This window comes from Salvelinus alpinus, chromosome 35, assembly GCF_045679555.1.
Source record: "Salvelinus alpinus chromosome 35, SLU_Salpinus.1, whole genome shotgun sequence".
NCBI classification, from domain to species: Eukaryota; Metazoa; Chordata; class Actinopteri; order Salmoniformes; family Salmonidae; genus Salvelinus; species Salvelinus alpinus.
Window position 1 is genome coordinate 19,269,516 of NC_092120.1, and position 286,554 is coordinate 19,556,069.

The 286,554-nt window shown below is 43.3% G+C and overlaps 15 protein-coding genes, 1 long non-coding RNA gene and 2 pseudogenes across 32 annotated transcripts in view; 11 read left to right on the top strand and 7 right to left on the bottom strand.

The window, feature by feature from the left end:
• The first annotated feature begins 1,959 nt into the window (after positions 1–1,959).
• LOC139564250 (cell division cycle-associated protein 3-like) lies at positions 1,960–10,603 on the top strand. Its single transcript, XM_071383617.1, has 6 exons — positions 1,960–2,065; positions 2,446–2,600; positions 7,269–7,389; positions 8,255–9,178; positions 9,292–9,371; positions 10,228–10,603. Exons 2-6 carry the CDS (start codon positions 2,463–2,465, stop codon positions 10,318–10,320), a joined length of 1,356 nt encoding a protein of 451 aa, XP_071239718.1. The 5' UTR covers positions 1,960–2,065; positions 2,446–2,462; the 3' UTR covers positions 10,321–10,603.
• An 87-nt stretch (positions 10,604–10,690) lies between these two features.
• Positions 10,691–20,125, bottom strand: LOC139564251 (guanine nucleotide-binding protein G(I)/G(S)/G(T) subunit beta-3-like). Of its 2 annotated transcripts, none has more exons than XM_071383618.1 (9): positions 19,960–20,125; positions 16,198–16,321; positions 14,975–15,120; positions 13,764–13,827; positions 13,395–13,557; positions 13,143–13,209; positions 12,636–12,837; positions 12,119–12,335; positions 10,691–11,860 (listed from the first exon to the last, which is right to left on the bottom strand). In XM_071383618.1, exons 2-9 carry the CDS (start codon positions 16,252–16,254, stop codon positions 11,754–11,756), a joined length of 1,023 nt encoding a protein of 340 aa, XP_071239719.1. In that variant the 5' UTR covers positions 16,255–16,321; positions 19,960–20,125; the 3' UTR covers positions 10,691–11,753. The 2 variants fall into 2 exon arrangements, with proteins under 2 accessions (XP_071239719.1, XP_071239720.1); XM_071383619.1 differs by lacking the exon at positions 19,960–20,125 and adding an exon at positions 19,755–19,784.
• Positions 20,126–24,470: 4,345 nt separating this feature from the next.
• On the bottom strand, positions 24,471–42,848 carry LOC139564299 (prolyl 3-hydroxylase 3-like). The gene is made up of 16 exons (XM_071383704.1): positions 42,402–42,848; positions 41,902–42,086; positions 41,311–41,469; positions 40,575–40,767; positions 40,007–40,138; positions 39,616–39,758; positions 36,084–36,173; positions 35,891–35,943; positions 35,699–35,778; positions 35,356–35,483; positions 29,163–29,258; positions 28,899–29,049; positions 28,343–28,460; positions 26,401–26,476; positions 25,926–26,066; positions 24,471–25,102 (listed from the first exon to the last, which is right to left on the bottom strand). Exons 1-16 carry the CDS (start codon positions 42,712–42,714, stop codon positions 24,929–24,931), a joined length of 2,232 nt encoding a protein of 743 aa, XP_071239805.1. The 5' UTR covers positions 42,715–42,848; the 3' UTR covers positions 24,471–24,928.
• Positions 42,849–43,394: 546 nt separating this feature from the next.
• Positions 43,395–57,379, top strand: LOC139564017 (ubiquitin carboxyl-terminal hydrolase 5-like). 3 transcript variants are annotated; one of them, XM_071383171.1, is made up of 20 exons: positions 43,395–43,900; positions 44,524–44,652; positions 44,997–45,063; positions 45,393–45,520; positions 46,046–46,191; positions 48,504–48,688; positions 48,942–49,036; positions 49,392–49,585; positions 49,776–49,847; positions 50,444–50,534; positions 50,726–50,851; positions 50,941–51,094; positions 51,260–51,434; positions 51,740–51,828; positions 52,108–52,236; positions 52,667–52,810; positions 55,336–55,478; positions 55,764–55,914; positions 56,269–56,353; positions 56,566–57,379. In XM_071383171.1, exons 1-20 carry the CDS (start codon positions 43,793–43,795, stop codon positions 56,657–56,659), a joined length of 2,505 nt encoding a protein of 834 aa, XP_071239272.1. In that variant the 5' UTR covers positions 43,395–43,792; the 3' UTR covers positions 56,660–57,379. The 3 variants fall into 3 exon arrangements, with proteins under 3 accessions (XP_071239272.1, XP_071239270.1, XP_071239271.1); XM_071383169.1 differs by having other exon boundaries at positions 43,651–43,900; positions 52,108–52,293; XM_071383170.1 differs by having other exon boundaries at positions 43,651–43,900; positions 45,000–45,063; positions 52,108–52,293.
• An 828-nt stretch (positions 57,380–58,207) lies between these two features.
• Positions 58,208–64,865, top strand: LOC139564347 (T-cell surface glycoprotein CD4-like). 3 transcript variants are annotated; one of them, XM_071383812.1, is made up of 9 exons: positions 58,208–58,342; positions 60,563–60,611; positions 61,241–61,420; positions 61,526–61,663; positions 62,164–62,415; positions 62,495–62,581; positions 63,330–63,478; positions 63,850–63,917; positions 64,209–64,865. In XM_071383812.1, the coding sequence occupies exons 2-9, from the start codon at positions 60,575–60,577 to the stop codon at positions 64,276–64,278; spliced, it is 981 nt and encodes a 326-aa protein (XP_071239913.1). In that variant the 5' UTR covers positions 58,208–58,342; positions 60,563–60,574; the 3' UTR covers positions 64,279–64,865. The 3 variants fall into 3 exon arrangements, with proteins under 3 accessions (XP_071239913.1, XP_071239915.1, XP_071239914.1); XM_071383814.1 differs by having other exon boundaries at positions 58,260–58,363; XM_071383813.1 differs by lacking the exon at positions 58,208–58,342 and adding an exon at positions 58,664–58,785.
• Positions 64,866–66,939: 2,074 nt separating this feature from the next.
• LOC139564204 (T-cell surface glycoprotein CD4-like) lies at positions 66,940–94,397 on the top strand. 3 transcript variants are annotated; one of them, XM_071383504.1, is made up of 11 exons: positions 66,943–67,009; positions 75,552–75,670; positions 87,741–87,811; positions 87,962–88,114; positions 88,416–88,568; positions 88,784–89,044; positions 89,436–89,834; positions 91,047–91,304; positions 91,684–91,790; positions 91,917–91,966; positions 92,712–94,397. In XM_071383504.1, exons 3-11 carry the CDS (start codon positions 87,754–87,756, stop codon positions 92,740–92,742), a joined length of 1,470 nt encoding a protein of 489 aa, XP_071239605.1. In that variant the 5' UTR covers positions 66,943–67,009; positions 75,552–75,670; positions 87,741–87,753; the 3' UTR covers positions 92,743–94,397. The 3 variants fall into 3 exon arrangements, with proteins under 3 accessions (XP_071239607.1, XP_071239605.1, XP_071239606.1); XM_071383506.1 differs by lacking the exon at positions 75,552–75,670 and having other exon boundaries at positions 66,940–67,009; XM_071383505.1 differs by lacking the exons at positions 66,943–67,009; positions 75,552–75,670 and adding an exon at positions 85,698–85,914.
• A 3,502-nt stretch (positions 94,398–97,899) lies between these two features.
• On the top strand, positions 97,900–101,780 carry LOC139564208 (CD209 antigen-like protein C). The gene is made up of 6 exons (XM_071383514.1): positions 97,900–98,255; positions 98,975–99,085; positions 99,525–99,656; positions 100,279–100,430; positions 100,515–100,636; positions 100,964–101,780. Exons 1-6 carry the CDS (start codon positions 98,168–98,170, stop codon positions 101,124–101,126), a joined length of 768 nt encoding a protein of 255 aa, XP_071239615.1. The 5' UTR covers positions 97,900–98,167; the 3' UTR covers positions 101,127–101,780.
• Positions 101,781–104,473: 2,693 nt separating this feature from the next.
• cops7a (COP9 constitutive photomorphogenic homolog subunit 7A) lies at positions 104,474–115,850 on the top strand. Of its 2 annotated transcripts, none has more exons than XM_071383339.1 (8): positions 104,474–104,601; positions 105,974–106,145; positions 106,279–106,354; positions 107,377–107,465; positions 109,448–109,650; positions 110,107–110,212; positions 111,019–111,188; positions 115,259–115,850. In XM_071383339.1, exons 2-8 carry the CDS (start codon positions 106,023–106,025, stop codon positions 115,296–115,298), a joined length of 807 nt encoding a protein of 268 aa, XP_071239440.1. In that variant the 5' UTR covers positions 104,474–104,601; positions 105,974–106,022; the 3' UTR covers positions 115,299–115,850. The 2 variants fall into 2 exon arrangements, with proteins under 2 accessions (XP_071239440.1, XP_071239439.1); XM_071383338.1 differs by having other exon boundaries at positions 106,023–106,145.
• A 1,909-nt stretch (positions 115,851–117,759) lies between these two features.
• LOC139564125 (PILR alpha-associated neural protein-like) lies at positions 117,760–126,431 on the bottom strand. The gene is made up of 6 exons (XM_071383340.1): positions 126,168–126,431; positions 125,578–125,636; positions 124,788–125,203; positions 124,089–124,167; positions 121,904–122,047; positions 117,760–119,277 (listed from the first exon to the last, which is right to left on the bottom strand). The coding sequence occupies exons 2-6, from the start codon at positions 125,586–125,588 to the stop codon at positions 119,256–119,258; spliced, it is 672 nt and encodes a 223-aa protein (XP_071239441.1). The 5' UTR covers positions 125,589–125,636; positions 126,168–126,431; the 3' UTR covers positions 117,760–119,255.
• Positions 126,432–129,098: 2,667 nt separating this feature from the next.
• On the bottom strand, positions 129,099–145,439 carry LOC139564134 (uncharacterized; annotated as a pseudogene).
• A 5,198-nt stretch (positions 145,440–150,637) lies between these two features.
• LOC139564126 (uncharacterized) lies at positions 150,638–154,219 on the bottom strand. The gene is made up of 3 exons (XR_011672701.1): positions 154,069–154,219; positions 153,843–153,869; positions 150,638–150,934 (listed from the first exon to the last, which is right to left on the bottom strand). It is a non-coding gene; the product is annotated as an uncharacterized lncRNA (long non-coding RNA).
• Positions 154,220–159,960: 5,741 nt separating this feature from the next.
• On the top strand, positions 159,961–171,960 carry LOC139564135 (UBX domain-containing protein 11-like; annotated as a pseudogene).
• A 2,498-nt stretch (positions 171,961–174,458) lies between these two features.
• LOC139564127 (centrosomal protein of 85 kDa-like) lies at positions 174,459–192,539 on the bottom strand. 2 transcript variants are annotated; one of them, XM_071383341.1, is made up of 13 exons: positions 192,376–192,539; positions 190,330–190,461; positions 186,469–187,271; positions 183,339–183,472; positions 182,797–182,914; positions 182,471–182,656; positions 182,105–182,257; positions 181,690–181,844; positions 181,339–181,456; positions 181,162–181,212; positions 180,944–181,051; positions 176,426–176,669; positions 174,459–175,962 (listed from the first exon to the last, which is right to left on the bottom strand). In XM_071383341.1, the coding sequence occupies exons 2-13, from the start codon at positions 190,445–190,447 to the stop codon at positions 175,799–175,801; spliced, it is 2,352 nt and encodes a 783-aa protein (XP_071239442.1). In that variant the 5' UTR covers positions 190,448–190,461; positions 192,376–192,539; the 3' UTR covers positions 174,459–175,798. The 2 variants fall into 2 exon arrangements, with proteins under 2 accessions (XP_071239442.1, XP_071239443.1); XM_071383342.1 differs by lacking the exons at positions 190,330–190,461; positions 192,376–192,539 and adding an exon at positions 188,075–188,202.
• Positions 192,540–193,164: 625 nt separating this feature from the next.
• Positions 193,165–208,355, top strand: LOC139564128 (WD and tetratricopeptide repeats protein 1-like). Of its 4 annotated transcripts, none has more exons than XM_071383343.1 (16): positions 193,165–193,303; positions 196,629–196,764; positions 196,979–197,062; positions 197,192–197,238; positions 197,340–197,451; positions 197,558–197,745; positions 198,530–198,712; positions 199,041–199,135; positions 199,379–199,494; positions 199,707–199,779; positions 200,175–200,268; positions 200,440–200,610; positions 200,858–201,093; positions 201,371–201,539; positions 205,568–205,760; positions 206,212–208,355. In XM_071383343.1, exons 2-16 carry the CDS (start codon positions 196,699–196,701, stop codon positions 206,413–206,415), a joined length of 2,031 nt encoding a protein of 676 aa, XP_071239444.1. In that variant the 5' UTR covers positions 193,165–193,303; positions 196,629–196,698; the 3' UTR covers positions 206,416–208,355. The 4 variants fall into 4 exon arrangements, with proteins under 4 accessions (XP_071239444.1, XP_071239445.1, XP_071239447.1 ...); XM_071383344.1 differs by lacking the exon at positions 193,165–193,303 and adding an exon at positions 195,806–195,865; XM_071383346.1 differs by lacking the exon at positions 193,165–193,303 and adding an exon at positions 195,834–196,138.
• A 930-nt stretch (positions 208,356–209,285) lies between these two features.
• LOC139564354 (trophoblast glycoprotein-like) lies at positions 209,286–216,997 on the top strand. 4 transcript variants are annotated; one of them, XM_071383820.1, is made up of 5 exons: positions 209,287–209,669; positions 209,907–210,029; positions 210,133–210,164; positions 210,286–214,158; positions 214,905–216,997. In XM_071383820.1, the coding sequence occupies exons 4-5, from the start codon at positions 213,899–213,901 to the stop codon at positions 215,917–215,919; spliced, it is 1,275 nt and encodes a 424-aa protein (XP_071239921.1). In that variant the 5' UTR covers positions 209,287–209,669; positions 209,907–210,029; positions 210,133–210,164; positions 210,286–213,898; the 3' UTR covers positions 215,920–216,997. The 4 variants fall into 4 exon arrangements, with proteins under 4 accessions (XP_071239923.1, XP_071239921.1, XP_071239922.1 ...); XM_071383821.1 differs by having other exon boundaries at positions 209,949–210,029; XM_071383819.1 differs by having other exon boundaries at positions 209,288–209,669; positions 209,945–210,029.
• A 5,788-nt stretch (positions 216,998–222,785) lies between these two features.
• On the top strand, positions 222,786–229,000 carry LOC139564416 (keratinocyte differentiation factor 1-like). The gene is made up of 4 exons (XM_071383930.1): positions 222,786–223,144; positions 223,678–224,798; positions 225,147–225,224; positions 228,149–229,000. Exons 2-4 carry the CDS (start codon positions 223,697–223,699, stop codon positions 228,238–228,240), a joined length of 1,272 nt encoding a protein of 423 aa, XP_071240031.1. The 5' UTR covers positions 222,786–223,144; positions 223,678–223,696; the 3' UTR covers positions 228,241–229,000.
• Positions 229,001–235,544: 6,544 nt separating this feature from the next.
• LOC139564483 (nuclear receptor subfamily 0 group B member 2-like) lies at positions 235,545–237,243 on the bottom strand. Its single transcript, XM_071384037.1, has 2 exons — positions 236,601–237,243; positions 235,545–236,309 (listed from the first exon to the last, which is right to left on the bottom strand). The coding sequence occupies exons 1-2, from the start codon at positions 237,130–237,132 to the stop codon at positions 236,068–236,070; spliced, it is 774 nt and encodes a 257-aa protein (XP_071240138.1). The 5' UTR covers positions 237,133–237,243; the 3' UTR covers positions 235,545–236,067.
• A 9,712-nt stretch (positions 237,244–246,955) lies between these two features.
• The window catches only part of LOC139564311 (zinc finger protein 407-like), a 185,217-nt gene continuing 145,618 nt past the window's right edge, over positions 246,956–286,554 (top strand). Inside the window, exons 1-3 of one of the 2 annotated variants that reach the window (XM_071383732.1) lie at positions 246,956–247,027; positions 249,771–253,356; positions 258,411–258,525. In XM_071383732.1, the coding sequence (XP_071239833.1) occupies positions 249,852–253,356; positions 258,411–258,525 (3,620 nt within the window). In that variant the 5' untranslated portion in view covers positions 246,956–247,027; positions 249,771–249,851. The remainder of the gene's footprint in view (positions 247,028–249,770; positions 253,357–258,410; positions 258,526–286,554) is intronic. The other variant, XM_071383733.1, reaches the window with a different exon arrangement.

Consider the following 286,554-nt stretch of genomic DNA (forward strand, 5'->3'; position numbering starts at 1 on the left):
TCACTACCGAGTTCCAAACTGCCTCTGGAAGCAACGTCAGCACGAACTATTCGTTGGGAGCTTCATGAAATGGATCTCCATGGCCAAGCAGCTGTACACAAGCCTAAGATCACTGTGTGTAATGCCAAGCGTCGGCTGGAGTGACGTAAACATCGCCACCATTGGACTATGGCGCAGAAGAAACACATTCTCTGAAGTGATGAATCACGCTTCCCCATCTGGCAGTCCGGTGGACGAATCTGGGTTTGATGGATGCCAAGAGAACGCTACCTGCCCCAATGCATAGTGCCAACTGTAAAGTTTGGTGGATGAGGAACAATGGTCTGGGAATGATTTTCATGGTTTTGGGCTAGGCCCCTTAGTGAAAGGAAATCTTAACACTATAGCATACAATGACATTCTAGACCATTCTGTGCTTCCAACTTTGTGACAACAGTTTGGGGAAGGCCCTTTCCTGTTTCAGCATGACAATGCCCCCATGGAAAAAGCGAGGTCCATAGAGAAATAGTTTGTCGAGATCGGTGTGGAAGAACCTGACTGGCCTGCACAGAGCCCTGACCTCAACCCCATCGAACACCTTTGGGATGAATTGAAATGCCGATTGCGAGCCAGGCTTAATCGCCTAACATCAGTGCCCGACCTCACTAATGCTCTTGTGGCTGAATGGAAGCAAGTACCTGCAGCAATGTTCCTACATCTAGTGGAAAGCCTTCTCAGAAGAGTGGAGGCTGTTACAGCAGCAAAGGGGGACCAACTCCATATTAATGCCCATGATTTTGTAATGAGATGTTCGAAGAGCAGGTGTCCACATACTTTTGGTCATGTAGTATATGCTGCATTGCCCAACATTTGACAATTACCAAACAAAGGATCAAGTTCAAATGTATGCCTGCGATTTATATCTACCAATGAAAACCATCATAGCTGTTCTCGTCTGGAATCAGACTTCCAGTTCCCCTTGTCAAGTGAAGTCGTATGTTTTTAACAGAGTTGGGGCAAATTATTTTCAATTTAGGCTATATGATGATATTATGATGGATAACAGCGAGAATATTTGTATTTGTCAAACGCAGTCAATCATCGCTCATGTCACCAAAATAAGACCCTCGACATTTATTGGAAAGGCGTATCAAGTCCACCGTGCACTTTCACCACCCTGTGAAATTCATAACTTTTCATCTGTAGCCTAATAAACTGCATACTTTCCTTAGTCATAGTGGGAGGACCACACAACATATCATCCTGTGACTCGATATGATTGTTATTATATCAATATTTGCTAATAAAGGCGTTTCCACCAACATTTCAAGATCCCACCATGTCCAACTAAGAAATGATCTGTCAGTAGCAAATGCATTTATAAAATTGTATCGAAACTCCTGTTTCCGTCACAGCTGTCTTGATGTTTTTTTATTCGGTATGACTTTACAATACTCACATAAAAAACTGTGTATGGAAGCGTGGTTATTGACAGTATTTCCCAAATATATATTTTTCTTGGCCAGTTGCTGTAAAGTAGACCCAAATAGGACAAAAATACCCAGGATTAGGCTGCTTTTACAGCACAAAATAGCAGCAAACGGTAAATGCAGTTACTAGTATCTGCTGCAAGAACTACTTTGTATATAACTTTATGGGTTTATATACATCATTGAACTTGACTTATCTATAGGTTTTGCACAGATACAGTATTTTGCTATGGGCTCTTTCTATGGGTATAGCACAACCAAACATGTTCCTTCACATTCGTATTCCCATTCGCGAGATAATAATGCGACTTTCAAATAGTGTTGCATTGCGCAACATTCAAGAGGGTCAAATTCAAATCCGCAAAGCATGGTCAGATCTTGTGTAGGTTTTAAAACTGTTTTCAGTAGCAAACCACGCCCATTTTAGACGTCGTAGGTACAATCAGCCAATCTCTGTAGGGAAGGCGGTGGCACCAACTTCACTGATTGGCTGGTTTGAAAATAACTGGATGCATATGCTTTTCGCAATTTAAATCCTCATGTTTTGCTTCGAAAAAGTGAAAGGATACTTACTCACTTCTAGCTAAACGTTTAAGGTAAGTCATTGTTTGCTAAAAGTTACGTTATTACCTAGCAGATTCATGTGAATCACATACAAATAATCGAAGAGCAAGAACTTTATTTTGTTGTTCGCTTCAAGATAACTTTGTTAAACTGAGTTTAGCCATCCGCAGACTTTAGTTTAGCTAAAGTGACTTGTTAGTTTGAGCAAGTTTGCCGACCCAATCTAACTTTTTGTTAGCTATCCACAATAATTGTAAATTGCCTAATGAATGATTTTATTAATTTTATCTGGCTTCAAGAAAACCTTTTTAACTAAGTTATTTAGTTAGATAGAAAACAATGAATGGCACAGCAGACTCGCTCTAAATTTTTTAACGTAAACTTTTGTCTAACTTCTGTCTCCGGACATTAGGCATCTACTGTATCGCCATGGGATCCAGCGAGAGCAAGGTTGCTGTGGCCTCAACGCCCAAATATGATCACAGCCATCGCATCAAACACGACCGTCTCTCTCAACTTGTGGACCCACGGTCTCCATCTGTAGCCATTGACCGCACACCTATTCAGGTAACGTTAGCTGACAAGGGCCATCATTTTGATTTGAAAATAGTTTATTATTTGAATACTCTCATATCATGTGTAATTGTTCTGTTTACTGTATCCGTATTGTATGTATATTGTGTAAATTCCTGTATAGTGTTTAACTTGCAGCACCATTTCACAAAGTCTTATTCTGGGTACATGTACTTGGCGAATAGAGCCCCACAGTGGAGGTGTCATAAAATCTACCGGTCAAACAGGGAAATAGTTCCAATCGTTTTACATTCATTTTTTAGAAACCCTTACATTTTAAGGGCTGTGTTTCATGTAGGCTTACCCTGGTGTGACGTTTTGATAACCTTGCAAATCTCTCAACATTTGCCTGTATTTACCCCCCCAAAATGAAACGCTAATGTTGCTATCATAAAGAACTACAAATGCCATGATGATCTGGAATGTAAGAATTTCTGGATGAACTATCTAATGTTAGCTAAATGTAGTAGTTAATGAATAAATAGGCAATTTATTTAAATGGACAATTCTGAACTGTCTTGTGCAAGTTTTAAATTGACAATACCTGTTGGCAAAGGTGTCAGCTAGAGATGCCCTGCAGGGATTTGTAGTTTTGAATGATGTCTACTGTGACTCTAATTATCATTTTAGGATCTCAGAGTAAATAGTGCCGAATATATTGATTAAAGTCTCCTTGTCCGAGAGATTTACATGGTTATCAAAATGTCACACCAGGGTAAGCTTACATGAAACACAGTCCTTATTTTAAATGTTTCTAAAATCCCCTATGGGGGAAATACGATTGGAACCATTTTCCTGTTTGACCCCTAGGTTTTATGGGTATTATGACACCACCACTGTGGGGCTCTGTAAAGGTGATTCTGATTCACTTCCTGAATTGGTTGTACACCAACATCAAATACACTTCTTTTTTTTTCATCTGTGCTGCCAACATTACTAGATTGAACACTAAGATTACTAGAGACACTACCAAAAGTAAGTTTGTTTTACAGTACAATAGCATTGTATCTGGTCAAACACAATTTGAAATTGAAGATATGGAAAATAGGAGTGGCAATATCGTCAGCTATTATCCTCAGTAGTTTTCCATTGAAGTTGTCAGACCCCGGTGGCTTGTCATTGATAGACAACAATAATTTTTACCTCTTCCACACTCTACGGAATTCAAAAGTACAATGCTTGTCTTTCATAATTTACTCAGATATAAATGGATGTGTAGTGTCAGCGTTTGTGGCTGGCACTAAGTGCCTAAGTCATGCCTAAGTTTGCAAATCTTGCCAATGGAAAAAAATCATTAAAGTAGTTGGCAATATCAGTGTTTTTTGAGAGGAATGAGCCATCTGATTCAATGACTGATGGAGCCGAGTGTGCCTTTTTGACCAAAATTTCATTTAAGGTGCGCCAACGCTTTTTACTATTTCTTTATAATTAATTTTTGTTTCATAGTATAGTTTAGTCACATGGTTTCTCAATTTGCAGTATGTTTGCCAATTGGTTGTACAGCCAGACACATTTTCCATGCTTCAACTAGAGGCTGACCGATTATGATTTTTCAACGCCGATACCGATTATTGGAGGACCAAAAAAAGCCGATACCGATTAATCGGCTGATTTTTATTTTATTTTTTATTTGTATTAATGACAATTACAACAATACTGAATAAACACTTATTTTAACTTAATATAATACATCAATAAAATCAATTTAGCCTCAAATAAATAATGAAACATGTTCAATTTGGTTTAAATAATGCAAAAACAAAGTGTTGGAGAAGAAAGTAAAAGTGCAATATGTGCCATGTAAGAAAGCTAAAGTTTAAGTTCCTTGCTCAGAACATGAGCAAGGAACATATGAAAGCTGGTGGTTCCTTTTAACATGAATCTTCAATATTCCCAGGTAAGAAGTTTTAGGTTGTAATTATTATTGGAATTATAGGACTATTTCTCTCTATACGATTTGTATTTCATATACCTTTGACTATTGGATGTTCTTATAGGCACTTTAGTATTGCCAGTGTAACAGTATAGCTTCCATCCCTCTCCTCGCCGCTACCTGGGGTCGAACCAGGAACACATCGACAACAGCCACCCTCGAAGCAGCGTTACCTATGTAGAGCAAGGGTAACAACTACTCCAAGTCTCAGAGCGAGTGACGTTTGAAACGCTATTAGCGCGCACCCCGCTAACTAGCTAGCCATTTCACATCGGTTACACCAGCCTAATCTCGGGAGTTGATAGGCTTGAAGTCATAAACAGCGCAATGCTTGAAGCATTGTGAAGAGCTGCTGGCAAAACGCACGAAAGTGCTGTTTGAAAGAATGCTTACGAGCCTGCTGGTGCCTACCATCGCTCAGTCAGACTGCTCTATCAAATCATAGACTTAATTATAACATAATAACACACAGAAATACGAGCCTTAGCTCATTAATATGGTCGAACCCGGAAACTATCATCTCGAAAACAAAACGTTTATTCTTTCAGTGAAATACGGAACCGTTCCGTATCTTATCTAACGGGTGGCATCCATAAGTCTAAATATTCCTGTTACATTGCACAACCTTCAATGTTATGTCATAATTACGTAAAATTCTGGCAAATTAGTTCGCAGTGAGCCAGGTGGCCCAAACTGTTGCATATACCCTGACTCTGCGTGCAATGAACGCAAGAGAAGTGACACAATTTTACCTGGTTAATATTGCCTGCTAACCTGGATTTCTTTTAGCTAAATATGCAGGTTTAAAAAATATATACTTCTGTGTATTGATTTTAAGAAAGGCATTGATGTTTATGGTTAGGTACACGTTGGAGCAATGGCAGTCCTTTTTCGCGAATGCGCACTGCATCGATTATATGCAACGCAGGACACGCTAGATAAACTAGTAATATCATCAACCGTGTGTAGTTATAACTAGTGATTATGATTGATTGATTGTTTTTTATAAGATACGTTTAATGCTAGCTAGCAACTTACCTTGGCTTCTTACTGCATTCGCGTAACAGGCGGGCTCCTCGTGAGGCAGGTGGTTAGAGCGTTGGACTAGTTAACCGTAAGGTTGCAAGATTGAATCCCCGAGCTGACAAGGTAAAAATATCTTGTTCTGCCCCTGAACAAGGCAGCTAACCCACCGTTCCTAGGCCGTCATTGAAAATAAGAATGTGTTCTTAACTGACTTCTCTAGTTAAATAAAGGTGTAAAAAAATTAATTAAAAAACGGTGTCCAAAATTACCGCATTCCGATTGTTATGAAAACTTGAGATCGGACCTAATTATTCGGCCATTTCGATTAATCGGTCGACCTCTAGTATGTACGTACTGTCAATGTGGGGACGACGTCATCGATGGCTTCATCAATAAGTGCAATGACTGAAATGGTGTACTCCTCAGTGCTATTGGAGGAATCCCTGAACATATTCTGGTCTGTGCTAGCAAAACAGTCCTGTAGCTTAGCATCTGCTTCCTCCTGACCACTTTTTTTTATTGATCTAGTCACTGGTGCTTCCTGCTTTAATTTTGGCTTGTAAGCAGGAATCAGGAGGATAGAATTATGATCAGATTTGCCAAATGGAGGGAGAGCTTTGTATGCGTCTCTGTTGTTGGAGTATAGGTGGTCCAGAGTTTATTTTTTATAAAACTCCCCCCTCTGGTTGCACATTTAACATGCTGATAGAAATTTGGTAAAACTGATTTAACCTCTCTTGGGTACGTGAGACTTTAGCGTCCCACCTCTTCAACAGCCAGTGAAACTGCTGGGTGCCAAATTCAAATAAAGAAATACTCATTATAAAAATTCAGATAACAAAACATATTTTACATAGGTTTAAAGATTAACTTCTTGTGAATCCAACCACGGTGTCAGATTTTTAAAATGTTTTACGGCGAAAGCATACCGTACGATTATTTGAGAACATAGCCCACTAGACAAATCATTACAAACAGTAACCAGCCAAGTAGAACAGTTACACAAGTCAGAAATCGAGATAAAATTAATCCCTTACCTTTAATGATCTTCATATGGTTGCACTCAGCAGACAATCATTTACTCAATACATGTTCGATAAAGTCTCTTTATATCCAAAAACCTCTGTTTTGTTCGCGTGTTTTCTTCAGTAATCCACAGGCTCAAACGCAGTCAAAACAGGAAGACAAAAAAATCCAAATTGTTTCCGTAAAGTTCATAGAAACATGTCAAACGATGTTTATATTCAATCCTCGGGTTGTTTTTAGCCTAAATAATCGATAATATTTCAACCGGACAATAACGTCGTCAATTTAAAAGGTAAACAAGAAACGCACTCTCTCCGTCCACTCATTCAGACTGCTCTTACTTCCTAATTTTTCAGGATACAAGCCTGAAACAATTTCTAAAGACTGTTGACATCTAGTGGAAGTCATAGAAACTGCAATTTGAGTCCTAAGTCAATGGATACTGTAATGGCATTGAGTAGAAATAGTGTCAGCTCTATTTTTACTATTTTCTAAATTGTAGAATAATCGTGAAGACACAACTTTTGAAATAACACACATGGAATCATGTAATAACCAAAAAGTGTTAAACAAATTAAAAATATTGATATTTGATATTCTTCAAAGTAGCCACCCTTTGCCTTGACAGCTTTGCGCATGCATACATCGTGTAACAAGAATGTATTAATCTATTTCAGGTGAGTGGAACTGTCTCCTGTGTCCCAGTTGTGGTGGAGAGAGACTGCTCCATTCTAGCCAGCGACCCTCGGTCACCCTCAGTAGGTGTCACCCGCACCCCAATGAAGGACTCAATGAGAGGTAACTATGTTAACCAAGTGGCAAAGCTATCCAGTCAAGCACTGGAACAAGGCCTATGGTTGATTTGGGTTTGGTTAGAATTATTTATTTTAACAGGAGGTCCTGCTGAGACCAGATCTCTTTCGCAGATGATCCCTAAATACCTCAGAATAACACCAACCGGGGTCGACAGAGCGACGCATGGCATCCAGTTTCTTTGACTGTAGAAACGGCATTAAGGCGTCTGCGTACTAGGTTCGATTTGTTCCTAGCAGAACTCTGCTAGGATGACGTGAACGTCTGCCTCGCATATGCCCTTTTAAAAAATACATCTTCGCTTGAAAAACTAGACTGCGGTAGTACCGTTTGTCCCTTTTGAGATACCATAATTAGTATAAACTTCCTCAATAGTCAGAGTTAATCTTAAGAACTCAGATTTGTAATATATGTTGACGTTTTTGCAGAGGAGATCTTAGTCGCGCAATTTTACATCTGACTAAGATGTTTGGCGCAGTATTTCTCAATTTAAACGAAGGATTGAATGGGCTCGCTGGTCGGATATGTAGTTTAGCCACCCCTAACGTAGCAGGCGTAAAATAAACGCCTGAAACTAGCCCCCCCCCCATGTCGATGTTCTCTTCTGCACTGTTCAACCAATCCAGTAAATGTGGAGGAGGAGTTAAGATGGAGTGTCGCCTTGTTCATGTCCAAAGTGGAAGTCTCTTTCCATTTCCCCTGAACTGGAGCATTGTCGTTGGGGACTCAGCCGAGGCTACCCCTGCCCTAAACTGTAGATGCAGCATTGCCCTTTCAGTACATTTTGAAAAAGCTTTTTGTCAAGTTATTTTATTTTAAACTTTTGACTTGTTTTTTTTTGTTCCTCCAGTGACAGTTGGCTCCTTTGCCCGTCGCCTCGGCATGCTCCTCCACGGTGACTCTGTAGAACTAGTTGCCCCTTTGCCCTTTAACAAGTTTCCCAACCTCAACGTGGAGGAGGAGGCCGTGGTGGAGGGAGAGTTGGGCTCCAGTGAGTCCGTTCTCTCTCCTCAGCCATCACAGGTCTCAGGTGACATGATCCAGCCCTCTCCCCAGAGCGTGACTAGTCATACGCTTCTCATCCAGAGCCCCTTCGTTCTCGTGGGGGAGGCCCAGATAGACGTCGAAGCCGATTTCACTCTGGAGGAAGCCGAAGAGGCCAAAGAGTCTTCACTACACAAGCGACTGAGTATGAGCTTGATCACCTGCCACGATGGTGTCGTCCCACCACCGACCTTCGCCGAGGTGCACTACGACAGCCCTGCGTCTCCTCTCCCTGAAAACGCTGCTGCTGAACTCCACAAGGACGAACCTGACCACGCGTATGCCCTTCCCTCAGTCACCTCTGACCCCGCACAACCTCTGACCCCCATGGCTGAACCATCCATCCCCACCGTTACAGAGTTCACTGAAGTCACTGTTGCTACGGAGATGGAGGAAGTGGAGGTCCCAACTCCAGTGGAGGAGCCAGTGATGCCCGTCACACAAGAGTCGCCTGTTGTACCATCCACCACAACCACTGGCCCAAGCCCCAGCGCGAGCCAGCAGCAGCCCCAAGCCACTGGGATCCGCTGCCCCACTTTTGACACCAAGAGCCCCAGTCAAGTGGTGTTCAAGCCCCAGTGGCTAGGGAAGGGCTTCGGTGCCACAGGGGTGAGGGCCAGAGGGAGAGGAGGCAAGTGGGGGTCGTCCTCTTCACCACTCTCCATCCAGGTTGGAAACAAGAATGCAGCCAATGAGAACAAGGGGCAGTCGGTTAAACCGAAGCAGAGAGGTACGTGGGTGTTTTTATTGTCTATCATTTTTCACACAATTTCCTGTTATTTTTTTTATTTTTTTATATAATAATAATTTTTATAAAGCTTTCTCTCCTCTCCCTTGTGGCAGACAAGGCACTCATGGCTGAAGGCCGCTCCCCTCTGCAGATGCTCAAGGAGACCAACTCCCCCCGGGAGCAAGCTACACAGGTATATAGATGGTGTACACTAGGGCTGTGACAGTCATGGTATTTCAGAAGATTGGTCACCCATTCAAGTCAATGATGGTTGGACTGGCGGCCGTAGTGAGGTCGTCATTATCTGGGCAAGCGGTAAAGCCGAAAAACCTGTATTTAATTAAGACCAACAAAAACTACTTTTTGTTCTCATACATTTTGACTTTGCCACTGGCCCAACTAGTGGGAACCCCGTTGCGAGTGTACCCATCAATATGTGCTGTGATTTGTTGATTCAACTCAACTGACATAACAAAAAATACATTCAATTAAATGGTGACATCATTCTACGTTACCATGGAAATTATTGCATCACAATACCAGGCAGCCGTTGTGCATGTACCAATGGGTTTACCAGTCAAATTGCCAGGGTCAGAGGTTGCAAGCCCATTCCATGTGTGTTACAAGACCTTGCTCGTTTCAACAAGGAGCAGCAGTTTCATCACGTTGTAAAGAGTCCATGTTACTGCGGAAACTGACTCAACTGCCCGGCAGTCCCGTCTTCAGTCGGCTGTCCTTTCCACAATGATATAAATAAATGGTTTTTGTAGACATTTATTTTATTTTCATAACTGTCTTCATCCATAACAGTCTGTTATACGGTAATTGTGCCAGCCCTAATGTACACACTTTTCCCTCAGATGCAAGTACATGTGCAGTTCCTTATCTCACTCTTGCCATCTCATTCGTTCATGTCTGCGCATACTAAAGCCTAAAGAACAGGATTGATCTATTTTGGTGGGTCAGAGGAAAAGGATCAATCACAACGGCTTTTAAACCTGTGGTTTAACTGAAAGGTCCGGTCTCTCTCTTCCCTCCCTGCCCGTCAGATGAAGCTGAAGGTGTCCACCCCAGACAGACAGAGGCTGGGTCAGATGGACCGGAGAGTCCTGACTGTGTCCATGGACAAGGAGAACAGATAGACGGACGTTGCAGAAGAACATGCACAAACACTAACTGGCCAGTGTACAGAATCTTGCCATGTTTCTATATCTTTCTAAAAACAAGCCTTTTAAAAATGTACAGCCTTTTTTTCTTTTTAACTGACTTATTCAAACTGCTAACAAATTATCATTTGTGTATGTTGCTTTTGGAAGTGTCATCGATATGATTTGTCCGACTGTTTCTTTGCATTTATTTCAAATGTCCATATCAGTGTTTTTGCTATCCTGTCCTTTATGTAAATAAATTTGCTTAAAATCTTAATCTGCTTTTTTATGCTCTTAACTGGAATACACCAGTTAAGTTTGAAGCAAGATGACATGTTTTTATTAGTCTTAAGGTGCTAAGTAAAGCCATACCTTAAGTGTAAGAAAAGCGCCTTGTGAATTTACTATATGCACAATGTTCTGATGGTAAAGACAGGCTGTCCAAATTGTCAAGTGTGTGATGCGATTTGAAAAGACAAATAGTCACTTCACATTGAGTTGCTACTATGTTTTGCTCGCACGACAGTGGTAAAACAAACCACTGTCAATTAGATATACACAGCCAGGTAAGGTTTAAACTCCTCTATGACAAATGTGAAATATTGTGGTCTTGTGCATTTGCCATTTTTATTTTGTTGTCAGTGAACCATAAGCTCTATATCATCCCGTCTGTCCAGCCAACAGTTTACTGAGCGCTTATGCCTTTTTGTGACTAGCCATCGGGAAGTAGGTCAAAAGATTAGACCCCAACTCATGGTAAACATATCCTATTAATCACGTACGTACGTAAACTTTCAGACACACACTCTTGTAGAAATCTGCAGGCGAAACAATTTTATTCTGATGTGGCCATAAAAATAGAAAACCGTAACTAAACAAGGGAATTCTCTAACCAACACACAAACATCCGCTTGAAACAAATCAATGCTTACATATTCATCCTCTGACAAACATTTTAACTCGCCTCGAATATAAAAGCATGTAACGTCCTAGTTATTGTAAACCTACAGTCTATCGGTGGTCATTTATTTTGTGACCGTATCCTGCTATATCCAAATCTAGCGTTTCCATTTGGCAACTGCTCTTATGACATAGGAAATATATTCATATAACGCTAGAATTCAGTTTGAACCTTGACATAACAATCAATCATTCATTGATGCAACGATCATGTTTTTCTACAAAAGTCCCCCCTGCCTAACTCTAAACTTGAGTCGGAAGTAGCAAGAGACGACAGACTCTCTCGTCACAATTCTTCTCTCAAATCGAATAAGACTTGGCACAATACAAATAAATAACCTTTCACCCTTGGCTTCCTAGTCTCCCCCCATCCCCCTCTTCAATCTACCAGGTTTCCATGATATTCTTCCTCTATTCCCCTCTCCTTAGTCTTTCGCTCTGTCTGTTCTCTAGACTAGAGGACTGACTCAGTTCCATATCTTCAGGAAGCTGTCCCAGGATCCTGTGCAGCATGCCATTCCGTCCGAGGATACTCCGATGCAGCTCACCCTGTTGTCATGACCAGCCAGCACTCCTGAGCCATGAGGAGAATTACGTCAGTATAGAATGGATGCAAATATTATGTTTGCCTACATTGCATCCACATTCTCTCTCCCTCTAATTCTCCCTTCGTCCCACTCACATCCTCCTTTCTCTTCTCACCATCCCCTCTACTTACCCACACTGTCTCCCTCTCTTTCTGCCTCCAGCCCCTCCAGTCACCATCTTTCTCTCCCCAACCCTGCATACTCACCCACACTCTATCTCCCATTCTTTCTCCCTCCGTACTCACCCACTCTCTCGGCTTTAAGCATGTCCCAGATGTTGACGTTGAAGTCATCGTATCCGGCCAGTAAAAGGCGGCCGGAGAGGGACGGGGCGAGCGAGGTCACCCCACACATGATGCCCGAGTCCTGGTAGGTGATGAGCTCCTGGTCTGCCCTCAGGTCGTACAGCTTACAGGTGGCATCGTCTGAGCCCGTTATAACCGCATTACCATTGGGGAAGAACTGGACAGAGTGGAGAGGACAGAGGTTGGAGGTCAGAGCAGTGGTCTCTCTAACTGTGGTTCTGGAGAGCTACAGAGCGGGTGTAAGCTTTGGTTCACCTCATTAAATGAATCAACTGTTTGAGCAACCAGTTGCATCAAATACATTTTTGGGATATTGTACGTTTTGTGTTTTTTAAAAGCTTAAATTTGTAAAAACTTGGAAGTCTTTGTCAATGTGAACTGCCGGGTGCAGTGCATCTATCAGAATACTAAACTATTAGTAAACAATGAATAAATGCTGGGGGTCCTCTGTCCTCACCCCGATGGCGTTGATGTCACTCTCGTGGCCGCTGAACGTCTGTCTGCAGGTGGCTTCCCTGATGTCCCACAGTTTGGCCGTGAAGTCACATGCCCCCGAGATGAACATCTTGAAGTCGGGGGACACGGCCAGGGACATGCAGTCACCCAAGTGGCCCGCGAAGATGGTCTTCTCTGTCCCTGTCTCAATGTCCCATAGAACACTATAAAGTTTGGACAGAGGGAGGGAATAGGAGGAGAGGATGGATATAGAGGTGGGCAAAGAAGACCGCAGGGACATGGTCAAAGAAGAGAGGGTTGCGATGGAAGGGCAAAAGAAGGCAGAATGTTTAGGACACCATTGCAGAAAAGTAATAGATAAGACTATGCGTATCAAATGAAGGGTACAGTATAAGCCATAGAATTAGAATGATATGGTAGCATTAACAGGTTGGACTGATCTCTGGTCAGTCATTGTAACCCCGTATTGCACACCAGACTCATACAGATTCCATCTCTATGACCTTACCAGGTGCAGTCGCCAGAGCTGGTGATGATCTCACTGTCGCTAAGGAAACGACAGCAGGACAGGTAACCTGGGCAATAAGAGAGAACACCATCAGAGCCATACAACACAAGCATGCTGTATTGGATAGACTATATAAATACTACCTCGTATGTTCTTACATTGACTTTGATCGAAACGACTCATCGTTAAACGTGTTGCCCGTAATGCTGTCTTAATGAATGCAAATAGTGGGCTAAGTGTCGAGTGGGGTACCTGTGTGTGCGGCCAGCTCCCGCATGACCTTGACGTTGCCGTCCTTGCCCTTGAGGTTGTAGATGGAGCACATGTTGTCGAGACCGCCACACGCCACCATGTTCCCCGAGGGCGCGTAGGCACACGTCATCACCCACGACGACTTCAGAGGGATGGCGCTCACCTGAGCAGAGAAGGAAAGTGATTCCTCACGTGGACCAGTGTGTGTATGTGTACGTGCCTGTGTGTCACACCGCGTTTGTCAATGTGAGCACTTATACGAGCACTTGATATTACAGTATATTGTCATTACATGCCGTATTCATGCAAAAAACACTGTCCCATGAGCAAAACTCCCCAGACTGTAAACCCAGACGCAGTCCGCCATACCTTGTTGGTGGTCAGGGTGTCCCATACTATCAGCTTTCCATCTTGAGAGGCACTGACACACAACCTGGTAGAGAGAACAAGACCGGTGTAGAGACAGACAGAAAGAGAGAGACCGAGTCCAGTAAAAGATCCAAGGACCTGCAGCAGCTCAAGATAAATAGACAGACAGATCGATAATAGATACAGAGACTCTTATGTCCCAATGGCAGTCCGTCTTTAACACGACTGATCTAAAAAGCCACGACATGGTAATTGACTAATGCTACTGCACTTTTTCCTATTGCCAGGTGTTTCCAGCACAAATGATGACGGGGATGTTGATGCTGGTGATGATGATATTGTGTGCTATGTAGTTATGTCTAGCCACTATGGAGGAATATGTGTGAATATGTTGTCTGTTAAGTGTTCACAGTTGCCAAATGAGTTCCCAATTGAGGGACAATAAAGTTGTATTGGATTGTACTGTGTTAGACATAGAGAAGCGTTGTTCCAGAACCTCTTAGCCCAACACTGGTTCAGTTAGTAAAAGCTATCTTTTAGACCCACTAAATGTAGGACACCAAGTATTGTAAACCCAGGAAAACCTAATAAGCTTACTAACTTGCTACAACTGAGAAAGAGAAGAGATGAGATGAAATGAGAATATAGGGAGAGGTAAGGAGAAGGAGAGAGGACAACATGAACGAAGAAAAGGTGGGTTAGTGCACATTCAAGTTATAGTATCAGCAATAATTGATTGATTTAGGGATAGTGTTGGTTTAAAGTGTTGCCAGACTGTCAGTCAAGTGTTTCCTGGTTCCACTAATTTGTCCAATTAAAACAAGCTATGGGATTGCGACGCCAATCCAATTAACCAATAAACACAGAGCACCACGTGAAGCCAGTTTTAAACCATAGCAGTATTTGTCACAGCAATCTGTTTGAATGAATGGATGAACAGATGAATATATATGTTACATAATGACATGATAGAACTAACAGAAATGATTGAATGAATACTTAAATAAGCAATTCTCAGGAAAAGAGTGCAGGCTAGAAGTCTGTGAAGGGTCTCTGTCTACTTTGAGCTAGTGTGTGTGTGTGTGTGTGTGTGTGTGTGTGCGTGTGCGTGTGTGTGTGTGTATGCATGCCTGTGTATACGTATGTGTGCCTGTTTGTATGTGTGTGTGTGTGTGTGTGTGTGCTCTTGTGTATGGCATATGTGTGTTTACTTGGTGTCAGTGCCCCAGTGCATGGCATAGATCTTGGCCAGGTGACCCCTCAGCGTCTTCCTGGTCTTCAGCTGGACACGCCCCACCAGCGTCGTCCCGGCAACTGCCTCCTGCAGGGTGGTGTCCTGCACTACCTTTCGGGCCTCCTGTAGAGGGATGGTTGTGTATGGTCAAGTTATGGTTATAATAACTATGGTCCACTTAACTATGGCTAAAACCACTGTCATAACTATTGTAATTTTTAAGGTGTGCTATTGCTGCTGCAACCTGGTCTCAGAAGAAAACGTATTACATATAACTAAACTACTGTTTACACCTACTCCTCCTGCCTTTGGACAAACAGAGCGGTCAGGGGTGGGGATGTATGGTCATAACTGTTGTCATAGATATGACTATGACTGTGGTGTTATTAACACCTATACACCTTACTGTCCAGAGGATCAGAACAGTTAGGATTTGTTATTATTGTATTAGGATCTCTTTTAGCCCAAGGGCTAGTTTTCCAAGAGTTCTTAAGAAATGTAAAAAAAAACATATAGAAATTAGAAAAACAACAAAAGCTAAAATAAAAGGACAAAAACACAAACAAAGTTTCACATCCCTATTACCTGGACATATTACGAGTAACACCCCCCCAGCCCCTCCCCCCTCCCACCCGCATACTTCATGTCCACATATGAATTTAAATACAACATAACATATTACAAGAACTTCTTAGACCCACTCTAGTCGTTCAATACATTTTACGAATGAATCTCTTAAAACAACTCGGTTTTTGTCAAGAAGTTCAAGGACTTCACTGCCCTGAGGTAAAAGCTCTTTTGCCCAGTTCTAATGTGGGTTTTGGTGGTCTATAGGTGGCCTTTGGTGGTCTATAGGATAAGGATTCTTGTTCAGTTTATGGTTGATGATCATGGTAAAATTTTCAGCAAAAGGCAAATAGTTTAGTAAAGTACGAGCATATGAGAGGAACACGGGCAGGCGTTATTCACACTAGTGATTGATTATTGCCTAGCAGTTCTAAAGGAGACCCAGCATCTGGAGGGCTGCCAGTTTGAATCCTGGGTCTGACCGGGGGAAAAATGGGCGGGAAGTGAGCTGGCAAATAGAGTGTTGCTGGTATCAAATCCTTGAGTTAAAAGCGGACGTCAAAATCTGGTTGGATCCTGTGTGCAATTGACCAATAACGTGATCTTCATCTGAATTATTGATTGATAACTGACAGTGATCTGATCTTTGAGGTTGTCCGCCTCCTTTCGCAGCTCCTCCATTTCGCCCATGGCCAACGGTTGGTAGGCGTCGTCACCGATGGAGACAGGAAGGGAAATCAGGTGAGCAGACGTAATCCTGGGGAAGAGAGGGGGAAAAATGTAACATTGCATTTTATCAGTTCATTATCCATTCTTCTCTCTGTAATGTCAAAGTCTGTTACCTGTATACAGCAACACATGAGATATTTATGCGTGTTACCAGCTTTTTAGATCAAGGTCTACCCACTCTTTTCTTTGTTGTTTAGCTACTGTTTTGCAATTCAAACCCCCCTCAACTACTTTGCAAACCCTCACAAACACAGGCACACACAAATACCCATACACTCACAAACCCACACCCATAGTCAAACAAGCTCACTTGCACAGATATGCATATGCACACACACATGCACGCACACAAACATACATACAAGCGTGCAACTATATGAACTAGTTAATATAGCACATACTGCATATGCACGAACACACTTTCCCACCCCGATTGTAAACTCAAACCTGTGTGGTGTGTCATCTTAATACTAACACTTTTCTTGTTTGATATCTCTCCTCGTGCTTATACTAGCTAAACAAACGCAGTGTTTAGTCTGCCCTTTTCTATCTCAATTTACTTTAGTGCTATAGACTTCGAAAGCTTTCCAATCTTACGTCAGCCCTGAAGGCACTTGTGTTTTTGTGATTCCAGTGACATCACATCACAGCGCTCTAACGATGCAATTAATCCTGTCGACTGAGTCAATGAGGACTGAATTGTTTTTTCAATGACCGAAATATTCTCAGGTTAGGCGTACTATACAGTAAAGACAAGAAGTAGGCATCAACTCTCTCAAGTATCTCTGTCACATTATCAAATTAGGAACTTTAGAACTGGCAATGGCATCAGACTGTTTTCTGAAATCAGATGATAACCTTTACTTTAAAACACTCTAAACATGATAATCACACAACATTTCATGTAACATCCACACATCTAATAACACATTTGCATAATATTTGTGACAGATTAAACTATTTGGATCTTACTCTATCTTACCTTGAAAACTACCAGGAGAAGAAAACCCTAAATCCCTGGCTTTGATCGTGTTCCTTTGCTGCAATCTCTCTCTATTTGTCTAAAGTGTCTCTGTCAAATCTCATTACTAAATGAATTTGCCTCTCATTTGTTTGAGGAGAAAGGTAGAGGGAGAGAGAAGAGGCAGTGACTCAGAGAAAGATGTTCCCTTTCCATTGTTCCTTGCTGTCCCTATCTGTCTAGTACTCTAGGATACATGCATGTGTAAAAACACTGTAAATCGTACGTCTAAATATAGAAATGCCTGAAACAATTAACCCTAAGGCGATTGCGTCCATCTCAAGTTAGCTGTGCTCATAGGTGTCCTGCTCCCTCACCTAAAGGGAGTAGTATCCACAATGGTCACCTTATCTAGCCTTCATCTGATTTAGGCCATATATTTGGTTCCCTGAGAAAATTACGTTTATAAATAGTACTAACCCAATAAAACGGGACCGTTTAAAAAAAAAAAGAAAATGTGTTTCAACTGTGCTATTGCCCTTTTGCCATCCTGTCCCTGAGACCCCGGCCTGCCGTTGTTGCATGTGATTAAATGGCTGCTAGAGGTTGTCGCAGAGTGGAGTGCATTAACACGGAGAGAGGGAGAGAGGGAGAGAGAGAGAAGGGGGTGGGGCTGTGTGTAGAGGCGATGCAGTAGAGAGTGAGTTTAAATCCTAGTGGCTGAGATTTTAAAGGAAGCCTTTTGATTCAAATCTGCTCTCATCCGATTACTGACTGCTCTTTGCATCTGGATAAGAGGTGGAGAGAGGGAGGGGCGTGATGGAGAGATGAGAGAGGAAGGGGGAAACTAGTGGTGGTGGATGAGAGGGAAGGAGAACTGAGAGAATGGGCTGGTTAAAATCTAAGACAGGGTGAGATGGGTGTTTTCTGTATAAAATGGGCAATGAACTTGAACTAGTGATTGTAGGAATGAGTTAGTCAGATCTTGTTTTCTCGCTGTAAATGTTTCACCTTTTCACTATTGACACACCATTAGTATTGTGTCACGTATTATTAGGCATATTGAAAAAAACGTTAACGGTGACCGGTGGCCAAACCTTAGTGAGAATTTAGCACTAAAAACAGACCTTTCTCAGAACGGGACTAAAGAACTCTTTCCAATTTGTAGCAAGACACTTTAGTTTTGATTTGAACGCCGACGCCTTGAACTGTATTTCCGTGCTATGAAAGGGTCTAACACAAAGTACCACGTTTCAGCACCTATGCCAACTAGACACCCACAACGCTAGTGATACCCCCGGCAGAGAATCAAATGTATTCCAAAATGGATGTATCAGAGGAAACACTGTACAATGCTCAAACACTTAAACAAAGGATGTGATCATTCAAATGGACTGCGTTTAGACAGGCAGCCCAATTCGGATGTTGTTTTCCCACTAATTGGTCTTTTGACCAATCACATCAGCTCTGGAAGAAAAAAAAAGATCTGATGTGATTGGTCAAGACCAATTAGTGGAAAGAATATGAGAATTGGGCTGCATGTGTAAACTGTCTGTCAATAGGGAAAAAATCCACTTAAAGGATAACATTCATTCATATCTTCTAAGATGATCTGTAAGCAGAGTATTGCATTAGTAGTGCAATAGCAATATTACATGCATTATAATATAGAAATCATACGTAAATCCTTATGATAAAAATGTAAAACATTCAATTAAACATATCCAATCCAAGTTAGTGTTGTTTCTCCATGTGATCCCCAAGGAATCGACCATGCTGCCATGCTACCATACTTCTTCAATTAAATTCCCTACCATGTTGTAGAGAAGAAAATGGATTCATAGATTTTACAGTATCGATAAACTGTTATTTGTCGCCATTAAACGGCACCCTCGTCATAGTGCTATCAAATGAAATGAATACTTATCCCACAGATCCACTCACTTTGATTATATGAGAAAATCAGGACACACTCAATCCAGAACTAAAAGTACTTCTACACTCCCCAAACTAATCTGGCGGCAGCAGGCAGCCTAGCGGGTAGCCTTTTTCTGCAGTTAATTACCAAAAGTGCCCTCTTTGGCCTCATGGCTGGAGTATTACTAATATTTTTCATCATTTCATCATTGATAAAGATGATGTCAAAAAACCTGATGACGATCCAGTGTTTCTATGTCAAACAGTGTTGTTATGTTTCAGTCTTCTGTGACGTATATAAAGTGTAATATTGGGATGCAAACTCAAAATGGTATACATTTCAACTTTATATCTGACATGGTACAGATGTCTTGTTTTTTTTAAACCATGTGTATGAGGTGTATACTTTTGTTTCAAAGTAGATTTTTTTAAGACTACCAAGAATCACTCTGGGTGACCCTGATTTAGCCCACTGCAGTAAAAGGTTAAGAGCATTGGTCCAGTAACCGAAAGGTCACTGGTTTTCATCCCCGAGCCGAATAGGTAAAAGATATGTTGATGTGCCCTTGAGCAAGGCACTTACCCAAATTGCTCCTGTAAGTCGCTCTGGATAAGTGTCTGTTAAATGACAAAAATGTACAAATCTGTTTCAACCAAGAGCTCCATATACAGCGCTACTGTGACCAGAGGGTTTCACTTACACATCTATTCACATATCCAATCAAAAACTATAAAGAAAGAAAACAACAATTGAGGTGTAAAATAAAAATGTATGGCTGCCTACTCACCAAATAAGGAAGTTCTCCAGTGGGTTTCTTAACCTGTTCTCACTTTTCAGGGTCCCTCCGTTTGGTTGTCATATGTTTACCCCTCTTCTGTTACTAGATGTTTTTTATTCAGTTTTCCTGTCCCACACAGAATGGATATTCCACTCTCTTGCTCTCTCTCGCTCTCTCTCTCTCTCTCTCTCTCTCTCACACTCTCTCTCCTGTGAGGAACAGATGCGGATTGGAGCGGATGAAGAAAGATCAGGGATGAGGGGATAAATCCAGCGATGGACAGAGAGAGAGAGGGTGGGCGGGCGGGGGGGGGCGGGTGTGAGAGAGAGACAGACAGAGAAAGAGAAAGAGAAAGAGAGAGAGAGAGCGAGAGAGCGAGAGAGCGAGAGAGAGAGAGAGAGAGAGAGAGAGAGAGAGGCAAGCAAAGCACACCAAACAAGGTGGGCAATCGTGTCATGGGGTCAAAAGACAGGAACCAGTCCTGCATTAATAAAAAATAAAATATAACATGCACCCCTGGACATGGCTTTTTATGGTGTGGTGTGAAAGCATGTGACTGGCAGGGGGCTTCAGTGTTTTGTAAACTTGAGAAAAGTCTAATATTAGAAAAGCCAGTAGCACAGACAGACAGAGAGATGGGGACCAGACGAGGGGACATTGGCGACACATCGCAGGCCAGGGAAGAGAAGTTACTCTAGTACACCTGCATGTATGAACCCCTAAGGCCAGCACCTCAACCTGCCTAACTATGACCTGATGAAGATACACGTTTGCTACAAAGCCACATGGGTAAGAATAGAGTAGATTTGATTGTCCTCTGGGAAGGACATTCTCTTTCACAGGCTCGTACCATGGTTCAAAGGTGTGGTCCATAATACTGTATTTACGGCACTTTTACATGTGCCTCAAAACTTTTCATGGCCTCAATGAGCTACATTATACCGTTCAAAAATATGCATTAAAAAGGCAACTTGCTAAAAGTGAGACACAGTAAAAAGGAGATAGACAGAAAGAGTGTCCGGGGGTGTGTGTGAGAGAGAGAGAGAGAGAGAGAGAGAGGAAACAAACACAGCGAGTAAGCGAGACAGGCAGAGCGAAAAAGGGACAGAGAAGTTTCACCACATTGCCCTTTGACTTTCTGAACTTATCTCCACATGGATAGTTAGTATTAACCCAGTACTTCCACCCTCTCTCGCATGGTCAAATAGCAACAGGACTCATTGAGCGAACAGACACTCTCCTTTTTCTGACAGCGCTGACGCTGGATTCAGGGGAGAGACAGAGAGAACGTGGGGCGTGTGAGAGAACCAGCGTGAGGCCGAGAATTACAATCTATTAAGCTTTGTGTGGTCGTCTCTATTGGTCTCGCACATTCAGCTAAGCTACACGTGCCAGCAGTGAGCCTGCAGAGCAGCTTTTGGCTGCAGTAGGGATGTGACAGCAAGGACAGAGCACTGAGCCTTCTGTTGCTCTGTGATGCTATACAGCATAATTATAATACTACAGCCATTAGCAGCCTACTGTTCCTCTCTCCAAGTCTTAAACAAGGGGAGGATGGGATTAAATGTCAAATCACACAGCCAGAGGAATCAGCCATCAACAAACAACCTGGGAAGACATTGAAGTGAAAGCCTATCTAATACTAGACTACCCTGTCTCGGTCAGTCGTTGCGCTACTTGTATGCATGTCTTTAATTGTCACCTTTGACCAATGTGCTTCTATGGTGTGTTGGCAGTAACCAACATTGATATGACAGGATCACTCGACTTGACTTGACAGTATACAGTATCAAAAAGGGTTCAATCAAACCGGCCTTACAGTAGCTAATGTCTGCTTAAATCTTAATAGGACACACTGAAAAGGATATATGGATATGGACATGTGTATACACTGAGTGTACAAAACATTAACAACACCTTCCTAATATTAACAACCCCCACAAACCGGTGCGCCTGGCACCTACTACCTTACCCCGTTCAAAGGTACTTAAATATTTAGTCTTGCCCATTCACTCTCTGAATGGCACAAATACACAATCCAAAGTCTCAAGGCTTAAAAATCCTTCTTTGTCCTGTCTCCTCCCCTTCATCTACACTGATTGAAGTGGATTTAACAAGCGACATTTCACCTGGATTCACCTGGTCAGTCCATGTCATGGAAAGAGGAGGTGTTCCTAATGTTTTGTACACTTAGTGTATATACTGTATGTAATATGGATGTGGATCCTTACTCAATTAGAGGAAACACCATAGAAATAGAACAGTAATATATCTGTGGAAAACACTATCACATCAAACTATAAAGAAAATTATTCAACACATTCAAATGATGTGTTCCTTTACGCATTTAAATGATATGGTGGTGATGTGTTTACTATCTGACCCATGACTCCTTTTACGTTGTATGTTATATCAAAAAAGATTTGGATTGATTACTAATCGTGTGATATTCAACAGATGAAGTACAGCCGATATACAGTACATCCCTTGTATACACACATAGACACATCATTTGACGCTAGATAGTGGGGTGACAGCGTGACAATACATGATATAGATGTACGCCTGCTTAAACACAGATTAACTGAGCCTTTTAGGGAATGCAGCGGCTGGAGAGGGTAGGCTAAGGGATGGAAGCGGTTAAAACCAGGAGTCCATTATTCTAGTTGGATTATGATTCCATATTCTAAATGGGAGATTTCGTAAACATCATAAACAAATGCACTCATTTACGAGGGATTAACGGTAATCTCTCTTTCTATCTTTCCCCCCTTCTGCATACCTCTCTCTGTCTCTCCCTCTCTCTCCGTAGCATCAGTTTTTTGTGCATTTCAGAGCTTTGTCTATCTCCCCCTCCCTCTTTGTCTTTCCCTTTCTATGTCAGTGTTTCTGTACTGCATGCTCTAGTCCCTAAGCAGGTGTGACATCTCTTTCTCCTTATCTGTCTACCTCTCTCCTCCCTTCCCCTCCTCTGCCTCTCTCTACCGCCCCTCCATCTCTGACACTCACACATTTACCCTCTCTTGGTTTCATGGTCTTCATCTCCACACAGTTCAAGGGCAGCCTGGCACTGAGGTAATCGGGTTAATGGACTCTACGAATCCACACCTATTATCTCAACCTCCCTCAGTCTCACTCACTCTCTCTCTTGGCACATGCAGTTGATGTTTTAACCCTTTACACTCGTGGGAATTGGCCTATATGGATAGGGCTACATTGAAATGTTTCTTCCAGAACATGTATGAAAACCATATGCATAACCATGGTAGCAATTGAAAGGGAACAGTTTGTAGATAATGTGAGTACGCAACAGTTCAACTGACACGAGACTGAATTGAAACATTACACTGTTGAGTTTATGCGCATTTGACATTTACGGTACTTTTCGCCGGCCGCATTTGTTGATAACGAAATCAGAAAATATTCTAGATACGTATTATAAGATATTCCTGGAAAATGCTCTCCTAGCTGTGCCGTCGAGGAACTAGAGCAAGCACCCTTGTGGTTGTTTTGTTTGGAACACAACCCTGCGTCACAGCCATCACACAATTACTGGTGTTTTTTACGCAATCCAAAAACGGTCCATTTTAAATCGCAATCTGGTTCAGGTGAGCATGATTTGAAAGCTTGTTCTATTGACAACATGACTTGCTGAGTTTTGTACGATCTTAGTATTAGGCTTTCACAAGGCAATTCAGAGAAACAGATCGTAATTTTGGTGCGCATAGAAAGGAGTCATGAGTACATTCAGGTGCGTGTGCCGCAGCAAATTGTCTTAACAATAAACAAACATAAGATCATTCTGTACAGAACAACCCAGGGTATGATGCCATGTCACCTTGTAACTGTACATCAAACAGTGATCATAAACGTTGACATGAGTTTTAGGATTTGGAAATGTGAAGTGCACATTTGGACCATATGGGTATTTGGCTTGCTTGTATGACTTCAAAAGCTGTATTTATTATAATCCGCAACGTCGCATCTTTCAAAATACATCGAGTCATCTTAAATGTACAGCATTTCGCTCACTCAGACAACAAAACATTTGCAAAGGTGGCCCAATTAGCGGGAGGGCAACTTCTTGTCGAGCGCTGGTGCTCAAGTTCAAAACGGCAGTCAGTCAAAACCCATACAGCGCTGTGACGCGCAGAGCCAGAGCTCTATCGTCATGGATAGCATGTTACTGTACAGCCACTACGTTCTAAATCTGCCTTTTTCAACCCGCAAAAGGGTATGGGTGTAAAGGGTTAAACAGGTCATGCAGGAGGTTTGGAGTTGACCTTTTAACCTTCTACAGGGTTGTGTATGAGAGCTTTTGTGGATGTCTCTACCTCATGTGGATGTCTCTATGTCATGTTTTTAATGTGCATGTGTGTAATGTATGGCATTGACCCAATAAAGGGGATTTCAAAATACCTCTTTCAGACAGAGGGAAGACGCCACTTCAGAAGCACCTCAGCTATGGCTTTTCTTCTATATCTGCAACAAGGGCTTTTTCATTCTCACTCCCTCTCCACCATTTTGAATAACTTTTATTCAATTCCTTTTACTTTTCTCCAGCAGGTATGTAACAGTTATTACATAGCAAACACTAAGGCATACACTGTAACACAAATGGACTGATTGTCAATTGTCAACGGAGGGGGTGGAAAGACACACAATCACACAACACAGTCTCAAAGAGAGACTGAAGGAGCAAGAGAGAGCGAGAAAGATGGACAAAAATACCTTCTTTCATAAATGGTCTCACAGACAGAGAGAGAGAGACAGAGAGAGAGGAAAAGAAGTGAAAGTGAAAGAGCGTGGGTAGGGATTGAAAAGCCTGGTGTAAAAATAGAGAAGAGTTTATGGTCTTTTGGGAGAGGGGACTGGTGGCTGGACCGGGACGGTCCACCAAGTAGGACGGGGAGGTGAACAGGACTACCCCGCTGTTCAGCGTGGGTGGTTCAGTCTTTAAATCCATCACAGCAGCTCATCACAGCTCGTCCTTTCCCCCCGTCACCCTGCCCCTCCCTCTACTCCTCGACGACTGGCTTCCGCTTCTACCACTCCGAGCAGGGGTGCCCTCTCTTCCCTCCTCTTTTACTTCTCCTCCTTTCGTCACACTCTGTCCATCCGCAGCCCACAGGGCCTCAGCCTCCTCCCTCTCCTGCATGAGGCACAGAAGGTACAATAATGTGAGGTAAAGTGAGGTTGAATGGACCGTATTCACACCACAGCCGTGATCAGACAAAATCCAGGCTAGCGGGGTAGGAAGCAGAAGTGCTCCTTTAAAATCTAGGGAAAATTGTGCTGGAACTTTCCTCAAGTTCAACCTTAAAATTATAGATCATTAATAAACCGACCAACGGTAAAATAAAAAAGTGCCTATTGTCACATGTTATTTGACTACCAACCCTAGCTGATGTTGACTTATTCTTCAAAAGCGCTATCTAAACAAAAAGTTAATTAGCATAGGGAAAATAGCTTTAAAATTGTCAGCGCTAGATGTGAAAAATGAGAAAGAAACAACCATTACATTTGCATGTATGTTCTGTTTGTTTGTCTGCAGCTGATCTTGTTGCTATGTACAGTACATTGCTATGAACAATAACCTTGCAGTCACTTTTGTAACTTCACCGCTTGTGGTAGAAGTTCACCTTAACCACTGATCTAGGATCAGCTTCGCCTACCTAACCATTAATACAGTACAATACATTTATTTTAAAAAATGGTTAGGGGCAACACTAACCAATTTCAACTTCATTTCCCTACCAAGATGGCCGCCAGCCAACATTACCATCTAGCGAGCAGTCGGTCCTCCCTTTTTTTAACTCTATCCCTTTTTTTTTTTAACTCTATAGCATTATAGCGTTAGCCTGGTCCCAGATCTGTTTGTGCTGTCTTGCCAACTCCTATGGTTATTGTCATGCCAAACATATCTGATCTGGGCCAGGCTTATATAGAGCAACCAATCCAATAACAGTTCTCACCATATCCCTGTGGTGCTTCTCCTTGGTGAACCAGAGGGCCAGTGCACACCTGCGGCCTGCGGTCACCGCGGTCACACCATGGGGGTTGACAGGACCGGAGGAGAACCCCACCAGTCGACCACAGGCGGGTTTCACCCGGGCCTACAGAAAGAAAGAGAGAGCATCAGAAAGGGTAGCCTCTATAAGGGCCATGCTAGAACAGATAGAAGAGGCAATATCATCAGAACTTACTAAGTACACACAACACAAACTATTTGTTCTTAATTTAGCGTTAGGGCAAATATTAGGTGTACAGTTACTGAACGGGTTAAGGTTCGAATTGCATACGTTAGAAAGCTGTGCTTCCATCCTTTCTAGCATGGCCAGATAGTGATGACCGGGTCACGGTGTGGCCGGCGGGGCATAGGTCAAAGTTCATGTGAAGATCAGCCAGTGTAAAGTGTTCTACTTGAGTTTTAAATGTCAAGTGACTTACTGTGACAGTCTTGGCATCCCTGTCTGTGAAGAAGAACTCCCCACCGTCAAAGTCATCGTTCAGATAGAGCACAGCGCTGGAATGGAATCAGACATGGTCTTAGTCGGCATTTAACAACAAGTCTAGTCAAAGTTGTCAGTTGCCATCTGTATTGCTTAGTCAACAAACGTAGTGGTGCTATATAACACACTGCCAGAGGCACATCACATTATTTCCTCACACCCTCCTGCCTGAAATCACAGAGGAACTCTGGAGCTCTGTCAGAGTAACCATCGGGTTCTTGGTCACCTCCCTGACCAAGGCCCTTCTCCCCCGATTGTTCAATTTGGACAGGCGGCCAGCTCTAGGATGAGTCTTGCTGGTTCCAAACGTATTCTATTTAAGAATGATGGAGGCCACTGTGTTCTTGGGGACCTTCAATGCTTCAAAAATGTTTTGGTACCCTTCCCCAGATCTGTGCCTCGACACAATCCAATTCCTTCAACCTCATGGCTTGGTTTTTGCTGACATGCACTGTCAACTGTGGGACCTTATCTAGACAGGTGTGTGCCTTTCCAAATCATGTCCAATCAATTGAATTTAGTGTTGTAGAAACATCTCAAGGATGATCAATGGAAACAGGATGCACCTGAGCTCAATTTCAAGTCTCTTTGTGTCTGAATACTTATGTAAATAAGGTATTTAAAAAAAATATATATATATAATAAATATATATATATATATATATATATATATGAGAAAAACATGTTTTTCTTAAATCAATTTAAGAATAAGACTTTAACGTAACAAAATGTGGAAGGGAAAGGGGTCTGAATACTTTCCGAATGCACTGTATTTACTTATAGCGTACTCAAGCAGTCAAAAGTGTAGTATTTGGTCCCATATTCCTAGCACGCAATGACTTCGTCAACCTTGTGACTTGTGACAAACTTGTTGGATGCAATTTGTTTTGGTTGTGTTTCGGATTATATTTCGCCCAATAGGAACTGAAAGGTGAATAATGTATCGTGTCATTTTGGAGTCAATTGCATTGTAAATAAATATAGAAGATGTTTCTGAACAGTTCTACATTAATGTGGATGCTACCAAGATTACGGACAATCATGAATGAATCATGAATAATGATGTTCATAACCCCACAATCATGAATATAGATCATACCCCCACAAAAATGCTAACCTCCCCTATTATATGTAATGGTGAGAGGTTAGCATGTTTTGTTGTTAGCCTCTGAACGTCATCTCACTCATAATTATTCATGATTCATGAATGATTTTTCTTAAATCTTGCCATTATCAGGATTAATTAAAGTTTTCAGAAACATCTTATCTACTCACTTAGAAGAAAATAAAACTCCAATCACCATTAAGTTACTATTGTGCAAAACATAACACAATCAAAACAAACTGCAAATGCATCCGACGAGTTTGTAAAGTCACATGTTTGATGTAGTCATTGTGTGCAAGAAATATGGGACCAAATACTAAACTTTTGACTACTCTGATAGGCTGTAAGTGAATTTCTCCAAATATTTATGACTTCTTCACACTGGGGGGACAAAATACATAAAGTGCTTTCATTTGTAAATGGCAAAACAGATATGTATGAAAATACCCTCAAATAAACAGTTACATTCTGTACTGTCGCCTCATATGAAACAATTGATCTCAAATCCAAACTGCTGGAGTATAGAGCCAAATGTACCATTTTAGCTTCACTGTCCAAATACATACACATGGGAGTGTATGTGGTATTGTATAGCTCAACTACCAAGTCTTGTTTGTGTGTTTTTTTTTTACGTGTAATTACATGTCTGTGCATGCACAGTGCAGACATCTGCATGCTCCTGTGTGTGTGCATGTGTTTTGCCAGTCTGCGTGTGTATGTTTGTGCGTCCTGCCAGCTTGTGCGTGTGGGTGCGCATGTATGAGTGTGTGTGTACCTCAGGTCTCTGTGTGTAAAGGCAGGTGGTTCTCTCCAGCACTGTCTGGTCTCAGGTTCCAGTAGACAGTTGTCCACATGAACAGGGTGAGACAGGTCCAGTCTCCCCTCCTGGTCCCCTGGACAGAACACACAACACAAGAGGGCCATGTTCATTAGGCACCAAATGGAAGAAAATGGACTGAAATAGGGAGGGACTACCTGGAGTTGTTCAATAAGAAACACTCATTTTAGTTTTCCGTTGCAAAACGTTTAAGACTGTTTCCCATTGTGTGCCCTAATGAACACGACCCAGGTAACACAACAGGTGACATAACACAAAGCAGATAAGACACCTGATACAAGTCAGGGGTTAGCTATTGGGTTACACTATAAATGGGAAAAGCGTGACGAAATCTAGAGGCCTTAACCCTATTTGAATAGTAAAGCTTTGCGCCATTTTGCATTCAGACCCACAAATGTAATACATAATGGAATCAACAGAACAGATGGAAATGAACATGAAATATGAAGACATCATTCCAAGAAATAGAGGGCATTGCTTGAGTGGACCATACCTGTGATGGCACTACGGCACACTAGATGTGTGTAGGAGAAATGGAGTCCTGAGGGGCTCCTGAAGTAGGAGTGCAAGAGGGTTCTCACCCTCTCCCCCATCTCATGCAGCAGCTTAGCGTCTGATTGGTTCACCATGCCGTCCTGAACCAACTGCAGACCAGAAAAGTGTTCAACTGTTCATTAGCTATGTGGCCATGTGAGACAGAGAGAGATCGACAGACAGACAGACGGATAGACTTAATCTCGAGATGCATCGTTTTCACCTTGACAGCTCTGAGGACAGTCAGGCCCTCAAACTTCTCATGGGGTGTGTGTGGGGACCGTCGCCCCCGGTAACCGTCCCCAGCGGACGCAGCTGCCTGTCAGAGACAACATAGGAAGTCATCATGGAGGATATGAGCTTACAGCCCTGTTGGAATACTTCTGCTATTGCTGAATTCCAAATCCACCCCTGGCTCATATCCCTAAGAACCATAAAGATCAGGGCCTGAATTCATAAAGTGTATATACACTACCGCTCAAAAGTTTAAGGTCACTTAGAAATGTCCTTGTTTCTGAAAGAAAAGCTAATTTTTTGCCCATTAAAATAACATCAAATTGACCAGAAATACAGTGTAGACATTTAATGTTGTAAATGACTATTGTAGCTGGAAATGGCTGATTCTTGATGGAATATCTACATAGGCGTACAGAGGCCCACTACCAGCAACCATCACTCCTGTGTTCCAATGGCACATTGTGTTAGCTAATCCAAGTTTATCATTTTAAAAGGCTAATTGATCAGTAGAAAACCCTTTTGCAATTATGTTAGCACAGCTGAAAACTGTTGTTCTAATTAAAGAAGCAATAAAACTAGCCTTCATTAGACAAGTTGAGTATCTGGAGTATCAGCATTTGTGGGTTCGATTACAGGCTCAAAATGGCCAGAGACAAAGACCTTTCTTCTGAAACTCGTCAGTCTATTCTTGTTCTGAGAAATGAAGGCTATTCCATGTGAGAAATTGCCAAGAAACTGAAGATCTCATACAATGCTGTGTACTACTCCCTTCACAGAACAGCGCAAACTGGCTCTAACCAGAATAGAAAGAGGAGTGGGAGACCCCGGTGCACAACTGAGCAAGAGGACAAGTATATCAGAGTGTCTAGTTTGAGAAACAGATGCCTCACAAGTCCTCAACTGGCAGCTTCTTAACGTCAACAGTGAAGAGGCAACTCCAGGATGCTGGTCTTCTAGGCAGAGTTACTCTGTCCAGTATCCGTGTTCTTTTGCCCATCTTAATATTTTATTTTTATTGGCCAGTCTGAGATATGGCTTTTTCTTTGCAACTCTGCCTAGAAGGCCAGCATCCTGGAGTCACCTCTTCACTGTTGAAGTTGAGACTGGTGTTTTGCGGGTACTATTTAATAAAGCTGCCAGTTGAGGACAATAACAATGTCTACACTGTATTTCTGATCAATTTGATGTTATTTTAAATGGACAAAAAAATTGCTTTTCTTTTAAAAACAAGGAAAATTCTAAGTGACCTTAAACTTTTGAACAGTAGTGTTTATATTATATTACAGTACCAGTCAAAAGTTTGGACACACCTACTCATTCAAGTTTTTTTTTGTTTTTTTTACTATTTTCTACATTGTAGAATAGTGAAGACATCAAAACTATTAAATAATACATATGGAATCATGTAGTAACCAAAACATGAGATTTTTCAAAGTAGCCACCCTTTGCACACTCTTGGCATTCTCTCAACCAGCTTCATGAGGAATTATTTTCCAACAGTCTTGAAGGAGTTCCCACATATGGTGAGCACTTGTTGGCTAATTTCCTTCACTCTGCATTCCAACTCATCCCAAACCATCTCATTGGGTTGAGGTCGGGTGATTGTGGAGGCCAGGTCATCTGATGCAGTACTCCATCACTCTACTTCTTGGTCAAATAGCCCTTACACAGCCTGGAGGTGTGTTTTGGGTCATTGTCCTGTTGAAAAACAAATGATAGTCCCACTAAGCGCAAACCAGATGGGATGACGTATCGCTGCAGAATGCTGTGGTAGCCATGCTGGTTGATTGTGCTTTGAATTCTAAATAAATCACTGACAGTGTCACCAGCAAAGCACCCACACACCATCACACCTCCTCCATGCTTCACGGTGGGAACCACACATGCGGAGATCATCTGTTCACCTACTCTGCGTCTCACAAAGACACAGGGTTTGAACCAAAAATCTCACATTTGGACTCAAGACCAAAGGACAGATTTCCACCGGTCTAATGTCCATTCCCAGTGTTTCTTGGCCCGAGCAAGTCTCTTCTTCTAATTGGTGTCCTTTAGTAGTGGTTTCTTTGCAGCAAATCGACCATGAAGGACTGATTCACGCAGTCTCCTCTGAACAGTTGATGTTGAAATGTGTCTGTTACTTGAACTCTGTGAAGCATTTATTTGGGCTGCAATTTCTGAGGCTGGTAACTCTAATGAACTTATCCTCTGCAGCAGATGTTACTCTGGGTCTTCCTTTCCTGTGGCGGTACTCATGAGAGCCAGTTTCATCATAGCGCTTGATGGTTTTTGCGACTGCACTTGAAGAAACGTTCAAAGTTCTTGAAATTTTCCGTATTGATTGACCTTCATGTCTTAAAGTAATAATGGACTGTCGTTTCTCTTTGCTTATTTGAGCTGTTTTTGCCATAATATGGACTTGGTCTTTTACCAAATAGGGCAATCTTCTGTATATCACCACTACCTTGTCACAACACAACTTATTGGTCCAAACACATTAAGGAAAGAAATTCCACAAATTAACTTTTAACAAGGCACACCTGTTAATTGAAATGCATTCCAGGTGACTACCCCATGAAACTGGTTGAGAGAATGCCAAGAGTTTGGAAAGCTGTCATCAAGGCAAATGGTTGCTACTTTGAAGAATCTCAAACATATTTTAATTTGTTTACACTTTTTTTGGTTTTGATTCCATATGTGTTATTTCATAGTTTTGATGTCTTCAATATTATTCTACAATGTAAAAATAGTAAAAAAATAAAGAAAAACCCTGGAATGAGTAGGTGTGTCCAAACGTTTTACTATATGTATATGTACAGTTGAAGTATGAAGTTTACATACACTTATGTTGGAGTCATTAAAACTCGTTTTTCAACCGCTCCACAAATGTCTAGTTAACAAACTATAGTTTTGGCAATTCGGTTAGGACATCTACTTTGTGCATGACACAAGTAATTTTCCCATCAATTGTTTACAGATAGATTATTTCACTTATAATTCACTGTATCACAATTACAGTGGGTCAGAAGTTTACATACACTAAGTTGACTGTGCCTTTAAACAACTTGGAAAATTACAGATAATTATGTCATGGCTTTACAAACTTCTGATAGGCTAATTGACATCATTTGAGTCAATTGGAGGTGTACCTGTGGATGTATTTCAAGGCCTACCTTCAAACTCAGTGCCTCTTTGCTTGATATCGTGGGAAAATCAAAAGAAATCAGCCAAGACCTCAGAAAAAAAAATTGTAGACCTACACAAGTCTGGTTCATCCTTGGGAGCAATTTCCAAACTCCTGAAGGTACCATGTTCATCTGTACAAACTAGTACAAAATAGTACACAAGTATAAACACCATGGGACCACGCAGCATTCATACCGCTCAGGAAGGAGACGCGTTCTGTCTTCTAGGGATGAACGTACTTTGGTGTGAACAGTGAAAATCAATCCCAGAACAACAGCAAAGGACCTTGTGAAGATGCTGGAGGAAACAGGTACAAAAGTATCTACAGTGGGGAGAACAAGTATTTGATACACTGCCGATTTTGCAGGTTTTCCTACTTACAAAGCATGTAGAGGTCTGTAATTTTTATCATAGGTACACTTCAACTATGAGAGACGGAATCTAAAACAAAAATCCAGAAAATCACATTGTATGATTTTTAAATAATTAATTTGCATTTTATTGCATGACATAAGTATTTGATACATCAGAAAAGCAGAACTTAATATTTGGTACAGAAACCTTTGTTTGCAATTACAGAGATCATACGTTTCCTGTAGTTCTTGACTAGGTTTGCACACACTGCAGCAGGGATTTTGGCCCACTCCTCCCTACAGATCTTCTCCAGATCCTTCAGGTTTCGGGGCTGTCGCTGGGCAATACGGACTTTCAGCTCCCTCCAAAGATATTCTATTGGGTTCAGGTCTGGAGACTGGCTAGGCCACTCCAGGACCTTGAGATGCTTCTTACGGAGCCACTCCTTAGTTGCCATGGCTGTGTGCTTCGTGTCGTTGTCATGCTGGAAGACCCAGCCACGACCCATCTTCAATGCTCTTACTGAGGGAAGGAGGTTGTTGGCCAAGATCTCGCGATACATGGCCCCATCCATCCTCCCCTCAATACGGTGCAGTCGTCCTGTCCCCTTTGCAGAAAAGCATCCCCAAAGAATGATGTTTCCACCTCCATGCTTCACGGTTGGGATGGTGTTCTTGGGGTTGTACTCATACTTCTTCTTCCTCCAAACATGGCGAGTGGAGTTAGACCAAAAAGCTCTATTTTTGTCTCATCAGACCACATGACCTTCTCCCATTCCTCCTCTGGATCATCCAGATGGTCATTGGCAAACTTCAGACAGGCCTGGACATGCACTGGCTTGAGCAGGGGGACCTTGCGTGCGCTGCAGGGTTTTAATCCATGACGGCGTAGTGTGTTACTAATGGTTTTCTTTGAGACTGTGGTCCCAGCTCTCTTCAGGTCATTGACCAGGTCCTGCCGTGTAGTTCTGGGCTGATCCCTCACCTTCCTCATGATCATTGATGCCCCACGAGGTGAAATCTTGCTTGGAGCCCCAGACCGAGGGTGATTGACCGTCATCTTGAACTTCTTCCATTTTCTAATAATTGTGCCAACAGTTGTTTCCTTCTCACCAAGCTGCTTGCCTATTGTCCTGTAGCCCATCCCAGCCTTGTGCAGGTCTACAATTTTATCCCTGATGTCCTTACACAGCTCTCTGGTCTTGGCCATTGTGGAGAGGTTGGAATCTGTTTGATTGAGTGTGTGGACAGGTGTCTTTTATACAGGTAACGAGTTCAAACAGGTGCAGTTAATACAGGTAATGAGTGGAGAACAGGAGGGCTTCTTAAAGAAAAACTAACAGGTCTGTGAGAGCCGGAATTCTTACTGGTTGGTAGGTGATCAAATACTTATGTCATGCAATAAAATGCAAATTAATTATTTAAAAATCATACAATGTGATTTTCTGGATTTTTGTTTTAGATTCCGTCTCTCACAGTTGAAGTGTACCTATGATAAAAATTACAGACCTCTACATGCTTTGTAAGTAGGAAAACCTGCAAAATCGGCAGTGTATCAAATACTTGTTCTCCCCACTGTATATCCACAGTCAAACGTGTCCTATATCGACATAACCTGAAAGGCCGCTCAGCAAGGAAGAAGCCACTGCTCCAAAACTGCCATAAAAAAGCCAGACTATGGTTTGCAACTGCACATGGGGACAAAGATCATACTTTTTGGAGAAATGTCCTCTGGTCTGATGAAACAAAAATAACACTGTTTGGCCATAATGATCATCGTTATGTTTGGAGGAAAAAGGGGGAGGCTTGCAAGTCGAACAACACCATCCCAACCGTGAAGCACGGGGGTGGCAGCATCATGTTGTGGGGGTTGCTATGCTGTAGGAGGGACTGGTGCCCTTCACAAAATAGATGGCATCATGAGGTGGGAAAATTATGTGGATATATTGAAGCAACATCTTAAGACATCAGTCAGGAAGTTAAAGCTTGGTCGCAAATGGGTCTTCCAAATGTACAATGACCCCAAGCATACTTCCAAAGTTGTGGCAAAATGGCTTAAAGACAACAAAGTCAAGGTATTGGAGTGGCCATCGCAAAGCCCTGACCTCAATCCTATAGAAAATTTGTGGGCAGAACTGAAAAAGCATGTGCGAGCAAGGAGGCCTACAAACCTGACTCAGTTACACCAGCTCTGTCAGGAGGAATGAGCCAAAATTCACCCAACTTATAGTGAGAGGCTTGTGGAAGGCTACCCGAAACGTTTGACCCAAGTTAAACAATGTAAAGGCAATGCTACCAAATACCAATTGAGTGTATGTAAACTTCTGATCCACTGGGAATGTGATGAACAAAAAATAAAAGCTGAAATAAATCTTTCTCTCTACTATTATTCTGACATTTCACATTTTTAAAATAAAGTGTTGATCCTAACTGACCTAAGACAGGGAATTTCTACTAGGATTAAATGTCAGGAATTGTGAAAAACTGAGTTTAAATGGCCATTGATAGGCTTGGTGTGATTTTCACTATATTGCAGTTTCAGCTATTATTTCCCATCCAATGGGAAACACCAAAAGGGACAGGGCTCATTAAAGGGGAGTCTGAGGGAGTCTTGTTTTCTGAGCAAATAATATGCAAGCTTACGTTCGCTAGGCGCAGTACTGTGTTGCATTCCTTCTGATCTAGAACTCCGTCCAGCACGACGCGATTAGTTCCATTTAAAGAATTGTCGTCCATGCTGATGGTGACACCAACCTGAGGAACAGGACCCCCTGGGGGATGGAACAGAACGGAGGTATGAGTGAGACACAGGAAGAGGGTCCACACACACACACACACACACACACGCAAACACACATTTAAATCAAATAGACATTTATCAGATTATTGTTTCCCAATCCCGAGACCCGAGCCAATTATGTTTTTTGTCATTACCAATCCATCAATGTGTGCTTGTAACATGCCAAACACTAATGTTTATCCTTACCTGCGTAGAACCCACTATCGTCCATCTCCAACTCTTTCTCTCCCGCCTTCAATTTCTCATTCAGCACTTCCTTTTCTGCTCTGGAAATCAGAAAGGAAATGGCTTTCAACCGCCCAATAGCACTTCAAAGCCCTTTCTCTCCACACTCCTGTCCTCTTTTGCAGTAACTTCCTCCTTCACTTTTCCTCTTACCTCCATGTGTCTCTCAGCAACTCAGGAACAACCTCCTCTGGAGTCCAGAGATCCTATATGGGAGGATTGTTCAGTTTGAAAGTAAATGTGAGTGACCAAATCAGATCCATATATAGCCTAGATATACAGTAGCTACTTTATGGCTCCGAGCCAAACCAGATCCAGCGATAATCAATAAACAACTTTATCATACCGGGTCGGTGAAATTGAAGTTGAGGTTTTCCATTCCGAAGTAGAGTAGCTTTTTCTCCTGCAGTGAGCGGCTCACATACCTGGCTATCTCCTGAGAATATAAAGACAGAGACCGAGGCTAAGACGCACCTTAGAGGCTGCTGCCCGATGTACATAGACATGGAATCAATGGTCACTTTAATAAATATATATTTTATCAATATATATATATTTTATCAATATATATATATATATATATATATATATACAGTGGGGAGAACAAGTATTTGATACACTGCCGATTTTGCAGGTTTTCCTACTTACAAAGCATGTAGAGGTCTGTAATTTTTATCATAGGTACACTTCAACTGTGAGAGACGGAATCTAAAACAAAAATCCAGAAAATCACATTGTATGATTTTTAAGTAATTAATTTGCATTTTATTGCATGACATAAGTATTTGATACATCAGAAAAGCAGAACTTAATATTTGGTACAGAAACCTTTGTTTGCAATTACAAAGATCATACGTTTCCTGTAGTTATTGACCAGGTTTGCACACACTGCAGCAGGGATTTTGGCCCACTCCTCCATACATACCTTCTCCAGATCCTTCAGGTTTCGGGGCTGTCGGTGGGCAATACGGACGTTCAGCTCCCTCCAAAGATTTTCTATTGGGTTCAGGTCTGGAGACTGGCTAGGCCACTCCAGGACCTTGAGATGCTTCTTACGGAGCCACTCCTTAGTTGACCTGGCTGTGTGTTTCGGGTCGTTGTCATGCTGGAAGATCCAGCCACGACCCATCTTCAATGCTCTTACTGAGGGAAGGAGGTTTTTGGCCAAGATCTCGCGATACATGGCCCCATCCATCCTCCCCTCAATACGGTGCAGTCGTCCTGTCCCCTTTGCAGAAAAGCATCCCCAAAGAATTATGTTTCCACCTCCATGCTTCACGGTTGGGAGGGTGTTCTTGGGGTTGTACTCAACCTTCTTCTTCCTCCAAACACGGCGAGTGGAGTTTAGACCAAAAAGCTCTATTTTTGTCTCATCAGACCACATGACCTTCTCCCATTCCTCCTCTGGATCATCCAGATGGTCATTGGCAAACTTCAGACGGGCCTGGACATGCGCTGGCTTGAGCAGGGGGACCTTGCGTGCGCTGCAGGATTTCAATCCATGACAGCGTAGTGTGTTACTAATGGTTTTCTTTGAGACTGTGGTCCCAGCTCTCTTCAGGTCATTGACCAGGTCCTGCCGTGTAGTTCTGGGCTGATCCCTCACCTTCCTTATGATCATTGATGCCCCACGAGGTGAGATCTTGCATGGAGCCCCAGACCGAGGGTGATTGACAGTCATCTTGAACATCTTCCATTTTCTATATATATATATATATACAGTGGGGAGAACAAGTATTTGATACACTGCCGATTTTGCAGGTTTTCCTACTTACAAAGCATGTAGAGGTCTGTAATTTTTATCATAGGTACACTTCAACTGTGAGAGACGGAATCTAAAACAAAAATCCAGAAAATCACATTGTATGATTTTTAAGTAATTAATTTGCATTTTATTGCATGACATAAGTATTTGAACACCTACCAACCAGTAAGAATTCCGGCTCTCACAGACCTGTTCGTTTTTCTTTAAGAAGCCCTCCTGTTCTCCACTCATTACCTGTATTAACTGCACCTGTTTGAACTCGTTACCTGTATAAAAGACACCTGTCCACACACTCAATCAAACAGACTCCAACCTCTCCACAATGGCCAAGACCAGAGAGCTGTGTAAGGACATCAGGGATCAAATTGTAGACCTGCACAAGGCTGGGATGGGCTACAGGACAATAGGCAAGCAGCTTGGTGAGAAGGCAACAACTGTTGGCGCAATTATTAGAAAATGGAAGAAGTTCAAGATGACGGTCAATCACCCTCGGTCTGGGGCTCCATGCAAGATCTCACCTCGTGGGGCATCAATGATCATGAGGAAGGTGAGGGATCAGCCCAGAACTACACGGCAGGACCTGGTCAATGACCTGAAGAGAGCTGGGACCACAGTCTCAAAGAAAACCAATAGTAACACACTACGCCGTCATGGATTAAAATCCTGCAGTGCACGCAAGGTCCCTCTGCTCAAGCCAGCGCATGTCCAGGACCGTCTGAAGTTTGCCAATGACCATCTGGATTATCCAGAGGAGGAATGGGAGAAGGTCATGTGGTCTGATGAGACAAAAATTGAGTTTTTTGGTCTAAACTCCACTCGCCGTGTTTGGAGGAAGAAGAAGGATGAGTACAACCCCAAGAACACCATCCCAACCGTGAAGCATGGAGGTGGAAACATCATTCTTTGGGGATGCTTTTCTGCAAAGGGGACAGGACGACTGCACCGTATTGAGGGGAGGATGGATGGGGCCATGTATCGCGAGATCTTGGCCAACAACCTCCTTCCCTAAGTAAGAGCATTGAAGATGGGTCATGGCTGGGTCTTCCAGCATGACAACGACCCGAAACACACAGCCAGGGCAACTAAGGAGTGGCTCCGTAAGAAGCATCTCAAGGTCCCGGAGTGGCCTAGCCAGTCTCCAGACCTGAACCCAATAGAAAATCTTTGGAGGGAGCTGAAAGTCCGTATTGCCCAGCGACAGCCCCGAAACCTGAAGGATCTGGAGAAGGTCTGTATGGAGGAGGAGTGGGCCAAAATCCCTGCTGCAGTGTGTACAAACCTGGTCAAGAACTACAGGAAACGTATGATCTCTGTAATTGCAAACAAAGGTTTCTGTACCAAATATTAAGTTCTGCTTTTCTGATGTATCAAATACTTATGTCATGCAATAAAATGCTAATTAATTACTTAAAAATCATACAATGTGATTTTCTGGATTTTTGTTTTAGATTCCGTCTCTCACAGTTGAAGTGTACCTATGATAAAAATTACAGACCTCTATATGCTTTGTAAGTAGGAAAACCTGCAAAATCGGCAGTGTATCAAATACTTGTTCTCCCCACTGTATATATGTCCCTACACCTGCAATAACATAATGTTTACATACTGTTTTACTCATTTCATATGTATATACTCTATTCTACTGTATTCTAGTCAATGCCACTCCAACATTGCTCGTCCTAATTTTAGATATTTCTTAATTCCATTCTTTTACTTTTCGATTTGTGTGTATTGTTGTGAATTGTTAAATACTACTGCACTGTTGGAGCTAGGACCTAAAGTATGTCCCTACACCCGCAATAACATCTGCTAAATATGTGTATGCGACCAATATATATACATATATACATATATACACACATATACATATACACATATATATACACATATATATATACACAGACATATATATACACATATACATACATATATATACACATTTTAATTTAATTAAAAGAGTGATGCCTACGGAGAAAACCAATATACTGGTCTTCACAGTAGAGTAAGATACAATAATGTATCTATCAAATTTGAGGAGTGTCGTTTATAAAATGAAACCTCCCTAGTGGGCCAGGCTAGGGGTTGTTGATTTTAGGCTGAGCACCATTAGTACCTGGGAGGGCTTTGTCCCATGTGCCTCAGTGTCACCCCCCAGTGTCTCTGTGTAGAGCTCCAGGTTACTGAGGGAGTCTTTGTCTGAGGGGTAGAACAGGAGGAGAGACCGCAGAGAACGCACCGCTCCTCCTAGATCGCCCGCTGCGGGAAATATGTGAGAGAGAGAGAGAGAGAGAGAGAGGGAGGGAGATGAGCTTTGATTGTTCACTAGATATGTCAACTCCTGTATGAAACACCAGAGCCTTTTTGAAATAATACATTTATTTCAGGTGCCATAGTCAGGCCAGTATCATCAGCTGCAGTAGAAGCAGAGTTACCATCATAATTGTCGTTCGCGTCATCATGTGGTCATTACTGTAACTTCAGATATGACCGTTCCCCTGTCTAACCTTTGAACTGTGCGATGTGTAGATGCTCCAACTGTGTGGGTAGGAAGTCCTCCTGGGCTGAAATCCTTCCGGGTCGCGTCGCCACCTGAGTCACACAGGCCTGCTGGCAGGACAGGAGGGAGAGGGAGAGTGCTGGAGAACAGGAGATAAAAATCACACGATAAGTAGAAGTAAAAATTAGAAAAGTAGAGAATAGCATAAGAATAAAATAGTAGGACAACTATCCTATACATGTCAAACTAATTACAATCTTTTCTTTGTTTTGGACCAAACAAAATATGCACTGCGTGACATTTTCAGCCTACTAGCAATGAATGAGCTATAGCCCTGCATAGACAACCAGCTTCATGAACACAAACATGTTTTTCCTGTGACCTGTGTGGTCCAGTGGTTAGTGCCACATGTGCAACCCAGCTTCCAATGCCCGCATGGGTTCAAATCCGACCCATGCCCTTCTGACTCACAATCTTTCTTACTTTTTCTGTCCTCGTCACTGTCCTATCTCAATAAGGATATATAAAACCCTTAAAAATATAAATTTTTAAACAAACAAACATGTTTTTCTCACCTGCAGCCTTCTCAAACACCCCGTCCATTCCGTCCTCTCCTCTGTTCTCAGGGAGCCGCTGTGAGGCGACCTCACACTGCGCCCTGCACTCATCAGTCTGTCTCAGTGTCTCGTTCACACAATCCACCCATTTCTCCACGGCGTGCGTCCAATCAGAGGAGGCCTCAGAGGTGAGGGCGGAGTCGTACAGGGCCTGTGGTTAATAGAGGAATGGAGGTTGGGGGTAAGAGGAGGGAGGAATGTTAGCTGGAAAGGTTGGCTATAATTGGTAAACATCAAGAACAGAGTGCGATGGAGAGGAGTCGTCGATGGCCTATACTCCCAATGGGCTTGGTAAGTATGGAAAGCATGAAGACTAGCTGGAGACAAGCAAAACAAAGCAGTGAAATTAACTGCATTTTCTTTTTTACTGTTAGGCTTTAGCGATATCAAAAGTCCAGTGAAGTCCACATGACGTATTCTCATTTATAGTACACTCCATTAGTAACATGTTATCAGGAATGCTGTGGGTGCATGCAGAGGTTACTGTGTGAGCCCAAAAGGCTTTTACGATTGGTTAGGTACTTAAGGTGAAGCACACAGAGAGGAATTTGAACCCTCAGGCCACATGTGGGAATCAAAGAATATTTCTTACAACAAATAATACTTATACTTATTTATGCATCCAATCTACCATTTATTTGACAATTTCTCAGACGCACACAACCCTCCTCCTCTCCCACTCTTTTTCTATTACCCAGTGTTTCTCTGTCTCCATCTCTCTATCCTGGAATGCGTCCTCTGTTACTCCCTCCATCCGTCTATACTTCTCAATGTTGTTCCTCATCTCCAGGTGACTGGGGTTGGCCACGAAGAACGTGTGGGCTGCTGACGCCGCCTTCTGTACTTTCCCGAGCTGAGGAAGAAGAGAAGGGAGGAGAGAAAGTTGATAGAGAACGAGGTAAAAGATGAAGAGAGGGAGGAAGAGCAGAAGGCAGGGGAGGAGGGGAAAAGAGAGTGAGAACGAGGTAGAAGACGTAGAGGAGGAGGAGGAGGAGAAAGAGGGGAGGAGGAGGTAGACGATGAAGAATAAAAGTTAAAAGTCCAGATGACCTAGAATGCACGAAGACCACAGCTGTAGTTGTAGGATATTGTCGCTACAGTATGTAGTAAAGTGAGCTGGCACATTACATCATATAGGCCTTATACCAGAGTAACTAACGACCAGTGGAATAACCTATGTAATTGCTTTAACATGCAATTAGCACTTCAGAGCTATAATTCAACTGTCAGCCACGCATATGCACAGGAACATAATGAAACAGCAGGTGAGTATGGTAACAGTTACCTTCCAGTAGACCACCTGCAGGAAGTTATAGGGGTTCCGGGTGCTAAACTCGTACTCGATGTCGGCAGACACGGGAAGCTGTCCTGCGGGAGTGACAGCCCGTCCCAAACAGAACCGCACACACTCAGCCCGCTGCTGGACCCAGTCCACTGCCCATAGGTCCCACACATTCCCTTTCTCTGTGTCTGAGGACACACACACACACACACACACACACACACACACACACACACACACACACAGCAGAGATGCTACATTACTGGAATGTACCATACCAGGACTGTCTTGCACTAATGACCATAAATAGGGTCATCACTGACTCCTGGGAGATAATCTAGGGCCTAATGCAATCTGTGAATGTAAGTGGCAAACAGAAATGTGTGATTTAATATATTTCATGCATGCACAGAGTGCACACACAGGTGGAGACCGAGAGACATACTCTTTCTCACACTTACCCTATGAACCGAACACATACAACACAGTAAACACACACATACCCAGTTTTGGGAGCCTGTCATGTCCCGCTGGCACACATTCTTTATGGCACTGCCGTCGGGTCCGAAATAGAGCCTCCCGGGTTGACATCGACTTTTCGAGCAGCTCCGCAGCTTTCTCCCACTCCTCGCTAAAGTATGCACGGACCCCGGTATAATACAAAACATCGTAAGAGGTTATGAGTCCGGACGCAGATCCTGCAGAAGCCCCGATGCCTGCAACAGGAGATGTCAAATAGAAGAACGAGAAAAGAGAGTGAATAAAAGAGATGTGCAGCGCCACGTAGACAGAGTTGTGATTTGCGCAAAGCGCCATGGTACGCCGTAGTTATTTTTGAGAAGGAGAAGGAGAGGGGGAGGGACAGGGCCAGAGGAAAGTAGAGAAAGGCAGGAAAGACGTGGATGGTAGTGATGAGGGGAGGAGAAGTAGTGGGATGGGTGGAGAAAAGGAAAGAGTCAGTACACTTGAAAGTAGATTTATTGACACAGTAAATAACAGTGTTTGGAAGCACTAAAATAATGCTAAAATAATATTGTAGTCTAGCTTAGTGTACTTGCCTACAGTCTGTACACACTCATTCATAACACTGTATAGGCTACACAAAAAACATTGTTTCCATTCTTCATAGTGGCCTATTTTTTTCATAGCAGAATTTCTTAAATCGAACTATTTAGGCTATATAGGCCTACTTTAGCAACGTCCCACTCACCAAACATAAATTATGGCAGGTCTGAACATGCAACATGTAAAATATTTACCCTGTTTGACTACAAAGTAATGTGTTCATCAGCATTAAAGGTGGCAGCTGATATGACACATCCAATCCTGTATCTTTTTCCACAATTTCATTGACATATTTGGGGTTTGTGTGAAGTTCTCTTTCCACCCACGCGGTGGCAGTAGATCATTTGGTGCTTTAAAAAACCCTGACATTTTCGCCTTCTCTTCGTCGAAGTGGCGAGTCCTTAAACATGACCGTAATTACTGAAAAGGCTATGTGTGATATAAGCAGATGGTGTCTATTTTGCCTGTGCGTTTTATTGTATGTCTTTGTTAGAAGTTAAATAACGTTTTAATATACATTTGATTAATTGGCGATCTGAATTCATACTTAATTCATGTTTCTCTTTCAAACACAACATCGCATAATTGTCCGGTAGTTTGTACTCTATATATTACGATTACCACGCTACCCGGAGCGTGTTATGCGCGTTCGGCCTTGCGTCCACACAAACAGGGGGGCATCAAGCCATTCATTGGGGGGAAGACAGACAAACAGAGAGAGGGGAAGAGCAGTACAAACAGACAGTAGTCAAAGCTGCGGAATCAAAAGCTAGGGTCCAAACTCAGATGAACCAGTGTCCGACTGGAAGGCAGAATTAGTTAGTTTGAGATGGCGGAGGTAAGCGAGGTTTTGATGTCGGTTTTGTCTACAATTCGGGTTCCGAGGCCCGGGGACCGTGTCCACAAAGACGAATGCGCCTTGTCATTTTCTTCTCCGGTGAGTAACCGTCTTCTCATCTAACGTTATTAGCTTCGTATTAAACCTGTCTTTTAGATATGCTTTTTCTTTGGATATTTTTTATTTGTGTATTACCAGTTATACAGCTAGCTATGTTGGTAGTTAGCTAGTAACAACAATAGCTAGCTAACGCGTTAACTAGTTAGCTACTGTAGCTACATTGAGAAACGTTAACCAGCTAGCTAACATCTTTAGCATTCAGCTAACGTTAGCTAGTTACTGTAACCAGTGGTTGTCAAATCATTTCCGAATATCATCACGACCAGTTGTCAATGAACTCACAGTAACGATACGTAGTTAGCCAACGTTACCTTTCAAGTTTAACGCTAGTTAGCCAGTTGGCTAACTATAGCTGCCACTTGACGTGTCATTCCAACTGTTTAGCTAACTGACGTTAACTTGCTAGTTAGCATGCTAGATGATCACACTGTCAGTTGTAATGATGCTCTTCAATGTTATGAGTTGGTCGCACGGGTAACTTCAACTACTGTACGGTTACACCCAATAGGTTGTTGGGTAAACTAGCAGCTGTCCAGTTACCAAGACAGCCAATGTAATGACTAACCTTAATGTTCTCGCATTTTTTTAAATATTTTTTTTAGGAGAGTGAAGGAGGCCTGTATGTGTGCATGAACAGTTTCCTTGGGTTCGGCAGCCAGTATGTGGATAGACACCACACCAGGAGCGGACAGCGGGCTTACCTGCACATCTCCCAGACCCGCAAAGCTCCGGTGAGTTACACACTGTTCCTTTAAGCCTTTTACTGAAGTCTGGCTGAGTCTAGCCAGCAATAGAGGCACTTGAGGCTGAATAGTGGCCAAACAACAACACATTGAGTGTCGAAATCAAAATTATTGCTCTCTAGACAGTACAAAAGTAATACACCTTTACACAGTATGACAGGGAACTGGCAACATCTAATGACAATGTGCCATCAGGCCAGTTCAGCTGGTTTAAATGGCAGCTACTTCTGTTTGGTTTGCTCAACGTCTATAAGAAATTATACACTATGAATGAACCACCTTTCTTGTGGATGGAGACATTCCACAATTCACTAAATCTGAACTGTCCCCAGAAGGAAGATGATGAGAACTCTGGATCCGGTGACCCACCCAAGAAGAAGCCCACCCGATTAGCCATAGGTAACAGCAGAGTTAACAGTAGCACATTTTCAGACAGGCCTCTGTGGGTGCAAAGAACCCCGAAGCAGCCTTCAGGTAGCCTGGGTACCAGTCTGTTTCTACTAACATTCCACTCCTTGTATTCCATGTCATGAAAAGCATGTTTTTAGAATATGACACAGAGTGGAATGATAGCTAAACATACTGGTACCCAGGCTAGCCTTCAGGGACGCTGACACCAACATTTTCCATTCTATCCGGTTGGAGCCAAAACTTTCAGAAATGACTCTGCCATGATAGATCAATGAAACTGATATAATGTCTATTTACACTCCTCCTCTCTGTCTCAGGGATCGAGGGAGGGTTCAATGTGGAGCAGGAGCAGTATGAGGAGGAAGTAAAGGTCGTCCTCTTCCCTGATAGACAGGAAGTTACATCCGATGACCTCGCCACCATGCCAGATGTTGTGAGAGAGAGGGTGAGACACTTTGTGGGTGAACACCTCAAGTGTTGCCTCAACTTTGCTAATTATCTCTTAAATGTTGTGTGTTTAGAAAGAGGCCCTCTCATTGCCATGGGCATGTGGTTTTGAATCCCTTCATTCATAGTTAGTGTATGCATTGGAAACTAATACGATTCTGCTTTTTTTTTTAATGTTAGAGGGAATGGTTGGGGAGATGGAAATTAATTATAATTTTGACACTGCAAATTGACCACAGCTAAGCCCAAAAAGAGATTGTATTTGAAAATATTTGAGACACGATCACTTCTTTTTTTGTGTGGGGAATACTTGGGAACAGATTTCCTAAAGTAAACTCATTTTATCTGAATTTAGTATATTTTTTTGACCAACTAACTTTGGGGGGTGCAAAAAACCCACTAGCGGGATGGTTTTGGCCCACGGGCAGCCTGTTGACGACCCCTGCTCTAGATATTACACTTAATATAGATTGACCATGCATTCTTGTTGTAACCACCTATAACCTTCTCTATATCGATTTAGGTATCTCTAGCCATGGCAGGGCTGATGTCTGCAGACTCAGTGTCTCACGCCCTGCAGGTGCAGCAGTGGGACGGCGAGCTGCGGGCGGAGTCCCGGCACGCCGTCGAACTCGAGCAGCTCAACAACGGCACCAAGATCCCTCCCAGGTGAGAGGCTGGTTAGGCTCGGTTGTTGTTCTGAGCTGGCATTGGCTAGAATATCACGAGCATTCCGGCATTAACCTCTCTGGTACAAGTGGGACGGTAGCGTCCTACCTCGACAACCGCCAGTGAAATTGCAGGGCGCCTAATTCAAAACAACAGAAATCCCATAATTACAATTCCTCAAACATTCAAGTATTATACACCATTTTAAAGATACACTTCTTGTAAATCCAACCTCAGTGTCCGATTTCAAAAAGGCTTTACTGCGAAAGCACACCATGCGATTATGTTAGGTCAGCACCTAGTCACAGAAAACAATCCAGCCATTTTCCAGCCAAGGAGAGGGCTCACAAAAGTCAGAAATAGAGATTAAATTAATCCCTAACCTTTGATCTTCATTAGATGGCACTCATAGGACTTCGTGTTACACAATACATGTATGTTTTGTTCGATAATGTTCATATTTATATCCAAAAATCTGTTTACATTTGTGAGTTATGTTCAGAAATGCATTGTCTCAAACAAACATCCGGTGAAAGTGCAGAGTCACATCAAATTACAGAAATACTCATCATAAACATTGATAAACAATACAAGTGTTAAACATACGAATAAAGATAAACTTCTGCTTAATGCAACTGCTGTGTCAGATTTCAAAAAGGCTTTACGGCGAAAGCACACTTTGTGATTATGTTAGGTCAGCACCTACCCACAGAAAACCATACAGCCATTTTCCAGCCAAGGAGAGGGCTCACAAAAGTCAGAAATAGCATTAAAATTAATCACTTACCGTTGATCTTCATCTGGTGGCACTCCCAGGTCTCCATGTTAGACAATAAATGTTTGTTTTGTTCGATAATGTCCCTCTTTATAAACAAAAACCTTATTTTTGTTTGCACGTTTTGTCTAGTAATCCGAATGGACAAGGCGATTAAGTCCAGGCACTAAGTCCAGACGAAACCTTTTTTTAAAGTACAATAAAAGTTAGTAGAAACATGCCAAACGATGTTTAAAATCAATCCTCTGGTTGTTTTAGTCATAAATAATCAATAATATTTCAACCGTACAAAAGCTTCGTCAATAGAAAAGGAGAAACAAGAAAGGCGCATTCCCGATCGGGCGGATGTCTGGAAATTTCCACTGGCCACTGATTGAAAGTGCTGTATCTCCCTAATTTTTCAGAGTAAAAGCCTGAAACAATGTCTAAAGACTGGCCACATGTAGAAGAAGCTATAGAGATCGTGAACTGGGTCCTAAGTCTTTGTATGGTGGATAGGCTTTCAATGGAAAAACAGCCTTTCAAAATAATAATACTTCCTGTTTGAATTTTCCTCGGGTTTTCGCCTGCCATATCAGTTCTGTTATACTCGCAGACATTATTTTTTTTTTTTTATTATTATTATTATTTTTAAATGTTATCCCCTTTTCTCCCCAATTTTTCGTGGTATCCAATCGCTAGTAATTACTATCTTGTCTCATCGCTACAACTCCCGTACGGGCTCGGGAGAGACGAAGGTCGAAAGCCACGCGTCCTCCGAAGCACAACCCAACCAAGCCGCACTGCTTCTTAACACAGCGCGCCTCCAACCCGGAAGCCAGCAGCACCAATGTGTCGGAGGAAACACCGTGCACCTGGCCCCCTTGGTTAGCGCGCACTGCGCCCGGCCCGCCACAGGAGTCGCTGGAGCGCGATGAGACACGGATATCCCTACCGGCCAAACCCTCCCTAACCCGGACGACGCTAGGCCAATTGTGCGTCGCCCCACGGACCTCCCGGTCGCGGCCGGCTGCGACAGAGCCTGGGCGCGAACCCAGAGACACTGGTGGCGCAGTGCCCTAGACCACTGCGCCACCCGGGAGGCCCCCCGCAGACATTATTTTAACAGTTTTGGAAACTTCAGAGTGTTTTCTATCCAGATCTACTAATTATATGCATATCCTAGCTTCTGGGCCTGAGTAGCAGGCAGTTTAATTTGGGCACGCTTTTCATCCAAAATTCCGAATGCTGCCCTCTACCCTAGTGAAGTTTTAAAGGAACTTGACAATGTTGCTCCTTTTGCTTCATAAATGTCCATTCATTTCATCATCGACTTGGATCATGTACAAGGTCTGATGGCGTAATTAATATATTAAATAATTTGTCAATATGTAGCCTAAATAAATGTGTTTTAGTGAATGATTGACAGAGAATGAACAATGTCTCATTCTCCCTCTGTCTTCCTCTCCATCATTCAATGATTCTTCCTTTCTCTCTGCCTCTCCCCTCCCCACCCACCCCTCTAACTTTCTCCCTTCGCGCCATCCTTGTCTTCCAGTGGTTGGCGGTGTGAGGTGTGTGACCTGCAGGAGAACCTGTGGATGAACCTGTCGGACGGAAGGGTGTTCTGCGGTCGCAGGTATTTTGATGGTTCCGGGGGGAACAACCATGCCCTCCTGCACTTCCAGCAGACGGGACACCCTCTGGCTGTCAAACTGGGTACCATCACCCCCGACGGAGCAGGTGATGGCAACACAAAACGAATACTTGGACACTTGAAACAACACAATTCTGTTTTATTTACCAAGTGCTTCTTACTAGTCCCAATATTCCAGCAGTCACAGAATCCATATTGACATGCTTACCCTTGAATTATTGAAAAGGGACAATTTAAGAAAACACTGGAAAGGAAAAGAACTCCAAGACAGTTGTAACTTGGTTAGAGGCTGTATTCTTTGAGCTTTTAATGTCTGACTTGCTTCTGTGGCCTTTCCAGATGTGTACTCCTATGACGAGGATGATATGGTACTGGATCCAAAGCTCCCCGAACACCTGTCCCACTTTGGCATCGACATGATGACCATGGAAAAGGTAGGACTGCCGAAATCAATAAAGATACATGTTCTCTAGGGCAGGTTCTCTCCTGCTGCAGTGTTGTAGTTTAAGGACTTGTCTTCTTTAGTAACAGATATTTTCCTTCATGAATAAGGACTATACTTTTCCGTACTTGCCTTACTGTTGTTTTAAGTGGCAAATGATGTTCAAAGCTGGCCTGGCCCCATTTTCAATAGCTCATATTTATTGTGTTATAACAACAAAATTAGAGATGGGACTTAGAGATCAGTCCTCCATCTGGTTCATCTGTCATTGTCTTTCCCCCTGCCATTCCTTCCCTGTTTCTCCTCTCTCCTCGACACCGGTCTTCCCCTCCCTCCCTCCCATGCAGACGGAGCACACGATGACAGAGCTGGAGATAGCGGTGAACCAGCGTGTGGGGGAGTGGGAGGTGATCCAGGAGTCAGGGGCCACCCTGCGGCCTCTATCGGGCCCCGGCCTCACCGGCATGAAGAACCTGGGCAACAGCTGCTACCTCAACTCGGTCATGCAAGTCCTCTTCACCGTGCCTGACTTCCAGAGCAAGTCAGTAACCGTCTATCACTTCTACCTCTTAGCCTGCGTCCCAGATGCAACCCTATTCCATTTCTAGTGTGCTACTTTTGACCAGGGCCCATTGGCCCTGAGATAAAGAGCAATTTAGACAGATTGTAAAAAGAGTGCTGGAAATTACTCACGAAACCCCTCTGTCGTGTGTGTGTGTACCCCGCCTCAGGTACGTCTCCAACATTGACAAGATCTTCAATGAAGCTCCAAGCGACCCCACCCAGGACTTCAAAACCCAAGTGTGAGTTTCCACCAAATGTTATTTTCTTTTTCAGTGCAGCATGCACACACTCACACAAGCTTAACGTTGTTATCCATTTCGCGTCAAACATAAATACGGTTTATTAAACCTGCCTTTTCCCAACAACCTTGAGACTACACACACCTGTGTCTGGAAGTAGCACAGAGTCAGGGTTATAACACGTGTATTCAAAGCTAGTCACACTGGCAGACAACTGTTATGGCACACACATGCATAGTCATTGGCACTGTGAGATGCATGTGTTATGTTTGGATGGACAGTAGGTCATTGTCTGAAGGCCAGCCTTTCTCCACCAGATGTCACTAACCGTTCACTTATCTGAGAAAAAACAATCCATTTCTATGGCCAAGACTTACATTAGATAAGATACAGGGATGGTAATTGTTAGCACCTATTTTTAAGTATTTTGGGGAAAAATGCAACACTTTCCCCTAATTTATAAGACTGTTTAGTTTAAGAAATAGGATTTCTTCCGATGGATCAGTAATTCCTGTTTATATTATCCTCTATTTATACATTTTAAATTGACTTTGTTCCAACGTTGTTTGATGTTCAACATCTCTCCCTTATTTCAGAGCAAAGCTGGGCTATGGTCTGTTGTCGGGCGAGTATTCCAAACCAGCCCCTGACCCAGGAGAGGGTTCTGAACCCAGCTCTGAACCCAGAGTAAGTGAATGGAAAGCACGAGAAGATTGTGCAGGAACTTTTTCTTAAGTCAGAATGCTAGCAACCGTAGCACTGGCGCCTCAAACACCTGTCTCCAAACATGACAAGGTTTTTCTAGTTGTGTTTACATTAAGTGATTGTGTTTTCATTTTCCATGTGTATTGTCTAAATCAATTTTTGGGGGTTTCCAGGGTGACCAGGTTGGCATAGCAGCGCGTATGTTCAAAGCACTTGTTGGGCGGGGCCACCCGGAGTTCTCCACCAATCGGCAACAAGACGCCCAGGAGTTCTTATTACACTTCATTAATATGGTGGAGGTAAAGTCTTTCCATCTTCTGTCATCAGTCTCCCCCCCCCCCCGTTGTACCCCATTTTCTTAGTTTTGTTTTATTAACCTCTACCTCAGAGAAACTGTCGTTCGGGGGTGAACCCATCTGAAGCCTTCCGTTTCCTGGTAGAGGAGAGGATCGTGTGTCAGCAGTCACAGAAAGCAAAGTACACACAGAGGGTGGACTACATCCTCCAGCTACCTGTGCCCATGGACCAGGCCACCAACACAGGTGAGGGGCTCATGGGAAATGTAGTTTGTTATTGTGTCAATTCCCTTGGTTTTTATTGAAGCCTCATTAAATAAGTCAACCAACAAGTTTTTATAAGTCAAATATATTCTTCACAAAGTAACATTTATTTAAATTGAGTACATCAATTATCCCTCTCTCCATCAGAGGAGCTGCAGGAGGCTGAGCGTCAGCGTGAGGAGGCAGACTCGTCGGGAGCCCCTACCCCCGCGCCGGTGCGCGCCTGTATCCCGTTCACAGCGTGCATGGCGGCGCTCAGCGAACCGGAGACGCTCACAGACTTCTGGAGCTCCGCCGCGCAGGCCAAGACCACCGCCACCAAGTATGACAACGCACACGATTCACTCAGTCTATCAATCAATGAAATGTATTTCCCAACTCCAGTCCACGATTACCCACAACAGCACACATTTTTGTAATAGCCCCGGACAGGCTCGCCTGATTCAACTTGTCATCAAGCCCTCAATGAGTTGAATCAGGTGAGTTTGTCTGGGGGTCCAACAAAAATGTGTGCTGTACTCGGGGACTGGAGTTGGAAAATCCTGAATTAAATCATCCCATCAATGCATTTTCCAAGGGAAAATGTAGTTTGTAATTGGTCTCGCTCTCTCTTCGTCCCTCTTTCAGGACCACCCGCTTTGCCTCTTTCCCTGACCACATGGTTATCCAGGTTAAGAAGTTCACTTTTGGACAGGACTGGGTCCCCAAGAAACTAGGTGAGTCGTCTGCTCTGCACACAGTGTAAACAAGGTCTACATGATCTTCTGTATTGAGTACCATTTTATTTTCATTTACATACACATGCAACATCTACACCTGTGGGTTATCACAGACGATATCAGTTCAATTCAAGTGGGAAATTCCATTGTAGTTGCTTGACAAGTCCAAGGAACAACACATTTTTAAATTACTTTTCCATTAATGTGAGAACTGAAATGTGGGATTAATGTGGCCCAGTCCCTGTCAACTAAATAGATGTTTGTTTGTCCCTGCAGACGTGAGCATTGACGTTCCCGACACACTGGACCTGACTGCGCTCCGTGGGACCGGCCAGCAGCCGGGGGAGGAGCTTCTGCCAGAGGTGGCCCCACCCCCTCTCATGACCCCTGACATGGAGGTCAAAGGTATCCTGGGTTCCCACGGCAACGAGGAGGACGACTCGCTCTACTCCCCACTACTTTGTCAGTCTCTGTCCTTTCTGACCTTTCCTTCCTTCATCCCTTCGTCCCGTCATATTTTCCTTTTCTTCTTTCCCTCTTATGTTTTCTCCATGTTTTTGTGTTTACACCTTTTTTTAAATTTGGTTTTGTATTTTCAGTGAGGTGATGTGAGTTATCATTTCAATTCTATGGTGGGAAAGAGACTTGGTTTTGCTCTTATTGTCCAGAATGAGTTTAATATGGTTTGCCAACGTGGTTTTATTTTGTTGGCCGTCTCCAAATGTCCAGTTTCTCAGCAGTTGTTAGGACCGTTCGTGACATCCTTATTGTTGCTGCTGTCTGTAGAGTGCATCCATATAATTAGACCCTCTCCCCTCCTCACTCTCTCTCTCAGCCCCAGTCCTGGACGACTCTACCGTGTCCCAGTTGTGTGAGATGGGATTCCCACTAGAGGCCTGCAGGAAGGCTGTGTACTATACTGGGAATACTGGAATCGACGCAGCCATGAACTGGGTCATGGGGCACATGGACGACCCAGGTAGGTCACGGAGGATCAGTTTTGCCAAATATACCATAAAACACGTGTGTCTGTCATGGATGTAGGGCTGTAAGTGGGTGGTGTTTGTTGAGAAATATACACTACCGGTCAAAAGTTTTATAACACCTACACTCATTCAAGGCTTTTTCTTTCTTTGACTATTTTCTACATTGTAAAATAATAGTGAAGACATCAAAACTATGAAATAACACATGGAATCATGTCGTAACCAAAAACGTGTTAAACAAATCAAAATATATTTTATATTTGAGATTCTTCAAATAGCCACCATTTGACTTGACAGCTTTGCACACTCTTGGCATTCTCTCAACCAGCTTCACCTGGAATGCTTTTCCAACAGTCTTGAAGGAGTTCCCACATATGCTGAGCACTTGTTGGCTAATTTTCCTTCAATCTGCGGTCCGACTCCGAAACCGGTCCGACTCCGAAACCATCTCAATTTGGTTGAGGTCGGGTGATTGTCGATGCCAGGTCATCTGATGCAGCACTCCATCACTCTACTTCTTGGTCAAATATCCCTTTCACAGCCTGGAGGTTTGTTTTGTCAATGTCCTGTTGAAAAATAAATGATAGTCCTACTAAGCGCAAACCAGATGGGATGGCGTATTGCTGCAGAACGCTGTGGTAGCCATGCTGGTTAAGTGTGTCTTGAATTCTAAATAAATCAGACAGTGTCACCAGCAAAGCACCCCCACACCATAACACCTCCATGCTTTACGGTGGGAAATACACATGCGGAGATAATCAGTTCACCCAAACCGAGTGTAACGGTTTTGACTTGAGGTTATTGTTTATAGGGGTGCCAGGTAGGTTGTGCCTACCAGAGAAAATATTGATTTCTCCTTTTGGTTTGGGAGGGAATGAGTCCCGTCTGGTCTGTCAAGTCCTACACCAATACAAAGGACTCATTTAAAAGTCAGGATGGATATACACTTTTCATAAACCCTAAAAACATTAGAAATAACTTCAAAACAGCTGTATTCTTTTGCGTGGGTTGTATTACCAACATAAATGATCACACACACAATATAATGAGCTCTGGTTCCTCCAGAAATGTCCCGTACCTCAGGCCTAAAAGAGTCCAGCCCTGTAAAGGAGTTCAGGGAACTCAAGTGACCTTAGTCACGCGATGTTTGTCCATTCATAAAAGTGTAGAGTAAACCCAGTCTCAATCATACAATCAATATCAACTATTTTACCACACAACCATAGTTTTAAATCTCAACACGTCTTCAACTACAACTGACCACATAAATCATCACGGTATACATCGCACTAAAACAAATGAAATACTGTATGCAAAATAGTTGTAGTCAGTCAATCCAATCCGCCAACAGATCTCCAGCTGAGAAAGGCCACGACGAAACAGCGGAGACCAACTAATGTGTAGTCCAAAGGAAGAAATGAGTGGATCCGATCCTGGTTAAAGTTGAGACAAGGCCACAAAGCACACTTTTAAATACAACATAACAAAAGGAGCTTCGGAACTGAGGGTTGAACACATCCACATTCGCACCACCATCACAACCCCACTTTTGTGCAGCTGATGCTGGCTATTTAATTGGGAATTAAAGGGGAAGCGCCCTATTAGAAGGAGAAGCACTGAGACGGTTCAGACATTCAGGGCCGTCTCACAGCGGTTTGAACCAAAAATCTCAAATTTGGACTCCAGACCAAAGGACAGCTTTCCACCGGTCTAATGTCCATTCCCAGTGTTTCTTGGCCCGAGCAAGTCTCTTCTTCTAGTTGGTGTCCTTTTAGTAGTGGTTTCTTTGCAGTAATTTGACCATGAATGCCTGATTCACACAGTCTCCTCTGAACAGTTGATGTTGAAATGTGTCTTTTACTTGAACTCTGAAGCATTTATTTGGACTGCAATTTCTGAGGCTGGTAACTCTAATGAACTTATCCTCTGCAGCAAAGGTAACTCTGGGTCTTCCTTTCCTGTGGCTGTCCTCATGAGAGCCAGTTTCATCATAGCACTTGATGGTTTTTGCGACTGAACTTGAAGAAACTTTCAAAGTTCTTAATGTTCTGTATTGACTGACCTTCATGTCTTAAAATAATGATGGACTGTTGTTTCTCTTTGCTTATTTGAGCTGTTCTTGCCATAATATGGACTTGATCTTTTACCAAATAGGGCTATCAGCTTGCTATTTGAAGAATCTCAAATATAAAATATTTTGATTTGTTGAACACTTTTTTTTGGTTACTACATGATTCCATATGTGTTATTTCATAGTTTGATGTCTTCACTATTATTCTACAATGTAGAAAATAGTAAAAATAAAGAAAAAACCCTTGGAATGAGTGAGTAGGTGTTATAAAACTTGACCGGTAGTGTAAGTTAAATGGTATGGACTGCCATGTGATTGACCGTGAAGTAGAACCAATTAGTCATTTCCAGCAACGTTGTTTTACAATAGTAATTTCACGAAAGCATGTAACTGATTTCATTATGTACGTTATATTCACGTTTCCTCCCCCTCTGTGATTGGCTGCAGATTTCTCCGCTCCCTTGGTGTTGCCGGGCACCAGCTCCGCTCCCGGGACCACGCCCACAGAGAGCTTTTCTGAGGAGCACCTAGCAACCATCGTCTCCATGGGCTTCAGCCGAGACCAGGCCATGCGAGCACTGAGGGCCACGGTGAGACTGTTTCCCTTACCATTACTATGAATGTAATAAACTCCCCTTCACGTCTAGCACTGCTGTAGTGACAGAACTCCTTGATGTTGCTTCAAAGAAATAATACAACTGCAATGAGATTTCGCACATGCTCAGTAGCTGCATTCACCTCGTGGAATTTACTGGTATGATTAGACCTTTGTCACAATATACTCTATTCTAGCACACGGTTGAAGTTCACACTCATTTGTGCTGCTGGTCAGGTCTCCAACCTTTAACCAAGTGGTCTCTCCTCTCCTCTTCCAGAGTAACGTCCTAGAGCGCGCCGTGGACTGGATCTTCTCCCACCTGGATGATCTAGAGTCCATGGAGGTTTCAGAGGGGGGCCGCTCGGCCGCCGAGAGCGAGGGGTCCCGAGAGCCCCCTCCTGGGCCTAAAGTCCGAGACGGGCCCGGCAGTAAGTCAACAGCGAGAGGAAGCGGGTGAAGGGGAGTGGGTCCAGTTTGGGTTGGACGTTTGAACATATTTTAATATTCTCTTCAAAGCATCTGTATGTACGCACTCCTGGAAAACAAAGAATATACTTAATTTTTCCCACAACATTTATTGGTTAATGATTTCCTATTTGTGGAAAGCATATTACATGTGTTTTGACAATGCGCACATACTCCAATTTGTTGTCTGTCCATATCTTTCCATTTGAAACACCCGCTGTATTGAAATTGATGTCCAATTGCAGTATAGATGCACTGTCACTGATGTCTCTACTATGTACGTCTTCCTTTTTCTCCTCTATCCTCCTCTCTTCCAGAGTATGAGCTGTTTGCCTTCATCAGTCACATGGGCACGAGCACTATGTGCGGCCACTACGTCTGCCACATCAAGAAGGACCAACAGTAAGCGCCATTCTCTCTTCATTTCATATAGAAGAAACCACTCCTTTTATACACACACTTGATACATGAATGTCGTTCTACTTAATGCCCACTTCTGTGGTGCATGGTGTTGCTGTTGAGATTCTGTGGTTATAACAATCTAGGCACAGCTTTAAAGTGCTGTTTCTTGTTTTCTCATGTCTGTGTGTTTTTCTCTCCCTCTTCTCTCTCAGGTGGGTTATCTTTAACGATCAGAAAGTGTGTGCCTCAGAGAAGCCGCCCAAGGACCTGGGTTACCTCTACTTCTACCGGAGAGTCACCGAGTGAACGGAGGGGGGCAGAGTTTCACTTAGGGAGGGGAAGAGGGTCGCCAACATGCACATATTATACACACTGTCACACACTGAGCTACTAAGAATGCTCTGACACAAGCTTCTGAACTGACAAATGTAGGGTTTAAATGAATACACTTTTCCCACAACTATGTACGCAGACACAGGCAGGTGGAATGGATGGGGTGTTTTAAAGGAGAAGTCTTTTTTTCTTTTTTTTCCTCCACTTTTTACAAACACTAGTGTTGGTGGAAGGCTGCTGGTGTATTCACCCCTTCTAAGTGTATACTCATCTTGCAACTGACACCAATCAACTCATGATAGATACTGGTATCATTATACAGTGTCTATGGCAACAATGTTCCCGCCCCCCCCCCTCTTCCCTGAACAACATGCCACTTATTGACTAGCATCTGTTGTATTGTTATTGCTTCTTAAGCCAAGCACTGCCTCCCTTCTCTCCCCCTTCTGTGTTCCAACATGGCATTTTCATAAGTTTGGCATCCACAGTAATCGAGAGGGAAACGTTAATAAAATACAAAAAAATAAAATGTGTATTTAAAAAAAAAAAAAACTAAATAAAAACTAAACCAAACAGGTTGTTCTTTCAAGTGTAGCGAGGGTGATATCTGGCTGATTTTTGTTTTGTTTATTTTGCTCAAATGAGTTCCTTTGTTACTTCTGCTCTGACAAATAAAGATGTCTTTCTGCTGCCCCTGCTTGTTGTGTGATTGTGTTGAGATGGATGTGACTAGTGACCACTAGTCATAGAGTGGCCCTGCTGCTCTGGGTTCTTATATGCAGGCTCTCACTGAAGAGCCGGGGACACCAGGTGAGTCATGGTGCTCTGCACTAGCATCAGTCCACAGACTCAACATCTTCCTGAGGGCTCTTACATGCCAGTGACACGTGGTGAGAGTGCAACTATAGGTCTTGTCTTCATCACAGGGTGGGAGTGGGATCATTGTGGGGGTTAATTGGTTGATATCAGTTACACCTGACACCATACTACATTTTGACTCATTTTATGTTTGCTGCTGCTCTTCTAAGAACTATTTTAGTAGTCTTTCAGGTGTGTATATCTTCATGGCCACATGCCTGGAAGACCCAAGGCCATATCATTGAATATCAATTTTGCCGTTCAATTTATTTTGATAGGCTGGGAAAAAAAGATAATATCCTACTTTTATTTGGTTTAATAGCGTGGTTTTATAAGGTAGATTTTTAAAGTAGGCTACTATTGATAATGCAAAAGAACATACTATATTTACATGAGACGTTTAAGTGGTATTACTGTCAAGTTCACGTCAAAGGATCATCACAAAAAAAGTATGTCACGATACTTAGTTATATGCAGTCATTCAGCGCAAATGCAATGTTTCCTATATACAGCACATTTTGCAGATTGGACTTTTAGTAAGGAGCCAATTTCCTATGAAGTTGGGTCACTGGTGGAAGGTGAATACAAAATCAAATAAGGAGTTTGCAAAGAAGGCGCAGGCAAGTAGCATGCGTAAACCCACAATCTTTCCAAAGTGCAGACGTTTTTTCTCGATCTCTTCCGCTCTACTCCGTCACTATCCTCAACGCATACTCATTAGTGTATTGTCGCGAAAGGACAACGTGGGGTTTTTTCTCTGATTTTTGTAACCTAAGACGTTTTGAGAATCAATTTCAGGTAAATTACAAATCAGATCAGGTAATATTAATGTTCCCATATGTTTGTCGGAGCTAGTTCAGTTGCATGGGCTATATGTTTTTTTTACCGAGAGAGGAGAGGAGTTTTATTATTTTTAGTTCGTGGGAAATGTTGAAGGGAGAGGGGACGGATAATCAACTTTTACCGGTTGAATTTAGACACTAATATAATATTTTTTTATATTACATTTATCCAGAAATATGTTTTACAAATATGCAAATTAGTCAGTATATCATATTTGCATATTGCGCAGATCCATTTTTCTGGACGAAACCAGCCTAAATATTTTGGAGTCATTTTGTTTAGATACTCCCGGACCGGACTAAAATTTGATTAACGCAGATGCTTCTTATTTGGGGTGTGGGAAGAGTCTGACTTAGACTACCAAACGCCTATTTAGACCGAATCACCATCTCTTCAAAGTAAGTTACTAAATATAGTCAGTCCAATTTGTGACATTCTCTATGAAATGGACATTTAAATTATCTGTAATTTAATGTAGTGAGCTTTGAAAATATTGACGTATGTCGATTTTAAAGTGTTTAAAATGCATTAAAATCTTTATGATGGTAGTATGATTAACATTTTCATCAAGTTTTGAAAATACAAATATTAACTGACCAAAACGCTAACAAAATCTCAAAACTGATAGGTATTTGCAAAAATGGCATTTGAGCCTGGCCTTAAAACTGTTAAATCACCACAATCAGTAGACTATTATAATGTTCCATAACACACAAAGACATGTAAAAAAAATAATAGTTACAGCAAATTAATAGCTCTTGATCAATAGTATATCGAAGAGATATTGTCGGATAGGCTTTTATCGAGCAGGCATCTACGTTTTTAGCCACGTTTTATTTGTTATGCTACTTCTTTGCAAATAAATCAACCATAGATTAACAGCCTACTCAACAGCCTACACAATATCAAACAATCATTATCTGTAGCCTATCACCGTTTGTGAGTTGATCAAAGTGAGATAATACATCATGATACGAATCGAAGAATTATTAGGTTACTGCAATTTTGTCAAATGTTTTATTTGATTACAGGTGGTTCATAACAAAGATGATTACTATTAGTAAATTACAGTACATTTTAAAGTAGACTATAATTCACCTCTGCGAATAGCATGGTCTTCAGATATAGGCTTTGTGGAATAATTGAATATTTGAAAGTTATCAAAGATAGTGTTAAGAATTACATCGATATCAAACACCTGATAAAGTAGGAAATGCCGATTTCAAGTAGGCATACAGTATCATTATAAATAAATGGGTCTTCATTTAATTAAGTTGCTCAAGTAAAAGGTGACTATTGTAAAGTAGTCAAGCATTGCCCCAATTACTAATACGGCTGTAATAAATGAAGTTATTACGATCAATAGTGAAAATGAGTTAATTATATATAATTACTATTTACTAAAACAATTATGGAGTGATAGATTACTTATTGTTATTCAATAAACCATCTTCAGAGGGATATCATTCTTGAAAACGTGTAACTAATATTATACTGTAAATTAGAATATTTACTGCCTTTGTTATCGATTTTCAGTTAATTTATTTACTGGGATTTCTATCCATGAACTATGAGTTATGGCACAAAGTTATTTGTATTTTTCTCTGATATAGACTAATGATTTTCATATATGAGTATTTCGATAATAATGGTGATGATGATTATACATATTTACACACTCAGTCACAATTCATTACATACGTTTTTGTTGTTATCGGTTAGAGAGGCCTATATGCTTATTAATGTTATTATATATACATCTACCTGTTATTGAAATGTGTCAAATGTTTGGAGTAAGTTCTGAAAATAATGAAAAGATAGAAAAGAATCTAGCCCTGCTCTGAAAACTATCATCACAGCTCTAGTCATGCAAAGAAACATTTGACTCTTTTGACTTTTTCACAGATGTTTTATCTTTTTATACATATATAAATGTTAGAGAGAGAGGGGAAGTAGCCTTGTGGTTAGAAACCACAAGTTTGCTCAAACAGAAGCCATGTAAGAACATAAAGTCTAGATTAAACTCTACTTAGAAATGTACTTGAGCCAAACAAAGGTTTAAGATCATTTTTATAGAATATACTTTACATTTTAGATGTTTCAAAAGTGTCAATCTCTCCTTAAAATCTTCTATGCATTTTGACTGCATGAATGTCATTTAAATTTGCATTCCAGATTTCAGATAAAATGTCCAATATGAAGACTTTCTCCTGGTTTGTGTTCGGTGGGTAAAGATCTACACTACATGATTGAAATATTAAAATGTTGTTGTATTCATTGTACTCTTACTCTTACCCCTCACACACACACACACACACACACACACACACACACACACACACACACACACACACACACACACACACACACACACACACACACACACACACACACACACACACAGACACACACACACATCTTTCTCTTCTCTCTCTTTCTATTAAATTCAAATGGCTTTATTGGCATGGGAAACATATGTATGTTTACATTGCCAAAGCAAAGTGGAATAGAAAATAAACAAAAGGGAAATAAACAAGGGAAAGAAAACAATCAGAAATTAACAGTAAACATTACACTCGCAAAAGTTTTTAAATAATATATACATTTCAAATGTTATATTATTGGCTATGTACAGTGTTGTAACAATGTGCAAATAGTCGAAGTATGAAAGGGAAAATAAATAAACAGATACATCTCTATCAATTCAATTTCAATTCAGTATGCTTTATTGAAATGGAAAGTTAATAATACATTATAATACAAGTAACAGAAGTACTTTAATAATAATAAAGGGATTGCAGTACTCTCTCTCTCCCTCTCTTATTCTCCCTCTCTCTCTCTTTCTCCGCTCAGCCCTGTGCATTCTCCATGTGGTGGGTGAGGTGATCTACAAGACAAAGGGGCACTCTGTCAAAATTGATTGTGGAGTCAAGACGTCTAACAAGGATGTAGAGTGGAGTCATAAAGCTGTGGGTGGAAGTGAATCTGTTCTGATCTTCCACGTTAAAGGAAATACTGGCAACCAGCGGAAAGGTGGATAGAAAAGAGATCATTACAAAGAAATAAATGGGTTATTTCATGAAAAAGTAGCAGTAAAAATAAGTGTTCATTAGAGTCCTTGTCTTTTCCCCATGTCAGGAAATGCTCCCATGGTTGGAAGGGCGAAAGTGAGAGGGGACGGGCTGGAAATCTCTGCTCTAAATGATGGTGACGCCGGACTTTACATCTGTATGGTGGACGTGAAAAGGATGCCTCACAGACTCGACATTGTCACAGGTGTCACTCCGCATAGGGTTATGGGGTGTTTAGCAAGTGAATGTGGACACCAGTCCTGCAAACTAGCAGTTTTTATAGCAGTGATAGTGAAGTGATATTATTATTGCTAGTACACTTGAATGATACCACCCAAGCAGATCTGGGTTCAAATACTATTTGAAATCATTTCAAATGCTGTATCTGTGCTTGATTGAGCTTCCATGTTGCAATGGAACCAATATAAATGTCTCAAAAGTGTAATCCTCACCCACTTAGCACTCCAGGCAGGCTAAAGCAAATACTCAAAGTATTTAAAAGATTTAAAATAGTATTTGAACCCAGGTCTGCACCAGAGGTAAATTCTAATGGCAGAATTCATGTGGCGAAAGCTTCTGTGTTCTCCTTAGACATTTCTCCCTCTGTCTCTTCCCTCCTTATCTTTTCCTCCTCGCTTTCTTGTCATACTCTACCCCTCCCTCTTTATTTTCCCTCTCCCTTTCTCCCTCCCCTGTCTGAACCAGTCAAGGTCCACCCCTCCAATGAACTCATCGAAGGCAACAATGCTATCCTCGAGTGCCAGGTGACAGGAGTGGATCCCTTGCCCAGTGTGGAGTGGCTTAGTCCAGGTGGAAAGGTGGAAGGGGCCCCTGGACGACCTGGCTCTAGGACTGTCTCTTTCAGCTCTGTGGCCCTGTCAGACACAGGAGAATGGACATGTCAGATTACTCAGGCTGAGAAGACACACAAAGAGAATCAGACCATCAACGTGAGAAGTAGGTAATAGGTGGTAGCATCCCCAATACAACCATGGTAGTAATGAATATTACAATGCTTTTATCTTTTCTCTCCCAGGTTTGTTGCCGAACGAGGGCCAAGATGATGGGCAGGGGCACAGTGGACCTAACTCTGATGTAAGCGCAGTGACAACTTGCAATCACTGTGAGTATCACTGCTTTATGAACACCGACTACTGATTCATTGTTTCATTTCCTCATGGTAAAGGTATTGGAAGCTCCTACTTTATTCAATCTCTCCTTAACATTGGTCAATTCAGGACGGGAGGAGGGGTTGTTCAAAAAGTTACAAAAATAAAACGTTATTGTTTCTCATTAATCTAAAGTGATTCAATAAAATCAATTATTCACAAAATAAACTATGGCAAATTCTATCTTCACAAGTGTGAAATGCCACATTTCGAGTCAACCGTGCATTGACGTCAATACTGTAACGATTTTCTTCTTCTTCTGACGAGGAGTGTGAAGGATCGGACCAAAATGCAGCGTGGTACGTGTCCATGTTAAATTTATTAAACTGAACACAAAAATAACAAAGGAGAAAACACGAAAAAACGAAACAGTCCTATCAGGTGACAAAACACAAAACAGGAAACAACTACCCACAAACACAGGTGGGAACAGGCTACCTAAGTATGGTTCTCAATCAGAGACAACGATAGACAGCTGCCTCTGATTGGGAACCATACCAGGCCAAACACATAGAAATACAAAACAAGGACAACATAGAACACTAGACATAGAATTCCCACCCAAACTCACGCCCTGACCAACCAAAATAGAGACATAAAAAGGATCTCTAAGGTCAGGGCGTGACAAATACGGCGATTTTGAGGGTGAGTTGCCACTTCTGAGGTCTTCACTGAGGTGCTCCCTGGTTGTGTGTCTCTCAGGTACCAAAGGCAGCCAGCAGTCCGTTGAGTTGGTGTCCATGCTGGACTTAAGCCTGTGGGTGTGGGTGGCAGTGGGAGCAGGATGCCTGGTGGTGGTCTTACTCATCGTGACCACTGTTCTCCTGCACCGCAGGAACAAAAGAATGAAGGTGAGGAGACAGTCTAGAGGGATCAATGAAAATGTCACTGCCAAACTTAGAAACCAAAGTGATCTATAAGCATATAAGCAAAGTGATAAATATATATTTATTTTAAAAAATATTGTCAGCGCAATAGAATGCTGTATCGGTCTGCTAATAGAGGACTAGTAAAGGCCTAGTGCACTACAGTTGTGAGAAAATACAGTATATTATTATTAATATATTTTTTTAAATTCTGATTTTTACAGTGGGTACTGCAGCACACTCAGCACCCATACTTCCCACGGCTCCCACTTAATGATTGATTTAGTTATATTCAGGTGGAGCGAGTGCTTAACAGCAAATGAAAGAGAAAGACAATACATGTTTTTCTCCCTCAGAAAAGAGACCGGAAGATGAAGAACATCAGAGTGCCCCTGAAGTCCAACGACTACTGCCAGTGTAACCGGTAACTACTCTTTTGCTCTGTCTAGTAGAATCATAGAAGGGGATTTCTGCACACTGTGTATTCCTGAACGGTCACGTAGACCAGTGGTTTTCAAACCTCCCCTTTTACAATTTGTTGTAGCCCTGAACTAGCTCACCTGATTTGCCTATTCAAGTGCTTGATGAATAGTTTACAAGTTGAATCAGGTTTCCTAGCTATGGAAATAATATTTAAAATACATGGAACTATGTAATATAAAGTAGTTAGCGATACATTGTCACGTTTAATATTGTTAACACATGTATTTCACAGCACACTAGAGGGTCCACCCCGGAGGACGCAGAGAGAGAAGCCTTCGGCTGTACCACGGCAACAGCGCTGATGGAGCGGAGTATTATGGGCTGGAACATGATTGCTTGACGACACAGGGTGGATGGAAGAATGATCGAGAGAGAGAAAAGTAGTCTTATACAGTTTGAGAGATACAAGGGAGAGAGAGAGAAAGAGAGGGGGGAGATAATGTAAATGGGCTTATGTGTCTGTTTCAAAAATATGAATGATGAAATTATATAAACTGAAAATCACATATTGAAGGAAGAAACAAACAATGTTATTCTTACCTATATGTTATTGAACGTCATCTGACGTCTTTCCCGCATTGTCAGAGCATCCTCTACTGCATTGCATCTTTGTGCTTAGATCATTTTCAATGATCATTCATTTTCACACAAAACCTGAGACTTATACTGTACGATTTTAGAATGATTTTGCAATGATTCTTGCTGTGATATTGTTCAGTGTGGCATATTTACAGACGTTACAATTTTGTCAAAGTCATGGCTACTTTTTAAAATACCCGCATGTTATGTTATGAATTGATATACCTGTTAAATGAAAGTGTTTTCTTGTTGAACGGAATACAGATCATATAAAGCATATTTTTTGGTTTGATTTCAAACATAATATGCACCGCTGAGTCTCGTCTCACTTTTAATATGGATACTTTTTACTTGAGTCTTTTTAAACACTTACTTCAGCCTCCTATTACATACATTCTAGTGGTGTTGTCCGTGGTTACGTTTCACTTAACTGGTGCAGTAGAGTGCAGACAGCTGTCAGTGACAATGTAGACTCCAAGCATGTCGAGTGATGTCTTGGAGTTGGGGGCCCAGTAAAAAAAACTGTGTGTGTGTGTGTGTGTGTGTGTGTGTGTGTGTGTGTGTGTGTGTGTGTGTGTGTGTGTGTGTGTGTGTGTGTGTGTGTGTGTGTGTGTGTGTGTGTGTGTGTGTGTGTGTGTGTGTGTGTGTGTGTGTAAAAAAAGTACCCAATGGTCATACTTGAATAAAGGTAAATATACCTTAATAGAAAAGGACTCAAGTAAAAGTGAAAGTCACCCAGTAAAATACTACTTGAGCAAAAGTCTAAAAGTATTAGGTTTTAAATATATTTTAAACCTCTAAAAGTCTAAGCTAACATATGGACTTGTTTTTAAGAGGGTCATACCATTGATCATTTCGAATTTAAGGACCCCGTTAGGTATCAAAGATTATTCTAATTCTATTCTAATTCTGATTCTATTATTTTTGTATTATTTAATAAAATATTGAATTTGACCTTTACTACTATAGCCCATAGAAACACCTTGAATAACACATTCATAAATGGCAAAAAGAAATATATATATTTTTTTGGACAAATATTTAACCCCTTATTTTTGTTGGCACAAAAATCTCCAAACCTCCAAACTTCCATTCATTTGTATGGGTTACCTTCAGACGAGTCCCGTAACACTTGTGGGGGTCCTAGAACAAAACGGAGAACACCGTCGTGTTCATTAGAGTCTCCCTTTTCCATATAGTGTTTGTAGGCCAAACCGCTTGGACTCTACACACGTTTCTGTGATGTCTCGTGGTCTGACAAACACTGCTGTAGCTCGGCTACATTCCACCGCAGATGTGGAAGGCCGACATAGACGGTGGATTGAGACGCAGCCCATGCATCTCTAGCTTAATGTTTTTGATGTTTTTTCATTTTTATGTTACTTAGATTGATACTTCGATTGATGCACAGGTGCTCTTAAGGATTAAGTGTCAAAAGTAGAAAAATATATATATAATTTTAAAAAAGGAAATGTAATTGCTAAAATATACTGCTAAAATATACTTAAGTAACAAAAGTAAAAGTATAAATCATTTCAAATTCCTTATATTAATTGAACCAGACGGCACCATGTTCTTGTTTTTTACATGTACAGATAGCCAGGAGCACACCCCAACACTCAGACAATCATTTACAAATGAAGCATGTGTGTTTATTGAGTGCGCCAGATCAGAGGCAATAGAGATGACCAGGGATGTTGTCGCGATAAGTGGACCATTGTCCTGTTAAGCATTCAACATGTAAATAGTACTGTTGGACCATTGTCCTGTTAAGCATTCAACATGTAAATAGTACTGTTGGACCATTGTCCTGTTAAGCATTCAACATGTAAATAGTACTGTTGGACCATTGTCCTGTTAAGCATTCAACATGTAAATAGTACTGTTGGACCATTGTCCTGTTAAGCATTCAACATGTAAATAGTACTGTTGGACCATTGTCCTGTTAAGCATTTAACATGTAAATAGTACTGTTGGACCAATGTCCTGTTAAGCATTCAACATGTAAATAGTACTGTTGGGGGTCAGGGAAAATGTTGTCAAAAATATAAATAGTAAAGTACTTAAGTACTTTACACCGCTGTGTGTGTGTGTGTGTGTGTGTGTGTGTGTGTGTGTGTGTGTGTGTGTGTGTGTGTGTGTGTGTGTGTGTGTGTGTGTGTGTGTGTGTGTGTGTGTGTGTGTGTGTGTGTGTGTGTGTGTGTGCGTGCGTGCGTGCGTGCGTGCGTGCGTGCGTGCGTGCGTGCGTGTGTGTGTGTGTGTGTGTGTGTGTTTGTCCGTACATGTGTGCGTCTGTGTGTGTCTGTGTGTGCATGTGACACAGAAGGCACCAGTGAGAGGATCAGAGGGGATCATATAGTGCAGTTTAGCTTCCTGTCTCCCTGTGTGTAACAGTGTGTACAGTCTGAGTGATGTCAGACCTGATCTCATCTCTGCACTGAGAGCATCAGACTGGTGAGTACAGTGTTACTACATGTGTTTTTCACACTTATGATAAAGATGGATTTGTTAGACTGAGGATAATGTAGAAGCAAATTATTATCTAGACAAACACAAAAGTTAATTCACTGTGCCAGTACTAAGAATAGTTTTGACATTGGACTAAAGGGATCCATAGCTATGGATGAGGAGTACCCAGAGCCATATGAACGTTTATCAATCATATATTCTCTTGTGGTACCCAATGGGGTTTGGAGAATTTACACAATGACAAAAGGACACAGGGCCTTAATAATACAATGTTAGTGGAATCGTATGTGTTGCAGGGAGGTTTTAGAACGACAGCAAAAAACGGACTTGTGAAATACCTGCCGATATTTCGCAATATGATCCTGACGTAACTGTAAACGAGTGTATGGTCTTTCCACTCACATGACCAGCTGTAGGCTGGACAACTGCCTGAGATACAGTACATGTATATATTGTTTTCAGGTGCAGGGGCTCAGATAGTAGTATGCTTTGTGTCCCTACCGTAACTGCTGGAACCATATATTGGAAGATATAATGGATTATTGACAATAACGGTTTGAGTGTATGTAGGCTATATCCAACAGAATTGACACATGCAGGTTATGTAGAATATACTGTAGCAAACCTTGCCTAGGTAGGCATGTTACAACCCCCCCCCCCCCAAAAAAAAGGGCTTAACTCTTATTGGAGGTAGTGGTTTGCAGGTCTTGCCTACAGGCTGGAAGACCTGGGTTCGAGACCCGCGAGGGGCATTACATTGTTGCCGTCTGCAAAAATTGCAACAATGGTGGGATGTTGCCTTGGGAGCCATCGGAGAGGGTCTTGGTATAGTGAAGCGTGGGGACACGTTCTCCCGAATGAAGGGGACTGTGTAACAGACCTTTTACGATCCCCCCCAAAAGGGAGCAGTGGTATGCTGGTCTGCCTACGGGCTGGGAGACCCGCAAGGTGCGTTACACTGTCGCCATTTGCTACAATAGGGATTAAAACAATTCTCGTTAGATACTTCCAGAGTTGTAATGAAATAACATGTTGAATACTGTCTTTTTCAGTCATTTTGAGAGTATTGGGTGATGGCTGGCCAGATGCTATTTGGTGTAAATTGTATGATTGCTATGAAGTCAGTGCTTGGTGTGAGTAAGTACACTAATGAGTGTGACTATTGTTTAGCCTACAGTGTATGCAGAGAAGTCAACTTGGTGTATATCTATCTCTGATTAGGTCGTACTCTAGCCTAGGCCCGCTGGAACAATAACAAGTGTGTTTGCAATAGCAGCATGGGATCGCAGTAACATTTGCATTGGGTATGCCATACGTATTTGGTAAAACATGTACTTGTAGCAATAGTGTAGTAGCCTAGGTTGTTGTATAGTACTTTGATTCTGAATCTATATTGAGTCATTATTACTGCCGGTACCCGTTTAAGACTTTTATTGTGAAGCACTTAATTATTCCCAGAAGTTACCTGTGTGTGTCCAGAGGGAAAGAGAAGAGCTTTGATGTTGACGTAATTCCTACACGGCTGCGTTCTTGTGATCGGAGAACGAATACAAGATAAAGTACTCTATCTGTTGTAGCCGTGAGTTATTTCATTTTAAGACCCACAAATCCTCAGGAGGAGATTTAATATAATATCCACGGTCAAGAAATTAAGTTTACAATTGCACTGGAGGTTGTAAAGTTCTAAGTATTTGTAAGGTGTAATGTCGGCCCATGCATATATGTACAGCTCAGTATTGCTGAGGAGCGTTACAAGTTCTGTCTATTGATGAGGGCCGAGGCCAAGGAAACAACAGCAACTGTGGCAAGAGAGACATGATACATTAACGTCTTTGGATCATGTCCCACCTAAAGCTGTTTGAATTTTCTTTCTGGCAGTAGCACAGTAGCTGCGGTCAAGTAGGAATTGGATACGGTTCACCAGTAGGTCCCTCTTTACTTATCATTTGGGAAACAAGTAGCAGTGATGCATGTAGCACGGATAGCAGGGTTGAGGTCAATTCAATTTGAATTCAGTCACATAGAGAAGCGTTGAGTGAAATTGGAATTGGATTGGAATATCAGTTTACTTCCTGAATTGACTGAATTGAAATGGAATTGAGCCCAACACTGAAGGGTAGTATTTTTCACTGTCCTTTGGAAAAGAATGGTTAGGCCTACTATGGACGGTCCGCAAACTCAATCACTAAAAAGGTTTATTTCAAATGTTAAGGAACATGAGGATGTGAACGAACACAACATTACAGTCATGTGCCTGTCCAAGGTAATCACAATCTGTCACGGTCACAATCTTACATTTGTGTTTCAATCCAAATGGACGCCGGGAAAGGACAGTCCGTGAGATCAATACGATAGTTTCAAGATATACATTTATACGATTGTTTACTAAAACTCAAATGAAAACAGATCATTCATTGGGTGGGTATATCATTCATTTAAATGTCCATTGAACAACAGGAAACATCCCAGCTTATGCTGATAACATTAAAAAGCAGCCAAAACGCTAATTATCCAGTTGCAATGCATACGCATTATCTACTACAGCTGAATATCTATAATAATGTCAGCCGATATTTAGTCAAGCTCAAAACACGTTAGTGGATTATATCTGTAAGACTTTATTTAAAGGTTCGCTAAATAGCTAATAAACTATTACTTGGTTGTAAATCATGATATGTCACCAGTTCATGTATTTGTTAACATATATTTACAAATACCTGTAGTCATATACAGTATAGATCAAGAACAGAAAGTTCTGCACATCTATTTACTTCATGGTCAACTTACTGTGTAACAATGAAGATAAGCAATTTAGGCAGACCTTAAAATTCATTATTATACTGGATTTAGAATACTCAAATTGGTGCAGTCTTCAATCCAGACGCGTTTAGCCCCAGGGCTGCAAATCCCAGCAAATGTAATTGTGAAAATGTCATTCACAATAGTATACTCAAACAGAGATGTACTTTTCATAAAGCACTATTTTTCAAATGGTGTACATTGTACTTGGATTTGCACATCACCCTGTGTAGTGAGTAAATGTACATTATTCTATGGATTTACAGTAGGACTTGATTGTGAATACATTCAACGCTATAGTATTCACCCCACATTTGAATCCAGCATGTAGCTTAATCAGAGCAGTATTTTATAAAGCAGTAAGACTGTCTTACTATGAACCATTCAGATATTCTGATATTATTCAGATATTCTGTTTAGAGTATTTTACTTGCATTTCATTGGTTTGGGTTACTTGTATCTTATTTTGGGCCTAAACTGTAGTGTTGTAAAGTCTATCACAGTAACACTAACCTGTACTGGTTTCAGTCTGGTTTCAGTCATTGGAAACGTGTGCAGCTTAAGCTACTGGTGTAGTTTACTGTTACGACACGTATTGTATACTTGAGTACTGAAGAACACTACTGACAACTCTGGCCTATTAAAGGAATTGATGGATGCCTATGAACGCAAAAGGAGAAAACCTGTTCAAGTAAAGTAAGACAGTCTTAACATGCATATTTTGTTGTCAACTACATCTGTATTTGGTCCTCTCTTGCAGGTGCATTAAAAAAAATAGAGAACACCCATTCAGACTGAGGCAGGTGCTTCCTTTGGTTAGAGTCACCCTAGAAATATTCTCATGTTTCCAATACTGTGCAGGCGAGGGATAATTTTTCATAATGAGATACAAGGATTCCCTCGTTCAGACTTTCATAAACATGACTAATAGCTCTCTCTCTCTCTCTCTCTCTCTCTCTCTCTCTCTCTCTCTCTCTCTCTCTCTCTCTCTCTCTCTCTCTCTCTCTCTCTCTCTCTCTCTCTCTCTCTCTCTCTCTCTCTCTCTGTCTCTCTCTCTCTCTCTCTCTCTCTCTCTCTCTCTCTCTCTCTCTCTCTCTCTCTCTCTCTCTCTCCCCGTTGATACGTTTTCTCCATTCAAAGTAAGACTGAGATATTGTGTTTGACATTTGGTCCTCCCTCTTGTATTTCCACTTGGGTTGTCGTTTTTAATTCTAGCAGATATACGCCAGCTTATGACAAGGTTTTCATGGTGATTACTAAAGTACAATTGCACCTGATTCACAACAAGTGCTCAATGTGGTTTGCTAAAAACTGCCCACGCTAAATTATTTCTGCCACTTGTTTCATTATTATGATATGTCAGTCATGTGACCTTCCTTTCTTATTCACCTGCAGGGAGCTAAAGGCTCTCTTGGATATGTTCAAATACAAACAATAAGATATGAATTGCCTTTATTTAAACACTTTACTGTAAATATACATTGAGTTGGAGTAAGTACATTGGAGTTCATACATTGAAGTACGTCGTTTTCATGCACATAAAATGAATCGTAACATTTTACAGCATGAAAACATCAAAGCATGCAGACCTTTGGGATAGTAGAGAAAGACAGAGAGAGAAAGGGGGAAACAGATAAACAGTATAGGTACAGAAAGAGAAGATGGAGACGTTCTGGGCTAAGGGAGGCAGTTACACAACATATGGGTTTCAAAAGGCCTTGAACAAAGTTTACCTACATGAACTGTGTGTTGCAAAAAATGTGTTTTCACAATCCTTTCACAAAATGTCACATCTCTGTTATTCTTAGCCTCTCTTTCCACTGACATTTAACGGTTATTTCTTTAAACACAAGAAAAGAACAGAGTTAATGTATGATTCAAAGTAAGGTGAATGCACCAATTTGTAAGTCGCTCTGGATAAGAGCGTCTGCTAAATGACTTAAATGTTAAATGTAAATGTAAAGTGACAGAAAGCAAAGGGAACAGTACCAGGTACCTCCCCATCTGTCTTGGTCACAGCTCTCTTCATGTCTCAGTTCGACTGCCTTCCGTATCAAACAAGCAACCAGGAACTCCAGTGGCCGAATGGACCATCAAACACCTGATGAGTTAGAGAGAGAGAGAGAGAGAGAGAGAGAGAGAGAGAGAGAGAGAGAGAGAGAGAGAGAGAGAGAGAGAGAGAGAGAGAGAGCGAGAGTGAGAGTGAGAGAGACCCAATGTATAGGAAAGAGGGGGACATCATAAGAGGAATTAGGGATGTCTCGAAAAACCAATCACCCCCTCTTTTCTCCCTACCCCCCACACTATCTCTCATTCTCTTGTTCGGTAATGACTTTGTGTGGTGTGTGCACAACACCTTCAAATCGTTAGGTCTCTGACTAACGAGGGAGTCCTCACTTTGAGGTGTTTTCCACAGGAGATTCTTTGGTACATTTTTTATAATGCTTTCTCGTTCCCATGCTGCATCAGAAAACATAAATACAACAAACTACATGTTTGGGAATCTGAGACAACGTGTGTATTTCTATGAGTCTATGCATAACATATCTTACTGTATTTGAGCTTTGAACTGATTTTGCAGTCTTTCCAATCTTTTGAGTGAGGGTGATGGTGTCCTTGAACCAGTACATTTTCGACAGAGGTCATACGCCTAACTTCTTTATTGATGCGTAGAGCGTTAGTAAATCCGTTATCAAGGCCTTTATACATGCAGCATTCTAAAGTCCTACCAAAAGGCCCAAGTAGGGGATAATTTAGAGACATGGTGTGTTCAACCCTTTTTTCAGTTAATCTCAGAAGAGAGCGCGGCAGACAAAGAGAGCATGAAAGAATGCAAACCTCAGAGAGAGATGAGACGTGAGTGACATGTTTGTTTGGTGCTTGTTGTGGTTCTTGTCTCCAAACCACCTGAGCAGTGTTTCTCTAGTATTGAACAATGGCTTTAATGGCCGCAGAACATGAAGGCATTTGTAGTCAAACACACATATTTCATAGTGCTAGATAGAAAAACTTTTTGTCCTTGCCCTTGTATTTCACTTAGAAGACAGTCTTGGATGGTTAGACAGTTTTATTTTGTCATTTAGCAGACGCACTTATCCAGAGCGACTTACAGGAGCAATTAGGGTTAAGTGCTTTTGCTCAAGGGCACATCGACAGTTTTCACCTAGCAGTTTTCATCAGCGATTTGAACCAGTGAGCTTTCAGTTACCGGCCTAAAACTCTTAATCGCTAGGCTACCTGCCGCCCATGTTCTCTTTCCCATAAAGACACAGTAAAGCCAACACACTATTGAAAATCAAAAACACCCGGATTGAACGTTGGATACTTTTTGTTGTTGACTTTTAGGCTTTACCAAGACAAGTCTTGAAATGCCTTGGCGTGGACAAGTTACGCGAGCACATCTCAAGTTTATCTCTCGACTTCAGCTCTAAGACTTTCATATACAGTAACTTGTAATGCAGGTAGTTAGGGACATATAGATTAACAGGTGGTATATGGGGTTCTGGGGTTCTACTCTAGTTTTGAGTGCAGACATGATCCCACTCTCTGCAGAGCTACGTACTAAGGAGGGTATATACAGCATGGAGAGGCACATGTGAAGTGAACACAGGTGTTTCTTCACCCAAGACAACGGTTAGAACCTGCTAGGTTTTAAAGAAAAGTTATCAAATAGGGTATGCACTAGATTCAAGGGACTTGCAATTGCTATGGGTTTTATATTGAACTTAGTAAAACGTGCAATCATAGTTGTAGAGTGAAACAGAAAAGTGCCATCAAGCTTCCATTCACTCTATTACATTTAGTACATTTTTTCATCTTCATTGAGGTAACATTGATGAATGATTATGCATGACTCTTTGCAATTTTTCGTATTTGAAAGAACGTTTTGGTATTGGTTTTTCATACTTGATCATTTGTGTCAGAGTTATTTCAGTTATCGCAACTCTTTCCTGTCGAAATTGTGCACCACGAAATTTGCTTAGCAGTGAATTTTACATCGCTTAATACATGAATCGAACTTGACATCGATTTACTAGAATAGATCATTGTTATTCTCAATGTGGAATGAGGATCAAACTGTAGGAGATTGTCCTCACACGGGGCACAAATTGTGTAAGGGATGCTCCTCACACGGGGCACCAATTGGATAAGGTGTGTTATGAATTACAAATATTTGAGTTATATACATGAGTTTAGAATAATTGTGAAGAGGATTGAAGTAATTGTGTTATCTTGTAAAAGTTGTGACTCCGGGTAGGAAATTGAATATCATTGAATACATTACTCAAGGTGTATGTCTGATTATGAGTAACAATTGCACAACATATGGTCAATGTTAAATACGTAGCATACTGGTACATTCGCATCAAATCTGTGGAAATATTTCAAGATGCAATCTACAATAGTTCCTGCTGTTCAATGGTCATTTAAATGAATTATATAGTCTACATTCAACTGCTCTTATTCATGTACCCAATCTTGTGACGTTACCGTGTTGCTTTTACCAACAAAAAAACAATCAACCAAGTCACATGAAATATGAATTCTTCTATAAATTATTAACTTGTTCATGTGTGGAAATGTAGGCTATAAATCTGTGCATGTGTTTGTAGGATAAAGATGACATTTCATAACCAAAAATGGTCTGATGGTGGTCATTAGAATAAGGATGGATTATGCGCTTTCAAAATGGATCCTGCTAAATATGGTGTAATCTTTTTCAAGGGTTCAGTACCACAGATTCATTGGCCAGGTCCATTTGTCTTTCAGTGGTAAGCTTTATTGATTAAGCTTTTTTACAGCATTATTGTAATCTCTTAAATGTGATGCTTTGTTATACTTTGTATATTTCAAAGGCCTACGAATCTGATTCAGGCCTATAATCGGTACACTTAGTTAACCTTTTACTGCACTGGGCTAAATCAGGGTCACACAAAGTGTTTCTGGGTAGTCTTGAACAATTCTACTTTGAAACAAATGTATACACATGGTTATCGGCTTAAAAAATGAAGACACCTGAAATGTTTTCAATTTTGAGTTTGCATCCCAATATTATGCTTTATATGCATCACAGAAGACTGAAATAAAAACAAAACCGTTTCTCGTAGAAACAGCGGACTTTCGGCATAAAAAAAGTATGTTTATTAATTATGAAATTATAAAAAATATGAATAACATAATTTGACTGCAGGAAAGGGCTATATATATATATATATATTGATGTCAGTTTTGGTAATTTTACTGACTCAATAAATATGTGCTGCAGGCACCCAGTTTCGTGTTTAAACTGTTGTTTGACTATATATAATGAAACAAGAGATAGACGTATTTCTGTGTGTTTCTAGTTTGCTTGTTTCTCTCTGCCGATTTATGTTCTGCCTAATGTAGATGAACCTGTGACTGAGTAAAACATTTGTAATTTTATGGCCCGAGCGAAGCAATGTAAGGTGAATAACGACTGGCAGAAGTACATCAAATTGACTGACTCTTGTTGACATGTGGGTTAGAATAATATTAATGATGATGATAACAACAAAGAATATAATAATAATGGTCCAAATAATAACTATTACGTAGCCTATTCTGTTATTACCGGCTGTTACTGCGCTAACATGCTAGCGAAACATTTTGCCAAGATAATCCACCCTTTCTTCAGCCAATTAAAAATGTCACTGCTTTGGTCTTAATGCATTTGACCAATAACTGTACATTTCCCGATTTCTTTTAGACCAATCAGTAGTGAGGGAGGTGCAACGGGGTTTAAAAGCAAAGTTGTTTCTCTGAAAATCAACATTTCCGCCTGGCTCTTGATCATTGGCGAGGGACTCTCAACGCTATCCACCGAACGTAAGTATAGAAAGGGATGTTAACTAAGATGCTAGATGTAATATAGTATAATAGCACTCCATGATCATTGATTTGTGGTAAACGATGTGAAAGTATTGATGTAGTAACTCTATTTATCATTGTTATGACTGCTCGTAGTCGACCATCGAGTGTCTAAATCAGACAATTATCTTTACATATGTGGGTTTATTTTGCATTAACGAATGCAGAATCTTTGTAATCATTTATTTCACCTTCATAAAATGTTACATGCTGTCCTGGAGCGTATGCCCGCTTTGCTTTCACAGTAAAGTAAAAACCTGTTGACTTAACCTTAAACTAGAATAAGAGAGGTAACAAGTGCGTTTCAGATAAACGTTGAAATGGCGGTCAACCCAATTTATTTGTCCGCTGATGTATTTATGGTTTCATTGCCATTGTACTTTACAACATTTCGCAGACATTTCATGATGACTTTTTAAATGTACTGTATAGGCCCTCTCTGAACTGATGCCCCCAAACCAGAGACACTCCTCTTTGCGCTAGGCCTATCTGGTCCCATTGAAATTCAATCCCATGGCTTACATTTGTGACATGGCTAATACACACCTTACATACAAGTCATAAAGGTTCAACAATTATACTCATATTACTTATACTGATAAGCTCTATGGGGAACAATGATTTAGTCCGATTTTACATTCCATCATATGTTTTGTACTGCGTACAATTCAATTGCAGGCATCAGACTTCCACTACCTTAAAATGGGAGACAATTCTGTAAGATTATTCCTTCACCTTTTTACAGACAGATCCTGTCCTCCCTCCCCCCTCTCTCTGTTTGCTGTTTAACCTCCGCCCTGACCACAGACACGATCATCTGCTTTTCTGGGTTAACTGTTCAGGTGCGATCTCTCTCTCTGTCTGTCTCTTCCTCTCTCTCTATCACTTGTCCTCTCTCTCTCTCTCTCTCTCTCTCTCTGTCTTGCTGTCCTCTGTCTTGCTCCCTCTGTCACTTCTATATAGCTCTATACTTCCTCTTCCTCCAGCACCTCACAGCTTCTCTCCTTTTGGTTCTCTCATATCTCACTGCCGTTTCCAACCTCGACAGACAGATAAGTCTTACAAAGTTTAGAGGTGAGGAATGGCCTATACAAATACTTCAAAACATTTCTCAAAACATATTTTATCTCATCATAAAATGTATTGTACTACAACAATTAACATAGGTCTAACAGCTGACCTGAATTAAATAACATTTTACTTACACAAACTACGGCCTGATATCTCTACCTAACTTTGATCTTAAAACATGTAAAGTAATTTTTATAAAGAGAAAGGCAGGTAGGTAGGTAGCCTAGTTGCGGTGGCAGGTAGCCTAGTGGTTAGAGTGTTGGGCCAGTAACTGAAAAATTGCTGTTTCGAATCCCTGAGCTGACAAGGTAAAAATCTGTTGTTCTGCCCCTGAACAAGGCAGTAAACCCACTGTTAGGCTGTCATTGTAAATAAGAATTTCTTCTTAACTGACGTGCCTAGTTAAATAAAAAAAATTGAAAGGTAGACAGGAGATGAAGTTGAATGGTGAGGTTGTCATGAAAAGAGATAGGAACGACGAATGCCAAGATGAGTTTTGACGTCTTGATGAAGGCCGAAGCGCCTCCAAGCTTTTAAGAATCTGTTTATGCCACTTAAATAAAGGCATTTTCATATTATGAAGAGTCAGGCTAATAAATAAAAAAGGAAAAATCCAGCACACTGCTAATAAAAAAAAATCGAAACATTCTCAATAAATCTTCATCTGGGTCCATAACGACTGGATCTATTTTTTTTCCCCCATGCACCTGCTAATAATTATTTAGGTGCTTATCAGTGCATTCGGGAAAATATTCAGACCCCTTCACTTTTTCCAAATGCTGTTACATTACAGCCTCATTCTAAAATTGATTAAATTAATTTTCCCTCATCAATCTACACACAATACTCCATAACAACAAAGCGAAAACAGGTTTTTAGAACATTTTGCAAATGTATAAAAATACTTATTTACATAAATATTCAGACCCTTTCCTATGAGAATTGAAATTGAGCTCAGGTGCATCCTGTTTCCATTGATCATCCTTGAGATGTTTCTACAACTTGATGGAGTCCACCTGTAGTAAATTAAATTGATTGGACATGATTTGGAAAGGCACACACCTGTCTATATAAGGTCCCACAGTTGACAGTGAGGTCAAGGGAATTGTCCGTAGAGCTCCAAGACAGGATTGTGTCGAGGCACAGATCTGGGGAAGGGTACCAAAAATGTTCTGCAGCATTCAAAGTCCCCAAGAACACAGTGGCCTCCATCATTCATTAAATGGAAGAAGTTTGGAACCACCAAGACTCTTCCTAGAGCTTTTCAGCAGCAGGGACTGGGAAACTAGTCAGGATCGAGGGAAAGATGAACAGAGCAAAGTACAGAGAGATCCTTGATGAAAACCTGCTCCAGAGCACTCAGGACCTCAGACCGGGGCAAAGTTTCACCTTTCAACAGGACAACAACCCTAAGCACACAGCCAAGACAATGCAGGAGTGGCTTCAGTCTCTGAATGTCTTTGAGTGGCCAAGCCAGAGCCCAGACTTGTACCCGATTGAACATCTCTGTAGAGACCTGAAAAGAGCTGTGCAGCGACACTCCCCATCCAATCTTTCAGAGCTTGAGAGGATCTGCAGAGAGGAATAGGAAAAACTCCCCAATTACAGCTGTGCCAAACTTGTAGCGTCATACCTAAAAAGACTTGAGGCTGCAATTGCTGTCAAAGGTGCTTCAACAAAGTACTGAGTAAAGGGTCTGAATACTTATGTAAATGTGATATTTCAGTTTATTTATTTATTTTTTGCAAAAATGTCTAAAAACCTGTGTTTGCTATCTCATTATGGGGTGTTGTGTGTAGATCGGCGAGGGGGGGGGGGGGGGACAATGGAATCCATTTTAAAATAAGGCTGTAAGGTAACAAAATGTGGAAAAAGTCAAGGGAGCTGAATACTTTCCAAATGCACATTAGTCCTATTTCAAAGTTGTTTTCTTTGCATATCCCAACTTCCCCTGAGACACCCTTGGATAATGGGGTCACAGCCAGGGTATGCAATTATCAACAGCCACCCTGGAGCAAATAGAGTTAAGTGGCTTGCTCAAAGACAGACTTTTCACATTGTAGGCTCAGGGATTTGATCTTGCAATCTTTCAGTTATTGGCCCAACGCTCTTATCGCTAGGCTACCTGCTGCCCATATAATAGCCCTTACCCTGGTAGAAAGTTAATTTTCTAACACACTATAAAGAGTACCTTGATCCTTGATTTTCATTTTACCAAGAGAGCAATCTACTACTAGTATATTGTTGTATAGTACCCCCCGGGTAGACACCCTGACTTCTACACGATAACGTTGGATAACATGCCAGCTCACGGCAGCTCACACTAACTCGTCTCCCGAGTGGCGCAGTGGTCTAAGACACTGCATCTCAGGGCAAGAGGCATCACTGCGGTACTTGGTTCAAGTCATGGCTGCATCACATCTGGCTGTGATTGGGAGTCCCATAGGGCAGTGCGCAATTGGCCCAGCGTTGTATGGGGGTAGGCCATCATTGTAAAAAACAATTGTTAAATAATGATACATGTGGATTTGAAAGTTAAATAAAAAAGGACTATGTTTTATTCATGCACTTATTCATAGTTTGGTGGAGTAATTCTACAATGTTAAATTCAATAGACCATAATCATCCCCTAAGGGGATATTGTTTGCAGCCTAGTTGACAGAACACACTAAAGTTTTACAATCCTGATTATATTACATTCTTTGAATTGCTCCCGATAACTCCATGCTACCTTTAAGTGCACATCCCTGTCATGACAGCCCGAAGCTGTTACATTGATCAGGAGCTGACTGTACTCCTTTCACACACAGGTTAAATGATTGAGAATTGTCTTAAGATGAAAAGAGATTAAAAGGTGCAGAACGCTTCAGACAAAAATTCTGAAAGTACCCACAACACAACTATCACACACACACACACACACACATGCATGCACACACAACACACAAAACAGAATAAAAAAACTACCATAGACCACACTCCCGGTGTTCGACTGCCATTGTGGTCTTTTTTTTCTTCCATCAAGCGTGGAGAAATCCGCCTTTCGTGGAATAGAGGAGGAAGGGAGGGGGTGTGTAAGTGAGTGAGAGGGGAGGAGGTGAGGATAGGGATACAAATCTACACCTTGTGAAATCAGGGCCCACCACAGCCTCAGGCACTCGCCCCCTCTCTCTCCTCCCCCATCCCTCTCTCAACCAAGGCCCACCACAAAGCTACTGCTTCTCTCCCTCCACCTTTCTTCGTTCTTCCTCTTCTTTTTGTCTGTCTCTCAACTTCTCTAAATCAGAGACCACCACAAACCCCTTCCTTTCTCTTTTTTTTTTACTCTGATGATGATGTATTGCGCAACCAGAATCACTGTCATGGGAAGGGGAAGTAAATGAAATCAATTTAATGTGAATCAGTGAATTTATCTAAATACATGTGTTTTAAATGGGTAGAAGATGGCATTTACAGTACATGACAAAAGGGAGGAACAGAAATTGGGTCTCTTCAGTTACAGTTTTTGCTGCCTTTATTGAACATAACATCAAAATACAGTGATACTGTAGGACAGTGGTTCCCAAACGTTTTATAGTCCCGTACCCCTTCAAACATTCAAACCTCCATCTGCATACCCCCTCTAGCACCAGGGTCAGCGCACTCTCAAATATATATTTTTTTGCCATCTTTGTAAGCCTGCCACACACACACTATACGATACATTTATTAAACATAAGAACGAGTGTGAGTTTTTGTCACGTGGGAAGTGACAAAGAGCTCTTATAGGACCAGGGCACAAATAATAATATAATAATAATCAATCATTTTGCTCTTTATTTAGCCATCTTACATATAAAACCTTATTTGTTAATCGAAAACTGTGAATAACTCACCACAGGTTAATGAGAAGGGTGTGCTTGAAAGGATGCAAATAACTCTGCAATTTTGTATTGGAGAGAGTCTCAGTCTTAAATCATTTTCCACACACAGGTCTGTGCCTGTATTTAGTTTTCATGCTAGTGAAGGCCGAGAATCCACTCTCACATAGGTACATGGTTGCAAAGAGCATCAGTGTCTTAGCAACTTGATTTCCCAAGGCAGGATACTCTGAGCGCAGCCCAGTCCAGAAATTCTGATTGAATTCAATTTTCACAGAACCGCTTGTTGCAATTTTGATGAGGCTCTCTTGCTGAGATACCGGTAAGTGGACTGGAGGCAGGGCATGAAAGGGATAACGAATGCAGTTGTTTGTGTCATCCATCCAGTACCTGAGTAATTACGCACCCAACTCACACAGGTGCTTCGCTATATCACATTTGACATTGTCCGTAAGCTTGAGTTCATTTGCACACAAAAAATCGTACAATGATGTTGTCCTTGTTAATGCAGACAGAGAAGAGCTCCAACTTCTTAATCATAGCCTCAATTTTGTCCCGCACATTGAATATAGTTGCGGAGAGTCCCTGTAATCCTAGATTCAGATCATTCAGGCAAGAAAAAACATCACCCAGATAGGCCAGTTGTGTGAGAAACTTGTCATCATGCAAGCGGTCAGACAAGTGAAAATTATGGTCAGTAAAGAAAACTTTAAGCACGTCTCTCAATTCAAAAAAACGTGTCAATACTTACGTGTCAATACTTACTTTTTTTTTTTTTTCTTAAAAAAAAAAATGTTATCCCCTTTTCTCCCCAATTTTCGTGGTATCCAATCGCTAGTAATTACTATCTTGTCTCATCGCTACAACTCCCGTACGGGCTCGGGAGAGACGAAGGTCGAAAGTCATGCGTCCTCCGAAGCACAACCCAACCAAGCCGCACTGCTTCTTAACACAGCGCGCCTCCAACCCAGAAGCCAGCCGCACCAATGTGTCGGAGGAAACACCGTGCACCCGCCCCCCTCGGTTAGCGCGCACTGCGCCCGGCCCGCCACAGGAGTCGCTGGAGCGCGATGAGACAAGGATATCCCTACCGGCCAAACCCTCCCTAACCCGGACGACGCTAAGCCAATTGTGCGTCGCCCCACGGACCTCCCGGTCGCGGCCGGCTGCGACAGAGCCTGGGCGCGAACCCAGACTCTGGTGGCGCAGCATAGCACTGCGATGCAGTGCTCTAGACCACTGCGCCACCCGGGAGGCTATACTTACTTTTTTAAAATACACGAGAGGTCAGGGGCCTTGCTTTAACAAAGTTACCCATTTTCACTGTAGTGTCCAAAACGTCTTTCAATCTGTCAGGCATTCCCTTGGCAGCAAGAGCCTCTTGGTGGATGCTGCAGTGTACCCAAGTAGCGTCGGGAGCAACTGCTTGCACACGCGTTACCACTCCACTATGTCTCCTTGTCATGACTTTTGCACCATCAGTACAGATATCAACACATCTTGACCACCAAAGTCCATTTGATGTCACAAAGCTGTCCAGTACTTTCCAAATATCCTCTCCTGTTGTCCTTGTTTCCAATGGTTTGCAGAAGAGAATGTCTTCCTTAATTGAACCTCCATAAACGTAACAGACATATACCAGGACCTGTGCCAGGCCCAACACGTCTGTTGACTCATCCAGCTGTAACGCATAGAATTCACTGGCTTGTATCCGAAGCAGTAATTGTTTCAAAACATCTCCTGCCATCTCTCTGATGCGTCGTGAAACGGTGTTGTTTGATGAAGGCATTGTCTGCATAGTTTTTTTGGCATTTTACCCCAGCATTGTCCCGGCCATATCTGCGGCAGCAGGAAGAATTAAGTCCTCAACAATAGTATGGGGCTTGCCTGTCCTAGCCACTTGGTAGGACAGGCAAGGGCTTCTAGACCCTTCTTATTAATGGTATCTGTTGATTTTATACGTCTTACTACTTGAACATTTTCAAATTGGCATGTGTAATGATGTGCGCTGAGAGTCGGGAAAAAAGTTCAGGTAGTGCGTGTTTTAATAAATAAACACAACATTAACCAAAACAAGAAACACGAAAAACACACAGACTTAACACTGGAACAGAAACAATAACGCCTGGGGAAGGAACCAAAGGGAGTGACATATATAGGGAAGGTAATCAGGGAAGTGATGGAGTCCAGGTGAGTCTGATGACGCGCAGGTGCGTGTAACGATGGTGACAGGTGTGCGCCATAACGAGCAGCCTTGTGACCTAGAGCGCCGGAGAGGGAGCACACGTGACAGCATATTTTGTTTCTTAATGTCTGCGCAAGAGTGAAGGTTTCATCGAGTTGTGAGATAGTACTTTTGCACATATAACACACTGTGGCTGAGGAAAGGCACTACTCCCAATATAAGTGAACCCCAAATCAATGTAGTTTTGATCATATTTGTGCCTCTTCGATGGTCCAACGTCCCTGTCTGTTGTTCGGTGCTTTCCCGGGTAAGGGGGCAGTAGCTTCGGCTGCATCAGATTCACAACTGTCAGTGTCCATGCTAGCTGGGCTAACAACAAATGTAGAATCACTGATGCTAGCATTGGATGTGCTCGTGGAAGCAGAACATGTGACGTCGACAGGTGCAGGTGTTATACTCGGTATGCTGGTATGTGTCTCTATGGACGCGGGCCTTAGTTTTTTTTTTACCATTTATTCATTTTCGAGCAAACAGAATAAGCAGCACCTACATTTGGCTACATACGGACTGTTAGTGGAATTCCCGCGAGAGAGTAACGGTTAATGTGATTGGATGTTAATTATTTGACTAGGCTACCTGTATTTGACATTGTGTTTTTATTTGACTGAACACCAGATGATTTTATTTTTGGCAGTGAAACGAGGCTACTCATGGGAGAAAGAAACCACACCCAAATGTATAGCCCCGTTGGAAAATCTAAATGGACTGTTTGAAAGTTGTAACGGATGTTCTCTTCGAGGAGGAGTAGGGATTGGACCAAAGCGCAGCATTGTGATATGACATGATATTTATTCAAAACAAGACGAAAAACGAACTATACTTGATAATAAACAAAATAACAAAACGATGTAGACAGACCTGGACGTAAGAACTTACAATACAACGAAGAAACTCACGAACAGGAAAAATGACTACACAAACGAACGGACAAAACAAACCGAAACAGTCCCGTGTGGCGCGACAGACACAGGAGACAACCACCCACAACAAACAATGTGAAACCACCTACCTTAATATGGCTCTCAATCAGAGGAAACGTAAACCACCTGCCTCTAATTGAGAACCATATCAGGTCACCCATTAACCAACATAGAAACACATAACATAGACTGCCCACCCAAATTCACGCCCTGACCGACTAACACATACAAAAATAACAGAAAACAGGTCAGGAACGTGACAAAAGTGTTATTTAAAATATATATATAAAAATGTGAATCGCATTCACTTCCCTCGACGGGTACCCCTGGATATACCCCAGTTTGGGAATACCTGGTCTATAATAACTAGCGTAATATCTATCCTGAACGCAAATATAAACGCAACAATTTCAAAGATTTTACTAAGTTACAGTTCATATGAGGAAATCAGTCAATTGAAATATATTCATTAGGCCCCGATCTATGGATTTCACATGACTGGGAATACAGATATACATCTGTTGGTCACAGATACCTTAAAATAAAGTGGGCCTCACAATGGGTCTCAGGATCTCGTCAGGATATTTCTGTGCATTCAAATTGCCATCGATAAAATGCAATTGTGTTCGTTGTCAGTAGCTTATGCCTGCCCATACCATAACCCCACCGCCACCATGGGGCACTCTGTTCACAACGTTAACATCAGCAAAACGCTGGTCCACACAACGCCATACACGTGTTCTACCATTGTGAGGCCAGTTGGTCGTACTGCGAAATTCTCTAAAACGACTTTGGAGGCAGCTATTAGGTAGAGAAATTAAAACTATATTCTCTGGAAACAGCTCTGGTGGATATTCCTGCAGGCAGCATGCCAATTGCACGCTTCCTCAAAACTTGAGACATCTGTGCCATTGTGTTGCTTGACAAAACATTTTAGAGTGGCTTTTTATTGTCGCCAGCACAAGGTGCACCTGTGTAATGAGCATGCTGTTTAATCAGCTTCTTTATATGTCACACCTGTCAGGTGCATGGATTATCTTGGCAAAGGAGAAATGCTCACTAACAGGGATGTAAACAAATTTGCGCACAGAATTTTAGAGAACTAAGCGTTTTTTTTAAATTTCAGCTCATGAAACATGGGACCAACGCTTTACATGTTGCGTTTATAATTTTGTACAGTATAGTATGATAACTATAATATAGTAAGGTGGAAAATGAAGACACTTTTCTAACAGGAGCAGTGTGTATCTGACCTCTACATTAGAACCAGGGCTATTATTAAACGTCAATAGCATCATGCTACATGTATGTCACCTGATATTGATTTAGAGCGACGACAATGTGTCCGCCTGGCCGGAGTCAGGTCTGCTCTCGATCAGCAGTCACTGTGACATCAACAAGTAAACACAGACAAACAACAACATATTTTAGCCTGATTTACAGTGCATTCGGAAAGTATTCAGACCCCTTCCCTTTTTCCACATTTTGTTACGTTACATTGGATATTATATGCCCTAATATCCAATGTCTCCCACAACAACAAGTTAAGCAAAAAAAGAATATAACTATAGGCCTAGGATTAGGGCTACCATTTCTAAACTCACTGTCCATTTAAGATTCTGATGAAATGATAGAGGCACACTCTTAAAATAAAAGAATTAGACCTTGTCAGGAGCACACAACCAAAGACAAGATAAGATAGCCTAAAACGAAATGTAACATTGCTTTTAAAGAGACATGTTTCTTCCATTTAGGAGGATTTCACATGCCTCCACGTCAAGCAGTCAGCCAGAACGTTTAATCAGCTGCAATGAGGAACACAAAGTGCTGGAGGGACAGTGACTTCTGGGGTTATGGAAGATCACTTCCACTTTAGTAGCTGAAGCTCCGACAGTAACCTTTCTGTCATGTGCTGTTGAGGCTTTATTCAGGAAGGTTGACACAACAAAGAAAGTCTGCAACGAATCAACTGCTGAGCCAGCAGAAGTGTTTCGAAATCAATACCGTTAATGGGAAGTAAAAGTTTCTCTTCGTGACTCTGGCGTCCACCCGCAGTCGAGCTGAAACCAGGCCTGACCGGCACACCTCGCATCACTACAGATCCAGGTCAGGAGAGAGTGTGTGTGTGTGTGTCTATCTACATGGTCTAGATCTGGTATCTAACTTGAATAGTCTAAAAACGAACGAGTTATAAAAACATCCAGACAGACTCACCAAAAAGACTTCATACAGTAAAAAGCTTCGTACAGTAACCTCTGCAGACGACTGCACGCAACAGCAGTGGTTTCAAAGACGTCTTACTCCTAGTCTACTTGGAAAAGAGGAGTAGTGGTCTTCTTGGCACCTGCCAAAGACAAACAAAGCATTGTGGTTAGGTTAGCACACTTTTCTGGAAAGCAAAGAAGTACCCAGTGCCTGACCACCCTCGAGGTGCCTGGGTAATCAGCAGAAGAGAAAACATAATGCAGGCTCTCTCGACCCTTCTGTTTGCGTCTCATTGCAAAACAGCAAAGGGCGATTTGATTTCAATGTCCTCCACACAACACACCACTTCCCTGGCATGAACCTGGACGCTGCAGTAAACATAGACTCACACGATGCAAGTCAATATAGCAGACGTCAAGCCTTGTAGTTGAGTGATACATATACTCTATAGGCTAGATAGTCTCTTCTATAATGATAGACATTCTGCAATGATAGATACTTTATAATAATAGATATTCTATAAGGATCGATATTCTATAATGATAGATATTCTATTGTATTCTGTTCTAGACAGGACAAACGATGCAAGGTGCCCCTACCTGTTAGTTTTATCTGTAGGCTCTGAATGAACTGTGATGCAACTAGGCTATTATGGGGAGGGGGGATTCTCAAGCATGCGATGGGTAACTTTTCAGGTAAAGAGCTGACTGTGGGCTGCTTGGTTTGTTTACACAGCTTGAACACACTGAGTGAGGTATGTGACACTGTCACAGAGGGTATAGGCCAGGATATCCAAAGCCAGACCTCTCACTTAGCACACTATTACTCCTACAACCTTTTCCGATTGTACTGCTGTAAATTAGAATACTACCAGGTGTATCATTTTTACTGTACTATGCTGAAGAGTAAAAGCTAGAGGTACCACAGTATTTTAACAAACAAACAAACTTGGCTGCTTCTACTGTATCAATAATTGGCCTATTTGACAGAACGAAATAGGCTATTTAGAATGAGCTTTGATTATAAATTGCGTCAAAATCCCCCGACACATGCCTATTGCTAATTTGGAGACTAGTGTCGATTGCAATTACACAATAAAGCAATTGTACAGGAGAGGGCGAGGGTTTTTACTTGTTTAGCCACGGCTGTGCTGCGGTCGTAGCAGTTACGTAATGATGCGAGGCAAAACATTTTCTAATGCATTTTTTGATTAATGCCATGACAAAACATGGCAAAAAATTGTGTCAATTCATATTTATATTAGTAATGCATAACAATGTTACTTTGTGAAAACACATGTCAAAACATATAGGCTACTTTTTGCAGGTACACGCGCATCTGTACAGTAGCCACAGTAGTTGAACTGGATGACACGGTAGAAAAGAGTAGCTAGCTCTCGTGGAATATACTGTAGAGTGATTTTAAAAGAATTATAATATACATGGTTATGTGAAAATGTTATTGTATTATATGAAAAGGTTAACGTGACAATTTGTAATTGACAACTGCCCTATTAACGTTATGCCCCTTTCCGTCAGTAGACTGTCTACAGGAGGATATAACAAGTATAGCTATATGTTATTGTTTTATCTGTTGTATTCCAAGAAGAAGCGATACTACTTGATGTGAACTGTTGTTTTGTTTCCACAGTATTTGATCTTGGGTGACAGGAAATACATGACTATAGCAATGCGTCTTATTCAGCTTTTGCTGCTCTTTGTTTTCAGGAGAAATTACAAAATGAAGTACGTTTCTGGATTCCTTTCAATCATTATTGCATTGTTCATCACTTCAACAGGTAAGAGAGTATGTTCTGAATTTGATTCATACTCTATGTTCTATTATATAGCAACAGATACATTTCTGTAAAGGTAACTTACTAGTATATATATAAGTATATATATATATATATATATATATATATCTTGTCTTCTGTGTTCTCCCTCAGGGGCTGAAGATGTGATGGTGTATGGTCAGGTGGGAGGGACGGTCACTCTCCCCAGATCGAAGTGGGGTTCAGAAAAGGTGTTGGTACAATGGTACCTTGGGATGGACACAAAATCTTTGATATCCCGCAACTCCCATGGTCGAGAGACGACAGGTGAGTGAGATTAGTGCTAGAGGGTATCCATCTTTAGTCGAGCGTGACCTTTTTGAGCCGTAAACATATTGAGCAAAACAGTGCTTGGTAGTTGGCAGGTGCCTACTATTGTTGTTCTCTTGAGCACTTAACCCTTGACCTGTTCAGGGTTAAGTGCTCTGCCTCTGCAGGTGGCCCTGTGCTGCTTCTACATTCACATATGTTTGTGTGGTGTCCAGGTGGGTTGGGAATAACATAAGACACATTTCTCATTCACACTACTACTACTACTACTATTAATCACTTGATTATTGACATGCAGATCCACTGTGGAAAGACAGGCTGTCTCTGTCAAAGACGGACTTCTCCCTGATCATCAACAACATCAGACTGGAGGACTTCCAATCCTTCAGATGTGAACTGAAAGATTTCAGGCCAACATTTACCTCAGTCACCACATTCAGACTGTCCCATGGTAAGTGCAGAGTGAAAAAGAGAGGATTTCTATGTCTCGTGTCAGTGTTATGAGGAAGGAAATGGGACATTGTGTTCTGTGACCATCATGTGGGGGAAACAAGTACTGCACACACATGTATACACATGTACCTTTGTATACACCCCCACCTCTCTCTTGCTCTCTCTCTCTCTCGCTTTCTTTCTCTCTCTCTCTCTCTATCTCTCCTCCCTCAGTGAGTGTACAGCCAGTCTCTCCCCTGTTGGCTGGGAAGAATCTTAATCTGAAGTGTGACATAGGGGAAATATTTGAGGGGACACAGAGAAGATGGCTTAGTCCCCAGAAACAGGACCTGAGCAAGGACACGCGTGCCCAGATCAGATTTGACAGCAGCCTGACAGTAATGAAGGTCACTGGCCAAGACCATGGAGAGTGGACCTGTGTGGTGACATACCAGGGCAGGGAAGCCTATGCCAACACCCATGTTACTGTAATAGGTAAGTGTTGAGTTAGATAAAATGGTTTATAGTCTTCTAGATTAAATAATTTCCCCTCAAGAGGTAAAATGTCTTCAGACTGAGTTTAAACTGTCCCTTTCCTATCAATTCAATTCAATTGACTTTATTGACATGGCAAGTTCATTATTACTTACATTGTCAAAGTATACATATCGAAAAATCTAAATCAAATATATATGTATACTGTATATATACAAAATATATATTTATATATAAATAAATGGTGGGACCAACAGCAATAATAATATTAGTAGTGGACATGTGATTACCATTAACAACAACTACAATAACAATATTAACCTATCTCTGTCTCTCATTCTCTCTCTTCTCACTCTCTTGCTCTCTCTCACTCTCTCTCTTCCCTTCTCAGACCTCTCCCCCGCTCATCCACAGCCTATCTACACCTCTGTCTCCTCCCTCTCTCTTCTCCATCTGCCATGTTTCTTTTCCGTTCCTCCTCCTCTATCCTGGTCAGAGAGCCAGGAAAAGAGCATCCAGGGAGGCCGCTGGACCTTTACCCCAAGCCCAGCGGCAGGCTCCCTCACTGGGGTTGTCCAGACCCTCGTCAACCTCTCCATGGGGCCTCCATTAGCCTGGGTGGTCAATCAGAAGAGAGGGCTGGATGTCTCAGCCCTGCAGAGGAAAAATCTAAACCTCTCCCTGTCAAAGAAAGGGGTGACGGAGGGGGACAGGGGCGAGTACACCTGCACTGTGGAATTCCAGAGGGACGACACACTGAAGAGAAGTACGTGTGTGGAGGTGCTACAGGGTAAGTCAAGCTTTGCGGCAGTCCTGAAAAAATGTCCTTCTCCTTCCTTCCTACCTTCTTTACTTCCTAACTTGGTTGCTACCTTCCTTCCTCCCTCCTTTAATTATCCCCTTGCTTATTTCCCCCTTCTTTCTGCCTACAAAGTGAGGAGTGACAGATCACTTTGATTTGTCAGCTTTCAATTGTTCAATCAGTACCTCCCGCCATCTCTCTAACCTTCCCTTCTTCCCTCTCTATTCCTCTATCCCTCTTTCTCCTTTCATTGACATTCAAACCCGTCAGACCAGCGTCATGGTAATGCTATTCCCCTTTTCTATGCTTCTGTTTATTACACCCAGACAGTTTTCTCATCTCCTTCTGTCGATCATTGGGAACAGTCTGTCCCCGGAGTATTGTGTCCTGTGTCTAATTCAGTGGATAGTACACTTGTCTGGCTCCACTTGTTTTAATAGGGTATTGTCACACTGGTAACAAGGATTCGGGAGACAGGCGCAGGAATGCGTAATAGTTTTTTTTATTACGCCCCAAATTACAGCGTGGCATGTAAAGGCACAGGGGGACGAAGACCAAACAAACACGTAACAAAACACAGGGTTGAAACCCAAACAAAAGAGCGAGGAGTACCTCGAATATATACACACGCACAATGATTAACACACGGGACGAGACCCGTAATCATCTGGCAATCCACAAGGGCACGAAAGCCAAAACACACAGCACAGGTACTCACACGCACCAACGGACATTGTAACAATAATCGACAGACAATGGAAACCAAAGGGCACACTTATACAGTACTAATCAGTGGGAATAGGGGACAGGTGTGCGTGATGAAAGTTCTGGAGGGATCTGTGACAGCTACAATGACGTTTCTCTCTGCCAGGATAATATGCCAGCTGAATTAATACAAAAAAAAAAACATGTTTCTCCACATTTTTGTAAAATAATATATATTTTGTCTGTCTCCCCTTTTATTCACATCAAAATTGTGAATTTTCTTTCTCTCTCTCTCTCTCTCTCTCTCTCTCTCTCTCTCTCTCTCTCTCTCTCTCTCTCTCTCTCTCTCTCTCTCTCTCTCTCTCTCTCTCTCTCTGTCTGTCTGTCTGTCTGTCTGTCTGTCTGTCTGTCTGTCTGTCTGTCTGTCTGTCTGTCTGTCTGTCTCTCTTCCCTCTCTCTCTCTCTCTCTCTCTCACTCACTCTCCTCCTGTCCAGTGTTTTCCTCTCCAGCTCCAGTGGCCTTTGTAGGTCAGGAGGTCAACCTCACCTGCACCCTGGGCCACTCTCTGACCTCTGACCTGAAAGTGAAATGGATCCCACCACGCCAATCCTCCCTCCTCGCTTTAGGCTCCTCCCCCCACCCCGCCCATCTTACCATCCCGGAAGCGAGGGATATACATGGTGGGAGGTGGAGGTGTGAATTGTGGAGGAACAAAACCAAGCTGACATCAGTGGAGATCACACTGAAGATCGGTAAGAAAGGAGAAACAGGAAGTGACATGGGTCAGGATGTGGTTAGGGTGCGTGGTCCGTGTGGAGGTTAGATTGTGACTATTGAGGTTAGGGTGTAATTAGCCTCACTGGCCAGTGGCCACGCTTACTGCAGCACTTTAAACAGTATAGTACCACAGTACTACTTCAGTAATTAAGTACAATGTACATATAGCAGACAGTACTATAAGCCTGTAAAAAAGGAAGCTCTGATGTGTGCTTTGAACACCTACCTTATAATAGTATTATTGAAAACCACATACTGTCATACGATAATACATCTTTATTGATTTGATATGCTGGGAACAATGTAGAACTTCCATACTGATTTTGTTTTTCTTGATGTTCTTCTGATGGACAGAGCGAGTCCCCATGGACGTGTGGCTGTTGGTCACCATCTGTGCCGCAGCCGTCATCTTCATCCTCCTCCTCATCCTCACTGTCATCCTCAGCCGACGCCACAGACAGGTACAGTTTGGTGATTTAATCAGATATTTAGTTTTGCTTAAAAATGTACTCACTACCTCTTACATTTTGTGTCTTGTTGGTAGTGTTACTGAGTTTTCCTGTGTGTGTGTTTCTGTTGGTTTTCAGCGGGTGATGATGCTCAGACGTGGCAAACGCAGAATCTGCCGCTGCAAAGAGTGAGTGTCATTCCCTGAGCACACGCACACGCACACACACACACACACACACACACACACACACACACACACACACACACACACACACACACACACACACACACACACACACACACACACACACACACACACACACACACCCTCAAATTTGGTTAGGTTGAGGGACAAAAAGTCTGTGTATTGGCCTTGATTGTGCAGAGTTGTTCAAGGTGATGCGGGTTCAAGGTAGAAGCCTAAACTTTGATGCAACTCTTTGTAACGTTCTTCGTCGGGCGAAAGAGAGGAGGACCAAAATGCAGCGTGATGATTATCCATTTTAATGGAATACTTTAACAACGAACAAAAACAATAAACCGACAAAATGAACGAAGATGAAACAGTCCCGTAACGTAAACACAGGAACACAGTAACAGGAACAATCACCCACAACCCACAATACAAAACAGGCTACCTAAATATGGTTCCCAATCAGAGACAACGACTAACACCTGCCTCTGATTGAGAACCATATCAGGCCAAACACATAGAAATAGACAAACAAGACATACAACATAGAATGCCCACTCAGATCACACCCTGACCAAACAAAACATAGAAACATACAAAGCAAACTATGGTCAGGGCGTGACACTCTTGCCAACTAAATTCAGAGGAAAACAGAATTTTTGTTGCCTCCCATATTTGAGAAATACTGTGTGAGAATGGTTATTTACAGTGCGAACCATTCTGTTTTCCTCTGTTACAGCCCCAAACCAAAAGGATTCTACAGAAACTAGAGATGTCATACAGACCGGAATCCCTGTCAATGGACAATGTCTCTACTATTTTGTCTTAGCTATTCTATTCTGATACAAAAAAAAAACAAAAGGACGAAAGAAGCAAGAAAGAATATGTTTTCATGTGATGTTTGATAATAGATTTAACAAGTGTATATTATCATCCTTAATGACCTATGATTGAGCTACAATTGAACTAATACTGTATATAAATATGTATAGCTACTGTCGCTTTTTTACTGTACACTGAGTATACAAAACATTAAGAACACCTGCTCTTTCCATGACATAGACTGACCAGGTTAATCCAGGTGAAATCCCTTATTGATGTCACTTGTTAAATCCACTTCCATCAGTGTAGACGAAGGGGAGGAGACAGATTAAAGAAGCCTTAAGACAATTGACACACGGCTGAATGGGCAAGACAGAACATGTAAGTGCCCTTGAACCGGGTATAGTAGTAGGTGCCAGGGAGCACCGGTTTGTGTCAAGAACTGCAACGCTGCTGGGTTTTTCACGCTCAACAGTTTCCTGTGTGTATCGCAGTGGAGGCTCCTCAGAGGACCAAAATAAAAATTGTGAAACATAAAAAAGTATCCTTTTTAGATACAACTATACTATATATATTCATGTCACCAAATAGTTGATAAAAACACCCTGGTCTGCCAGGAAGGTCTACAGTAGCCTCAGCAGCACTCTGTAGGTTAGCATTTGTTTTTTTCCGCCTGATCACAGACAGCTGATGTGTTGTGCACTGAAGTCCACAAGCGAATGGGAGGAGAGAGCGCAGATAGTGCCGTGAAGGAGTTATATATACAACGCGCAACGAGTGATCATGCTGTTTTCATGTGGCTGCTATGAAAGTTAACTGTTTGCGTGTGATCAGGGGTGTATTCATTCTGCTGATTCTGTTGGAGAGAAAAAAAGTTTCTTAAACGGAAGCAAACGGAACGAAACGGGGATAAACATACTTGAATTCGTCCAATAGAATCTCTCATTTGCAACTGTTGGACTAATGATTACACCATAGATCAGCTAGAAGCAGGCTAGAGTGCGCAAGGTGGTAATGAATGTGCCACTGTCTGTCACCTTGATTAACAAAAATGTAGTAGAAATAAGGCCATGTTCATGAAAAAATAATCATCCTCCCTCATCTTAAACGGCACCGACCGCCACTGATATCAAGAATGGTCCACCAGCCAAATTTGACACAACTGTGGGAATCATTGGGGTCAACATGGGCCAGCATCCCTGTGGAGCGCTTTCGACACCTTGTAGAGTCCATGTCACGACAAGTTGAGGATGTTCTGAGGGGGTGCAACTCAATATTCGGAAGGTGTTCCTAATGTTTGTTATACTCCGTGGATATTGCATAGCACTTTGTTTTAGAGTCCATTTTTGACCCAATATTTTTTTAAGAGAATGTAATAACATCTTAATACTACAGTTTCTCACGGTTTCAGGTAGTGTGAGCAGACTGCTGCGTGATCAGGCTCCTTCCACCAAGCTAGGATTCAGCAGGCTACACAGTTTTGCTGAATTGTTTGAAATAGTAACAGAGAACACACAGGGGTTATTGTTGTTGTGTTATAGGACTGTGAAATAAAGTGTATCATTGTATTTAAATGATTGAATTAAACAAGAATAAAAAAACACGCAGTGACTGATTGGCAGCTTTATTGAAATACCTTCAGCGGTGGGTAGACAGACACCAACACAAATAGATACCCACTGTCACTTCTTCATTTGTTTTGGCTAGTTATACATGCTGTGACTGGGATTCAATCCATTGCAGGTTGTAGAAATGCACATTGCGTTTGATTTTAAAAGGGAATTTACACTTTATTACCGCTGCGTTTACACTGAATTTGATTTCCTTCAACATGGGAACATTTTATTTAAAATGCACATTGTCAACAGTGCAACCCTGCAATGTGCCTTCTATTGAATTCCTGCCACTCTAAGCTTATTTCATGGTCAGTGGTGTCTTTCACCCGCTGATTCAAGGGCAAGAAATGGGGATGGCATCCATTTGACAGATGCGGCGGTAGGTGAAGTCACAGGGCATGTCGGACCAGGTCTGGGAAAGGGAGGTAGGGGGAGAGAAAATATGATGGGCAGGATGGAATTGAAGTCACAGAGAGGGAGAGAGATAAGACAGAAAAAAAAAGTAAAAAAGGAGCGTACAAATAGTGGAGAAAAAATCAAATCAAGTTTATTTTATATAGCCCTTCGTACATCAGCTAATATCTCGAAGTGCTGTACAGACACCCAGCCTAAAACCCCAAACAGCAAGCAATGCAGGTGTAGAAGCACGGTGGCTAGGAAAAACTCCCTAGAAAGGCCAAAACCTAGGAAGAAACCTAGAGAGGAACCAGGCTATGAGGGGTGGCCAGTCCTCTTCTGGCTGTGCTGGGTGGAGATTATAACAGAACTATGCCAAGATGTTCAAAATGTTCATAAGTGGCAAGCATGGTCAAATAATAATCATGAATAATTTTCAGTTGGCTTTTCATAGCCGATCATCAAGAGTTGAAAATAGCAGGTCCGGGACAGGTGGCGGTTCCATAACCGCAGGCAGAACAGCTGAAACTGGAATAGCAGCAAAAAAAAAGACAGGACTGAGCAACTGAGATATTTTGAGTCAATGTTGTACGTGTCATGTTGAGATTGTTGACATAGTAATTTGTGAGCTTTGTGTTGTCCACCCATCTCCAGTTCCCCTCTATCTCTCTGTCTGATAGGCCGATCCATAAGTAGTTATTAAACCCACCAATCCTACTGGCCTCTTTTTCCAGGGCTTCCTATAAACAAACACGTGGTTATGATGATCATTTACAGGGACATGAAGACACCACTCAGGACACTCTGTGAAATTCACCATTGTAAATAGAGAGAGACAGAGAGAGGGAGAGAGAAAGAGGGAGAGAGAGAGAGAGATTTGGATATAATCCTACCTTTGTACTGTATGATAAACATAGTATTTACTATACCCAGCTGTGGGTTCATGTCCTGTGTCAAATGTGGAATGTCTCTAGATTTATGAAAATGTTGCTGCAATACACTCTTAAAAGAGGTAGGGGAATGTAGACTGGGGAATGTTATTAGGGCCACTAATCACATGAACCTGACCATGTGACATCCTGGCCCTGTCCTAACCATCTGGGAACATACAGTATGCAGCATATTTGATGGGATACGTTTGAACAAGAAGCACTACTCATGATCACATAATGAGCAGTTATTTAGGAGATAAGTGATTTGTCCATCAGTGATTCTGTGCCGTCTGGTGGCAATGGAGTTATTTTTTAGCATGTACATAGTGTTTGCTGGCTAGTGCTAACCTGTGGCAGAGCAGTTTTGTGCCAGGCTGGCATAGTCATCACATAGGCGGCTGTAGCGTCGCAGAACAGAACTCAGCTTCAACCTCAGGGAGGCCAACTCTTCCTCGGGGGTCTCCCCAGGTTTAGTGGCATTTGACAGGGCTGCCTGATTTGTGCTGATGGATAAGCACAGAAGCCCCCCCCCCCCCCCCCCCCCCCCGGGAACCTGATTGGATTGATCAAAGAGAGACCTCTACAGAGTTATATACAGTATTCATGTCCATCAGATGAGAGTTTAACCTGACTAGAATAGAGATGACAATTCATTCTCTAGTAACAGTTCTACGTACAGGATGTATTTTTAGAAGCCATTTAAATTAACCTAAACATTGTAACAAAGTGACTTGCCTGAACTAGATACACAAAAATACACACAGACACAGACACACACACACAAAAACACACACACACACACACGCACATGCACACACCCACACAAACACGCACACACGCACATGCACACACACACACACAGTGATGTAGACCCAAAAGTTGATTTTCCCTTGCTTATATTGGTAGAGCTCCATGTTCTCTGTGTAATATCACTGGTACATGATTAGTTAACCGTTCATAAGTCGAACGTGTCTCTCTTTCCGCTCAGAGGTGGTGTTACATACCAACGTGGTGTGTGTGTGTGAGTGTAGGCAGATGGTTGGAAAGTACAAATTGTGGAAATAACGTTATACTGGACCTGAGACAGATTTGAATGGGAAAAGTGGAGCAATAGATGTGGTGTAATAACAGAAAATCTGTCATGGAATTACTATTATCTTTATTTAACTAGGCAAGTCAGTTAAGAACAAATTCTTATTTTCAATGACGGCTTAGGAACAGTGGGTTAACTGCCTTGTTCAGGGGCAGAACGACAGATTTGTACCTTGTCAGCTCGGGGATTTGATCTTGCAACCTTTTGGTTACAAGTCCAATGCTCTAACCACTAGGCTACGCTGCCAAATAGCCCAGCTGGTCATGCAGAGTTGGATCAGTAGTCTCAGTGAACAAACAAATGCTTCCGAACGAAGTGGATTTGTCACAGAGTTTGAACATTATTTGCCAATTGTCTGAGCGATCAAAGTTCTCTCTCTCTGTCACTAAACATGACAGTGCAGTTTCATGAGGTTGACAGAGAGGTTTACTACAAAAGCATGACATTGCACTTTAAGCCAAACGCTGTGTAACAGCATGGGTTTACTTGTATTGTTTTCACAAATGAGCAGCTGCATCAATTCCACGTGCGCACACACACACACACACACACACACACACACACACACACACACACACACACACACACACACACACACACACACACACACACACACACACACACACACACACACACACACACACACACACAGCATGCTGTCCAACCTCTTCCCGTAAGACTCTGTAAGATGCCAAGCATAACTTGGTATGCTCTCGTCCCCCCAGGCTACAGTTCACTAGCACCTTACACAGTCATTTTGGCCAGATTCGAACACACCAAATCACATAGAGAAACAGAGACAAAGACGTTACTTCAGAGCATGATTTTGATATTTCCTAAATCCAGTACTTTTCACAGAAACACACACAGTATGTCACTGCAAAACTCCAAAAACACCCACACACACACGCTCTCCTGACTCATCCCCCTGTCACACAGTCCTTCTTGCTAGATTCAGCACTTAATTCAGAGAGAGAGAGAGAGAGAGAGAGAGAGAGAGAGAGAGAGAGAGAGAGAGAGAGAGAGAGAGAGAGAGAGAGAGAGAGAGAGAGAGAGAGAGAGAGAGAGAGAGAGAGAGAGAGAGAGAGAGAGAGAGAGAGAGAGTGCAAGAGCAAGCAGGTTTGATGCAACACTATAAGAACTGCCGGTGAATTTCTGGAGGAGCAACAGTAAATATTGCTGAAAGGATACTGGGCAAACAATTTGTGGAACAGAATTGCAACTTTAACTTTATTTACAGTTAGTTACAAAGTTGGGAGGTTCTGCAATAGTTGGTATTAGTAAGTTAACTAGTGATTGTAGTGAGAAGAGCTGGTGAAGAACCGAAACTTCAATCATGGATGAGGTAGAGAACTATACCAGTCTTAACGAGTTTACTGAGGATATATCCTGCAGAGGAAACAAGCCTATCCTAAACAGCCACAGTAAGTGTTTGTGTGTGTGTGTGTGTGTGCGTACTAGCGTACATGGATAAGTGTGAGATGGACCATAACTCTAAGGACATGGTATCTCTTTAAGGAATAGTCAGTGTGAGTTTTACAGATAGTCTTTCAGTGTATTGGCTATCATCAGTTCCTTTGGACTCCTTTAGCGCTAATCCTTTTAAATATTTTTGAAGTGATTGTCACCTTTTTACAATGTTATGGTTCCATGTTAGCCCACTGTAAAATTGTAGACAGTTACAGATAGATTAGAGAGGGGTTGTTCATAGTCAAAGGACTTCTGAAGCATGAAAGGTGAATGACAGGTGAAAAACAATGAACTTTTTTCTTACTGGCACTGATTTGACAGATTCATGTTATTTTGAAGAAGGTTTTACTTCTTAATTTTAAATTGAACCTTTATTTAACTAACCAAGTCAGTTAAGAACAAATTCTTATTTACAATGACGGCCTACCGGGGAACAGTGGGTTAACTGCCTTGTTCAGGGGCAGAACGACAGATTTTTACCTTGTCAGCTCAGGGATTCAATCCAGCAACGTTTTGGTTACTGGCCCAACGCTCTAACCACTAGGCTACCTGCCGACTTGCAATGACTGTTATATGTGTTTTTTTTTACCTATAGTTAAATGCTAAATGACTCCAATGTAAATGAATTGTAAATGTGTCATCCTTTGCATTAAGCTGTAATCTGTCCAATCAGATGCCCAGGAGCTGAAGAGGGGGTCAGAGTGTCTCAGAGGTCAGACTGCCCTCTTTGTGCTGATTGGTCTATTGGCATCCATCTGTGCCAACATCGCTCTGAGCGTACTCTGTGAGTAAACATCAATCTCTCTCTCTCTCTGTCTCTTTTTCTCTCTCTCCAACCCAGCACCCCCCTCTCCCTTACTTTTACTTGTCATGCCTTCTTTGGCATGCAGAATGGTAACGATAGTTGTGGGAGTTGTGCAATCCAAGAGGAACAAAAGTCCAGAATTGTGAAATTTGTTCCCTCCCAGGACTCTCACTCTCTGGCAGCCCAGGCTGTTTAGTATTTATAACACACTGAGAGCATTCACTATTTTTAAAGAAACACCAATTCTGTATATATTCTTATTTTTCATTCTCTCTCTCTCTCTCTCTCTCTCTCTCTCTCTCTCTCTCTCTCTCTCTCTCTCTCTCTCTCTCTCTCTCTCTCTCTCTCTCTCTCTCTCTCTCTCTCTCTCTCTCTCTCTCTCTCTCTCTCTCTCTCTCTCTCTCTCTCTCTCTCTCAGTGTTTAGCAGGCCGTTACCTAGTGTTCCCCTGGAGGCAGCGGCTCTGACCCTGAAGCTGAACTCAGTTCGAGGACGTTATGTCCGTCTCTGTGATGACTACTCCAAACTGGGCCAGACCTGCTCAAAGACAGGTAAAGGGGGACTAAGTGTAATTCAGAGTGGATAGATACTTTAGACAACTGTCGTTCACTATTACATTATTTCACGTAAGAAATGGTGCACTGTAAAGGGGTTACCGTGAAGTTAACAGTTACTTGGAGGCATCTGTCAACTATATACTTTAAATTGATGCGGCACTACTACATACCAGTTAAGTTGGTACAGCACTCTCACTAAAGGGTGCATCAGAAATAGAGCTAGAATCAACAATACCATGCACCCACTAGTGGTCAAAAGGTTTTTGGTGCTCCAAGAATACGGTACAGTACTGTATTCTATGGGACGGAATTACAGTACCATTCCAAATACAGCAATTCTTTCCCTGCCCACAAAATGTTCCCACAATGCAACATAATTTACAGTATGCTGCAGTAAAACGTTTCACAGTATTTTACTGTTGATAATACCCCAAATGACCATATCAATTACAGTTTTACTTTACAGTGTGCACTATACAGTATACATAAGACATTAATGACCCATGCATATTCACTCATCTGTCTCTCTGTGTCCTTTTCATCTTCCCTTCTTCATCTCTTTACCTCTCTATTCCTGTTCTCCTCCTCTTCTCTTTCTCATCTCCTCTTCTCACAGTAAAGAAGTGTAGGGAGTGTCCTGAGGGCTGGATTCATGTAGATGAGAAATGTTACTCCTTCAGTAATGACAAGATGGACTGGCCGAGCAGCAGAGACAGTTGTACATCCCTAGGCAGCCACCTTACCATCCTGCACAGCAAGGAACAGCATGTAAGATAGTGTCTGTGTGTGTGTGTGTGTGTTTTTGTGTATGTCTATTCCCCTCATTGTAACCATAACTGTGCTTGCTTGTAGGACGCTCTGGAAAAAGAGGCCCGGAGGATTGGCGGGTTTGACTACCACTTCTGGATTGGCCTATCAGATATAGAGAAGGAAGGGGATTGGAGATGGGTGGACAACACAACACTGACAAACAAGTATGTGAAGCCCATTCTAAATAATCCACTATCACGTGTTATAATGAGAGGGAGGCAAATAGTTACTTTTTTACACTGTCTCATTCCCTTGCTCCCTTTCTCAATTGTTATTTCCTTCTTCTTCTTTCATTCTATTCTCCCGTTCCCTCTTTTTCTACCTCTTTCCCTAACTGCCTCCCTCCTTTTGTTTTTGGCCTTTCTATTTGTCTCTCTCTCCCTTACTCCCTTACTCCCTCTCCCTACCCCCTCTCTTTCTCTCCCTCCACCCTTCTGTCTCTCTTTCTCTATCTCTATCTCTCCTCTCCTCTCTCCCTGTCTCTCTTTAAGGTATTGGAATGAGTACAGCTCTGAGCCTGACAATCATCAGTCAGGAGGATCACATGGGGAAGACTGTGCCACCTTGGACAGCCATTCGCAGACTTGGTTTGACGTGCCGTGTGACAACATCTACAAACGCATTTGTCAGATGGATGCCATCCGGCTGGACTGATTCACAGGACTAAAACTAAGTCATGAACTTCCCGGTCACCTAGATCTGCCGTCCATGTATTCATGAATGATTGCAATGTTGTCTTAAATAGTTGATCCTTCTTCTGTCTTTCAAGCGATTTGAGATGTTTTAGTGCAATGAAAAGCGCTATAAAAGTGAAATTACTGTTCTGGAAACTGAACTAGGTTATGGGTCAGATGTACTCAACTACAATGCCAAGTGTGCATATTACTTAGTATTTTTCAGAAAACATAAAACAAAATGGGACAGGAGAGGTTAAGAGAAGGACTAAGATATCGAATGACAAGAGGAGATAAAGATAGTTTTATGGTATAGCTAGTTTCATGAAATGTTCATTCCGTACTGAAAATAACAGATGCAAATATCTAGCAAATCTGGCACCTTCTGCAAGGAGAATTTAAATTAATGCACTCAATTTAGTAAATCAGTTACTGCAATCAAGGAGGTAGATGCTCTAATCAACTCTGCTGCTTGCCAAACTGATTGCTGTGATACTTTTGAGCAATCTGCATGCCTTTTTTTAATGTGTGTGACCTGTACAGAAATCTCCAAAATATACTGTATTGCTGCACTAACCATGAACATGTATTCCTGAGAGTTAATGTGTCAATAAAAACTGTATTTTCAAATGAATTACTCTTCCTCTGATGTTTCTTTCTGGTTTGTGTCTGGGTTTTTTCCAGTGCATGTTACATTTTACTGGAATTAAAAAAAAATGTTTGAATTGACTTTGATGAACATCTGTTGCTTTCTCCTGTGTCTTTGCTCATCCATTGTTTTATTGTTCAATGATGTAGCCTGATTTTTTTTTTTACACATTTAAACACATTTATTTGCTGAAATTATGTTTTTTAATTCGTATCTCTAATCTAGAAATCGTATTTTAATTTCTTTAAGACAACACTGTTTCTGACATAATATTTTGCCTTGGTGTTGTACAACAGAGGGTGGGAGGAGGGGAAACTACCAAGTAGTTGGAAGGAGGCAGTAGTGGTACCAATCCAGAAGCCAGGGAAGGACCCAACGAGGCCAACCAGCTATCGGCCAATAGCTTTAACATCACATGTATGTAAGATTATGGAACGTATAATTACGGAGAGGCTAAATTACTTTCTGGAGATCAGGTGGCTATTATCGCCACATTAGAGTGGATTCAGGAAGGGTAGGGCAAATATGGACCCAGTGCTCTGCTTAGAAGCAGAGGTCAGGAAGGCTCAGGTGAACAAGGAGACTGTTGTAGTTTTTTTATGTGGAGAAGGAATATAATATGATATGGAAGGAGGGGTTGTTCATCAAAATTGATATTATTGGGGTAGGAGGAAGAAATTACAACTGGATAAAGGATTTCCTGTTTGGTGAGGGTGTGGAAATCTCTATCAGGCAGCTACCTGATGGATAACGGTACACCGCAGGGGAGCGTGATTAGTCCTCTGTTGTTCTCAATCATGATCAATGATGTTAACTCTCAGGTACGGCCGGATATTGGGAAGACGTTATTTGCAGATGATGGGGCCTTATGGAAGAGAGGAAGAAATGTGCCGTACATAGGAAGGTACAGGAAGCAATCGATGAGGTTGAGCGGTGGGCATTAATGTGGGGATTCAGGTTCTCTGTAGAGAAAACTCAAGACTGTGGTTTTTTTGCCAGGAGGAAGGTGGGAGATGAGGAACGCTTGAGGTTATATGGGAGAAACTTGGAGAGGGTTGGGGCCTTCATGTTCCCTGGGGTATACTTTTCTTCTTCGTCTTTCATTCTATTCTCTTGTTCTCTCTTTTTTGACTGACCTGGGCAGTGGTGGGAAAGTGTAAGAAGGAGCTAAATGTGATGTGCTGTCTGACGGGGAAGGAGGGGGGGGGGGGGGGCTGGGCGTTCCTCATTGAGGTCCATGTATGTTGCATTGATCCGATCTGTAGTAGACTATGACAGTATAGGGTATGGTTCGGCAGCCCAGACCTCATTGGAAAGGCTAGATGTCATCCAGGGACAAGGACTCAGAATATGTAGTGGTGTGTTTCGGACGTCCCCAGTGGCTGCACTACAGATGGAGATGGGGGATATGCCATTGCAGATTAGCAGACAGCAGCTGGCAATTAATTATTGGATCAACCTATAGGGACATGGGATGTCTCATCCTGCGGAAGGGATTTTACAGGCATGCTGGGAACATGAGCAAAGACAGAACACAAGCTTTGGGTGGGAAATATCCAGGCAAAGGAGATGGGACTGTATTGAAGGGAGTTTAGTCCAACGGTAGCTATTCCTGTAAATCCACTATGGCTACTCTCGCCTCCAATAGTTGATCTAGAAGTGTTGGAGAGACTACACAAAGATAGGGATGGTGTTGATCCATCTGATTTGTTCAAGAGACGTCTGGATACTGTGTTTCAGGATTCTGTGGCCATTTACACAGATGGTTCAAAAGATCCGAGGACAGGAAGTACTGGGTCAGCATTTGTAGTGCAGGAATGTGTATGTACAGCGGAGCTGATGGCCATACTGTTGGCCTGGCAGTGGGTGGAGGAAGTCAAGCCAGACAGAATAGTTGCTCTGATTCATGGGCAGTGTTGATGAGTCACCAGTCATTTAGCTCACGTATTAGACAAGAACTAAACAGATAAGACTTACTTGGGTCCCAGCCCATGTCGGGGTGGAGGGGAACGAGGCAGTTAGTGTACTGGCTAAATAAGCACTTATTAGTGGGGATGTTGATGTTGTAGTTTCAACGAGCCTGATATGGACAGTGATGTTGCAGAGATGGTAGGAACAGTGGAATAGAGATACTAAGGGCAGGCATTTATTTCAAGTACAGAGGAAAGTTGGGGAGGGGAGGACGGCAGCAAGGGACAGGAGAGAGGAGGCAATTTTTCGTACAATATTAAGGGTGGGTCACAGCCAGTTGAATAAGACCTTAAACGTGATAGGAAAGCATTCAACGGGAAAATGTGATTATTACTAGGAAACAGAGACTGTGGAGCATGTATTGCTACAGTGTGGGCAGTATCAGAGGCAAAGAGAGGGGCTGATATCTAGTGTGAGGGAGAAGGGAATACAGAAAATTTGTTTAAATAGTATATTGAGTAGAACGTCATTAGATATAGTCTCAAATATTTGGTTATCTGTTTTTAGAGAAACGGGGCTGCCAGATAGGATTTAGCTTCTCCCTGTCTCTGGCCCACACTCCAGTACAGTAGGTGGCGGCAATCCAACATAACGTTGGATGGCAATCGCCAATAAACCACATCGAAGAAAATAATATTTTGCCACAAGATGGCACTCTTTTAAGCAACCATCTGGTCCGCTCAGTCCCCTGTCAGTCAAGACAAACACTCCCCTCCTCCTTTTCACGTTTCGCCCAATGAGCAGTGATGTTCTCCTTTGTTGTCAAACGTGCACGGACGGCGGAACTGAGGGATTCGGGGGACAGGCTATCAACTTGAGTTAGCTTACCAATAAGGTATTTTGTTGCTTTCTTCCCCCTATGGACATATTTGTAAACTAGTTTTAAATAAAGGTAATCGCATGGTTGCCCTTGCATCATTTAGCTACGTTAGAGTTGAGTCGGTAGACAACCGAAAAACAGGAAGAGGCCTAACATTACAGCTTTACGGTCATGCCTCGAGCTGTAGTGGTAACGTTAGCAGCAGCTAGCATGACTCCTCATAGTCATACTGCTGTAGTAAGCTAGCTAGCTAGCTAGCTCCTATGTGCTAGTTTTGCTACAACAGTTGGTCAAACTTTAGCAATCTTTTTAGTTTGTGATTCTTTGGGACAGTTTCTAAGTATAATTTCTCTTGAAAATCGACCACAAAGAGCTCGTGAACTAGCTCCTTTCTAGGCTAGCATGCAATCGGTTGTTCATGACTGTGTGACATTAAAAAAAGACACAAGACTGTGTGACGTTAGCTAGATAGCCAACGTTACTACTAGTCAGAAAATCGGTCCCTGCCCTGGGACTCAGCAATGAATGAACTTGACTCAAAACACTCCACACTAGTGCCAAGTTTAGTAGGTCGAACGATGCAGATAGAATTGATCTGACATGATTCCTTGTTTTACATGTCAGTCAATATTTTCCACAACATTGTGCCCAAGCTAGCCTATAGTAGCCGACTAGTTGAGTTTAATAGGCTACCTAAATAGCTACATTGTGAAGTAGTAGCTAGGTGTGCAAAGTCATGGTTATCTGACAATGGTATGGAGTGTCCTAGTGCCCAGCCTAGGAAGGTTACTACGTAGCTAGCTAGGCTATTTATAAGTAATGTTGTGTCTGCCTATTATTCTCACCAAATAGCACAGTATATCAAATACAAATAGGATAGATCTCAAATAATACATTCTCAGTGCTTTTAGTAGGGCCAATTTCATATTCAAATTAAGCAAGACCTATTTAATTATGTAAAATAATCATCTGTGTCTGTGACTGTGACTGGCTTTGACCAGAAGGGTGTTTTTCAAAACACTTGCCTACACATCAGTTTATGAGAGGGAAAATTGAATTACTGACTTGGAGTCTTGCCACAAGGGTTATTTGTGTAATTGTTTTGGTTAGACAGAGCTACAGGCATACATTAACAAAGCATTCAAGTTGTCTTGCTATTCAAAAGAAGCCGATCAGCCTCATACATGTAAGTTATGCAGCATTAACGGTTCATTGAAGGTCAACAATTTTATTCAAGACAATTTTAAGTCTCTTCACTTTTTTCCTTTCCTCCCTCCCCTCTCTTCCCCCATTCTCTCACTGTCTTGCATTATCTGTCATTATTTCTCTTATCCTCATTTCGTCTTTCTCTTACTCACTTCTGTTTGCCTTCTGTCTTTTTTGCTAGTTCTCTCTCTTGCACACTCTCTCTCACTCTCTGTCTCTCTATCTCTCAGATGGAGGTAGAGCAGCTCCTCTCTCTCTCAGGCCCGGCGTTGGCCCAGGCCATAAGTTCTCTGCTGGAGACACCAGGCCTCTACGTGTTCTCAGACATCCTTGAGCTGCCCAACGTCAGAGAGGTAACACACACACGCACACAGTCACAGCCGTTCTCAAGGCACAGCTCTCACTGGAGGTGGTATAGCTAGAGACCCTAACAAGCCCCCTCTATCTGTCCCCCCCACCCACCTTCTTCTTCTACTCTACCCCAAGCTGGAGACAGGCCCGCACGCTCCAGTGTATCAGCTACTCAACCTCTTCGCCTATGGAACCTACTGTGACTATAAAGGTACGACAGTGGCAGGCAGCGGTGCTGTGTGAATAAGTCATGTAGTGGCCCTGGAGCTGTTTTATTATTAGCAGTATTTCTATCCCTGCTCATCGGCCCTGCAGGCAATGCAACTCATCAATGTTGTAGGTTGTCACAGCCCCCGATCATTTACAGAGTCAACCACAAGACTTTATTTGATCCTATACGAGGAGCCAAGTGACAATGTTTGGCACGGCAGAGGTTGCGTCCCCAATAAACTCTCCTTTCTCTAGAAGTATGCACTGGTTCACTTTCCTTCATGGATTTGGAATTAAATAACTGGTATATGGAAACTCCCGCTAGCATTCCTGGTGAAAAAAAATGGGGTCCCCAGAACTTCTGGTGGAAGAAAGGGGGTGCCCGCTGAAACAGTTGACTTATCACTGCTCTAGCCTGCCTACGTCAATCCAATGCTTTTACATTTGTGGGGAATAGTGAACAAGTGCGCACTTTAGGAGGAAGGAGAGCTCATTGGGACTTAATCAGGGACAGACTTCTCTGACGTTTTGATAGACATTGGATAGACATAGTATTGGTTGTAATTGGTTGCATTTTCACAAACTGCCAAATGAAATCCTGAATGCCCTTTGAAATACCGGAATATGTAAAGGACTTGTCATTCTTTAGCAACCCATTTATGTAACAAGACTTCATAAGAGACGAGCAAAACGGAAGAGAGAAGTACACATCTTATGTCAACATACCGTATTCACTTTCATAGTGCTTTTTAGAATTGCAAAATGGAGCACAGAGGAATACTCAAGTTTTTTTTTTTAAAGCATCCACATGCGCAGGCACACACACTCAAACGACTTTTCATTGTATTCCCTTGTGGAATTTAGCAGGCAGCAGCAGTTTCTGCCTGGACAGAGCCTGTACCCTTGTGTTTGTAGGGATGTGTCCCTGTCATGATGTGTCCCTGTCATAATGTGTCCCTTTTCTGTTGCTCTTTCGCTGTCTGTTTCTTTTCCTTGTCTGTTTGCGTTATGTTATTCTTTCAGAGAGGGCAGCCTCTCTCCCAGAGTTGACCCCAGCCCAGAGGAACAAACTCCGTCACCTCTCCATCATCAGTCTGGCATCCAATCTCAAGGTAGAGTTCCACCTGTTCATCTGGTTTTAAATTCCTTACCCTGCTAGCTTTAGTACGCTCAATGGGTGTCACTCACATTATAATTATATAAGTAGTTTATAATGATATGTAATATAATGACAGCCATCATCCATTTAATCTGAACGTAACGCTCTCTGGATTTATCTTGTCTAGTTTTTCTGTTTATTTTGTTATTAAATGATTGCCGGTCAAATAATAATTTTGTGCAGTATTTCCATGGACTCTAATAGCCTACCTACAACGGTAGTCCTAACAATACTCAGCAAGCTTCAGTACCAAAAATAGCAAGTAATTTGCTCAGCTTTGATTTTAATGATGTGGTTATGAGACAACTTGCTTTGTAACTCTTGACACGTGAACAAGATAAATTACTCTGTGTTGTGAAGGACTTGATTAAGAGTCTGTCTGTGATGTGGTTTAACTTTATTTATATCACATAGATGAGAATGACAGCGGCTGAGATTGAAATCATTATGAGATACTGTCTAGATACCGTGTTAAGTATTCTGTCCTTTCTTCTTTGAGCTCTCTGTCTCTTTATGTATTTGTTGCTCTCTGTTGTCTATTCATCTAACTCTCATTTCGAGCCCATCCACATTTCATTATTTTTTTCTCCCTCTGCCGTCTCTCTTCCTACCTTGCTTTCACCCATATCTCATTCTCGCCACTCTCCCCAATAAATAATTGATTGATTCATTTCTCTCTTTCTCTATTACTCTCCCTTCTCCCTCCCTCCCCCATTTCTCTCTGGTCTTTCTCTTCCCGTCTTATTTTTTATACTGTCATAGTATAAGTATGCCACATTGAACCTCTGTACGGGCACACCTTAACGCAAAGATTCACCCATTCAAATGTTATATCATTATAACTCTGCGCGATGTTCTGTTGATTCCCGGGGTCATTTCAGGTTTTCATGTGTATCTGAGTTATTGGCCGGCTGTATTTCTGTCTGCTTTAACGGCGAATAGCTCAGATGCACATGAAAACATGAAATGACCCCGGGAATCGACAGAACATCGCTCAGAGATGGACAAAAACATTCAAAATGGGTGAATCTATGCTTGAATTGCCCAATAAAGACTTGTTAAAGCCCCCATGCAGTCTTTGTAATTGTATTTTTAAATCATCACTATGTCTAATAAATCACTGTTTATTTAATGAAAATAACTACAAAATATATTTTTTATAATTTATTTCCCCGAGCCTCCTTTGGCCCTTGAAATGCTCAGTTTGATCGTGTGGGCGTTAGGAAACAAATTTGAAGATATTTACATACACCGCCCTGATTGGCTGATAAGATGGTCTAAAGCCCTTTCCCTTACCCAGATGAACAGTCATTGGTCTATATAATCATATTACATTGCGACATCATGATGTGGGCCAAAAAAAATCCATCCTACCTGAACCAGCTGAAATTCCAAGCATTTTTTTCAAACAGCTTTTACACAAAAGTCATAATCACAATTTTCACAATTTCTGAATTTCTGACCTCATAGTGTGGAAATATATAAATAAATACAAGTTACATATTTTTTTTTTTACTGCACTGCCCCTTTAAAACTCTAAACCCCTCTATCTCTGGTAGCTATTTTGATGTAATGGTTTTGTACATTTATGTTGACCCGCCCTCCCTTCCTATACCCCTCTCTCTTACCTTTCCATTCCTCACTCTTACATCATCTCTTCTCTCTCCTCACTGAAGTAATAAAGAGCATCTCAAATTCTTTCTCTCTCCCTCTCTGTACCAGATAACTTCTGTTGACCCAACATAGAAGAATTTGACATTCTCTCTTGCCCTCTCTCTGTCCCCACCACCCTCGCTCGACTCCCTCCTCACTAACGTCATAAAGAGCATCTCAAATTCAACATCTCTCTCTCTCTCTCTTCTCTCTCTGTGCTTGTTCACTTCTATTGACCCAACATAATAGAATTTGACATTCTCTGTCTCCCTCTTCCCCCAGTGCCTGCCCTACTCCCTGCTCCTGCAGCAGCTGGAGCTGAAGAACGTGCGGGAGTTGGAGGACCTGCTGATTGAGGCGGTCTACTGTGACATCATTCAGGGCAAGCTGGACCAGAGGAACCAGCAGGTGGAGGTGGACTGCAGCGTGGGCCGAGACCTGGGGCCCAACGAGCTGCCCAACATAGCCAACACACTGCAGGAGTGGTTAGTTAGTGATATGTGTGTGCGAAGAGCGGTGCTAGAAGTGCCATTTCAGTTTACTTCATGAATTGAAATGGAATTTACTCCAACCCAGCTGTGTGTGTGTGTGTGTGTGTGTGTGTGTGTGTGTGTGTGTGTGTGTGTGTGTGTGTGTGTGTGTGTGTGTGTGTGTGTGTGTGTGTGTGTGTGTGTGTGTGTGTGTGTGTGTGTGTGTGTGTGTGTGTGTGTGTGTGTGTGTGTGTGTGTGTGACGAAGTTAAACTTTATTTATAGAACACATTTCTTACAGTGGATGCATAATAATGACCAATACGCTTTTTAAACGAGACAAATTAAAATAGTAAACAATAAAATAACAGTGGACATGATAGATGCAATAAATATGATGTATAGAATGGGATATAAAATAGATAGTATGATCATTCATATCAGTGTCTAAATAATGATCTGTCTCTCTCAGGTGTTCAGGGTGTGAGGCGGTCCTGTGTGGGATCGAGGAGCAGGTAACCAGAGCCAACCAATACAGAGAGAGCCAGCTGAAGGTCAAAGTTCAGGTGGAGACAGAGGTTAGTACCAGTAGCCACTTTTCTCTGGGTAGGGTAAAAGATGATCTATTATGTTGACAAGATAGTCGAGTGACAGCTCTTAACAATGGAAATACATGTCTTCAAAGATGGAAGGCAGGCAGGAGGAGGCGAGATCAGGTGGGTCCATTCTATCTAATGAGAGGGCAGATGCGCCTATCAACAATAGGCACAACTCCATTATAAAGCCGTTTTGCCACATGCCGAAATGCCATGTGTATCCACTTACATCAGTGCATTCGTAAAAACTTAACCATTACGATAGCAAATTAGCAATTAAATGTTTTGTTGGCCAAATTTGACACTCATTAACCTCAATACAAGAATTCCTCACTTCGTGGTCTTATTTTTGTGGACAGGTTTTGGCTGGAGTAAACCCTCACACTAGAGGTGAAGCCATAAGCAAAACGTATACTCATTACTCAATGACCTATTTCAGTGTCCAATTTAGAGCTCTCTCCAGTGTCTTTATTGAGGCTGTAGGCCACAGGTGGCTTTTCTGTCCTCTGAGTCAGTCTTCTCCAGCTTTAGGTAGAAGTTACTCTCTAACCTCTTCTTATTAGAAATAGTAACAACACCTTAAGCTTTTCACATTACTGAGCCAAACCAGTGCCAAGCTGTATTGGGGCTGGCCTGATTACACATCCACCATAGCTGCTGGAAAGGACCTTGTGAGAAGAAAATATCCAAGCCAGCCCAGTACATTCTGAGTTGGCTTTAGTTTGAATCAGGCACATCTGTTCTGCGCTAACTTCATTAGTTTACCTTTCCTTATCTCTCTCTCTCAGGTGTCCAACCTCCAGAAAACGCTAAAGGCCAGCTCCGCCTCACCGTCGTCCGGCCCCGCCGCCGCTGGAGCCGCGTCCAATCAGGATGCAGACCAGCCGGCCGAGCCACGAGACCCCGCCTCCTCTCAGGAACCACGGCAACCGGGCAAGAAGAGTTCAAAGGTCAAAGGGTAAGTAAGGTGATATTCCTTAGGTCAATCCCATATTTCCATTGTTTTATTTATTTTATAGGCGTTACCATTTGATGTTGGTGGGCTAGTCAGTCCTAGGTGCCTTTTGAGCATGACCTCGTCCTTCCAGGGTCACGGCAGGGTCACGACAGAGGTGTGGTTCAAGCCGAGGCAGGAAGAAACATTTGTGTGTTGCAAAAAACATTCCAATTGCTTCAGATGAATTCAAACAGCACGGAGTCCATTATGCAACCACTGCGTTTCATGTTATTTCGCAGCGTCTTCAACTCGAACACAGTAATATTTTGGTCATTTTTTTACAACAAACATCCATTTAAACGCCAGCTGCCAGTGGAAGTGGGAATAGTGACTGTGTGTGTGTGTCTGCATAGCGTATCTTCATTAGCCAGAGAGGCTGTGCTTTGTAGCGGTACTCACAGCGCTACCTGGGGCCCTCTCTCGCTCTTCTGGGCTTAATGTCACTGAGGCGAAATTTATTTTTTAAAGCTTCAGGTGCTAAAAGGAAATGTTTATTTATTTATTTATTACATGACAGGATTAGTTTTTCTGTTCCAGTTAAATGAGTCATTATAATTCACTTGACCGTAAGTGGTAGGAGAGTAGTACAGTAATATAGTCATTTGTTTGCCAACATTGTAATCGAAACATCCCTGCAATAATATGTGGCATAATGAGTTGGACCAAAGGTGACAAAGGCCATCATAAACAGACCTTGTTCATAACTGTGTTGTGTTACAACTATCGTAAATCTTGAACTGAAACAAACAGGAACTTATTTGCTTGATTTGGGAAATTGCCCAGGGACGTACAGTTGAAGTCGGAAGTTTACATACACTTAGGTTGGAGTCATTAAAAATCGTTTTTCAACCACTCCACAAATTTCTTGTTAACAAACTATAGTTTTGGCAAGTCGGTTAGGACATCTACTTTGTGCATGACACAAGTAATTTTTCCAACAATTGTTTACAGACAGATTATTTCACTTATATCACATTTCCAGTGGGTCAGAAGTTTACATACACTAAGTTGACGGTGCCTTTAAACAGCTTGGAAAATTCCAGAAAATGATGTCATGGCTTTAGAAGCTTCTGATAGGCTAATTGACATAATTTGAGTCAATTGGAGGTGTACCTGTGGATGTATTTCAAGGCCTACCTTCAAACTCTTTGCTTGACATCATGGAAAAATCTAAAGAAATCAGCCAAGACCTCAGAAAAACAATTGTAGACCTCCACAAGTCTGGTTCATCCTTGGGAGTGATTTCCAAACGCCTGGAGGTACCACGTTCATCTGTACAAACAATAGTACGCAAGTATAAACACCATGGGACCACGCAGCCGTCATACCGCTCAGGAAGGAGACGTGTTCTGTCTCCTAGAGATGAACGTACTTCGGTGCGAAAAGTGCAAATCAATCCCAGAACAACAGCAAAGGACCTTGTGAAGACGCTGGAGGAAACAGGTACAAAATTATCTATCTCCACAGTAAAACGAGTTCTATGTAGACATAACCTGAAAGGCCGCTCAACAAGGAAGAAGCCACTGCTCCAAAACCGCCATAAAAGAGCCAGACTACGGTTTGCAACTGCACATGGGGACAAAGATTGTACTTTTTGGAGAAATGTCCCCTGGTCTGATGAAACAAAAATAGAATAGTTTGGCCATAGTGACCATTGTCATGCTTGGAGGAAAAAGGGGGAGGATTGCAAGCCGAAGAACACCATGCCAACCGTGAAGCACAGGGGTGGCAGCATTGTGTTGTGGGGATGCTTTGCTGCAGGAGGGACTGGTGCACTTCACAAAATGGATGGCATGATGAGGGAGGAAAATTGTGTGGATATATTGAAGCAACCTCTCGAAGACATCAGTCAGGAAGTTAAAGCTTGGTCGCAAATGGGTCTTCCAAGTAGACAATGACCCCAAGCATACTTCCAAAGTTGTGGCAAAATGGCTTAAAGACAACAAAGTTAAGAAATTGGAGTGGCCATCACAAAGCCCTGACCTCAATCCTATAGAAAATTTGTGGGCATTATTGAAAAAGCGTGTGTGAGCAAGGAGGCCTACAAAACTGACTCGGTTACACCAGCTCTGTCAGGGGGAATGGGCCAAAATTCACCCAACTTATTGTGGGAAGCTTGTGGAAGGCTACCTGAAACGTTTGACCCAAGTTAAACAATTTAAAGGCAATGCTACCAAATACTAATTGAGTGTATGTAAACCTCTGACCCACTGGGAATGTGATGAAAGAAATAAAAGCTGAAATAAATAATTCTCTCTACTATTATTCTGACATTTCACATTCTTAAAATTAAAGTGGTGATCCTAACTGACCTAAGACAGGCAATTTTTACTAGGATTACATGTCAAGAATTGTGAAAAACTGAGTTTAAATGTATTTGGCTGAGGTGTCTGTAAACTTCCCGACTTCAACTGTATACTCCAAAGCAGGATCAATGAGTTAGCCAGCTAAAGCCAGTTTTTCCCCCCCAGATTATTTAACACATTTTTCCAGCGCCCTATACTACGAATCTGGTTTGAGTAATTAGCGAGGTAACTTTGGTCAACTCTGACTTCAACTCGGGATAACCGGTGACACGAATGTGGCTATATTTCTATAGCCAAGAATCCTTCAGAACTAACCTGCTCTGGGGCAGACTAACTCGGGGCTAACTCCTTTTATTTGAATATATTGTCTGAGCCGCGAGTTAAGGACCAATGAAATCGCATTGCGTCGTCATCCCCTTCATTTGCGGAAGACGACTGATTTAAGTACTTTATTAATCAAATTATTTTTTTAAACTTAAAAAAAAATATTTTTTTGTTAAAATACCTATCACAGTACACATTTAGAAATGACCGAATGCATTTGAAACTTCACGCACAATAAAACATTTGTACGACTTAATCAAAATATGTTACCGAAAGTAGTGGGTAAAAGGCGCTTGTTGTTTGATAAGCACACCAAAGACGGCATTACAATACGTAATAAAAGAAAGACGGCACTTCTAACAGCCTATTCCCCACCATAGCCTGCTAAATTTGCAAGGTAACTTTTCTTTCATTCTGATTTCGACACAAATGAAAATGTGACACTGGATTGACGTTTCAGCGTTGTCTTAGTCAAGAGTTCGCCGTTCGATATGAACAAGCTCAGCTCGAGTAAGCGGCGGGTGCGCGATCAATATCCATCCTGCAACTTCATAACATGGATAAAGCCTGAGCTGGAATGGGAAGCTAACTGAAGCTGACTAGCTTTATAAAGACCCGGAGTAGATCTAGCTTGCATCGTAGTATTGCCCCTGTTGTACAGGATGCGAACAGGTGACTGGCGTTTCGACGTCAAGCTGACGTCATCCTCATACCCCTCTTCTGTTTATTGAAGACAGGCGTGTATTGGAGATAAGCCTTTAAATGCCGTTTGAAGTGGGGACTGTGGACATGCTCTACCTGTTATATAATATCCTGATTTGCTCCGACCTGTAGATTTTATTCAGACAGCGCGAAATGAGTGGGGAGACAGAGACGGGGAGATGAAGATTAACGGTGGGGTCGGGATTAATACCCCAGTTGTGTTGGCGTATGTGTTCTGCAGGCGGTAGTCTTACACACTAGACCAGCCACAGGCATGCATGTATTTGTAAAAAACAATGATTTGGGGATTTAGGGGACTTTCCCCCCCCCCCACTGACATGTAGGGATCAACCATGTAAAGTGTTGTTTCTCAAACTCTGTCCTGGGGACCCCCCAAGGGGTACATGTTTTAGTCTTTTTGCCCTAGCACTACACAGCTGATTCAAATAACCAAAGCTGCGTTTGGGAAAACACTGATCTAGCGCGAGGTGCAGTGTGCGAAATGACCTCGGAGCAGAGCGGCAATCTGCCTTCGCGAGAAATGACACTTTGACACCCGCCCGCGTCTGTTAGAGACCGACGTTTATTTGCTGCAATGTGAAGCGATACCCGGCCTTTATAAGAAACGGCCGCTTGTCGGGGACATCATCTTAGGGTAATGTAATAACTGTCGTCTGTTGTTTTTTGTTGTTGTCTCAGGCTCCGTGGAAGTGGGAAGATCTGGTCCAAGTCCAACTGAAGGCAGAGAGATGCAGAGAGACCCTGAACACCCCCGCTGATCCACTGTCAGATGGGACAGACTGACACACAGGTTGACAGACACATAGACCGATAATGTGACCAATGCACAGACGGACACTATGATTTACACACACGTTCACACATCCATGCACGCACGGAAACACACACATGTATACAGACACCGAGTCCGACAGACACACTTTCAGTGAGTGACAGACTCGACACCCATTCTGATAGGTGTGTACACACAGCCAGACAGACGGACTATCTTCACTGTGTATATACACAGACCCAAACCCATTCTAACATGTACACACAGAGAGAGAGACAGACAGACAGACAGAGAATAATCTGCTTTGGGCAGAGCTTTGCTGCTGTCAGGAGAAGCAGAGCCACAGGCAGTGAAACCGAATGTGTGTATTTGATGTATTCTATTGTGTTACACTTTTTGTTAGTTTGTATTTTTTTTTCTGCTGAGGATTGAGTTGAGACGTGTATAAAATCAGGATATGAATTGTTGGTAATAAATTGAAGCCCCTCTATTCATTTAGTATCTGTCTGTGTTACTGTTTTTTTTGTGCATACTTCAAAGTGCAACTGGAGGTTGCATCACTAGCTAAATGTTAACTCACAGAAGGGGGATATCTCTGTTAGGTCAGATCCTTAATTAGGTTATCCCCAAAGAGACTAATATATTAGAGCGCTGGAACTACCCCTGTGATCAGTTGGCTTGGTTACACACACACACCTCATTTTCCCTGTCACATACACGCATCAGACAGATACACACAGGGCGTTCATATTTGATATCGCTATATTTTGCCCAAAGCTTCTATTTCACCGTCAAAATTGCCTGTCGGAATTGTCTGCCACCCCCCCCCATCACACGCTCCACATTTAATTTTTCACATTCATCCTGTCCGTGTCTCTTTCTCGCTCGCTGTCTTTCGTTCTCTCTCCTCAGTCTCCCTCTGTTTTCTCTAAAAACCCTATCCTGCATGACGTTAATGGTAGCTATTAACTCCCATGGCACCCACAGAGAGAGAAAAGGGGGATGGAGAGACAGGGAAATGATCCTATTCCGTTAACCCCATTTCGTCCCAACTTTCTTTCTCCCCCTTTCCGTCTCTCTCTCGTTCTCCCCCTCTATAAATAGCCATGTTAATTTCAGTCAGTGTGATTGAGCTTTACTGTTTCACAGTTCGCTCGGTTCCTACCAGATGGGAGCTGTGAATTCTAGCAGCTGTACACCTAGGTGTCACATCTCAGTGCAAGAGGCGTCACTGCAGTCCCTGGTTCGAATCCAGGCTGCATCACATGTGATTGGGAGGCTGTGATTGGGAGTCCCATAGGGCGGCGCACAATTGTCCCAGTGTCATCTGGGTTTGGCCGGGGTTAGGCCGTCATTGTAAATAAGGATTTGTTCTTAACCGACTTGCCTAGTTAAATAAAGATAACACTTTTTTCATGAAAAAAAAGTGTGTTTATGTGCGCGTGGCTGTGAGAGGAATACTTTGTGTGTGTGTGTGCGTAAAACTTCAGGTGTGACTTTGCGTGTGTATACCTAACTGTGTGTCCTTCCTTAAACGCAGAGACTATGGAGTACTACAGGGTCAGCTGGTTGGACTTATAATCAACCAGTAGTTAACTTTGGAGTGGACCAATCAATTACTTTGATTGATCATTAAAATGCCCAGAGGAAATGAAAAAGGAACAGCAGACACTGTCCATCTCTGTCTGGTCTCTCTCACGCTGCAGATTCTAATACTTCCAGTATATTTAGGATTTTCTATGTCTCAAAAGTGTAAAGTGGCTTGCTCTCCTGTGTCTTATTACAGATATGAAAACACATTCAAGTTTAGGATGATGTAGTGTTGCCCTGACAAGCATCACCTGACCTAGGATAACATTTAGAAGAAGAGAGATGATGTCATAATCAGGATGTATAACTGCACCAGTGCCATATATTTATATTTTAATACATGGCTCTGATATCTAAATATATGGCTCTGATCTGCAGTAGAAGCCAAATAGAACTCAAGTCAATGGATTTGAATGACACAATTAGAACACATGGCTCTCGTGTATTTCCTGGTATCTTTTTCTCCTTCTCAAGTTTAGTACAGATGCTAGGTTGGAGATAAAGGTTAAGACAAAATAATTATAATATTCCATATGTCTTTGCATAAATGAGGAAGAATTGTAAACGAAGGGATCGGGGATGCCAGTTAGCAACAGTACTGGTTCCCATGAATCTGTTGATTTTTCAAAAGCTTCCTCGTGGAATTATTAGGTTGTCGTAACCTGGGTATCTTCAACCTAGGACAGATGAAGGAAAGGAGGCAACTCAGGACAGTTGAGATACATCCACTGTTCTCCTGTAAGGCTGGCCCTCGCACATTGTCAATTCTATCTTGTCCCCAAGCCACTGGCTAGTAAAGTCCAGTCAGATACAGTGCTAAAACACCAGTGTTGAGTTTTTATTGTTGTTCCGTACAGTGGAGCCACACGTCTACAGGAATGCTACTGGGAACCAAGAAACACTAGACTGCAGAACGACACGAGTCACGTATGACGTCACAGTACTATGTGTACTAGTGTAGTGGAAGTCCAGAGGGTAATTGCTCGAAGCTGGTGGTCGAGTTGGACAGGTACATTACCTTAAGATCCTACAGTAAACACTAGTTTAAGCTTTGAAGTCGGAGCAGAAAACAACAGATGATGGTAAAATGACTCATTAATTCTGGACTGTAGCATTTATACCCATTATGTTTACCTGACACCACCATTGATTGTACCACATGTATCGTTTGATTGTACTGATTGCAATATATGCAAACGTGTTGTACATTGTTTGCACCACTATTTTCATATACAACAAGGATAACTTTCCCCTAAATTCCCTGGTTTTCCAGAAATCCCAGTTGGAAAATTCCTGTATTTCCTTCCCTCCTAATTCCAGGAATCTTCCAATCGGAATTTCTGGAAAACCTGGGAATTTTGGGGAAATTACAGAATTTCACAACCCTATATAGAGCAGTAATATATAAACCCTGCTCATCCCCATGCTCCAGAGACAAGATAACACACTCACAAATGCACAACAGAGAGTGGCGGCAAAGAAGCAAGAAAATTAAAGGAACAAACGAAGAATACAGTTTAGGGAATAAAAAAAACACCCAGAAAACACATTGCGAATGTGGAAGCTGCAGTGGGCCTATTTGCATTCCAAGCTTCCAAGCGGGAGTAAACAGCGATTTTTGGACCGTGTCGTGTTAAGTACATTGGCGGCTGGCGACAACATTGCCAACCAGCTTTGTGAAATACCCCCTTCAGTCCGAGGAAACGGGAATGTTTTTAACCCTTCACCAGCTAGCTGAACACCTATATTTCAGTTTCAGATAACACACATATTTCACTTTCAACCAAGTTTCAATAACCAAGTCCACTATTTCATCATAGTTCAAAGTTCAGCTACACAAGATAGCTGTATGAAATATTCCAAATAGCCCCATATAGCTATACGGTTTTGGCACCGGCGGGACTAAAACGTTCTATTGATACCTAACACTGTTTGCTTGTGAATTAGTCAAAGCAGATCAAGCGGAGGGACCTGTGCGTGTGTTGCTGCTACAGCCTGGGGCAGTACAGACAACGGAATATAAAACAGAGCGGAAGGTTTGGTCAGTCTACAGTGACACAGAGCCATAGAAAAGTGGAGAAAAGAGGCGCGGGAGGATGGCAGCAGGAAGGAAGGGGTGAGATTGGGCTTTTCTCCTTCGGGAGGAAGGGATGGAGGGAAGAAGAGGTTTTGCCATGGCTGGATACCTGCTTTCCTGATTTTCATTTTCACAGTCAAAGATAAATAGAAGACCACGGTGGGCACACCCTCTGGCTTTGTTGATGTTCTCCGTCGCATCCCGTAGGAATGTGTATCAAATCGAAAACGTTCGCCTTAGAGGTTGACCACGGGGATCCTGACGGAGAGAGAGAGAGAGAGAGAGAGAGAGAGAGAGAGAGAGAGAGAGAGAGAGAGAGAGAGAGAGAGAGAGAGAGAAAGAGATGATATCGTATGTGTCAAACTAGAGTAAGGGGAATAGAGAAAGAGAGAGAGCGAGATGAGAATATATATGCCGAACTAGAAGAAGGGGAATAGAGAGGGCAGAGGGCAGAGGACAAGGGTTAAGGGACAGGAGAAGGGTAGAACTGGAAAAGGGGAGGAGGAGAGGGAAAAGAGAACAGAATACGTTATTAGTATTATATAACACTAGAGTAGGGAGAATTTGGAGTAGGTGAAAGAAAAGTACGAAAATGAGAGTAGGGGAACGAAAGAGAGAGAAGTAGAACTGGAGCAGGGTGGGGGGAGAAAGAGGAAGGGAGGGGATAGAAAGGACGAGATGGAGAGGAGAAACGAGGAGTCCAATTATCCTGATTGAAATTAACTTTAAATCCCCGGCTATAAAAGCATAATTTCATGGATTGTGCGCTCACTGCTTCCAGAGCTGTGTGACTCATAGGAGAGGAAGTTCTAAAACACACATACAGTGGGGAGAACAAGTATTTGATACACTGCCGATTTTGCAGGTTTTCCTACTTACAACGCATGTAGAGGTCTGTAATTTTTATCATAGGTACACTTCAACTGTGAGAGACGGAATCTAAAACAAAAATCCAGAAAATCACATTGTATAATTTTTAAGTAATTAATTTGCATTTTATTGCATGACATAAGTATTTGATACATCAGAAAAGCAGATCTTAATATTTGGTACAGAAACCTCTGTTTGCAAATACACAGATCAAACGTTTCCTGTAGTTCTTGACCAGGTTTGCACACACTGCAGCAGGGATTTTGGCCCACTCCTCCATACAGACCTTCTCCAGATCTTTCAGGTTTCGGGGCTGTCGCTGGGCAATACGGACTTTCAGCTCCCTCCAAAGATTTTCTATTGGGTTCAGGTCTGGAGACTGGCTAGGCCACTCCAGGACCTTGAGATGCTTCTTACGGAGGCACTCCTTAGTTGCCCTGGCTGACTGTTTCGAGTCGTTGTCATGCTGGAAGACCCAGCCACGACCCATCTTCAATGCTCTTACTGAGGGAAGGAGGTTGTTGGCCAAGATCTCGCGATACATGGCCCCATCCATCCTCCCCTCAATACGGTAGAGTCGTCCTGTCCCCTTTGCAGAAAAGCATCCCCAAAGAATGATGTTTCCACCTCCATGCTTCACGGTTGGGATGGTGTTCTTGGGGTTGTACTCATCCTTCTTCTTCCTCCAAACACGGCGAGTGGAGTTTAGACCAAAAAGCTCTATTTTTGTCTCATCAGACCACATGACCTTCTCCCATTCCTCCTCTGGATCATCCAGATGGTCATTGGCAAACTTCAGACGGGCCTGGACATGCGCTGGCTTGAGCAGGGGGACCTTGCGTGCACTGCAGGATTTTAATCCATGACGGCGTAGTGTGTTACTAATGGTTTTCTTTGAGACTGTGGTCCCAGCTCTCTTCCGGTCATTGACCAGGTCCTGCCGTGTAGTTCTGGGCTGATCCCTCAACTTCCTCATGATCATTGATGCCCCACGAGGTGAGATCTTGCATGGAGCCCCAGACCGAGGATGATTGACCGTCATCTTGAACTTCTTCCATTTTCTAATAATTGCGCCAACAGTTGTTGCCTTCTCACCAAGCTGCTTGCCTATTGTCCTGTAGCCCATCCCAGCCTTGTGCAGGTCTACAATTTTATCCCTGATGTCCTTACACAGCTCTCTGGTCTTGGCCATTGTGGAGAGGTTGGAGTCTGTTTGATTGAGTGTGTGGACAGGTGTCTTTTATACAGGTAACGAGTTCAAACAGGTGCAGTTAATACAGGTAATGAGTGGAGAACAGGAGGGCTTCTTAAAGAAAAACGAACAGGTCTGTGAGAGCCGGAATTCTTACTGGTTGGTAGGTGATCAAATACTTATGTCATGCAATAAAATGCAAATTAATTACTTAAAAATTATACAATGTGATTTTCTGGATTTTTGTTTTAGATTCCGTCTCTCACAGTTGAAGTGTACCTATGATAAAAATTACAGACCTCTACATGCTTTGTAAGTAGGAAAACTTGCAAAATCGGCAGTGTATCAAATACTTGTTCTCCCCACTGTACATCTCACATCCATAACACTTCAGGCATGTGTACTCCACAGAGACTAACACTATCGCCTAATTATGCACATATACCATTATTATGCTCGTACACCATACAGGGAGAGTCACCAAGCACTCCTTGACACATCATCCACTCACTGACAAACAAACACACACATGCATCCACGCATGCAGACATTCGCAGACATAAACTGATTCAGACACAAAAGCGCTCACACACACACACACACACACACACACACACACACACACACACACACACACACACACACACACACACACACACACACACACACACACACACACACACACACACACACACACACACACACACACACACACACACACACACACACACACACACAAATCAATGTACTAACAACTCCGCACAAATACACAAACAAACACTCTCCCTCTCTCTCCAGCGAGCTGGTGAGGCGACTCATTACCTCTCCCTGTCGGTAAAGGAGGGAGTGCCGCGCAGCGTCTGCCGGCTGTCCTCCAGAGCCAGGGAACGAGGGAGGGCGAGAGAGGGGGGGGGGGCCACGCCACGGGAAAGCGGGGGTGGGTGCTGGGAACAGCTGCGGTCGTAACTGGCAGAGAGAGAGAGAGACGGAGAGCGAGGCTGAGTGAGAGGAAAAGAGGGAATGACAGAGCCATTTAGCAGCGGCGAACACATTACACCGCCTCTGAGAGAGAGTTAATGCACTCATTTGACTCGTTAAAGCACTATCAGACGAGAGGGAGAAGAGGAGAGAGGATGCGAGAAAGGGAGGGCGGGAAAGAAAGAGTGTGGTGGTCGAGGTTGAAATAGCGGGTAGAGAGAGAGCGAGAGAGAGAGAGAAAGAAAGAGGGTAAAGAGGTGAAGGAAACAGAGGGTGTGAGAGAGAGGGTAAAGAGAAAGGGGGAATGAAAAGAGAGAAAGAGGGAGAGATGAAACGAGAGAGCAAGAGAAAGGGGATACAGGGCTGATGTGGGGAAACATTATTCCAATTACGTGTATGAGTTATGATGATGTTGGCACAGTGAGAGTCACAGGTAGAGTATACACACAGCTCTTCAGAGCACTCACACACAACAAAGCCTTTTTCACAGTCACACTGTAGATACCAGACACGCAGTTCCAGTCAGGCAAACTATCCACATATGTATGTATACGCGCTCACACACACACACACACACACACACACACACACACACACACACACACACACACACACACACACACACACACACACACACACACACACACACACACACACACACACACACACACACACACACACACACACACACACACACACACACACACACACGATATTCACCAAGAATCCCACCGGATGGTGAAACATTCTCCAACATCGATTGCTTTTCCCATTATCAATCAATAGAATTCTATTCAATTCTATACTGTCTCTCCTCTATTCAATCCCCCACTTTTACCCGTCAAACACCTATTGAATTCCCACTGTAACCCGCCCTCCATTCCGCACCACAATTCACCCCCTAGGTATATTAACAGTCATACTGAAACTGCAACCTAAGCCCACACATACACAACACAGAGAGAGATACTGCTGCTCCAATTAACACTTGTTTTTCAGCACACACACTGTAAAGCCAGCGCACACACTTTCAACCAGCCTACAGTGGAGGTTAATTAAGTTAGCTAAACACAGAAACATTTAGAGCAGGTTTCAGAGAGAGAGAGAGAGAGAGAGAAAGAAAGAAAGAAATAAAAGAGAGAGTGAGAGGGAGCAACAGAGGGAGATGGGGCTTATCGTGTATTGGCATACAGTGAGCAGAGGGATTACTTGAGGATCTGGAGCTCGCCCGGGCAGCGCTGGGAGTGATAGGAGACTGGGGAAGAAGATAAGAACGCTATGTGACGATCAAGGATCAACCAGAACCCAGTATTACTGAAGGGCGATGAAGCTAAATTCAAGTAAAGGATGAGGAATGGGGTTGAGAAAGAGAACGAGAGAGAAAGAGAACGAGAGAGAAAGAGAGAGAGGGGGGGGGGGGGGTGAAAAGAGAGAGGGGAGACAGGAACGAGGGAGAGAAATGAAGAGTGACAGAAGGTAAGTAACAGAGCAGGGGAAAGTGCAGCAGAGGGCAAGACAGAGAAAGAGATTGAGAGACCGATGGGAGAACAGGAGGAGTGAAACAGTGAGAGAGCAGGTGGAAAGAAGATACCTCCATTGTCAAACAACTGAAGCGATTGGCACGAGCCCTGCTCTACATGCCAGAGATCAGAGTTCTCATTTCATGTTAGAGTATGCACAACACACACCCAGCTGATTGTATAGGTGAACGGTACATCAAACATCATGTGAAAACAAAAGAGAAAACCCACAAACTGTTTAGATGCTACCGGGCATCTAGCAACACAGCGTCATGGATATCAAGACCTTGAGTGGTTGAAATTGCGCCACTTTAAACCTCTGAAAGCCTTTAAACATTGGGAAGGTATTTTCATCCGCTATCTAGATCCGACTTTAACCATTCCCACGTTCAAACAAATAACACCATTGAAGTTCCCTGATGTACATTAAAAAAAAATGTATCAGCGAAGGGGTAGAAAGAGAAAGAAAGGAGGTGGGGGGGGATGGGGGAAAGAGAGAGGATTCTTACCAGAGTTTGACCGTTATGATGACAGCAGTCAGGATGAGCAGAGAGGAGATGGTCACTGTGACGTAGAACTGAGGGTCCACTGGAGGACACACACACAGAGGAGTTACCTTTCACATGGTTGGAAATCAGAACAACTAGAAGGAACAATCAAATCAGCACAACAGAAGGCAACCAGGGTCATGTGCATTAGAGCATGCAACGGAGAACGCTTTGAAATGTTTTGCAACCGAAAACAAAAATGAGCGTTTCTTATTGGACAAGTCCAGGTAGACCGTGCCTGTTTCGGTAATTTTTCTTCCGTTTGGTGCCTTATGAATATAACCCAGGTTAACTGCAATGATGTAAGAAAAAAACACAACTCTGCTTTTAGAGAGTTACCATACTGTCAGTAAAGCAACTCAAAAGAGAATGAGCCGATGAAGTCATCCATTCCATCTCTTGGTGTGTGATGTCACCCATTTCCTTTTTGTGTGTTTTTGTGAGTTCAGAAAGCTCTATGAACCATTCTCCATCACCAAGACACAGCCATCCATCCACACAAAGCCAGCCCAGCGGGAATTTACCGCTGTTACTCCCTGAAGTTTCTCCCTGATGCCCCCAGAGTTCTTCTGATGTCTTTATTCCAAAACACTCTGTTCTCATGCCCACCAACACAAATCGTTAAAAAAAAAAATATTTACTGATTTCTACGGTGCCCACCTTCCTCAGGCTCTCTCTCCTCCGCCTCACTTCCTCCATCCTCCACTCCCTCTGCGTCCGGGGCCTCCAGCAGGTCCAAGGGCTCCTGGGGCAAAGCGCTGCCCGGTGCACTCTGATGATGCGGCCAGGCCTCGGCGGTTGTCGTGGGGACTTCATGGCCATGGTGGTGCAGGTCCGCTTCCTGGCTGGACAGGATGTGATGCGTCTCGTCCTCCAGGGCTAGTGTGGGGCCCCAGTCCACGGACCAAATAGGGGTGGGTGTGACCTGTCCTGGGACGGACAGCTGGGCCGAGAGGGCCTCCACCTTCCCCTCGCCCTCGTCGTCACGGTTACAGGTTGAGGGTCGCATCACCGCGGCAACCATGAGGAAGAAAAGGCAGCGGAGGGTGGTCAGTCGTTTGACAGGAGAGATGGAGCTGAGAAAGAGAGAGAGAGAGAGAGAGAGAGAGAGAGAGAGAGAGAGAGAGAGAGAGAGAGAGAGAGAGAGAGAGAGAGAGAGAGAGAGAGAGAGAGAGAGAGAGAGAGAGAGAGAGAGAGAGAGAGAAGGAAGGAAGGAAGGAAGGAAGTAGAGAGAGAGAGAGAGAGAAAAGAAGAGAGAGACAGTGGCAGAAATAAAGAGAAGCAGAAAGAGGTGGGAGAGAAAAGGAGGGAGACAGAACGCGAATTAGAGCACGATTAACATTACAAATGCATTGTCCACTGTCTAACTGGACTCCTCATGTAACATGCATACAACCAGAGGGTCTGACTCTGTGTCTGTCTTAACATCTGCTCACTCTCTCCATCTTACCATCTCTCCATCGCTTCGTTCTGTTCACTGAGCCCCCAATCCTCCGATCATCTCTCTCTCTGGGAGGAAAGAAAAAAAAGAAAAGAGAGGAAGAGCGAAAGAGAGAGAGAGAGAGAGAGACAGGGAGAGACAGAGAAAGAGACAGAGAGAGAGACAGAGAGAGAGGGGAGGGGGGGTTCACTTCTCTTCTGACACTGACTGTTATTGAAAACGTAAACAGACACTCATAGGCAGTACAGGAATACACACACATCTCTCTGTCTCTCTCTCGGTCCTGGCTGTCCAAAAATCAGCGCTTAATTATGCCACATGCTAATACAGTTGGCACATCAGACTTGCACGCACACACCTGTGCACAAAACATTCCTCATAGGCACGCATGTAGCCAACATCCCATATGCTGCTACTTTTAGCTCGAGAAAGATTGACTTCATATCAACTACCACTGTCACTCAGTCAAACACAGACAGGAACACACGCACTATCGCTCTCTCTCTCTCACACACACACACACACACCAGCAGACAACTCACTGTCACACCAGCACGCATACCACATTCACTCAGACAGATACCAGTGAACATGCCTACCTCTGGCTGAAGAGAGAGGGAATGAGCGAGACAGTGAGAAAGGGGGAGATATAGAGAGCGAGTCGGAAAAGGCATTGGTTGCCTTAGCGACAGAGACATGTAGAGTCAGAGAGAGCGAGTGGAGGAGGACGGAGGGAGACTGTAGGAAAGATATTGAAATGCTTATTACGCTTTCAACTCGTTCAATTAAATGGACAGCAAAAAAAAAAAAAAAGATGAAACGCATTTGAGGACGGAAATAACGAAGATACAGAAAATTACATGAATACTCTCATTTATTCTGTTATGTTTCGATAAAACTGAGACGAGCCAGAGAGTGGCGAGACAGAGAGGTGGAGGAAAATGAATATACATTAATTTACACAAGGACAGGTTGAGTGTGGTGATGAACAGAATAACTCGTGTTCATAATAAACGAGGTGACACCACAATGTGAAGGAGAAATATTTGGAGGCAGGAAGGTCACAGTATGACAGCTTTATTGCATACACGAAACAACAACATTTACATAGAAAATGATCTGTCTCTCGCTCGCACTCACTCCCTCTCCGTATGCTCTCCTTCCACCTCCGCCACTCTCAATCTGTCACACTTCACTCCCCCCTCTCTCTCTCCTTCTCCTCTGTCCCCCTCACTCCCTTCCTCTCGCCTTCATTGCTCTTCATGCTGTGAGGCGCAGCGTCTTGGGCTTGGTGGTGGCGGGTGGCGTGAAACTGGCTCTCACTGGAGAACACAGCGAAGCCCCGACGTTGAGCCCGACTCTGATGCATCTTGGGATGTGCAGTCCTCTTCTTTGTCATCATCGTAATCTACAGTAACGTGGGGAGTCATAGTTAAACGTGTGTCAAACGGTGGACGAATAATGGATTTGTGATTGATATAGATATACAATGATATAGATAATTAGGAATACAGTAGGAACCTGTTGATAGGGATTATTTCCTTAGAGAAAATAAAACAGCAACAGCTAACAATGGACCAAAACGATCCTTTTTCAGTTCATGCTTCATGCTTTTAATAAGTGTGTTCTATGTTTTCTATTTCTGTGTGTTTGGCCGGGTGTGGTTCTCAATCAGATGCAGCTGTCTATCGTTGTCTCTGATTGAGAACCATACTTAGGTAGCCTTTTCCCACCTGTGTTTGTGGGTAGTTGTTTTTGGTTTTGTGTTGCTGCACCTGACAGGACTGTTTCGTTTTCGTTCATTCTCTTTTGTTATTTTGTTTAGTGTTCTGTTTTAATAAATTAACATGAACACTTACCACGCTGCGCTTTGGTCCGATGACTCCTCATCTTCAGACGACGAACGTTACATCAGTTTTTCACAATTCCTGACATTTAATCCTAGTAAAAACTCCCTGATTTAGGCCAGTTAGGATCACCACTTTATTTTAAGAATGTGAAATGTCAGAATAATAGTAGAGAGAATGATTTACTTCAGCTCTTATTTATTTCATCACATTCCCAGTGGGTCAGAAGTTTACATACACTCAATCAGTATTTGGTAGCATTGCCTTTAAATTGTTTAACTAGGGTCAAATGTTTCGGGTAGCCTTCCACAAGCTTCTCACAATAAGTTGGGTGAATTTTGGCCCATTCCTCCTGACAGAGCTGGTGTAACTGAGTCAGGTTTGTAGGCCTCCTTGCTCGCACATGCTTTTTCAGTTCTGCCCACAAATTTTCTATAGGATTGAGGTCAGGGCTTTGTGATGGCCACTCCAATACCTTGACTTTGTTGTCCTTAAGCCATTTTGCCACAACTTTGGAAGTATGCTTGGGGTCATTGTCCACTTGGAAGACCCATTTGCGACCAAGCTTTAACTTCCTGACTGATGTCTTGAGATGTTGCTTCAATATATCCACACAATTTTCCATCCTCATGATATCCTCTATTTTGTGAAGTGCACCAGTCCCTCCTGGAGCAAAGCACCCCCACAACATGATGCTGCCACCCCTGTGCTTCACGGTTGGGATAGTGTTCTTCGGCTTGCAAACCGCCCCCTTTTCCTCCAAACATAACGATGGTCATTATGGCCAAACAGTTCTATTTTTGTTTCATCAGACCAGATAATTTCTCCAAAAAGTATGATCTTAGTCCCCATGTGCAGTTGCAAACCATAGTCTGACTTTTTTATCGCGGTTTTGGAGCAGTGGCATCTTCCTTGCTGAGCGGCCTTTCAGGTTATGTCGATCTAGGACTCGTTTTACTGTGGAGATAGATACTTTTGTACCTGTTTCCTCCAGCATCTTCACAAGGTCTGGGATTGATTTGGACTTTTCGCACCAAAGTACGTTCATCTCTAGGAGACAGAACACGTCTCTTTCCTGAGCAGTATGACGGCTGTGTGGTCCCATGGTGTTTATACTTGCGTACTACTGTTTGTACAAATGAATGTGGTACCTTCAGGCATTTGGAAATTGCTCCCAAGGATGAACCAGACTCGTGGAGGTCTACAATTTTTTTTCTGAGGTCTTGGCTGATTTCTTTTGATTTTCCCATGATGTCAAGCAAAGAGGCACTGAGTTTGAAGGTAGGCCTTGAAATACATCCACAGGTACACCTCCAATTGACTCAAATTATGTCAATTAGCCGATCGGAAGCTTCTAAAGCCATGACATCATTTTCGGGAATTTTCCAAGCTGTTTAAAGGCACAGTCAATTTAGTGTATGTAGACTTCTGACCCACTGGAATTGTGATACAGTGAATTTATAATCCGTTTGTAAACAATTGTTGGAAAATGACTTGTGTCATGCACAAAGAAGATGTCCTAACCGACTTGCCAAAACTATAGTTTGTTAACAAGAAATTTGTGGAGTGGTCGAAAAATTAGTTTTAATGACTCCAACCTAAGTGTATGTAAACTTCCGACTTCAACTGTATATTACTTGTGCGTGTGTTTCAGCCCGCTGTCACCCCACTCCTCACCACCACTGTCCTCCTCAGAATCTCCCTCTGATTCCATCAGGGAGGCGTCCAATCGATTGTCTCGCTTCGTTGTGACATCACCCCTGTGACAACATCACCATTATAAACTGGGTGGGTTGAGCCCTGAATGCTGATTGGCTGACAGACCGTGTACCACGGGTATGGCAAAACATTTATTTTTTACTGCTCTTATGACGTTGGTAACCAGTTTAAAATAGCAACACGGCAACTCTGGGTTTGTGGAATATGGCCCATATACCACAGCTAAGGGCTGTGTACAGGCACTCCACGTTGTGTCGTGCTTAAGACCAGCACTTAGCCGTGGAATATTGGCCATATACCACACCCCCTCATGCCTTATTGCTCAAATTGACACTGACAGTCCATATTGTTCTTGTTATACTGTTGCATATATATTACTGTTTATTAATATTCTTTAAACTGTGGCCTGGGGTGGTCTAATGATTAGCACCACCCCCTCAGCAGAAATATGGAATTGAATTGCTTTGATAATTAAAAGTGTCAGGCTGCTAGAGACAACCAGAGACAACATTGCATACATAAAAAATGATGGAGGATTAAAACAGGATAAAGGCCGAAGGCGTATTTCCATTGTAGTACTACTTGTGGTACTCATGTCAGTAGCCTGTACGCATGGGATCAAATCCCAGTTCCATTGCTACTTCGGAAGAAAGTCTCTTCTCTCTTCCCTGTTATTCTACACTGTCCTACATGTTAAACAAACCAACAAAAAAAACACACAAAAAAGAAGGGAGACCCCTCTCTTTTACAAAAAACTACAAATAAATATTATTCAACTGACATTGGTTTAGTGTAAAGTACATGAAGAAGTGAGGATAGGGACACATGAGTAATAGTGAACTTTTTGTCAGGTGCACCCATAAAGAAGTTCTATTAAACTGCAAATCATTAAATCATCAGATCAGTATTCATTCATCTAGATGAGTACCGACAGAAAGGTTCTTCCTGGAGCTGGTGTGACGACCCCCGGTGACCCAGCGGTGACCCCCACGGCCCGTGAGCCATGCCGCAAAGCAGACGATTCTCGGAGCATCCGCACAGGTCAGCGAGGCCAGGTACTGGCACTGAGGTAGAGAGAACACTGGGAGAGATGGAAGGAGAAAAGGAGGGAGAGAGAGAGAGAGGGGAAGGAGAGAAGTAGAGAAAAAAAGTTGATGAAAACCAAAATAGATTTAGGGAACGATGCATTCTACGAACAGTGTGGCTCTATAGGTTGGCAATTGTACCATAATATTGAGGGAACAACCAGTTGTGTTAGCTTTACTCACAGTTCAAGGTGCTTTCCCCATCCGCCAAATCGTAGCATGAGCCAATGAGGAGTGTCTGATGTACACAATCTGTTACTCCAGCGAAGCTGCTGTGATTGGTTAGCCTGGACACGGTGCCTGTGGTGATTGGACAGCAGAACGGTAAACATCAGAGAGTACACAGATCTGTAAGGTCTAGCACAGTACCGTATTAAACTGGCTCTTCTATATAGTGCACGCACGCACACACACACTGCTTCTCACCTATCCTCCAGTTGAGGATCCCGAGGTTGGCTCTGCCGTAGGCAACGGAGAGCCTGTCACCACGGGGACAGAGGGCCAAACGACCTCCCTGACTCCCGCAGCCCGTTACCGTTGCGTCCCAAGGATGTAACAGCTGCAGGGGGTCGCGGTTGGTGCAGAGCCCCTCCCACACAGACACCCCACCCTCTGCTGAGCTGCTGAACACCAGGGGACCCTGGGACTGCGGAGGATAGATAGGGGGCAGTTGTCATGGAGACAGAATGCAGTGGCTGAATACAATGCAAGGAATACGGTGTGTGTGTGTGTGTGTGTGTGTGCATGTATGTGTCTGTGCGTGCGTGCATGCTTGCGTGCGTGTGTGCGTGGTTTCACATGGTTTTGCATGATTAATGAACAAATGTGGGGATGGTGCTTTCACTGCTTGGCCTAACTGTGTTGAGCCTGTAACACTAAATAAATGTAAGTCTTAAAGGCCCAGGGCAGTCAAAAACGTGATTTTCTTGTGTTTTATATATTTCCAGACTATGATGTTGGAATAATAATGTGAAATTGCTCAAATTATGATAATGCCCTTATATTGCTGTTTGAAAAGGCCGCCAAGAATGTCAGCCTGTTTTGGTGGGAGGGTGACAAATTAGTTAATAGACCAATAAGAAAGACAGATCCAAATCTCTCTAGTTTTCCCCTCCCCAATCAGACCACTCCCAGATAGAATTGTCTCTTTGCTAAGAAGCAATTTTTGTTTCTATTTTACCATTTTAATTGAAAACAATCACAGCAAGGTACTTAATTGTTACCAAGAAATGATTTGATGTTGAGATAAACCAGCTGCATTGGACCTTTAAACTATGTATTTAAACAGCTTACGCCCCCAAGGAACCTCACAAAGTATTTTAGCCAAACATGTATAGACCATTTCTGATCCTCTATCCTAGCAAATATAATGCATTTGTATTTGAAGGTAAGGAAGAACGAGGAAAAGAGCACCGAATACTCGTTTGAACTTCTTTGGAATCTATATATCTTCTTAATCATTTATTTGAAATAATAATTTATTTCCACACTGCCTACAAGTGTGTAGCCTATAAGGAGAACAAGATATGTGTTCCTTCAGGCAGCATTTTTGTTTCTGCCTCAGCCAATTTATTTGGCGTGACAACAACTACTACGTTGGCTAATACACACACACAGATCTGGCAACGGTGCGGAAATATTTCAGCAAGGCCTTGATGAAAACACAAGTTCATGTTCATTAGGGCGCACAACAGAAAACAAAAAATGTTTGTTTGTTATTGGACCAGTTTCAGTCCATTTTCTTCAATTTGAACACAACCATAGTTATAGAAGCACTATAGCTTAAAAGCATAGAATGTGACACTATTGGCTCTTGATAATGGCAGCCACCTGTAGGGAGGTCACAGCCTCCTGTAGGGAGGTCACAGCCACCTGTAGGGAGGTCACAGCCACCTGTAGGGAGGTCACAGCCTCCTGTAGGGAGGTCACAGCCACCTGTAGGGAGGTCACAGCCACCTGTAGGGAGGTCACAGCCTCCTGTAGGGAGGTCACAGCCACCTGTAGGGAGGTCACAGCCACCTGTAGGGAGGTCACAGCCACCTGTAGGGAGGTCACAGCCACCTGTAGGGAGGTCACAGCCACCTGTAGGGAGGTCACAGCCACCTGTAGGGAGGTCACAGCCTCCTGTAGGGAGGTCACAGCCTCCTGTAGGGAGGTCACAGCCACCTGTAGGGAGGTCACAGCCTCCTGTAGGGAGGTCACAGCCACCTGTAGGGAGGTCACAGCCTCCTGTAGGGAGGTCACAGCCACCTGTAGGGAGGTCACAGCCTCCTGTAGGGAGGTCACAGCCTCCTGTAGGGAGGTCACAGCCTCCTGTAGGGAGGTCACAGCCACCTGTAGGGAGGTCACAGCCTCCTGTAGGGAGGTCACAGCCACCTGTAGGGAGGTCACAGCCACCTGTAGGGAGGTCACAGCCACCTGTAGGGAGGTCACAGCCACCTGTAGGGAGGTCACAGCCACCTGTAGGGAGGTCACAGCCTCCTGTAGGGAGGTCACAGCCACCTGTAGGGAGGTCACAGCCACCTGTAGGGAGGTCACAACCACCTGTAGGGAGGTCACAGCCACCTGTAGGGAGGTCACAGCCTCCTGTAGGGAGGTCACAGCCACCTGTAGGGAGGTCACAGCCTCCTGTAGGGAGGTCACAGCCACCTGTAGGGAGGTCACAGCCACCTGTAGGGAGGTCACAGCCACCTGTAGGGAGGTCACAGCCTCCTGTAGGGAGGTCACAGCCACCTGTAGGGAGGTCACAGCCTCCTGTAGGGAGGTCACAGCCTCCTGTAGGGAGGTCACAGCCTCCTGTAGGGAGGTCACAGCCACCTGTAGGGAGGTCACAGCCTCCTGTAGGGAGGTCACAGCCACCTGTAGGGAGAACACAGCCTCCTGTAGGGAGGTCACAGCCACCTGTAGGGAGGTCACAGCCTCCTGTAGGGAGGTCACAGCCTCCTGTAGGGAGGTCACAGCCACCTGTAGGGAGGTCACAGCCTCCTCATTTGCGTTGATTGATTGACAGTTGTCCAGCTCCAGGCCTGAACTTTACCCCCATCTGCAGACAGACAGAGAGAGAGGGGGGTGAAGGGAGAAGGAGTGAGAGAGAGAGAGCGAGATGGAGGGAAAGAGAGAGAGACGAAGTACGGGAAAAGAGAGAGGGGAGGGATGGTAAAGAGCAAGAGAGAGAGAGAGTCAGGGAGAGAAAGAGAGGTTAACTAGGCCTGACAGTTGCTGGCAGACATTACTCATGGCTTGCATAAATACCTGTGAGCCTGAGCCTCCTCACTTGTCTGCCTCTATCAGTCTGACTACACTTACTGTCTACTGCAGGGTTAGGCAACCCTGGTCCCGGAGGGCCGCAGGAACTTCATGTTTTTGATTTAACCAACCTGGAAGACCAGGTGTGTTGAATTTAGGCCATCACTGAACTGATCAATTAGCTCAGTTGGTCAGGTGTGGTGCCCAATTGGAACAGAATCCTGCAGTATCTGCGGCACCCCAGGAACAGGGTTGTCTACCCCTGGTCTACCGAGTACACACACACATCACACACACACATCCCCCCACAGAAACTGCATCCACACAAACCTGATCCAGTGATGATGTAGCCATCGCCTTCAGGCACGAAGCAGAGAGCATTAAAGGTATAGATGGACTTTACACACTGGCCTGGACGGAGAGAGGGGAACACTGATTTAATTGTCCACAACACAATTACGTAGGCACATCCAAACACGTAGGCACGCACTCACCCAGATAAAGCTGTAGGGCTCAGACTGTGTGTGTGTGTGTGTGTGTGTGTGTGTGTGTGTGTGTGTGTGTGTGTGTGTGCGTGCGTGCGTGCGTGCGTGCGTGCGTGCGTGCGTGCGTGCGTGCGTGCGTGCGTGCGTGCGTGCGTGCGTGCGTGCGTGCGTGCGTGCGTGCGTGCGTGCGTGTGTGTGTGTGTGTGTGTGTGTAGTGAACTCACCAGTACTTAAGGCCCAGTTCCTCACACAGCAGTCTGCTGAGCCACTCAGGAGGAACCTCTCCTTGTCTCCCGGAGACAGATCCTTGGCTAGAGAAAGAAACAGAGACAGAGCGAGAGAGATTGACAGTAGGGGGGAAGGAGGGGAAGAGGGGAAGAGACAAGGGGGTGTTGAACGGAAGAAAGAGATGGAGAGAAATGTGGGGGAGGGAATAATAATAATTGTATTCGTTATCATTGTACAGTTCATAGTCAGTATGCATATAATTATCATCCATGTTGTTATTGATTTAATATGATATGCTTCCGAGTTCTCGTCTTGGCAATGTTAGCCTGAGCAAATAAACCTGGAGAGAGTGAGATAGAGATACGGAGAGGGGGAGCGTGGGAGGAGAGACAGAAAGGGCAAAGAAGTTCAAGTAGTGGAACGATCCCTCCTTCAGTCAGAATGAGAGTAACCCAGAGTGTCTGCTGCTAGTTCTCTCCGTGGATTTGACCTGATGAACTAAAATTATAATTACACTGCCTGAAATCAGGATGCCTGACTGAGAATAAGGGTGTGTGTGTGTGTGTGTGTGTGTGTGTGTGTGTGTGTGTGTGTGTGTGTGTGTGTGTGTGTGTGTGTGTGTGTGTGTGTGTGTGTGTGTGTGTGTGTGTGTGTGTGTGTGTACACGTTTTACTATACTTGTTAGTACCGGAAGTCCTCACACGAATAGTAAACCGGTCCTCACTTGTATACAGGCTATTTTAGTTTTAGGCTTAGTGTTTAGGGTTAGGGTTAGAATTAGGGATTAGTGGTTAGGTTTAGGGTTAGAATTAGGGGTAAGATTTAGGGTTAGGAGTTAGGGTTAGGATTAGGATTAGGGGTTAGGATTAGTATAGTAAGACATAGCTGTGTGTGTGTGTGTGTGTGTGTGTGTGTGTGTGTGTGTGTGTGTGTGTGTGTGTGTGTGTGTGTGTGTGTGTGTGTGTGTGTGTGTGTGTGTGTGTGTGTGTGTGTGTGTGTGTGTGTGTGTGTGTGTGTGTGTGTGTGTGTGTGTGTCACGGCGGAGACCAAAGCGCAGCGTGGTATACGTACATTCTTCTTTATTACTAGAATGAACACTGAACAAAACTAACAGAACAACAAAACGAACCGTGAAGCTATACAAATGAGTGCTGACAGGCTACTACACATAGACAACAACCCATAAATACCCAAGGGAAAATGGCTACCTAAATATGGTCCCCAATCAGAGACAACGATAAACAGCTGCCTCTGATTGGGAACCATATCAGGCCACCATAGACATATACAGTGGGGCAAAAAAGTATTTAGTCAGCCACCAATTGTGCAAGTTCTCCCACTTAAAAAGATGAGAGGCCTGTAATTCTCATCATAGGTACACTTCAACTATGACTGACAAAATGAGATTTTTTCTCCAGAATTTTTTTTTAATGAATTTATTTGCAAATGATGGTGGAAAATAAGTATTTGGTCACCTACAAACAAGCAAGATTTCTGGCTCTCACAGACCTGTAACTTCTTCTTTAAGAGGCTCCTCTGTCCTCCACTCCTTACCTGTATTAATGGCACCTGTTTGAACTTGTTATCAGTATAAAAGACACCTGTCCACAACCTCAAACAGTCACACTCCAAACTCCACTATGGCCAAGACCAAAGAGCTGTCAAAGGACACCAGAAACAAAATTGTAGACCTGCACCAGGCTGGGAAGACTGAATCTGCAATAGGTAAGCAGCTTGGTTTGAAGAAATCAACTGTGGGAGCAATTATTAGGAAATGGAAGACATACAAGACACTGATAATCTTCCTCGATCTGGGGCTCCACGCAAGATCTCACCCCGTGGGGTCAAAATGATCACAAGAACGGTGAGCAAAAATCCCAGAACCACACGGATTTGAGTCCCTGGCGGCGTAGTGTGTTACTGATGGTAGGCTTTGTTACTTTGGTCCCAGCTCTCTGCAGGTCATTCACTAGGTCCCCCCGTGTGGTTCTGGGACTTTTGCTCACCGTTCTTGTGATCATTTTGACCCCACGGGGTGAGATCGAGGAAGATTATCAGTGGTCTTGTATGTCTTCCATTTCCATTTCCATTTTTTTTTCAAATTTTGTCTGTCATGGTTGAAGTGTACCTATGATGAAAATTACAGGCCTCTCTCATCTTTTTAAGTGGGAGAACTTGCACAATTGGTGGCTGACTAAATACTTTTTTGCCCCACTGTATATACCTAGACCTACAAAACCCCTGGATATACAAAAACCCTAGACAAGACAAAACTAGCATACACACCCTAGTCACACCCTGACCTAACCAAAATAATAAAGAAAACATAGATAACTACGGTCAGGGCGTGACAGTGTGTGTGTGTGTGTGCGCGTGCTCATGTGTGTGTGTGTGTCCATTCCCTACCTAGTCTCCTACAGTATTCAGGCGGAGGGGCAGACAGACAGGTGACTCCACCAGTGTGACCTCCGAGATTCCGCTGCTCTGTTGCTGTAGGAACGGGCCACAACTTTACTGTTGTGTCTCGACTGAGAGAGAGAGCAATAGAGAGAGAGAGAGATGGCGAGAACAACGGAGAGCGATGAAATGAGTGTGAGAGAGAGAGAGACAGAGAGAGACCGCGAGAGTGAGAGCAGACAAGGTTCAAGTGGCTCAATAACACTCTGTTCAGGCGAGAATGGCTCTCAGTGGTAGGAGGAGACAGTTAGCATGTCAGAGTTACAGAGAGAGGAGGACGGAGAAAGAAAGAAATTCATGGAATTATATTATCCACAGTTATGAGATCTATTATTTAATCGGAGAATGACTCACTCACCTGGTTGTCGACGGCAACCACACAGGTGATGATGTCACTGTGACCCTCCATCGACCTCAAGCGAAACTTGGCTCTCTCCCATGATGCTTTGAGAGATGTAAACTCGGTATCTGAAAAAAAAGGGACCCATCATAATCACTATGAACCCAAGTCTTGGGTGAACTTTTTTACAAAGGGACAAATTCAGACTTGTACGCCTTTCCTATGCACTTCTCAGTAGTTGGTATTCAGATGTGTGTGCATAACGGGCTTTGTGCAGGTGCGTAACAGGCTTTATAGGTTTGGTTCCTTTGCGTGCGCTGAATCAATTTAAATCAACCGCTGAAAATCCTTCCACTTGATGGCTGACAGATTTCCCCTGGAGTTTTCATCCAATAGGGGTTTCAGTACATTTATATAAAGCCATCCCTTTAAATTTGGTGTACCTTTAATTAGAATTTAGTCGACAGACTCACTAGAATATATTGAGAGAACTGTTCAGAATATTAGGGATCAATTAAAGAAAGCCATGTAAGTACATACGTACAGTGGGGAGAACAAGTATTTGATACACTGCCGATTTTGCAGGTTTTCCTACTTACAAAGCATGTAGAGGTCTGTAATTTTTATCATAGGTACACTTCAACTATGAGAGACGGAATCTAAAACAAAAATCCAGAAAATCACATTGTATGATTTTTAAGTAATTCATTTGCATTTTATTGCATGACATAAGTATTTGATACATCAGAAAAGCAGAACTTAATATTTGGTACAGAAACCTTTGTTTGCAATTACAAAGATCATACGTTTCCTGTAGTTCTTGACTAGGTTTGCACACACTGCAGCAGGGATTTTGGCCCACTCCTCCCTACAGATCTTCTCCAGATCCTTCAGGTTTCGGGGCTGTCGCTGGGCAATACGGACTTTCAGCTCCCTCCAAAGATTTTCTATTGGGTTCAGGTCTGGAGACTGGCTAGGCCACTCCAGGACCTTGAGATGCTTCTTACGGAGCCACTCCTTAGTTGCCATGGCTGTGTGTTTCGTGTCGTTGTCATGCTGGAAGACCCAGCCACGACCCATCTTCAATGCTCTTACTGAGGGAAGGAGGTTGTTGGCCAAGATCTCGCGATACATGGCCCCATCCATCCTCCCCTCAATACGGTGCAGTCGTCCTGTCCCCTTTGCAGAAAAGCATCCCCAAAGAATGATGTTTCCACCTCCATGCTTCACGGTTGGGATGGTGTTCTTGGGGTTGTACTCATACTTCTTCTTCCTCCAAACACGGCGAGTGGAGTTAGACCAAAAAGCTCTATTTTTGTCTCATCAGACCACATGACCTTCTCCCATTCCTCCTATGGATCATCCAGATGGTCATTGGCAAACTTCAGACGGGCCTGGACATGCGCTGGCTTGAGCAGGGGGACCTTGCGTGCGCTGCAGGATTTTAATCCATGACGGCGTAGTGTGTTACTAATGGTTTTCTTTGAGACTGTGGTCCCAGCTCTCTTCAGGTCATTGACCAGGTCCTGCCGTGTAGTTCTGGGCTGATCCCTCACCTTCCTCATGATCATTGATGCCCCACGAGGTGAAATCTTGCATGGAGCCCCAGACCGAGGGTGATTGACCGTCATCTTGAACTTCTTCCATTTTCTAATAATTGCGCCAACAGTTGTTTCCTTCTCACCAAGCTGCTTGCCTATTGTCCTGTAGCCCATCCCAGCCTTGTGCAGGTCTACAATTTTATCCCTGATGTCCTTACACAGCTCTCTGGTCTTGGCCATTGTGGAGAGGTTGGAATCTGTTTGATTGAGTGTGTGGACAGGTGTCTTTTATACAGGTAACGAGTTCAAACAGGTGCAGTTAATACAGGTAATGAGTGGAGAACAGGAGGGCTTCTTAAAGAAAAACTAACAGGTCTGTGAGAGCCGGAATTCTTACTGGTTGGTAGGTGATCAAATACTTATGTCATGCAATAAAATGCAAATTAATTATTTTAAAATCATACAATGTGATTTTCTGGATTTTTGTTTTAGATTCCGTCTCTCACAGTTGAAGTGTACCTATGATAAAAATTACAGACCTCTACATGCTTTGTAAGTAGGAAAACCTGCAAAATCGGCAGTGTATCAAATACTTGTTCTCCCCACTGTATTTATCTGCTTTTTAGCACCACTTGGTCAATTTAAAAACACTCTGATCTTTTTAGAGTTAGGAAAGCATTTATGAATAATAAAAAAAAACAGGTTTGGAGAGCCTTTACGCAAAAAAATATATTGGTGAATCAAAAATACTGTCGTTTGATTCATCCTGAACGTTGCCATATTCAATGAATCAATCCATGAAATATTGAAAGGTGAGAAAAGTGTACAATAGGGGTTGAATAGTAGTCCTATCAATCTACCCTAATAATCCTCACTAATCATGGAACTGGGATGAGAACGGGCCAGATGTCGTGAACAGTGTGCCAGTCTCCAGGTTTAACCCGCTACATGTACTGTATGTATGGTCTACAGCTCATAATGGTTCCAATAGGCTACATGTCCCAAATGATTGCGCAACTTGTAATACTTTAGCCCCATATGATCCACTACTGCTAGCGATCCTCAGGAACAACCACACGAACGTGACCGAGGAAAGAAAGGTGAACTAACTGTGTAATGGAATGATGCAAAATGTAAGGAGAGTGACAGTTATAGTGACAGTTATAAATGTAAGGAAACTAACACTAGTGACAGTTATACATGTAAGGAAACTAACACTTGTGACAGTTATACATGTAAGGAAACTAACACTAGTGACAGTTATACATGTAAGGAAACTAGCACTAGTGACAGTTATAAATGTAAGGAAACTAACACTAAAGTGACAGTTATAAATGTAAGGAAACTAACACTAAAGTGACAGCTGTAAATGTAAGGAAACTAACACTAGTGACAGTTATAAATGTAAGGAAACTAACACTAAAGTGACAGTTATAAATGTAAGGAAACTAACACTAAAGTGACAGCTGTAAATGTAAGGAAACTAACACTAGTGACAGTTATAAATGTAAGGAAACTAACACTAAAGTGACAGTTATATTACAAGTTTGCGGACGACACTACAGTGGTAGGCTTGATTACCAACAACGACGAGACGGCCTACAGGGAGGAGGTGAGGGCCCTCGGAGTGTGGTGTCAGGAAAATAACCTCACACTCAACGTCAACAAAACAAAGGAGATGATTGTGGACTTCAGGAAACAGCAGAGGGAGCACCCCCCTATCCACATCGACGGGACAGTAGTGGAGAAGGTGGAAAGTTTTAAGTTCCTCGGTGTACACATCACAAACAAACTGAATTGGTCCACCCACACAGACAGCGTTGTGAAGAAGGCGCAGCAGCGCCTCTTCAACCTCAGGAGGCTGAAGAAATTCGGCTTGTCACCAAAAGCACTCACAAACTTCTACAGATGCACAATCGAGAGCATCCTGTCGGGCTGTATCACCGCCTGGTACGGCAACTGCTCCGCCCACAACTGTAAGGCTCTCCAGAGGGTAGTGAGGTCTGCACAACGCATCACCGGGGGCAAACTACCTGCCCTCCAGGACACCTACACCACCCGATGTCACAGGATCATCAAGGACAACAACCACCCAAGCCACTGCCTGTTCACCCCGCTATCATCCAGAAGGCGAGGTCAGTACAGGTGCATCAAAGCAGGGACCGAGAGACTGAAAAACAGCTTCTATCTCAAGGCCATCAGACTGTTAAACAGCCACCACTAACATTTAGTGGCCGCTGCCAACATACTGACTCAACTCCAGCCTCTTTAATAATGGGAATTGATGGAAATTATGTAAAAATGTACCACTAGCCACTTTAAACAATGCCACTTAATATAATGTTTACATACCCTACATTACTCCTCATATGTATATGTATATACTGTACTCTATATCATCTACTGCATCTTGCCATCTTTATGTAATACATGTATCACTAGCCACTTTAAACTATGCCACTTTATGTTTACATACCCTACATTATTCATCTCATATGTATATACTATACTCTATACCATCTACTGCATCTTGCCTATGCCGTTCTGTACCATCACTCATTCATATATCTTTATGTACATATTCTTTATCCCTTTACACTTGTGTGTATAAGGTAGTAGTTGTGGAATTGTTAGGTTAGATTACTTGTTGGTTATTACTGCATTGTCGGAACTAGAAGCACAAGCATTTCGCTACACTCGCATTAACATCTGCTAACCATGTGTATGTGACAAATAAAATTTGATTTGATTTGATTTAAATGTAAGGAAACTAACACTAGTGACAGTTATAAATGTAAGGAAACTAACACTAGTGACAGTTATAAATGTATGTGGGTATAACTGACAGTGGCTACCAATAGTGGCTAATATTTAACATGATACAAATTATAAAACATACAGTCAAAAGTCTGTTTATATAATTAAAACATTCTAGGAACCATAAATCAACTCTCTAGGTTTGGCTCTGTACACTAATTTGCGCATGGCTACAGAAGCCTATAGTGTAATGCCCGGGGTGTAGTGGAGGAAGGAGTCAGACGCAGGAGACAGAGAGTTCAGAGTAGCGTTCTAATTTAATACCACAAACAGGTGAACACGACGCCACTCTAAAATGAATGCTCCACCGCATAAACGAGAACACGAAATACCATGAGAACACGTACACGAACCGTGACACACAAGCATGTACAACCTGTACACAAAACAATCCCGCACACCCAGCAGGCCGGGCTGCTGGTTAATAAAGCCCCATTAATCACCCTAACCACAAACAGGTGTAACCACTAAACAAAAAAGGAGGGGTAGGAAAAGTCAGTAGCAGCTTGTAGGCCGGTGACGACGACCGCCGAGCGCCACCCGAACAGGAAGGGGAGCCACCTTCGGTAGGAGTCGTTACATATAGTTTGTCTCCAAATGTCATTCTTGCATGTTACAAGGCTAAAATTGTATAAACATCACTGTGGGAAAGTTGATATGTTGATATGCTTTAGTTTGCTGCCATATGACAGGTTTCACATTTGTCTCCAGCGATCATAAGTCAAAATAGATCTGAAACAATTGTCAGTAATATTTACAATCCCCTTATCTAAGCGGCTGTAACGGTTGTCGTCTGGAGGAGAAGAAGAGGACCAAGGTGCAGCGTGGTAATTGTTCATCTTGTTTGATGAAGGTGAACACTCAAAATACAAAAACAACAAATGTGAAAAACCGAAACAGTACTGTCTGGTGCAGACACACAAAGACAGAAAACAACCACCCACAAAACCCAACACAAAACAGGCTACCTAAATATGGTTCCCAATCAGAGACAATGACAAACACCTGCCTCTGATTGAGAACCATATCAGGCCAAACACAGAAATAGAAAAACATAGACAAACAAACATAGACTGCCCACCCCAACTCACGCCCTGACCATACTAAATAAAGACAAAAACAAAGGAAATAAAGGTCAGAACGTGACAGCGGCTTACTTTACCTATCTCTTATCAATAGCTCTTATCAATTTGTAAATTACAGTGCATGGAGAATGGTGTTATATCTATCAGAAAAAATAACAAAGACGTTGTTCCACTTGGAACCGACATGTTGCATCAACCTTATTCATTGTTTCATCGCACGTAAAGGCGGTGGCATTATGAGCGAATGAAGTCAAAATAGACACTGATCTAGGATCCGTTTTGCCTTTAAGGGGGCTCCTGAGTGGCGCAGTGGCCTAAGGCACTGCATCGCAGTCTAAGAGGCGTCACTACGGTCCCTGGTTCAAATCCAGGCTGTATTCTGTTTTTTGGAAACAGACAGATCAGTCTTGTGTTCAGTAGGCACAAAGCAGAAGAAAACAGTCTGAAACAGGTAGGTACGATCTGAACTTATGAAATGGTTGTTTTGGTTTGTCGTTGTGAAGCGTTTTGCTTCAGTGTGCCTACAGAGGACCCTAATGAACACAACCCAGGTGGGAAGGACAGATCGAAACGTAAACTTTTTGTGATATGATTTCTGGGAGCCTACCAAGCTGTTACCATATTTCCTTTCCTTCAATCACAGTACATTTGTGATATACCAATGAGTGTGAGAATGTGTCTACATAATCTAACAAACCCTAGTTGAAAGATAACCCAGCCTTCCTGGTTTTCCTTGGGGCTTGTGTCGGTCACAGCTAGACAGGAGCTCTGACTGCTCTCCCCCTGCTCCTGTCTCTCTCCGTCCTCCCGTCTCCTCCTTTCTTCCTGTCTCTCCCCTTTTTACCGTCTCCTTCTGACTGCCTGTCTTCTTCTGTCGGCCCTGCTTCTCCCTTGGGGATCTTGGTAGGAGAGGGGCTGTGCGACGGAAGAGCCTCAGAGTTGGCTTCACTGTGCCCGAGCAAAAAAAGAAAACACACCAAATACCAAGAGTGAATTGACAGTGCAGTCACATTCAGGAAAACATCACGTGCACAGACATACAGGACAGTACATAGGCTAAGCCATAGACACACAAGCAAGCTTACAAACAATGACAATCCTTTATTACATTTCTATAGCACTTTTCATTACAAGTATAATCTCAGAGTGCATAAATATACATTTGTAGCCATGGCGTGGAAGACAGATTGATGTCGTTGTTTAACGTTGATTAACGGATTATCACTATCATGTCTTTATACTACTTTGTGATAATGACATTTCCCCTGGTATTCCCTTGGTATTTCAAAGCCCTGGGAGAGTGTGCCCGGTCGTGACTGTGTGGAAGGAATCCCTAAGTGATGGCTACATGACGTACTATCCCCTCTACTACTCCCATACATTAGGATGCCTTGAAAGAAAGACTGGCTGACTTTGACCTATGTCGGCTAGACTCAAGCCAGATCAAAGCATCAAAGTGAATGTTACAGCTTGTGAACAGGGATGTTAATCTCCCCTATCGCCCTCTAGCTCTCCCTCCCTCTCTCTCTCTTTCCTTGCACTTTTTCATCTCCTCATGTTTTCCTTCTCCCACAATCCCCGGAGTTTGCTGGGGGCCAGAAAGCTGCAGCAGAAGTTCAGCCAATCTGGTGCGGAGCTCCGCCTTCCTGGAGATCTGAAGATGGGGAAGGGGGGGTTGGGCTTAGATTTGTTTGAACATCATTTAGGTTAATAATAACATGCATGACCGTAGAAATCTCCCTGGGTACGTCTCAATCGTCTAACGTCGCCCCTCCTTCATCCGGACTGATCTGAGAAGAGATGGACTGATAAAAGACAGTGAGTAGACATCCATCCATTATAGTACTGTCACCGATCCTATGTGTTTCCAGATCAGAGTTGATGAAGGAAAGGAGACAAAATGACCACTTTAGACTATTTATATGTGGCCCCCAACGATTCGTATAAACCCTGAATGACTGACAGGGGGCGCTGTATTGAAGCCACCGCGAAGCCATCTTGGCACTCCTCAATTGTAAAAGTATATTTTGGAAGCTACAGAAATGTATTTATTAATGTCTACATTCGTTTCTGACACAATTATTCTATTACAGGCACCTTAATGTATACTTTCAAATGATATTACGTGAGCTAAACATAAAAAAAAAAATTTGCGAGTACTAATGTTACTGTCCCCACTACAACAACAAAAATACTTAAATACACGTCACTTTGTCCTAGAAATATTGAATTGAAATACTGTAGAATTCCATTCATTCCTATGGAAGTCTCCTGCTAGGGAGTGCCAATATGGCCGACCGGTGGCGTCAAAGCCTCTCATAGAATCAGAAATACAGGGTTTATAAACGCAACCCCCCCCCCCCCCTTTACATGGTGATTCATTGCCAAAGCCCCTATGACAATGACACTCAATCAAGATTAGAAAGGCGTGATACATTTCGACACAAGAGAAGGGTATCGTGTTATGCTTACATTTGGTATATTCAATTAGTGCCAGTGTAGATGAGGTTGATCTAAAACCACATCTAAAACCACATCTAAAACTCGGCCAAAGCCTAATGAGAACGCAAGTTGTTTACCACTATATTTGTAAAGATTATGATCAGGCGAGCCAATTCTCTATCTCACTTGGGTGAAATGATTTAATGATCAGCTGTTCAGTCTTGGTGTGCTCCAGCTAGGTTGGCCTCAATTGAACCCACTCACGATCGAGAGTGTAATAATGTCAAATGTAACCTGCAAGAATGGTATTGGGGGATTAAGGTGCTCCATCAAGATCTCTCGTGGGAGCGAGTACAGTCATATCCGGGAGTATTAGTACCAAGGGAAATCTATTCAGGATTGTGGAATAAGCACCGGTGCGCTCACGACACGACTCATATTAAAACTACGGATGAAGATGAGAAGTGAAGTCGTGTTCTGTGCCTTAACTCTTTCTTCTGGAGTGAGAGATTGTGAAATGTTGATCTCCAGATGCTCAATCTGTCTCAGTTTCTTCTGGGGCTTTCTCACCGCCCCCATCTGAAACCCCTATTCTACAAGCACCAACATCTGTTCCTGATTATTCTGTGTACAATGTTTCACGATGCTTGTGGGTCATGCAACATTTATTTTTTAAGTGTTTCTACCGTGTTTCACTAATTTGCTGTCCTCTCTCTGTACAGTCAATTGTTTCCATAGACGTGTCTCATCGCTGATGGCAACAATGGTAGATAGCAGAGGTGTGGACTCGAGTCACATGACTTGGACTCGAGTCAGACTCGAGTCACAAATATGATGACTTGCAACTCGACTTTGACTTTAACACCAATGACTCGTGACTTGACTTGGACGTGAGCCTTATGACTCGACCTGACTTGCTACCCTCCCCAAACTGACTTGATACCCTCCCCAAGCCCAAATGTTAAAAATTATGCTATTAAAAAAAGGTGTGCAGCGCATCAACTCTTCATTTAACGGATTACAGTTTGAATCGGACAGCGGCCAATCAAATTGGGCATGGCAGTGCAGAGGAACGTCGGCGGGTAAATTCAGATGGAGCCCTTGGAAAGATGATACCCAAAATTATTATTTTCGGATATAAAGACGACGCTGTATCAACAAAAAACGGATTGCAACTTGCAAAACATGCGGGAAGAAAATTAGACGGAAGCGCAACAATTTCCAACTTCGTTCGACATTTGAAGCTGCACAAAGAACGGTAAGTCGTGGCTAATATAGCCGACAGCTATCCATCACACGAGGTTGTGTGTTTATGAGTGTGTGTAACTTGTTTCATGGGTTTCTTTTTGCTGGTTTGTGATGTCTGTAGCCTGTATTGTTATGTGCGATCCTCCCTGCTTGCCTAGATTAGACTTGCAGATTGACTCGCCATGGCGCTGTTTGGAGCTGGAAAAGATCAAATGAGCACATTTGTGGCAGAGTGCCTCCTAGAATGGTTGTGTACTCTTCCTAACCTGCTGATTACGGCGAGTGCTTGAACCTCTGATTGTGTTTATGCTTCACACAAATCCCACCCTCCCCCTCTCTGCTGTCCTCCGCAGTTTTGCGCTTTCTCCATTGATAATGAATGAAGAACGGCGGCTTATTTCATCTGAGGCACCGCATTCAGATTCAGTTTTCCAGATAGAAATGCAATATATAGATCTGTACTCGATTCTCTATTCTACACGGCAAAGGCTGTTGTAGGTGATGTATTTCTATGCAACCACCCCACACGACCCGACCCAACCTACCACGCCTCTCCCGCTGTCACAGAGAGAGAGAGAGGGGGGGAAATATTTCCATGGAAATATAACGTTTATTTGGAAAGTAATAAAAATATAGATATTCTTAAAAGCATTCATGATTTGCGTAAATGTAATATACTATTACTCTTGTTAAAAATATGAAATGGTATTACATTTGGTGAAGAGCACATTATGATTTGTTTAGGACTCGAAACTCAAAGTTTAGGATTTGAGACTTGACTTGATACTTGACGGTCTTGACTTGGGACTTGACTTGGGACTTGAGTGCTAAGACTTGAGACTTACTTGTGACTTGTAATGGCATGGTCCCACCTCTGGTAGATAGCCTGTTTGAGGGGATACATTTGAGCAAGGATCTGTGCAGATACGCTAATCTTCATCACATAATGAGTAGTTGTTTTACCCAAGATGATTTCTGTAGATTAGTGATTATGCGCAGTCCGACTGCAATGTAGTAGATCTCAAACAAGCACAGGCGCTTTATTAACTTCTCTGGTCTTCCGGATGGTTACAGACATTGTTCTGATTTACAGTGACACCAGGTGGAATGGAGAGGAACTTAATTTACTAAATCCAAATATCAAGGCAGCGTTTCATTCAAATAAATGTGCTCCCTCATTTCTACCCTCGTTCACTTCTCCCCTCCAGTGACTGTTTTGATAAGATTTAATTTCTGTGCCAATGTGTGCCTTTTGTTCTAGCCTAATAGTGTTTGGTGTTATAACTTAATCATTATTTATATTCAGTGTATGAGAATGGGACTTGGTCTTCAATAATTCAGTTTGTGAGATAAAATATTTAAATAGCCATTTAATTCAATAACAAATAAGTGCTCAATCATAACACCAATATGCACCATTTGTTATAATTAGTTGTTATAACTTCCATAGTAAACATGATTTCCTCGGCATACACATCACTGACAAACTGAAATGGTCCACCCACACAGACAGCGTGGTGAAGAAGGCACAACAGCGCCTCTTCAAACTCAGGAAGCTGAAGAAATTTGGCTTGTCACCAAAAACACTCACAAACTTTTACAGATGCACAATCGAGAGCATCCTGTCGGGCTGTATCACTGCCTGGTACGGCAACTGCTCCGCCCACAACCGCAAGGCTCTCCAGTGGGTAGTGAGGTCTGCACAACGCATCACCGGGTGCACACTGCCTGCCCTCCAGGACACCTACACCACCGATGTCACAGGAAGGCCAAAAAGATCATCAAGGACAACAACCACCCGAGCCACTGCCTGTTCACCCCGCTATCATCCAGAAAGCGAGGTCAGTACAGGTGCACAAAGCTAGGACCGAGAGACTGAAAAACAGCTTCTATCTCAAGGCCATCAGACTGTTAAACAGCCACCACTGCCATCACATTGAGTGGCTGCTGCCAACATACTGACTCAAATCTCTAGCCACTTTAATAATTAAAAATCGGATGTAATAAATGTATCACTAGTCACTTTAAACAATGCCACTTTATATAATGTTTACATACCCTACATTACTCATCTCATATGTATATACTGTACTCTATACCATCTACTGCATCTTGCCTATGCCGTTCGGCCATCGCTCATCCATATATTTATATGTACATATTATTATTCATTCCTTTACACTCGTGTGTGTGTGTATAAGGTAGTTATTGTGAAATTGATAGGTTACTTGTTAGATATTACTGCACGGTCGGAACTAGAAGCACAAGCATTTTCACTACACTGTGTACAGTGCCTATAAAATTCTACAACCCCCTTGGATTTCTTCACATTTTATGGTGTTACAAAGTAGGATTAAAATAGATTTAGACTAATTGTCCTTTTTGGCAACTATCTACATGAAATACTCTATAATATCCAAGTGGAAGAAAAAGGTGATATATTTTTTTAAATGGATGAAAAATAAAACTCTACTATACCTTGATGAGATAAGTATTCAACCCCCTGAGTCAATACATGTTAAAATCACCTTTGGCAGCGATTACAGCTGGGAGTCTTCTTGGGTACGTCTCATAAGAGCTTTGCACACCTGTATTGTGCCATATATGCCCATTGTTCTTTTCACAATTCTTCCAGCTTTGTCAAGGTTTTGGGTATCATAGCTAGACAGCCATTTTCAAGTCTTGCCAAGTAGATTTAAGTCAAAACTGTAACTTGGCCACTCAGGAACATCCACTGTCTTCTTGGTAAGCAACTCCAGTGTAGATTTGGCTTTGTGTCGTAGGTTATTGAAAGGTGAATTCCTTTCCCAGTCTGCTGTAAAGCAGACTGAAGCAGGTTTTTCTCTAGGAGTTTGCCTGTGTTTAGCTCCATCACATTTATTTTCATACTGAAAAACTCTCCAGTCTTTGTCAATGTCAAGCATACACATACCATGATGCAGCCACCACCATGCTTGAAAATAAGGAGGCAGTTACTGAGTGATGTGTTGTGTTGGATTTGCATTAAACATAAGGCTTTGCATTTAGGCCAAAATGTTTATTCCTTTAGAGCGTATTTTTTTCGCAGTATTACTTTAGTGTCTTGTTGCATACATATGCATGTTTTGGAATATTTTTGTCTGTATATTTGTATTATTCTTTTCACTCTGTCAATTAGGTTAATACAATGCTGTTGATCCATCCTCGTTTTTTTTTTTTACCATCACAGCCATTGAACTCTGCAGCTGTTTTAAAATCACCAATGGCCTCATGACATCCCGAAGCAGTTTATTTCCTGTCCTGCAGCTCAGTTCAGAAGGAAGACTGCATCTTTGATGTGTCTAAGTAGTTTAATGCATCATCCACAGCATAATTATTAACTGGACCGTGCTTAAAGATATATTTAATGTCTGATTTGTTATTGTTGCACATCTACCAATCACTGCTCTACTTTATGAGGCTTTCGAAAAGCCCCCCGGTCTTTTTAGTTGAATCTGTGCTTGAAATTCAATACTTGACTGAGGGACCTTACAGATGCTGTATGTATGGGGGACAGAGGAAGGGCTAGTTATTCAAAAATCATGTCAACCCCTATTATTTCACACAGAGTGAGTCCATATAACTTATTAATATGTGATTTGTTACATTTTACTTATTTTTCTCCCCAATTTCGTGCTATCCAATTATGATCTTGTCTCATCGCTGCAACTCCCCAACGGGCTCGAGAGAGGCGAAGGTCAAGTAACGCGTCCTCCGAAACATGACCCGCCAAACCACGCTCCTTAACACCCGCCTGCTTAACCCAGAAGAATGTGTCGGAGGAAACACTGTTCAACTGAAGACCGAAATCAGCCTGCAGGCACACGGCCCGGTACAAGGAGGCGCTAGAGTGCGATGAGCCAAGTAAAGCCCCCCTCCCAGCCAAACCCTCCCCTAACCCGGACAACGCTGGGCCAATAGTGCGCCACCCTATGGGATTCCTGGTCGGTTACGGCCGGTTATGACACAGGCTGGGATCGATCCCGGTTCTGTAGTGACGCCTCAAGCACTGCGATGCAGCTTTAGACAGATGCGCCACTCGGGAGTAGCCCCAAATTTTACTTAGAAACTAATTTAGGATTGCCTAAACAAAGAGGGTAAATACTTATGCGACAACTATTGTTTAGTTACACATGTTCTATTAATTTGTACAAATGTGTAGAATTTTCTTTTCACTTTGACATTATGGAGTATTTTGTGTAGATCAATGGCAAAAAATTACGATGAAATATAATTCAATCCCACTATGTAATGCCAAATGAATAAATGAAAGTTCAAGGGGGTATGGACTTTCAATATTGTATGTGTGAAAGCATTTTTGAAACCAGGTGGAGGTATTGCTTTTCATTTGACATCTTGTCTCTTCTATGTCCTGCTGTGCGTTTTGCGGCACTATCAACGTTTTGTCAGTTATGTTCAAGGCCTAGCCTATCGCTAGCCCACAATATGTCATGGGCATAGTCTGCATATGGCTCCATCTATCAGACAGAGAAAGAAAATATCAAGAAGAGTGTAGATACACACATTTATTTCTGTATCTGTATGATTATTACAAGATCATTTGGGTTAAGAATTTCATGGTGTTCAATCAGGGAAACGGGTCAGCTAGGGTCTACAGCACCGGTAAATATAGTAGGCCTAGTCATTGAAGCTATTGTTATTGTTGTTGCGCCCGTTCTCGCAGAAGTTCTGCAGAGTCTTGTGGAAGGAGAGCATAGCAAGTGCTACAGCAGAGTTTGAAGTAAGGCAGGTGCAACCATCAGCACCAACTGCAGCAACAACGGAAGTGTCAAGGTGCTTGCCGATGCCTACAGAGAAGATAGAGGGAAGAGAGAGAGAGAGACAGAGAGAGAGAGATAAAGAGAGAGAAAGAACTGAATTTCTACACTCTTAGAAAAGGGGCTATCTAGAACCATAAAGGGTTCTTTTGCTGTCCCTGTATGAGAACCCTTTTTGGCTCCATGTAGAACCAATGTAGAACCCAACTTATCCAACAAACCATGGTATAACCTTTTAATAACCCTTTGGTGATAAGATTCTACCTGGAACCAAACATGGTTCTCTGGGACAGCCGAAGAACCCTTTATGGGTCGGTCTTGAATTGCGGTGGCATTCACATCCAACGAAAAAACACTTCAAAATGACAAATAGTTACACATTATACATGTTTTCTGTTTAAATCGGACTGTTTATCAGTCATAAAACATACTGCAAGTGCTTTATAATGCAAAACGTTATGTTTATGCATTGTTTAATGTACAGTTATAGTGACATATTTTGGGGGATTTAAAGCTGTCAATCTATGTATTATTTTTGAATTCTAGAAAGTTAACAAAAGCATTACATACAGTTGAAGTCGGAAGTTTACATACACTTAGGTTGGAGTCATTAAAACTCATTTAGCAACCACTCCACAAATTTCTTGTTAACAAACTATAGTTTTGGCAAGTCGGTTATGACATCTACTTTGTGCATGACACAAGTAATTTTCCAACAATTGTTAACAGACAGATTATTTCACTTATAATTCACTGTATCACAATTCCAGTGGGTCAGAAGTTTACATACACGAAATTCACTGTGTCTTTAAACAGCTTGGAAAATTCCAGAAAATTATGTCATGGCTTTAGAAGCCTCTGATAGGCTAATTGACATCATTTGAGTCAATTGGAGGTGCACCTGTGGATGTATTTCAAGGCCTACCTTCAAACTCAGTGCCTCTTTGCTTGACATCATGGGAAAATCAAAAGAAATCAGCCAAGACCTCAGAAAAAAATTGTAGACCTCCACAAGTCTGGTTCATCCTTGGGAGCAATTTCCAAATGCCTGAAGGTACCACTTTCATCTGTACAAACAATAGTACGCAAGTATAAACACCATGGGACCACACAGCCGTCATACCGTTCAGGAAGGAGACGCGTTCTGTCTCTTAGAGATGAACGTACTTTGGTGCGAAAAGTGCAAATCAATCTCAGAACAACAGCAAAGGTGCTGGAGGAAACAGGTACAAAAGTATCTATATCCACAGTAAAACAAGTCCTATATTGACATAACCTGAAAGGCCGCTCAGCAAGGAAGAAGCCACTGCTCCAAAACCGCAATAAAAAAGTCTGACTACAGTTTGCAACTGCACATGGGGACAAAGATTGTACTTTTTGGACAAATGTCCTCTGGTCTGATGAAACAAAAATAGAATTGTTTGGCCATATTGACCATTGTTATGTTCGGAGGAAAAAGGGGGATGCTTGCAAGCCGAAGAACACCATCCCAACCATGAAGCACAGGCGTGGCAGCATCATGTTGTGGGGGTGCTTTGCTGCATGGTGCACTTCACTGGTGCACTTCACAAAATAGATGGCATCATGAGGGAGGAAAATTATGTGGATATATTGAAGCAACATCTTAAGACATCAGTCAGGAAGTTAAAGCTTGGTCGCAAATGGGTCTTCCAAATGAACAATGACCCCAAGCATACTTCCAAAGTTGTGGCAAAATGGCTTAAGGACAACAAAGTCAAGGTATTGGAGTGGCCATCACAAAGCCCTGACCTCAATCCTATAAAAAATTTGTGGGCAGAATTGAAAAAGCATGTGCGAGCAAGGAGGCCTACAAACCTGACTCAGTTACACCAGCTCTGTCAGGAGGAATGGGCCAAAATTCACCCAACTTATTGTGAGAAGCTTGTGGAAGGCTACCCGAAATGTTTGACCCTAGTTAAACAATTTAAAGGCAATGCTACCAAATACTAATTGAGTGTATGTAAACTTCTGAACCATGGGAATGTGATGAAAGAAATAAAAGCTGAAATAAATCTTTCTCTCTACTATTATTCTGACATTTCACATTCTTAAAATAAAGTGGTGATCCTAACTGGCCTAAGACAGGGGAATTTTTACTAGGATTAAATGTCAGGAATTGTGAAAAACTGAGTTTAAATGTATTTGGCTGAGGTGTATGTAAACTTCCGACATCAACTGTATATTGTACTTATCAATAAAAACAAAACAGGCTATTACTATTTTTACAAATATAATACGTGTCCCTAAGTTTTATCACCATTGGTGTAACCACCTTGAAAATCACTCATTACAAAGATTTACAAGGACCTTGCATTGACCTCCAGTGGAAAAGTGTTGCACTGGAAAGGTCTATATTAAATACAATTATTAGCTAATCACACCCTTTTAGTGTCTCATACATTTGAGGATTCCATTGATCATTTGGTGTGTCTAAATAGAGTAATTGGTGTTACAAATGTTAAATGAAGGGAAATTACACTGTGAGCAAAACTATGAATCAAAAACACGTTGGTCAATTATTTTTTACGTTTTAATGACCTTAGATTCGAGCATCTGTGCCCTCCATTTTCGAAAATCCTCAATTACCAAAATGTTGCCATTGGAGTTACCGTCACTGGTGTAACTACTCCTGCTGGTGGCACGATGTTATCATACTAGTAAAACATTATTAAAAGTCATTAAGCTACCATATTAGTTCATTTACAATGGGAAGATGTACCCAATACATTTAATTTAAAAAAATAGAGAAAAATGAAGTTCATTTTTTTCTCCTCCAAAATGCCACACCCAAATAACACCGCAATTCAAGAACAACCCTTATGGTGGGTAGGCCTATAGACACTTTCTTAGTTTACAATTCCCCTCTCTATCTCCAATTCACTGATTAGCTCAATCAATTTGTAAAAAATGGGAATACCTTGCCAGGGACGCTGGTTACATTCGCCTGAAAGACGAAGGACATAGGACCATTTTAGACATTTCACAACACTTTAGGCTGTTACCTAAATGTTAACACAATACCTGGAAACTAATCACCACAAGTTGGTGCTATTGATGCTATGTATACAATTTCTGACCTCTACATTGATGAACTCTACAATTAATGTTTAATCTCTACTTAATACTGATATGTTGGTTCTTACCTTGGGGTTTGGTTGGATCCCCTCCATGGACTCTGTGAACACAGAAAGCACCAGCAAGAAGAAGACAGCACAGAACAGAGCTTTGTTCATGTTGAAGAGGGTTGAGTCTCTGAACAGCAAAAGTGTATCTGTGTCTATTTCAGCTAGAAGAGGATGGGTCTGAAAGGGGTGTGTGCACCATGACTGCATGTGCACAAGAACAGACATTTGTTTTACAGTCATGAGCAGTGTAAATTCACTTTAATAGGGCCTACAAATTATTTGGCACGAATGAAACAGATGGGTATTTTTCTATTCTTCTATTTTTCCATATAGGTCGATAGCCTATTTATTGTATCGTGTTACATTGTATTGTAGGTTATTGTATTGTGTTGTTGTGTTTTGTATAGCATGCCTAGTATGTGGTCTGATCCAGGGCTAGGTGTGTGACAACTTTTGAAATAAAAGTAGACTGGTGTTTGGATACATCGTTCAATTCATGTCAAGGTTTGTCGATGGCTGATTACAATGTCATACTTTGAATTACAATGTATCACTTTGAATTACAACGTATCCCTTTGGCGGGTTCCTCACGGCTGGAAAGAGGGTGTATTGAATTCTGGAACCAGCAACGAGCCACTGAAATGTCACGATCCACGTTAACAATCGCAATGAACTCCAAATAATCATTTAGTAATAATATTCCAACCTACAGAATCTAGAGCCATTCACTTGTAAGTAATTAGAAATTCATTGCATGGCAAATAAAAGTTACTTTCGTTTATTGAGTTTAATAACTGAAACAAGTGTAGACTTTCAGGACATTTATTTCGTGTTTTTAGATGCTATGTGCTTGCACGTCAACCATGTCAATGTCAGCCAGGTGCTCATAAATATTGTGTTTTTTACATTCGTTGTTGAATCACAAAATGACCTCCGTAAACTAGTCTGCTAGCCATTTGTGCATCCTATCGAACCCAAGTGTTTTATGAATGTGAGGAGATGAGCTCACCACTTTCAATGTTGGGGAAAAACCGACAGGTTCCTCTTCCTGGGCCCATGAACCAGCAAGGGTATGTTCGAGAGAAAACAAAGTGGATCTTTTCCAAGACAAAAAGTATTGCAATTAGATGGATGTCCATGTTTATTTGCGTTACTGATGATTGCTAATTTTGCTCAAATAAGAGATGCGTGCCTTTCAAGGAGAATCCATTTGCAGGTATGGAATGAAGGTATTTAAAAGCAGATTATTTTCTAGAGCAGATGGTCAGGGAGGGGGCGGAATATATTACAAATCATTTGTAGACTGCAAATTGACCACAAGAAGATATACTATTTTACTAATCATAATAATTTCAAACCTTGCTAACATTTGTATAAGATCACATATCTCTCTGGTGCGTGGGAATACTTTGGAATAGATTTCCATAATTAAAATCACTTGGAGCTGATTTGCTGGTGTTTAGTCGTTTATGAACAACAACAAAAACAAAAAAACATTTTAGTATTATTTATTGCTCATAAAACTTGGATGGCCAAATAAAATCACCGACGGGCCGAATTCGTCCAGCGGGCCGCCAGTTGGGGAATCCTGCTGTTACGATCGTGTGGAGGAGAGACGGACCAAAACGCAGCATGTGGAAAATAAGCCATCTTCTTTTATTATAACGACGAAGATGAACATGAAACGAAACACTTATACAAAAACAACAAACGACCGTGAAGCTACAAACGCAAGTGCACACACAAACTACTTACGTTCAACATAGACAATTCCCCACAAACAGCTAAAGCCTATGGTTGCCTTAAATATGGCTCCCAATCAGAGACAACAATAAGCAGCTGTCTCTAATTGAGACCCAATTCAGGCAACCATAGACTTTCCTAGATACCTACACTCAACCATAGACACAGCTAGACTACTATACTAAACATAAACCCAACTACTCTAATAAACCCCCTAAACACTACAAAAACCACATACATTCCCCATGTCACACCCTGACCTAACTAAAATAATAAAGAAAACAAAGAATACTAAGGCCAGGGCGTGACATAATCCCCCCCCCCTCAAGGTGCGAACTCCGTGCGCACCAGCATAAAGTCTAGGGGAGGGTCTGGGTGGGCGTCTGTCCACGGTGGCGGCTCTGGTGCTGGTCGTGGTCCCCACCCCACCATAGTCACTACCCGCTTTCGTATCCTCCTCCAAATGGCCACCCTCCAAATTAACCCCACTGGATTAAGGGGCAGCACCGGACTAAGTGGCAACACCAGGATAAGTGGCAGCACCAGGATAAGGGGCAGCACCAGGATAAGGGGCAGCACCAGGATAAGGGGCAGCACCAGGATAAGGGGCAGCTCCGGACTGAGGGAGGGCAGCTCCGGACTGAGGGACAACACCGGGCTGGCTGGCGGATCCTGGCTGGCTGGCTCTGGCGGATCCTGGCTGGCTGACGGCTCTGGCGGATCCTGGCTGGCTGGCTCTGGCGGATCCTGGCTGGCTGGCTCTGGCGGATCCTGGCTGGCTGACGGCTCTGGCGGATCCTGGCTCGCTGACGGCTCTGGCTGGTCATGGCTCGCTGACGGCTCTGGCTGGTCATGGCTCGCTGACGGCTCTGGACGCTCATGGCTCGCTGACGGCTCTGGACGCTCATGGCTCGCTGGCGGCTCTGGCTGGTCATGGCTCGCTGGCGGTTCTGGACGCTCATGGCTCGCTGGCGGTTCTGGACGCTCATGGCTCGCTGGCGGTTCTGGACGCTCATGGCTCGCTGGCGGTTCTGGACGCTCATGGCTCGCTGGCGGCTCTGGACGCTCATGGCTCGCTGGCGGCTCTGGCAGATCCTGTCTGGTTGGCGGCTCTGGCAGATCCTGTCTGGTTGGCGGCTCTGGCAGATCCTGTCTGGTTGGCGGCTCTGGCAGATCCTGTCTGGTTGGCGGCTCTGGCAGATCCTGTCTGGTTGGCGGCTCTGGCAGATCCTGTCTGGTTGGCGGCGCTGGCAGATCCTGTCTGGTTGGCGGCGCTGGGCAGACGGATGGCTCAGACGGCGCTGGGGAGACGGATGGCTCAGACGGCGCTGGGGAGACGGATGGCTCAGACGGCGCTGGGGAGACGGATGGCTCATGCTGATCCGGTCTGGCTCATGCTGATCCGGTCTGGCGGAAGGCTCTGGCTGATCCGGTCTGGCGGAAGGCTCTGGCTGATCCGGTCTGGCGGAAGGCTCTGGCTGATCCGGTCTGGCGGAAGGCTCTGGCTGATCCGGTCTGGCGGAAGGCTCTGGCTGATCCGGTCTGGCGGAAGGCTCTGGCTGATCCGGTCTGGCGGAAGGCTCTGGCTGATCCGGTCTGGCGGAAGGCTCTGGCTGATCCGGTCTGGCGGAAGGCTCTGGCTGATCCGGTCTGGCGGAAGGCTCTGGCTGATCCGGTCTGGCGGAAGGCTCTGGCTGATCCGGTCTGGCGGAAGGCTCTGGCTGATCCGGTCTGGCGGAAGGCTCTGGCGGCTCCTGTCTGGCGGAAGGCTCTGGCGGCTCCTGTCTGGCGGAAGGCTCTAGCGGCTCCTGTCTGGCGGACGGCTCTGTAGGCTCATGGCAGACGGGCGGCTTTGCAGGCTCATGGCAGACGGGCGGCTTTGAAGGCTCAATACAGACGGGCAGCTCATGCGGCACTTGGCAGACGGACAGTTCAGACGGCGTTGGGCAGACGGGCAGTTCAGGCGCCGTTGGGCAGACGGGCAGTTCAGGCGCCGTTGGGCAGACGGGCAGTTCAGGCGCCGTTGGGCAGACGGGCAGTTCAGGCCGGCTGAGACGCACTGTAGACCTGGTGCGTGGTGCCGGAACTGGAGGTACCGGGCTAAGGACACGCACCTTCAGGCTAGTGCGGGGAACAACAACAGGGCACACTGAGTTCTCAAGGCGCACTATAGGACTGGTGCGTGGTACCAGAACTGGTGGTACCGGGCTGAGGGCACGCACCTCAGGACGAGTGCGGGGAGAAGGATCAGTGCATACAGGGCTCTGGAGACGCACAGGAGGCTTGGTGCGTGGTGCCGGGACTGGAGGCACTGGGCTGGAGACACGCACCACAGGGAGAGTGCGTGGAGGAGGAACAGGGCTCTGGAGACGCACTGGAAGCCTGGTGTCAGCACTGGTGGTACTGGGCTGGGAACACACACCACAGGGCTAGTGCAAGGAGCAGTAACAGGACGCACAGGACTCTGGAGACGCATAGGAGGCTTTGTGCGTGCTGTAGGCACTGTCTTAACCAGACGGCTAGCACGCACCTCAGGACGAGTATGGAGAGCTGTTCCCGGTGACATTAAATCACCAACACGTTCATTCGGACGGATGCCGTGCCTCATGCACCAAACCAATACATCCCTCATAACTCTTTCCTCCAATTTCTCCATTAACTCCTTTACTGTCTCTGCGTCACTCTCCTCCAAATCCGCCCTCACCGGCTCCTTACGGTAAGCAGGAGGAGTTGGCTCACGTCTCCCGACTGACCCAACTAAACTACCCGAGAGCCCCCCCCCCCCCAAGAAATTTTTGGGTTTGACTTACGGGCTTCCAGCCTTGTTTCCTTGCTGCCTCCTCATATCTCCGCCTCTCTGCTTTCGCTGCCTCCAGCTCAGCTTTGGGGCGGTTATATTCTCCTGGTACTTCGCGGTCCAGAATTTCCTCCCAATTCCAATAGTCCTGTGTAGGTGGGTCCTGTTGTTGTTGCACACGCTGCTTGATCCGATGTTGGTGGGGAATTCTGTTACGATCGTGTGGAGGAGAGACGGACCAAAACGCAGCATGTGGAAAATAAGCCATCTTCTTTTATTATAACGATGAACATGAAACGAAACACTTATACAAACTATACAAAAACAACAAACGACCGTGAAGCTACAAACGCAAGTGCACACACAAACTACTTACGTTCAACATAGACAATTCCCCACAAACAGCTAAAGCCTATGGTTGCCTTAAATATGGCTCCCAATCAGAGACAACAATAAGCAGCTGTCTCTAATTGAGACCCAATTCAGGCAACCATAGACTTTCCTAGATACCTACACTCAACCATAGACACAGCTAGACTACTATACTAAACATAAACCCAACTACTCTAATAAACCCCCTAAACACTACAAAAACCACATACATTCCCCATGTCACACCCTGACCTAACCAAAATAATTAAGAAAACAAAGAATACTAAGGCCAGGGCGTGACACCTGCTATAGTCTAACTATGAGATATCCAATGATTTGAAACCTATGCTGCCTCTGAATATAGTTCTTTAAAAACCTGGGGTCATTCTGTTTTTTTTTTTTTTTTTCTTATTTTTTCTTTAGAATATGAAGCTACTCTGCTGAATGATGTATCTACTTTGAATCACCCTACGCCTCAGACTCAAGCCACTGATATTGCCTGTCCTTCCAAATCAAAGGCCAAACAAAGGAAAAGCAACTCCTTTTGTACGTTTCTTTGATGTCCTTGCAACTTTCCCTGTGCTGAAATATTCACAACCACAACCAACGTCACATCCGTCACGATCGAAATAAGTGCAGTGAGCACATACAATTTCGATAACACTGGAAATCTCATGCATGGTTGTTAGATTTGTATGTTGTGTGCATGGACCACAAAATAAAGTGTCTCATTTTCCTAATACAGCACTGTGGTCACAAATGTGGGTTTCAAAAAAGACAGCTTGGGTTTCTGATAATGGACAGTAACAAACAGAGTGTTCTCAGAATCAGTAACAATGCATCACTGTGCCAGAAGACTCTTTGGGGGAAAAAACCCCCCCATCTTCCGAGTGTCATACAGTAGCCTTTATTATACAGGTATTGCGCTGCCTGATCTAGTGAATTCTGACTGAACCCTACAGGTGCCACCCCTTAGTGATTTTGAGCTAATGCCCTCCATGATACAGATGCTGACCCTGCTGGAGACCAAGGTGAAGACCCAAGCCCTGAACGTTGACCACAAGGGGAGCCAAGTACGACACACCTTCAGACATACAAATTACATTGTACATTACATTTGAGTCATTCAGCACACACTTATCCAGAGCGACTTTCCGTTGCAATCGATGGAAAAAAACGGTAACAACTCTGCATCGAGCTCCTGTGACAAGGGTTTTGGTTAGATCTGAAATCGACCTCAACCACATCAACCTCTGTGATCCTCCACAACACCCAATCAAAAGCATGCATTTTAAAGGAAAGCTCAACCACAGAATGCTGATGAAGTTGTACATACAGGATGCCTGTCGTACAAGTGTTAAGTCTACACATATTCCTGCTACAGTATGTGTGAGCAGTAGCTAAAAGGTGCCGGTAAATGTTTTCTACACAAAATCTGCCAAACGTGTGAATGTGTGGATGTTGCATTGGTATTCTATAGTTGACCTTTGTTCCTTATAGTTTGCTTGACAAGAGATTCCTTATACTATGGATTGTATAAGACACTTCTCATATATTGAATGACAAGATAGTTATTATAGTTTGTGTGATGAGGTAATAAGAGACCTCCTCAAACAGCCACATATTTTCCAAAGTTGTGCTGTCGAGTTGAAAACAGACAGTGTTTGGGAGTAGTTCCACTATGTCATTGAAATAGTCATTTACCTACATTTTGCAGTAGCTTGGTGGTAGTTTACCTAAATTCAAATCTTCGTAGTCTTTTCAGTAGTTAGCTACACTGCAACATGGCAAAAAAGTAATTAACTACCTCAACTACCCATGAAATGTTTCGCCAAAGGAATATACGGTATACAGCGCATTCAGAAAGTATTCAGACCCCTTGACTTTTTCCACATTTTGTTACGTTACAGACTTATTGTAAAATTTATTAAATAGTTTTTTTTCTCTCATCTACACACAATACCCCATAATGACAAAGCAAAAACAGGTTTTTCGAAATGTTTGTAGAAAATACTTTATTTACATAAGTATTCAGACCTTTTGCTATGAGACTCGAAGTTGAGCTCAGGTGCATCCTGTTTCCATTGATCATCCTTGAGATGTTTCTACAACTTGATTGGAGTCCACCTGTGGTAAATTCAATTGATTGGACATGATTTGGAAAGGCACACACCTGTCTATATAAGGTCCCACAGTTGACAGTGCATGTCAGAGCAAAAAGGAATTGTCCGTAGAGCTCCGTGACAGGATTGTGTCGAGGCACAGATCTGGGGAGGGGTATCAAAAAATTTCTGCAGCATTGAAGGTCCCCAAGAACACAGTGGCCTCCATCATTCTTAAATGGAAGAAGTTTGGAACCACCAAGACTCTTCCTAGAGCTGGCCGCCCGGCCAAACGTTGGAGAAGGGCCTTGGTCAGGGAGGTGCCAAGAACCCGATAATCACTCTTGAACTATTTGGCCTGAAAGTCAAGCATCACGTATGGAGGAAACCTGGAACCATCCCTACGGTGAAGCATGGTGGTGGCAGCATCATACTGTGGGGATGTTTTCAGTGGCAGGGACTGGGAGACTAGTCAGGATCGAGGGAAAGATGAACGGAGCAGAGAGATCCTCGATGAAAACCTGCTCCAGAGCGCTCAGGAACTCAGACTGGGGCGAGGGTTCAGCTTCCAACAGGACAACAACCCTAAGCACACAGCCAAGACAATGCAGGAGTGGCTTTGGGACAAGTCTCTGAATGTCCTTGAGTGGCCCAGCCAGAGCCCGGACTTAAACCCGATCGAACGTCTCTGGAGAGACCTGAAAATATCTGTGCAGCGATGCTCCACATCCAACCTGACAGAGGTTCAGAGGATCTGCAGAGAAGAATGGGAGAAACTCCCCAAATACAGGTGTGCCAAGCTTGTTGCGTCATACGCAAGAAGACTCAAGGCTGTAATCGCTGCCAATGGTGCTTCAACAAAGTACTGAGTAAAGAGTCTGAATACTTACATAAATGTGATATTTCAGTAAAAAAATATGATTTATACATTTTCTACAATTTCTAAAAACCTGTTTTTGCTTTGTAATTATGGGGTTTTGTGTGTAGATTGATGAGGGGGAAAAAAGCTATTTAATCTATTTTAGATTAAGGCTGTAACGTAACAAAATGGGGAAAAAGTTATTTCAGCCTATCGTATATCTCACACAGTTCTGGAACCACAGAGCTCCAGTCACAACACACATAGGTCTAGTATTCATATATTTATAGAAATACAGCCCCATCTAGGCCTATACAGTGTTCTCATCGCCATGGTGATACAACGGAGCAATGTTTTTGTTGCAATGTCTTTTTTGGTCCTCAGCTAACAGTTTGGTACATTGCACAGACATGGATGGACCGCACTGTATTGAAAGCCATGGAAGCACGAACCTGTGTCTGTGTGATTCACAATATATCTTACGAAGTCAGTGCTTGTCCAATTTAGACTTGAACTTTTCTACATACAGTATAACATAGAAGTTGAGTTGTGGTGGTTGACTCATATTTAAGTCTGTTCTATAGTTTAGTTCACCTCTTTAACCAATGTCACTGAAAAGTTTTTTTTTTAAATTCACAGTGGGTTTTTTAACCACTCAGTGGTTTCTGAATGAGTACAGCATGAGTACAGCATGATCTAGGGTGCGGAGAGGAGTTCAACACAACAGGAAGTAAAGGAAGCTGAGCAGACCCAGAGCTCTGAGGGGTGGCAGCCAGGTAAAGAAACCAGGGCCGTATTAAGTGCTGAACCTTATGTTGCAGATAGACATTTAACCAGGAAAAGCCCATTGAGACCCAGAGTCTCTTTTTCAAGGGAGACCTGGCCAAGAAAGCAGCAACAATTATTACATTACATAATTAAAACATACAACAATACAATACAACATGATCCAGCCTAAAAAAAGCATTTACACTCCTCTGTAACAGAGTCTCCCGTCAATATTTTAAATTCGTTCAGTGGCACTAACATATCTAGATGAAGCATGGATTGTAGATTATTCCATGAGTCTGGTGCACAAAAAGAGAAGGCAGTCTTGCCTAATACTGTGAATGTTCTGGGGACTTTTAGTAGCAACCACCTAACATGGTATGGTAACTGCTGGTGGTGAAGGAGACCAGACTACAGAGGTAAAGAGGGAGTTTACCTGCTGGTGGTGAAGGAGACCAGACTACAGAGGTAAAGAGGGAGTTTACCCAGAAGGGCTTTGTAGATGAACACATACAAATGTATCTTTCTGCGCATATAAAGTGAGGTCCAACCTACCACTTGGTACAATGTGCAATGGTGGGTAAGTGACTTGGCATTTGTAATAAAGTGCAAGGATGCATGATTAACAGAGTCCAGTCTCTAAGACAGAGGAGGTTGCATGCATATACAACAAGTCACCATAATCAATTACAGAGAGAAAAGTGGCCTGAACAAGCTTCTTTCTAGCCATAAGCGGGAAGCAAGCCTTATTACGAAAATAAAAACCCAATTTCAATTTAAGCTTTGTCACAAGATCATCCACATGAACTTTAAAGGACAACTTGTCATCCAACCAAATACCTAGGTATTTGTAGGATGACACTTTTTTAATGGTTAATCCACCAGATGTGACAATGCTAACCTTCTATGGCAGAGTTCTAGCTCTGGTAAAGGTCTTGAATTGAGTTTTTTGTACATTCAAGACCAGTTTGAGACCACAAAGGGAAGCCTGCAGTGACTGAAAAAGCAGTTAATAGAGCTGCTAAGATTCCCTATTCTGACAGTCATATTCTTTCTACATGATACATTTCTATCTGAACATGCTGTAACAGTACACCCTCCTTAACAGGCAGCCCCAGTACTCAGTAACCCACTAATCCTCACCTTAGGCCTGACTTTCAATATACACGTGAAGTGAAACCTAATCAAATCACATCTTCAAACTGCCATTTCCAACCGTACAAAGCAGCTGCCAAACAACACCGAAGAGTGGTTTCTTTCACGACTTTGATGTTTTTTTCAATGCAGCAGTAAAGTTTTACAGAGCTGTGTTCATGTGATGCCGGGTGGTTTTCAAACAGAACATCTTTAATTATGCATTCACTTATTATGGTGGCCTGTGTTTTGCAGAGACCTCTGTGGCCAGGAGAAACGTCCAGATGAACTTTGACCTGGTGCTCCAGAACATCCAGCAGTTGAACATCCTGGCTGGGGAGGGAGAGTCCTTCGTCAGGGTCACGTCCAGAGGGGCACAGCTGGCCCAGCAGCACCTCATTCCACTAAGACTCTAGAGCAATGGCATCTTCATGTTCAATGGGCCCTTCCGCTCTTACCAGGAAGCCAGCACACAGGTACAGACAGAGACTGTATAGGGAATACTCGCTACACTCTGACTGGCTAGTCAGTACATAGTCTCAGCACCCAGAACCAAATCAGCTACTGTTAAGGCTATTACGAGAGAGTACAACATACCTAGACCAGGCCCTGAAACAGACTAGATAGTTGAACCAGACATGGCTTTAGATACATTTTCACTGAACATTCTTTGATTTCAATGTTTCCATATATTGTCTCTCTCTCAGATTGTAGCAGACAGAATAACTAAGTACAGAAAGCTCCGTTTGGATCTCAGTCCAGTGTGTCTGACACCCTGCCGCTCGTGACTTTACAGCAGTGCATGCAAGACCTGATGGACGGATACTTCCCTTCTGAGCTACAGGACAGGTTTGCAGATGGGGTGCCCTTTCAGGTGTGTGTGTGTGTGTGTGTGTGCTTTGTGTGCACGCGTGAATTTCAAATGTGCTTACGGTAGGAAAACTGACTACATGGACAATGTATTTCCTGTTTGTTATGTGGTGAGTAGTGGCACGTCGTCTTTTGGTGTACACAGGTTCACGACAGGAGAGAGGAGGAGTTCCAAGAGAGTCGACCGTGGGCGGAGTTCCCTGGGATGGGGCAGGCTGTGGTTGGATGCACAGAGGGGGAGAAATCAACAGACAGCCTAGAACACGCGTACTGTGCCGTCTCCCAGATACCCGGTCGGTCCCCTCTGTATCGCTTCAATTTGTTCCCAAAAACACTTTACACTCTAGTTGAACCAACTGCAGGGGTGGAATCTCAATTGTATTTTTTGGGATTCCTCGAGTCCTCTCTCCTCGCCTCCTCCTGAACATGCATGAGATGGGAAGAAACCTTGGATCTTCTTTGAGGAGGCGAGGAGAGAGGACACAAGGAATCAATGAATTAATTGGATTTCATACTTGAAGTTGGTTGAACTATATGTCACTTGAGATTCACCCCAAGCCTATTTTGCTCTGACTTGAACATTGAGTTCGCCACAGGCAGAACACTGACAATGGACCAATTGCTGAACAGGCTGCCCAAGGTGTTGGTGAAGGCTGGTAGAGTGATTGACATCAGGGACTCAGTGAAAGCCAGTCTGCAGGTGAGACTGAGATCTGTTGCATGTTTCTGCTTATACCTGTAGATGATGAACGCGTGTATACTATATGTTAGTACATGCCTGTGTCTTGTGTTTAGGGCTCTTCTGATGCTCCATCAGCCATGCGGTGACCCTCATAGACACACCAGTGCTACAGGCCTTGAAAGAGAGGTATGCAGGTGTCTAGAACTATGCACAATACTTTCACTTCCACCACTAGGGGGCCTTGTGGGACCTTGTGACAGAGGAGACCCTGGAAGAGGGACACACATTTGCTAATGTGGGTTATGAACCTGTTGTCTCCTACTGTAACTCAGGTTGGAGTTGCATGAGACTGATCCCCCTAACACGGCCCGTGATGTCACCACACTGAGGGTGAAGTCAGAGGAGGGTGAGCACACCAACATCATGAAAATGCACTTCTCAGAGACCATAGGTCACCTGCACCAGTATCTGGACAAGCACAGGTGGGTTGGGAGCCATTACCACAAAATGCTGTGCAGAGTATTTTGCCCAGGAAGTCCATCAGGTTCACAGTACTTCATCTTAGTCACAGTGACTTTTGGGTCATGTTAATCTCGGACACCCAGAACTAAAATCTTGCATACCGCAAAAATGGAAGAGGCAAATGGAAAAGGGAGAAGGCAAGGAACTTGTCTGTCGACCCTGCATTAAAAACCAAAATAGGTTCAAGAAAATTGTGATAAATAAAAAAAGTACACCAGTTTCATTTAAGGACCAAAAAATGGACAGCTGTGCCATACAGATTGCAAAATAGTTGCGAAGAGATTTTCAATGTACCTGGCACATGGTTTATGAACTGATACACAAAACGACACCAGACTCAAAACTTAATAGTTTTTTCAATTTAAATTATACAAAATTCTTGCAACCAATAGAATAGTATATACAGTGCATTCTGAAAGTATTCAGACCCCTTGACTTTCTCCACATATTGTTACATTACAGCCTTATTCTAAAATGGAATAATAAATAATATGTACACACAATACCCCCATAATGACAAAGCAAAAATAGGTTTTTCTAAAGTTTTGCAAATGTTTTAAAAATATAAGTATTCAGACCCTTTGCTATAAGACTCAAAGTTGAGCTGAGGTGCATCTTGTTTCCATTGATCACCCTTGAGATGTTACTACAACTTGATTGGGCATGATTTGGAAAGGCACACACCTGTCTATATAAGGTCCCACAGTTGACAGTGTATGTCAGAGCAAAAACCAAGCCATGAGGTGGAAGGAATTGTCCGTAGAGCTCCGAGAAAGGATTGTGTCGATGCACAGATCTGGGGAAGGGTACCAAAACATTTCTGCAGCATTGAAGGTCCCCAAGAACAAAGTGGACTCCATCATTCTTAAATGGAAGAAGTTTGGAACCACCAAGACTCTTCCTAGAGCTGGCCGCTTGGCCAAACTGAGCAATTGTGGGAGAAGGGCCTTGGTCAGGGAGGTGACCAAGAACCCGATGGTCACTGAAGGAGCTCCAGATATCCTCTGTGGAGATGGGAGAATCTTCCATAAGGACAACCATCTCTGCAGCACTCCACCTATCAGGCCTTTATGGTAGAGTGGCCAGACGGAAGCCACTCCTCAGTAGAAGGCACATGACAGCCCGCTTGGAGTTCGCCAAAAGGCACGTAAAGACTACATGAGAAACAAGATTCTTTGGTCTGATGAAACCAAGATTCAACTCTTTGGCATGAATGCCAAGCATCATGTCTGGATGAAACCTGGCACCATCCCTACGGTGAAGCATGCTGGTGGCAGCATCATGCTGTGGGGATGTTTTTCAGCGGCAGGGACTGGGAGACTAGTCAGGATTGAGGGAAAGATGAACAAAGCAAAGTACAGAGAGATCCTTGATGAAAACCTGCTCCAGAGCGCTCAGGACCTCAGACTGGGGCGAAGGTTCACCCTCCAACAGGAAAACAACCCTAAGCACACAGCCAAGACAACGCCGGAGTGGCTTCGGGACAAATCTCTGAATGTCCTTGAGTGCCCAGTCAGAGCCCGGACTTAAACCCGATCGAACATCTCTGGAGAGACCTGAAAATAGCTGTGCAGCAACGCTCCCTATCCAACCTGACAGGATCTGCAGAGAAGAATAGGAGAAACTCCCCAAATACAGGTGTGCCGTCATACCCAAGAAGACGCAAGAATGTAATTGCTGCCAAAGGTGCTTCAACAAAGTACTGAGTAAAGGGTCTGAATACTTATGTAAATGTAACATGTTTATTTTTCATAAATTAGCAAACATTTCGAAACCTGTTTTTGCTTTGTCATTATGGGGTATTGCGTTTAGATTAATGAGGGGGAAAAAACTATTAAATAAATTTTAGAATAAGGCTGTAACCTAACAAAATGTGGAAAAAGGTCTAGGGGTCCGAAGCCACTGTATATGATGGATACAACCATCCCAGCTCTTCAGATTTTGCTGCGAAGAGACAGAATCATTACATAATTTGTTTTGGTACTGTCCATATGTAGCTTGTTTTTGGTCGCAGGTTCAGGAATTTACCTGGTGTTAACTCTGCAAATAGCACTACTGGGTGATCTGAAAAGTCATTGACAATCGATCAATTGTATAAAATACTGTATATAAATATCTTAGCAAAAATGTTTCTCTTTGATTTACAATCTGTAGAAACTATGAGAATAGAAAGGTTCAGTAATTGTTTGAAACGTCACAGCACAATTGAAAAATATATGGCAAATAGAAATCAAAACTAGATGGTGTTCAAATATTTATATTGGGAGGGGTTGAGGGTAGCTGAATGGTGGGACTAGAAATAACAAAAAAACAAGAAAACTCATGTAAAATATACTGTGTCCATAAAATGTATATACAGTAGGTTCAGAAATTTTGTGAAACATAACAGCACAGTTGAAAATATACAGTACCAGTCAAAAGTTTGGACACACCTACAGTTGAAGTTGAAAGTTTACATGCACCTCATCCAAATACATTTAAACTCAGTTTTCACAATTTCTGACATTTTATCCTAGTAAAAATCCCCTGTTTTAGGTCAGTTAGGATCACCACTTTATTTTAAGGAATGTGAAATGTCAGAATAATAGTAGAGATAATAGTAGAGAGAATTATTTATTTCAGCTTTTATTTATTTCATCACATTCCCAGTGGGTCAGAAGTTTACATACACTCAATTAGTATTGCCTTTAAATTGTTTAACTCAATTAGTATTGCCTTTAAATTGTTTAACTTGGGTCAAATGGTTCGGGTAGCCTTCCACAAGCTTCCCACAAAAACTTGGGGGAATTTTGGCCCATTCCTCCTGACAGAGTGTAACTGAGTCAGGTTTGTAGGCCTCCTTGCTCACACACACTTTTTCAGTTCTGCCCACACATTTTCTATAGGGTTGAGATCAGGGCTTTGTGATGGCCACTCTAATACCTTGACTTTGTTGTCCTTAAGCCATTTTGCCACAACTTTGGAAGAATGCTTGGGGTCATTGTCCATTTGGAAGAGCCATTTGCGACCAAGCTTTAACTTCCTGACTGATGTCTTGAGATGTTGCTTCAATATATCCACATAATTTCCCTCCCTCATAATGCCATCTATTTTGTGAAGTGCACCAGTCTCTTCTGCAGCAAAGCACTCCCACGACATGATGCTGCCACGCCTGTGCTTCACGGTTGGGATGGTGTTCTTCGGCTTGCAAGCTTCCCCCTTTTTCCTCCAAACATAACAATTGTCATTATGGCCAAACAGTTCTATTTTTGTTTCATCAGACCAGAGGACATTTCTCCAAAAAGTACGATATTTGTCCCCATGTGCAGTTGCAAATCGTAGTCTGGCTTTTTTTATGGAGGTTTTGGAGCAGTGGCTTCTTCCTTGCTGAGCGGCCTTTCAGGTTATGTTGATATAGGACTCGTTTTTACTGTGGATATAGATATAATTGTACCTGTTTCCTCCAGCATCTTCACAAGGTCCTTTGCTGTTGTTCTAGGATTGATTTGCACTTTTCACACCAAAGTACGTTCATCTCTAGGAGACAGAATGCATCTCCTTCCTGAGAGGTATGACGGCTGCGTAGTCCCATGGGGTTTATACTCGCATACTATTATTTGTACAGATGAACGTGTTACCTTCAGGCATTTGGAGATTGCTCCCAAGGATGAACCAGACTTGTGGAGGTCTACATTTGTTTCTGAGGTCTGGGCTGATTTCTTTTGATTTTCCCACGATGTCAAGCAAAGAGGCACTGAGTTTGAAGGTAGGCCTTGAAATACATCCACATGTACACCTCCAATTGACTCAAATTATGTCATTAAGATTATCAGAAGCTTCTAAAGCCATGACATTTTCTGGAATTTTCCAAGCTGTTTAAAGGCACAGTCAACTTAGTTTATGTAAACTTCTGACCCACTGGAATTGTGATACAGTGAATTATAAGTGAAATAATCTGTCCGTAAACAATTGTTGGTAAAATTACTTGTGCCATGCACAAAGTAGATGTCCTAACCGACTTGCCAAAACTATAGTTTGTTAACAAGAAATGTTGAAAAACGAGTTTTAATGACTCCAACCTAAGTGTATGTAAACTTCCGACTTCAACTGTGTGTATATATATATATATATATATATATAATTTATATATTTTAAGGATAACATATACAGTACCAGTCAAATGTTGACATGGGTTTTTCTATATTTGTACTATTTACTACATTGTAGAATAATAGTGAAGACATCAAAACTATGAAATAACACATGGAATCATGTAGTAACAAAAACATGTTCAACAAATAAAAATATATTGTAGGTTCTTCAAAGTAGCCACACTTTCCCTTGATGACATCTTTGCACACTCTTGGCATTCTCTAAACCAGCTTGAGGCAGTCACCTGGAATGCATTTCAATTAACAGGTGTGCCTTGTTAAAAGTTACTTTGTGGAATTTCTTTCGTAATGCGTTTGAGCCAATCAGTTGTGTTGTGACAAGGTAGGGGGGTATACAGAAGATAGCCCTATTTGTTAAAAGACCAAGTCCATATTATGGAAAAAGCTCAAATGAGCAAAGAGAAATGACATTCCATCATTACTTTAAGACATTTCATATTGACAGTCAGTCAATATATACAATTAAAGAACTTTGAACATTTCTTGAAGTGCAGTCGCAAAAACCATCAAGCGCTATGATGAAACTGGCTCTCATGAGGGCCGCCACAGGAAACGAAGTCCCAGCGTTACCTCTGCTGCAGAGATTAAGTTCATTAGAGTTACCAGCCTCAGAAATTGCAGCCCAAATAAATGCTTCAGAGTTCAAGTAAGAGACACATCTCATCAACTGTTCAGAGGATCAGGCCATGGTCAAATTGATTCAAAGAAACCACTACAAAAAGGACACCAATAATAAGAAGAGATTTGCTTGGGCCAAGAAACACAAGCAATGGACATTACACCAGTGGAAATCATGAGTCCAAATTTGAGATTTTTGGTTTAACCGCCGTGTCTTTGTGAGACAGGTGAACGGATAATCTCCGCATGTGTGGTTACCACCGTGAAGCACGGAGGAGGTGGTGTGATGGTGTGGGGATGCTTTGCTGGTGACATTGTCAGTGATTTATTTAGAATTCAAGGCACACAACCAGCATAGCTACCAGAGCATTCTGCAGCTATACGCCATCCATTCTGGTTCGCGCTTAGTGGGACTATCTTTTGTTTTTCAACTGGACAATGACCCAACACACCTCCAGGCTGTGTAAGGGATTTATGACCAAGGAGGAGAGTGATAGAGTGCTGCATCAGATGACCTGGCCTCCACAATCCCCTGACCTCAACCCAATTGAGATGGTTTGGGATGAGTTGGACCGCAGAGGGAAGGAAAAGCAGATCAACAAGTGCTTAGCATTTGTGGTTACTTCTTCAATACTGTTGGAAAAGTATTCCAGGTGACGCTGGTTGAGAGAATGCCAAGTGTGTGCAATGCTGTAATCAACGCAAAAGGGTACTTTGAAGAATATTAAATATATTTTGATTTGTTTAACATCATTACATGAATCCATATGTGATTTCATAGTTGATGTCTTCACTATTATTCTGCAATGTAAAAAAAATAGTAAAAATAAAGAAACCCTTGAATGAGTAAGTGTCCAAACTTTCGACTGGTAATATGTGTGTATATATATATATATATATATAAGTAAATGCAGACAATTACATTGATTGTGGCTTCTATTTGCAATATTAAAGCTGATCCACCTCCTACATTGAAAAAATGTAATTCTCGGGGGAGGAGACGTGCTAGAAAATGTACCAACGAGGCTAGTGAAGTATCCACTCCTCTAAATGGGGAATTGCGATTTGTCCAAATGATCAGTGACAATCTGCATACCAGAACTAAGTCGCATCCCAGTCGGTTTGACATGTTATGAAAGCCCAGTCCTGTGCCATCAACTCTCTCCCCCCTCACAATTTCAGATGGACAGATGCCCCAGCATATGACATCAGTGCGTTCCCACAGCGCTGGTACAGTGAGGACTCAGACACTCCTCTCCTGTGGGCTCACTCCCAATGCTGCTCTGAACTAAGCCAGGCCCACCTCAATGACAGAACAACAATCACCCTGTCACTCTCCTCGTGGTTATGAAATACTGTATTTACTTTCATAAGCATGTATATTCAGATCTGATAGGGATGTCACACTAGGGGGTGCCAACACTTACATACAGAACTATCCTTTTCAGGATCATGACATGGGAAAAATCCTAATTTCCATAGGAATACTTGCATAATTATTGATGCGGATGCAGATAATTCACCTGAACCATGACTGCTTACAAAGGTAGAGTTAACGAAATAACGGTGCACGAGCAGCACCGCAGATATTGCAATGAGCAAGATGCAAGACGGCAGGGGGGGGTACCCTAGTGGTTAGAGCGTTGGACCGAAAGGTTGCAAGTTCGAATCCCCGAGCTGACAAGGTACAAATCTGTCGTTCTGCCCCTGAACAAGGCAGTTAACCCACTGTTCCTAGGCCGTCATTGAAAATAAGAATTTGTTCTTAACTGACTTGCCTAGTTAAATAAAGGTAAATAATAAAATAGACTTCGCTCTCAGTCACACAGTATCTGCACATGGGCATGGGTTTGCTTCTCTCTCTTATGTGGTAGCCAAGGGATCAAAACAGCAGAGATCTTATGTGGTAGCCAAGGGATCAAAACAGCAGAGATCTTATGTGGTAGCTAAGGGATCAAAACAGCAGAGATCTTATGTGGTAGCTAAGGGATCAAAACAGCAGATATCTTATGTGGTAGCCGAGGGATCAAAACAGCAGAGATCTTATGTGGTAGCCGAGGGATCAAAACAGCAGAGATCTTATGTGGTAGCCAAGGGATCAAAACAGCAGAGATCTTATGTGGTAGCCGAGGGATCAAAACAGCAGAGATCTTATGTGGTAGCCAAGGGATCAAAACAGCAGAGATCTTATATGGTAGCTAAGGGATCAAAACAGCAGAGATCTTATGTGGTAGCTAAGGGATCAAAACAGCAGATATCTTATGTGGTAGCTAAGGGATCAAAACAGCAGAGATCTTATGTGGTAGCTAAGGGATCAAAACAGCAGATATCTTATGTGGTAGCTAAGGGATCAAAACAGCAGAGATCTTATGTGGTAGCTAAGGGATCAAAACAGCAGAGATCTTATATGGTAGCTAAGGGATCAAAACAGCAGAGATCTTATATGGTAGCTAAGGGATCAAAACAGCAGAGATCTTATGTGGTAGCCAAGGGATCAAAACAGCAGAGATCTTATGTGGTAGCCAAGGGATCAAAACAGCAGAGATCTTATGTGGTAGCTAAGGGATCAAAACAGCAGAGATCTTATGTGGTAGCTAAGGGATCAAAACAGCAGAGATCTTATATGGTAGCTAAGGGATCAAAACAGCAGAGATCTTATGTGGTAGCCAAGGGATCAAAACAGCAGAGATCTTATGTGGTAGCCAAGGGATCAAAACAGCAGAGATCTTATGTGGTAGCCAAGGGATCAAAACAGCAGAGATCTTATATGGTAGCTAAGGGATCAAAACAGCAGAGATCTTATGTGGTAGCCAAGGGATCAAAACAGCAGAGATCTTATGTGGTAGCTAAGGGATCAAAACAGCAGAGATCTTATGTGGTAGCTAAGGGATCAAAACAGCAGAGATCTTATATGGTAGCTAAGGGATCAAAACAGCAGAGATCTTATGTGGTAGCCAAGGGATCAAAACAGCAGAGATCTTATGTGGTAGCCAAGGGATCAAAACAGCAGAGATCTTATGTGGTAGCCAAGGGATCAAAACAGCAGAGATCTTATATGGTAGCTAAGGGATCAAAACAGCAGAGATCTTATGTGGTAGCCAAGGGATCAAAACAGCAGAGATCTTATGTGGTAGCTAAGGGATCAAAACAGCAGAGATCTTATGTGGTAGCTAAGGGATCAAAACAGCAGAGATCTTATATGGTAGCTAAGGGATCAAAACAGCAGAGATCTTATGTGGTAGCCAAGGGATCAAAACAGCAGAGATCTTATGTGGTAGCCAAGGGATCAAAACAGCAGAGATCTTATGTGGTAGCTAAGGGATCAAAACAGCAGAGATCTTATATGGTAGCTAAGGGATCAAAACAGCAGATATCTTATGTGGTAGCTAAGGGATCAAAACAGCAGAGATCTTATGTGGTAGCCAAGGGATCAAAACAGCAGAGATCTTATGTGGTAGCCGAGGGATCAAAACAGCAGAGATCTTATGTGGTAGCCAAGGGATCAAAACAGCAGAGATCTTATATGGTAGCTAAGGGATCAAAACAGCAGAGATCTTATGTGGTAGCCAAGGGATCAAAACAGCAGAGATCTTATGTGGTAGCTAAGGGATCAAAACAGCAGAGATCTTATATGGTAGCCAAGGGATCAAAACAGCAGAGACGTTTAGCCTGGCGCTCCAATGATCTTAGTTGTTGCAGAAAATTGACCCACTGCATCTACGTTACATTGCTGGAAAGATTTTAAAACAAAGTAAATTACAATTCAACATGTGGAGATCTCCAAGCCAACTTATTGAAAACAAACTTTATTTCAGTAAATACAATTAAGGATAAATTCAATATAAAAATATGACATAAGGCAAATTGTCTAACTTGGTTATAGTTCAAATGAGAACTCAGTCTCATCTAGACAAGTCTGTCCCAACTTAGTGTCATGATGTTCGTCAACTGAAGGAAAGCATTTGACGTGACATTCCATCAATAAATGAACTCTTTTTGCTCTTCGACCACTGAAACAAACTAGAATAAAGTTAGTGTTCAGTCATGTCGCACATTTTTTTAATGACAAAATACTGACATCCATTAGTTAAAGTTATTCATTTGAAACCAATCATTTCTTGCTATTAGATAGCATTTTGCTAGTACAGATAAGGGCACCAAAGTGAACAGTGTATAAAGGACAAAGTAGGCACAGGGACTCACCTGTTAGGTTACAGTATGTTGCTCTGCAAGACTGAACAGACCCTTACCAACAAACCAGTACCACAAACACTGTTAAAGGAGTGTGTAAAATGGCTTCCCCCATAACTAGCTGTGACAGATGTCTTCTTCTTCGAGGACAACCCATGAAGCAATGTTTAAGGAATGTATTGAGTTGATCGGTCGGCTGAAACTCCAAAATAAGTCAAGTTGAGAGAAAGAAAGCCACTAGCAAATTTGCCTGGGAGTGTATTGGCTTGCATGGTGACGACAGCAAAAGCACAGACAGGCACGATTGGACATCAAAGCAAGCCCACTACCTGAGAGAAATATCTGCTAACATAAAAATAATAATTTACAGACGGGACAGATGGCTCTGAACAATATCTCAGTTATAATGCTGACAGGATGTCTTTTCAGTATTAGCCCTACCACTGTTAAAAGCCACCCACACGCCCGAGTCCAATGCTACAAATATGCCATAAAAAAAAAAAAACTGGGTTAGTAACATTCCCTGTTGAATCACTCAAAAACAGATTTAAATATTTTCAGTTGATTGTCAACCACATCCAACATTACTTCCCCAGAGGGAAGATTTAAATAATAAAATAGTGTTAGATTTAAAAAGACAACACAACCCCATCCATGTGTGTCATAAAAAGAGGGGAGGGCCTCTGACAACACAAAGACACAAATGTATCAGTAAAACACTTATAAAAACAAAAAACACACACTGGTTTGAGAACAGTTCTTTCACCGTAAGCCCTTTGACTGAAATGCATGACCTGATCAAGGATTCCGTCCCCAATGGGCCAACATGAGATTCCAGTTCATACTCAATGGAGTATGGAAGAAGCAAGGCCAACATGGAACCCTTAACCAATTAGCCTGATGGTTCAGTCTGTTTTAGAGACAGGCTAGCAGCTGGGGCTACTGGGTGATGCAGTTCTCTCCCATGTCCTGGGCGTAGCGGTCTGAGACGGTGGTGCGGAGCTCCTCCACGTCACGACGCAGCTGCTGGGCTTCAGTCAACTTCCTCTGGAGGACCTCAGGACTCAGCCAATCATCCACCTGCTCTGCCATGGGCGGGGGAGCTGGGGAGAAGAAGAAACAGTTACTACACACTATGAAAGTGACTTTTTTCCCTTTCTCTTCAGAATGTAGCCTTGTCGTTTTTTTACCTTTTGAATGGTCTTCAACGGGCAAAAATGTAGCGCATATGGTTTCAGCACAAACACATAAGGCCTCTGGCTGAAGTAAATTCATCAACCATAAAAAAAATACACACACACCTTAAATAACCAAACACTTTCAGGAAATTGATGATACAATCATCAAGCCCATTCAAAAGATAAGTGACAGACCTGGAAGTATGACGTAGGGTGACAACGTATTACAACGCTGGAAGTATTCTGTGGCTACAGCACTTAAATTGATCAAACATTCATCTTTTACCATTGCTCAAGCTACAACTGATAAGCGTTTCAGGATTAAGTGAAAAATAACGGCAGACTTTTTAAAAATGCTACTAAACCCTGCAGTGCAGTCATCACTCACATGTAATGCCAAGCAGCAGCGAGAGGTTGGGGTCTCGGCCCTGTGACCGCTGGGTCAGCACGTTGCAGAGGGAGCGCAGGTCACAGAGGCACGAGGCCATCTCCCCGTGGAGACGCTGGGTGAGGCGGGCCCCGGCCGGCCGCAGCGAGGACGACGTCCGGTCCAGGTTCACCCTCTCCGAGTCCTCCAGACGCTCATGGAGGGTCAGGTTCTGCTCCATTAGTTCCTGGTTCTGGGCCGACAGCTGGGAATACGCAGAAAACACACCGTTAGGAATGACAGAAATAGGCAACATATTCAACTCAATGTTTTTCTACACCTAAAATTGTTGGGTGCTGGAGACTCGTCATAGATACTCCATGTAAAATAAAATGGACAATTACAGCGTTCCAAAAGATTCAATACGTATGCAAAAATTCCGTTCCGGAGTTCCAAATTAAGCAGCAGCAGCTGAAAAGATGAGCTCCTACAAATATTGAAATGTAAATGTTTTTTTAGAGTAAAGTACTGTACATCGAAAAAAAATCAAAAGAAAACTGCAAACTGAATAGGAGACCAAACAAGCAGCAAACAAAGAAGAAAGGCTTTTGAAAAAGTAACCATTTTTCATAAAATTATACCGTTTTCTTAGCTAGCTAAGTTGTTTACCTGTTGCTAGGCAGTTGCTAGGGACATTCCTGAAAGAAGCTAGCTAGCTAACAAGGAGTGTCTAGTTGGCAGAAGAGAACAAGGGACAAAGAAGGGACAAAGTGGGACAAAATAAGGACAGAAGAAAAGGGAAAGGGGACATTAAGGTGAAGCAGTCCTCTAAAGACACAAAAGACAATAATACAAGAAACAACACTTCTATTGCCTCTCCCTCTACGATACGCACTTCCGGTTTGGTTTGGAGCGAGTAGTTGCATTCCGCTTTGCTCCACAGGTAGTATTACAGGTAGTATTACATTTCATTTCATTACAGTACAACAGTTTGATTTGTTTGATCTTAGCTGGCTACATAGCCGTCTTTGTATCCAAGATAATTGTGTAGTCTAGAGTAATTGTCGAGGTTACCTAGCCAGCTACACTTTCAAACAAAGTCAACAACGCAGCCACTGCTAGCTAGCCTATTTCACCAGCCAGCAGTACTATATCATTTTAGTCAATAAGATTTTTTGCAACGTAAGCTTAACTTTCTGAACATTCGAGACGTGTAGTCCACTTGTCATTCCAATCTCCTTTGCATTAGCGTAGCCTCTTCTGTAGCCTGTCAACTATGTGTCTGTCTATCCCTGTTCTCTCCTCTCTGCACAGACCATACAAACGCTTCACACCGCGTGGCCGCTGCTACTCTAACCTGGTGGTCCCAGCGCGCACGACCCACGTGGAGTTCCAGGTCTCAGGCAGCCTCTGGAACTGCCGATCTGCGGCCAACAAGGCAGAGTTCATCTCAGCCTATGCTTCCCTCCAGTCCCTCGACTTCTTGGCACTGACGGAAACATGGATTACCACTGATAACACTGCTACTCCTACTGCTCTCTCCTCGTCTGCCCACGTGTTCTCGCACACCCCGAGAGCTTCTGGTCAGCGGGGTGGTGGCACTGGGATCCTCATCTCTCCCAAGTGGACATTCTCTCTTTCTCCCCTGACCCATCTGTCTATCGCCTCCTTTGAATTCCATGCTGTCACAGTTACCAGCCCTTTCAAGCTTAACATCCTTATCATTTATCGCCCTCCAGGTTCCCTTGGAGAGTTCATCAATGAGCTTGACGCCCTGATAAGTTCCTTTCCTGAGGATGGCTCACCTCTCACAGTTCTGGGTGACTTTAACCTCCCCACGTCTACCTTTGACTCATTCCTCTCTGCCTCCTTCTTTCCACTCCTCTCCTCTTTTGACCTCACCCTCTCACCTTCCCCCCCTACTCACAAGGCAGGCAATACGCTTGACCTCATCTTTACTAGATGCTGTTCTTCCACTAATCTCATTGCAACTCCCCTCCAAGTCTCCGACCACTACCTTGTATCCTTTTCCCTCTCGCTCTCATCCAACACTTCCCACACTGCCCCTACTCGGATAGTATCGCGCCGTCCCAACCTTCGCTCTCTCTCCCCCGCTACTCTCTCCTCTTCCATCCTATCATCTCTTCCCTCTGCTCAAACCTTCTCCAACCTATCTCCTGATTCTGCCTCCTCAACCCTCCTCTCCTCCCTTTCTGCATCCTTTGACTCTCTATGTCCCCTATCCTCCAGGCCGGCTCGGTCCTCCCCTCCTGCTCCGTGGCTCGACGACTCATTGCGAGCTCACAGAACAGGGCTCCGGGCAGCCGAGCGGAAATGGAGGAAAACTCGCCTCCCTGCGGACCTGGCATCCTTTCACTCCCTCCTCTCTACATTCTCCTCTTCTGTCTCTGCTGCTAAAGCCAATTTCTACCACTCTAAATTCCAAGCATCTGCCTCTAACCCTAGGAAGCTCTTTGCCACCTTCTCCTCCCTCCTGAATCCTCCTCCCCCTCCTCCCCCCTCCTCCCTCTCTGCTGATGACTTCGTCAACCATTTTGAAAAGAAGGTCGACGACATCCGATCCTCGTTTGCTAAGTCAAACGACACCGCTGGTTCTGCTCACACTGCCCTACCCTGTGCTTTGACCTCTTTCTCCCCTCTCTCTCCAGATGAAATCTCGCGTCTTGTGACGGCCGGCCGCCCAACAACCTGCCCGCTTGACCCTATCCCCTCCTCTCTTCTCCAGACCATTTCCGGAGACCTTCTCCCTTACCTCACCTCGCTCATCAACTCATCCTTGACCGCTGGCTACGTCCCTTCCGTCTTCAAGAGAGCGAGAGTTGCACCCCTTCTGAAAAAACCTACACTCGATCCCTCCGATGTCAACAACTACAGACCAGTATCCCTTCTTTCTTTTCTCTCCAAAACTCTTGAACGTGCCGTCCTTGGCCAGCTCTCCTGCTATCTCTCTCAGAATGACCTTCTTGATCCAAATCAGTCAGGTTTCAAGACTAGTCATTCAACTGAGACTGCTCTTCTCTGTGTCACGGAGGCGCTCCGCACTGCTAAAGCTAACTCTCTCTCCTCTGCTCTCATCCTTCTAGACCTATCGGCTGCCTTTGATACTGTGAACCATCAGATCCTCCTCTCCACCCTCTCCGAGCTGGGCATCTCCGGCGCGGCCCACGCTTGGATTGCGTCCTACCTGACAGGTCGCTCCTACCAGGTGGCGTGGCGAGAATCTGTCTCCGCACCACGTGCTCTCACCACTGGTGTCCCCCAGGGCTCTGTTCTAGGCCCTCTCCTATTCTCGCTATACACCAAGTCACTTGGCTCTGTCATATCCTCACATGGTCTCTCCTATCATTGCTATGCAGACGACACACAATTAATCTTCTCCTTTCCCCCCTCTGATAACCAGGTGGTGAATCGCATCTCTGCATGTCTGGCAGACATATCAGTGTGGATGACGGATCACCACCTCAAGCTGAACCTCGGCAAGACGGAGCTGCTCTTCCTCCCGGGGAAGGACTGCCCGTTCCATGATCTCGCCATCACGGTTGACAACTCCATTGTGTCCTCCTCCCAGAGTGCTAAGAACCTTGGCGTGATCCTGGACAACACCCTGTCGTTCTCAACTAACATCAAGGCGGTGACCCGTTCCTGTAGGTTCATGCTCTACAACATTCGCAGAGTACGACCCTGCCTCACGCAGGAAGCGGCGCAGGTCCTAATCCAGGCACTTGTCATCTCCCGTCTGGATTACTGCAACTCGCTGTTGGCTGGGCTCCCTGCCTGTGCCATTAAACCCCTACAACTCATCCAGAACGCCGCAGCCCGTCTGGTGTTCAACTTTCCCAAGTTCTCTCACGTCACCCCGCTCCTCCGCTCTCTCCACTGGCTTCCAGTTGAAGCTCGCATCCGCTACAAGACCATGGTGCTTGCCTACGGAGCTGTGAGGGGAACGGCACCTCCGTACCTTCAGGCTCTGATCAGGCCCTACACCCAAACAAGGGCACTGCGTTCATCCACCTCTGGCCTGCTCGCCTCCCTACCTCTGAGGAAGTACAGTTCCCGCTCAGCCCAGTCAAAACTGTTCGCTGCTCTGGCACCCCAATGGTGGAACAAACTCCCTCACGACGCCAGGTCAGCGGAGTCAATCACCACCTTCCGGAGACACCTGAAACCCCACCTCTTTAAGGAATACCTAGGATAGGATAAAGTAATCCTTCTAGCCCCCCCCCCCCTTAAAAGAGTTAGATGCACTATTGTAAAGTGGTTGTTCCACTGGATATCATAAGGTGAATGCACCAATTTGTAAGTCGCTCTGGATAAGAGCGTCTGCTAAATGACTTAAATGTAATGTAAATGTAATGTGCATGGTTAATGAATAAGCATTGAAATGTAACCTACTGTCCAGTTCATCATTTTATGCATTAGGACAGAACATGAGCTCTGGGGCTCTCAAGAGGATTCCCATCAGAACATGGAGCAGAGCATTAGTTCCAGTAGCGGTGTAGCTCTGTCCTACCATCTCACCTCCTTCATGGCTGTGCGGAGCTGGAGCAAACCCTGCTCTTTAGAACAAACCTCCTCTCTCATCGCATGGGAGCTGCTCTCCTCCTGAGACAGCTGCTCCTCCAGGGTCTACACACAGGTCAGAGGTTGGACATGGGTTAGGCATGGCTACTAAGTCCACTTGGTTACTCATAGAGATATCATCCGAAGTGTGAACTGATTGAATTCGTATCACGTACTACGATCTGGGCGCCCAGTTTCTCCATCATCCTCAGCTGTTTCTCTAGGACCTGGAGAAGAGACGAACGGGAACGTTTTAGAACCAGCACTAGACGACGACCACAAAAAGCAGAGCAACATTTCAGAATGTAACGTACCGGGTGAAAATGTCAATGTAAGGAAGGAACAAGACTGACCTTTTTAAGTCTCTGCTGTTCCTCTCTCAGGCTGCTGTTCTCCCCTCGGAGTATTTCCACATCCAGGGAGGGTAACCTTGCCCCGTCCTCCAGGCCCTCCTGCACCCGCTCTTGTAAACTGACACACACAAAAACAAATGACCAAAACGGGTCATTATACAAACAGCGTAGGTTATACGAGTATATACGAGTTAAAAATCAGTGTGCGTGCACACCTGGTATGCGATCATGTCAGAATGAGTGTATAGCTGTGTGTGGGGTAGTAAAATACTTGGCCCTGGTTGGTTAGCTCAGAGAGTTTGCTCTTTTCTAACCATAGCGTCGAGCTTAGATTGGTGTGTGTGTGTGTACCTGGTGACAGTGGTGAGCAGCTCCCTCTCCCTGCGTCTCTGCTCCTCCAGCTGGGAGTCCTTCTCCCGGGTGTGTGAGCGACCCTCCTCCAGACACACCTCCAGCTCCCTGACCCGGCCCTGCAGCTGGGACGCCCGCTGCTCCGCCTCCGACAGCTAAAACACACACGCACGTCAGCACTAAACTCGGGGCACGCTCGTGTGTGGCTTTTGCGCTGGAGCTGCGCATATCAGACGATTTATACATCTCATTAATGCGATTCCTGAGACAGTGAACACAAAATCGCCAGACAGCAATAGAAAGACGACCTGGAAATTAACCATAAACACCCAGTCATTTTGACGAGGTAGGACGTAGTTGTGTTGAGTGAGAGGAAGGTATGTGTGTGTTTAATGCAGTCTGTGCTGGTTTTGACCTGTTTGCTCTGGCCCTGGTAGTCCTCCATAGTGGGCAGGTCAGCGAGGTAGCGCTCCAGAGTCTCGATGCGCTGCTGCTTCTCTCGGCTCTGCTCTGCCTCCTTCTGGCACTTCTTCTTCAGGCTGTTGATGTGCTTGTCCCGGCTGCGAATCTACACACGCGCAACGTTACGTATGGAATAACGGTCACTTTTCATAAATAGAAAAATTCCCAGACTGCAACACCACACACACACACCCAGTTATTAAGTCACATGAAATAACTGTGACGTTATGCAATTCGAAAAGGGAATCAGTTTATGTAATTAGCAACTGGACTACCAATGTAGCAGTGTGATGTTGTGGCCTGACGCTCAGCTTCTCACCCTCTCCTCCTGCTTCTTCAGCTCCTCGGCGTGCCTCTCGCCGGTCTCCCTCAGCGCATCGTTCAGGCGCCGCGTCTCCGCCTCCACGGCACCGAGGCGGCGCTCCGCCTCCGCCTTCTCCTGGGCGGCGCAGTCACCGCGCTCTGCAAACTGGGCCCGCAGGAAGGCATTCTCCCTCTGAGCCTCCTGGAAGACACACAGGGAAGACTTCGAGGTCATCCGTGTTCATGCAGTTTCAGCTCAATGAAGTGTGTGTGGGGCTCTGGATAAGAGAGTCTGCTAAGTGACAAAATGTGAAAGGATGGGCGAGTGTGTGTTCAGCTCACCTGCAGTCGGAGCAGACACACGTCGCCGTACGGAGCGCCGCGGCCGAGCAGGGCTCCGTGGACCTGCAGCTCGCTCTCCCGCAGCCGCTGCTCCAGCTGAGACATCTGCTGCTTCTGTCTACAACAACACAGGCCAGAGTAAAACACCAGTGACATGGTCAGATACCACACACACTTCCCCTAATACAGCCCGCTGTAAGTGTATAAAAAATATTTTGTTTTTCCAGGTAGGTCATTAGATATCTCTTACCCCAGGACACTTTAAAAGGAGCATCTTCATGGATCAGAGATTATATTCAGCCTACCCAAGGCTCTGATAAAGGCGCGCTACGCCAGAACGTAAGCCTGTTTGCCCCCCCCCAAAAAAACATATCTACGCACGCACTTTTTCCTTATATTCCTGGATAGTCACCAGTTGCAGTGTCCTGGGGTAAGGAATAGTTTCTTGGGATTATCCCGCAGTCGCGCAGCTGATTCTTTTGTTCAAGCAAGGCCGAAGTGAGTTTGGTTAACCTTTTCAATCTGAAGTAATAGGTGTGTACCTCTCGATGACGAGCTCCTTCTCCTTCAGAATGCTCTCGTTGGCTTTGATCGCCGCCTCCCACTTCCTGGTCTCTGGTGGCATGGAGCGGGTGGAGTAGAGAGCAGGGTACTGGCCCACTCCAGCAGTCATCATCTGCACACACACACACGATGTATTGGACATGTCTGACTCAACTATAAAGAATACCCAACAGCCTTATAACCAAGGAGGGGTTGAATGGAGCTGAAGGTTGTGACTAATAACTAATAGAAAGAAAACTAAATGTGAAACATACTGTGTCCGTAAAACGTATATAGGTTAAGAACTTTTTGGAAAGAGCACAGTTTGAAAGATATGGCAAATAGAAATTTGCTGTGTGTGTATGTGTATGTGTATGTATACATACAGTGGTGTAAAAATACTTTAAAATACTACTTCAGTAGTTTTTTGGGGTATCTGTACTTTAACTATTTATATTTTTCACAACTTCTACTTTTACTTCACTACATTCCTAAAGAAAATCCAGACCTACTACTTACTACTTAAGTAGGTCTGGATTTGGAGTCACACTCAAAATTAAAGTGGAAAACCACACTACAGGCCGATCCAACTTTGATGTAATGTTCTTAAAACAAGTCAAAATGAGGCTCAGTTGTGTGTGTGTGTGGCCTCCACATGCCTGTATGACCTCCCTACAACGCCTGGGCATGCTCCTGATGAGGTGGCGGATGGTCTCCTGAGGGATCTCCTCCCAGACCTGGACTAAAGCATCCGCCAACTCCTGGACAGTCTGTGGTGCAACGTGGCGTTGGTGGATGGAGCGAGACATGATGTCCCAGATGTGCTCAATTGGATTCAGGTCTGGGGAACGGGCGGGCCAGTCCATAGCATCAATGCCTTCCTCTTGCAGGAACTGCTGACACACTCCAGCCACATGAGGTCTAGCATTGTCTTGCATTAGGAGGAACCCAGGGCCAACCGCACCAGCATATGGTCTCACAAGGGGTCTGAGGATCTCATCTCGGTACCTAATGGCAGTCAGGCTACCTCTGGCGAGCCCATGGAGGGCTGTGTGGCCCCCCAAAGAAATGCCACCCCACACCATGACTGAACCACCGCCAAACCGGTCATGCTGAAGGATGTTGCAGGCAGCAGAACGTTCTCCACGGCGTCTCCAGACTGTCACGTCTGTCACATGTGCTCAGTGTGAACCTGCTTTCATCTGTGAAGAACACAGGGCGCCAGTGGCGAATTTGCCAAACGTCCTGCACGGTGTTGGGCTGTAAGCACAACCCCCACCTGTGGACGTCGGGCCCTCATACCACCCTCATGGAGTCTGTTTCGGACCGTTTGAGCAGACACATGCACATTTGTGGCCTGCTGGAGGTCATTTTGCAGGGCTCTGGCAGTGCTCCTCCTTGCACAAAGGCGGCGGTAGCGGTCCTGCTGCTGGGTTGTTGCCCTCTTACGGCCTCCTCCACGTCTCCTGATGTACTGGCCTGTCTCCTGGTAGCGCCTCCATGCTCTGGACACTACGCTGACAGACACAGCAAACCTTCTTGCCACAGCTTGCATTGATGTGCCATCCTGGATGAGCTGCACTACCTGAGCCACTTGTGTGGGTTGTAGACTCCGTCTCATGCTACCACTAGAGTGAAAGCACCGCCAGCATTCAAAAGTGACCAAAACATCAGCCAGGAAGCATAGGAACTGAGAAGTGGTCTGTGGTCACCACCTGCAGAACCACTCCTTTATTGGGGGTGTCTTGCTAATTGCCTATAATTTCCACCTTTTGTCTATTCCATTTGCACAACAGCATGTGAAATTTATTGTCAATCAGTGTTGCATCCTAAGTGGACAGTTTGATTTCACAGAAGTGTGATTGACTTGGAGATACATTGTGTTGTTTAAGTGTTCCCTTTATTTTTTTGAGCAGTATATATATATATATATATATATATATATATATATATATATATATATATATATATATATATATATATATATATATATATATATATATATATATAACCAGTCAAAAGTTTGGACACCTAATCATTCAAGGGTTTTTCTTTATTGTTTACTAAAGGACACCAATAATAAGAAGAGACTTGCTTGGGCTAAGAAACACGAGAATTGGACCAGTGAAAATCTGTCCTTTGGTCAAAATTTGAGATTTTTGGTTCAAACCCCTGTGTCTTTGTGAGATGCAGAGTATGTGAATGGATGATCTCCGCATGGGTGGTTCCCACTGTGAAGCATTGAGGAGGTGTGATGGTGTGGGGTGCTTTGCTGGTGACACTGTCAGTGATTTATTTAGAGTTCAAGGCACACTTAACCAGCATGGCTACCACAGCATTCTGCAGCGATACACCATCCCATCTGGTTTGCCCTTAGTGGGACTATAATTTCGTTTTTCAACAAGACAATGGCCCAACACACCTCCAGCCTGTGTAAGGGCTATTTGACCAAGAAGGAGAGTGATGGAGTGCTGCATCAGATGGCCTGGCCTCCACAATCACCCGACCTCAACCCAATTGAGATGGTTTGGGATGATTTGGACCGCAGGGTGAAGGAAAAGTAGCCAACAAGTGCTCAGCATATGTGGGAACTCCTTCAAGACTGTTGGAAAATCATTCCAGGTGAAGCTGGTTGAGAGAATGCCAAGAGTGTGCAAAGCTGTCATGAAGGCAAACGGTGGCTACTTGAAGAAACTCAAATATAAAATATATTTTGATTTGTTTAACACAAATTTTTGGTTACTACATGATTCCATATGTGTTATTCCATTTTGATGTCATCACTATTATTCTACAATGTAAAAAATAAATAAAAACCCTTGAATGAGTGTGTCCAAACTTCTGACTGGTAGTGTGTGTGTGTGTGTATGTATATATTTTTTTGCATATGGGGGATTGGAAGTGATGCAGACAATAACACTGATGGAAGCTACAATAAATACAAAAATGTAAAAAAGAAGGCCATCTTCTCTAAATTTGGCAACATTCAACCACTTTACTCACTTAACATGTTTTCCGTTGTCCTAACATTCGCATTTTGAGCAGGTCTAATGTTAACTACATGTGTACTCCAGAGTGAAATGGGTCAGTCTTACGCTAGCTGTTCTTACGTCTAAATGCTCAGCTCACCTGCATCTGCTCCACTTGCACGCGGAGACTCTCCAGCTGCTGCTTGTGCTGCTGTTGCTGCTGCCAACTGAGCAGCTCGCTGCATCTCTCCTGCAGCATGGGTTCATAGGCCTTGGCCTCTCTCAACAGAGCCTGGGTCTGCAGATACAGAGAGCTGGGGTACACACCTGCTGACCCAGCCACAGTTCCACCGGGCTGGCTGCTCCTCTGGCTGTAGGGGTCTGGAGCTCCGGGGACCCCTGGCCTTGTCTCGGGGAGAGCCTTGTACGAGTGCTCCATGGCGCCCCTGTAGGCTTCTCCGCTGCACTCGGGAGTCACCCCCAGGCTGGTCATCTGGAGCCTGAGTCGGACGTCGGGGCAGTAGCCCGCCAGCAGGGCAGATTGGTTCATTGTGGGCTCCATGGCGGGCATGTCAAACCTCTGGCCCTCTTCCATGCAAGAGTGGTCCCCCGAGGGGAACAAAGAGTGGTCTAGTCCGTTCACGAGGCTGCGGTAGCGGCTCAAGCAGTCTGGCTTGGGCCCGGCGGGGTCGGCTCCCCCCATGCCGTCTTGTGCCATGTCCAGGTTGGGGGAAGAGGCTGATTTGGAGAGGGAGGACGACTTCGAGCTGGAGGTTCCACTGGATGTTCGGGAGCCCGAGGAGGGCCTGTGTGCCTCGGCAGAAGCCTGGCAATCTTCTTGGGAACAGGGCTGGGGTTTGGAGGCCGGTGGTCCGGCCGTGGAAGGCATGACATGGGCAGTGGGGATGGGAATCTGACTGCGGATGGGCTGGAACGAGGGGCTGCTGCTGGAACTGCAGAAATCTGGAGGGGCAAAAGAAAGGGACCATTGGATTTGGGTACGAATTTGAAGCAGCATTCATTCAGTAACAATAAAAAGGTACATTGCTTTCACTGGGAAGTGGTGAACAAAACTGCCACTCGGGTGACATTGAACTCAGTGAATGGCCTTAGAGTACAACTCTTTCTTTCTCCAAACAATCTCTGGCCTAAGATTCCTTTACAGAGAGCTGGTATGAGCTGGTATGATATACCTACTCAATACCAGCCACACTATTTTCAGATGGTGATGTGAAGCATCAGTGGGCGGCCCACTTTGCCTGTCAGGTGACACCGCTAGTACTGACAGACCTAGTAAGTAGACCTTAGCCAACTCAACTTAAAAGTAACAGGTCTAGAACATGCGTCTTAGGGGGTCATCCCTGGTCCATCCCAAAGAATTAAAAAAAAAAAGGGCAGCGTATAATTCAAATAAACCTTAACGAGACAGTCGTGTTTGCTTTTATTTCATTGCCAACAGAAAGACCATTCATGCACGAACCGAGAAACCCATCCTCCTTACCACATGCAAGAACTGACAGGCAAATAGCCTAACCTCAGATCATGAGACCACACACCAAAGATAACGGCTACAAAGTGTGATAACGTCTACAGAGCAATATTTTGAAATGGAAACCGTTAGCCACATTGGTTTTCAAATGAAGAAACATCAGCGTTTAAAGCACTGGAAACTAGTAAAAAACAACTAGGCCTGTGTGACAGCAGACCCCATACACAAGCCCTATTTCATTACAGCTATTTCAAGAGAAACCGACAGCACTGCTCACCTGGCACTCACTCCGACACTGGGAGAAACGTCTTATCAACCGTGACATTTAACAGCCCAGTGGAAGGGGTGAGCTGCAGCAGCAAGATGTTTAATGCGGTTGCCTAATTCCTTCCAATGCATTTTTCTGGAGGCTCGAAGGTTCTAGGCTGACATCAGTGTAGTGTCTTGTACAGCAGGGAGTATTGTCCTAGAGAATAACCAAGCCAGGCTGCCCTGTACAGCGCTCGGAGAAACCACACACAAACAGACACAGGCAGGAAAGGTTAGGGGTATTTATAGCCCCACTCTCAGGTTACAGAGTGATCCGTGCTGGCTGCTTATTTAAGCACCTAGTCCTCGCCCACCTTCCCGCGCACGTCACATGCGTACACCCCAAAAGCGAGACTAAAAACAGTGAGGGAGGCTAAAAACCTCATTTTGTACAGAGCCATGCTTAGCAATGGCAGGGGAAAATAACAATTAGTGAGCACGAAAACGGGAAGGAACTGGCAAAGAGAGGCTCTTCCAGTGAAAACATTCTTCAAATTAAACGTTCAGGTGCCCTCAAGGCTCGACTGATTCATGAGTCTGTCTGGCTAGAACAAGTCCAAACTGCTCTGACGCTTTGAGGGAGAACAAACTAGGCCTATGTGGAATTAAAGTTGAGAATTAATTATCCAGCAGGTAATGGTTTGTAAACTCACTCAAAACCTAATTTGGCAAAGATCTAATATAAAATACTACTCCGGCAGTACCGGAATAACTGTGACCAAAACATAAATGTATCACAAATAGAAATAGAGAATTGGATAGTAGGATACAATCAGGGGCATTCAAAGACCAAACAACTTCATCCAGGGCCCCAAAAACAACACATCAGTGCCTATGAAAGATGACCTGTCAGACTGACCTTTGAACTCTCTGACATGACACTATGTCCACACTGACCCTTTCCTTTGACAGTTTAGACTGGAGTAAGGGAGTTGAAGGAGTCAAGACTCATGTTGCTAAGCACCGTTATCAGTTACAGCACGGGGGAAAATCAGCTGCACTAGCTTGCCTGACAGTTGGGCGCAAACAGAAATGTCTCGTTAAATGCAATTCTCCTTTTAGGTGTTCAATTGTGAAGGCAGATGGCATGGCGTGATTACAATAGTTTAATGGACTCACGCCCAATTATTAGGAACTATAGAATCACAAGTAGGCTTACCACAGGCGCGCGCACACACACACTACTAAAGCACTCCAGTCTCACCTTCAATAGGGCACACAGACAGTACACACACATCCAGTCTTAGTACTCCCAAATGATGTTCTCATTTAAACCCCATCGGGTGCAGCTAATCTGTGAGCATTACATGTATCACTCAGCAAAGAAGGGGGCAAGGGTTCAGTGTTTCCATTTAGCTGTCCAGCCCTGGCATTCTCCCCCCCCGCCCCATCCCTCAATTAGGTTGGCAGAGCCACCTGGTAAGGAATATAATCTACCCCTGTAAATCTCCTGAGCACATCACCCTGCCTATAAATAGGCTGTACTCAACAACAGAGGATGCTGACCTCCGACCCCTTGTTCCAAACATAACAGTCGCAGAGAGAAACAGCAACCTGCTGTGGGTTTCTCCTCTTCATTCCCATCGACTGCTCTCAAGTTGATATGGTAGGTAGGGCGGCAGGTAGACTAGCGGTTTAGAGTGTTGGACCAGTCACTTAAAAGGCCACTGGTTCGATTCCCCCCCAGCTGAATTGTTCCTGTAAGTCGCTCTGGATAAGAGCATCTGCAAAATGACTTAAATGTAAGTTCAGCGAGTCACACATACCTTGATCTGTGCTAATCTGACAACAGCATTGTGATAAGCCAATAAACCTGACAATCACCTCATACACCTGATAATCGTTTTCCAACTCTATGAATGTCTGGCATCTCTGGAACTAAGGCATTTCAAATTGATATTCAGAGGTCGATCTGAACAAAAAGCTAACTTTTATAAGCTAACTGTTCCTAGGCCGTCATTGAAGATAAGAATTTGTTCTTAACTGACTTGCCTAGTTAAATAAAGGTAAAATGTAAAAAAATAAGACATTAAAATTGTGAGCTAGTCAGCACTCAGCAGTGTAACTAACATTACGCACCATGGAGAACATAGAGAACAGTGTGTACTGTGTACGGCTGTGTGGGGGGTGTTACAGAACTGAGCTATATCACGTGCTGTATAATAAGCATGGGTGTTACGGTAGTACACGCCAGGAAGTCAGAGCAAGAGGGAACGTTCTCACCTTCTGTGCTGTCAGATGGGGTGACGCCTAGCCCCGTGTCCCCACTGTCCGCTGTCCCAGGTCGGCGGCCAAAGCGGCTCTGGAACTTCTCAGACACAGCTGGCGTCTGCCACTCCATGTCAGGAATCCCAGCTGAAACACATACATGTGTGAAAAGTACAACCAACATCCACAAGGTGACACTAATAGCATTTCACGACAAGCAGGTATTCCCCCCCCCCCCTCTTCATTTTGATGGAGGCTAAAGGCGTCCTCATAGCTACATAGGTTCTGTTTGCTCCTAGCAGAACTTGGTTAGGCGAAGCGAGTGTGTTCTCATACTCCCTAAAGACCTCTGCTTAAAAAAAAAACGAGGCAATATTGTTGTTTGTCCCACTTGAGCCACCGTAGCAACAACACTGCCAGAAACACTCTCAAAATAGTCTTTATTAATCTAAGATAAATCAAGAAAACTGTAATTCATTTTGATGATTTTTCAGAGGACATCTTAGTCATATTTTTTTGTGGGGTGACAAACACTTCCTGTTCCCACTCCTACTAGGAGTAGTACTGTTGACCGATCACCAACGAATGGGCGTAGACTTCGGCTACAAAACTTGAAATTGCTACAATATATATATATATAGTGTGTGCACAAACAGCCGGGGAAGAAACCTGCCAAAGACCAAAATGTCATAATATAGGCGCAAACTGTTTAGACTGGGAAGCATACGGTAAGCTTTACGTGTCAGCTTAGTCTCCAGGTATCTCTGTGAGGTGGTCATTCCACTCACGTCAGGCAGGTAGCCTAGTGGTTAGAGCGTTTGGCCAGTAACAGAGAGGTTGCTAGATCAAATCTCCGAGCTGCCAAGGTAAAAATCTGTCGTGCTGTCCCTGAACAAGGCAGTTAACCCACTGTTCCTAGACCGTCATTGTAAATAAGAATTTGTTCTTAACTGGCTTGCCTACATAAATAAAAATAAATGTCACCTGTCAAGAAAGGAGAGTGATATTATGAACATCTGTGTGAAGTTCTGGGCCACATTCAGTTGCAGATAGAAATGCCATAATGTGTTCTAAATAATATATTTATATCTGAACGTTTCAAAATGTTGTGTCCTGCTGAACGTGCTCCTTGAGTGGACAAATAGCACAGATTGTTCTAGCCCTTGAGCAATGTGAACTGCAGAACAGTGAGAGAAAAGTATAGGAAGATACAAAACACAAGCCCTTCCCTCCCCCTTGTTAAAAAAAATATCACAGCAATTGCTCAAAAGACCACAAAGTAGAGCCACAGGAACATTAGGAATTTCAGGGAGTATTTCTGGGCAGACACAGATCAACTGAAAGAACAAACACCTCGAGATTACATAACGGGAGCTTGAGTGGTTTAATGGAGGGGTGTGAGAGTCTAAACTCAATTTAAGAGCCCAGGGGGCGAGGGGAATGTTACACAGTTGTATCAGAAACACTCAATGTAATCTGCTGAAGATACCATATTCCAGTTGAAGTTAGCCCAAATGACTGGAAAACAGATGATTCTCGCTCTGATTAAGTTAGAAAGCGAGATCTGTGTAACTAACCATCTACCTAGATATAGCTTATGCCAGTTAGCTATTGGTCAGCTAAATAACGTTACCAAGCGAACACGGTCAGTGCTATCCGGGATTCTTGGGACGTGCCTTCACTAAACCCTACCCGAACCCTTATCTTAACCATTTTAAAATGTTAACTTCAATGCTGGGGGGAAAGAATAACACGGACCCTTGAACTAACGAGATAACGAGATAGTTAACGTTAGCTAGCTAACGTTACCTACTGTTACCTAACTAACGTAACTAATATAAAGTCGATGGCTAACTTACATGTTAAATGTGTTTGTTAGTTATCTATCTTGTTTAATAAAAAGCTAAGTTTGGTCGGCTGCCTAGCAAATTAGCTAGCTAACTCAATACAAATAACAACGTTAGCTAGCTAACAAAGTTGCGTTAATGACATAACATTAGCTATCAGTAACGCTAGCAACCCATAGCGACAGCGTAACAGAACTTCGTCACCTAAACCTACCTTTTCTGCAATACTTGAAAATTAACTCCTTGAGTGTGCCGAGATTAGCACATGTGTAATTTCGGTCGCTCTCAAGAAATCGTTCTCCTTTGCCAGCTGCTGTTCTAGAGTTTAGCTAGCTAACCGTCTCTGATTTGACTCAAACAACACTACAAGCTGTTAGCAACTTCAGAGTCCCGCCCATTTTAAAATAGAAGGGAGACATGGGAATGTTCCATTTGTCTGGCCTAGTCCTTTGATCTGATTATGATAGAATTGGTAGATTGTGCAGTAGAATTATTGAACATAGAGCAAACAAACTTAATTCCTTGTCTTGAGACTCAAGTAAATTACAACAGAAGTCATTTATCTGTCTTTTTTAGCATTGTGGGCCTGAGAAACAACATACGAAACACATACGCATGTAAACATTTAGGAAAGTACAAAACAACTTGATGCATTTGGCTCAGTGATTGAGTGATACTTTTTACTCTTCTTGTCTATTGGATTACACGTGTCATCCGTTTACACGAATCAGATTGGCATTTGAAGCAATTATCTCAAATAAGCTTTTGGTGTAAAACATAGTAGACTATTTAGCATTTGGAGGACATGCCAGTCACCGTGTTGACTTATTATCAGTCACTGCAGAACAGTAGTTCAGATTTCACAGTCCGGGAGGTAGTCTTGTTCACTTTGGCATACAGTGGTGAACGTCTTGATGAGTTCGAGCAAACTTTGGTTTTGTTGACTTTGGCATAGACAGGAAACGGAATTTCCCCCGTTTCATCTTCCTCCTCCAGGTGGTTGCTGCAGCCTGCTGTCTGTTGTTGAGAAGCCTGGTTGTCTGTAGTGGGCCATGGATTACAGACCTGTGTGGCCACAACGTCGTACACTACGGACCCAGTGTAGCTGCTGTGTCGTCGGACACTGCTCTTCTCCAGCTCAGGTAAGGGAGGCAACTGCCTCAAAGCCTTCTTCACCGGCCTTGGGGTATCCTGCCCTGGGAAAGACCCTGCACAGAGTGAAACATAAACAGTGAGCTGAGTGTGATGTGGGGAAACATGTCCAACTGCAAGTGTGATGAACAACTGACTCTGACCTCTGTGTTCTCTTTGGGACTGGGTTGACTTTCTTTTTGAGGATGCTGGTCCAATGATGTTCTTCCTTAGTTCTGAGGTCGTGACCTCAATTGAATCTGGAGGCTGCAATGAGCAATCATATAAGTACCAGCAGAGGGAGCCATTGGTTTCAGTTCAGTTTGATTATTCCATACATTTGAATTGCAGCTTTACATTAAGTTTGACTATTTTCTGGAGCAGGGCATCCACAAACAACAGCAAATGGTCATGTAAATGAATTGGTAAGGTGAATGGTACATTCCCAGGTATTTTGTACACTGACCCTTTCACCAGAGATCGGTCCCATTTCAGCCAATGACAACCTGGACGTCTTTCTACTAATGGAAAATGCAGACAGGATGTCAGCAATACCTTAAAAATGCTCATAAACTGCCATAATACAGGAGGAAGTATTACCTTTTTGAACGGATCGCACATAATAACATTGATACTATGAGAAGCAGGAGAAGGAATAAAAGACACAGACTCCACTGCACTGGTGACAATAGTCTCCACACAATCTCCAGAACCATGGCATTGACTTCTTGACATGCACAGAAGAAGAAAAAAATTAGTTTCAGTTTATGGCACATCAAATCGATCATAGAATTAGAGGCAGAGGTTGCTGCCTGTGTGAATACAGGTGTACAAACATTTTGAAGGTGGTCTTTGGATTATTCGTGATAAAATGTTCATATTTGAAGAAATACCATGTCACTCTTCATTTTTGGTGCAATTTAATGCCATTATGATCTTGTCATGTCCACAAGCATAATTAAAACTACATACATATGTGTTTTGGCTACTATGCCTTCTTCAGAGTGTGTAGAAGAAGCCACTGTGCCAAGCTTTGCCAAGGGTTAAATAACACATTCAGAATTTCTCTAAGAAATGGAACATCCATAGAATGGGTGCTTACCCTTAGATGCCTGTCTCCAGCTTGTGAACTGAACACTTTGCCTCACCAAGACAGACCATCAGCTGTAATAAATAGAAGCTGCAAAGAAGTTTGAGGAAATTCATCACTACCTCTTTGGTTGTTATGTTAATTGCACAAGCAGCAAGGTTCACCTGTGACTTCCACAAAGCCGAGTTCTTTGCTTCTCTATTTCAAAAGGTCAATACTCGAAAGCAGCTTCCTCTCCTCATCTGCACTGATCTGATACCATAATGTAGATACAACAGTGAGCACTGGTGAATGTCTACAGGTGCTTTCCACTTTGAGACAATTGTCCATTTTTTTTATATCACCTTTATTTAACCAGGTAGGCCAGTTGAGAACAAGTTCTCATTTACAACTGCGACCTGGCCAAGATAAAGCAAAGTAGTGCGACACAAACAACACAGAGTTACACATGGGATAAACAAACGTACAGTCAATAACCACTGGACAAGTCTCGCTGACATGCAGTAATATCATGATTGAAAGTAATGAAAGACCAAGTACATATGTATCAGGATATATCTATTATTTTATTAATTATTTCAGGATTCATTTATTATTAATTCATTATTTTGTCCCACAGTCCACACTCGTTCATACATCTCACCAGGAAAACAGTGCTGAATGTCACTGGTGATCTCATATTAGGTTAATATTAGGTTAATAAGTCGAAAAATACAGACATGGAAAAAGTATTAAATTTGCATACTTGAGTAAAAGTAAAGATACCTTAATAGAAAATCACTCAAGTAAAAGTCACACAGTAAAATACTACTTGAGTAAAAGTCAAAGTATTTGGTTTTAAATATACTTAAGTATCAAAAGTAAATGCAGTTGCTAAAATATACTTAAGTATCAAAAGTAAAAGTATAAATAATGTCAAATTCCTTATATTAAGCAAACCAGATGTACAATGTTTATGATTTTTCTATTTACGGATAGACAGAAAACGGATAGACTCAAACACTTAGACATAATTTACAAATTAAGCATTTGTGTTTAGCGAGTCCACCAGATTCGAGGCAGTCGGGATAACCAGAGGTGTTTTTCTGTCCTGCTAAGCATTCAAAATGTAACGTAAATGTATGGAGTAGAAATTATATAATTTTCTTTAGGAATGTAGTGAAGTAAAAGTTGTCCAAAATATAAATAGTAAAGTACAGATATCCCCCCCAAAATACTTAAGTAGTACTTTAAAGTATTTTTTACTTAAATACTTTACACCACTGGAAAAAAATAAAAACATTCGAAGGAACTTTGCAACTTTTTCATTTGTCTAATTGACCTGTCACTCAACACTACAGTCGTGCAACGAAAAAAAACAGCGGTGCAATTCACAGAGCGGTGTACTCATAATTTTCTTCCTAAAATTCATATCCAAAGGCTAGTTCACGTCAGCTAGTTCACGTAAGGGTAGTGGGAGGGTTCAGTCAGTTGATAAACCCATGTAAGTAAGCAGTGACAGTCAACACTTGTAAATTATTAGCAAAATATTTAATATGAAGCGCTCTTGTTACAGTTTGACTTTCATTGGTAAGGACTAGCTTAAATGCTAGATAGAGAACTAGAGCATTGAGAATTCCCTGTTTCTTGAATAAATCATCTCACGTTAGCTCAGCTAGCTAGCTACTGTAGCTCAGTAGCTGAGCTGGCTCTATCGTTATCTGGAAACTTGGGCAAAGATTGGGAACGATTTCGAGTTGAATGCCAGACGACACAGGTACAACGCTTTTTTTTAGGGAATGTCAGAAATATCTAGTTACGGTGACGGAGCTGTATGTCTGTCTTTTTGGGAGGCCAACCCAGCCTGCTGTCACTGTGCGTATACGGCTTGTTATTATTGGCTATTGGTAGCTAGCATCACAGCAGCTAATCCAGCTAGCTATCGTTAACGTTATTTGGCTAACGTAAACATCACCATTCGCAATGGCTAGTATTAGGAAGGAATTGTGTGTACATGGCTATCTGAAGACCACCACTTGGCTAGCTGAGATATAACCAATTGTTGTTCTAGTTAGCTAACAGTTAAGATTCAGTATTTAAACCTCAAACACTTGGGAACCCCTCATCAATTTAGGGGTACATTACTCCAGTGTCCATTGACTGATGTACCTAGTAGAGAAACGAACATCTCTGTTTACATATTAATCCTATCTAAGTAAGCTTGTTCTTTGTGTGATGTCAGTTCTATTCTATTTCTCAAATTGCAGTCCATTCCTAGAGACTGCAGATGCCATCTGACCTTTGACCCTCGGACCCTGCACCTCTAGTCCGTGCTCTATGACTTGCTGTGAGGCCATGTCTGCTGTGAACATCACCAGAGACATCTTGCACAGGCAGATCAGGGTGGGTCCAACGTTTTAAGACCTTGTTTTTATGAAATACTGTACTCTTTTACCCAAACAAACTGCCCTAGCTAACAACCCTGAAATGCAATCTGCATTGCAATCTATTCAATAATGAACACTAGTATTCACCAAAAATGCTTTATTTATGTTGGACAGAGTGAGACAGGAGATTTTGGAGAGAGACAGGTGATGTTTTGCCTTAATGTCTGCAGGACAAGAGAGCATTGGGCTTCCAAAGGCAGTATCATGTCACAGACCCCTTCATCAATAGACTTGGACTGGAGGCAGAGTTGCAGGTGATGTGTGTGTGTGTGTGTGTGTGTGTGTGTGTGTGTGTGTGTGTGTGTGTGTGTGTGTGTGTTTCTGCGCACATACAGCATTAACGTATTTGCCAATCTGACAGCCTGTATCTGTTGTGTCAACAGGGCCACACTGGGTGTGTGAACTGCCTGGAATGGAACGAACGGGGAGAGTAAGTCCTGAGCTGAAAGCAGGGTTCTATTTAATGACCGTATTTACCACTTCTGCATTTTATGTTGGCCTATCTGTAATATTTATTCTTGTTCTATTCAGTCTGCTGGCATCGGGCTCAGATGACCAACATTGCATCATCTGGGACCCCTTCAAACACAAGAAGCTCACCACTATGCACACAGGGCATGCAGCAAACATCTTCTCTGTGAAGGTAAAAACAGAAACTGCTTGATGGGAAAGTCTATGTGTGTAGAAATGAAGCTTCTTTCTTATTGTTTCTTATTTTATCCTCTTGTTTTTCCCGTCCCCCTTTGCAGTTTCTCCCTCACTCAGGTGACCGTATCCTCGTGACCGGTGCAGCGGACACCAAGGTTCACGTGCATGACGTGTCTGTCAAGGAGACCATCCACATGTTCTCCGACCACACCAACCGCGTCAAGCGCATCGCTACAGCCCCCATGTGGCCTAACACCTTCTGGAGTGCTGCGGAGGACGGCATCATCAGGTCAGAGCCCCAGTAGCTAGCTAACCATTGGAGCATCCTTGTCGCATCCAAAGATGTTCATTGGTTAAGGTGACACTGTGTCAGATACATTGTCAGAAGCATCATGTTATTTCTACTGGCTTGTAGTAGAATATCGAAGGTGAAAAGATGACGTGAAACAGTAAGGTTGGAATGGAAGTGTTATGCCATGAGCCCCTTTCTTACCCCAAGCTGTATTCCCTATCAGTTCCTTGGCTCTCCCAGGGACTTCTTCTCTGGGTCTCTGTGGCCACATGCCTCCTGCAGCACTTCCATCACACACCCTGTCTTGGAGGTTATTGTATCTCCAGAGAATACCCTTTAACTACCCTTCAAAGCTCAGGTGTGCAGTGGGCATTGTGGACTACTGCAGATGCATGGTTGGCTTCAGGCGATGGTTCCCATAGCTCAGCTCAGACCCAGGCAGTTAGTATCCTACTCTCTCTACAGTGCGTCACTGCCTGACTGCCGCCTCTGCTTATGACTCAAAGGGCCAATGTTGCATTAGTGGCTTGTGTTTTTGTTTTTTGACTAACCCAACCAGTCGTCTACAACCTCAAAATATGGCTCCCACGTACAGAGTATAGTAGTTAGTTGTTTATTTTTGAGCAAACTGGCTATGGATACAAATTGCAGTTTTAATTGAACCTTGCCAAAAAGTTTAGTATTTGATTAGAATTCAAAACAATATTTTAAAGAGCTACATTCTGACTCTCTGGAGATGATTGATGTCCTCATGATGTGCTTTCTTCTTCTACTATTTTAGGCAATATGACCTGCGGGAGAGCAGTAAGCGTTCAGAAGTGCTCATCGACCTGACGGAATACTGTGGTCAGCTGGTGGAGGCCAAGTGTTTGGCTGTCAACCCGCAAAATAATAACTACCTAGCAGTGGGGGCCAACGGGCCCTTTGTACGCCTCTACGACATGCGCATGATCCACAACCACAGGTGTGTAGTAGTCGGGCTCGAATCCTAACTTGAGATCGACGCTTGTGGCTCATGTTTCCATTGGCATCAATACATAATTTACCTGAAAGTCCAAGACATCTCGAATCTGAAGTTAGGATTTCGCTCTCACTGCTTGACTGTCAAATTTGAGTTTAATTTAATAGTTTTTAATTTTGTATCACATAAGGAATATGCAGGACTACTGGATAGAACGTCCAATATGTCTCCCTACTAGTCTGGGCTATCATAAGTCATACCAATGTTATTTTCTCAGCTTTGAGAGTTTTTGGTAATAATTTATGTTTCTCTCCTCCACTCCCATTCACAGGAAGTCTGCGAGTCAGAGCACATCGGCAGGAGTGCACACATTCTGCGACAGGCAGAAGCCCATCCCAGACGGAGCGGGGCAGTATTATGTTGCAGGTGTGTGTGTGTGATTGTATGGTTTGGCTTATTGCACCAAATGTATTAATAAAAAACAGCTGTGAACACTTTCTATGAAGCCCATACAGTATCTACAATGTATTATAAACAGGTAAAACACACATGGACAATATGTGCGTTATAACACAGTCATTTACAATACATGGAACTAAACTAGTGGAACAGGTAAGTGATTCTGTATGCCTCTCACCCAACTTGTTCTCCTTGTTTCCGTTACCTCAGGGCACCTGCCAGTGAAGCTCCCTGACTACAATAACCGCCTGAGGGTCCTAGTGGCCACCTACGTCACCTTCAGCCCCGACGGCACCGAGCTGCTAGTTAACATGGGAGGAGAACAGGTAAAGGCGGCTTTAGAAGTTAAACTCTTATTTTAGGTCAAACCTCCAGGTCAGCCCACTAGGCAAAAATCCATCTCTTTCTCAGATTGTCAGGTTTGAATTCCAACAAGCATAGTACTTTAACTCGCAAACCAAATCATTAAAGTTGATGATTACCTGTGGTTGGTTCAAAAGGGTAACTTTGCCAGGAATGTGTTTTCTCTTGTCTGCAGGTGTATCTATTTGACTTGACGTTCAAACAGAAGCCGTACACCTATCTGCTTCCCAAAAAGTGTCAATCAACAGGTATTATGATTATGGAAATAGCCCAACGCTTACTACAGTATTTGGTCATTAAAATGACATATACAGTATGTATTATTTATGACCAATGAGTTATATGGAGGGGTGAAGTTGCTTGCTAAAAGTCTGCCCATAGTTTATATACAGATCTGGGCATTAAAAATTGCAGCAGCAATGTACATCAAGGTACATTGTCAATGTGACAAATTACTCTCTCGGAGGGTGACATCAACCACCAAGGTCATTATCAATCACTCGACAATAACCCATGTGATGAAATGCGTTTTTGAAAAATGTTCCTGACAGTGCAGTTACATCCACTTTGCGGCAAGCGTTCTTTACTGTGCTGCAGTACAACTTTGTAATGCCCAGAACTGTATGGTGTGATATCCCAACAGATGTTCAGAATGGAAAGACAACCAACGGTGTGTCAAATGGAATTCACTTGCCTGCCAGCCGACTTCGATTCGCAGAAAGCAAAGTCTTCTCTGGGTAACCTTTTTCTCATGTTTGATTTTAATCGTTCATTTTCACCCACATATTACATTTAGCAACAGCCTAGCCCTAGTGTATTTATAAAAACACTACGCTATGGGGAGTGACATCCCTAGTTTCTCTCTTATCACTCTCTCATCGTGTCCTCCTCTCATCGTTCTTCCCTAGTTCTGGTGAGCTGCCGCCTCACTTGGAGCGGATAAAGCAGCAGGCCAACGACGCGTTTGCGCGGCAGCAGTGGACTCAGGCCATCCAGTTCTACAGTCTGGGCATCCACGAGGCCAGCCACAACGCCATGCTGTACGGGAACCGCGCCGCCGCCTACATGAAGCGCAAGTGGTAGGCAGCTAGCTAACCCCTAGCCTCATTCACTCTTTTTCAGTGTTTCTCCTATTACAGAACATGGTCATGTTCAGTAGGGCATACTGTAGCAAAATGTTTTGCAGCGAAAAACAAAACATTTGAGTTCAGGTATAACGTCCTTGTTTCATCGCGTTTAAAACAGTTTACCACTATGCTGGTACACGTGTGTGTGACTGTGTGGTATATACGGTTGTGTGTGTGATGTGTTCTCTCTCTCCCCCAGGGACGGTGACCACTATGATGCGCTGAGGGATTGTCTGAAGGCCCTGTCCCTCAACCCTGGGCACCTGAAGGCCCACTTCCGGCTGGCGCGCTGCCTCTTTGAGCTGAAGTACGTGGCCGAGGCTCTGGAGTGCCTGGATGACTTCAAGGGCAAGTTCCCCGAGCAAGCCCACAGCAGCGCCTGCGACGCCCTGGATAAGGATATCAAGGCCGCCCTCTTTTCCAAGATGGACTCTGGTGAGAAGGGGTTTTAATTGTGATGCTGGCTTGGGTAATCGTCTGTTTCCCCCCAAAAAATAAAGTGTTGATTTTGGCTGACCTCTGACTTTTCCATCACCTTTCCACATTGACTTACAATATGTTTTTTACATGTTGATTCAATTTAAAATACCTTATATATTCCACCAGGGCAATTATGCAAATGAATACAGTGTTAATTAGTGTATGGATTTGATATAATGCATTGTTTAATTTGTTTTTTTTGTGTTTATTTCCATGTCGTGTCTGTTCGTAGCTGAGGACAAAAAGGGCAACAGCTCAATCCGCTTCCACGCGTTCAACAGGAAGGAGTCCATCCCGGAAGACGAGGTCGTCTTGAGAGAGCGCAGCTACGACTACAAACACCGCTACTGTGGTCATTGCAACACCACCACAGACATCAAGGAGGCCAACTTCTTTGGCAGGTCAGTGGAGCATTTTAGACACGGATATCTTATACATTCTAAAAACACTGTTAATATTAGTTGTTGATCTGTAAGGGAAAAGTAAAAAGCATGAGCTGGCGTACACATTTTTTTGGTCGAGGTGCTGACTAAACGTATAGTCAACCCTGAAGAAGACACTGCATTCTGAAACGTTGGTTGTGTTTCCCCATTCCATTTTTGGGAGAGTACAGTGCGTTCGGGAAAGTATTCAGACGCCTTTACTTTTTCACATTTTGTTACGTTACAGCCTTATTCTAAAATGGATTAAATCGGGGGCGTTTTCAGCAATCTACACACAATACCCCAAAATGACAAAGCAAAAACAGGTTTTTGGAAATGTTCTTGTTTCTCATGGTCTAAGGGCTTTAGATGTCTTTTGCCAAGCGGGCTGTCATGTGCCTTTTACTGAAGAGTGGCTTCCATCTGGCCACTACCATAAAGGCCTGATTAGTGGAGTGCTGCAGAGATGGTTGTCCTTCTGGAAGGTTCTCCCATCTCCACAGAGGAACTCTGGAGCTCTGTCAGAGTGACCATCGGGTTCTTGGTCACCTCCCTGACCCAAGGCCCTTCTCCCCCGATTGCTCAGTTTGGCCGGGCGGCCAGCTCTAGGAAGAGTCTTGGTGGTTCCAAACTTCTTCCATTTAAGAATGACGAAGGCCACTGTGTTCTTGGACCTTCAATGCTGCAGAAATATTTTGGTACCCTTCCCCAGATCTGTGCCTCGACACAATCCTTTCTCGGATCTCTACGGACAATTCCTTCGACTTCATGGCTTGGTTTTTGCTTTGACATGCACTGTCAACTGTGGGACCTTATATAGACAGGTGTGTGCCTTTACAAATCATGTCCAATCAATACCACAGGTGGACTCCAATCAAGTTGTAGACACATCTACATGATGATCAATGGAAACAGGATGCACCTGAGCTCAATTTCGAGTCTCATAGCAAAGGGTCTGAATACTTATGTAAATAAGGTATTTCGCTTTGTCTCTATGGGGTATTGTGTGTAGATTGAGTATTATTTATTTAATCCATTTTAGAATAAGGCTGTAACGTAACGAAAAAGGAAAGGGGTCTGAATACTTTCACATGCAATGTATATACACTACTGTTCAAAAGTTTGGGGTCACTTATAAATGTCCTTGTTTTTGAAAGAAAAGCACATTTTTTGTCCATTTAAAATAACATAAAATTGATCAGAAATACAGTGTACACATTGTTAATGTTGAAAATGACTATTGTAGCTGGAAACGGCTGATTTTTAATGGAATATCTACGTAGGCGTACAGAGGCCCATTATCAGCAACCATTACTCCTGTGTTCCAATGGCACTTTGTGTTAGCTAATCCAAGTTTATCATTTTAAAAGGCTAATTGATCATTAGAAAACCCTTTTGCAATTGTTAGCACAGCTGAAAACTGTTGTTCTGATTAAAGAAGCAATACAACTGGCCTTTAGACAAGTTGAGTATCTGGAGCATCAGCATTTGTGGGTTCGATTACAGGCTCAAAAACAAATAACTTTCTTCTGAAACTGGCTCTAACTAGAATAGAAAGAGGAGTGCGAGGCCCCGGTGCACAACTGAGCAAGAGGACAAGTACATTTGTGTCTAGTTTGAGAAATAGACGCCTCACAAATCCTCAACTGGCAGCTTCATTAAATAGTACCCGCAAAACATCAGTCTCAACAGTGAAGAGGCGACTCCAGGATGCTGGCCTTCTAGGCAGAGTTGCAAAGAAAAATCCATATCTCAGACTGGCCAATAAAAAGAAAAGATTAAGATGGGCAAAATAACAGACACTGGACAGAGGAAGATTGAACAGAAGAATCTAAGTTTGAGGTGTTCGGATCACAAAGAAGAACATTCGTGAGACGCAGAAAAATGAAAAGATGCTGGAGGAGTGCTTGACGCCATCTGTCAAGCATGGTGGAGGCAACGTGATGGTCTGGGGGTGCTTTGGTGGTGGTAAAGTGGGAGATTTGTACAGGGTAAACAGTATCTTGAAGAAGGAAGGCTCACTCCATTTTGCAACGCCATGCCATACCCTGTGGACGGTGCTTAATTGAAGCCAATTTCCTCCTACAACAGGACTATGACCCAAAGCGCAGTTCCAAACTAAGCAAGAACGATTTAGGTAAGAAGCAGTCAGCTGGTATTCTGTCTATAATGGAGTGGCCAGCACAGTCACTGGATCTCAACCATATTGAGCTGTTGTGGGAGCAGCTTGACCAAATGGTACGTAAGAAGTGCTCATCAAGCCAACCCAACTTGTGGGAGGTGCTTCAGGAAGCATGGGGTGAAATCTCTTCAGATTACTTCAACAAATTGGCAACTAGAATGCCAAACGGTCTGCAAGGCTGTAATTTCTGCAAATGGATTCTTTGACGAAAGCAAAATTTGAAGGACACAATTATTATTTCAATTAAAAATCATTATTTATAACCTTGTCAACGTCTTGACTATATTTCCTATTCATTTTGCAACTCATTTCATATGTTTTCATGGAAAACAAGAACATTTCGAAGTGACCCCAAACTTTTGAACGGCAGTGTAAATGTGCAGCATCATTTTTTTTTTTTTGACGTTTGAAGAAAAAACACATGATGATGTTCTATAGAAACAGCGGTGCTTCCTGAAGAACTTCACAACGCATGAGCAGTTCATAAGGTGTCAAATTGGGGTAGTTGACGTAAGAATGAAAGAATGCTCATGTACTGCGTTATGGCGTCCTTATTTAAGTACCCTTCAAATTAAAATGTTACGGAAATGTCTCTGCCACCTGTGTGCAGTATCAAACAAGGTCTAATAGTTGCTTCACTCTCACAAAAATATGAACGCAACATGTAAAGTGTTGTTCCCATGTTTCATGAGCTGAAATGAAAGATCCCAGAAATGTTCCATACGCACAAAAAGCGTATTTCTCAAAACCCCAAAATTGCACGAATGTATTTACATCCCTAAGTGAGCGTTTCTCCTTTGCCAAGAAAGTCCATCCATCTGACAGGTGTGGCATATCAAGAAGCTGATTAAACCGCATGATCATTACACAGGTGCCACTTGTGCTGGGTACAATAAAAGGCCACTCTAAAATATGCAGTTTTGTCACACAACACAATGCCACAGATGTCAAAAGTTGAGGGAGCGTGGAGTTGGCATGCTGACTGCAGGAATGTCCACCAGAGCTGTTGCCAGAGAATTTAATGTTCATTTTTCTACCATAAGCCACCTCCGTTTTTGAGAATTTGGCAGTATGTCCAACTGGCCTCACAGCTGCAGACCATGTGTATGGTGTCATGTGGGCAAGCGGTTTGCTGATGTCAACGTTGTGAACAAAGTTCCCCATGGTGGCGGCAGGGTTATGGTATGGGCAGGCTTAAGCTACGGATAACGAATACAGTTGCATTTTATCTATGGCAATTTGAATGCACAGATATTGACGAGATCTTGAGGCCGATTGTCGTGCCATTCATCCACCGCCATCGCCTCATGTTTCAGCATGATAACGCACAGCCACACGTCGCAAGGATCTGTACACAATTCCTGAAAACTGAAAATGTCCCAGTTCTTCCATGGCCTGCATAACCAGACATGTCACCCATTGAGCATGTTTGGGATGCTCTGGATCGACGTGTACGACAGTGTTCCAGTTCCTACCAATATCCATCAATTTCTCAATCATTGAAGAGGAGTGGGACAATATTCCACAGACCACAATCAACAGCCTGATCAACTCCATACGGAGGAGATGTCGCGCTGCATGAGGCAAATGGTGGTCACACCAGATACTGACCGGTTTTCTGATCCACGCCCGTACTTAAAAAAAAAGTTGTGACCAACAGATGCATATCTGTATTTATAGTCATGTGAAATCTATAGATTAGGGCCTAATGAATTTATTTCAATTGACTGATTTTCCTTGTGAACTGTAACTCAGTAAAATCTTTGAAATTGTTGCGTTTTTATATTGTTGTTCAGTGTGTATATATAATCCCCCCCACCCACAGTAAAGGCCAGTACATTGTGAGCGGCTCCGACGATGGCTCCTTTTTCATCTGGGAGAAGGAGACTGCTAACCTGGTGCGGATCCTCCAGGGGGACGAGTCCATAGTCAACTGCCTGCAGCCTCACCCCAGTTACTGCTTCCTGGCTACCAGCGGCATCGACCCTGTGGTGCGGCTCTGGAACCCCAGGCCAGAGGTCATTAACATTATTCAAATAACTTCATTTTCCCCACGAGCAAACTTATTTTGTGTGGAATAGTAGGCTACATACAGCAAGAAACAGGATGTAAAAACACACCTCAGCACCAAGGACACTATACGTAGAGTAGATGCATTTAAAAAGCAATCCATTCAGTCACCGACATGATTGATTCTTTGATTGACTGTATTTGATGATAAAAAAAATGTTTATTGCCAATACATGCATTAAAAACTATCAAGGATTATGCAATAAATAAACACAATTATACATCTGATTATTGGATTGTCACAATTGAGGCTGCACCTATCCTTTCCTATGGCCTCCTTTGTATTAGTCTGATGTTTAAAAAAAAAAAAAAAATAAAAAAGGCTGACTTTACAAAACACCAGAAGTTAACCTTTTTTAACCTTTCTTTCTCTCTATCCTTTTCCCCTCTGTCATCCAGACGGAGAGTGAGAGTGGGAACGGTCGCGTGGTGGAGGACATGGAGGGCGCCGCTGCAGCCAACCAGCGGCGTATGAATGCCGACCCCCTGGAGGTCATGCTGCTCAACATGGGTTACCGCATCACGGGCCTCAGCGGCCGCGGGCCAGAGGGCTCAGACGATGAGGACAGCTCAGATGGCCAGGTGCAGTGCCGGCCCAGCTAGACTAGCGGGCCCAACACCACATACAGTATGGAGGCAGCAGGACGCAAGGCACTCCTCCCCTACCCCCTCCCAAACCCTGAGGCTGTCTGTGTGTGTGTACGTCTGTGTGTGTGTCTGTGAGGAGGGGGAAAAAGCACCATAGATATTCCGTTTGTCAATGTTTCATTCGCCCCTCTAAAACGAAAGCAACATCGAGTGAATGTCATGTCACAGCTCTGCACTATGCACTGCCCTCCTCCTTCACATCCCGTCCCGAGGCAGGATTGGAGGAAACCAGTTTGGCGAGGGGATTCCACGGGGGTGACGACGACGACCTTTCACCCCTTTTAAGAACACCAACGACATCACCTCGGCCTCTCCCTCCGTTGCTCCAAGGCTGGAGTTATTGGGCTTATATGGTAAAGAAGAGAGTATTCCATCACTCCCTAATCTCTCACTATGAGCTAGGAGTCAACCACTTCTAAACCCTCCTCAAGAGGGAGCGCGTTGGAGGGAAACACTACAAGCAGAAGCCCCAGGCCTCTGGTAGTGTAGCCTGCAGACGGCTCAGAGGTTAGAGGTCAAAGCGAGGCCCCAATAGTCAGTGTCCTCATTGGAGGATGAGACTTGAGGCCACAGGAAGTTGCTTTGTTTCATCTCTAGTGGGCTTTTCAATTGGAGTATAAGAGGTCACTCTCAGCCCCTCTCCAGCTCTGAAAGTCTCTACCTAAAGTTTTTGATTTACAATACTTTTTTAAAAAGTTGTTGGAATATTGGTCAACAGGAAGAGAGCATAAGAAGTCTTGACTTTAAGTGTTACCCAGTCTTGAAGTGTTTCTCCAACTCAAATGAAATGTGTTGATAGGGCTGTGCACCTTGTTTCTTTTAAACTCGGTCTGGCAACAAAAGAAACGTTTCTCTTCATTAGTTTTAAGAGTAAATAATGGCCAAGGATCCATGTTGCATTTGCTTTGTCTGTTGTTGAGAAGTTCTTGTCGCTCTATATGCCTATTTTATTGACAGGTATGCAAAATGTTTCCCTTTTACTTTTATTATGTAGGTTAAGACAAAGCTGTCAAACCGAAGCAGTAGCTCCTCACATTTTCTCCAACACTTAGACATTTGCTCCTCTGTCATTTGTTGATAACGATGTAGAACCGGAAGGGTTGTGGGGTTAAGTTTAGGGGGTTTGATTTAATTGATAGTCAGGTGTTGATTGGTCAGAATCTGTCGAACTTTGTTGTACTAAGGTTGCAAAATTCTGGTAATTTCCACAAAATCCCCAGTTTTTAGGAGATATCCCGGTGGGTAGATAACCAGGATCCGGATGGAATAAGCATGAAATCATGAATCTTCCAACCAGTATTTCTGGAAAACCTGGGAATTATGGGAAGGTTAACCTATGTTGGACTAATGCTCTGAACAGAGAGGGAAAGTGATGAAGAGAGAAGGGTATTTCGCTATCCTAGGGCAATACTACCAGTCGTAATATCACTCATGCATGGCATAGAGACAATTTTGTAGACGCAATCCATTTGGTGGCTTTTGGGGTTCAAGATCCCTATACAAGCACTTTCAGCTTTCCCCAGAACATTTTGGGGATTGAATGGAATAGGGATTTTTTCCCCTTCCTGTAGCTTTGGACCCAGCATGAGTCCTCTGCTGCAGTTGGAGTTTTACTTATAAGGTTATGAAATTTTGTCTAAAGGTAACATTGTAAATGGCAAATTTGGACAATGAGCCTCTTGGTCCTTTAGCTGACCAGCAAACCACCAGCTCACTGATGACATGTGGGTTCAAAGAAAACCTAAGGATGGAGTCCTCTAACACTAGGCTTCCATGTGTCATTTCTTTGTTAAAAAATGTATTTAAGAAATGTTTCATGTTTATTTTTCTTTGGGAAAAATCCAACTACAAAGTTTGCTGCAAGAGAAAAATAAAAGAGGTCTAATATTGTTGAACCACGTGTCTTGAGTTTGTTTCACCTCCGACTTGTATTTAACCAGGGTAATGATGATTTGGATTGTATTACTAATGTTTTCCACCGAAATACGCTACACGCAGGTCCACAACTACCCATTCAGCAGTGGTGTTAAGTAAAAATACTTTAAAGTACTAATTAAGTAGTTGTTTGGGGGTATTTGTACTTTACTATTTTGCCAATTTTTACTTCACTACATTCATAAAAATAATGTACTTTTTACTCCAAACAATTTCTCTGATTCCCAAAAGTACTATTTTCATTTTGACAGGAAAATGGTCCAATTCACCTAGTGAGCATCCCTGGTCATCCCTACTGCCTCTGATCTGGCGGCCTCACTAAACACAAATGCTTAATTTGTAAATTATGTCTGAGTGTTGAAGTGTACCCCTGGCTATCCGTCAATAAAAAAATAACATTGTTCCGTCTGGTTTGCTTAAAATAAGGAATTTGAGATGGTTTATACTTTTACTTTTGATACTTAAGTACATTTTAGATATTCCATTGACTTTCAATACCTAAGTATATTTAAAACCAAATACTTTGACTTTTACTCAAGAAGTATTGTACTGGGTGACTTTCACTTGTCATTTTCTATTAAGGAATATTTCCTTTTACTCAAATATGACAAGATGCACCTTGTGCTGGGGACAATAAAAGGCACCTCTAAAATGTGCAGTTTTGTCACACAACACAATGTCACAAATATCTAACATTTTAAGGGAGTGTGCAATTGGCATGCAGACTAAAGGAATATCCACCAGAGCTGGTGCCATGAAATTGAATCTTCATTTCGCTACCATAAATTGCCTCCAACGTCGTTTTAGACAATTTGGCAGGATGTCGAACCGGCCTCAACCGCAGACCACGTGTAACCATGCCAGCCCAAGACCACCACATTCGGCTTCTTAACATTGGACCTTTGAGAAGTAGTTTTTTGCCCCAAAAAACAGAGATTTTCCCATTTTAATGGAAATCTAAGTTACTTAATTGTTACCGAGAAATTATTTGATATTGATATAAAAACGTCTGCATTTGGCATTTAATTAATATCCAGGCTGGCTTTGTGATATTTGGTGCGTGACTGCTTTGCAGACGGCCTGGAACGCGGCCGCCATTTTTGAGCTGTGAGTTTAGTAGCCATAGGCTACGTCAGAGTGTCAAAATGACTGATGGCGCAGGAGGTCGACGAAATAGACATAATGATTAATTATCACGGCGGATTCGAAAAAATAGACCGGAAAAACAGCCGTTATCCTTATTGTATCGTTTGGACACCTATTCCAATACTGTCGTGAGTAGCCACTTTTCCGGTTGTTTTCTTTTGCTCTCACCATCTGAAATGGAGACACTATTTACGTGACAGATCATGTTGATAAACATCAATGGTCATGTAGGCTTTCACATCTTTTGGACATTTAAATCACTAGCTTGCATTATAGCTAGTGAATTTCCAAATACTATGTGGGCTGGAATTAAAATGCCCATACCGTTAGATGCCTTATAATATACGCACATTTTTTATTCCCAGGACCCCCCAATACAGTGCTGTACCTCTGTTTTGTTCAGGTAGTTGCTCCCCTTCATTGGTCACATGGGGATCTGTACTTCTGCAGGCGTGACAAGAGACTTCGCTGGATCGTACTTAGTGTCTGTGAGTAATGCAGATCATGCTACAGCTTTATGTGCATAAGCCTAATCTTATTGGACCATCTGTTTCGTGATAGTTCCTCAACATTTCCCATCTTTCATTTCAGGAAGATAATATGGCCTTTGGAAGACCAACAAAGTAAGTTGGCTTTGTTCGTGCAATGCTTGGAGCTAGGCCTGGCATATTGTGCTCAAAATGGACATGCAGGCATTGCAGTTATGTAGTAAGGTTATCTGCAGCATTGCTTGTCTCTTAACAGGTACTGGAAGCTTGATGTTGATAAGGTGTGTGGCACTGGCTCAGCTGTCTGGGACAAAGCAGTGCACAATGCATCGGAGGAGTACAAATGCAGGCCGGTATGAACATTGACAGTGTCATAATAAGACAGACAGGAAGGTCTAGTAGTGGAATTATATTTCCTTCCTAGGTTCTATTGAACATCACTTCCACGTGGCCCGGGCCCTCAACCTCATGCGTTACGACAACAGAACGTTCTGGAACATGGTCAACCTATGCCTGCAGACCCTTATCCATGGCAGGCATGTCAGGTGAGATACCATGCAATCATGCAATGAAGAGGTACTCTACTTTATGTAACAGAGTATGCTCATTTCTGTCCTAACCAAGGCGCGAACACTGAACCTTCTGTACAACAATACTTGCCACTCACAAAGCAACATTCTGACTGACCAATCACTCTCTGTGTGTGAGTTTCCTTTGGATCATTTGACTAACTGGTGTGGAAGGACTAGAATCAGACATGCTGATGAAATGGGCAGAATCAAACTATACAACACCGGTCTGTATTGCAAAACAGCATCACCGAGTCTGAACAAGCAAGCATGCACCTGCCAGCAGGCAACGCTCTGCAGGAGGGACAGAGGAGCTCCAGACACGGGGAAACATATGCTGTTGAGAAACCCCCTCATTATTCTCCCCCGACCCACATAGGGAGCTGGCGTCACTGCTTTGTGCAGCATCCACATTATCGTCCGAGGGCACCACGTTCTTAAACAGTGGGGCAGCGTGTAATTCATCATTGCCAGATGTGGCCCCCTCATCACCACATCAACTCTCTGCTGGGGCTCCCACTGCTGGATCGGGGGGGACAGGGGTGGAGGACAGGGTGGAGGACGGGGAGGGAGTGAGGGGAAGGGAGTGGGCTAAACCTCTGGGAGATAAGGGAGTTGGTCTGCCCTCAGTGCCCTGTGTAAATTACCCTGGCTTCGGGGAAATTGAACTGACTGCACGTCCTTACCTGTCCCTATATACTGCCCTACAAAGGCAAACGCTCAAGCATTTTTCCCGCCATAAAGTAAGAACTGTTTCATCACATAGAATGTTTATATCTAAATAAAAAATATTTGACTGTGTAGATTCTACAATCTAAATGTGTTTATCCAACACTCTTGTTGTTTTTCTGTTTGACTTTGAATGGTCATTTATTTGACTTAGGGGTCATAGGTCAAATCAGTGGTCATGGTTGAACGCATAAAAAATTACGTCAGAATAAGATACTACATCAGTGCATTATCACTTATCTACCTACAACATATTTGTCTGGACAACAAATAAAACTTTAAAGACATTTTTCTCAGTTTCACTGTTGCGTTGAGTTTCACTGCTCTTTGTATTGCAGGGTGGGTAACTGCAGTCAAAACATGGTGGAACAAAACCAAAGTGCAGTAACTTCAGTTACTGCTGTTTTTACTTAGAAATTTGCAGTAACTACAAAATCCAACACAAACTTTCTATGAAACAGAACATAATTGATCCAGGTCACTTTGTCACAAGATAAAACAGATACTACAAAGCCTGATTTCAGTCTTAACTAAATTCTGACCAAAAGTGTAGTTCCTGCATTTTGCCTTTGTAGTGCAGTATAGATTACAAATGTCTTAAGAGTATGTGTTTTTGACCAACAGCTGAAATGTGAAGATTTAATGACTGTCATTCCTGTTCTCACTCACACACTCACACTCACTCACACTCACACACAAAAGACCTGGCTGCCCTTCCTCATGCTGACTGGAGCCCTTGTCACCTTCATCCTAACACTCAACCTGCACTGACCACACCAGGGAGCTGGAGGAGTGGAGAGATAATACAAGGGATTTTCCTGCTCAGTTGTAATCAGAAAAAGTGAATGAAGAAGAGGAATGTTCCGATGGGACACTTCTTTGTGCAGTACTAATATCCGCGCTCTCCGACATCCAGCAGAAAGGTGTCTCATGCGGGCAGTTATGTCCGGTTGTTCTGGCTTGTTTTGAAGTACCTTTTACTCGATAACAGAAAGGAATGTGGTATAAATGAATGTTTGGCTTGGGATAGTCATAACCATAAATATAGAACTGATATAGCGTCTGCTAAATGACAAGAATTTGAACGTAAATATATTGTCTATGGTCATAAATTCATACGGGTCTCTTTTACTGACCCCTGAACCCCATTTAACCAGTGTAATAACAGCTCAACATCATTTTACTTTGTAATTGTTTACTGTATTTTATCAGACAGTATTCGTTTACGCAATAGTGTAAGTTCTCTGAAGCAACATGCTCAGGAATGTTAATATACTGTACAGTAGTACATAATCATGACCAAGCATTTGATAGAATTACAGAAATGATGGGGAATAGGCTGTACCATATAGGCTAGTAAAGTTAAAACAAATTGCTTCGTAAACAACAGGTGTAGACTAACAGTGAAACGCTTCCCATCAATGCAGAGAGAAAGAAAATATAGAAATAATAGAAAAGTAATAATAAATACACAGAGTAACGCTAACCTTGCTATATATACATGGGGTAGCAGTACAGAGTCGATGTGCAGGGGTACGAGGTAATTGAGGTAGATATGTACATATAACTAGGAATAAAGTGACTTGGCAACAGGATAGATAATAAATAGTTGTAGCAGCGTATGTGATGAGTCAAAAAAGTTAGTGCAAAATGGGTCAATGCAGATAGTTAACCAAATAACTACCCAGACTATTTAGCTAAACTATTTAACAGTCTTATGGCTTGGGGTAGAAGCTGTTCAGGGTCCTATTGGTTCCAGACTTGATGCATCGGTACCGCTTGCCTTATGGTAGCAGAGAGAACAGTCTATGACTTGGATGGCTGGAGTCTTTAACTGCCTGTTATTGAGGGCGGCACGTAGCCTCGAGGTTAGAGCGTTGGGTTCGAATACCGGAACCACAAGGTGAAAAACAAATCTGTCTCTGTGCCTTTGAGCAAGTCACTTAACCCTAATTGCTCCAGGGGCGCTGGACAATGGCGACCCGGGTGTCTCAGGGGAGTTAGCATATGCCCCCCCCCCAAAAAAATATCATTTATATTACACACTTGTGTGTAGCAGGACAAATATATGCACCGCCCAAATTATTATATGTACCGGGCAATGCGCACTACCCTGTTTTGTGTTGTTATTTATTGGAACAAATATAAATAAATGTACATAATATGCATAGCCTACTTGTTCATTGTTTGTAAACTGTTAAATCATATCACACAAAGACAACACAGAGGTCTACTGGTCGACTGTTCTGTGTAGTATAATATTATTAGCGTCTGTGCCTTTAAAAGACGTGCACTGTAATTCCTCTCCTTGATTCTGCGCCGGTATTTAAACTCAAGCTAACAATTCGCCGGTCCTGTTGATCAGCAGATGAAATGTCCTTCTCACTCTCACTCAATGCAGACACAAACCATTGGGCTATCCATTCGGCACCATCTAAAGAAAGGCTAACACCTCATACCGGAATCTGAGGGTTTTTTTACGCCTTGATGTGCATGATACGGCGTAATATGACTCACCATCACCTTCTGCATATTCTGGTATTTATCAGTTTATAACTTTTCTCCTGCGTTATGCATAATTTGGTGATCATTGTACTTTTTGGTGCGCTACTCTGTGCGCTCCACCAGTGCTTGGAGTGCCCATCAGGCTGCGGATGCTTTGCTGACACGCGCACAGTGAAATGCGTCTCCAAGGACCTTCGCGCCATACCACAAGATATTCCAGGATACACAAGGAATGTGATCATCACAGGAAATAATATATTCAGAATTGGATCAGAGACGTTTCAAGACCTGAAAAATGTCACCACCATCATTTTGAGCAACAATAGGTGAGTAAATATTCTCATCAAAGATAATTGTTTACTGAGGCGTCACTACAGATCCGGGTTCAATCCCGGGCTGTGTCACAGCCGGCCGTTACCGGGAGTACCATGAGGCAGCGCACAATTGGCCCAGCGTCATCCGGGTTAGGGGGGGGGTTTGGCCGGCCGGGATGTCCTTGTCCCATCGCGCTCTAGTGACTGCTGGTGGCAGGCCTGGCGTCTGCAAGCTGACTCTGGTCGCCAGTTGTACAGTGTTTCCTCCGACACATTGGTGCAGCTGGCTTCCGGGTTAAGCGAGCAGTGTGTCAAGAAGCAGTGCGGCTTAGCAGGGTCGTGTTTTGGAGGACGCATGGCTCTCGACCTTAGCCTCTCCCGAGTCCGTACGGGAGTTGCAGCGATGGGACAAGACTGTAACTACCAATTGGATATCACAAAATTGGGGAGAAAAAGCGGTAGGAAAAATATATATAAATAAAATAAAGAGAATTGTATTCTTGCCGTTGCAGAGATTCAACATTTTCAACCATTGAGACATATACATTTGTATTTACTTGCCTATACATTTCTGAAGCTTTGAGTTAAGATTCTAAACTACAACAAAATGATTATTCCATGTTCTCCTGAATGCCATCACACCAACTTATGAAATATTTAGATACCTCTATTTGAGCATGACAATAATTATGCAAACATTACTTCTGAGTCCAATAATCGGTTTGGGCACTGTAAACATGGTCCATCTGTCTTCCCAGGATCACAGAGGTTGCGTCCCACAGCTTCTCTACCCTTTCTTACCTGCGCTCCCTGGACATGAGCTGCAACCATCTGGCTCTCATCCACCCTGAAGCCCTCAACATCCCAGGGAGTCCTCTAAAGGAGCTTAACCTCAGCCGCTCCCTGTATAACTACACCTCACTGACTGATCTCACCACCGCACTGCGCTGGGGAGGCCTAGGTGGGCTGCTCAGCCTAGACCTCTCCGGGAACCGCCTGGTCTTCCTACCCCCAGGGATGTTCTCCCACCTCCCCAGCCTGCAGCACCTCCTCCTGGGTAACAACTCCCTAGCATCAGTCTACAACGGCACCTTCTTTGGCCTGCGCCGCCTGGAGCTGCTCGACCTGACCCGCAACTCTTTCAGGGTGTTCGGAAGCGATGCTCTGGGTGAGCTGGAGAGGCTGGTGCAAGCCCCCCACATCCTGCTGAGCCACAACCCCTATGTCTGCACATGTGAGATCCAAGACTTTGCCGTGTGGCTCAAGAGCTCCCGGGCTCAGGTGGGGGATGCAGAAGCCCTGACCTGCGCCTCACCCTGGGAGTTTCAGGATAGGCCCCTGCAAGGGCTCGGGGTCCAAGTTATCGGATGCCATGTCACTTCACCACCTCTGGTCGGAATCAGAGACGAGGTGGACAACCTCTCCCTGCAGACCTCCTATGTCCTCCTGGGTCTGGTGCTGGGCTTTGTGGGCATGGTCTTCCTCTTTGTGCTCTACCTCAACCGGCAAGGTATTAAAAAGTGGGTGGTGGAGACGCGAGATGCCTGCCATGAAGTGTTGGAGGGGTATCAACACCGCTATGAGACCGACACTGACCCACGCCGGGAATACCTCTCAAAAGACGTCAGAGTCGAAGAGATGCCACCGACAAACGGTAGTTTTGGACAGGCTCACTCCGATAACCGCTTATCACAGCTACCCACTGACACCTGTTTAGTTCAGATCTCCTCAGACACACAGGTCAAGCCAGGCTCCATCTCGGTGGATTTGTGATTCCTCATTCCCTGGAATGGAACTGGACTGGAGGGGACTTGCATTCAGGTTGGGTAGGTTACTTTCTAAATGTAATCTGTTACAGTTTAGTTACCTGTCCAAAATTGTAATCAGTAATGTAACTTTTGGATTACCCAAACACAGTAATGTAATCGGATTACTTTCCCCTTATTAGAAGTAGACAAAAAAGGATCAACACACACACGTGGTCTCTGACTTGTGGTCACACTCGCTCAGTTGGAACAAACTTAAACCTGTGCTTTTATCAATGCTGAATTAAATGTCATTGAGAAAACAGCAAACATCCTTTCTGAATTTGAAAGTAATCCAACAAGTAATCATCTAGTTTTTTTTTCTGTAATCTGATTACAATATTTTTTTGCTGGTAACATAACTGATTACAAGTAAAGTTAAAAAAAATCAGATTACATATCAGTTTCTGCCCAACCCTGCTCACATTTGTGAGGGACTTATCTGTATCATACATTTCTGTACAATGTGTTGAATATAATTACATCACTTATGTAAGCATAAAACTGCAGAACAGTTATGCTATTTAATAGAGAGACTATTTTAAGTGTGAGCAGCCGGGCTCGTTGTACCTCCATAGCCTTGATACCTCTTTTACTGTGGCCACATTTTAACTGACTTGCATAGATTTAACCAAGTTGCCATCTGTCTTTGGTGTTGTATGTATTATTATATTATACTTTGTGGGTCTTATTGACATATCTAGATGGAACCAAAGCAATATTGCCTATCTGAAGGGTCTTGACTGCAAAACTAACCTTGAATGTCTACTCTTTTGGGAAGATTGATTGATTCCACACTGCACTAGGTCATCTTTTCGTCCTTAACTGACTTTGTAACCAGACGTGACAGGGCAAGAAAGAAAGGGCACATATTTCCAGAGTGCAGAAATGATATGGTATTGAAGGGATGAAGCAGGATCTAGTGTGGTGTATAAACTCATGTGCATAATTTACCAGTGCTATGTAAGATTATGGAAATGAAACAATTGTAAAACCCCTTTGTGCTGCTCAATAAAAAATGTTTTCAAAATGTTAACCAAATCACATTTGCAGTAAGTTTCCATTTAGTCTTAAATTAACTTTACAAATCTACAGGGTACTCTTGGGAATGATACTGCTCCGTTGCCCCCTTCTGTTACTAAGTGTAGGGCTAGTGTGATTCTCCTGCTTATCGCAGATGGGGGAAAGGGAGATGATTAAGTGTGTCTGTAGGGGGAAAGTGGGACAAGATGAAGGATGCTAGACAGAGTTGCACCTGCTGGCTCTGCAGGCAGCGGTGCATCTCTCTATCCTGTGTGCGAGTTTATTTGCAGGATTGTCTAACTAATGATCGCTATTGATCGAAGCAGCACTGACAGAAGATATTCATCCCCACCACAATGCAACTGGCTCTGGTCTGTGTGAGTTTATCTATTCAGTATTTGAATGATCTTATGATATAGCACTAAATGATGCCTGATATGTTGGAGTAACGTAAAGTGCAAATCGTTTTACAGATTGATTGCGTGCTACACACCGGTAAAGAATTATCATATTTTCAAAGATGTCAAGTCCATCTTTTAATTAGTCATTTATGAAGTGGTATCTTCAGCTAAAAGTACACATGCTCAGTCATCCCAAGGCAGGTGACGTATTGCACTGATACACTAGTGACACAGGCCTCGGTTGCTGTCAAAATGATGGAGGTGTACGGAGGACGTGGTGCGCACGGGCAGAATTTCTAAAACACCTGGAAACGCTGGCTATCATCAATAACCCCAGCAAGGTCTACATGCACTCTACTGAAGAGAGTAAATGGGCTGGGATTCACCATGCACAGAGTAAGGTCAGAACCAGTCCTCTGATTACATGCACTCGGAGCAGAAGAGGCAGCGCATTCCTCCCGGCTCACTCATTATTTGTTGGAAGAGAGGGGCATAACCTACAGAAAGTCAGCACAAAAAAAAGGAGAGGAGATATAAGGTTTGTATGATCGAAACAAACGTGACCTGGAAGCGTTTCAATGGTTTTACGTGACTGATGAGCCCATGTTTTGCTCTATGCTTTTTGAATTGAAAACAGAAATATATGACATAGACACTGAATGTGATATAAACAGTTCCTTTTCACCCTTTTACCAAGGAATAAGATCGCCTCACCACACCAACTACATTTGCCAGGCAGCTGTTTTACACCAGCAAGCTCCACTCTCATCAGTTATTTACTGCAGTAAAGTGAAAAGTATACAGAAGTTATGCTACTTTTAGGCTGAGGCATTGCTATTATTGTGTGACTCGCTCCTATAGTGGGTTTAAAAAATGTACTCTTCAGGAAACCAACCCATTTGGGTCAAATCAGTCAAATGTATGAGGGTGCCCTCTACTGGCATGAGTCTACTGTGTCTCTGTTAGACATGACTAATCCTATGGACATATCTAACAAAGGGATGACATGTTGCCTTCTGTCACACCATAGGCCACTTAATTGCAGCACCACAACAACCCAATTCCAAGAGTCCAATCAAACAAAAGGAACATCACAAATCACCTGAGGGGAGGTTGCTTTTTCAATTTGTACTTCGCTATTGACAAATTACTTTGACGTTTGCCTCCGAAATGAAGTTTGTCAGTATTGTTATCTGGATGGTTGTTTTTTTCGTTACAGATTTTTAGGCAGTTTGTGATACCCTGATGCCCCCCTTGATCCTGAAGCAATGGCCAGCCCCCCTCCTATCAACATAGACACACAGCCAGCTCTGAGAAATATCTACCAACACTGGACAATGACACAGGCCACCACCGGACAAAGATCTCACCATACCATCAGAGATGCTAATACACCCAGGTTTGGAGCCATGTTTGGAGAACCTCTTACCCGACTAACTGAGCTTGGGAGTGGGGAGAGCGCAGGATCCAGCAGACCTGTCTGGAGGAGGAAGGTTGGAGAGGCCAATGGGAGTGCTGAAAGAAGGAAGGAGGCTGAAAGATGTGTATTTTGGGCCTCTCTGTTCATACGTTTGGACAGATCTTCTGTGTGTTGGGTGGCATAGGCCTGACCAGCTTCAGATGGCTTCTACAGGTACAGTGATGTGAAGGGCACTGGGGGTATGAGGAAGTCTTCGAAAGGCTATAAGCTAGCACAATACTTTGGTAGCAACCCACTGGGGACACACTGGTTGAATCAACATGGTTTCTACTTAATTTCAATTAGTGGAAAGGCAACAAGATAAATTAAAAACTGCACTTTATGTATAGTTTTGTTGTCTACCAAGACTTAAGCCATGCATTTTTCTTCACTTCCTAAGATATTGGACGTGTCAGAGTTTGATGGACAGGAGAAGCAGGATAGAGTTGAGTGGGAAGTCAAACCAGCATCAACCTCCCATTGCTCCATAAAGAAGATGGGCCCCACAAAGAAGGGGGGGCACTCACCAACCACCTGATGATTGAAAACCCTTAGATATTGAGGGTCAGAATTTCAAGACCTTTTATACTAGACAGTATTTTATCCAGATTACCAATATGGGGCATCATTCATTCTTATTTGGCATTTTTTAATACAACTTTTGCTAATAAAATATACTTTTGTTTGCACTAAATTGTGTGCTAAATTTTAGGATTAGAATAGTATAAGGAAAACCTTCAATATAATAAAATACAAATTAATAAAATGATTGAACTGTCTATTTCCATGTATAATCCTCAAAATATAAATTTATTTGTGTATTTTATTTTCTATTTCAGCATTTCTTTTCCAGTTGATCAGTCTAGGATATTTATTTATTTTTGTGTTGCATTTTCTATTTATCTATTTCATTTCCACGTTTAATTATTTCTCGACTGATATGTATTTATTTCAAGTGACACTGGGCATTCCATATCTCTGATACTACTCATATCAGTAGATCTCTGGTCAGATACTTTGCAAATTGCGCCGACTACTGGATGATAAATATGTCATATGAATAGATATCCGCCTGGTGGCCGACACACGGCGGAAATGGATGTGGAGCTTGAATACGAGGGCGGTGGAAAAAAGGATGAGTGGACTTTTGTCCAAAAGAATGGAAAGGGGAGCAATGTTGTGGTAAATGTGTTTAGTGCTGCAGATACCTCATCGTATCTAGTAGGAATGCGTTTTGGGGGTAAACAAGACATCCCAACTTAGTGGATCTGTGTGCACAAATTTGTTTACATTCCTGTTAGTGGGGAGGGTTTTTTATTTTTTCTGTAATAAAGCCCGTTTGTTGGGTAGAACGAATTATGATTGGCTGGGTCTGGCTCCCCAGTGTGTGGACCCATGCACTCCCAGGCCCACCCATGGCTGCACCCCTGCCCAGTCAATTGAAATCCATAGATTAGGTCCTAATGAATTTATTTCAATTGACTGATTTCCTTTTATGAACTGTAACTCAGTCAAATCTTTGAAATTGTTGTATGTTGCGTTTATATTTTTTGTTCAGTATACATTTAAGAAAAGTATAACATGTCTAAAGAGGACTTTTCAACATTGCCTGCTCCCTAGTGTTCTCAATACTTAGAAAAACATAATATTGTAGGTCAGGGATAGTCTAGATTCAGGAGCGGGCCGACTTTTTCTGGAGCGAAGGTCGGGGGCCCAGAACATAATTACAAATATGTTTGTAACTACCGCAAGGCAAGCGGTACCGCAGCTCCAAAAGTCTTCTTAACAGCTTCTACCCCCAAGCCATAAGACTCCTGAACAGCTAATCAAATGGCTACCCAGACTATTTGCATTGCCCCCACCCCCCTCTTTTATGCTGCTGCTGCTCTCTGTTTATTATCTATGCATAGTCACTTTAACTATATGTAACAGTATAACTTTAGTACGTCCCCTCGCCCCGACCTCGGGCGCGAACCAGGAACCCTCTGCACACATCAACAACGGCCACCCACGAAGCGTCGTTACCCATCGCTCCACAAAAGCCGCGGCACTTACAGAGAAAGGGGCAACACTACTTATAGGTTTCAGAGCAAGTGACGTAACTGATTGAAACGCTACTGGCGCGTACCCGCTAACTAGCTAGCCATTTCACATCCGTTACATATACCTACATGTACATATTACCTTAATTACCTCCACTAACCCGTGCCCCCCGCACATTGACTCTGTACCCTTAATGCTACTTCACTACAATCTTACCGTTATCAGGCCTGTTACAGCATGTTGCATAAAATCATAATTCGTACCAAGGCTGGGCATATCATGAACTAAAATTCAATTGTTATACAAAATGGACACGTAAATAGCCTACTAATAATGAGTTAATTATCATAAAACTCAACAGGAATAAACTTTTCTCTAATTATTCTCCGAGGAACTCTCCACAGCAGATAATGCTACCATTTGATCGCTTAAACCACCTAAAGTGGCAGTTTAGAATTAATCGCCTATCTAAGTGTATATATATTTTTTGACTCATTGAGCAACAGGCTTAAAATTTATCTAGGTTTAAAGTGAAAACTAAACTTAGATTAGTGGAAGGATTTAATTGAACTAGGATTCATTTAAAACTAGGTTTAACATTTGGTGCAACAAGCTGAATAGATAGATAAACCTTGATTTAACCCAGTTTAAGAGTTAATCCATGTTGGTGCAACCCACCCAGAAAGTTGTGGTAGAGGTTTATCAGATGAAGAAATATTAAGCTCTATGACAAAACTTAATTAGATGAGCAGCATGTAACTGGAGAGGTTGACGTCGAAATAAGCGAGGAGAGACTGAAATGTGTTTTGTCAGATGGAGGGTTCAGGCATACCACTCCAAATAATGGTGATGAATGGGAGAGGGTCCATTCGGAGGGAAGTGATAGGTATTTCAAAACGTTCTCATGGGTAGGCCTATTTGCAGAACAGATTAAAGAGTAGAATCCTTACTGTGTAGTACATTTTCGAAATCATACATTTTCAGGCATATATATATATATACATATATTTTAGCTCCATAGAGGGAGAAACTTGCATTGTCATTTCATAATACTGCTGCATCTAAGGTGCACACCTCCGCTGTTTGGCCACTCAGAACAGAAGTGGTAGATACACCAGTGTTGAGAAACATAACATCTGAACAACGCACAAATAACTTTTGGGATTCTGGTGAAATTAAGTCACTACAATTACTGAAATAAAAACTTAAAAATGAAACATCGGCACAAATAATAGTTTTTCCCGTACAGCGCTTTATTTGTACCGTATAGCGTTCAGGCAACCCATTTTAAAATGTTTGACCACAGTAAAAGTCCAGCAACACTGCATATTATTCGGTTCCCCATAAAATGGTACCACATATAGATTCTACAGACCCTACTGAGTATTCTCTACAATACTTTTATTGCGACATCTAGAAATAGTTTTTGCTCTGGTTTTCTGTTCTACCTGATAATTAATTGCACCCACCTGTTGTTACCAGGTCTAAATCGTTCCCTGATTAGAGAGGGACAATGAAAACAAGCAGTGGAACTGGCTTGGAGGTCCAGAGTTGAGTTTGAGGGCAGAGGGATTCTTATTGTGGGCAATGGAATGGCTGGAGTAAAAGGCCAGCAACATTCTGTATTATCTAGCGCCCCATGAAAAGACACCATATATAGCCTACATTCTACAGACCCTACTGAGTATTCCCTACAATATTTTTTTACTGTGGCACATTGAATAGTTTGTTTTATACGGCAATAATATTTCATGTACAGTGTTTTGCATTGGGGCTATTTATTTGACCTTGGAACATGTTTTAAAACACACGTGTATTGCAAATGTCACTTACATATGAACCACTATGAATATTGTTCATGTTTAGTCAATTATTTTCATATATTATGAAGAAATACAGGTTATTGACACTTTTCTATTATTACGTGGGGGACTTTTATTTTGAACATTTCTGATCGTCACGTCTTCCCTGTGTGTGGGTGTTGTAGAATTTGGATTTACCTGTAGCCGCAGGTAATAACCTACACGGGAAGACGGAGGAACAGAACACTGCGGAATTTACCAAAAGGAGTTTAGTCTTCAGTGGTTAGGGTTGGTAGCTAGCTATTTGTCTTGAAATCGGTTGACTTTGTCGTGAAGAAAACACAATTGGAGAGTTGAGAAACCGATACACACAAACTCGACCCAAAGAAAGAAAGTTTTCCGTACGGACTTCCGTAATTTTATCGGCGTCAAGAGTTAACAAAAGTAACCCAAACGATTTATGCGGTAAGTTAACTTCTCAAGTGTTCACCATATGAAGAAGCTTATCCTTATTTCGAACAAGCTTGACTCTAGCCTGATAAAGTGATCTTATAGATGACATGTTATTTGTGTTTTGAAAAGTCATATTTAAAACTTCCCAATTTCTTTACCCTTAAAAAGGTAGCCTACCCGATCAAAATAGACCGAATGCACGCACGGAAAATGTATCCAAAACAAAGTCCTTGTGACAGTTCCACCAGCCAAATTGATAAGCGATTTAGATTGACTTGAAAGATATCAGAATTTGACTTTTTCCTATGGCATTCTCTCCAATTGCATGATTGTTAAAACGTGTATCTGCAAAGTAGCCGACAACAAACTATGGGCTGTATCTCAAAATACAGTATTAGTTCAATGTTTGGCGTCAATAGTCTACTTGTTGCAACAGGAAATTATTAATGTGACTGTGACTGGCAAAGAGATGATTAGTAAGCATAATAATTACTGTGTTTAGATATGACTATTATAAAGTGTTCATGTTCCCATCACATTGAAAGGTCCCGGGAGGTTTGAGCCATGCCTGGCCACAGCACAGGGGCTCCTCAGAAGTCCCGCCACGACAAACAGCACAGGGGACACAGCACCAGGGCTGACGGCTACAAGCAGGGCCGCACCATCTCTAGAGACCGCACCGCCAGCCAAGAGTCCTACAAGGACCCTCATGCCGACCACAACACACGGGAACAGTACAATGGCGACCACACCCGTCACTCTGAAGCCCAGCAAGGCCGCAGAGGAGCACCCTCGACACGACACATCAACGGGCGGGGGTCAGAGACACTGGGCTTCATCCCTGGCTCAGCAGACTCTCCCCAGAGCACAAATGCATGTGGTTCCTGTGCCTCTATGGGCTGGAGTGGCTGCAAGGCGCTCCTTTGCTGTGTCCTCACCTGTGGCTTCTGTGGCAGCCGGGATCTCTGTCTGCCTGTCAACAACGAGAGCTCCACGGACCACCCCAGCAAGGCCGACCCTGAGCAGCCCCACCCCCCCAACGGCATGTCCGTGTCCAAGCCCACCTGCGGCATCCCTCTGGAGCCCAGCATCAAGCCTTCCAAACAGCCCTCCAAGCTGCCTCCCAGTGACAGCTTCCGCTACAAGGACGTCCGCATCGGTGGCCAGACGGTGGTCTATCCCACCTCGTCGTCGGGCCCCAAACGGACGCGTACGGGCGGCAAGGGCGACAGCCAGCGTCCCGTCAGCAACACCAGCACCATCTACTCCCGGGAGGACCTGGATCTGGACGACCTGAGCGACAGCGGCACGGACATTGACTCGCTCATCACTAAGAAACTTCTAGAGCTCTACGCGCTGCACCAGATCGACCAACTGGCCAAGTGCACGTCTGACTCGTCGTTCTCAAGGAAGACCAATGAGATCAGTGAGCTGATCTGCAGTATTGCTCAGGACTACAACCTGGAGCAGCGGGAGGCAGAGTGCAGGCTGGTGCATGGCGTCATCCGCATCAGCACGCGCAAAGGCAAGAAGAACAAAAACTCCAACTCCCAGGCCCAGGAGCCAGTGCACCAGCAGCCGCGATCAAACGGGGGGAACGACCGAGGGACCCTCCTTCCTGACAGTGGCAATGAAACAATGATGTACACCTTTAACAGCAGTGAGAGTAAGAGAGGGTTACTACATTTATGTATCCATTCAAAATAACTAGTGCATTTCAGGTATTGAGGGTCTTGAGCGAATAAGGGTGACAAAGTTTTGTCTTTCAATTTAAGTCAGAAAATCCAACAATGAATTCTATTCCACATTACTTTCCCATTTAACCTCCCAGTTTTCCCCTATTCTTACTTCATGTTTATGTCGCATACCAAAACCATAGATTACTCTGCTGAAATGCTTTTGGTGCGCTAGTTAGTGTTTGTTGTCTCACCTCTTCGGTATCATTGAGTCTCCATTTTCTATTCATTCATATACATCTATGTTTGAGTAACTGTAAGTTGTGTTTTTACCACAGTGGAGCCTGAGGTGAAAGTGTCAGAGCTGACACAGTCGGACGAACTAGCCAGGAAGATGAGGTACTACAGTGGAAGAAGTAAGTACTTCTGGACTTGAATTCACTGTCTCACAGTAGGAGTAATGAATGAGATTATATGGACATGGGGTACCTGATCCTAGATCAGCACTCCTCTGAGATGCTTTTTGAAAACGTGCCCTAGTCTAGCTAGTCTTGGCCAAACCTGCACCTACAGTAACATTGTTTGACACTTATTTTACAGTATTTAGACTAGTACTATATCTAGACCCTGTACTTCCCCATACCATAGATGTTGTACTGTATAAGATGCAGTGCATTTGGAAAGTATTCAGACCCCTTTCTCCACATTTTGTTACCTTACGGCCTTGTTCTAAAATGGATTAAATACAATGTTTTTCCTCATCAATCTACACACAATACCCCACAATGACGAAGCAAAAACACGATTTTAGACATTTTTGCAAATGTATTAAAACAAAAAACATACCTTATTTACATAAGTATTCAGACCGTTTGCTATTTGACTCAAAATTGAGCTCGGGTGCATCCTGTTTCGATTGATCATCCTTAAGATGTTTCTTCAACTTGATTGGAGTCCACCTGTGGACATGATTTGGAAAGGCTCACACCTCTATATAAAGGTCCCACAGTTGAAATGTGCATGTCAGAGCAAAAACCAAGCCATGAGGTGGAAGGAGTTGTTCGTAGAGCTCTGAGACAGGATTGTGTCGAGGTACAGATCTGGGGAAGGGTACCAAAAAATATCTGCAGCATTGAAGGTCCCCAAGAACACAGTGGCCTCCATCATTCCTAAATTGAAGAAGTTTGGAATCACCAAGACTCTTCCTAGATCTGGCCAAACTGAGGAATCGGGGGTGAAGGGCCTTGCTCAGGGAGGTGACCAAGAACCCGATGGTCACTGAAGGAGCTCCAGATATCCTCCGTGGAGATGGGAGAATCTTCCATAAGGACAACCATCTCTGCAGCACTCCACCTATCAGGCCTTTATGGTAGAGTGGCCAGACAGAAGCTACTCCTCAGTAAAAGGCACATGACAGCCCGCTTGGCATTTGCCAAAAGGCATCTGAAGACTCTCAGACCATGAAAAACGAGATTCTCTGGTCTGATGAATCCAAGATTGAACTCTTTGGCCTGAATGCCAAGAGTCATATCCGGAGGAAACGTGGCACCATCCCTACGGTGAAGCATGGTGGTGGCAGCATCATGCTGTGGGGATGTTTTTCAGCTGCAGGGACTGGGAGACTAGTCGGGCTTGAGGGAAAGATGAATGGAGCAAAGTACAGAGAGATCCTTGATGAAAACCTGCTCCAGAGTGCTTAGGACCTCAGACTTGGGCAACGGTTCACCTTCCAACAGGACAACGACCCTAAGCACACAGCCAAGACATCGCAGGAGTGGCTTCGGGACAAGTCTCTGAATGTCCTTGAGTGGCCCAGCCAGAGCCCGGACTTCAACCCGATCGAACAACTCTGGAGAGATCTTAAAATAGCTGTGCAGCGACGCTCCCCGTCCAACCTGACAAAGCTTGAGAGGATCTGCGGAGAGGAATGGGAGTTATTCTCCAAATACAGGTGTGCCAATCTTTCAGCGTCGTACCCTAGAAGACTCGAATCTGTAATCACTGCCAAAGTTGCTTCAACACAGTACTGAGTAAAAGGTCTGAATACTTATGTGAAAATTAATTAGCAAACATTTCTAAAAAACAGTTTTCTTTGTCATTTTGGAGTATTGTGTGTAGATTGAGGGGGAACAATCGAATCGATTTTAGAATAAGGCTGCAACGTAACAAAATGTGGAAAGTCAAGGGGTCTGAATATTTTCTGAATGCACTGTATATCTTGAATCTGAGCCAGCATCTATTTACAGTTTGGTGGGTTCTGCAGCGTTTCAGTGTAAATGTTCTACACTGGAAATACTCTCCCATATCTGATCCGATACATGTTTTCAGAACAATAACACATTGTTTCCTTGTTGTGGCTTATGGAATGGTTCTTTTCTTGTCCTGGGCAGTCTTCATTTAGGCACCAAACAGCAGAAAACTGACTGGAACAGGGAAGGACTAGCTAGACTTGTCCAATTTAGAAACGCTCATTTTCCGTTGCAAAACGTTTCTATCTGCGTGGCCTAATGAACACAACCCTGGGTTCTATGCGGCAGCAGAGGTAGTAGGCCTAACCGCTAGGCTTGGCTGACTGTTCCGGTAAGTCATGGTAACTGAGGGGCTCTGTTCAACGCAGCTGCAGGCGTTTTCTAACCTTCTCTCTGATCACCAGTGGCATACTGTGTTTTGATGTGACTCCTGGAGAAGGAAAGCCTTCGCATTCCTCCTTTTTCTGTGTGCTGTTTTCTGCTGGCTATTATACCACCTCCCCCTCTCTGCCACCCTATACACCCCTTGCATCCCATCTCAGTTTCCCTATTTGCTCTGGGTAGGTGGTAGTGGCGGTGCATAATGCCCCCCCCCCCCCCCCCCCTCAGGCAGCGTATCAGGTGACATTAAATACCTGCCACATAATGGATGACGGTTTATGAAATTTGGGTAGTAACCCTGATTACAGCTTTTTGTTGTACGGTGGTGAGAATGGAAGGTGAGGGGGAGTCTTGTTACAATGCCTTTTGAATAGAGGAACATTGCGATGTTTTCACACCATATACATCTGTGGGAGTGTGCCAGGATATCAGCTGTCAGAATGTAATTTTTCTATCTTTATTTGATGAAGGGACAGTTTAATGGACACAGATCTTAAGCCTAGTCCTGTAAATAAAAATGCTCAATGGAGAATCTGTAGCTTTTAAATCCAGGATTAAGCTTAACCAGTGTCCAGGAAACCTGTTCCGTAAGGTATGGAGTGGTTCAGTAACCATTTAAAGTGGTAACTTCAAATATGTCTATACCTTATAGTCTCTGTCCATTTTAAATACTGGCTGGTAAATGTCTCTCTCTATTCTGGCCCTTCTAGCTGTCTCCTCCAGCTCAGCTACAGCCTACTCTCACTACCAGCATGACACAGAGACTGACTCGTCAGGGGCCCCACTGCTGCACGTCCTCTGAACGTCAGGACAAGGTCAACGCAACGTCTAGGGCACAACGTTCTCAAGGGCCTCAACCGAACTGGGTCTGGCTGTTGTGTGGTAGTGGGACATGTTTTTGTTGATCAGCCTATTGTTCCTCCAACACTGTCATGCTTCACTGGAACTAATAGAAGGACATCCTATAATGACAGAGGAGCTTAAGTGTGGGACTATTGAAGCCAGCTCTTCTCTCTGGTGTGGATTCAGCATGTCCTTCCAAACCACGGAACCGTCTGTGAGGGAGGCCTGCTTGGAAGGGCGAGATGGTGGCACAAGTCTACGGGTGCCCAATTGGCACATATCTGAACATTGGAAGAGCGGGGTTTTTTTTAACGGGAAGAAAACGATGGACTTTTATTGTGTATTTGCATGCTATATTGTAAGTTGTTTTTATACCAGTTATGTTGTTGCCTTGCCACTCCTAGCAGAGACACTAAAAAATCACTCCATGCATTTTTAACTCGGTTCTCAGTAAAGTGACTGAACCCTAACGCATAACCGTCCCTGTTTTAGTGTGTGTGTGTGTGTGTGCGCGTGTGACTGTGTTTGTCACCCTACCATTTGGACCCAGTACCAGGTTTAGCTTCATACTTTACTTTGTCAAAGGAGTTACTTTGTACAAAACGTTTTTTTCCAAGTGAACGTTGCTTTTTGGTTTGTCTAAACATCTCTTTCTAAATTGGAATTGGGGCATTTTGTCAATGTATAGGTACATTTTTTATAAAAAAATTAAAAAGCAATGAATCTCCTTGCCTGTTTATTCCAACTTGCTACTGTTTTAATTCAACTCTGTTGATCTAAAATATAGTTAAATCTAATAGAGTATGGATTCGGTATGCACATTGGATTGCATCTTAACTTGGTCTGTGCATGCGATTTCCATTGACACCAATGCTTGAGTTAAACACAGATCTCAAGGATGGATTCAGTCCATTGAGTCTTCAATTACTTTGTGCTGCTTATGTTTACACAGATGTGTGTTATTTGGGAACACTAGGGATGATGTGTTTTTGATGTTGGGTTAGTCTCTAATTTGTCATTTGATCAGATTTATGTTAAAGGTCAGCTATGCAGCAGAAGGGGGGGAAAATATCTAATGTAGTGTACATTTTTAAAAAGCCTGTACTGGTAATTTATTGTCAAGCTTTCAATCTTTCCTTCACCATGTAATGTGTTAACGGGCATCGCTGTATATTCTTTCAACACTAACTAGTCCTACACTCTTTTGCCTGCTCTCACTGTCACAGCAACATGTTTGTGCAACGTTGTTGGGCTACTTTATCAGCACCTCTCTCTCTCTCCCCGTCTCTCAAATTACTGTCGTCAGCCCCCCCTCCACCCCGGTCAATGTGTTGTCAGTCTATTTCCGCCCTCAGCGAAAAAGGAGGAACTCGTTTGACTGGTTTTGACAAAAGAAAGGATATCAAATCCTGCTGCCTGTCCTGAGTAGTTCATCGCAGAGGGGAGCACTATGAAAACCTGCTTTTGAGAATTCCTCTGTGTCCCGACGCTCTGTTGAGATTCATTTCTGTTTCCCCTGGCTCTCTGCCCCCTCTGCATTCCAGTTCTACCTGTGTGAGGCATCGTGAAATTAGTTGTTTCACAACTAACACCTCACACCCGGTCACATGACATTATATGTACCTTCTCTAAACCGAATGGCACAGAGAATGTCTCTTCTCTTGGATGTTGACATGCATGGTGACATATTTCAATAAATACTTCCATGTTGACATATTTCAATAAAGACTTCCATGTTGACATATTTCAATAAAGACTTCCATGTTGACATATTTCAATAAAGACTTCCATGTTGACATATTTCAATAAAGACTTCCATGTTGACATATTTCAATAAAGACTTCCATGTTGACATATTTCAATAAAGACTTCCATGTTGACATATTTCAATAAAGACTTCCATGTTGACATATTTCAATAAAGACTTCCTTGTTGACATATTTCAATAAAGTTTTCCATGTTGACATATTTCAATAAAGACTTCCATGTTGACATATTTCAATAAAGTCTTCCATGTTGACATATTTCAATAAGCGTACAAAAAGCCCATGTTTGCAGTGGACAACAGATTTGATGTGTCATGGAGTTTATCATCTTGATTCATGTGCGCATGATTGTTTGTAAGAATTGTGTTAACATTAACCTAATGCAGGTTACAGCCGAACCCTTCTTGCCCTGGTGTCAGTTTAAATGACCACCACAGGAGGGAGCAGCATACCACAATCATTGAAAATCGTTTCCCTGCTCCAGCTTAAAGGGGAAAGGCACCTGCTGATCTGACCTTGTTTTGGGCTTGCTCCTCAAGAAGTGGTGGCGGCCGTGACCCAAGCCAAACGCCAGTTGGTGTGAGTGTTTCTCGAGTCTGTCCTTGCTACACCGAGACACACCTATCTGTCAGAACCTTGCCCGTAGCCGTTTCTCCCCACGCAATCGCAAACAAACCTGCAGGTTGAGTTTAATAAATACAGACAGGTGTATGGTGAGGTGCTGGAGGAAGTTTTGGATAGGTCAGTAGCTAACAGAGTAATATGAGAAGAATGCAATTGCTGAATTTAGGTCGATGTTTTTTTGGGGGGCTATTTTGCTTCCACTGGTCCTGGGTCTCTTTTTAAGGTCAACGGCATCTAGAACTTTACTTAGTACCAGGACATTTCTGCTAAAAAGCTGGTTGCCTCGGCCAGGAGGCTGGAATTTGGCAGCAAGTAGATCTTCCAGAAAGAAAATAACCCCAAGCACACATCAAAATCCACAAAGAAAGGATTAATTGACCACAAAAATCAACATTTGGCAATGGCCATCTCAGTGTCCTGACTTGAACCCCATTGAAAACCTGTGGTTTGAATTGAAGAGGGCAATCCATAAGCGCAGACGAGGATATCAAGGTTCTGGAAAGATTATGTATGGGGGAATGGGCTATTTCAAGCGCTCTGTTTTTCAGGGTGAAATCTGAACTTGAGATCCACAAGTGGGATTGCATGGAAATTCCCCTGACCCAGTGAAGATAAGGTATTTTCTGAGTCTGGGGTAATGTTACGTCTAGGGCTCAGGAAGCTACATTAACTTAATTTTGTATAAAATCATATATTGATGTCAATGAAATAGTTCTATTTTGTATCATAGGATTTGGGCCTCAGTGTGTAAAATTACACTGAACAAAAATAAAAATGCAACATGTAAAGTGTTGGTCCCATGTTTCATGAGCTGAAATAAAATGTCTCAAAATGTTCCATACTGACAAAAAGCTTATTTATCTAAAATTCTGTGCAGAAATTTGCTTACATCCCTGTTAGTGAGCATTTCTCCTTTGCCGAGATAATCCATCCACCTGACAGTTGTGGCATATCAAGAAACTGATTAAAGAGTGTGATCATTACACAGGTGCACCTTGTGCCGGGGACAATAAAAAGCCACCCTAAAATGTGCAGTTTTGTCAGACAACATGATGTCACAGATATCTTAAGTTTTGAGGGAGTGTGCAATTGGCATGCTGACTGCAGGAATGTCCACCAGAGCTGTTGCCAGAGAAACTAATGCTAATTTATCTACCATTTTATAGAATTTATCAGTAAGTCCAACTGGCTTCACAACCGCAGACCCCATATAACCACGCCAGCCCAGGACCTCCATATCCCGCTTCTTCACCTGTGGGATGGTCTGAGACCAGCCACCCGGACACCTGATGAAACTGTGGGTTTGCACAACTGTAGAATTTCTGCACAAACTGTCAGAAACATCTCAGGGAAGCTCATCTGCGTGCTCGTCGTCCTCACCAGGGTCTTGACCTGACTGCAGTTTGGCGTCGTAACCGCCTTCCATGGCCACTGGCACGCTGGAGAAGTGTGCTCTTCATAGATGAATCCTGGTTTGAACAGTACCTGGCAGATGACAGACAGTGTGTATATCATCGTGTGGGCGAGCGGTTTGCTGATGTCAATGTTGTGAACAGAGTGCCCCATGGTGGCGGTGGGGTTATGGTATGGGCAGGCATAAGCTACGGACATCAAACACAATTGCATTTTATCGATGGCAATTTGAATGTACAGAGATACCATGACGAGATCCTAAGGCCCAATGTCGTGCCATTCATCTGCCACCATCACCTCATGTTTCAGCATACATTATTAACCAACTTCGCACAGCCATTGAAGAGGAGTGGGACAACATTCCACAGGCCACAATCAACAGCCTGATCAACTCTATGCGAAGGAGGCAAATGGTGATCACACCAGATACTGACTGGTTTTCAAATCGACACCCCTACCTTTTTTTTAAGGTATCTGTGACCAACAGATGCATATCTGTATTCTCAGTCATGTGAAATCCATACATTAGGGCCTAATGAATTTATTTCAATTGACTGATTTCCTTATATGAACTGTAACTCAGTCAAATCTTTGAAATTGTTGCATGTTGCATTTTTGTTCAGTTTATATTGTGGAAAACCTTGTAGTACCTCAATAATGCTCAGGTTGTAATAGTCAAAAGTTACCTGGAGTCCATACCATTTGTTTAATAGATCCCTCTATTGCACCAGGAGAAATCTGCAGGCCTAAATCCAAAATGAATGAGTGATGCTGCCAATCTTTCCCATTCATTTGGAAATGTGGCCTCCGAACGCATTGAGCATGATCCACACAATGGATGGCATGAACATCAGACTCAAATAAGTAAGGTTTGAAATATGTCACTGCCCACCAGCCAAGTGTTACATCTGCTCCTGCCACGCCCTCTACTTCTCGTCCTGTCTCCCTAACCTGCCGCCACTCCCCCAGTACTCTCTCCCTCTCTCTCTCTGTGTGTATGTGATGGTGTGAGTGGAGACAGGTGTGCTGGAGGTGGAACAGATCCCCACCAGCTGCAACCAGTTCCATAATCAAGGCCTCTACAAATACTCAGCCCTGCCACTTTCAACTGCCAGTTCATAGCCTCTGCTCAGTCAGTCTGTGTTTGTTCCTGCATAGAGCTTGTTATCCTGTTGTGCCTGTTTCTCCCTAGCCTGACACTGCTTTTCTCTCCGCTCTGCCTCTGGTCCCTGTCTCCAGTCCCTTGTCTCGTCAGTCCTGCTTCCCTGCCCTGGACCCCCCCTGCTTTTCAATAAACACCTTATCTTGTCCCTGTCTCCTCGTCTGAGATTGCACTTGGGTTCACCTGCTCCGCCCCGTGTAATACCAAGAGCTGTCGAAATTACAGCTGCGTTAAGTCCATGAAGCACAATGCGTTTATGTGGTTTGTGTTTAGCCAGTTGAGTTCGCATTGGTCAAAGCAAAAGAGTAAGCTCACGTGCCAATCATTAATTAGAAGACACCAGGGGGCTGTAGAGAGAGACCTGTGGTACAACTACACTCACAGAGCACAGAAAGATCATGGCCGGGGATACATTTCACGTACTGTGCTTCTGATGGAGCTACTGATCAGCACTGCTCTTCTTTGGACTGATCCTACATGGGACTTTGGGTATAGTGGAACACCCAATATCGCTCCAGTGTGGGAGGTAAGGTCAGTCTGCCATGTGCCACTTTGCATCCTAAAGGTGACCGTTCCTCAACTATGTGGCTGTTCCACAGAGCTGGATCTCAGAGTGTTATTGAAGTGGACTCCTACGGGAAGATCAATGTTGAAAATACAGAAAGAGCAGAGAGACTGAGTAGGGCCTGGCTGCGCTCTGGTTGGTCATAATATCAAAGCTGAGGATGCTGGACGCTACACCGGTCAACATTACCCTATGGAATATGGCCCAAAATATGGGGATGGTTTGGTTTATCTGTCTGTCCTTTTGATCTCTTCATCGACACCAGCGCAGATCTACAGGCTCTCCCGACCTTCCTTGACTTCACCCCAACATTCTCAGACCAAAGTCGCCTCTCTGTGATGTCAATCAGTTGCATAGGGCTCTGTATGGCACTGCCCTTAATGGTTGTCATAGTTGGTGTTTACACCAAGATGAGGGACCTCCTAAAAGCAGAGGTTTCTTCAGGCATGGAGGCGACAGAGCACCAAGTCTTGGGCTGATGTCCTGCTCCTCCTCACTCTCAGTTCTCTCTTAAAGATGCCATGTTTTCCACTGTCAATGTATTGATTGTGTAAGTCCTTTACTGATTGTATTATTTTTACTGTTAGCTACATTAAATGATGTTAGGAAGATTTGAACAGGCATGTATTATATATATTTTAAATGTTTTCTGGAGACGTATCCCTAGGCTCCAAAGCCTTTTTCTTGGTTTCGACATAAAGTTTTGCTTTTGTGAATTGCTCTGTAAAAATGTCTATACTAATTTGTGAATACAAAGGAATGAAACCATGCAGAATGTATCTTTGAGATCTGATAGATCTGTCTTCATGGCAGCATAAATAAACACTCTGTACTGTGTAATCGAAGAGCAGTAAGAGACTTATTTTTCGGTAACACTGTACCTAAATACAAAAAAAGTCTGAATAAAAAAATAAAACATTTAATCACACATTTTCACCTTTATTTTTGTTGTTGTTGTGAAAAGTTGTTCACGTGTCCAGTCTAGGGAAACTAAAATACAACCTAATGTTGTCACGGTGTGACACTCTACATATGTAGATATTGTATTCTTTATTTAGATATGTAGAACACCGTGACATTTTTCATTCAAGCCCGACCTTGGCTTCATTAGACTGAAAATATTATTCCTCATATCTTATTGGTATGATAAGGGGAGCTTAGTGACTGTTATCGACCGTTGAGACAGTCACTATGCAGTTCCGTTGAGGCTGTCTCTCGTTGCGAGAGACACTCGTGAGAGGAGAGAGGCAGCAAGATGACGGTACAGGGTACCCAGCTGGTAAACCCCCTTCCAAAGTGCCCTCTGTACCGGTGAGGTATTACAGATAAAGCTTACTGTTCAAACACATTACGAATCAACAGGAACTGCAGCAGGAAGTTATAAACTCGAGGAGCACTCTCACACTACTGTGATAGCCTTGTCTATGTATAAAAACATCACTGATGCTTCACTCATTCCCAATTCCCAACACAGATTCACTCTAACCCAATGGTTAGGGGGGAGAATGTGGGCTTTTAAATTCTACACATATTTTCCCAGTGCTCTGCATATTAGTAGTTACTTTAGAAGAGATATGTTTAAATTGAGCTTGAAGGGCTCCTTGAATGGCAATGCCTGCTGTAATATAGACCTCTTGAACGTGGACGTTTAATCTACTTTGGCTTGGCTAATGCTGTTTGTATTCTTATCTCGCAAACCATATTCCAAATTGTAAAGACACATAACACAGTAATTGTATAAAAATATATTTCGAAAAGATATTCTGGAGGCAGTCCCAGAAATGATTTACATTACTCATGCAAACATTACACAAAACAAACAATGTATCTAAACAGTATTCTGCACAATATCCATGGTTTTAAGGAATGTGTATTGTAGACTGGAGTGAAGCCTGTCTGATATAACCAGTAAAATGTCTGTTATAACTACCAGCCATTGTGACCTCAATTTTTTACCAAAAATGTTGCTAATATACAGTAAATGTTGCTCATTCATAGTTGGATGTAAACAATAGCAAACTGTTCTCATATTTTAGAGAAAAAAAATATTTTCCTATTTGGTCAGACATGAAAACCTGTCAGGGATAGTGTTACTGTGAATAAAGAATACACATGTATTTTGTTTCCCCTTATGACGAGCACTTATTTGTCAATCTCTTCACCACATGACCAGGCACTCCAACTCAGTCCTGGGGGCTCAATATCCCTCACAGCGGGAAATTATATCAGGTCTCTGTACATCAGCTCTACAGTAAGCTACCTACTGAAGAGCATATCGACCAGGAAGTCCAGTAGATCTGCTTGACCAATGACAGGACGGAAGAAGAGCTCGGTGATGAGGTTGGGTGTGATGGTCTTGAGCATTGAGGCTGCGAGCAGGATGCCAGCGAAGCGGCCTCGGTCCCCAGGGTGGAGTGATTGGACCACCTCCCTCAGAGCATGCTGAGCCTCCTGCTGTAAGTCCTCCACGAATAGAGCTGCCTTTAGGTCTTTCACATCTGTTGAGGAGGACAGACATGTATCATGAGTGGACAAGCTACATTTTATGCCCAGTTGTACAGCACAGTACCTTTCAGTTGTATATGACATTGCAATAGATTTTTTTGTAACCCTACTGATCAGCTGGATTCACTGAAGTTATTTTATGTTTTGTTGCGTTGAGTCGACATTGTGGACAAGCCCTTAACAAGTCTTATTTAATGTTTGAATTCTGTTAGTAGGTAAAATCCCTACCGAACATGCACTTCCATTGACTGGTTGAAATATTGAAGCTTTAAGGCAAACCTTACCTGGGTTAAATATCATGGTGCCCTTGAGGTATGCGTACTCCTTTGGACTTAAATCCAGACTCCAGAACTTTTTGAGGCATGACTTGAGTTTGTTCACACCAGCCAAGGTGGGCTGCTCTCTTTCCGTCTCTGAGCTCTCTTGAGAATTCAAGAGGATTCTTTTCAGCATGCTATCGACAGGGGTGTCGATGACGTCAAAGTTCATGCCTTCCTGGGCCAGACCCAAAATAAAGAGTGGCACCCAGCAACTTTGGAGGAGCGACAGTTGATCGTTCAGTGGGAGTTGGTTGAAAGCAGGTAAGTTCTTCATGAAGTGAATTGTTTTCACCAGCACTCCCGATGCCCCTTGGCAAATGTCTACCGGACTTTTCAAGCACACTGTCCGTCGCATCTCACAGTTGCATCTACGAGGCATAAAGTTGTAGTTCAGGCTGTTGTGGCTTGACTTGTAATTTTCTCGATTGAGGATGTTGTAAAGGATAGCATTTGACTGCCTATCATCGTAGTCTGTACATTGACATACGTTATCCATTTTGATGAGATACAGAACAAACTCTCAAAAACAAAATGAAAAGCTGAAATACATTCAAATGTTCTTGTCCTACCAAGACAGGCCCTTGTTGAGGTGGTGTGTGGTTGTGCGGATGCCTTGCACCATGCTTCTATTTTTAAGGCCAACCCACTGAGCTAAACTTGTGCACCTTGACCTGTCAATACTCCCTCGGTGAAAAACAAAGTGCCCCTAAAGAGCAGACAACTCGACTGACGGTGTCCTCCTAAAGAGCAGATAAGGTTTTCTCAATGGAAACCAAAGGAAAGTGCATATCCATATTGGGCGGGGTGAGCCTAATCTGTGTGACTCTGTCATTACCCCAGGCTGTACCAAGCTACCAAGGACTGTGGGAGTACTCAAGCACACTGTATATAGCTCCGTTCATTGCCAGCTCACACCTAAGTTGAACACGGGCCAACGCAAACAGGTAAGGGACCACTGACCTGTCAGCTAAGTCCTTGAGCGATGTACCCAACCTGAACTTTTTATTTTACTAAGTTTAGTTCAGACTTACAAGGGCTAAATATTTCTAAACCAATAGGCCTGCATAACCATTACATTGAACAAAAGCTTTAAAATATGTTTGTACAATGCCAGGAATGACAGACGGAATTAGTGAAGGAAAATAATAGTGAAACATATTGTAATTCAGTGAGGATTTGGAAGCTACAGCCCTTCTGCCCTAAACTCTGATCCCAGCCATGTATTCCACACTGACTCAGAAGCTTGTCTCATCAATAAGTGTTTTCTGGGCAAATCTGGCCAGCAGACTGCTCGATACCCAGACCCAAATTAATACCAGATCCCGACCAAACCAATACACAACCTTTTGAGACACACACACCAAGAAGCAGACTCTTGAGACTGAAACCAAGTGTATCGAGAGTCTGACAAGCCCAAGACCAGTGCAAATGTGAACAAACAAGATCCAGAACGAGACCCAGAGCAAAAGACCAATCTGAAGGCGTCCCATCCAGCTTCCACAAAAAGCAAGGTGCCCTGACACGTTTGTGTTGCGTCGCTACCTTTAGTCACATAACTCCGACAAGAGATATCTTGACCACATGAGTTGAGAGACAAACTATGGTCTGGGACCATGAGCTGAGATCCCGACCTAGACCTGAACATTGATGCTGGGACCCAGACCCAGTGAAAAGGCCATGACCACATTTACCGTACGTGGCATTGTGTGATCTCAAGACCAAGACAACAAGATCCTGTCTCTGGTTCCAACTAACCCAACCATTTAAAGTATGTAAATATATTTAAAGAGCTTTGCAAAAAAACTGGATTAACGGGAAATTTGTCTCTCTGAACTTAAACAATCGAGTGATCGATTTTATACATGTCTGTCATTGAACAACTCCATGCCATGATTTAATTAGTGAAAAAACACAAATGTGAAAAATTGGTGGATATGGTTTGTTATCTTTGCAGTGCCTAGCACAGAGGTTTGAACCAGATAAGCTGATTACTTTATTAGTCTGATAAATTAACAGGATGTGAGCATGTGTCATACAGTGCATTTGGAAAGTATTCACACCCCTTGAATTTTTCTACATTTTGTTACGTTACAGCCTTGTTCTAAAATTGATTCAATTGTTTTTTCCTTGTCAATCTACACACAACACCCCATAATGACAAAGCAAAAACTGATTTTTAGAAATGTTTGCATATGTATTAAAAATTCAAAACCCTTTACTCAATACTTTGTTGAAGAATCTTTGGTAGCGATTACAGCCACAAGTTTTATTGGGTATGACGCTACAAGCTTGGCACACCTGTATTTGGGGAGTTTCTCCCATTCTTCTCTACAGATCCTCTCAAGCTCTGTCAGGTTGGATGGGGAGCGTCGCTGCACATCTATTTTTAGGTCTCTCCAGAGATGTTCGATCGGGTTGAAGTCCGGGCTCTGGCTGACCACTCAAGGACATTCAGAGACTTGTCCCGAAGCCACTCCTGCATTGTCTTGGCTGTGTGCTTAGGGTTGTTGTCCTGTTGGAAGGTGAGCCGTCGCCCCAGTCTCAGGTCTTGAGAGCTCTGGAGCAGGTTTCATAAAGGATCTCTCTGTACATTGCTCCATTCATCTTTCCCTCGATCCTGACTAATCTCCCTGTCCCTGCAGCTGAAAAACATCCCCACAGCATGATGCTGCCACCGCCGTGATTCACCGTAGGGATGTTGCCAGATTTCCTCCCGACATGATGCAGTGCTTTAGTTCCAAACTTCTTCCATTTAAGAATGATGGAGGACACTGTGTTCTTGAGGACCTTCAATGCTGCAGACATTTTTTTGGTACCCTTCCCCAGATCTGTGCCTTGACACAATCCTGTCTCGGAGCTCTACGGACAATTCCTTCGACCTCATGGCTTGGTTTTTGCTCTGACATGCACTGTCAACTGTGGGACCTTATATAGACAGGTGTGTGCCTTTCCAAATCACGTCCAATCAATTGAATTTACCACAGGTAGACCCCAGTCAAGTTGTAGAAACATCTCCGGTATGATAAACGAAAACAGGATGCACCTGTGCTCAATTTTGAGTCTCATAGCAAAGTGTCTGAACACTTATGTAAATAAAGTATTTCTGTTTTTAATTTTTAATAAATAAGCAACCATTTCTAAGAACCTTTTTTTCGCTTTGCCATTATGGGGTATTGTGTGTAGGTAAAAAAATGTTATGTAAAAAAATTAGGAAAAAGTCAAGGGGTCTGAATAGTTTCCGAATGCACTGCATGTGTTTGGGTAAGGAGGCGTGGTAGGGGGACCCTGGTTACCACAACACTATTGGTTCAATATCTTTTATACTTTTCATCATATTTTATCAAGCTAGAGTCTCTGATACACTGTTTCAACTGTCAAATACGGCTTCATAGCTATCAAAATGTCTAAATCAGAGATGTCCTGCTGAAAGGAGTCAAGGTCAAGCTCATGAGCTGAACGACTGCAATAAAGAGATTGCAGGTGCAGGTCGCCGAGGGCATCACCAGTCCCCTGAATGCTTGCATGACTTCCACTTTTAGGCACATAATTCTGACATGAGACAGTGCCCATTGGTGTATTTTGAGTAGTTTATCCTAACAGATGAAAAAACATCAACATGCTACATCTGTGGGATATGAGGGTTATGAAGAAATATCCTACCGGTGTGCTGTTTTTTGGCATCACTGATTATTTGGACGAGTCCCGATTTTGTCGGGGTACACCTAGACCTGAATTTCAGAAGGGGAGGGGATTTGGCCCGTGGACTTGGCTGGGAGGATTTTAGAGGAAGGTGTGGAAAGAGGATCCGCCCTGGTTCCGCCACTCGCACTAGGCCAAACACCTCAACCTCTCCCCCATAACAAATTGAGTAGCTCACAGGAGGCCAGCGCTCACGCAAGATGTGGTTGATGCAAAATGTGGTTTGCTGAAATACATTGGTGGGGTGGTGTGCATAATTGGTGTGCGTCTGACTTCAAATCCATCATTTCAGATATAAAGCCCTTATTGAGTAAGGACGAAGAGGCAAACTGGCTAAATAGGCAACTGAATTTAAGACAGACGACATTTCTCTGGCAATAACCTGTCTCACACCTCCCGGTCTGCACAGGGAGGTGTGAGATCCGTATTGTGTCGTCTCCTAGGGCTCTTTTGTAATGTATCTGTATTCTCACAAACCTAACTTGCTAGTTTCACGAAAACATGGGTATATTTTGCCAGATACATTCTCTGCAGTGAAATAGTCAGACATGCAGGTCTCCACTCCCCAGGGTAAGCATCCAGGTATTGTAACTCGCGAGGCATGCTGGCAGTCGTAAATGCCTTTGATAAGGCTTGTTTTTTATTGAGGCGAGGAGCAGTCTGAGACGGGCACGGAGGACAGACGCTTATCACCGCAGAGATAGTAAAAAGAAAAAAAAGCAAACACTGTCCTTCATTCTGGAAGAACGTCGCAAGGGCTGCATTAAAGCAGCCCCTAAAGTGCTACATTTGCTCTGAGGCGTATGACGCAATGGCCATCGCTGTCACCTGCGGAATGTCCTTGCAACAAGTTGTTGACATGCTTTTATTGCTTTCACACTGCTTTTAATACACCCCAGGCAATGTCTAATGTCTCTACTTTCAGCTTGTTACACTGTTAATACTGTGTTGGAAAAACAGAAACATTTGATAGTAACAGCAATCATTACTGGAACGTTTTCTAGCGAGGAAGTTTATTGCCCAGTTCAACCAAGAATTAAATGATTGTCATGAACTTACTACACAACTGTAATTATCGTGGTATATCTCTTTGTCATATTCAATTTCCCCTGAACAATATCACTTATTAAGCACAGGGATAGATAGTAAACTGCAGCATCTCTCCTCTCTGCTACCACGGTCATTGAGTTCGAGAGCGGGAAATACCATCCTGTCTGACTCTGTGTGTGACGGGCACAACTCTTATTGGCCTTGATCTACTATACATGTCACAAAGGTTCACGTGAGTCACCGTTCATGTGGGCACCAGACCCGGTCGGTGACATCGCCTCCTCGTGACAGCATGTCGAACTCCCAACACGGCACGCTCTCTAGTTATCTGAAGGATCTCGTGTATGGACGTGGAGCTCCCTCAAACGTGTACAGTGGGCCAATATCAAATCAAATCACATTTTATTTGTCACATGCGCTGAATACAACAGGTGTAGGTAGACCTTACCAACAATACAGTTCTAAGACAATAGAGTTAAGAAAATATTTACAAAAAAAAGTAAAGAATTGAAAGAACACAATAAAATAACAATAATTAGGATATATACAGGGGGCACTGGTACCGAGTCAATGTAAACAGCAATCAACAGTAGTGTAAAAACAAAGGGGGGGGGGGGGGGGGGGGGGGGTAGAAGCTCTGGTACCGCTTGCCGTGCCGTAGCAGAGAGAACTGTCTATGACTTGGGTAACTGGAGTCTTTTGATCGTTTTTTCGGCCTTCCTCTGACACCGCCTAGTGTCAGTATGTCTATTCGTAGATCATGACGCTTGCCAAAAGGATGTGATTTTCATTGCTTTACTGATTGGATGACTGCTCTTTTTTGGCTTTTTCTTATTTTCACTATTAATTCAGTTTTATGGGAAAATACAAACATGTGTTTCAATTCCTTTTGGTGTCACGCCCTGAACATAGTAAGCTGTTTTTTCTCTGTGTTTGTTGGTGCGTGATGGTGACTTGGGTGGGTTATCTAGGTGAATTTGTATGTCTATGGTGCCCTGATATGGTTCCCAATCAGAGGAATCGTTGTCTCTGATTGGGGATCATATTTAGGCAGCCATTTCCCTTTTGTGTTTGTGAGATCTTGTCTATGTTTAGTTGCCTGTCTGCACTATTTGTATAGCTTCACGTTTCGTTGGTTGTTTTTGTTCAGTGTTCACTCATTAAAGAGAATGTACACATACCACGCTGCACCTTGGTCTCTCTCATACGACGATCGTGACATTTGGAGACCTATTTCTCCAACTCTATTTGAATTTGATCTGTATTCTAAACTCTTACTGAAGGGTTCTGAATTCAAAGTTGAGTGACACTTGTGAAAAGCACATTTCATCAGCCCAATTATCTATACTTTTCAGGCTGAAGTGGATTTGTGTCACTTGGTGCCGCCACCCAGAAGCCACCTATATTTCTCATTTTATTGTCTCCAACTCAAAAATACTGCCATAAAAGCAGAGTTCAAGGCCAAGGAGAGGCCTTCCTCTTTGTCGTCTCCAGGTTGCTGAACTGTGATAACCTACAGGTATTCTACAATAGTTGTGTCTAGGGCAAGACAGTAGTAACAAAGGAACTCAGAAAGAAATTGATTTTCACGGCATTGTATGGAAAATAAGGGTATGATTCATGGATTCAAATAACCTTATGGATTATTAGAAATATGCCAATCTGTAATAGTTGTGTTATTATACAGTAAGCAACCTGTTGTTTCAAAGTCTACGTTGGAGGGACAAAACCTGTAAAATATGACCATCTCATCAAGACTGCTCAGGGTTCTGGGTAGGGAATTTGGGATGCAGCCTAAAAGCCTAAGTGGGGTCCTCTTCTCATCTCAATTTCTGCGCTTATCTAAAACACCTGGACATTTGATCGCAAATCAGCTGGTGGCCCCTTCAGTATAAAGGAATGAGAAATGACGAGACGACACAACCCTGGTAGCAATACTGCACACCACCCATGCTGTATCTAATCCAGGCAAATACCTAAATGCAGGTATTATGGGTTCTGCGTTATTACATGTATTACTAACCCTAGGAACATTTTAGCGCCCTCTAGTGTTTTTCTAGGAGAAATATGGTCAGCCTTTCAAGCAGTGTTTATTTGCAATGGGTTTACATTAAAATGTATATCAAGCTGTCACGTTCGTTGTATGGATGAGACCAAGGCGCAGCGTGAGATGAATACATCTTCTCATTTAATGAAGCGAAGAACACTTAAACAAACTTACAAAACAACAGAACGAACATGAAGCTATATACACTGCTCAAAGAAATAAAGGGAACACTTAAACAACACAATGTAACTCCAAGTCAATCACACTTCTGTGAAATCAAACTGTCCACTTAGGAAGCAACACTGATTGACAATAAATTTCACATGCTGTTGTGCAAATGGAATAGACAAAAGGTGGAAATTATAGGCAATTAGCAAGACACCCCCAATAAAGGAGTGGTTCTGCAGATGGTGACCACAGACCACTTCTCAGTTCCTATGCTTCCTGGCTGATGTTTTGGTCACTTTTGAATGCTGGCGGTGCTTTCACTCTAGTGGTAGCATGAGACGGAGTCTACAACCCACACAAGTGGCTCAGGTAGTGCAGCTCATCCAGGATGGCACATCAATGCGAGCTGTGGCAAGAAGGTTTGCTGTGTCTGTCAGCGTAGTGTCCAGAGCATGGAGGCGCTACCAGGAGACAGGCCAGTACATCAGGAGACGTGGAGGAGGCCGTAGGAGGGCAACAACCCAGCAGCAGGACCGCTACCTCTGCCTTTGTGCAAGGAGGAGCACTGCCAGAGCCCTGCAAAATGACCTCCAGCAGGCCTAAGTGGACAGTTTGATTTCACAGAAGTGTGATTGACTTGGAGTTTACATTGTGTTGTTTAAGTGTTCCCTTAATTTTTTTGAGCAGTGTATGAAAAGTGCACACAGGCAACTAACACAAAGACAATCACCCACGAAATGCTCAAGGAATATGGCTGCCTAAATATGGTTCCCAATCAGAGACAACGATAAACAGCTGCCTCTAATTGAGAACCAATCTAGGCAACCATAGACATATAACTACCTAGACTAGTCAAAAACCCATAGACATACAAAAAACCATAGACAAGACAAAAACCAAACAAACCACCCCTTGTCACACCCTGACCTAACCAAAATAATAAAGAAAACAAATAATACTAAGGTCAGGGCGTGACACAAGCCGTCATTGTTAAAATCAATAACCATTTGCATTTCTACTTGCAATTATATCATGCTTCTTTGAGATAACTAATCAAAAGGACCAAAGAGCAAATGCTGGTTTGTTGCGTGATATCTATTTATTGATGATGACGAGGCATCCCGCAAGGAAGACGGGCAGAGTTTCAGTCAGTGTCCAACATAGCCAACCCTTCCTCTCTTAGTAAAGACAGCTAGGTACAAATGACTAATGAACGTAATGAAAAATTGGAGATGGGGACTGCGTTTCTAACCATCCATGTCATATAATTTTGACTGTGATGAATTAAGCAAAATTACTGGGAAAGTAAACAGTGTACTCAATGCACGGGCATCATTTATCATCTCCTGACCTGATAGACTACCGTATCAATTAAGGCGCATGCATTAATCAATTTTCAAACTTCACCAACGAACAGGGATGTCACATGGCTACGGTGATTAATCACTGACCAATGTTAATTGATACATTGTGTGTCTGTCTGGAGTGATGCTCCCACTTGTGGGCTGTATACAATTGCCAATGAAACAGAGCAGTGGAATACAGGGACAGTGCAAAAGAAGTCTAGGGTCGAAGGTGAATTACAGTGAGAAATAGTGCATGTTTGAGATCAACAACATTGCAGTCAGACCGTGCAGAATCACTGATCTACAAATCACCTTGCGTCCCAAATCTACTCACTATGAGATTGTGATTCTGCCTTCCTTGCCTTGCTGGAACTGAGCCCCTGATCACAGGTGTGATCATTTGATACCTGTTGTTGAGCATCTCAAATTGTCTAAAAAGTAGGCTAGTTTCCTTTCTGCCATCTAATTTCTTTCATCTGCAATTATGTGTAAGAACGTAGGCCTACAAGTGAAAGCCTGGTTATCAGCCTCCATATTTCCCCCAGGCTATCATGTCTTTGAGGGCAGATTTTCGAGCTCCCAGTTGTTTTGAATCTTGGTCCCCACCATAATGTCGCGTTTACGTGCTAGTCGGAACTAGGAAACTCTGAAATAGGTATACACGTTGAAGTTATACACGTGCTGCGTTTAACGACTCAGCAAGTCAGACATTTCTGAATTTCCTAGTTCCCGACTAGCATATGAACGCGGCATTAAACCCCAATCCATCATCTTTCTTTTTTAATCCCAAAAAACAGGATAAATACAAACAGACAATGATAACACATGCTAGGCTAGGGGGTACAACAAATTACACAAAGATGAAAATATACAAACGTATTGATTGTTTTAACAGCTTTCTTATTAGAATAATGTAGAATGGTCTTAATGTACTGCTTGAATTCCTTATAGAAAACAAGGAAGAGTGTTTTTTTATTCGTGAATTTACATTTATGAATATGACATTTTTCCATTAGCACAATTAGATTGAGGTAAAATTGTTTTTCCTTATCCTTATTATAGTTAAGGAAACCGAGCAGCACATTCTCCTATAAAAAAATAATATCAACAATTATAAAACTATGAATATCTTTCCATAATTGTTTTACATGTAGACAATGCCAAAATAAATGCGAAACTGTTTCTGGATGCTCAACACAAAAAGTACAATCAATGTTAATGTCTTTTTTGAGTTTCTTCAGGTAATGATTCACAGGGTAATACTTATGGATCATTCTGAAAGAGACCTCTTTGGCCTTGTTAACAAGCAGGTATTTGTGTGGTAATAACCAGACTTTTTCCCAACATATATTAGTGACCAATGTATTCCAGTAACTTGTGACATAAGGAATGGATACAATATCCCTTTGAAATAAAGCACGTATAGATCTATTGTTCTGAAGGTGCAAGGAGAAACATATTTTCCCTATTGGAGAGTCACCTGGATTAAGCGAGGGTAGGTCAAGAAGGTGAGGTCTGGTTACACCTCTAAACAACATGAGAGTTCCAGATGGAATAGCATCAAAGACTATGGCGACTATGGCTACACCTCTGTAGGTGTAGCCGGGATATGGTAAGGAGATTTTTTTAAAATACTCATAATTGAGTAACAATCCTTCTGCATTAAAAAGTTGACTCACAGGCAGGATATGATTATTAAACCAGTTCTTAAAAAATAAATACTGGTTTCTATACAAAATATCCTTATTGTTCCAAATTAAATACCTATGCGGGGGAAAATGGTTTATATATTAACGACCACGCTAACAAGTATTGTCTATGAACAGCAGATCATTTTGTAGGAATCTTATCAATGTTATTGTTACAAAGTAACATAAAATTGAAGCCACCAAAACGGGAGAAGATATAATGACGGATGAAATTCCAAAATGAAGTGTCCATCATCCTTCTAAATCGGAACTTTCCGAGTTGTCCTGAACACGGCATCAGTTTGCTAGAGTGACGTATGGTACGTGCTACGGTACGCCACTTGTGACCAAGGGGGAAAAGCGCGGACATTGAGAATACTGGGGAAATTGTAGGTAAGCTGTTAAAACTACCATCATATAGATTACTTAAATACGAGTCTGTAATTCCTAAAGCATTATGGATATTTACAATTTATGTATAGCAACTGTTTAGCTTACAAACACCTATATTTCAAAGGTCGACATTAGCTTCCTTTTTGGGCCTCTGTGCTGCCGTCGTTTTTAGAGCATAAGAGCAAACAAGTCCCACCTCTATGCCGCACTCATTGGACGACAGTGAAAATATTGTTATCTGATAGGACTGGCTTCACGTAACTTAAATTACTGGCTCCTCTGAATTTTCATGAATATTTTGAACATAAATCGGATTGATGTTTGACACAAATAGGAACCAGTCGAAATCAAATAGCTACATCCAAACCGAGTTTGACGATAATTTCCCAAAAGTCGATTATTACTTGATACCCTTGTTCTCAAATTATTAGAAATACGTTTGGAAGGATGACCCATAAATTGAGAAGTTTTGCCGCACCTAAGGTTACTTTAGCTACTTTTGGCAGCACTCTGGCATTGGTAGCAACTAGCCAGTGTGATAGCCGACCAGCAGTGTCGTCAAATTAGCTGACGTTAGTCCTTTTGCTGCCAATTTATATGCAGACCGTCGACATTAACAATCTCGTACATGCATAACCACCGGACCAACCATGCTAGCTAACTAGTTAGACCCGCGTGGCTGTAACTGGCTAACGCAAGCTAATGCTAAGCTAGTTAGCTAAGATGCTACTAGGTAGGAAAGCTGGACTCCCAGTTGCAAGAGCCTAGCTCTGCTTAACATTCCGCTGTCCAGGGTAACGGAGAAAGGGACTGAAAAACGAGTCTTCAGCAGGAAAATAAAGTTTGAATTCGTGTAGTAATATGTCAAATGTACCTGGTTGGCTGTCAAGGGATAAACACAGTTCGTCAGATAATTGTACTCCCTGACTGATTAAACATGCCCTTAATGATTCTACTTTAGAACGGTATTTTCTCACTCCAGTAACCACCTGACTTTCTTCAAGTCTTTAAATGACACTGAACAAAAACATAAACACAACGTTAATTGCTGGTTTCATGAGCTAAAATAAAAGATACCAGAAGTGTTCCATATGCACATAAAGCTTATTTCTCTCAAATTTTGTGGACAAATATGTTTACGTCCCTGTTAGTGAGCATTTTATCCTTAGTCAAGATAATCCATCCATCTGACAGGTGTGGCATATCACAAGCTGATTAAACAGCATGATAATTACATAGGTGCACCTTGTGCTGGGGACAATAACAGGCCACTCTAAATTGAGCAGTTTTGTCACAACACAAAACCACAGATGTCTCAAGTTTTGAGGGAGTGCAATTGGCATGCTGACTTCAGGAATGTCCACCAGAGCTGTTGCCAAATAATTACATGTTAATTTCTCTACCATAAGCTACCTCCAATATAGTTTTAGAGAATTTTGTAGTATGTCCACCCGACCTCAACCGCAGACCATGTGTAACCACGCCAGCCCAGGTACTCCACATCTGGTTTCTTCACCTGTGGGATTGGTTGGTGCAGAGAAGTATTTATGTCTGTAATATAGCTCTTTTGTGGGGAAAACCAATTTTGATTGACTGGGTCTGGCGCCCAGTGGGTGTGCCTATGCCCAACCATGGCTGCGGCTCTGCCCAGTCATGTGAAACCATAGATTAGGGCCTAATTTATTTATTTCTATTCACTTATTTCCTTATATGTAACTCAGCAATTGTAACTCAGCAAAATCTTAGAAATTGTTGCATGTTGTGTTTATATTTTTGTTTAGTATACATACCATGTAATCTCTCATCAATTTGGACACCGTCTTGAGATAAATCAATACTTTGAAGACATGTCCTGGCAAGGCATGTGAGAGGGTGGCTAGACTGGCTACTGGAGCAGGTGGGCAGAGGTTCAGGTCAGGTTTAGTTCATTTAGATTTTTTTTTAAATAAATCATTGCCTACTTTTAACCCACACTTGACCACGCATATAATTCATTTGACGTAGTATCTAAAAGTTTGAGGAGAGTAGTCATAAAATTTGATGGGGGAACAAAAAATGAGTTAATGTGATGTCAAGGTGGGGCGAAGTCCCATGTAATTGGGAATTATATTTTTGGCATCAGGTTGAAAAAGATATTGCATAGCAATGAGATTTTGACCAAAATTCTCACAAGTGATTGGCACCACATCCAGAGAGATGGTGCCTAAATGTAGACTACAGTAGATGGGTCACTAGAAGGGAGAGTGAAATATCTAAGCCGGCTAAGTTGTTTTTAGGAGACTCGTCTGTTTCAACCATCAGCTGTACAAAGTATATTGTAGAATGTTTATAAATTAGGTATCTTTTGAAGTTAAATAGATTTAAAAGGGAGAGGTAAATAGAATCTAGGCCTAATTAATTGTAACCTACTTCAATCTATGCTACTGACCACTCACTGTCTTTCCCTGGGGGTTTAGCTCCTTTTTATCTAGATTTAGGTATTTGATCACATGCAAATATCCAACATCAACCACCTTATCATTGAACAGTTTCATTCTAAAAGCACTAGATGGCGACCGATAGCTACATTTGGCCTACTTCATTTTTGTACATGCAGAATGATCTCTGAGTAGCCTACTCCATCTATACAATTTGAAACCCAGTTTTGTTATATGAAACAGTATTGTTATGTGATTATTATTTTGTTCAGCTAATTTCACAGTCAATTATATGAGGATTGCCCATCTTAAATGTTACTTTACAGGAATAGGATCATAACTTAATTGATTGCTGGAACAGAGTCCAATTTCCTCTTCTCATGTAAAGGCATCAGGAGGTGTCTAACATGGACGGAGAATTAAGGTCAGGGAAGGAAATTAACGAGGACAAGGTGCCTCATCATGGTGACAGAGGAAGTGTCTCCACAGAGGAAATGGAGAGTGGAGGAATTCCTTCCCTAGCAAAGAGGCCCAGGCCTGATGATGTCACAGCTGACAGCACAGGAGAGATTGAGGAGGACATCGGCGGTGAGGTGGCTGATGGGAAGGAGTCAGACCAGCCTCCTCGGGCTGAGGTGAACATTACCCCGGAGACATGTTACGGCTGTGCCTGTCCCATCTGTGGCTTTGTGGCCAAAACGCCAACTTCCTTGAAGATTCACTCCAAGAGGAAGCACACTGGTAGAGGAAAGACCAGGGCTGTGAGCTCAGCTGAGGTACTTGTTGAAATAGATGGCTCCACAACCGGAGCAACAGCACGGAGTTCAAATTACAAGACAGGTGGAGACACTGAGTGGAAAGTGAGCAGCAGTGAGAGACAGCAGGATGCCACAGAGAGTCAGGGCACAGAGGCAGGAGGTTCTGAGGGGGAGGTGACTACAATAATAGCCAAAGAGGAAATTGCTGAGAAACAAGGGACAGGGAGAGATACTTTTGACAGGAAGGTGACTCCAATAGCTACAGAGGAGATTGCAGAGGAGGAGCAAGAAAAGACCCCCGGTAAGAAGATGGTAGGTAAACGGGGCCCCAAGCCAAAGACTATACATGCTTGCAGCTACTGTGGTCACGAGTTTAAGGACAAGCCGAGCCTAGATACACACATCAAGAGAAGCCACACCAAGGAGACGAATTACTTCTGTGAATTCTGCTTGTACGCCTGTGTGGCAAAGTGCGACTACGAAAAGCACTGTCTTAGTAACAAGCACAACAAACGAGTCACGGAAAGCAGGGAATCCTCTGGCCTCTCGCCACCCATGGACAAGAAGACAGCCGAGCAGGCTCAAATCTTTGCCTCCACGACGACTCAGACCCGGGCGTCCAAGCGTGCGCTCGGTGCCAGGTTCCAGCTGCAGTGCGGGAGTTGCGAATTCAGGGTCAGCAACTCTGCTTTGCTGGAGAGCCACGCTCGGCTTAAGCGCCATGGCGAGCATCGCTTCCTCTGTAACGTCTGCCGCTACTACACCGCGACATCCGAGTGGATGGACACACATGTGTCCTCGGAGAGCCACCGACGTGTGGCTGAGGAGAAAAACGCAGGGTCCTCCTTTGAGGACTGCGTTGAGAAGGTGAGCATAGATGCGGTCGGTGACGACATGCTGACAGATGACGTGGCTGTAGGGGTCATCGGACATGATGGAGAGCTGCACCCTGATGTTAATGAGGAAGCAGTTGAGGCTGCGAAAGCCATGTTGGAGAACATGGAAGAGCACATGGACGAGAGAATCCCTCCCAAGAGGAGGAGAGGCAGGCCAAAGGGGCCCGCTGCAACTACATGTGAATACTGTGGACTTCTCGCCTCCAATAGTACCAATCTAAACGTGCATATTCGTCGTAAGCACAGCCGGCAGTACAGCTACACCTGCAGGCTTTGTTCTTACAACTGTGTGACGAAAGGCGACATGGACCGCCACTGTGTCACAAAGAAGCACCTTAAACGCATGGAGGATGCTAGCAGCGATGGCCAAGTGGACCTGGATACATCAGTGCAGGTCGTGAGTACAGAGTCAGGCTCTCAGGCCAGCGAGGTTGAGGCTCTACATCAGAATAGTCCAGTCAGTGGAGGGTCCAAAGGAGAGGGAGGGGCCACGGACAAAGAAGGAGAGCTGTCGCAAGACGACGACAAAGCACAAGTTAGCAGCCCGAAAAAGAGCAAGTACGACTTAGTCAACTCCTGCAGCCATTGCAAGTTCGTAGCTCATTCGATTCCCTCCCTCGACCTCCACGTGAAGAGGAGACACACCCGGGACTTTGAGTTTGTGTGCCTGGCGTGCAGCTACTATGCGGTCACGCGTCGAGAGATGTCTCGCCACGCCTCCACGGACAAGCATAAGCAGAAGAGTGAGGTCTACCTAGAGAACCTGGAGAGCTTCGTGGCGAAAGACCTGGCGCAGCCGGAGGAGGAGGCCACAGAGCTGGGGAACAGAGCTGACCCTGATGGTGACAACAATGCTCGCACTGAGGATCCTTCCCTTTCAGTGCCGCCTGACACAGACATGGAGCAGCCCACTAACACAGACACAACTACAGACCAGCCTAACATTATAGACACAGACCAACCCACAGACACAGATACAGACCAGCCCAACAACACAGACACAGACCAGCCTCCTATCATCGATGCAGAGCAACCCACAGACACAGATGCAGACCAACCTACAGACACAGACCAGCCCAACGACACAGACAATGACCAGCCCCCTTGCACTGATACAGACCAACCCACTAACACAGATACAGACCAATCCAAATACATAGACCAGCCCAACATCACTGACATAGACCAGCCCAACATCACAGACACAGACCAGCCTCCTATCACCGATACAGAGCAACCCACAGACCCAGCTACAGACCAGCCCACATACACCGAGCATGTTACCACTAACCCCACACAGACTTCTGACGTTTTGAGCAACGAGCATGCAACCCCAATAGTGGAAGTTAGTGGCACTGTTGTTGAGGAAAACATGGAGATCCAGGTGGCTGGTGAGGTGTCCGGTGGTGGCTCGGAACAAAGCAGCAATGAAGCCCCAGGTACAATTGAGCCTCAGGAAGCACCAGCAGAAATCACCATAACACCGCCTGAGGAAGGCCAGAAGGAAGGGGCCGAGGCGGAGCCAGTCTGTTCCGACGACGACGTTGAGATGGCAGATGAGAAACCTGACATCTCTTACCCAGAGAAACAGCTCACCAGGGCGCTGCCGTTCGACGCTTGCATCGTACCTCTCAAGTCCTTGACTGAAGCCGAGCTGGCTTTGCATGAAGAACGCATGGCTCACTCTGTTGAGGGCCACTCTGGCCCGGCTGTAAGTGGCCTGGCCGGGGCAGGCAGTTTTCAGAAGATCAAAAGAACCAAACCTGTAGGGGCTTCAGGTCTGTCCAAGGGGTTAACTCCCAACCCCCGCATCCGCTGCGAGGACTGTGGCTTCATGGCGGACGGCATGAGCGGCCTCAATGTGCACATCTCCATGAAGCACCCGTCCAAGGAGAAGCACTTCCACTGCATGCTGTGCGGCAAGTCCTTCTACACGGAGAGCAACCTGCACCAGCATCTGACCAGCGCCGCTCACCTGCGCAACGAGCAGGCCAGCATCGAGGAGCTTCCGGAGGGCGGCGCCACCTTCAAGTGCGTGAAGTGCACGGACCCGTTCGAGACGGAGCAGGAGCTGTTCGTGCACATCAAGGAGAAGCACGAGGAGCTGTTGCGCGAGGTCAACAAGTACGTCCTGGAGGACACGGAGCAGATCAACCGCGAGCGCGAGGAGAACCAGGGCAGCGTGTGCAAGCACTGCGGCAAGGTGTGCAAGAGCAGCAACTCCATGGCCTTCCTGGCGCACATCCGGACACACACAGGTACGTTGTCTCCCAAAACACTTATTTGAAAACCTTCACTGATATAGTTTTTTTAATGATACATATTTCGTTTTTTTATGAGTTATTATAAAGTTATTGATAACTGCATCACTACTATTCATAGGTGTTATTATACAGTGTATTCCCCACTTAGAATCTGCCAGCAGTGTCAATCATTGCATGCGTTGGAAATTTTTGAAAAGTTTTGAGATACTGGGGTCTAGCCTATATTAGGGCCAGGCCAGGTATCAGAGGAGAGACATGGTTCACGTTGGAGAAAAGGAGAAGGTAAAGACTGAGCTGCAGTAGGAGAGATGCTAATGGACTACGGATTAGGATTCCCTGTGCACCGCCTGGTCAAAGACATGTGCGACTCATAATTGATGTGTCCATTACCAAGACTCAGTTGTAATTATAGTCAATAAGTCTCTGTAAATGTGTTAAAGCTCAGGCTAAAAGCATTGGAGACCCAAAGAGAGGTGGGCTAATAATTTAAAATAATCAATGCAGGCGTATTCAAAGCTCTTAATTTCCCTTGTGTGTGTGTGTGTGTTTGTATGTGTAATTTGTGTGTGTGTGTGTGTGTCAGCCTACATGGTGAGCTGATTATCCTCAATCCATTAAGATTTATCTTGTCATTTATAATGCAAATCAGGGTTCGGCTGGTCAGGTCTATGACTGGGGAATGTCCGGCGGGTTAAGAATAGAGGGCGCTCCATTACTCTTCCCTGACCATGTGTATTAATTGCTTTTAAAATCAACTTAATGTAGGAATGAGAAGTGAGGGCGCCATCAATAAATGCCCTTCTCGGCTTCCTCCCGTCCGTCCCCCTTTCAGCCCAAACTTTAATGGGACTTTAATTGGAGTACAGACAGAGCTCTATGGTCGGGTCTGGGTGGATTATGTGTCTGTGTGTCTGAGGTTGTGTGTGTCTTGTGTCTCTCTCTGTGTGTGTGGAGTGACTGACTAATGGCCGAGGAGTGTTAAGATGTGTGGAGAGTTGACGGAGAGGTTGCCAGTAGCAAAGTCAATGAGAGTGCTGCCACGACGCACTATGGTAGTCCGGTCATGTGGGTCAGAATACTCACATACTCAGGCTGCTGCTTTCTCTAAGTGTGTGCCCTCACCCATCACCGAGACGACATGATTAGGCCTACTTCTGTTTGTGATGACCTCTCAACTTCTAATATAGGGGAAGAGTCACCATGGTCTCACCATTGCGAACTGGTTCAGGTTGGCAAATGGTCTGTTTTGCTGGGATACGTCCTGCTATTGATTATATCCGCAAAATAAAAGCATACAAGCAGAGCAACTAACTGTCTTTACTTTGGCATTCGCCTCATTGTTTCTATGGCTCAACAAAACCACACTTTGTGTTTACGTGGTATGCGGAGAGACACACACACTGTACAGTAAGACTGAATTGCAATTCTGTTTGTTGTACAGTCGAGTAGCCTGAAAGGACGGACAACGTGAATAAGAGAAGGATTATGAGGCCCAATGATCAACATTTTGATGTATCCTTTGCGGGATATTTGTTGAATCTGTAACATCCGTTTATGAGCCTACTACAGCATTTCACGTTGCCATGTAAACAACACCATTACTCTGGGTCCAGCTGAGGAAAAGTGTTACTTAAGCAAATGAAAACAGTGACACTTTAAGAAGATGTGTTTATCAAAGTCAAGGGCACATTTGGAGGTCTCGATTTGAGTATTGTCGTTATTTTTTTTAGGTGGCTTTTTCGATTTGAATTATCTCTTTTATTTATGAGTTTGCTCCTTTTTTCTGTCGCCTATTTGTAGAATGGTCCTATTTCTTAGCATTTTGACAGCTTATGCTAGTTATTATTATTGCTAAGTTCCCTCATAACATTGAGTTATTCTCTCTTTGTATGTGGTCATTTACCGTGTTCTTCTTCCAGTGCTGTGGAGCAGGACTGTGGGGTCCGCCAGTGTTTGGACTGGGAGCACGTCCAGATGGTTTTAATTAAGCCAAGATTTTATTTACTTGATTAATCAGTGAAATCAGGAGATGGTGGGAGGCTGCACGCATATTTGTCAATTTGTCCCCTGAAAAAAAAAGAAGACTTTTTTGCCAATGAGGATGCAACTGGATTTGCATTTTGAGCTAAATTGGTCACTTTTTCACTTGAGAGAGCTGTCTGACCTTCTGAGGCCTGGGGTGGGTTGAAGTAATGGGCACACACACATAATCACCACACACACTCTTTCTCTCTAACACAAACACACACACACACACACACACACACACACACACACACACACACACACACACACACACACACACACACACACACACACACACACACACACACACACACACACACACACACACACACACACAATGAGTTTCTGAAGGTGTATAAAAGCTAGTTACAGGAGCTTGGTTTGTATGTGTTGGTCTGGCTGTATGATGTCTGACCAGGCCTCTGTTGATAAAAAAAGTTTATCTTGGGGTGGTAGACAGACATGGATATTATGTTCCCACGATATTTGATTGAATATTCAACCCTGGGAAAAAAATATGTCCCTTTGAATATGTTTTAAAACGGGGTTTGCCGTTTTCAAAGCGGTATTTCAGGATTTTGGCAACGATGACCTTTATCTAATTCAACAGAGTCAGATGAACTCGTGGATACCATGTTTATGTCTCAGTGTCCAGTATGAAGGAAGTTAGAGGTAGTTGTGCAAGCTAATGCTAACTAGCGTTAACGCAATGACTAGAAGTCTATGGGTATCTGCTAGCATTGCCAAAATCCTGAAGTATCCCTTTAACATTCCGAAAATTAGGCTAACAAGTAAGGCTTTAGATATGGGAGAGGTGAGGATGAGGGTGGATAGAGCGAGAGAGAGAGAGGGTTAAACATTGCGGGAGGGTTCTCAAGGAAATGAATTAGTCATTACCCATCTCATCTGGGATGAGGGAGCCACATTGTGGTTGGCAATATTAATTTAACATGCCACTGCATTGATGGTCAATTTCAGTTTCATGGAGGCTGTTTAAGTGGAGTGGTGGTGTATTAATTTGATGAGATGTGGGAAGGGAGGAATACCACATCTCTCTCCTCCTGCCATGTCTCATACTCACTCACACAGCCATCTGGCCAGATCCTCTCCCTCTACGCCTGTCTCTTGCTTCACCTCGGCTTGGGCGCGTGTCCGTGTGTCTGTGTGTGTGGGCGTGTGTGTATTTGTATGTTTGTTTTGGGTGCGCATCATAGGGGTGTGTGTGTCGAGGCTAAATGAAGAGGCCCGATTCACCGGCGCTCATGTGTTAACGCCCCTCCCTCGTCTGTTTGCAGACCTTGTTAGCACGCGCTTGCCTTTCAATCTTCGTTACAAGCTTAAAATTCAACGTGTCGTACTTCCAGCTCACGGCAAGTGAACCGTGTATGAACGAATTAGTAATCTACACAAAGTGCTTAATCAAATCAGCGGCTGCCCCTGAAATAAATATTGAAAAAAAATAAAATAAATGCATAGCGAGTATTTTATAGGAGGTTCCCAGTCAGATTGGTTTGTCATACTGGAGAACTGCAGCTCTAGTCTGTCTGCATGGGACCTGGCCCTAGCCTGTCTGCATGGGACCTGGCCCTAGTCTGTCTGCATGGGACCTGGCCCTAGTCTGTCTGCATGAGACCTGGCCCTAGTCTGTCTTCATGGGACCTGGCTCTAGTCTGTCTGCATGGGACCTGTCCCTAGTCTGTCTGCATGAGACCTGGCCCTAGTCTGTCTGCATGGGACCTGGTCCTAGTCTGTCTGCATGGGACCTGGTCCTAGTCTGTCTGCATGGGACCTGGCCCTAGTCTGTCTGCATGAGACCTGGCCCTAGTCTGTCTGCATGGAACCTGGCCCTAGTCTGTCTGCATGGGACCTGGCCCTAGTCTGTCTGCATGAGACCTGGCCCTAGTCTGTCTGCATGAGACCTGGCCCTAGTCTGTCTGCATGGGACCTGGCCCTAGTCTGTCTGCAGTACTATTCTGTGGCATGCTGCAGCGCTTGTTTGATTGAATAGGCCTTCCCCAGTCAGTGTGTTCTATTAGCCTAGGGTGTGGTGTCCCTTCTAGCCATCATGGGCGCTGACGATCCATAGCAGCCCCCTCTCTCGCTCTGCTGCTCTTAAATGACAAATGGCGGGCAGAGACTGTGCCCCTCTCTCAAACGCCAGCGCCACCCCACCCTCCCCATTTATTAATGACAATGATTAGAAGGAAACCTCCGTGCAAAGCCAGGCAGAGTGATTAACGCTTTTAATGATGGAACGTGGTAGTGAGTGCACACAAAATTGATTTACGTATTCTGCCTGACCTTTGGTATCCAATTTATGCATCCAGAAGCAAAGGAAGGAAGAGTAGGTAAGAGAGAGATGGAGAGAGTGACGGGGAAAGATAGAGAGGAGATTGAAGGAGAGAAAAGCCATGTACTCACTGTAGGAGCTTGTGTTTTCTTTTACAGTACCAGTCAAAAGTGTGGACACATCTACTCATTCAAGGGTATTTCTTTATTTGTACTATTTTCTACATTGTAGAATAATAGTGAAGACATCAAAACTATGAAATAACACATGGAATCATGTAGTAACCCAAAACATATTTTAGATTTTTGATTCTTCAAAGTAGCCACCCTTTGCCTTGATGACAGCTTTGCACACTTTTGGCATTCTCTCAACCATCTTATTTCATAGTTTTGATGTATGTCCTGGACTCAGGCCGTCTGGTTGTTTTACAGTCAATCTTGGGCAGTAAAGTGGTACAGTAGCTGTTAACAATATTCCAGATTTCAACAACCTGCCTAACAACAAGAATTCACCACGTCATCGTTCACAGTGTCACCATCTCTGCAATTGTGCAAAGATCTTTCTGTTTGAATGTTATTAAAGAATGTCCCCTCCCCCTGCATTATAGCTCTTCTCTACCTTCACCCCTACGTCTACAACCACTCCTTTCTTTTTATTATACTGTTTATAATCATTTGTGTATTTTTTCCAATACATAAAGTAGGATAAATTGACTTCACTTATTGTTCTGCAGGATCGAAGCCGTTCAAGTGCAAAATCTGCAGCTTTGCCACCGCCCAGCTGGGTGACGCCAGGAACCACGTGAAGAGACATCTGGGCATGAGAGAGTACAAGTGCCACATCTGTGGGTGAGTACCACAGTCAGTGACTAGTCACTACCTTTTTAACTGGGGATGCCCGGGTTTTGTTCGTTAAGTTCCAAACGGAAGAAAAAAGGTCCTAAACGGAATGAAACGGCAAGGTACTATCTGAACTTAAGAAGAAACGCTTGTTTTCCTTTTACGTTGCTACGGTCTTATTGGGGTTTTAAGTCATTTTTTTGCCATTTAGGTTGGATCACAAGAAAAAGACCCTCTTGCTCGGCAAACCATTATTTCCTCTCTTATTGTGATACGTTTCAATACAATCTGTCATATCTCACCATAGTCAACATTATAGCGCAACAGCGCAGGGCTAAGCCCATAAACTCAAGGTAAAATGCTTCTGCGTCTCTTTCCTACGGCCACAGAAGCACTGCGTTTAGGCCAAGTTCAGTTCAGTCAGTTTCGTTCCTATGCTTGATCTTCCTGCCATCTTACTGTGTTCAAATGGACACGTAGGAGTGTTTCTGTGTCATTTGGAAATGGACCAAATGGATCTTCAGCTTGTACCACGTTCTCTGCGGCTATGTGATACATAGACGAAGACGTGTAGTTATTTAGTCCCCCTCCATGCTTCTGTGTAAACTGTTTGTTTAAATGTGTTCAGTTTAGTTCGGTCGCTATGTTTTTTTTCTTCTTCTTCTTTCTGCCACGGTCGAGTGGAATGAACGTGTTTATTTGTCGCCGCCATTCACAAACGTTTTACAGAAAGGCAAACGGATTTTGTTAAACACAGCTACCTCTAATGAGGAAAAAGGCTCATGTTTCACAAGCCCTCCAGCTAAAGCCTTATCCCCGAGTGCTATAAATGTGTTTGGGCTTTGACCAAGATAATAAACACACACACACACACACACACACAGACACAGACACACACACAGACACACACACACACACACACACACACACACACACACACACACACACACACACACACACACACACACACACACACACACACACACACACACACACACACACACACACACACACACACACACACACACACACACACACACACACACACACACACACAGACAGACAGAGAGAACGCAGTTCTCCAATGTGCCTGACTGCCTTTAAATGAGTCTACTAAATACAGCTTCTGGTTTCACAAATCATGGCGGATGGAGGAGCTATCTCCCGCCTGACCCAGACACGGGTGACAAATCGGCCCTGTGTGTGTGCGTGTGCGCCCGCACTCACTACTGACTGATCACCGGGGCAACTTTCCTCTTGACTAAAGAGCAGCAACAAAGAGTAGACCAGAAACACCCTCATTAAGGCCAAAGTAACCACACTCTCTCTTCCCAAATTATTCAGATGAGATAATATAGGCCTACGTATTGGTGGTTAATCTGAATGCAGAGCTGTTGCTAATGGTTGTTCATGTCTCAGTTAATGCAATTTCCCCTTTTCGGGTTTGGGCTGACCTAGAAAGTGAGATTACAATGTAGGCTGGCCATTAGGCATTCTGTTACACCCACTGGGTGAGGTGATATTTTGCGAAACAAAACCCTCTTTATCTAATGAAATCGTTTCTCGTTATTACGATTTATCATCTTGATTACAGTAGCAGAAGCGTTCGTTTAAGTTCACTCGACCGGCGTTTCTGGCACTACAAAATTGATATTCATACGTTTAAGCAAAATGGGGTGGTTTTACACGCAGAGATACAATTCCTGGCACGTACAAAGCCCCTCAGACCATGGCAATTTGACTGGAACATTCATCAGTAATTCTATTTCTATGGTTCTACATGGCTTCCCTGCTTTGCGAGACAAGCCAATGTAACGTTAACCAGTAGTCTGTTCATTCATTTCCCATCGCTGTCACAGAGCGAGCTCATCCTGCTCTCGTTAGAATGTTGAGGAGGAGCAGCAGCGTTGTTTAACTCAATCTAAACACGTGTGTGGTCTTTCTCCCTGCACCATCGATTGGCGCCTCCCCCACCCGGTGAACTCTGTGGCTGCGAATATTACCCGCTTTTGACACTGTGCGCTAACGATTGAGACGCCCCCAAATGGATGCGGTGCCCCTCTGCTGTCCACCTCACTTTAGCTGAGCCGAGAGCCGCGGAGGACTGCTCGTCTCCGCAGAGGACTCTGGGAAGTTGTTGATAGTTAAAGATCATATTGTTGTGGCATTTAATTAACAAATGCAAATCAAGGCCAGGACAGATAGGCACCTCTGACCCAGCTGCCAATCAAACGTGAGAAGGCTGGGAGAGGGCTGTTCAGTATAGGTAGGCTGTGTTGTGTGTACACCATGCCTTTACACTCTCTCTCTCTCTATCCCTTCTTTTAGCTAACAGTTACTCTCTCTTCTTTTCTGTTTCGGTTCCTCTCTCTTTCGTTGTGTCTTTCTTGTCTTTCAGAGTGACATGTCTCTTAGCTGATATCCTCTGCTTTTTATAGCAAGTTTTAAAAATAAAAATATTTTGTACCCCCTTTTCTCCCCAATTTCATGGTATCCAATTGGTAGTTAGTTTTGTCCCATCGCTGCAACTCCGGTGCGGACTCGGGAGAGGCCGAAGGTCGAGAGCCATGCGTCCTTCGAAACACGACCCTGCCAAGCCGAACTGCTTCTTGACACACTGCTCGCTTAACCCGGAAGCCAGCCGCACCAATGTGTCGGAGGAAACACTGTACAACTGGCGACTAGAGTCAGCGTACACTGCACCTAGCCCGCCATAAGGAGTCGCTAGAGCACGATGGGACAAGGACATCCCGGCCGGCCAAACCCTCCACTTACCCGGACGATGTTGGACCAATTGTGCGCCGCCTCATGGGTCTCCCGGTCGCGGCCGGCTGAGACGCAGCCCCAGATCGAACTCGGGTCTGTAGTGACGCCTCAAACACTCTGATGCAGTGCCTTAGACCCCTGCGACTGACTTTTTTGCCATTTATGAAAGTGTTATTCAATGCGTTTCTATGGGCTATAGTAGTAAAGACCAAATTCAATATTTTCAAATCGTCTTTTTACATATATTGTTTTGATACCTAAAGGGGCCCTAAAATACAAAATGAAATCGCTAAATGATCCATGGTATGACCATCTTAAAACAATTCCATATGTCAACTCAGACCCCCCCCCCACCACCGGCTTATACTTTTAAGAATTAAAATACTGAATCTTGCAGCAATGACATCTCCTAACTGATTGATGTAGTCCGAAGCGGGCCATAAAAACATAACCTGCAAAAACAGCAGAAAAACACAAATTGCCTCCCTAGCACATACAGTACGGCAAGATTCCTCATACTGTATTTAATTGGTAAAAAAAAGCCTTTTAAACACAAGGCTGTTTCTTGTCTTTTCTCTGTGTGTGGTGTGTGTCGGGTCCACAGTGGGCCTAGGCCATTTAATGAGCACTCCCTTCCTCTCCTCCATCATGTTCTCTCCTCCCAAAAGGCTCTGGATTCAGCATTTCAGCATCCCTTACCCGTACCTCTCCCCCCCCCATCGCCCCACCGCTCTCGCCTCACCCTCCCCAAAGATGCCATGGCCGGCCAGTGCTGTTTGTACGTGTTAAATTATGCATCAGGAGTCTAAACGCTGTGAAGCATTGGTTTAATATCTGGGGGCCAAGTCGTTGGAAGTATTAACAACATCCTGGATGGTCTTCCCATTAGACCTGGTTCTATAATATCATATCGGCCAGACGGCCACTATAGTTGGAACTACCTGTCGACTAGCTCTAGTTTAAACTTTAATGGTTTCTCTCTTCATCTCCCCCCCCCAAAAAGTTGTCCGTCTTTTCGGTATCTGAGAGGTCTTTTTCCCCCTCTCCCTCCGTTGACTTAGTAGCCGAGTCCGGAGTGAGTATATTTAGTCATCGTTTCATGTTGGTGTCATGTGATTTGAATGGAACAGGATGGGGCTGGCTCGTGTCAGGCTTTTGTGTCTCCCCGTCTGTGAGTGTGTCTTCTGCTGGTCCCAGAATAGCCCCATCAGTTCAGTTCCACCCTCCCCTCCTTTCCCCAGCTCATCCTCTGTAATATGTCTTAATGCCCAGGCCTGTACCAGTGTGTGTGTGTGTGTGTGTGTGTGTGTGTGTGTGTGTGTGTGTGTGTGTGTGTGTGTGTGTGTGTGTGTGTGTGTGTGTGTGTGTGTGTGTGTGTGTGTGTGTGTGTGTGTGTGTGTGTGTGTGTGTGTGTGTGTGTGAGAGTCCGGGCCTTGACAGGAGAGGAGCATCTTAGTGCTCTGCTTATCCAGAGAAAGCCGTCACTTAACTCAGCCCCTCCATTGTGTGTCCCCCCCACCACCACTCCCACCCCTCTTCCTCCCTGACGTGATACTCTTTAATCCTCAAACAGAATCTGGTTTTAACTCAGACTATTTTTCGGTGTTAATGGTTGGGATCCCGATGAGGAGGGTTACAACGTCACTCCCCCCTGATCTCTCCGCCGCCCCCCAAAATAATTGTACATCATCGCTTCATAACGTGTCAGAGGGGTGTTGGTGGCGTGCAATTAAAACCGGCGAATATAATACAGGAAATTACGGCCTGTCAGGTCGGTGAACAACACAGTCGGTATTTGAGTTACACTTAATCATCATGTGCATTAGCGACTTCATCGGATTTCCACTCTGGTGTGAAGCAGTCTCTCTCACTGTTAAGGCTTTGGATTGTGTCTGAAAGTACAACACCCAGGCTATAGCTCTGTACTTATGTGAAGAGACGACATTTGAAAGCTCATTGCCTTAGTAAATTATATAGGTTCATGTGAACGAAAAAGGATCACCCACCCATGTGCACGCGGAGCGAAATGGTATGCAAAAATACTGAATTAATTATCACACAACAGATGTAAACATTGAATATTTACTCTCAACAAGCCAGAAACCACGAGCCGCGTTATGTTTGCATAATTCATTTGCAACCGCTCTGAAAAAGCTTCTAAATGAGCTTGTATCTTGATTGAATCGCCTGTACCAAACTCAGGATTTTTTGTGTGCTTTTTTAGGTCATGTTGTCCTTTTTTATATGAAATTCCTTCCCCCCATCAGAAACACACATGGCATTTATCCACATTAAAAGAAGTCTCAATGTTTACTGTTTTGCTACCCATCTTCACCATCACGTCAGTTAGCGTGCGCGATCCTTATCGACCAAAACAAACACATTTTGCTTTGATTCGCTTAACTTTTATTTAGTGCGGCATTATCCGGAAATGAAATAAGTAGCGCTAAAGGTCATTTGGAAAAGAATGCAGAAAGGCTGGTCTAGAAAGGTTAAACATGTGACTGAGCTGTTTGGATGATAACGAGGAGGGGTCCGTCTGCTCGGGGAGCTCGGGGTTCTGTTTCTGACTTCACTGTGTGCGCCGCGATCGCTCTTTATGACCGGGACAGCTTTACAGCCCGTTAGCCCGCTATAACATGATAAAGCACACCCTAATAGATTGGATGTGTTTAGTAGCCCTGGGCTGATGTTTGTAAAATGAATGTTTTCGCAGAAAGGAACACAAACACACAAACACACACACACTAAAGCCACGACAGGGCAGTATCTTTAATAGTCGTATACAATGTGCAACACAGTTCGTATATATTTCACAGTCAGTTTGCGTTAGATTCTACAGTATATTCCACTGACCTATATGCTGGTATTAGGCATGCAGTTATTGAGGAAATATTCAAGATTTCCATGAGCATCTTTGTTCTGTGAGCTGGGATCAGTCTAGACCTGTTAATCAAAACTTAGTAATGGTACTCTTAGTAATGTGACCCCGAACCTCTTTTCCAATACCAGATGTATGCTTCAAATGACACTTTAGGTGGAAAGTGTTGTGTCAGACTCATATTTGTGAGTATGTTTTTGTATTGGCTGAATGGGCCCAACTGAGCGTCTCTTTTTGTATCTAGCACACGTACTCTCTCTTTCTGAGCTTATCCATCCTATTAGGCCCACCTCTTAGTAAGATCCTCAGACACTTAACGGTCGAGGTCCTGCTCGCTCTTTAGTGGCCTCGAAATGGGGGCTGAGGGGCTTTAACATCAAAACATTCCCCTTTTAATCAAACAAAAACAAACAAAGCCAGACGCCATAAACGGCAAGATCAGTGTTTTAGCTAAAGCAGCTAACTCAGCACATACACTCTGGAGGGCTGGCTTGGTCATCACATCAGCAAAAGAGGCTGCATTGTCACCGGCTGAGTTTGGATGGGCCTGTTGGAGTCAATTGGCCCTGCTACACTGTACCGTGTTGTACAACGGAAAGTTGCGTAGAAAGCTGCGTTGGGTTATGATTATGATAGAGATTGATGGAAGGGTTTGTCTGATCGCAGCCTTGTTGTACGGTAAGCGCAAAATGCTCCCCTCTGAAATGGCTTTACTGGTTCGCTTAGACATTTTGGAAAAGTCAGTTCAAGATATCCTTTAAATATCCAGACAATCCATGATTGTCATTCTCTTCTGGCCTTCGCTCTGAGTGAAAGGGAGACTTGGCTAGATCCCAAAGGCTCAATGCCCTTGTGAGTACGCCCCCCCCCCCTCTGTTTGGTGCCTGTCCGGCACACGTCACTCCCAATCACACAGGGACCTCCATCTCACCAGAAGAGACGAGTGGACCTGCTGTCTCGACGTAGTTTTATACACAACAAAACAGCTCCTATGGCGATGTCTGGGGTGAGAATGGTGACAAAATAGAGAGAGAGAGAGAGAGCGAGGAAGCAAGGAAGGAAGGAAGATGAAGAGGGTCGAGAGAGATAGAGAGAGGAATATGAGGAGAGGGAGAGAAAGTACGTGAGATAGATATCACCCGTGCATTGCTCTCCTTGTGTGTTGGTGTCAGGGGACCCCAAATGGCACACAATAACACATGCCCTTAGGCATTATGGGGATGTCTTTTAAGTTGAACGAAGGTGTGTTTAGTTGCAACTCCATCAAAGATTTTAAATGCAGTTAATGCACAGGAAGAACAAACATCTCTGCTGTGGCTCAGAAACAAATCTCCTCGTTTAAAAAGGAAGAAATCCCTTGTTCGAGAGATAAAAGCCAAGCGGTTGATTCCATTGAGCTAATCCTGTCGTAGGTAGATGTAGGAGTTGCACACCAACGGGGGGGGAGGGGGGGAGAGAGTTAATGAGTGATTAACAACAGCAATTAAAAGATGAGGAGGAGAGAGGGAGAGAGAGGGAGAGGGAGAGAGAACGGAGAGAAAAAAAAGTGTATAATTAAAATATCAGTCCCTCTCTTTGTCAAAAGTGTGTGTGTCATCCACTGTGCACTTATTAAACGCCGGGAGAGGAAGGAGAGAACAGTGCTTAATTCCAGCACTCCTGAAGTGTCTGGTAATATGCCCGCGGATGGAAGCTGAGGAAGGCTGTAACTCATGTTTAAGTGTGCGGCCGTGTCATTGCAGGTTCACATTCGTGCATTTCTGTGTTGACACCCATTGGGGCAGGGGATATTTGGCAGTCAGGAGTAATTTAACTTAATTAATGGGATGCATATTTGATGGAGGAATAAAATATCCCGGCTCAGCAAAGTGGAAAAGGGGAAAGATTTAGTGGGAGTTAAAGGTGGAGGGGAGAGTAATTTGTGCATTCAGTTACTGCTGCTTGAGAGACGGAGAGACAGAGAGGGAGTGGGGGGGGAGAGAATGAGGGCGGTGGGAGTGAGGGGAAAGCGGGCAAGAAGGAGATGGGTTGATAAAGATAGAGGGAGTGAGAGTCGGGAGGAGGGAGGCCAGGAGGAGAGAGAGAGGAGGGGAGGATGAGCGGAAGTGTGAGAGATGGATGGCACTGTGTGGGTTGACACAAAGCTGAGTTGAAGTGTAGAGGGGAATGGGATGTCCCTCCATTGAGAGGGCAATCAGAGTGACAGCGTTTGAGTTAATTGATATCCGGAGTGAGCCCCCCTCTCAGTACAAACAGGCACATTACGCTGGTTTGCAAACTTGTGTCGGAGCTGCCCGGCTGCTGAGGGCCTTTTAAATATGCATGAGGGGGCTTTTAAAAGGGGGTTCAGTGATGCTGGAGAGCGGTTGGTCCCCCTACCATGCGCACACACACATATATACACACACACACACACCATGGTGCCACCAGGTGAACCCGTGGCCCAGTGAAAAGCTTGTCATGCTGCTTTTAATCTCCCCTGACACTTTTTAATTGACTTCCTGTAGGTATAGATTATTTCATGGCGAGTTCACTGTGAAGATGTTTGATACCATCCAGGAGGCATCTGGGATGCTGTTAGCTGGCTAGAGATGAGCCACCCATCCATCGCCTGTCTCTTCCTCTCCTTCCTATCTCTCTCTCCTTCTCTCTTTGTCCCTATGTCTTTGTCTTTCACCTTCTCTCTCCCTCTCTCTCTCTCTTTTTTAAATTATAAAAAAATGTATTTCACCTTTATTTAACCAGGTAGGCCAGTTGAGAACAAGTTCTCATTCACAACTGCAACCTGGCCAAGACAAAGCAAAGCAGTGCAACAAAAAACAACACAGAGTTACACATGGGATAAACAAACGTACAGTCAGTAACACAATAGAAAAATCTATATACAGTGTGGGCAAATGGAGTAAGGAGGTAAGGCAATAAATAGGCCATAATAGCGAAGTAACTACAGTTTAGCAAGTGAACACTGGAGTGATAGATGTGCAGATGATGATGTGCAAGTAGAAATACTGGTGTGCAAAAGAGCAAAAAAGTAAATAAAAACAATATGGGGATGAGGTAGGTAGTTGGATGGGCTATTTACAGATGGGCTACATACAGCTGCAGCGATCGGTAAGCTGCTCAGATAGCTGATGCTTAAATTTAGTGAGGGAGATATAAGTCTCCATCTTCAGCGATTTTTGCAATTCGTTCCAGTCATTGGCAGCAGAGAACTGGAAGGAAAGGCGGCCAAATGAGGTGTTGGCTTTGGGGATGACCAGTGAGATATACCTAGAGGAGCGAGTGCTACGGTGGGTGTTGTTATGGTGACCAGAAGGCGGAGCTTTACCTAGCAAAGACTTATAGATGAGCTGGAGCCAGTGGGTCTGGTGATGAATATGTAGCAAGAGCCAGCCAACGAGAGCATACAGGTCGCAGTGGTGGGTAGTATACCCTGGTGACAACACAGATGGCACTGTGATAGACTGCATCCAGTTTGCTGAGTAGAGTGTTGGAGGCTATTTTGTAAATGACATCGCCGAAGTCGAGGATCGGTAGGATAGTCAGTTTTACGAGGGTATGTTTGGCAGTGTGAGTGAAGGAGGCTTTGTTGCGAAATAGGAAGCCGATTCTAGATTACATTTTGGATTGGAGATGCTTAATATGAGTCTGGAAGGAGAGTTTACAGTCTAGCCAGACACCTAGGTATTTGTAGTTGTCCACATATTCTAAGTCAGAACTGTCCAGAGTAGTGATGCTAGTCGGGCGGGCGGGTGCGGGCAGCGATCGGTTGAAGAGCTTGCATTGAGTTTTACTAACGTTTAAGAGCAGTTGGAAGCCACGGAAGGAGTGATGTATGTCATTGAAGCTTGTTTGAAGGTTTGTTAACACAGTGTCCAAAGAAGGACCAGATGTATACAGAATGGTGTCGTCTGCATAGAGGTGGATCAAGGAATCACCCACAGCAAGAGCGACATCATTGATATATACAGAGAAAAGAGTCGGCCCGAGAGTTGGACCTTGTGGCACCCCCATAGAGACTGTCAGGGGTCCGGACAACAGGCCCTCCGATTTCACTCTGAACTCTATCTGAGAAGTAGTTGGTGAACCAGGCGAGGCAGTCATTTGAGAAACCAAGGCTGTTGAGTCTGCCGATGAGAATGTGATGATTGACAGAGTCGAAAGCCTTGGCCAGGTCGATGACGACGGCTGCACAGTACTGTCTTTTATCGATGGCGGTTATGATATCGTTTAGGACCTTGAGCGTGGCTGAGGTGCACCCGTGACCAGCTCGGAAACCGGATTGCACAGTGGAGAAGGTACGGTGGGATTCGAGATGGTCAGTGATCTGTTTGTTTACTTGGCTTTCGAAGACATTAGAAAGGCAGGGCAGGATGGATATAGGTCTGTAACAGTTTGGGTCTAGAGTGTTACCCCCTTTGAAGAGGGGGATGACCGCGGCAGCTTTCCAATCTTTAGGAATCTTGGACGATACGAAAGAGAGGTTGAACAGACCAATAATAGGGGTTGCAACAATGGCGGAGGATAATTTTAGAAAGAGGATCTCCAGATCCTGTCTAGCCCAGCTGATTTGTACGGGGTCCAGGTTTTGCAGCTCTTTCAGAACACCTGCTATCTGGATTTGGGTGAAGGAAAAGCTGGGGAGGCTTGGGCAAGTTGCTGCGGGGGGTGCGGAGCTGTTGGCCAGGGTTGGGGTAGCCAGGAAGAAAGCATGGCCAGCCGTAGAGAAATGCTCATTGAAATTCTCGATTATCGTGGATTTATCGGTGGTGACAGTGTTTCCTAGCCTCAGTGCAGGGGGCAGCTGGGAGGAGGTGCTCTTATTCTCCATGGACTTTCATAATTCTCTCTCCTTTTCTCTCTCTCCTTCTCTCCCTCCATCTCTCCCTCCTTCTGTGATGGCCCAGCCTTATTAAAATGGGTGAGAGACTAAATGCAATCACTCATTGCCATCATCATAATTGAGCTGATGTACCTGCTCTGTGGTGGCCCTACCCTGACAGGGGAGAGGAGTGGATGGGACGTGTGTGTGTGTGTGTGTGTGTGTGTGTGTGTGTGTGTGGAGCGCTTTGTGTCTGAGTGTAGTCCTGGTTAGGATGGGACAGAGTCTGATCCCCTCTCACTCTGTCACACACACTCTGGCCCCGCGTCTGTCACACTCGGGAACGGACCTCCGTTTTACTAAATCGACTCATCCTCCCTCACAGAAAGTACACTTGCAGTGTTTTTATTTGACTGGGGGAAGGTGAACTGTCTCGTCAGGAATCATAATGTCAGTTTGTTGTCTGTGAGGAGAGACCGACGTTCAGTGAGTCTGTCGTTATCGTGAGCCGGTCTGGTGCTTTGTTGACTAACCATCCAATAGTTCCCACTTGGCCCACTGGTTGAATCGTTGTTTTCTCGTCATTTCAACAACAACAACAAAATGAATTTGGGGAATTTTTCTACTTAAATCCAATGACGTGGTTCAAATGTATGTTGATTTCACATTGAATTCACGTTATTGACAACTTCATCAAATGTAAATCAGAACTAGATGTTGAACTGACGTCTTTACCCAGGTTTTGTGTCCTAACTTGAGGACCTTGCATAAAAATCAAGAGTTATGTGTGCTATTCTCAAGTTAGGATTCGGCTGGTATTGCTTAGGTGAGTGTTTGAATCAGGACTTAACCTAGGTAGTTGGTCAGACAGTCCAGTAGACCACATTAGGCTCTAGTTCTCTTTTAACATGAATGTTTTCACGAATTCTTTAGGTCAGGGGTGTCAAACTCATTCCACGGAAGCCCGAGTGTCTGCGTACATTTTTATTTTCTTCCTTTCGATTAAGACCTAGACAACCGGGTGAGGGGAGTTCCGTACTAATCGGTGCCCGTAAATCATCAATCAAGTACAAGGGAGGAACGAAACCCCGCAGACGCTTGGCCCTCCGTGGAATGAGTTTGACACGTGCTTTAGGTCATATTTTACATTCAAGATATCCAGCCGATCCTCAGTTTTGTTTGGAAATATCCACCATGTTCTTTGAAAAGGCCGTTAATATTCAATAATGATAAATGGGATCGATATTAGAAATGAGATTACACGCCAGCTCAAACAACCAATCAGAGATGCATTTCCTACACCAGCCAGGTCGCCCGTGATACACGTCAGGATTGGACGTCTATCAATGTCTGAGGATAGGACTTGGGAACTGGCCACTAGGTGCAGCAGTGAGTGCTGTTATCTTCAAGTAGGTTTCAGTATTGGATGGGCATAAGCATCTGCCTCTGATTCCAAAGGTTGCAAATTCAAATCCAGTATTAGAAAGTTTTTAAAAATATATATTTGTTTTCAGCCTATCCCAAACCATTCAGTTAATGCCTAACCTTAACCATTCAGAGTTAATGCCTGAGCTTGACCTTAAACACTTAGAAATTCGACGTTTGGAACAACTTTGAAATGTTGACGTTTGAGATAAAGGGATTAACGTCTAATTCTGACCTGTGACTGTGAGAGCTGGTAGACTACACAACCATCTTAGCCCAGTGCTTTCCGTTGCCCACTTAATTGATTCATTAAAGTCTTAGATTTATTGTATTTCTACTGTACCTACAGTAAATTATTGAAAGTCAACCGTAAACACGATCAGTAGACACCTTGGCCCTCGAGGCTCGTATCCCTGCCCCTCTCCTTATGGCAATTCCTTATCCATCTCTGACAGCAAAAATATTCCGCCATAAAATCTAGCAACGCCGTGCCTGACAGTAATGTAAATGACATAGAAAGCCCTCCGTCACTCCCACCGCCCAGCTCTCCTTTAGCTCTCTCCACACACCCCCGGAGCCTGAAATCACCGGGCCTCCCTGCCAGCCGCGGCTCCCTGGACGGGTATATATGTCCCCCCAGGTAGCCCCAAAGCCTCCGTCTTTTAAACACGAGGAAGTAATGGCGGGTGAGTGATGTTGTTTGTGTCCTTGACTGGGATCCTCTGTGAGCTATAGCTACAGCCCCCTCACTCCAGGTCCCTCAGAAGACCTAAAATACCCCCAGGAAAACTCCTCCACGGCTTGTAGATGTGGATGCAGCTGTGCAATGTCTGTTTTTGTACTGTGTGTGTATTTGTATAGCCTATGTGTCTATGCTTGTGTGCTTGTGTGCGCGATGTGTGTACTCTGTGCACGCTCGTATACGCATCACTACTATCTCACACACATTGTTTTCCTATGTGCCTGTGTGTGTTTTTGTATGTTTCGTGGTAAAGGCATAATCTAGTCCTATACATGCGCTTGCCTGCCTGTTGTCCGGCTGTATCCCCTCTAGCCTGAAGGCTGATGTGGGAGTTTAGCGGGTTGGAGGACCCTGGTCACTGAGAGGTTACAACAGGCTCTGTCTACGGCTCCCTCTAAAATCTCCCCATCATCACAACTGCCACCAGATTGCCCTCCGGCTCCTCACAAGGGGCGAGGGGGCTAAATTTGGGACATGGGGAAGTGTCAAGACTGTGAGGGTGCTGGTCAGCGACAGTGGCCGAGACGCACGTTCCCCCTCGGACATCCACAAGTGTCGGACCTGGTTGGCTTCTCGTAGGGGAGAGGCAGACACGGGTCAGAGGGAGGTGGCGCGTTCTGCCAGAGTTCCGCCACAGCGAGAGTCTGCCATACTGTCTTCCTCATTCCCTGCCGCGTTAACCCTTACCAAGCGGGCAATGGGCTGAACCCTGCAGCCGCCCGTGAAAACGCTGCCACATCGATTACCAGAACTGGAAAGCAGCAGCACGGGGTTGGCGGCGAGGGTGGATCACGCTCTCTGCGAGGAACCATTTATTTATTAATTCAGTTTATTCAGTCAACTAACATAGGTCAGTGTTACAGTGGACCACTGATAACTATTTGTCTCATACGGTTACATTCCAAATTAAGTTCCACGTGGTAAAACTCATTTCACCAGCCCCCCAAAATGTATTTTCACCGATGATAAAAGACAGCATGTACACGTTTTTTCTTTGAGAGTTTTGTGTTCTCAAATATCCTTTTCTTGAGAGTCAGTAGGAGAGAGAAACTGTCGATGAGTTGTAATGCAGTCTGTAATGGACAGTAGATGGCGCCATTTTACTTTTTAGAACGTCAAGAGAGCCTCTAATGTTATGTCTGAGTTGTGCTAAATGCATAATGTGTGGTACGTGTAGGTCTTAAGGTATACATGTGATGTATCCTCTAAAAGTTGAAGAAGTAGCGTACCGGCTTGATTTTGCTTCATTTTATGAATACTAAAATAGCGATCTATGTTTGTTACATTTTTGCATTCAAGTGAAGTAAAATAGCTGTACAATTTGGCAGTATAATTAGTATAAGTGTACAGTTGAATGGTTTACGTGCAATTTTTATTTATATATATTTTATTTTTCACCAATTACGATACCATTTTATATCACGCCCACATGAAAATATCAGTATGCTTTCATACACAATTGAATTCAGCAAAAAAACATCAACCAAGATAATGAAATGCAAAAACATAGAAATAAATGCATTAAAAAAACACGCGTTAATACTTAACAGGGGGCCTAGTTTCAATATGGTACATTTGTCATGGACTCAATCCCTGGACTTTTCTGATACACAGAAACAGAAGTGAGTGTAGGTGGAGAGAGCGGGAGAGAGGCTGGACACAGGCAGGCGGTGGTATCTGTCTCAGTCTGGGTGTCCCTCCTGGTACTGCTTTAACTAGGACACGCTCCTCTACGCTGGCGGACCTCAGGGGCCGATCAGCAGGTCTCAGGAGAGCCCCCCCGACTAGAGCGCCGCGCCGGGCTGTCACGGGGGGCTGACGTTGGGTGGGTGGTGGGGTTGCATGGGGGTGGTGGGAGGCGACGTACCGAGAGGGCAATTACAGCAAGGACAAAGACTACACAGTGATAAGTCCCCACGGGGACACCCTAATGAAGAGAGCAGGTTAGCCAACTACAAGGAGTGGGGAAAGGAGCATTGGTCAGTTGTGTGTGTGCGTGTGTACGTGCGTGCGTGTGTGTGTGTGTATGTGTGTGTAACCCTCCTGGGGATAATTTTTCGGAGGTCGTATTGTTACCATTCAGGCCTACCTCACTGACTGTTGCCTCCTTAACCTGATCTGTGCCCTATAATACAGGGAAGCCAAACACTGCCGGTGTTAAACTCAAAACCTGCTCATCGTTAGGGACTCATTTGACCATGACCGCAGCCGGGGGAAAAAATCTCAATCCAAGATTTAAAAAAAACCCAGATACCATGGATTACATATGCCAATATATGTGGCTCGTTGTCGCACCTTAGAATACATGCATTTTATGTGTGAACACATTTAATTAACGAGGATTCGTTAATCCTCGTCTCTCCCTGAAAATCGAACAAGTCCCGTCTAAATGTTTCTGATCTAAATTATAAATGTAACATATTGCACATACTGCCTCATACATTTTTTGTTGTTGTTGAATGCGATGAACAAATCATTGGAAGAAAGTGAAGTGAATCATTTTCAGAGAGAGGCATCCTTTTCTCCGTTTCTTGGGTCACTTTGCATTTCCAGCCTGTTTCTGATTTATGCTCAGATTCTGTTATCAGGGCAACAGATCCCAGATGCAGTAGAGAGAGATGCACTTGATACTGCTGTGTTTGCACACAGGTCTGGGATCGGATAAGCGAGCTGCTGGTGCAGTGCTTATTCAAATCCGTGCATGTTCAGAGGGAATAGGACCAGGTAAAAGAAATAAGATACAATGCGATAACCTTTCCGGGAGAGGAGAAGAGAATAGTTTACAATCTGATTGAGTGGGATTCACAGTGGGTGCGTTGTGCAATACATGAACAGTTTTCATAGCCTCTAACATATTTCTTCTCTTTAGATTTTTAAAAACTTTTGCTGAGAATTACCACGTTGACCACGGAGGGGGGCAGGGGGGGGGGGGGGGTCATGTTTTAGATGGTTGATATTGTTTGTTTTCCTGTATGGCATCACTGTCTGAGACATGCCGGTGATTTTTTTATTTGCTTTGTAAATGGTTTATTCCTTGTTCCTTGTTAGCATCCTTGTTAACCAGGTTTGGCTGGCCACTCCTTTCTCTCTTGTGTGTGTGTTTGTGTTTGTGTTTGTGTGTGTGTGTGTGTGTGTGTGTGTGTGTGTGTGTGTGTGTGTGTGTGTGTGTGTGTGTGTGTGTGTGTGTGTGTGTGTGTGTGTGTGTGTGTGTGTGTGTGTGTGTGCGTGTGCGTGTGTGTGTGCGTGCATGTTGGCTTGCACCTGTATCACAACTGAAATTACACCTTAATACAGTAGCTAGGGTATTTTATCCATAATTGTTTTGCCATTTAGTTTTGTTCTTGAATTTCTTACCGTGATGAAGATATGCATGATTTCGAAAAACATTGGTAAGTGTGAGCATGGAGAGAGGGAGAGAGTGGTAGGCCAGCATTCTCAGGGGCAGAGGGGGTTGAAACATATGTTGTCTCAGTGCAAGGCTCAGCAGTGATAGTTAAACATTAGGGTGAAGTGTACCCTCTAAGGGGCTGTGTGTCCATGTGTTGGGTTTGTTTTAAACTCAGCCACTGCGGTCCTCACCAGTTAAAACACGAATGCCCTATGTATAACACAGGGGCAAATGGCGCTGAATGGCACACATATTGTGGATAGATTTATAATAATACTACTAATAATGATAATAATAATTCATAATAGTGTTGGTGCAGTTTATGTTAATTTGTTTACCCATGCATTTTAATAACAGTAATATTTCTGCTGGCAGTATTAAATGTCAAATTGTTGTAATTGGTTTAACAAGTTAACTTGTTAACAAATAAGGCTGTTTTGTCATGTTTTGTCTTAGGGGTATAAATACATAACTAGAAGTACATAATGTGTGTATATACACAAGACATCTTGACTACGAGAACGATGTGATATGGACATCCAGAAAGATAGCATATATTTTTTTATTTCTATTTGAAAGGAATCGCTATATATGCATCTTGAAAATGCCAATTAATACTGATATATTCAAATTGTGTCATCTATATACTGTATCATTTGGAGATGTATATTTATTCAATATCTTTTAATTAATGCAGAGGAGAGGAGCAATATGAAATGTTGTTAATTCTATTGATAGCCTGTTTGCTGAACTATCTGACACATCATAAATCTGCAATGTATAGTAGGCGATTGCAGTCTTTAGATAAATGATCTCTTCATTTATTTTTATGTCGACTGACACAGTATGCAGCCTCCCAACTGAAAAGATAATAAAATATACCCCCCCTTTTGCAACCGAACGCGTCTCATCTAATATATTAGTCACCCGCGTTTGTACACGAGTGAAAAAAAAAAAAAAAAAAAAGTTTCCACCGCCGTGCAGGGGTGACAATGGGAATATGCGCGAGGACCCTCTCCGGCTGCGCGAGGACGTTGGACACGTTTGACGGCTGCTTCATGCCAATGATGGGCCAAAACGTTTAATAATCTGGACAATGATGGCTTTTTATAAGAGCCCACAGCGACCATGAGAACTCTAATAAGCAGACGTGACAGAGAAAGTTGTATGTTACCGGCAAAACAGAGGGGGAAGGTGTTCTTGTTTTTTGAACAGGGAGATGACTTTCAGGAATCTGAGATTGGATTTGTCGTGAAAGAATGTCAGCATTAATCAAGGGGTTTGGGGACAAGGTCGCACGGGTCCTTCTGCAGCAGACCATGCCTTGTCCTCTACCCGGTCTGTTTCTGGGTTTCTAGACTGGCAAACATGAGAAGTTGTCTTTATACACATACGGTAACCGACTAGGCCTGTATGTTTGGCCCATCAATGTCTGAGACCTCACTGCAATTATTATTATTTTTGCCTTTTTCAGGACAATCCTGGTTTGAAAAAAATAAAAAGGAATGATGCTTTGAGGATATAATTAAAGATATCGTTCAAAGAACAACTTTTTGCATATTTGAATTATTACTGTCATTAAAACCACACAAAATATGGAAATATGATTGCCAGAAGCACATAAATCAATGATCAGCAAGGCCTCAGAGCCCAATAAATATGGGGAGTTAAATACTTTAAAATGCAAATCACGTCTCAAAATTTGCATATGGGTGAATTTAAAGGAAGTGTGCTTCCCAAGACCCTCTGAGGTAGAACGGGGTTGGTGGGAAATCAGGCAGTTGTTTTAATTTTAAAGACTCATCCCTGGTCAAGTAGGATTGTTATAAATGATCGCTCGACGAAGTGGGTTGACAGACACGGCTGCATCCGCTTTTGTGGATCCAAAAAGTGCCTTAAGTGATCTGAATAATTAGCCGTTAATTATTCTTCATCCATCTAAATCAGAAAAGAACAGATTATGGGGGACAGAATTTATAATTTTTTTGCCTGGCGTCCTGTCTTGTCCTAATGTGGTAAACTAAAGTGACTGTGAATAATACCTAGTGACCTTACAGTAATTACGCTTCGCCTAGCCATTTGGTTGCAGTTGCTAATTGAGGGTATTGATTCAGGGAGATTCATATTAAAAATACATATGTTTTATGGCTGGGACTTTTTTCCTCGTCTTTTAATGTATTATTCATTATTGTTATTTTTTACAATAATTAGCACACAGGATATGCAACACCAGAGGGTGAAGTGGTTTCTTTATCCTATCCCTCTGTTGCAGGCAGGTGCATTTGGCCAAACTTTGTGCTGAATCTCAAATACGGTTTGTTGTTAAACGTGTATGAGAGTCTCAAGGCAGATCAACATGGTAAATCATTTTTCATAAAGTTATTGTAAGATGATGATGATAATAGTAGTAATTGTAGATCAAGTGATCAGATATAAATCTAATTTAACCGTATTTAATATGCGAGCGGGCTAATAGAAGTTTCCGTATCATATACATGTATTTCTATCCACAGAGGCACCGACCGGTCCAGAAACATAAGAAACCCCAGTGTTGTTGTCCCTAGGCCATTTAAAGACACACAGGCACCAGTGGATCAATGGACATGATGTCTCTTTGAGCATTAGTACACGGGTTAGAGTGTTGGATTAAAAACCTGCCGAGGAGCACCTCCTTGGGAAGAAATAAAATATTTTTTGTTTTACTTTTATCTATGGAGTCTGATGGGCAATTGGTTGGTCGTGAAGGCATCCCTTTACCCGTGCTCTGTGTGTGTGTGTGGGGGGGGTCTGTCACTATGTGTTTGTTGGTGTTAGTGCTCTTCTCGTGGCGCCGCCAGGTATTGACCAGCAGAGAGGATGAAGTGGCTTACTCTGCTTTTGTATTTTTAGCATTTCTGTAACAGAGATACACGTTGCATACTGCACCGTATATCCCTGATTGAAACAGACAGTGCTTCTTGTCGTACAGACACTCGCCCTGCCTCGAATATGCAAACCCCGATTTATCATTTATTCCCAGTTTTAACTTCATACATTGCTCAAGAGGACACTTACTTCGAGAAATCCCTTGTTTTATAAGATCATGTGACTGTTCACTGATCTGATCTAGGCTCAGTTGAAAAGACACGGATTTAGCTCTTTGCGTGAGTTTTCCCTTTACATGTTTTGACGGAGTCCGACTCCTCTATTTTATTTCTGTCAGGCCGATTAGCTCGTAGTGGAATGCCAGGCTTGGCCCTACCCCTCCACAATGGACAGAGCCTCATTGTGGGCATGTGTGTGTGATTGTGTTAAACATACCAGCGCTCAATTAGACGTACCGGTTGTTGATGGGCCTCTCTGTTCTCTATGTTAAAGCCTGCTTGGATGCTTCAGAGAAAATCCATGGTGAAGGACTCAATGGCTGCCTTGTAATCCCATTTACTGTACAGCTAATGGCATAGTGCTGCACTGCACTGAGAACACTCCTTAGAGCGAAAAAGGCTTCATTCGGGTTTAATTCAGACTGACCAGTTAGTCTGACCGCTTACACAGCACATATGCGTGCTGTATGTGATGTCCAGCACCCCATGTGTAGACAGAGACACGCACATTGGCCGGAGTGGCCACACTCCGGCCCGTGAAGCACTGTACGTTCAATCACCAAACACACGTATCAGTGTAGGATATATATATATTTTTTATTTATTTAACCTTTATTTAACTGGGCAAGTCAGTTAAAGAAGCGATTCTTATTTACAATGACGGCCTACCAAAAGGCAAAAGGCCTCCTGCGGGGACGGGGGCCTGGGATTATAGATGTGCTTTGTCTAGGGAAACTTTGACGATGTCACATTAACGGAAATATTTTCTTTCGGATAAAAATGTATAGTAATTTTGACGAGTCAGGAAAAGCAATTTGGGAGTAAAAATAAAGTAACATTAAAACAGACCTCGCATTCTGGTCACCCACTCCAGCACACGTTTACCACGGTGTATGAAGTACAAAGGAGAGAGAGAGACCCATTTTAGACAGAATACGTGGTATATTACCTGTAAAGAAAATATACGGCAATGTTTATATGAGCCCCTTTCAAACAGCCCCTTATTTACCACTTTCTTGCAGGTATACCCCTTTTATAAATATCAGTGGGTAACTGGCAAATTGGTAGAGAATGGGTGGGGGCGTAGAGGTGTGGTTAAACCATCGGGATGTTTGCATTTCAAATTAGAGAGGTGTTTAACAATGGTAGCAGAAAACCATTCACAAAGACCTGATACCTGTATTTTGATTACAGGGTCTGTGAAAACCTTTATTTAAGCAGATAGGCCAGTTGAGAACAAGTTCTCATTTACAACTCCGACCTGGCCAAGATAAAGCAAAGCAGTGCGACAAAAACAACAACACAGAGTTACACATAAACAAAGTTACGGTCTATTATGCAATAGAAAAATCTATGTACAGTGTGTGCAAATGTAGAAGAGTAGAGAGGTAAGGCAATAAATAGGCCATAGAGGCGAAATAATTACAATTAACATTAACACTGGAGTAATAGATGTGCAGATGATGATGTGCAAGTAGAGATACTGGGGTGCAAAAGAGCAAGAGGGTATGTAATAATATGGGGATGAGGTAGTTGGGTGTGCTATTTACAAATTGTCTGTGTACAGGTACAGTGTAAGCTGCTCTTACTGCTGATGCTTAAAGTTAGAGAGGGAGATATAAGACTCCAGCTTCAGTCATTTTTGCAATTCTTTCCAGTCATTATCAGCAGAGAACTGGAAGGAAAGGCGGTCAAAGGAAGTGTTAACTTTGGGGATGACCAGTGAAATATACCTGCTGGAGTGTGTGCTACGGGTGGGTGTTGCTATGGTGACCAGTGAGCTGAGATAAGGTGGGGCTTTACCTAGCAGAGACTTATAGATGACCTGGAGCCAGTGGGTTTGGGGACGAGAGCATACAGGTCACAGTGGTGGGTAGTATATGGGGCTTTGGTGACAAAACGGATGGCACTGTGATAGACTACATCCAGGTTGCTGAGTAAAGTGTTGGAGGCTATTTTGTAAATGACATCGCCGAAGTCAAGGATGGGCAGGATAGTCTGTTTTACGAGGGTATGTTTGGCAGTGTGAGTGAAGGAGGCTTTGTTTTGCGAAATAGGAAGCCGATTCTAGATTTAATTTTGGATTGGAGATGCTTGATGTGAGTCTGGAAGGAGAGTTTACAGTCTAACCAGACACCTAGGTATTTGTAGTTGTCCACATATTCTAGGTCAGAACCGTCCAGAGTAGTGATGCTAGTCGGCGGGCGGGTGCGGGCAGCAATCGGTTGAAGAGCATGCACCTAGCATTTAAAAACAGTTGGAGGCCACGGAAGGAGTGTTGTATGGCGTTGAAGCTCGTTTGTAGGTTTGTTAGCACAGTGTCCAAAGAAGGGACAGATGTATACAGAATGGTGTCGTCTGCGTAGAGGTGGATCAGAGAATCACCAGCAGCAAGAGCGACATCATTGATATATACAGAGAAAAGAGTCAGCCCGAGAATTGAACCCTGTGGCACCCCCATAGAGACTGCCAGAGGTCCGGACAACAGGCCCTCCGATTTGACACACTGAACTCTATCTGAGAAGTAGTTGGTGATGAACCAGGCGAGGCAGTCATTTGAGAAACCAAGGCTATTGAGTCTGCCGATGAGAATGTGGTGATTGACAGAGTCGAAAGCATTGGCCAGGTCGATGAAGACAGCTGCACAGTACTGTCTATTACCGATGGCGGTTATGATATCGCTTAGGACTATGAGCATGGTTGTGGTGCACCCATGACCAGCTTGGAAACCTGATTGCATAGTGGAGAAGGTATGGTGGGATTCGAAATTGTCGGTGATCTGTTAACTTGGAAGGGCAGGATGGATGTAGGTCTATAACAGTTTAGGTCTAGAGTGTCTCCCCTTTTGAAGAGGGGGATGACCGCGGCAGCTTTCCAATCCTTGGGGATCTCAGACGATACGAAAGTGAGGTTGAATAATAGGGGTTGCAACAATTTTGGCGGATAATTTTAGAAAGACAGGGTCCAGATTGTCTAGCCCAGCTGATTTGTAGGGATCCAGATTTTGCAGCTCTTTCAGAACATCAGCTGTATGGATTTTGGTGAAGGAGAAGCTGGGGGGGGGGGGATTGAGGGCATCTAGCTTAGATTGTAGGACGGCCGGGGTGTTAAGCATGTCCCAGTTTAGGTCACCTAACAGTACGAACTCTGCAGATAGATGGGGGGCAATCAATTCTCATATGGTGTCCAGGGCACAGCCGGGGCTGAGGGGGGTCTATAGCAAGCGGCAACGGTGAGAGACTTGTTTCTGGAAAGGTTGATTTTTAATAGTAGAATCTTGAATTGTTTGGGCACAGACCTGGATAGTATGACAACTCTGCAGGCTATCTCTGCAGTAGATTGCAACTCCGCCCCCTTTGGCAGTTCTATCTTGTCTGAAAATGTTATAGTTAGGGATGGACATTTCAGGATTTTTGGTGGCCTTCCTAAGCCAGGATTCAGACACGGCTAGGACATCCGGGTTGACGCAGTGTGGTAAGCAGTGAATAAAACAAACTTAGGGAGGAGGCTTCTAATGTTAACATGCATGAAACCAAGGCTTTTACGGTTACAGAAGTCAATAAATGAGAGCGCCTGGGGAATGGGAGTGATGCTGGGGGCTGCAGGGTTAACCTCTACATCGCCAGAGGAACAGAGGAGGAGTAGGATAAGGGTACGGCTAAAGGCTATAAGAACTGGTCGTCTAGTGCGTTCGGAACAGAGAGTAAAAGGAGCAGGTTTCTGGGAGCCGGAAGAATAGATTCAAGGCATAATGTACAGACAAGGGTATGTTAGGATGTGAGTACAGTGGAGGTCAGCCTAGGAATTGAGTGACGATGAGAGCGGTTTTGTCTCTGGAGGCACCATTTAAGCCAGGTGAAGTCACTGCATGTGTGGGCGATGGAACAAAAGAGCTAGCTAAGGCATGTTGAGCAGGGCTGGAGGCTCTACAGTGAAATAAGACAATACTCACTAACCAAAACAGCAATAGACAAGGCATATTGACACTAGGGAGGGGCATGCTTAGCCGAGTGATCATAGGGTCCAGTGAGTAGCTAGGCGAGTTGGAGACACGGCGATTCAGACAGCTAGCAGGCCGGGGCTAGCAGGCTAGCAGATGGGCCTCAGGGGGATGTCGCAACGGGAGAGCCTGTTGAAACCCCCTCGAACGGCTACGTCGGCAGACTAAGTCGTGATGGATCGGCGGGGCTCCGTGTCGGCAGCAAAGGGTCCTGGACAATTGGCAAGAGGTATTGAAGCCCAGGAAATGTCTGATGGGTGGGTTTTATGTCTCCATGTTATTTTTTTACCGCCTACCCCTTTACCCTTTCAGATGTACAACAAAGCAGGCAAAAAGAAGCAAGCATGGTACATTTGTGGGATTTCGGTCTGTGCGTGAAAGGAATAAGAGACAGAGACTGAGAGAGAGATTCACTTCCTAACCTCCTGCCAAATGAATGACCACATTAGAGACACATATTTCCCTCAGATCACACAGACCCACAAAGAATTTGAAAACAAATCAAACATTGATAAAATCCCATATCTGCGAAATACATCAGTGTGCAGTCACAGCAGCAGGATTTGTGGCCCGTTGCCATGAGAAAAGGGCAACCAGTGGAGAACAAACAACTTTGTAAATACAACCTATATTTATCTATCTGTTTATTTATTTTCCCTTTCATACTTCAACTACTTGCACAGTTACAACACCGTACATAGCCAATAATATAACATTTTAAATGTCTATATTCTTTTAACACTTTTGTGAGTGTAATGTTTACTAATGTTTCCCTTGTTTATTTAATTTAGTTTATTGTCTATTCCATTTGCTTTGGCAATGTAAACATATGTTTCCCATGCCGATAAAGCCCTTTGAATTGAATTGAGTTGAGAGATTGAGACAGGGAGAAAGAGAGAGTGGGAGAGAGAAAGAGAGAGAGACAGGGAGAGAGAGAGAGCAGGTGGACAAGAGAGAGAGAACTGTGCTTTCGTCACTGGGTGATGTTTGGTGGTGGGCTGGTAATTAGGCGTCAGAGCACTTAGGCCCAGAGTCTCGCGCAGCGCCCAATTCTCCCTGACACCACCCGAGACGTGTGAGCTATTTTGCTCTGCAGTTCCTTCTGCTCGGCTGGTCATCTGTCTTCTCCAGGCCCCATCAGCCAGTAGTGCAGCCTCTCGTCTGACCCAAGCCCTGAGGGGCGGAGGGGGGGTGAAGGGAGGTGGTGGTGGTGGGGAGGGGGGTCAATACTCAGACCCCTGCTTACTAACTGGACAGACAATAAAGATCAATAGATGTAAAGGCGCATATATTTGACTAATTACTCCAATAATTAAAACTGTCTTTTGCGATTGAAATAAATCAGTACGTGGTAAATCTTCCCAAATGGGTTTGGACACAGTGGACTAATCCTGTTTAGGCCTTGTTGCTCCCTTGTCATAAAATAGTTTAAGAAAACAACATTAGCAAATGTTTTTGTTTTTCTTGGGGGGGGGGGGGGTGCAGTTTGACCATATAGGCTCACTTAGTGTGTTGTGTGGTCAGTCGCAACATACTGCCAATGTGATCCATTGGAGTGCCCTATTCTGATTATTGGGCTAATAGCCTTCAAAATGATCATTAACTGAGACTAAAGAGACATTTTGGTGAGATCTCACTTTATAACCAATTGTGAACTGAAGGGAAACAAATACATTGAAAGACTGAATGAAGCAGTTTGAGTGTAAGAAAATATTCAGAAGTACTAGGCCTAGTCGTTAATGTAATTGCACAAAGTGACAATTGGTCAAGGGAGGATGTGCATGTGTGTATTACTTGTATGTCCTGTATTCTACAGTATGTGTGGCTGCCTTTATTAACAAATGCAATAATCCTATACAACAAAAGGTTTGATACAATACGAGAAAAGGCTTTGGGAGGATGTGAGGGAGAAATGTGCTGCGCCAGAGGATTCTGAGAGAGAGAGAGAGACAGAGAGAGCGAGAGACTTTTATGTCCGAAGGCATGTTCACATCCCACTAAAGAGTATTATTTTTTTTACACAGGTAGGCAGTTTGGGGACTAGGCTCTGTAAGGAAAACAAAACATAAGAAGAATCAAAGGATGCCCCCGCACCCCCGTTAATAATGTAACAAATATTCTAATTTCTAAAAATAAAACCTCCACTTCATCCTTCCTGCTAATCTGAGCTATAATTTAGCCCCACCCAGGGCCATATTAGTATGCTCGCCGGGGGCAAAGTGACTGTGACAAGACCAAGTTCCCTCAAAACTTAAACACGACTCAAAAGAAAGAACGAGAAATAATACGGTTAGTATTCGGTGAGAAGTGTTTAGCGTTATTTTGTTTTGCACAGACGCGCACACACACATAAGCATACAAGCATACACACACACTTGCACGTATGCTCGCGCACACACACATGCACACACATACAGTACGTACAGTGGAAGTTGGAAGTTTACATACACCTTAGCCAAATACATTTAAACTCAGTTTTTCACAATTCCTGACATTTAATCCTAGTATAAATTCCCTGTCTTAGGTCAGTTAGGATCACCACTTTATTTCAAGAATGTGAAATGTCTGAATAATAGTAGAGAGAATGATTTATTTCAGCTTTTATTTCTTTCATCACATTCCCAGTGGGTCAGAAGTTTACATACACTCAATTAGTATTTGGTAGCATTGCCTTTAAATTGTTTAACTTGGGTCAAACGTTTCGGGTAGCCTTGCACAAGCTTCCCACAATAAATTGGGTGAATTTTGTCCCATTCCTCCTGACAGAGCTGGTGTAACTGAGTCAGGTTTGTAGGCCTCCTTGCTCGCACACGCTTTTTCAGTTCTGCCCACACATTTTCTATAGGACTGAGGTCAGGGCGTTGTGATGGCCACTCCAATACCTTGACTTTGTTGTCCTTAAGCCATTTTGCCACAACTTTGGAAGTATGCTTGGGGTCATTGTCCATTTGGAAGACCCATTTGCGACCAAGCTTTAACTTCCTGACTGATGTCTTGAGATGTTGCTTCAATATATCCACACATTTATTTCCTCCCTCATGATGCCATCTATTTTGTGAAGTGCACCAGTCCCTCCTACAGCAAAGTACCCCCACAACATGATGCTGCCACCCCCGTGTTTCACTGTTGGGATGGTGTTCTTCGGCTTGCAAGCGTCACCCTTTTTCCTCCAAACATAACGATGGTCATTATGGCCAAACAGTTCTATTTTTGTTTCATCAGACCAGAGGACATGTCTCCAAAAAGTACGATCTTTGTCCCCATGTGCAGTTGCAAACTGTAGTCTGGCTTTTTTATGGCGGTTTTGGAGCAGTGGATTCTTCCTTGCTCAGCTGCCTTTCAGGTTATGTCGATACTTTTGCACCTGTTTTCTCCAGCATCTTCACAAGGTCCTTTGCTGTTATTCTGGGATTGATTTGCACTTTCTCACCAAAGTACGTTCATCTCTAGGAGACAGAACGCGTCTCCTTCCTGAGCGGTATGACAACTGCGTGGTCCCATGGTGTTTATACTGCGTACTATCGTTTATACAGATGAACGTGGTACCTTCAGGCATTTGGAAATTGCTCCCAAGGATGAACCAGACTTGTGGAGGTCTACAATTTTTTTTCTGAGGTCTTGGCTGATTTCTTTTGATTTTCCCATGATGTCAAGCAAAGAGGCACTGAGTTTGAAGATAGGCCTTGAAATACATCCACAGGTACACCTCCAATTGACTCAAATGATGTCAATTAGCTGATCGGAAGCTTCTAAAGCCATGACATCATTTTCTGGAATTTTCCAAGCTGTTTAAAGGCACAGTCTACTTAGTGTATGTAAACTTCTGACCCACTGGAATTGTGATACAGCGAATTATTATAAGTGAAATAGTCTGTCTGTAAACAATGGTTGGAAAAATTACTTTTGTTATGCACAAAGTAGATGTCTTAACCGACTTGCCAAAACTATAAATTGTTAACAAGAAATTGTGGAGTGGTTGAAAAACGAATTTTAATGACTCCAACCTAAGGGTATGTAAACTTCCAACTTCCACTGTACGCGTGTATGTACTTTACAGTATGCACACTCACAAACACGCACACATTCACTAATAATTTGGTTAAATTGCAACTAGATTACTGTTTGTGTGTGTGTATGCATGTCCTGTCTCTGTGTGTTTCATTTCATAAAGGCACTTCTGTAAAAAGACTGTACCAACCATCAAATAGACACTTCATTATCGGTGCCGAGATAAGAAATACATTGTGTAGGATAATGATTGCAGTCGTTGGTTCATTATATATCTGGCTGTTGTCAGAGAGCAGCTTGAATAAGTGTGTGTGCGCGCCCATGTGTTTGTTTGTCATTTTACAAATGTATTTCCACAAATTAATGTCTGAACCATCCGAGAAATCACACTCTGTTGCTAACCGTGACAAACGCTACATTTTGGTTGATGACTACAATTTCATATATTGTTCCTTTATTCATGAACACGGGGTACGGATTGCCACGTAACACACCACAACGAAACAGTGATCGTTACAGCAGTCACTTTGAATACCTGCATATGGAATTTGTCTCACATGACAGTGACACATTTAACACGTAGAAGACGGACAGTGGCTCACTCAAAGTGTATATTTACATGCAATGTACGCATTGCCTTTGCTTCAAGGCTTCGATGAATATTGGGACACCTTAATTATATCAGTCCTCTGACATATAGGGATGTGTGCTGCTGTGTGAATGTGGGAGACCTGCAGCATTAAGAGGGGAGGGGAGGGGGGCGACCCCTGTCTGAGTATTTTGGGCACTGGACTGAGTCGCAGCCTGTCACAGCCCGTGTCACGCTCTCTCCTGATGAGCCCTCTAGTTATGCAATCAACACTATTATTCCTAATCTCCGAATACCCGAAATGTACAGTATATATTTAATTTGTGGAAACATT

Excerpts from the sequence above, each read along its gene's own strand:
- LOC139564250 (XM_071383617.1), top strand. The coding sequence starts at position 2,463 with ATGGGATCCAGCGAGAGCAAGGTTGCTGTGGCCTCAACGCCCAAATAT. Across the intron at positions 2,601-7,268 it reads TTGACCGCACACCTATTCAG|GTGAGTGGAACTGTCTCCTG; the intron begins GTAACGTTAGCT and ends AATCTATTTCAG. Across the intron at positions 9,372-10,227 it reads CCCGGGAGCAAGCTACACAG|ATGAAGCTGAAGGTGTCCAC; the intron begins GTATATAGATGG and ends CCTGCCCGTCAG.
- cops7a (XM_071383339.1), top strand. The coding sequence starts at position 106,023 with ATGGAGGTAGAGCAGCTCCTCTCTCTCTCAGGCCCGGCGTTGGCCCAG. Across the intron at positions 106,146-106,278 it reads AGCTGCCCAACGTCAGAGAG|CTGGAGACAGGCCCGCACGC; the intron begins GTAACACACACA and ends CTCTACCCCAAG. Across the intron at positions 106,355-107,376 it reads AACCTACTGTGACTATAAAG|AGAGGGCAGCCTCTCTCCCA; the intron begins GTACGACAGTGG and ends TTATTCTTTCAG.
- LOC139564416 (XM_071383930.1), top strand. The coding sequence starts at position 223,697 with ATGCCTGGCCACAGCACAGGGGCTCCTCAGAAGTCCCGCCACGACAAA. Across the intron at positions 224,799-225,146 it reads CACCTTTAACAGCAGTGAGA|TGGAGCCTGAGGTGAAAGTG; the intron begins GTAAGAGAGGGT and ends TTTTTACCACAG. Across the intron at positions 225,225-228,148 it reads GAGGTACTACAGTGGAAGAA|CTGTCTCCTCCAGCTCAGCT; the intron begins GTAAGTACTTCT and ends TGGCCCTTCTAG.
- LOC139564354 (XM_071383822.1), top strand. The coding sequence starts at position 213,899 with ATGCATAATTTGGTGATCATTGTACTTTTTGGTGCGCTACTCTGTGCG. Across the intron at positions 214,159-214,904 it reads ATCATTTTGAGCAACAATAG|GATCACAGAGGTTGCGTCCC; the intron begins GTGAGTAAATAT and ends CTGTCTTCCCAG.
- LOC139564299 (XM_071383704.1), bottom strand. The coding sequence starts at position 42,714 with ATGGCGCTTTGCGCAAATCACAACTCTGTCTACGTGGCGCTGCACATC. Across the intron at positions 39,759-40,006 it reads ACACATCGCACAGTTCAAAG|CGGGCGATCTAGGAGGAGCG; the intron begins GTTAGACAGGGG and ends TATTTCCCGCAG. Across the intron at positions 26,067-26,400 it reads GGGATGCCAAGACTGTCACA|GCCCGGGTGAAACCCGCCTG; the intron begins GTAAGTCACTTG and ends TTCTTTCTGTAG.
- LOC139564125 (XM_071383340.1), bottom strand. Across the intron at positions 122,048-124,088 it reads ATCATAACGGTCAAACTCTG|TTACGACCGCAGCTGTTCCC; the intron begins GTAAGAATCCTC and ends TCTCTCTGCCAG. Across the intron at positions 119,278-121,903 it reads TCCTTTACCGACAGGGAGAG|GATCCCCGTGGTCAACCTCT; the intron begins GTAATGAGTCGC and ends TCTCTCCGTCAG.
- LOC139564208 (XM_071383514.1), top strand. The coding sequence starts at position 98,168 with ATGGATGAGGTAGAGAACTATACCAGTCTTAACGAGTTTACTGAGGAT. Across the intron at positions 98,256-98,974 it reads GCCTATCCTAAACAGCCACA|ATGCCCAGGAGCTGAAGAGG; the intron begins GTAAGTGTTTGT and ends CTGTCCAATCAG. Across the intron at positions 100,431-100,514 it reads TGCACAGCAAGGAACAGCAT|GACGCTCTGGAAAAAGAGGC; the intron begins GTAAGATAGTGT and ends GCTTGCTTGTAG.
- LOC139564347 (XM_071383812.1), top strand. The coding sequence starts at position 60,575 with ATGTCCAATATGAAGACTTTCTCCTGGTTTGTGTTCG. Across the intron at positions 61,664-62,163 it reads CAGACTCGACATTGTCACAG|TCAAGGTCCACCCCTCCAAT; the intron begins GTGTCACTCCGC and ends TGTCTGAACCAG. Across the intron at positions 62,582-63,329 it reads AGTGACAACTTGCAATCACT|GTACCAAAGGCAGCCAGCAG; the intron begins GTGAGTATCACT and ends TGTGTCTCTCAG.
- LOC139564127 (XM_071383341.1), bottom strand. The coding sequence starts at position 190,447 with ATGGAGTGGCAGACGCCAGCTGTGTCTGAGAAGTTCCAGAGCCGCTTT. Across the intron at positions 182,915-183,338 it reads AAGGAGCTCGTCATCGAGAG|ACAGAAGCAGCAGATGTCTC; the intron begins GTACACACCTAT and ends GTGTTGTTGTAG. Across the intron at positions 181,213-181,338 it reads AACAGCAGAGACTTAAAAAG|GTCCTAGAGAAACAGCTGAG; the intron begins GTCAGTCTTGTT and ends TCTCTTCTCCAG.
- LOC139564251 (XM_071383618.1), bottom strand. The coding sequence starts at position 16,254 with ATGGGCGAAATGGAGGAGCTGCGAAAGGAGGCGGACAACCTCAAAGAT. Across the intron at positions 13,558-13,763 it reads ACACCCTGACCACCAACAAG|GTGAGCGCCATCCCTCTGAA; the intron begins GTATGGCGGACT and ends TTCTCTGCTCAG. Across the intron at positions 12,336-12,635 it reads GTGACATCAACGCCATCGGG|TTCTTCCCCAATGGTAATGC; the intron begins GTGAGGACAGAG and ends CACTCTGTCCAG.
- LOC139564204 (XM_071383506.1), top strand. The coding sequence starts at position 87,754 with ATGAAGTACGTTTCTGGATTCCTTTCAATCATTATTGCATTGTTCATC. Across the intron at positions 91,791-91,916 it reads TCAGCCGACGCCACAGACAG|CGGGTGATGATGCTCAGACG; the intron begins GTACAGTTTGGT and ends GTTGGTTTTCAG. Across the intron at positions 91,967-92,711 it reads AGAATCTGCCGCTGCAAAGA|CCCCAAACCAAAAGGATTCT; the intron begins GTGAGTGTCATT and ends CCTCTGTTACAG.
- LOC139564483 (XM_071384037.1), bottom strand. The coding sequence starts at position 237,132 with ATGGATAACGTATGTCAATGTACAGACTACGATGATAGGCAGTCAAAT. Across the intron at positions 236,310-236,600 it reads CACCATGATATTTAACCCAG|ATGTGAAAGACCTAAAGGCA; the intron begins GTAAGGTTTGCC and ends CCTCCTCAACAG.
- LOC139564128 (XM_071383343.1), top strand. The coding sequence starts at position 196,699 with ATGACTTGCTGTGAGGCCATGTCTGCTGTGAACATCACCAGAGACATC. Across the intron at positions 197,239-197,339 it reads GAATGGAACGAACGGGGAGA|TCTGCTGGCATCGGGCTCAG; the intron begins GTAAGTCCTGAG and ends TGTTCTATTCAG. Across the intron at positions 199,780-200,174 it reads CAAAAAGTGTCAATCAACAG|ATGTTCAGAATGGAAAGACA; the intron begins GTATTATGATTA and ends ATATCCCAACAG.
- LOC139564017 (XM_071383169.1), top strand. The coding sequence starts at position 43,793 with ATGGCGGAGGTAAGCGAGGTTTTGATGTCGGTTTTGTCTACAATTCGG. Across the intron at positions 49,037-49,391 it reads ACATGATGACCATGGAAAAG|ACGGAGCACACGATGACAGA; the intron begins GTAGGACTGCCG and ends CCTCCCATGCAG. Across the intron at positions 55,915-56,268 it reads AGTCCGAGACGGGCCCGGCA|AGTATGAGCTGTTTGCCTTC; the intron begins GTAAGTCAACAG and ends CCTCTCTTCCAG.